Source organism: Papio anubis, chromosome 1 (assembly GCF_008728515.1).
Source record: "Papio anubis isolate 15944 chromosome 1, Panubis1.0, whole genome shotgun sequence".
NCBI lineage: Eukaryota > Metazoa > Chordata > Mammalia > Primates > Cercopithecidae > Papio > Papio anubis.
The window spans coordinates 13,618,086-13,866,980 of record NC_044976.1 but is presented as its reverse complement, the minus strand read 5'-3'; the positions used below and the strand labels follow the sequence as shown (position 1 = coordinate 13,866,980).

At 48.8% G+C, this 248,895-nt stretch overlaps 4 protein-coding genes and 1 long non-coding RNA gene across 7 annotated transcripts in view; 1 reads left to right on the top strand and 4 right to left on the bottom strand.

Annotated features, from left to right (window-relative positions):
- LOC116271818 (chymotrypsin-C-like) overlaps window positions 1-11,371 on the bottom strand; it is a 13,463-nt gene extending 2,092 nt beyond the window's left edge. The window contains exons 1-9 of the mRNA XM_031660540.1: window positions 11,350-11,371; window positions 10,586-10,714; window positions 10,398-10,475; window positions 5,906-5,997; window positions 5,707-5,804; window positions 3,729-3,878; window positions 2,751-2,887; window positions 1,546-1,691; window positions 421-692 (exon numbers count right to left, since the gene is read on the bottom strand). Of these exons, the coding sequence (XP_031516400.1) occupies window positions 421-692; window positions 1,546-1,691; window positions 2,751-2,887; window positions 3,729-3,878; window positions 5,707-5,804; window positions 5,906-5,997; window positions 10,398-10,475; window positions 10,586-10,714; window positions 11,350-11,371 (1,124 nt within the window). The remainder of the gene's footprint in view (window positions 1-420; window positions 693-1,545; window positions 1,692-2,750; window positions 2,888-3,728; window positions 3,879-5,706; window positions 5,805-5,905; window positions 5,998-10,397; window positions 10,476-10,585; window positions 10,715-11,349) is intronic.
- Window positions 11,372-21,304: 9,933 nt separating this feature from the next.
- LOC101008888 (chymotrypsin-C) lies at window positions 21,305-33,125 on the bottom strand. Its single transcript, XM_031660536.1, has 10 exons — window positions 33,098-33,125; window positions 32,335-32,463; window positions 32,147-32,224; window positions 27,642-27,733; window positions 27,443-27,540; window positions 25,477-25,626; window positions 24,499-24,635; window positions 23,294-23,439; window positions 22,171-22,442; window positions 21,305-21,413 (listed from the first exon to the last, which is right to left on the bottom strand). Exons 1-10 carry the CDS (start codon window positions 33,123-33,125, stop codon window positions 21,305-21,307), a joined length of 1,239 nt encoding a protein of 412 aa, XP_031516396.1.
- A 2,792-nt stretch (window positions 33,126-35,917) lies between these two features.
- On the bottom strand, window positions 35,918-54,024 carry EFHD2 (EF-hand domain family member D2). The gene is made up of 4 exons (XM_003891160.5): window positions 53,623-54,024; window positions 38,710-38,857; window positions 37,480-37,614; window positions 35,918-36,173 (listed from the first exon to the last, which is right to left on the bottom strand). Exons 1-4 carry the CDS (start codon window positions 53,928-53,930, stop codon window positions 36,042-36,044), a joined length of 723 nt encoding a protein of 240 aa, XP_003891209.1. The 5' UTR covers window positions 53,931-54,024; the 3' UTR covers window positions 35,918-36,041.
- A 123-nt stretch (window positions 54,025-54,147) lies between these two features.
- On the top strand, window positions 54,148-60,146 carry LOC110742907. Of its 3 annotated transcripts, XR_002521183.2 has the most exons (5): window positions 54,148-54,627; window positions 56,025-57,140; window positions 58,095-58,282; window positions 58,378-58,820; window positions 59,797-60,146. It is a non-coding gene; the product is annotated as an uncharacterized LOC110742907 (long non-coding RNA). The 3 variants fall into 3 exon arrangements; XR_002521182.2 differs by lacking the exon at window positions 59,797-60,146 and adding an exon at window positions 59,021-59,060 and having other exon boundaries at window positions 54,153-57,140; XR_002521181.2 differs by having other exon boundaries at window positions 54,155-57,140.
- Window positions 60,147-63,765: 3,619 nt separating this feature from the next.
- Window positions 63,766-222,488, bottom strand: FHAD1 (forkhead associated phosphopeptide binding domain 1). The gene is given in 34 exon segments (XM_009198678.4): window positions 63,766-63,950; window positions 66,598-66,750; window positions 80,207-80,372; window positions 80,944-81,164; window positions 81,598-81,693; window positions 85,610-85,737; window positions 86,686-86,815; window positions 91,819-91,951; window positions 93,692-93,851; window positions 95,368-95,474; window positions 98,493-98,577; window positions 100,484-100,709; window positions 102,839-103,012; window positions 108,100-108,207; window positions 111,924-112,031; window positions 115,779-115,886; window positions 116,123-116,230; window positions 119,431-119,583; window positions 121,777-121,847; window positions 132,183-132,378; window positions 133,279-133,431; window positions 134,549-134,632; window positions 137,136-137,243; window positions 143,240-143,344; window positions 144,773-144,862; window positions 148,738-148,868; window positions 153,103-153,226; window positions 159,456-159,692; window positions 164,346-164,455; window positions 171,702-171,888; window positions 171,890-171,970; window positions 196,329-196,535; window positions 217,522-217,628; window positions 222,332-222,488. Coding segments are annotated over 32 exon segments (4,305 nt in total). The 5' UTR covers window positions 217,615-217,628; window positions 222,332-222,488; the 3' UTR covers window positions 63,766-63,950; window positions 66,598-66,633.
- Window positions 222,489-248,895: the final 26,407 nt, after the last annotated feature.

Below are 248,895 nucleotides of genomic sequence, written 5' to 3'. Positions count from 1 at the left end.
GATGGGGACATAAGTGCTTGATGAAGGCAGTGGATGGATGGATGGAGGAGTCGATGACTGTTTTCCTTATTGGGACCCAACTCAAGGCCTGCTACTGGAAGCACTCAACCAATATTTCTTGAATGAGAGAGTAAATGTGTGAATAAGTGCATGAATGAATCACTGAATGAGCAAATGAGAGAGTGAGTAAATGCATGAATGAATGAGTGACTAAATGCATGAATGAGTGAATAAATGCAAGAATGAATGAAGAAGTGATGAATAAAGGTGTGAATGAGTGAAAATGCATTAATGAGTGAATAAATGCATGAATGAGTGAATAAATGCATTAATGAATGAGTGAATAAATGCAAGAATGAGTGAATAAATGCATGAATGAGTGAGTGACTAAATGCATGAATGAGTGAATAAGGGCAGGAATGAGTGAATGAATAAGTGAATAAATGAATGAATGAATAAATGCATGAATGAGTGAGGGGGTGGGTGAGTGAGGGCGAGGGGCTGACAGGTGCAGGGACAGCCGTGGAGGCGGCACCCACCTCGTTGATCCAGTCGATGTAGGCGGACACCCGGGTGTAGACTACCGGCTTCTTGAAGGTGTTGTAGCCCCACGGGGAGCCAAAGCTGACGATGCCAAACACCTCCCAGGAACCGTTCTCCAGCTGACAGTTCAGTGGACCACCGGAGTCCCCCTGCACCAGACCGGGAGGGCATCAGCCACCAGGCCCCCGAGAGGCAGGCTTGGGAAGCAGGGCTGGGTTGGGGTGGGGGATGTGGGTTGGTTTCTCAGCCTTAGTTAGTAGACAGTTTTGGCCTCAGACTTCCCATGGTGAGGGAGGCAGAGGAAGTGTGGTTTGGGGCTGCCTTGGCCTTGTTCTAGGAGGCCCTGGGGTGTCGGACTAGCTCTTGGTTTGCTGTGTGATCTTGGGATGATATTATGCCTCTCCGTGCCTCAGTTTCCCTAGCTGTTCAGGTCTTCTTGTCTAAGACTCTGTGAGCTACTCAGAGCAGTGAGGATGCTGGCAGCTGTGCCAGAGGCCTGGGAAGGTGAGGAAGGAGGGCGAGAATGGGGAAAGGGTTGTGTGTATGAAAACAGAACATTCCCTGATTATCTTAGATGTTTTATGGTTCTGGTCTCCCTGGACTGGTGGAGCAAATGGCATGGAGGAGCATGTGTAGAGACTTCAGTGAAGCCTCTTCTGCATCCTTTAAACTCATTTAATCCTAACCCTGTGAAGTGGTTACTGTGACTCCATTTTATAGACGGAAAAACTGAGGTCAGAGGTTCAACAGCCTTCCCAAGGTTCCGCAGCTCATAAATGGTGGGACTGGGGCTTGAACTCAGATACTCATGCTCAGTGCTCATGCTCTCACCACAGTGCTGAGCTGGGGGCGGTGATGATGGACTTACCCCGAGCCTGCTGGGCCCAGCCAGGGCTCGCTCAGTCTCCTCCCCGGGGAACGGTTTAGTCCATTGCACCCCCCTTTGCCCATGTCCACTTGGCCACTTAGAGTAGGGACAAGGTGCAGAACCTAGTCACTCACACTGCAGGCTGAGATGATGCCATCGCCCCCAGCACACACCATGGTTTCCGTCACCATGAAGCCCCACCAGTCAATCCTGGAGCACGTGGCGTGATCCACCACACGCTGCAGGCCCTGCTGCAGCTCATCAGCAATGGGGCCGTTGGCTGGGGAGAGAGTGAGCAGTGACCAGGGAGGCAGCCGGGCACCCCAGCCCAGCCCAGCCCCGCCCCTCCCCAGGCCTTCAGGGAGCAGAGGCCTGGGACGGGACCCAGAGGAGCGCCAGCTGAGATGCTGTGCAGACCACACAGCTGCCCTTCATCAAGAGGCAAGCCCAGGTCCCAGAGGGCCAGGAGCAGGCTGCCAGCAGAAGGAAGCTATAGTGTTAAGTTGCCTTTAAATTGGATTGAAATTAAATTGGATAAAATGGGGGTTTAGTTGTCAATCATGTGTCTTTGCTGTCACACATTAAAAAGCCTTTCTTATTCCAAGATTTTCTTTTTTTCTTTCCTCCTTTTTTTTTTTTTTTTTTTTTGATACAAGGTCTCACTCTGTTGCTCAGGCTGGAGTGCAGTGGCAAGATCACAGCTCACTGCAGCCTCAAACCCCTGGGCTCAAGTGATCCTCTCGCCTCAGCCTCCTGAGTAGTTTGGGACTACAGGTACACACCACCATAAACTGCTATTTTAAAAAATTGGTTTTTTTTGTAGAGGCAGTGTCTCACCATGTTGCCCAGGCTGGTCTTGAACTCCTGGCCTCAAGTGATCGTTCCTCCTCGGCTTCCTAAAATGAGGCATTACAGGTGTGAGCCGCCACACCTGGCCTCTCTCCCAGACTTTTCTAAATAGCGATCTGCACTTTCTTCTAAGTATCTCACAGTTTCATGATTTGCATTTACCTTTTAGTTCCTCTGGGATCTATTTGGGCATATTATACGGTAGATGTCATCCCCCACCCCTAAATGCTTTATTTTCGTTTATTTATGCTACACTTACTATGTGCCAAGTGCTGTTCTGAGCACTTGACAAATTCTAATTCGTCTAAACCTTACCACATCTCTCAGAGACTCTTGTTAGTGTCTGTCACATGGTATGTGCTTAGTAAATACTAGCTGTTATTGCTACAAAGTTTACAAAGACATGAAAATGTGAAGGCAGAAAGGGAAAGTGGGTGGCATGCTGCTTCCTTCAGGAAGGCTCTCGGGACTTGCCAGGGATGATACTCACTCCAGAGGCGGCCCCAGCCAGTGACATAGCAGGGGTAGTCGTTGGGGAGCAGGGAGTCCTTCTCTGGCAGGCAGGCCACCTGGATGGTGTCACTCAGCTCCACGTGCTCTGCAAGCTTGATGAGGGCAATGTCGTTGCTGGAATCCAAAGTGGAGAGGGTGAGTGGGCAGGAGGACCCTGGCCCCACAAGTCCAGGTTAAGGGGCTCGGGCTGTGAGTTGGGAGTCGGGCCCAGGGTGCTCAGGGGTCCTGCACAAACTTCCTGACTGCCAGCTGCTTCTTGACCTTCGGGGATATCGGGACGAACGATTCACCATCTAACACGATCACCTGCCCTGTTGACGGCTTCTTCTCACATGTCATCACCTCGGGAAAGGGTTAACAGAGGGAGGTGGGGGTGGAAGTGTTCGAAACCACTGCTGGCTGTGTGCCCATTGAAACAGAGGCTATAGCAAGTTGCGAACTCTAATGCCAAAGATGGCACTTGCAGATGCCAGTTTTAATATTTTCATGTTTCAGGCATAAAAGCTGGCCACCCCAGACACACCTGGTTTGATTCCTGGTTCTGCTACAAAGTGGGCTGTGTGCCCTGAGACACATTTCTTAACCTCTCTGAGCCTCGGTTCTTTGTCCAGGGCTGTTGTGAGGATTACATAACAGATGGCACATAAAGTATCTATTGCAATGTGGGCATACAGTAGGCACTCAATAAAGGTGAGCCCTGGCCCAGCCTCTGGAGAGACACTGTGGGGGGCCTTCCTGTGGACCTTCCTGGGAGTCTTGGCCAATGAGGGGGATACGAGGGGTATTTGTCTCCACTCAGCATTTTGCCATTTTGTGTAAGAGATCCATTCGCTGGCTGTCCAGGGTGAGGATGGGGTGTCAGGTGTGGGGTGTGACAGTCTCTGCGGCTCTGTCTTGGGGACCCCTCCTTCCACACTGCCCCCAGCGGCTGTGGGATGGGCAGTTTGTCACTCACAGTACTAGTAAGGAGATCCATTTCTCGTGGACATAGATGGTGTCCACACCCACAATCAGGGATCCTTCCTCATCTTCCACCTCCAGGTTGTGCTTTCCCAGGGCCACACGGTAGATCCGGTTGTTGCTGGGCAGAGGAAGGGGACCAGGTCAGGGTGGCCCCTGGTCCTGCCAGCCAGAGGGATAGAGAGGGAGCTTGGGGCTTTGGTGGGACTCATTTGAGGGCAAGAGAGTGTCCCCATTGTCCTTTCCCAGGTTGAGGGGAAAGGGCCTAGGACTTGGGGTCAAGGGACTTGGGTTCATGTTGTGAGCTTGCTGCCCCTGGCTGTGTAGCCTCGTGCCTCAGTTCCCTCATCTGTAAGGGGGAGGCAATACTGGAACATACTCCCAGGGTGGCTGTGAGAATAAACTCATCCAAGCTTCCACCGCTCTTGCCTGCACAGTTGCGGCATCCACCTCAGTGCCCCTCACTTGTACGCTGGCCTACTCCTGTCTATTCCGAACCCAGCAGTGTGGGTTTAAAAATATCTCAGGCCAGGTGCAATGGCTCACGCCTGTAATCCCAGCACTTTGGGAAGCTGAGACCTGAGGATTGCTTGAGGCCAGGAGTTTGAGACCAGCCTGGGCCACATGGCAAATCCCCATCTGTACAAAAAACAGAAAACTTGTGGTGAGGTTTGGGCTTCTAAGTTAAAAAACAAACAAACAAACAAACAAACAAAGAACAAAAATTAGCTGGGAATGTGTGGTGGCGTGTGCTTATGGACCCAGGAGGGGTCTATAAGCTACTTGGGAGGCTGAGGTGGGAGGATCGCTTGAGCTCAGGAGGTCGAGGCTACAGTGAGCCATGATGGCACCACTAAATGAGATTCTGTCTGTACCAAAAAAAAAAAAAAATTATATATGAAATATATAAAATTAAATATGTGGCAATATATATTTTTTATAAAATATATTAAAAATATTTTGTAGAATATACAAAAATATGTCAGTCCACCACTCTCCTTTGCTCAGAAAGCCTTCTGAGAGCTCCTTCTTACTCAGGGTCAAAGCCAAGGTCCTGACAGTGACCTGCACTTATTTCCTCTCTAGCTCCCCTCCTCCCACGCTCCTCTAGCTCACGCTGCCCCTGCCACACTGGCTTCCTCGTTAGTTCTCAGCCACACCGACAGGTCTCTTCTCCAAGCCTCTGCGTGGCTGTTCCCTCCACCGGGAACAGCCCTCCCCTAGACCCATGATTTCCTCCCTCACTTCCTCCCGGCCTTTGCCCAGATAACCCCCTTTTAGCTCTCTGAAATGTCCCAAATATTTGCCAAATATCCCCCTTTCAACTCTTCGCCTAGCCATCCCTTTTAAAATAGAACCCCTCATTCTGTTTTTCCTCTTCTGACCTTATATTTTTGTTATTTTTTTGAGATGGAGTCTTGCTCTGTTGCCCAGGCTGGATACATGGTCGTCATCTCGGCTCACTGCAACCTCCGCCTCCTGGGTTCAAGCGATTCTCCTATCTCAGCCTCCCAAGTAGCTGGGATTACAGGTGCCCGCCACCACACCTGGCTAATTTTGTATTTTAAGTAGAGATGGGGTTTTACTATCTTGGCCAGGCTGGTCTTGAACTCCTGCCACCAGCCTTGGCCTCCCAGAGTGCTATGATTACAGGTGTGAGCCACTGCACCTGGCCAATACCTTATTATTATTATTTTTTAAAATCACCCGAGATGTAATATCTTGTTTAACTGTCTGCCGCTCTGCCTGCCACAAGAATATCAGCTTCCCGAGAGCACAGACTTTGTCTTCACTGCTGGTTCCTGGCACACAATAGATGCACAATAAATACTTGACTGAGTAAATGAGCTACTGGGTGTGAGTAGCTTCTGTAGCCCAGCGCCTGGAGTGTGGAGAAGCTGCTCAGTAAAAGCAGAGTATCAGGCTCCTGCCCATGGGTGATGGCCAGGTCTCAGAGTACCATCCCCGCACACCTGATGCAGTGGGCGGCAGTGAGGACAAAGTTCCTGGCGATCAAGATCCCGCCGCACGTGTGCCACCACCTGTTATTCTCGAGGTACTGGAGGGAGATCTGCAGGAGGGTGGGGAGGGCTGTGTGTCAACCCGCGGGTCCCTGGGACCCTCACCCCACCAGCCTCTCTATCCCTACCTCCCAGCCCCACACAGGCTTACCTGCCAGGGCCAGCTGTGGGGCCGGGCAGTCTCTCCTCCTACCACACGGGCGGATAGGCTGGGCGGGAAGCTGGGCACCCCGCAGCTGGAGGCTGGGGAGACAGGAGGCCAGGAGAGCCGGTGAGTGGGGCTGGCCGCCCACGGGGAAAGGGGTGGGAGGGTGGGCAGGTGGAAGGAGCACAGATTTGGGGCTGGGCAGACACAGGGTTGATACTTTACTGTGTGACGGGGGGAAGTCACCCAGGTTTCTAGGCCTCGTTTTCCCTTTCTGTGAAATGTGAAGAATCACACTAACCCGGTGAGTTTGTCCTGAGGACTGAATCAGACAACACATAGAAAAGAAAGCGTTGGCTGGGCGCGGTGGCTCAAGCCTGTAATCCCAGCACTTTGGGAGGCCAAGGCAGGCAGATCCCTTGAGGTCAGGAGTTTGAGACCACCCTGGCCAACATGGCGAAACCATGTCTCTACTAAAAATACAAAAATTAGCCGGGCGTGGTGGCACCTGCCTGTAACCCCAGCCACTTAGGAGGCTGAGGCAGGAGAATCGCTTGAGCCCGGGAAACAGAGGTTGCAGTGAGCTGAGATCGTGCAGCGCACTGCAGCCTGGGTGACAAGAGCAAAACTCCATCTCAAAAAAAAAAAAAAAGAAAAAAAAATGTGACTGGCATATGTGCGAGTGCCTGGTACACCTGTGTTCTTCTGTCTCTTTTTAGTCCCCTGCATCATGGTGTGTGTGTGAGAGAGCACGGAGTCCACTGTTATAGCTGGGAAGATGCGTGGAGCGGTCAAGAACACACAGCAGTACTGTTCCGTGAGACAGACGTGGACTCAAATTCTGCCTCTTCCACTAACCTGCCATGTGATGTCAGACAAGATACGTAGTCGCACTGAACCTCGATGTCCTCATCTGTAATATGGGACTATTAATAGACCCTACCTCTTTTTCTTTTTCTTTTCTTTTGTTTTCTTTCTTTTTTTTTTTTTGAGATGGAGTTTCACTCTTGTTGCCCAGGCTGGAGTTTGATGGCACGATGTCGGCTCACTGCTCCTCCTCCTCCTGGGTTCAAGCGATTCTCCTGCCTCAGTCTCCTGAGTAGCTGGGATTACAGGTGCCCACCACAACGCCTGGCTAATTTTTGTATTTTTTGTATTTTTAGTAGAGACAGGGTTTCACCATGTTGGCCAGGCTGGTCTGGAACTCCTGATCTCAAGTGATCCACCCACCTCGGCCTCCCAAAGTGCTGGGATTACAGGCGAGAGCCACCGTGCCTGGCAATAGACCCTACCTCTTAAGGTTGTTTTGAGGATCGAATTGGCTCCTACATGTAAGAGTCCCAGCACAGCACCTGGCACATAGTAAATACACAGAAAACAGGAGCTGCTATTATTACTGTTGTTGTTGTTGTTAGCTGGAAGGACTCTTCATTAAGTGCTCTCCTTTGCCAAAAAAGCCAGTGAGATTTAGAGAGGTGAAATGACTTTTCCAGGCCCTACAGAGAAGAAGTGACATTTAAGCCAAGTCCCTGGGCTCCTAATCTGGGAAAACGCCACCAAAATGATGGAATGGAGAATCCCCAAGGGAGAGAGGGTGCTGGGAAAGGCAGGTCCCAATGGTCCCTGGGGTGAACCCAGGATGAGGCATCTCGTGTCCCTGACGCTTATGTGCTGCTTTCCACACCTCGTTTCTAACTGGGGACACGTCAGATCATCTTCCCTGTTCTGCAGATGTGGAAACAGAGTTGCTAGGCAGGCTGTGGCTTGTCTGACACACAGCTGGTTGGTAGCATCCGAACCCACAGGAGACCCCAAAGTGTCTTCCCTGGAGAGCAAAGGCCCCCCATCCCCATCCTGTCCTTGCCCTGGAGGCCAGCCTGAGCTCACAGCCTGCTGGCTGCAGCCCCACCCCACCGCTTACCACAGGCCAAGAGTGCAGCAAGGACAGTGATGCCCAACGTGGTTGGATGCTCAGGACTGGCTGACCCTCAGGATGGGCTGGGCACACTTATAGGCAAGAGCAGGTGAGTCACCTGGTCAAGGCCAAACTGCCCCTTGGAGAGAAACCTGCTCTGATAAGGCCCCTTCCCCGACCTTGGGTGGTTACTGTTTAATTTGGGCGGGAGATGGGGCTCAGTTCTGAGGGCCCAAAGCACTGAGTGACAGAAGTTCCATCAGAGCCTCCGGTGTTTGGGGTTGGCCATCCCTTGGAACATGTAGTTTGATCCATTCGCCCCAAGGCCTGGCCTCAGCCGGGTTGGTTAGATTCTGTTCCTTTTCCCCTCTACTCATACTGAGCTCCCCTTGAAGGTCATTTTCTGAGCTGGGCCTACTGGCCACCTTAGGAATTATTTCCTGAGAGAAAAGTTCAGAGCACTAGGCACCCCACCATTCATAATGGTGATCTGGGGGTGAAGGAGGATTCTAACTTACACTTTACTTTTTTTTTTTTTGAGAGTCTCGCTCTGTGGCCCAGGCTGCAGAGCAATGGCGTGATCTCAGCTTACTGCAATCTCCACCCCTTCCGAGTAGCTGGGATGATAGATGCCACCACCATGCCCGGCTAATTTTTGTATTTTTAGTAGAGACTGGATTTCCCCATGTTGGCCAGGCTATTTTCTTTTCTTTTCTTTTCTTTTCTTTTGAGAGTCTCTCTCTGTCGCCCAGACTGGAGTGCAGTGGTGCGATCTTGGCTCACTGCAACCTCTGCCTCCCAGGTTTAAGCAATTCTCCTGCCTTAGTCTCCTGAGTAGCTGGGACCAGTGCCACTGACCTGGCTAATTTTTGTTCCTTTTGTAGAGACAGGATTTCACCATGTTGGCCAGGCTGGTCTCGAACTCCTGACCTCAAGTGATCCACTCACCTCGGCCTCCCAAAGTGCTGGGATTACAGGCATGAGCCACCATGCCTGGCCTCTAACTTACACATTTTTACACAGCTTAAATTCTTTTTTAAAACAAATATATGTTACTTTGGTAATATAAAAATCAATAGGTTGAATGTTTTAAGAAAGATACACAGACAAAGAGTGGGAATGTGCACTGGGGGCTCTGTTCACTGTGGTGACCTCAGTCCTGGGGTGACTGGGGATTTCAGGCTGTGGGGAATTTTCTGTTTTATTTTGGAGTTTGGTCGTGCATGATACAGGTTTATCAGTGGCTACTGCCCAGTCTGCTTCAGACCCAGGGCTTTTGGTTGCCAAGCCTTGCAAAGGGTCATTCTAGCCTGGAGACTGGGAACATAAGCAGAGACATGGCTTGAGCTAGGTGACAGGTCTTGGAAATCAACAGGGTGTGAAGGCGGGAGGCAAGACACCTGGTTTCCACCTCAGTCAGTGACAGAATGGATGACCCAGACCCTGAGCAACCTCTTTGAGCCTCAGTTTCTCTGATGTCCCTTGAGCAACCTGGGAAGATGAATTAACTGGGCTTCTCCTCATAGGAGCTCATCAATTTATACTCAGAGATACAGCAACTTCTTAGCACGCATCTCAGCCGTGTATACATGCCCGTGGATTCACAAGTATACATGAACGGCGACATACACATGCACACACACACATATGCACACACACATGCACACACCTGCGCACACACACAATGCACACCGCGCCAAACACATGCACACCTGCAGCACCACATGCACACACACATGCACGCAGCGGTCCTCCGTTACCACAGAGAAATATGCACCGCGCCAATGACATAATACATAAAGCATTGGTTATGTGTAAGGCAAGCAGAGCCATGGGCCCGTTAAAACGATACAAGTATAGAAATGGCGAATGGATTGATGATGAGTGGCAAGGTGAGGCAGCTATTATTGGCTTTCTGAAGGGTTCACAGAGGAACCTGAAGCCTTTTGGAGGGAGGTTGCTGGCCTGCTCAACTATCTGAGCTTGCTTGTTTTGAAGTTTTATCTACAGGAGGGTTCTTTTATGTAGGCGGCACCAACCAGGGGTTTCCACCATGGTGACCAGGCTGGTCTCGAACTCCCTGACCTCAAGTGATCCATCCCCTTGGTCTCCCAAGTGCTGGGATTAGGTGTGAGCACCAGCCTGGCCTAATTCTATATTTAAAAGAAGTGACGCTGCCCGGGGCTGTGGAGTCACTGACATACCAATACCAAAACATCATTCCCTCATTCATTCCTCCCATTCACTGAAGCAACTACTGTGTGCAGGCCCCCATGAGCAGGATTGGGTACGCCCACAGATAATAAGACCCGTTCAGCTGTGGGGAGCTTCCTGCTGGACAGGGTGAGTGTTCCTTGGAGATAGTCTCCCTTGGAGAGATGGGCCAGGGCGTGGAGTTCTGGGTGAGAAGAGACTGGTTCTGGTGGGGGTCTGATGGGGGCAGGCGGGGAAAGGATTCCTTTTGTACGGAATCCATGTCCAGAATGAATCTGAGGCCTCGAGGCTGAGAGAATGCCAGGATCCACCCCCATCCCACTGCTGAACCCTGGGATTTTCAGGGCCTGGAGTGGGGTCTCCCAGGACCCAGGACTTCAAAGTCCTTGAGCCACTTGGGGCCAGACTGTGCTGGAAAAATAACCAGGGCCGACTTGGCAGAGGCAGCTGGAAAGGGGTGGGGGACGTGGTCAGGTGGTGCCCTAGGGCCTCAGAAGGAGCAATGCCAAGGTGGGGGTGGGGCGGGGTAAGAGCCTGAGAAAAGAGGCAGGTGTCACTGACGGGGCTGGGATTTTCTGGCCGCTGGGACAGGACTCTCGTGTGGCAGCTGTTACATCTTGGGTGAGGCCCACTAAGGGGCCAGCTGAGGGGCTGGCAGGGCTTCTCCTCCAAACCAGATGGAAGCACTGGGGGTTAGAGAGGGATGTGGGGTCCAGTGAAGGGTTGGCGTTCATCGAGGGGTTAACCGTTCAGAGAGAGAGGCTGGGGGTTCCATGGGGATTTGGAGCTGGGACTCAATGCAGGGAGGCTTAATGAGAGGAGGGAACCTGGGAGGTTTTTTTTGTTTGTTTGTTTGTTTTGTTTTTTTTTTTAAGTGACAGGGTCTTGCTCTGTCTCTCAGGCTGGAGTGCAGTGGTGCGATCATAGCTCACTGCAGCCTTGAACTTCTGGGCTTCAGTGATCCTCCTCCTGAGCCTCCTGCGTAGCTGCCCAGCTAGTTGTTTTACAATTTTTTTCTAGAGATGAGGTCTCGCTATGTTGCCCAGGCTAGTCTTGAACTACTGGACTCAAGTGATCCTTCTACCTCGGCCTCCAAAAGTGCTGGGATTACAGGCATGAGACACTGTACCCAGCCCTGGGGGGGTTTAAGGAGTCCTCTCTTTTGGTGCTGGGATCACTCCAGGTCCCTTCCCGCCTCAACTTCCTTCCACTGCCAGGGCTGGGAGTTGGGGTCTTGTGCAGGTCAAGGCTGGGGGCTCCTGACAGGCTGAGACCCTTGGTGGAGGGCCCTGGCATGGGACAGCTGGCACTGGTCTCTCACGATCCAAAGACTCGAGGCCCATGGCCATAACCATTAGGTGCTTCCTTTTGAGTATGATTTGTTATTATATTTTGTAGAGATCAGGTCTCACTATGTTGCCCAGACTGGTCTTGAATTCCTGGCTTCAAGTGATCCTTCCACCTCGACCTCCCAAAGTGCTGGGATTACAAGCGTGAGCCACCATGCATTCTTTCAGCGTCCCTGTCCCTTGTTTCTGAAGCCCTTTCCAGCAGGATGTCAGGGATGCAGATGTTCCTCCCTTGGGGAAGGCGTTTTGAAAGGCAATGTGGAACTGAAAGTCCCAAGTTGGTGGTGGCGTACAGTCTCAGACCCTGGCTAGCATGTGGGGAGGACACTGCCTTCCCCAGGCATCCCGGCTGCTGTAGTACCACCCCTGGCCACCTGGGGGCAACAATGCCCAGCCTAATCCAAACTCCAGCTCCCACACCCTCCTGGGAAGACCCCAGACCCTTGCCCATCCTTGCATGGAATAGATGGGGAGAATGAGACCCAGTGGGGACCTGATGTGTCTAAAGCCACACACAGAGAGCTGCTGGCGTCTGCCCCATCACCCCTAGGGTTTTCCAGCCTGTGGAAGACGTTGGGTGTCTCCCTGGCAGGGGTGCTTGGGGGTCTCTGGGGTGCACAAGCTATAATTCCCAGGGCCTTAATGCCACTGCTGGCCGCCGTGTGGCCTTGTGGAGAGGGGCAGCCCCTCCTCTCTGCTCACCTGGCAGGTTTGCGAGCCGTGACCTCCACAGCCTCGGCCCTGCCTCTTGCTGCCCCACTCGCCTGTGTGTCTCTGAGAGACTTTCCAGGCCTCCCTGTTTTATTTTGTTTTGTTTTTGAGATAAATCTCATCACCCAGGCTGGAGTGCAATGGCGCGATCTTAGCTGACTGCAACCTTTGCCTCCCGGGTTCAAGCAATTCTCTGGCCTCAGCCTCCCAAGTAGCTGAGATTACAGCCATGTGCCACCACGCCCGGCTAATTTTTGTATTTTTGGTGGAGATGGAGTTCCACCATGTTGGCCAGGCTGGTCTCGAACTCCTGACCTCAGGTGATCCACCCGCCTTGGCCTCCCAAAGAGCTGGGATTACAGGTGTGAGTCACTGCGCCCAGCCGCCTCCCTGTTCTTATTTGCAAAAGAGGAGTAAAAATATCACCCCTTGCATGGGCTGGTTGCAAGGATTCAAATGAGTTAATAGACACAAAGCACCTAGACTGGTGCCTGGTGACAGCGTCTGCGCATCCAACACCAACCTCCTCCACGGGCGGGTCCCCTCTCCTCCCAGGCTCTGACACCGCTGTCCCCACACCCAGTGACCTTGTCATTTCCCTGCCCACTCAGCATCAAGAACCATACACACATAAGAATATAGAATTTTATCTTCTTTTAGTTAAAAAAAATAATTGTACCATAGAATGAACAAGTAGCCCCCCCCCCTTTTTTTTTTTTTTTTTTTGCAGGGGCGGGAAGGGGAAAAGGAGGGGAAAAAAAAAGCAAAAAGCCCAAAAAAAAAAAAACATTTTATATTCATCTGTATAAACATATCCGCTAAGGCAAACGCAATCCGGGGCCGAGGCTGCTGCGCTGGGCTCGGTGCCTCCTAATTTCTGCAGATTCTAAGGCCAAAAAATAAAACCTCTGCAAGTCCGCGTAGCTTCGAGGACTCCTGGGACATTTTACTAAAATAAAGAGTTATCGGGTTTAAAAAGCAGTGACGCCGTTATGACACACACTGAAAGTTGCATAACTGTGGCCTTGAGGGCCACTGACTTGTTTGGACTGAGTGATGGTCACAGTTTCATGACACAGCAACAGACACCACACACAGGCACACATATGTCAGCAAGCACGTGGGAAGCTGTGGCTGAACCGGGCCGGTGGTGTGGGCCTGACCACGGCCTGTCCGGGTCCCCATGCTTCCTCAGGGTGTGGGCATGATAGGCAGGTGGCTGGTGACAAGGTGGTGGACATCACTTGGGGAAGGATGGCAGGAGAGGGCTGGACAGGGCCCCGCTGCCCACCGCCTGGCGCATGCAAACACACTTAAAGCACTTCTCAGATGCTTCTCGGAGAATCAAGATGAAGCGCTCGTTTCCTTCCCTAGGAAGGCGCCAAGTCTTCCTCCCACCCCACTCTCTCCAGAGCCCCCCGGGACCCTCAGGGTGTTCTGCGTGGGTGCTAAGGAGCGGTGTCTCTGACCCCCAGAGCCTTCCCTGCCCAGGATCCCACGGCATACCCGGCAGGGGGTGGGCGTGTGAGGTAGCTTGGCACAGCTGCCCCCACACCCTGCCTGGCTGGCCCCAGACATCTGGGGGTCTCCAAGTCAGCATGGGATGCTGGGGGCCTAGGTCCCTTCTCTCACCTGAACAGAAGCCCCCACACCCTCCCATTTCAGAGTAGACAGAAGAGACAGAGGTGGAGAAGAGCCCCTGGGAGGGTCCCCAGCCTCCACAGCCCCTTAGTTCCACCTGTGGGGCAGCCCTACCCTGTCTCTTCTGCTGTCTCCAGTTCTGGGAAGGCTGGGCTGGCAGGGGGCCCTAGGGGCGGTGCGGCCTGCTGGAGGAGGAGAGCAGGGGTCTCAGGTCGGGGAACGGGATGTGGTGGAGGCAGGCACAGGGGGCCAGGAGGACCTATGCCAGGAGCTGGGCCAGGGTAGTGCTGAGCATAAGAAGGGCAGTCAGGGGTGCAAGACAGCCCAGGATTGCCAGGGAGGGCCGGGCCAGGCAGGGAGCCGTGTCGCGCCTCACAAAGAGCAGAAGGAGCTGAGGGCCGGGGCCAGCCTGCCTTGAGACCCCCTGAACTTGCTCCATTCACAGACATTTTTAGATTTTTAGTAGTGACCTGGCCAGACAGAGGCACCCATTCAGGTCTGCCTCCCATGCCGCCTCCCTTGACCACTGCCAAGCAAAGCCAGAGCAGGGTGGTCGGTGCAGCCCCCGCTACTTAAATGGACTGCAGCTCCTTGAAGGCTGCCTGCTGCTTCATCTCCTCCGCCTGCTTCTTCCGTTCCTCCTGCTCCGCCTTGATCTCCTCCTCGAAGCGGCTGGACACGTTGATGGCCTGGACCTGTGGGGGCATGGGGGTGAGGGGTCAGGGCTGGATGGTGTATGTTGGGAGGGTCTCCCTGCTACAGCTGCTTTTTCTTTTTTAATTTTTTTGAGACGGAATCTCGCTCTGTCGCCCAGGCTGGAGTGCAATGGCGCATTCCTGGCTCACTGCAACCTCCGAGGGGTGCAGGAGGCACGGCCAGGTGGCAGGCGGCGGCCTGGGTGTGTTCAAGGAAGTGTGGCGCAGTGCCTGCAGGAAGTGGCGGAGACTGGCTGGGCGGTAGGAAAGCCAGAAACAAGCATCGGGCGATAGAGATGCCTCCCCTCCGCCCTGCACACTCAGGTTCTCTTTTTTCTACCACCACAACTTGGCAGAGACAGGGATGGGGTTGGAGGCAAGTCCCTCTTGACCGGCTTCTGTGTAGTAAGAGCCTAGGTGGCCTCTCTGTCTGTTCCCTGGCTGGGAAGGCACCACTGGTTCCTGGAGCACACAGCCTGGTGAAAGAGGGCCAGGTGCTGTTTGCCCAGCTAGGCTCTCTTATCAACCAAACACCTGCCCTACTGGTCTCTGGGAACAGTGTGGGAGGAAGACAAGATGGGGGCTGGGGAGAGTGATCCCTGTGTTGGTAAAATGGGCTTTTCTTTTCTTTGGGACGGGTGTCACTGTTGCTCAGGCGCGATCAGAGCTTACTGCAGCCTCTACCTCCTAAGGAGGTCTCAAGCAGTCCTCCCACCTCAGCCTTCCAAGCAGCTGGGACTGCAGGTGCATGCCACCATGCCTGGCCAACTTTTGTATTTTTTTGTAGAGATGTGGTGTATGTTGTTCAGGCTGCTCTCGAATTCCTGGGCTCAAGCAACCCTCCCACATCAGCCTCCTAGAGTGCTGGGATTATAGGTGTGCGCCTCTGTACCCAGCCAAAATGGGTTTTTCCGCACCTAAAGCTGCCTTGTGCAGCCCCTAAGGCCTTGAACTGGCTGGGTGACAGTGCTGGTGACAGCAGCACAACACAGGGACCTGTGTCTCACAACTCTTATGTCCTGGACGCCTGAGCTTCTGAATGAATGTCTCATTTGTGTACCTTTTCCAGGCTCCCCAGCGCCCTTCACCTTCTCTGGGTAAGTGTACTTTGAACACCTAATAGCAACCACATACTGAAATGTGTCTTTACGCTGCAAACTGCTTACTTAGTACTTTTAATAACCTCATTTTATAACCAAGGCTCAGAGAGGTTAAGTGACCCACCCACAATCACACAGTAGTAAGGAGCTGGGTCTCCAGCCTAGGTCTCCTGGGTTCATAAACTTGCACCATGTGCTGTGCCCAGTCCCTCCCCCACATGTCCTGGCGCCACTGCAGAACACAAACGACGCCTCGAGTGTGAGGGGAGCATTTTTGCAAGGGATATAAGTACTTCGCAAGCCAGTGAGTCTCAGTGATTGTGTCCCTAGAATTGGTGTGCTCTTGCTCTCAAACTCCAAGAATGAAATCGTGGACCCTTGGGGTGTTACAGTTCTTAAAGATGGTGTGGCCGGGGTTTGTTCTTTCAGACGTTCATGTGTCTGGAGCTTCTTCCTTTCGGTAGGTTTGGGTTCTTCTTGTCTTCAAGAGTGAAATTACAGAGCTGCGGGATGACTGTTACAGTTCAGAAACGCACCGTGTCTAGAATTGTTCATTCTTCCTGGTGTGTTCATGGTCTTGTTGGCGTCAGAAATAAAGCTGCAGGCCTCCACATTAAGCTTACGGCTCAAAAACACGGCATTCAGTCAGAACGATCAACATTTATTGCAGAGTAAAACAATAAACCTTCCACAGTTAAAGAGTAGATCTGCTGAGTGAGACTCCGTCCCAAAAAAATAAAAGAGTAGATCTGATCTCGGTTGTTACTGGCACCTCAGGCAGCCTGCTTTTATTCCCTTATCTGACCCCACCCACATCTTGCTGATTGGTCTATTTTACAGAGAGCTGATTGGTCCATTTTACAGAGAGCTGATTGGTCCATTTTGACAGAGTTCTGATTGGTGCGTTTACAATCCTTGAGCTAGACAGAGTCACAGAGTGCTAGTCCTCCAAGTCTGCACTAGGTTAGCTAGATACAGAGTACCAATTGGTGTATTCACAAATCCTGAGCTAGACACAGAGTGCTGATTGGTGCTTTTACAATCCTTGAGTCAGACACAGAGTCACAGAGTGCTAGTCCTCCAAGTCTCCACTAGGTTAGCTAGATACAGAGTGCTGATTGGTGCACATACAATCCTCCCGCTAGATAGAAAAGTTCTCCAAGTTCCCATTCGGTTTAGGAGCCCAGCTGGCTTCCCTCAGTGGATTCTGCACTGGGGCTGCAGGCGGAGCTGCCCGCCAGTCCGGAGCTGCGCCTGCACTCGTCAGCCCTTGGGCTGTCAATGGAACCGGGCGGCTCCGAGCAGGGGGCGGCACCCGTTGGGGAGGCTCAGGCCACGCAGGAGCCCACCGCACCTAGGGGAGCTCAGACTTGACAGGCTGCAGGTCCCGAGCCCTGCCTCACGGGGAGGCAGCTACACCCGGCGAGAATTTCAGTGCAGCGCCAGCAGACCAGCACTGCTGGGGGATCTGGCGCAACCTCCGCAGCTGCTGGCCCGGGTGCCAAGCCCCTCAATGCCCTGGGCCGGCGGTGCCGGCCGGCCGGCCGCTCCGTGTGCGGGGCTCGCGGAGCCCGCGCCCGCGCCTGCGCCTGCTGGAACTCGCACCGGCCCGCGAGCGCCACACGCAGCCCCGGTTCCCGCCCGCGCCTCTCCCTCCACACTGCCCGCAAGCAGAGGGAGGCGACTCCGGCCTCAGCCAGCCCAGTGAGGGGCTCCCACTGTGCTGTGGCGGGCTGAAGGGCTCCTCAAGTGCCGCCAGAGTGGACTCCGAGGCTGAGGAGGCGCTGACAGTGAGGGCTGCTAGCACATTGTCACCTCTCAGTTGGAAGTGATGCAGCACAGAAAAGATGGGTCTTGGGATTCCTGGAGGAAACACAGGGTCCTGGGGCTTTCTGTCCCACTGATGGGTGAGGGCTGGGGTGGAGGTGGATGGGCCAGTGGCCCCTGTGGGCAATGGCCACCTCTGTGGCAGTAGAAGGTGGGGGACTCAGAGGGTCAGGCAGGCCAAAGCTTCTGCAGTCCAGCCTCTACCTGGAGCTGGAGGGGCTCTGGGGGACACACCTCTGGACCCTGTTTGCTGCCTGGTGGAGGGCTGGGCAGGTGCCACATGACCACGGCGCTGTGCAGGGGCACCTGGTGAGGGACTCAGTCTTTCCTGAGCCAAGTCAGGAGGACTCCCCTCCTCAGTGCCCCACGAAAGGAAAGGCCCTGCCCTGACCCTGGGCTCCCAGGAAGGTCAGCGATGACAATCGGGCTCTGGAGACGAATTGCCTGGGCTCCTCAGCCACAAAATGCAGCATCTCTTAAGCTGGGGTGCATGTGCCCCCCAGGGGACATCTGGTAATATCTAGAGATGTTTTTGGTTGTCATACCTGGGGCGGGGGGTGCCGGTGGCATCTGGTGGGTGGAGGCCAGGGAAGCTCCATAGCGCCCTGGGAGTGAGCCCACACCACAAGAATGATCAGCCCGGCCCGGGCGTGGTGGCTACGCCTGTAATCCAGCACTTTGGGAGGCTGGGCCCGGGCAGATCATGAGGTCAGGAGATCAAGACCATCTGGAGCCCAGCATGGGTGACCCCGTCTCTAAAATACACAAATTAGCCAGGCATGGTGGCAAGCACCTGCAATCCCTACTACTTGGGAGGCTGAGGCAGGAGAATGGCTTAAACACAGGAGGAGGAGGTTGCAGTGAGGTGAAATCGTGCCACTGCACTCTAGCCTGGGCGACAAAGCGAGACTCCATCTCAAAAAGACCCTGGCTCCAAGTGCCAGTGGTGGTGAGGCTGAGAACCCTGCTGCAAGGGGGCCTCTCTCAGGGGCCACTGTGAGGAATGACAGCCCATCCCTGTCAAAGCACTCAGCACAGGTCCCAGAGCACAGAGCTAGCTGCATAAATGGCAGTTGCCGCCACTAAAACAAAATTGAATCACCTCCACTAAACTCCTGACAGGGCAGCACTTTCTCTTTACAACCCCTGTGCTCAGCAATCCTCCAGGTCCAGATTAGGTCAGAAGGGCTGTTATCGGTGGGGCCACCAGCCCCCTAACCAGCAGGTCAGGGGTTCAGGTCCCAGCCTCTGGGTCCCATGTGTCTCTCAGCCCCAGCTTTATCTATTATTGAAATGCATGGGTTTCTTCTGCAGCCAGGGGCAGCTCAGTTTCAGAGGAAGTGCAGATAAAGTGTCCAAACTTGGATGGAAACATGGGCTGTGGATCCCTCTCATGCTCTAGCAGCTCCCAGGCCTGTAGCTGGGCTGCAGCTCAAGCCGATTTAGGGCCTCTATCAATCAAGGGCCAATCAATTGCTGGGGCTGGGCTCCATCCAGGGCAAGCTCGGGCCCCCAGGGGACAATATAGGGGCTGGCTGTGGTGCCAAAGAGTCCATCACCAAGAGGAGGTGACTGGGGCTGCGAGAGGCCAGGTGCTGGGGTGGGAGGTGAAGCCCCAGAGGTAGCCGTGGAGAGGCCATTCCCAAGGGACTCCTGGAGAGTGGCCATCTGCCCTGTGCCCTGGGCTCTGATGTGGTCTAGTGCAGGGGATCAGCCAGGTTCCAGGGTCAACCTGATTGAAGATGGCCTTGAGGGTTTGTGGTTACGTCAACTGTGCTGAGACTGACTTGGGTCCAAACCCCAGCTCTGCCACCTGCTGGCAGAATAGCCCTGGTCAAGTCACCTAACCTCACAGATCTCAGTTTCCTCATCTACATCATGGAGATCAAAGAACTCATCTCAGGATAGAGGCAAGGATTAAAAGAGACGATATAAGCAGACTCTTAGCACAGAGCCTGGTCCACAGGAAGCACTTTATACATGCCTACTATGATACTAAAAACCAGTTATTATTATTCCTAACATCTACCTTTAAGATTATTAAAGAGTAAATGAGGCTGGACGCCATGGCTCACGCCTATAATGCCAGCATTTTGGGAGGCTGAGTTGGGAGGATCACTTGAGCCCAGGAGTTTGAGACCAGCTTGGGCAAGATAGGCAGACCACATCTCAATAAAAAAAATAAAGGGCCAGGCATGGTGGCTCACGCCTATAATCCCAGCACTTTGGGAGGCTAAGGCAGGTGGATCACCTGAGGTCAGAAGTTTGAGACCAGCCTGGACAACATGGTGAAGCCCATATCTACTAAAAAAAAACAAAAGAATTAGCTGGGCGTGGTGGTGTGTGCCTGTAATCCCAGCTACTTGGGAGGCTGAGGCAGGAGAATTGCTTGAACCCAGGAGGTGGAGGTTGCAGTGAGCCGAGAACGTGCCACTGTACTCCAGCCTGGGCATCAGAGTGAGACTCCATCTCAAAAAGAAGAGGATAACTGGGAATGAAGTTTGGATTAAGCAAACAGGACTGCCTTCTGTACTTGGGTACCTTCTAGTCAAATTTGAAGACCAAGCTTGCACATCATCACCTCCAGGAAGCCATCCTGGATTTCTCCCGCCAGCTGACACTAGTTTAAATGTCCGTTTCTTTGCTTCCGGTCCATATTTCTGTTTTCAAATGTATACTAGGGAATTTAATGATCTATTTACTGGTCTGTCTCCTGCACAGCTGGGGTCCCCCCATCCTGGATTCCCGGGTCTGGGTGGTGTTGGGCTCCCTGTAGCCCCCACTGCTTGTCGAGTAAGTCAAGTCTTTCCTGAGACTTGCCTTGGCATCACTGGGGTGTGGGAATCACACCATGGTCCCCACTCCTAGGGGACAAAGTCTGGTGGAGAAAAAGGAGAACTCTTGGGCCAGTCTGAGCAGCTGCAGCCGAGGGCTCTCCAGCAAGGGGTCCAGAGGCTGGGCTGGGGGCACCTCCACAGAACAGGACATTCCCAGGAGCACGCCAGGCCAGAGGCCCCTATCACCAGGGTCTGATCCCCCTGGCATGTCCCTCCCTGGACACTGGGTCCCTCTCATCTCTGGCCACCCCCATCATCAAGGTCCGATCCTGCTGGCATGTCCCTCCCTGGACACTGGGTCTGTTTCATCTCGGGCTCCTCCTGGCCTCTTGTCAGCCTCGGGAGAACTCTCTTCTGCTGGATCAGGCATTGCCAGCTGTCCCAACTCCTTCCTCTCTCTGGGCCTCAGTTTCCCCACCTGTCTAATGCAATGAAAGCGTATCCAGCTCTGACCACTGTGATTCTGTGTAGAAACCATTGCCTTCAAACGTGTGTCTCCTGAGGGTGATGCTGGGGTCTCCTCCTCTTTACGCTCACCATGCCCAGCACAGGGCTGGACACAGGGGCCGGCTCACTAAACACGTCTCAAAGCAGAGAGCCCCTGCCAACAGCAGATGCAGGGTCTGTGCTGCGGGGTGGGTTGGGGGGGTCCTGGCTAGGGAGCCCCTTCCCCAGGAGTGGCTGTCCCTGAGCTTTGGCCATCCTCCTGTGACTTGTTCTCTCTGGCCTGGGGGAGGCTGCTCTTGGGGAGACCCTGTCTTCCACCTGCAGCTGGGGACCGTGAGGACCTGCCAGGCCCCTCGGTGGAGGTAGGATCAGAGAAGCGAGTGATTTCATCAGCGTCTCACCTGTTCACAGCTTGTGAGATGGAGTGGGGAAGGTGTCTGATGTGTCCTTAACTCCCATCCCCTCCAGCTTCACGCAAGACTCCCTGGGCTCTCCGCCCCCAGCCCCCTGCCTGCCATTAATGCCCCAGGAGGCTCCTTCCTTGGCCCTCTCTCCGGGCCTCCGTTTCCTCACCTGTCTAATGCAGAGTGGGGGAAACTGGCTGGGTGGGGTCTCTCTTTGGCTGCATAGTGTGGAAAGGGGCAGCACCAGAGAACTGGGAAGCAACAGTTAGAGGCCGTGCAAATCAAGGATCCAGGTGGCCCCGGGAGAAGGAAGTTTATTGCTCTTGCAGGGACTCCCTGTCACCGCTCCCAGCAACAGGTCACAGCTGCATTTTCTGGAGGAGCAGAGAACAGTGTGAGGGACTCAGGGCTGTGCCACCTTCCGGGGCGGCACAAGGCTTTGTCTGGAGGGTGGGTCCATGGGGGCATGGCCAGCAGCCTTCACATGCCATCCTTATCCCTGTCCAAAGGGTCTGAGCCCCTCAGCATTTCAGGCCATTGTGCAAAGGGGTCTTGCAACATACGCTGTCCCCAGTGGGGAAGCCCCCAGCCCAGGGTGACCCTCTGTTCCCCTACTCTCAAGATGATAAGTGGCCATCTACACCATCCCTCTCCTCTGCTGGGCCACAGTCTCAGAGGGTCAGGTTTTGGGGGAGACTGGTGTGGGGCCTGGATGGGGACATAAGTGCTTGATGAAGGCAGTGGATGGATGGATGGAGGAGTCGATGACTGTTTTCCTTATTGGGACCCAACTCAAGGCCTGCTACTGGAAGCACTCAACCAATATTTCTTGAATGAGAGAGTAAATGTGTGAATAAGTGCATGAATGAATCACTGAATGAGCAAATGAGAGAGTGAGTAAATGCATGAATGAATGAGTGACTAAATGCATGAATGAGTGAATAAATGCAAGAATGAATGAAGAAGTGATGAATAAAGGTGTGAATGAGTGAAAATGCATTAATGAGTGAATAAATGCATGAATGAGTGAATAAATGCATTAATGAATGAGTGAATAAATGCAAGAATGGGTGAATAAATGCATGAATGAGTGAGTGACTAAATGCATGAATGAGTGAATAAGGGCAGGAATGAGTGAATGAATAAGTGAATAAATGAATGAATGAATAAATGCATGAATGAGTGAGGGGGTGGGTGAGTGAGGGCGAGGGGCTGACAGGTGCAGGGACAGCCGTGGAGGCGGCACCCACCTCGTTGATCCAGTCGATGTAGGCGGACACCCGGGTGTAGACTACCGGCTTCTTGAAGGTGTTGTAGCCCCACGGGGAGCCAAAGCTGACGATGCCAAACACCTCCCAGGAACCGTTCTCCAGCTGACAGTTCAGTGGACCACCGGAGTCCCCCTGCACCAGACCGGGAGGGCATCAGCCACCAGGCCCCCGAGAGGCAGGCTTGGGAAGCAGGGCTGGGTTGGGGTGGGGGATGTGGGTTGGTTTCTCAGCCTTAGTTAGTAGACAGTTTTGGCCTCAGACTTCCCATGGTGAGGGAGGCAGAGGAAGTGTGGTTTGGGGCTGCCTTGGCCTTGTTCTAGGAGGCCCTGGGGTGTCGGACTAGCTCTTGGTTTGCTGTGTGATCTTGGGATGATGTTACGCCTCTCCGTGCCTCAGTTTCCCTAGCTGTTCAGGTCTTCTTGTCTAAGACTCTGTGAGCTACTCAGAGCAGTGAGGATGCTGGCAGCTGTGCCAGAGGCCTGGGAAGGTGAGGAAGGAGGGCGAGAATGGGGAAAGGGTTGTGTGTGAAAACAGGACATTCCCTGATTATCTTAGATGTTTTATGGTTCTGGTCTCCCTGGACTGGTGGAGCAAATGGCATGGAGGAGCATGTGTAGAGACTTCAGTGAAGCCTCTTCTGCATCCTTTAAACTCATTTAATCCTAACCCTGTGAAGTGGTTACTGTGACTCCATTTTATAGACGGAAAAACTGAGGTCAGAGGTTCAACAGCCTTCCCAAGGTTCCGCAGCTCATAAATGGTGGGATTGGGGCTTGAACTCAGATACTCATGCTCAGTGCTCATGCTCTCACCACAGTGCTGAGCTGGGGGCGGTGATGATGGACTTACCCCGAGCCTGCTGGGCCCAGCCAGGGCTCGCTCAGTCTCCTCCCCGGGGAACGGTTTAGTCCATTGCACCCCCCTTTGCCCATGTCCACTTGGCCACTTAGAGTAGGGACAAGGTGCAGAACCTAGTCACTCACACTGCAGGCTGAGATGATGCCATCGCCCCCAGCACACACCATGGTTTCCGTCACCATGAAGCCCCACCAGTCAATCCTGGAGCACGTGGCGTGATCCACCACACGCTGCAGGCCCTGCTGCAGCTCATCAGCAATGGGGCCGTTGGCTGGGGAGAGAGTGAGCAGTGACCAGGGAGGCAGCCGGGCACCCCAGCCCAGCCCAGCCCCGCCCCTCCCCAGGCCTTCAGGGAGCAGAGGCCTGGGACGGGACCCAGAGGAGCGCCAGCTGAGATGCTGTGCAGACCACACAGCTGCCCTTCATCAAGAGGCAAGCCCAGGTCCCAGAGGGCCAGGAGCAGGCTGCCAGCAGAAGGAAGCTATAGTGTTAAGTTGCCTTTAAATTGGATTGAAATTAAATTGGATAAAATGGGGGTTTAGTTGTCAATCATGTGTCTTTGCTGTCACACATTAAAAAGCCTTTCTTATTCCAAGATTTTCTTTTTTTCTTTCCTCCTTTTTTTTTTTTTTTTTTTTTGATACAAGGTCTCACTCTGTTGCTCAGGCTGGAGTGCAGTGGCAAGATCACAGCTCACTGCAGCCTCAAACCCCTGGGCTCAAGTGATCCTCTCGCCTCAGCCTCCTGAGTAGTTTGGGACTACAGGTACACACCACCATAAACTGCTATTTTAAAAAATTGGTTTTTTTTGTAGAGGCAGTGTCTCACCATGTTGCCCAGGCTGGTCTTGAACTCCTGGCCTCAAGTGATCGTTCCTCCTCGGCTTCCTAAAATGAGGCATTACAGGTGTGAGCCGCCACACCTGGCCTCTCTCCCAGACTTTTCTAAATAGCGATCTGCACTTTCTTCTAAGTATCTCACAGTTTCATGATTTGCATTTACCTTTTAGTTCCTCTGGGATCTATTTGGGCATATTATACGGTAGATGTCATCCCCCACCCCTAAATGCTTTATTTTCGTTTATTTATGCTACACTTACTATGTGCCAAGTGCTGTTCTGAGCACTTGACAAATTCTAATTCGTCTAAACCTTACCACATCTCTCAGAGACTCTTGTTAGTGTCTGTCACATGGTATGTGCTTAGTAAATACTAGCTGTTATTGCTACAAAGTTTACAAAGACATGAAAATGTGAAGGCAGAAAGGGAAAGTGGGTGGCATGCTGCTTCCTTCAGGAAGGCTCTCGGGATTTGCCAGGGATGATACTCACTCCAGAGGCGGCCCCAGCCAGTGACATAGCAGGGGTAGTCGTTGGGGAGCAGGGAGTCCTTCTCTGGCAGGCAGGCCACCTGGATGGTGTCACTCAGCTCCACGTGCTCTGCAAGCTTGATGAGGGCAATGTCGTTGCTGGAATCCAAAGTGGAGAGGGTGAGTGGGCAGGAGGACCCTGGCCCCACAAGTCCAGGTTAAGGGGCTCGGGCTGTGAGTTCGGAGTCAAGCCCAGGGTGCTCAGGGGTCCTGCACAAACTTCCTGACTGCCAGCTGCTTCTTGACCTTCGGGGATATCGGGACGAACGATTCACCATCTAACACGATCACCTGCCCTGTTGACGGCTTCTTCTCACATGTCATCACCTCGGGAAAGGGTTAACAGAGGGAGGTGGGGGTGGAAGTGTTCGAAACCACTGCTGGCTGTGTGCCCATTGAAACAGAGGCTATAGCAAGTTGCGAACTCTAATGCCAAAGATGGCACTTGCAGATGCCAGTTTTAATATTTTCATGTTTCAGGCATAAAAGCTGGCCACCCCAGACACACCTGGTTTGATTCCTGGTTCTGCTACAAAGTGGGCTGTGTGCCCTGAGACACATTTCTTAACCTCTCTGAGCCTCGGTTCTTTGTCCAGGGCTGTTGTGAGGATTACATAACAGATGGCACATAAAGTATCTATTGCAATGTGGGCATACAGTAGGCACTCAATAAAGGTGAGCCCTGGCCCAGCCTCTGGAGAGACACTGTGGGGGGCCTTCCTGTGGACCTTCCTGGGAGTCTTGGCCAATGAGGGGGATACGAGGGGTATTTGTCTCCACTCAGCATTTTGCCATTTTGTGTAAGAGATCCATTCGCTGGCTGTCCAGGGTGAGGATGGGGTGTCAGGTGTGGGGTGTGACAGGCTCTGCGGCTCTGTCTTGGGGACCCCTCCTTCCACACTGCCCCCAGCGGCTGTGGGATGGGCAGTTTGTCACTCACAGTACTAGTAAGGAGATCCATTTCTCGTGGACATAGATGGTGTCCACACCCACAATCAGGGATCCTTCCTCATCTTCCACCTCCAGGTTGTGCTTTCCCAGGGCCACACGGTAGATCCGGTTGTTGCTGGGCAGAGGAAGGGGACCAGGTCAGGGTGGCCCCTGGTCCTGCCAGCCAGAGGGATAGAGAGGGAGCTTGGGGCTTTGGTGGGACTCATTTGAGGGCAAGAGAGTGTCCCCATTGTCCTTTCCCAGGTTGAGGGGAAAGGGCCTAGGACTTGGGGTCAAGGGACTTGGGTTCATGTTGTGAGCTTGCTGCTCCTGGCTGTGTAGCCTCGTGCCTCAGTTCCCTCATCTGTAAGGGGGAGGCAATACTGGAACATACTCCCAGGGCGGCTGTGAGAATAAACTCATCCAAGCTTCCACCGCTCTTGCCTGCACAGTTGCGGCATCCACCTCAGTGCCCCTCACTTGTACGCTGGCCTACTCCTGTCTATTCCGAACCCAGCAGTGTGGGTTTAAAAATATCTCAGGCCAGGTGCAATGGCTCACGCCTGTAATCCCAGCACTTTGGGAAGCTGAGACCTGAGGATTGCTTGAGGCCAGGAGTTTGAGACCAGCCTGGGCCACATGGCAAATCCCCATCTGTACAAAAAACAGAAAACTTGTGGTGAGGTTTGGGCTTCTAAGTTAAAAAACAAACAAACAAACAAACAAACAAAGAACAAAAATTAGCTGGGAATGTGTGGTGGCGTGTGCTTATGGACCCAGGAGGGGTCTATAAGCTACTTGGGAGGCTGAGGTGGGAGGATCGCTTGAGCTCAGGAGGTCGAGGCTACAGTGAGCCATGATGGCACCACTAAATGAGATTCTGTCTGTACCAAAAAAAAAAAAATTATATATGAAATATATAAAATTAAATATGTGGCAATATATATTTTTTATAAAATATATTAAAAATATTTTGCAGAATATACAAAAATATGTCAGTCCACCACTCTCCTTTGCTCAGAAAGCCTTCTGAGAGCTCCTTCTTACTCAGGGTCAAAGCCAAGGTCCTGACAGTGACCTGCACTTATTTCCTCTCTAGCTCCCCTCCTCCCACGCTCCTCTAGCTCACGCTGCCCCTGCCACACTGGCTTCCTCGTTAGTTCTCAACCACACCGACAGGTCTCTTCTCCAAGCCTCTGCGTGGCTGTTCCCTCCACCGGGAACACCCCTCCCCTAGACCCATGATTTCCTCCCTCACTTCCTCCCGGCCTTTGCCCAGATAACCCCCTCTTAGCTCTCTGAAATGTCCCAAATATTTGCCAAATATCCCCCTTTCAACTCTTCGCCTAGCCATCCCTTTTAAAATAGAACCCCTCATTCTGTTTTTCCTCTTCTGACCTTATATTTTTGTTATTTTTTTGAGATGGAGTCTTGCTCTGTTGCCCAGGCTGGATACATGGTCGTCATCTCGGCTCACTGCAACCTCCGCCTCCTGGGTTCAAGCGATTCTCCTACCTCAGCCTCCCAAGTAGCTGGGATTACAGGTGCCCGCCAGCACGCCTGGCTAATTTTGTATTTTAAGTAGAGATGGGGTTTTACTATCTTGGCCAGGCTGGTCTTGAACTCCTGCCACCAGCCTTGGCCTCCCAGAGTGCTATGATTACAGGTGTGAGCTACTACCTGGCCAGCCTACTATTATTATTATTTTTAAAATCACCCGAGATGTAATATGTTGTTTAGCTTCCTCTGCCGCTCTGCCTGCCACAAGAATATCAGCTTTGAGCACAGACTTTTGTCTTCACTGCTGGTTCCTGGCACACAATAGATGCACAATAAAATGCCCGGCCGGTAGTGACTACTGGGTGTGAGTAGCTTCTGTAGCCAAGCCTGGGTGTGGAGGCTGCTCAGTAAAAAGCACAGAGTATCAGGCTCCTGCCATGGGTGATGGCCAGGTCTCAGAGTACCATCCCGCACACCTGATGCAGTGGGCGGCAGTGAGGACAAAGTTCCTGGCGATCAAGATCCCGCTGCACGTGTGCCACCACCTGTTATTCTCGAGGTACTGGAGGGAGATCTGCAGGAGGGTGGGGAGGGCTGTGTGTCAACCCGCGGGTCCCTGGGACCCTCACCCCACCAGCCTCTCTATCCCTACCTCCCAGCCCCACACAGGCTTACCTGCCAGGGCCAGCTGTGGGGCCGGGCAGTCTCTCCTCCTACCACACGGGCGGATAGGCTGGGCGGGAAGCTGGGCACCCCGCAGCTGGAGGCTGGGGAGACAGGAGGCCAGGAGAGCCGGTGAGTGGGGCTGGCCGCCCACGGGGAAAGGGGTGGGAGGGTGGGCAGGTGGAAGGAGCACAGATTTGGGGCTGGGCAGACACAGGGTTGATACTTTACTGTGTGACGGGGGGAAGTCACCCAGGTTTCTAGGCCTCGTTTTCCCTTTCTGTGAAATGTGAAGAATCACACTAACCCGGTGAGTTTGTCCTGAGGACTGAATCAGACAACACATAGAAAAGAAAGCGTTGGCTGGGCGCGGTGGTTCACACCTGTAATCCCAGCACTTTGGGAGGCCAAGGCAGGCAGATCCCTTGAGGTCAGGAGTTTGAGACCACCCTGGCCAACATGGCGAAACCATGTCTCTACTAAAAATACAAAAATTAGCCGGGCGTGGTGGCACCTGCCTGTAACCCCAGCCACTCAGGAAGCTGAGGCAGGAGAATCGCTTGAGCCCGGGAAACAGAGGTTGCAGTGAGCTGAGATCGTGCAGCGCACTGCAGCCTGGGTGACAAGAGCAAAACTCCATCTCAAAAAAAAAAAAAAAAAAAAAAAAATGTGACTGGCATATGTGCGAGTGCCTGGTACACCTGTGTTCTTCTGTCTCTTTTTAGTCCCCTGCATCATGGTGTGTGTGTGAGAGAGCACGGAGTCCACTGTTATAGCTGGGAAGATGCGTGGAGCGGTCAAGAACACACAGCAGTACTGTTCCGTGAGACAGACGTGGACTCAAATTCTGCCTCTTCCACTAACCTGCCATGTGATGTCAGACAAGATACGTAGTCGCACTGAACCTCGATGTCCTCATCTGTAATATGGAACTATTAATAGACCCTACCACTTTTTCTTTTTCTTTTCTTTTGTTTTCTTTCTTTTTTCTTTTTTTTTTTTTTTTTTTTTTTTTGAGATGGAGTTTCACTCTTGTTGCCCAGGCTGGAGTTTGATGGCACGATGTCGGCTCACTGCTCCTCCTCCTCCTGGGTTCAAGCGATTCTCCTGCCTCAGTCTCCTGAGTAGCTGGGATTACAGGTGCCCACCACAACGCCTGGCTAATTTTTGTATTTTTTGTATTTTTAGTAGAGACAGGGTTTCACCATGTTGGCCAGGCTGGTCTGGAACTCCTGATCTCAAGTGATCCACCCACCTCGGCCTCCCAAAGTGCTGGGATTACAGGCGAGAGCCACCGTGCCTGGCAATAGACCCTACCTCTTAAGGTTGTTTTGAGGATCGAATTGGCTCCTACATGTAAGAGTCCCAGCACAGCACCTGGCACATAGTAAATACACAGAAAACAGGAGCTGCTATTATTACTGTTGTTGTTGTTGTTAGCTGGAAGGACTCTTCATTAAGTGCTCTCCTTTGCCAAAAAAGCCAGTGAGATTTAGAGAGGTGAAATGACTTTTCCAGGCCCTACAGAGAAGAAGTGACATTTAAGCCAAGTCCCTGGGCTCCTAATCTGGGAAAACGCCACCAAAATGATGGAATGGAGAATCCCCAAGGGAGAGAGGGTGCTGGGAAAGGCAGGTCCCAATGGTCCCTGGGGTGAACCCAGGATGAGGCATCTCGTGTCCCTGACGCTTATGTGCTGCTTTCCACACCTCGTTTCTAACTGGGGACACGTCAGATCATCTTCCCTGTTCTGCAGATGTGGAAACAGAGTTGCTAGGCAGGCTGTGGCTTGTCTGACACACAGCTGGTTGGTAGCATCTGAACCCACAGGAGACCCCAAAGTGTCTTACCTGGAGAGCAGAGGCCCCCCATCCCCATCCTGTCTTTGCCCTGGAGGCCAGCCTGAGCTCACAGCCTGCTGGCTGCAGCCCCACCCCACCGCTTACCACAGGCCAAGAGTGCAGCAAGGACAGTGATGCCCAACGTGGTTGGATGCTCAGGACTGGCTGACCCTCAGGATGGGCTGGGCACACTTATAGGCAAGAGCAGGTGAGTCACCTGGTCAAGGCCAAACTGCCCCTTGGAGAGAAACCTGCTCTGATAAGGCCCCTTCCCCGACCTTGGGTGGTTACTGTTTAATTTGGGCGGGAGATGGGGCTCAGTTCTGAGGGCCCAAAGCACTGAGTGACAGAAGTTCCATCAGAGCCTCCGGTGTTTGGGGTTGGCCATCCCTTGGAACATGTAGTTTGATCCATTCGCCCCAAGGCCTGGCCTCAGCCGGGTTGGTTAGATTCTGTTCCTTTTCCCCTCTACTCATACTGAGCTCCCCTTGAAGGTCATTTTCTGAGCTGGGCCTACTGGCCACCTTAGGAATTATTTCCTGAGAGAAAAGTTCAGAGCACTAGGCACCCCACCATTCATAATGGTGATCTGGGGGTGAAGGAGGATTCTAACTTACACTTTACTTTTTTTTTTTTTTTTTGAGAGTCTCGCTCTGTGGCCCAGGCTGGAGAGCAGTGGCGTGATCTCAGCTCACTGCAATCTCCACCCCTTCCGAGTAGCTGGGATGATAGATGCCACCACCATGCCCGGCTAATTTTTGTATTTTTAGTAGAGACTGGACTTCCCCATGTTGGCCAGGCTGTTTTTCTTTTCTTTTTTTTCTTTTGAGAGTCTCTCTCTCTGTCGCCCAGACTGGAGTGCAGTGGTGCGATCTTGGCTCACTGCAACCTCTGCCTCCCAGGTTTAAGCAATTCTCCTGCCTTAGTCTCCTGAGTAGCTGGGACCAGTGCCACTGACCTGGCTAATTTTTGTTCCTTTTGTAGAGACAGGATTTCACCATGTTGGCCAGGCTGGTCTCGAACTCCTGACCTCAAGTGATCCACTCACCTCGGCCTCCCAAAGTGCTGGGATTACAGGCATGAGCCACCATGCCTGGCCTCTAACTTACACATTTTTACACAGCTTAAATTCTTTTTTAAAACAAATATATGTTACTTTGGTAATATAAAAATCAATAGGTTGAATGTTTTAAGAAAGATACACAGACAAAGAGTGGGAATGTGCACTGGGGGCTCTGTTCACTGTGGTGACCTCAGTCCTGGGGTGACTGGGGATTTCAGGCTGTGGGGAATTTTCTGTTTTATTTTGGAGTTTGGTCGTGCATGATACAGGTTTATCAGTGGCTACTGCCCAGTCTGCTTCAGACCCAGGGCTTTTGGTTGCCAAGCCTTGCAAAGGGTCATTCTAGCCTGGAGACTGGGAACATAAGCAGAGACATGGCTTGAGCTAGGTGACAGGTCTTGGAAATCAACAGGGTGTGTGAAGGCGGGAGGCAAGATACCTGGTTTCCCACCTCCCAGTCAGTGACAGAATGGATGACCCAGGCCACAAGAGCAGCCTCTTTGAGGCCTCAGTTTCTCTGATGTCCCTTGAGCAACCTGGGAAGATGGATGCTGTTCCTCCTCATAGGAGCTCATCAATTTATACTCAGAGATACAGCAACTTCTTAGCACGCATCTCAGCGTGTATACATGCCCGTGGATTCACAAGTATACATGAACAGGCGACATACACACATGCACACACACACATGCCACACACACATGCACACACACACGCACACACAATGCACACACCACATAAACACATGCACCTGCCTTTTTACACATGCACCGCAGCGGTCCTCCGTTACCACAAATGCACACGCCAATGACATAATACATATAAAGCATTCGGTTATGTGTAGAGCCAAGCAGAGCCATGGGCCACGCCCATTCAAACACGTACACAAACATAGAAATGGCCGAATGGTTAATTGTCGAGGTGGCAGGTAGAACAGCTATTGTTAACCTGAAGGTTCACAGGAACGAAGGAAAGCCTTTTGGAGGGAGGTTGCTGGCTGTAAAGCTATCTGAGCTTGCTTGTTTGAGACATCTACAGGGAGGGTCTTTTTTATGTAAAGTAACAACCGGGGGTTTCACCATGTTGACCAGGCTGGTCTCCGAGACTCCCTGACCTCAAGTGATCCAAGCCATGGTCTCCCAGAAGTGCTTTCATTATAAGGTGGCAGACCTGCCTGGCCTAATTCATATTTAAAGAAGTGACTGTTTGCGGGCTGAGTCACTGACATGCAAATACCCAGAAAACATCATTCACTCATTCATTCCTCCCACATTCACTGAGCAACCTACTGTGTGTGCAGGCCCCATGACAGTTGGGTACATACAGATAATAAGACCCCGTTCAGCTGTGGGGAGCTTCCTGCTGGACAGGGTGAGTGTTCCTTGGAATCGTCTCCCTTGGAGATAGGCCAGGAGCGTGGAGTTCTGGGTGAGAAGAGACTGGGTTTGGTGGGGGTCTGGGGGCAGGAAGCGGAGAAAGAGGATTCCTTGTGCAGATCATGTCCAGGAATGAATCCCCTGAGAGGCCTCGAGGCTGAGAGAATGCCAGGATCCACCCCCATCCCACTGCTGAACCCTGGGATTTTCAGGGCCTGGAGTGGGGTCTCCCAGGACCCAGGACTTCAAAGTCCTTGAGCCACTTGGGGCCAGACTGTGCTGGAAAAATAACCAGGGCCGACTTGGCAGAGGCAGCTGGAAAGGGGTGGGGGACGTGGTCAGGTGGTGCCCTAGGGCCTCAGAAGGAGCAATGCCAAGGTGGGGGTGGGGCGGGGTAAGAGCCTGAGAAAAGAGGCAGGTGTCACTGACGGGGCTGGGATTTTCTGGCCGCTGGGACAGGACTCTCGTGTGGCAGCTGTTACATCTTGGGTGAGGCCCACTAAGGGGCCAGCTGAGGGGCTGGCAGGGCTTCTCCTCCAAACCAGATGGAAGCACTGGGGGTTAGAGAGGGATGTGGGGTCCAGTGAAGGGTTGGCGTTCATCGAGGGGTTAACCGTTCAGAGAGAGAGGCTGGGGGTTCCATGGGGATTTGGAGCTGGGACTCAATGCAGGGAGGCTTAATGAGAGGAGGGAACCTGGGAGGTTTTTTTTGTTTGTTTGTTTGTTTTGTTTTTTTTTTTAAGTGACAGGGTCTTGCTCTGTCTCTCAGGCTGGAGTGCAGTGGTGCGATCATAGCTCACTGCAGCCTTGAACTTCTGGGCTTCAGTGATCCTCCTCCTGAGCCTCCTGCGTAGCTGCCCAGCTAGTTGTTTTAAATATTTTTCTAGAGATGAGGTCTCGCTATGTTGCCCAGGCTAGTCTTGAACTACTGGACTCAAGTGATCCTTCTACCTCGGCCTCCAAAAGTGCTGGGATTACAGGCATGAGACACTGTACCCAGCCCTGGGGGGGTTTAAGGAGTCCTCTCTCTTGGTGCTGGGATCACTCCAGGTCCCTTCCCGCCTCAACTTCCTTCCACTGCCAGGGCTGGGAGTTGGGGTCTTGTGCAGGTCAAGGCTGGGGGCTCCTGACAGGCTGAGACCCTTGGTGGAGGGCCCTGGCATGGGACAGCTGGTACTGGTCTCTCACGATCCAAAGACTCGAGGCCCATGGCCATAACCGTAAGGTGCTTCCTTTTGAGTATGATTTGTTATTATATTTTGTAGAGATCAGGCCTCACTATGTTGCCCAGACTGGTCTTGAATTCCTGGCTTCAAGTGATCCTTCCACCTCGACCTCCCAAAGTGCTGGGATTACAAGCGTGAGCCACCATGCATTCTTTCAGCGTCCCTGTCCCTTGTTTCTGAAGCCCTTTCCAGCAGGATGTCAGGGATGCAGATGTTCCTCCCTTGGGGAAGGCGTTTTGAAAGGCAATGTGGAACTGAAAGTCCCAAGTTGGTGGTGGCGTCCAGTCTCAGACCCTGGCTAGCATGTGGGGAGGACACTGCCTTCCCCAGGCATCCCGGCTGCTGTAGTACCACCCCTGGCCACCTGGGGGCAACAATGCCCAGCCTAATCCAAACTCCAGCTCCCACACCCTCCTGGGAAGACCCCAGACCCTTGCCCATCCTTGCATGGAATAGATGGGGAGAATGAGACCCAGTGGGGACCTGATGTGTCTAAAGCCACACACAGAGAGCTGCTGGCGTCTGCCCCATCACCCCTAGGGTTTTCCAGCCTGTGGAAGACGTTGGGTGTCTCCCTGGCAGGGGTGCTTGGGGGTCTCTGGGGTGCACAAGCTATAATTCCCAGGGCCTAATGCCACTGCTGGCCACCGTGTGGCCTTGTGGAGAGGGGCAGCCCCTCCTCTCTGCTCACCTGGCAGGTTTGCGAGCCGTGACCTCCACATCCTCGGCCCTGCCTCTTGCTGCCCCACTTGCCTGTGTGTCTCTGAGAGACTTTCCAGGCCTCCCTGTTTTATTTTGTTTTGTTTTTGAGATAAATCTCATCACCCAGGCTGGAGTGCAATGGCGTGATCTTAGCTGACTGCAACCTCTGCCTCCCTGGTTCAAGCAATTCTCTGGCCTCAGCCTCCCAAGTAGCTGAGATTACAGGCATGTGCCACCACGCCCGGCTAATTTTTGTATTTTTGGTGGAGATGGAGTTCCACCATGTTGGCCAGGCTGGTCTTGAACTCTTGACCTCAGGCGATTCACCCACCTTGGCCTCCCAAAGAGCTGGGATTACAGGCGTGAGCCACAGCGCCCTGCCGCCTCCCTGTTCTTATCTGCAAAGAGGGTAAAATATCACTTGCCATGGGCTGGTTGCAGGATTCAAATGAGTTAATAGACACAAAGCGCCTAGACTGGTGCCTGGTGACAGCGTCCTGCGCATCAACACCAACCTCCTCCCACTTGTTGGGGTCCCCCTCTCCTCCCAGGCTCTGACACCACTGTCCCCACCCGTGACCTTGTCATTTCCCTGCCCTCACCATCAAGAACCATACACGATAAGAATATAGAATTTATCTTCTTTTAGTTAAAAAAAATAATCGTACCACAGAATGAAGAAGTAGCTTTTTTTTTTCTTGGGGAATTCAGGACAGAGGAAGGAAAGTACTGAGAGAGGGAAAAAAAACAAAACTCAAAGGAAAAAGCATTTTATATTCATCTGTATAAACATATCCGCTAAGGCAAAGCGCAATCCGGAGGCCGAGGCTGCTGCGGCTGAACCGGTGCCTCCTAATTTCTGCAGATTCTAAGGCCAAAAATACAAAACCTCTGCAAGTCGGCGTAACCGAGGACTCTGGGACATTTTACTAAAATAAAGAGTTATCGAGTTTAAAAGCAGTGACATGGATTGCGGCCGCACACACTGAGGATTGCATAACTGTGGCCTTGAGGGCCACTGACTTGTTTGGACTGAGTGATGGTCACAGTTTCACGACACAGCAACAGACACCACACACAGGCACACGTATGTCAGCAAGCACGTGGGAAGCTGTGGCCGAACCGGGCCGGTGGAGTGGGCCTGACCACGGCCTGTCCGGGTCCCCATGCTTCCTCAGGGGGTGGGCATGACAGGCAGGTCGCTGGTGACAAGGCGGTGGACATCACTTGGGGAAGGATGGCAGGACAGGGCTGGACAGGGCCCCGCTGCCCACCGCCTGGCGCATGCAAACACACTTAAAGCACTTCTCAGACGCTTCTCGGAGAATCAAGATGAAGCGCTTGTTTCCTTCCCTAGGAAGGCGCCAAGTCTTCCTCCCACCCCACTCTCTCCAGAGCCCCCTGGGACCCTCAAGCTGTTCTGCGTGGGTGCTAAGGAGCGGTGTCTCCGACCCCCAGAGCCTTCCCTGCCCAGGATCCCACGGCATACCCGGCAGGGGGTGGGCGTGTGAGGTAGATTGGCACAGCTGCCCCCACACCCTGCCTGGCTGGGCCCCAGAGATCTGGGGGTCTCCAAGTCAGCACGAGATGCTGGGGGCCTAGATCCCTTCACCAGAACAGAAGCTCCCCACACCCTCTCCCATTTCAGTAGACGGAAGAGGCATAGGCGGAGGAAGAGCCCCTGGGGAGGGGTCCCCTCATGCCTCCAATAAGCCCCTTGGGTCCCACTCTGTGGGGGCAGCCCTGATTCTATCTCTTCTGCTGTCTCCCAGTCTGGGAAGGGGCTGGCAGGGGGCCCCAGGGGCGGTGCGGCCTGCTGGAGGAGAGCAGGGGTTCCCAGGCCGGGGGGACGGGGATGGTGGAGGGCAGGCACATGGGGCCGGCAGGGACCTAGGGCCAGGAGCTGGGCCAGGGGCAGTGCTGGAGCAGGTAGCGGGGCAGTCAGGGGTGCAAGACAGCCCAGGGATTGCCAGGGAGGGCCGGGCCAGGCAGGGAGCCGGTGTCGCGGCCTCGCAAAGAGCAGAAGGGAGTGGGGAGGGGCCGGGCCATCTCCGTGAGACCCCTGAACTTGCTCCATTCACAGACATTTTTAGGTTTTTAGTAGTGGTCCCATCAGACAGAGGCAAGGATTCAGGCTCAGCCTCCCATACGCCACCCTCGCCCACCGCGCTGGGGCCGGAGCAGGGCGGTCGGTGCAGCCCCCGCTACTTAAACGTGGACTGCAGCTCCTTGAAGGCCGCTTTCCGCTGCTTCATCTCCTCCGCCTGCTTCTTCCGTTCCTCCTGCTCCGCCTTGATCTCCTCCTCGAAGCGGCTGGACACGTTGATGGCCTGGACCTGTGGGGGCATGGGGGTGAGGGGTCAGGGCTGGATGGTGTATGTTGGGGGGGGTCTCCATGCTACAGCTGCTTTTCCTTTTTTAATTTTTTTGAGACGGAGTCTCGCTCTGTCGCCCAGGCTGGAGTGCAACGGCGTAATCTCGGCTCACTGCAACCTCCACCTTCCAGGTTCAAGTGATTCTCCTGCCTCAGCCTCTTGAGTAGCTGGGTTTATAGGTGCACTCCACCATGCCCGGCTAATTTTTGTATTTTTAGTAGAGACGGGGTTTCACCATGTTGGCCATCTGGCTGGTCTTGAACTCCTGACCTCAGATGATCCACCCACCTCAGCCTCCCAAAGTGCTGGGATTACAGGCATGAGCCACTGTGCCCAGACTTATGGCCGCTTTTCCTGGGGTCCCTTCTGGCTCAGGCTTCTGCTGAGTCCTACCCAGCAACACAAACAGCTTGACCGCACCAGCTCTGGCCCTGGGCCAGGCGCTTCATTCTCCTTCCTCAGCCTCAGTTTCCTCACTAGAACCTGGCACCCAATAACTCTGATCTTATGGAGTTGTCGAGAGGATTGAAAGAGAGAACGTATATTCTGTGGCTGCTGCAGAGCAAGGGTGCTCGAAGGGCGTCACTTAAGCCGCTGCCATCCTGATCCTCTGCTTCCTGTCCGGGGAGCCCAGGGGCCCACCCAGTGCCACTGATGAACCCTGAAAAGTTCCACCGATGCTCGGAAGCCCAGAGGGAGGTGGGAGGCAGTCTCTGGAAGGAACGTCCTTGGCTTAGCAAGGAAAGAGAGAAACAAGGCGGGAGAGCTGGAGCCCTGGGTGGGCAGGACCCAGGAGCCACCAAACCACAGGTGTCCCTTCCATCTGAGAACTTGCTAAAAGGGGAGGGTATTGTGCATGCAGGTGGTCTCTGAGCCCCCAGGCTTCCTCCCAGGCTGGAGCTGGTAGGGCAGGTGTCTGCCGGGGACCCTGGAGAACCAGTGCTGTGTTCTCCTGGGCCCTTCCCTCCTAAGACCCAGTCCTCTGGGTTAGCGGCTCAGTGTGCCAGGACCGGGGCACCTCAAGGTAGTCCCTGTCCCATTTTGAAGAGTACATGTCCCTCACCCATCCTCTGGTGGCTGCCAAGGATCTCAGCCAGGAGTGGGAGGGGACAGAAGACAGAGCGTGTGGGCCTGGCCCAGCCTGGCAGGGAGTCAGCTCCCATCTCTGCAGCCTCAGCAGGGACGGGAAGAGGACGTATTAACTTCGGGCCGACCCAGGGTCCCCTTGTCCTGGAGCGTGGGTCAGGGCACCCCTTGGGCTCCTTACCTTGGCCTCAAAGAAGCTCTTGGCCCCCTTGACGCCCTCACTGGAGACATCGATCTCGGAGAGGCGGGCCAGCACGCACAGCCCGCTGTCCTCCTGAAGCTCCCCGGCCGCTGCCTTGCGGAAGATCAGGAGGAACTGCAGTGGGAAGAGAGATGCGCGCGGTGTCAGGAAGGGAGGGAGGGAGGGGAGCCAGAGTCCCTGGCCACACCCAGGCCCCAGCCTCAGGCCTCCCCTGCAGAGAAGGATTGGGGGGCAGTGAGCTGGGTCTTGCCCCTTGGTGCTCCTGTGCTCCCCCTCACTGGGCCTCTGCCCATCTGTACGATGGACGGTGACTCATGTACCCACCCAGGATGCTGGGATTCTGCAGCCCTGCCCCGCCCACACCAGCTCCCGACGACACGGCCTCAGCCTACCTCTTACCTCTGTCTCCCACTGTTCCCCCGTGAACCTACTCTGTGTTCCATGTATTGAGTCCTGAAGGTGTCATGACAGAATGAGGGAGCCTCCCAGACAGTAAAACACATGCCCAAAGTTTCAGCGCCTAAAAGTATCGGAGGGATTCGAACCCTGCTCTCTAACTTCTAAGCTGTTACCCTGCACTGCCCACACCTCCCTCCCAGCCACTCACACTCCCTCACCTGCCCCTGCCACCTCTCTCCTTCCCTGCATCCTTCATGCTTCCTGCCAGACCTCCTGGGCCCCACTTGGGCCTCGAGTCCCTACACCTAACCCTGTGCTGCCTGGGGTCCAGTATCATTGCTGTCTGGCTTGGAGCCTCCATTTCCTTCCCTGAGAAACAGGCTTGCCCCAGCTCCTGTCTGGGAGTGAGATCCTGGACATGAAGTCGCCCAGTGCTGTGGCCCTCTTCCTCGGCGTCACAGCCCTGATTTCCCTCTGTGGTGTCTCCCCCTCTACACTTCCAGGAAGGAACCTTCCAGCACAGGGCCTTTCTCTACCCCAGAGCCTGCACAGGGCCAAGCATACAGAAATCGCTCAACACAAGCTCCCTGTGTGAAGGAGGGGATGTCCCTCTCTCCTCTTCCTCCCTGAAAGGACCTCACAGCCCTCTCTGGTGCCCGCTCTAACAGGCCCTCTGAAGCCTCACTCGGCCAAGCAGCAGCTGCTCAGAGCTGCTGTTCAATAGCGATGCCGTTCATTCATTGACAGAGGGCGGGGGTTGGTCTCTCCCGGGCCACCAGGTCCTCAGGTGAAGCCCCTGGTCGGGCTTACCTCCCGGAAGCTCAGCTTGCTGTCAAAGTCCTCATCCACCTCCTTGATCATGTTTTTCAGGCCCAGGTGGGTCTGAGGGGCCCCAAGTTTCTCCATCATGAGCTTTAGCTCCATCAGGTCGATGAAGCCGTCCCGCCCGGCATCATACCTGCAGACGCAAAAAGAGAGGACATCTTGGCACTGGCTCAGTCAGAGAAGCTGCAGGCTTGAGTGCAAGGAGACTGGGGGACCAGAGGGCATCTCCCACCAAACATATCATCCCGTCACTGCCGGAAGGGACCTCAGTCCAGGCAGACGACCCATATGTGGCTCAGCTCCTGCTTGGTTACCTCTGATGACGGGGAACTCACCACAGGGCCTGGCAGCCTCCTGCAGGTAGAATAGCACTAACTTCTGGACAAGCCTGAGGCACAAGGAAGCTGAAATGACAGCCTCCGTGTGCTGACTGTGATGGCCCAGACAGTGAGAAGGAATTCTCTTTTTTTTTTTTTTTTTTTTTTGAGACAGAGTCTTGTTGTTTTCCAGGCTGGAGAGCGGTGGCTCAATCTCGGCGCATTGCAATCTCCAACTCCCCAGTTCAAGCGATTCTCCTGCCTCAGCCTCTCGAGTAGCTGGGACTACAGGCATGCACCACCACACAGCTAACTTTTGTATTTTTAGCAGATTCAGGGTTTCACTATGGTGGCCGGGCTGGTCTTGAACTCCTGACTTCAAGTGATCCACCCACCTTGGCCTCCCACAGTACTGGGATGACAGGAGTAAGCCACCGTGCCCGGCCGAGAAGGAATTCTCAATACCAAGGCAGGATGGATCAGGCTCTGAGCTGAGCACTCAGCACCTCCATGACCAGCGGGCTTCCTGGAATCTCCATGGGCACTTGGGGGACATCTCACCCCCACGCTAGATGGTAGAACCTTGCAGGCAAGGGCATGGTTTCTCAACCTCAGACCTTAAACAATCTGGACAGAGTAAATCCTTGCCGTAGGGGCTGTCCTGTGCATTGTGGGAGGTTTCTAGTAGCATCCCTCCTGAGTTGTGACAGCGAAAAATGTCTCCCAAACATTGTCAAATGTCCCCAGGGGAGAAAAAGCATTCCCTGTTGAGAAGCACTGGAATGGGGGATGTGGCGTGGGTGTGGAAGGTGCCCTCTTTCCATGTGATAAATGACTCTTCTTCCTCAGCACCCTCTGTACTGGGGGGTCTATTTCATGCCCCCCCCCCCCGGCCAGCTTACCCTAGGTACTGGGAAGGAGGTTAAAAAGCACATAGTAGGTGCTCAAAAATGTGTAATGAAGAAATAAGACGTGAATAAATGAAGGGGTATCTAAGGCAAGGTCTCTGCCTTTGTCGAGGGCACAGAGCAGGAGGGGGACAGGGGGCAGTGCCAGGTGGCAGGAGGCGGCCTGGGTGTGTTCAGGGAAGTGTGGCGCAGTGCCTGCAGGGAGTGGCGGAGACTGGCGGGGCGATGCCTCCCCTCCACCTTGCACACTCAGGTTCTCTTTTTTCTACCATCACAACCTGGCAGAGACAGGGATGGGGTTGGAGGCAAGTCCCTCTTGACCGGCTTCTGTGTAGTACAAGTCTAGGTGGCCTCTCTGCCTGTTCCCTGGCTGGGAAGGCACCACTGGTTGCTGGAGCACACAGCCTGGTGAAAGAGGGCGAGGCGCTGTTTGCCCAGCTGGGCTCTCTTACCAACCAAACACCTGCCCTGCCGGTCTCTGGGAACAGCATGGGAGGAAGACAAGATGGGGGCTGGGGAGAGTGAACCTTGAGTTGGTAAAATGGGCTTTTCTTTTTTTCTTTTTCTTTCTTTTTTTTTGAGACGGGTGTTGCTCTGCTGCCGAGGCACGATCATAGCTTACTGCAGCCTCTACCTCCTGGTCTCAAGCGATCCTCCCACCTCAGCCTTCCAAGTAGCTGGGACTGCAGGTGCATGCTACCATGCCTGGCCAATTTGTGTAATATTTTTGTAGAGATGCGGTGTCAGTATGTTGTTCAGGCTAGTCTCGAACTCCTGGGCTCAAGCAATCCTCCCACTCAGCCTCCTGGAGTGCTGGGATGATCGTGCATCATCTTTGCCCAGTCAAAATGTTTTTTTCTACACCTAAAGAAGTCTTATGCAGTCCCCAAGGCCTTGAGCTGGCTGGGTGACAGTGCTGGTGACAGCAGCGCAACACAGGGGCCTGTGTCCCAGAACCCTATGTCCTGGGCGCTTGAGCTTTTGCATGAAGATGTCTCATGTGTGCACCTTCTTCCCAGCTCCCTTTGCCTTCTCTAGTTAGGTGTACTTTAAACACCTAATAGCAACCAGGTACTGAAATCTGTCTTTATGCAGGGAACTGCTTACTTTACTTAATCCTCCTAATAACCTTAGTTTACAACCAAGGCTCAGAGAGGTTAAGTGACCCACCCACAGTCACACAGCAGTAAGGAGGGAGCTGGGCTTCCAGACTACGTCCACTGGACTCATAAACTTGCACATTTGCTCTGTACCCAGCCCCTCCCCAACGTGTCCTGGGGCCGCTGCAGAGCACAGACGGCTGCCTGGAGCGCGAGGGGAGCATTTGTGCGAGGGGTATAAATAGTTCACCAGCCAGTGAGTCAGTGGTTGGAAGTGACACAGCACAGAAAAGATGGGTCTTGGGAGCCCTGGAGGGAACACAGGGTCCTGGGGCCTTCTGTCCCACTGATGGGTGAGGACTGGGGTGGAGGTGGATGGGCCAGCGGCCCCTGTGGGCAGTGGCCACCTCTGTGGCAGTAGAAGGTGTGGGACTCAGAGGGTCAGGCAGGCCAAAGCTGCTGCAGTCCAGCCTCTACCTGGAGCTGGAGGGGCTCTGGGGGACACAGAGGAGGCCCTTCCTGTCATCTCTGGACTTTGTTTGCTGCCTGGTGGAGGGCTGGGCGGGTGCCACATGATACGAGCTGTGCAGGGGCACCTGGTAGGGACTCAGTGCTACAGGCAAGTCAGGAGGACTCCCTCCCTCAGTGCCCCGAAGGAAGCCCTGCGCTTTCTGACCCTGGAGAAACCCCAGGAAGGTCAGCGATGACAATGCAGTCCTGGAGAGAGAATTACCTGGGCTCCTCAGCCACAAAATGCAGCATCTCTTAAGCTGGGACCATGTGCCCCCCAGGGGACATCTGTAATGTCTACAAGATGTTTTGGTTGTCATACCTGGGGCAGGGGGTGCGGTGGTATCTGGTGGGTGGAGGCCAGGGAAGCTCCATAGCGCACAGGGTGGCCCCACCACAAAGAATGACCTGGCCGGCCGGGCGCGGTGGCTCACGCCTGTGATCCCAGCACTTTGGGGAGGCTGGGGCGGGGTGAATCATGAGTCAGAGATCCCAAAGACCATCGGGCCAACATGGGTGAAACCCGTCTCTGTAAAATACACAAATTAGCTGGGCATGGTGGCAGGCGCCTGTAATCCCTGCTACTTGGGAGGCTGAGGCAGGAGAATCACTTAAACACAGGAGAGGAGGTTGCAGTGAGCTGAGAGTGTGCCACTGCACTCCAGCCTGGAGTGACAAAAGCGAGACTCGTCTCAAAAAGGGGCAGCCTGGCCCCAGAATTGCCACTGGTGCTGAGGCTGAGAACCCTGCTGCAAGGGGGCCTCTCTCATGGGCCACTGTGAGGAATATTTGAGCCCACCCCATGTCCTTTCTTTGGGTCCCCAGAGCACAGAGCTAGCTGCATAAATGGGAGTCGCCGCCACTAAAACAAGATTGAATCGCACTTCCCACTGCCTCCTGTGGCAAAGCGTTTTCTTTACAACCCTGTCAGCAATCCTCAGGTCGGATTAGGTCAGGAGGGCTGTTATCGGTGAGGCCACCAGCCCCCTAACCAGCAGGTCAGGGGTTCATGTCCCAGCCCCTGGGTCCCACGTGCCTCTCCCTGAGCCCCAGTTTTATTTATTGCTCAAGTGCATGGGTTTCTTCTGCAGCCAGGGGCAGCTCAGTTTCAGAGGAAGTGCAGATAAAGTGTCCAAACTTGGATGGAAACGTGGGCTGTGGATCCCTCTGTCTTTGGCAGCTCCCAGGCCTGGCTGGGCCGCAGCTCAAACCACGATTTGAACGGCCGCCTCTATCAATCAAGGGCCAATCAATTGCTGGGGCTGGAATCCATCAGGGCAGCTCTGGCTTAGAGGGGACAATATGAGGAGCTGGTGTGTGCCAAAGAGTCCATCACCAAGAGGAGGTGACTGGGTGAGAGGCCAGGTGCTGGGGTGGGAGGTGAAGCCCCCAGAGGTAGCCGTGGAGGAGGCCATTCCCAAGAGACTCCTGGAGAGTGGCCATCTGCCCTGTGCCTGGGCTCTGATGTGGTCTAGTGCAGGGGATCAGCCAGGTTCCAGGGTCAACCTGATTGAAGATGGCCTTGAGGGTTTGTGGTTACGTCAACTGTGCTGAGACTGACTTGGGTCCAAACCCCAGCTCTGCCACCTGCTGGCAAAGTAACCCTGGTCAAGTCACCTAACCCCACAGACCTCAGTTTCCTCATCTACATCATGGAGATCAAAGAACTCATCTCAGGATGGAGGCAAAGTTAAAAGAAGTGAGGTACAGGCAGACTTAGCACAGAGCCTGAGGTCCACAGGAAGCACTATACATGCCTACTATGATACTAAAACCAGTTATTATTATTCCTAACATCTACCTTTAAGATTATTAAAGAGTAAATGAGGCTGGACGCGGTGGCTCACGCCTATAATGCCAGCACTTTGGGAGACTGAGGTGTGAGGATCACTAGAGCCCAGGAGTTTGAGACCAGCTTGGGCAAGGTAGGCAGACCACATCTCAATAAAAAAAATAAAGGGTCAGGCATGGTGGCTCACGCCTGTAATCCCAGCACTTTGGGAGGCTGAGGCAGGCAGATCACGAAGTCAGGAGTTCAAAGCCAGCTTGACCAACATGGTAAAACCCTGTCTGTACTGAAAATATAAAAATTAGCCAGGCATGTTGGCGTGCACCTGTAATTCCAGCTACTCGGGGAGGCTGAGGCAGTGCTTGAACAGGAGGTAGGGTTGCAGTGGCTGAGATTGTGCCACTGCACACTCCAGCCAGCCTTGACAAAGTGAGACACTGTCTCAAATAAATAAATAAATATCTGGGCATGGTAGTGTATGCCTCTGGTCTCAGCTACTAGGTAGGCTGTGGTGGGAGGATCACTTTAGCCCTGGAGGTTAAGGCTGCAGTGAGCCCTGATTGAGCTACTGCTCTTTAGCCTGGGCAACAGAGTGAGACCTTGTTTTAAAAAAAACAAACAAAAAAGAGAAAATGAAAACGAGATTACAGATATAAAATGCCTGGCTCACAGCGAGTCCTTAAAACCTATTAATTTTATCATCATCATAATAGTAGTTGTTACATTGAGAAGTTTGTGTGTGTCACATATACACATCATATACTTCACACATACAATATAAAAAGGGTGATGATATTAGAAATAATGTTAAAAAACACACTGGTCTCTGCCACAGGCTCCAGTCCTGATTGGTGGTACAGGGCTGGGAGGCAGGGCTTGTGGTGGCTTGGCCTGGAGGCAGGGGTGGATATGACGACCCAGGGGATCCCTCCAGCATGAGCCCTCCTCTGAATGCCTCACCTCTCCCCTACTAGGCCTGACGCAAAGCCCCAGCATCTCTGGGAGGTGGGAAGACAGACGGCCGCTGGACAGAGCCCTTGAACAGGGAGAGAGGAGACAGGGAGCGAGGAACCTTCCCTTGGGGTTGGAGGGAACACTCTCACGGTGCCGGTGTGTGTGTGGGGGGGGTGGGGGACAACTGGCAGCACAGGAGAGAACGAGGTTCCACGATGGCTGGAAACAGGCATCTCCCGGGCTAGGGGGCCTCTCACCCACCAGCCCTTCTCCCTGAGCTGGGACTGAGGTTGCAGGTGGCTTAGAGCATCCAGAAAAAGAGAGGTCAGCCCGCAAGATCCACCCAGACAGCCTGGTCTACCTGTTTTCCATTACATAGGGAAACTGGGGCCCAGAGTGGGCAGTGACCAACCCAGGGTCACACAGCCAGCAGACTGCAGGATTCCAACAGCTGGAAGCTCTTCTCCTCCCTGGCCCCCTCTCTTTTTCCTGGTCCCATGGAGGGTCCCACATTCTCAAGCTTGAAGGGCCAGCAGAGGCTGGACTGAGAGCCCAGCGTGGTGCCTGTTTGGGAAGGCCAATGCCATTCGGCAGGACTGGCAGAAAGCACCCAGCCTGGGAACTCAGCACTTTTCTCCAGCACCGGAGGGAGGCTGTGGGGCCTGGCACTGTGCCTGCATTCCTATCTGCCTCCCCCTGAATTGTTCTTGCCAGGAAGGGCTCAGCAGCTAGCTGCGCCCTGGATGCTGGGAACGAAATCCCCACCCATCCCCCTCTTGAAAGCGGAGCAACGGGTTACCCCGCAGGACAACCCTTCCCCTTTGGGGTAAGCATGGTCCCCAGCTGGCTGCTTCCCTGCCCCTGCCTCTCTCCCAGTTCTGATAACTAGGGGGTCACAGGGGTAGGCAGTGGAGGCGTCAACCATGCATAGTGCAGACGTCCCAGCCTTGCGCACAGGCGAGCCACACGTCATAACCTATCATCATTCCTGGCTGCTCTGCTGGGCGCTTGCTATGTGCCAGGCGCGATGCCAGGTGTTTCGCATCAGATTCTCACAAGAAGTCCATGAAGCGGCATGAACATTCCTATTTAACCCACAAGGAGATGAGGCTCAGAGGGGAAGCCACTTGGCCCAGGTCATAGGTGACACGGGTGTCGATGGGCTCTGAACCAGGCCTGATCAAACACATGCACTCTTAACGACTATGCTATGCCCTGATGCCAATGGGTACACAGCAGTGAACTTCAGGGTTGGAAGGGATATTGGAGGCCATCTTATTCAGTCCTTCCTGAAAATCAGATTCCTGATGTAGTTCTTTGTTTAGTGCCTTGAATACCTCTGAGGGCAGGAAGCTCATTGCTTGTCTAAGGGGGCCTATCTTGGCTTTGGAACTATTAGAAAGTTGCTCCTCGGCCAGGTGCAGTGGCTCATGCCTGTAATCTCAGCACTTTGGGGGCTGAGATGGGCGGATCACTTGAGGCCAGGAGTTCGAGACCAGCCTGACCAACATGGTGAAACTCTGTCTCTACTAAGAATACAAGAATTAGCTGGGTGTGGTAGTGCAGGCCTGTAATCCCAGCTACTAGGGAGGCTGAGGCAGGAGAATCGCTTGAACCCGGGAAGTGGAGGCTGGAGGGAGCCAAGATTATGCCACTGTACTCTAGCTTGGGTGACAGAGCAAGACTCTGTCTCAAAAAAAAAAAGAAAGAAAGAAAGTTGCTCCTCATGTAGGTCCCCCGAGCTGCGCTGCACATTCTGATGGCAGAAGGAAGCAGAGTCATCGCAGCCACTGCACTTGGGAAGGTGGGAGCACAGGGGACCCCAACTCCCATCCCAGGCTTTGCTGATGGCCCCTCTGGGCATGCGGGTCCCAGGAAGACAGACAACTGGACGGGGTGCGTGTTGGGTATGGGCTCAGGAGCCCTCAGGACCCCCTGGCTTCCCCAGTTCCTGCACGTCCCCACCCCCAGACCGCCTGACTCATACGGGGAAAGCCCAGCGCTCGCCACTTCCTCTAGTCCTATCTGGGAATCTCACACTTGATTTGTTGCCCTGGGTCAGCTAAGCGGGGTATGGGGTAGGGAGAAAGAGAGAGAGAGAGAGAGAGACGGAGAGATAGATAGAGAGCACACAAGTGTGGCACTCGGGGCTCCCCCATGGAGGATAAAGAGGGAGATACCACGAAATTTGCTGGGGGGGCTGTCAGGGCTCAAGGGCATCCTAAGCTGGAGTTCAACACATCTCACCGCACCTGCGGCACTCCCTGCCAGCCGCCCCCTTTCACTTCTTGCTCTTCATAATCATTATTGTTATGATAGTGATTATAAAGAATATTTATTGAATGCCTAATATTAATATAACCCAGTGTTTATAACGTAACTCAATCTTTACTCCATTCATCTTATCCTCTTACAGCTCAGACAGACAAAGTCACCTGCCTAAGGATAACCTTAAGTCAACCTCAGGAAGCAGTGGGGAGACGGCTGTGCGGGGGCCTGAGCTGAGGCTTAGCGCTTCTTAAACGTCAGTAGGCACACCTGGTGAAGCTGGTTACAGTGCAGATTATGGGCCGGGCGTGGTGGCTCATGCCTGTAATCCCTGCACTTTGGGAGGATGAGGTGGGAGGGTGGCTTGGAGCCAGGAGTTTGAGACCAGTCTGAGCAACATAATGAGATCCCCATCTCTGCAAAAATAAAAAAAATTAGCCAGATGTGGTGGCGTGTGCCTAGAGTCCCAGCTACTCAGGAGGCTGAGGTGGGAGGATCACTTAAGCCCATGAAGTTGAGGCTGCAGTGAGCTATGATCGTATCACTGCATTCCATCTGGGTGACAGAGCAAGACCCTGTCTCAAAAAAAACACAGATTACAGTCTGGTAAATCTGGGGTGGAACCTGCGCGTCTGCATTTCTAACATACTCCAGGGCGGTGTTGATGCTGGTGTTTGGGCAACTGTAAGGGTTCAGAGGACTTGGGAACCAGGGGAGGCCCAGGTTCAAATTCTGCTTCTGCCCCTCACTAGCTGTGTGACTTTGGACAAATCACGTAACCCTTCTGAAAGCCTAGTCTCCTTAACTGTGAAATGGGTGAGGACAATGTTGCAGGATAAGAAAGGACCGAATGGGAGGCAAAGCGCCTGGTTTGAAGCATCTGATGGCTCAGGACTCCCCAGGTGGCCCGGCTCCCGTCTGGCCACACCTTTCTGCTTCTCTGCTGTCCTTGAAAAGCGGAAGTCAGCCAAGGAGAAGGCTGCCCAGCAGTCAGGGGAACTCAGCTGCTCCAGGGTGTGTGGACCTTCCCTGCAGAGGCTGCCAAGTGACTGCCTCTGCTGGCGGGGCTGGCCTTGTAGAAAGGACCCCCGACATCCCCTGAGGCAGCAAGGCCTGCTGTCCTAGAGCCTAGACTCTCGCAGTGGAAGCCAGTCCAAGCCACCCAGGCCTTGGACCCAGGGGGCGTGGAGGAGAGCAAGGAGGCCGAAGAAGAGAAGGCAGGAAGGGTGGACCAAAGAGGAACCAAAAGTCCTGGGTTGGGGGTGTGGGGGAAGGAGAGGTGACTCAGACATTGATGTAGAGGGGAAGTGGGAGGAACGGAGTAAGGGCCGAGGCCGGGAAATCCTCCCTCCCCAGGGGTGCAGGGCATTCTCCCCACCCACTGACCCTAAGCTGCAGGTGAAAGACCCCACCTCTCCACCTCTCTAAGGCTCTGGGAGGCTCCCCCAAGCCCCACCCACAAACACAGCTTCACTTGGCCTCCAGGGGCTCGTTGCAGGAGGATCCGGTTCTAATCCTGTCACTGTCAGTTCATATAATCTTAGACAAGTGACAATTGCCTTGAGCCTCAGTCTCCTCATCTGTCAAATGGGATAAAAATGAAAGTACCAGCCTGGGAGCAGTGGCTCACGTCTGTAATCCCAGCACTTTGGGAGGCTGAGGCAGGCAGATCACTTGAGGTCAGGAGTTCGAGACCAGCCTGGCCAACACGGTGAAACCCCATCTCTACTCAAAAATAAAAAAATTAGCCAGGTGTGGTGGTGTGTGCCTGTAGTCCCAGCTGCTTAGAGGCTGAAGCAGGAGAATCACTTGAACCCAGGAGGCGGAGGCTGCAGTGAGCCAAGATCACGCCACGGTACTTCAGCCTTGGTGGCAGAGTGAGACTCCATCTCAAAAAAAAAAAAAGGAAAACAAAGACAGTATCAATCTCATTATGCTGGTGTGAGAATTCAATTCCGTTCTCTAAATAATACACATAGGCTCCTCCAGGAATGGCTAGAACTAGTGGCTCTGTTTAACAAGGAGGGGGCACAGAGGCAGGGGCTGGCTGCAAAGAGAACATCAGCATGGTGTGATGCGTGAGAGCTTTTGGTCCTCATGGCAGAAATAAAGAAGGAAACCTTCCATTGATAGCCCTGTGGGTGCATCCTCTCTACCCCTAAATCTCTACACGTTTGTTCTATATAAGACTGTAAGCCTCCTGAGGGCAGGAACTTGATTCATTTAATTCTCTGGATCTTGTAGCACAAAAACTTAATAACATATCTGTTGGAAGAATGATCACATGCGTGAAACTTGCATTTTTCAAAAACATCATCTATCATGCAAACAGCCCAGACACCATGATGGGCTCTTAACAAAGACCCAGAGCTTTTTTATACCTAATCCTCAGAACTTTACCAGGTAGGTTCTTAAGCCCCTGGGGAAACCAAGGCTCAGAGAAGCTGAGTTGTCTGCCTGGAGCAACCCAGCTGGGTGGTGGCAGACGGGAATCCCTGTTGTGCACCCTCCAGAGCTGTTGTTTGCTCTCCCCTTTTTTGTGCCACCTGCCTTTCCTGTAACTAGGTGATAATGAATTCATTTCTCTCTTTTCGTTATTTATCAAAGCCATATGTAGCTGTCAATCAGAGTGGCTGTTCAGCAGGAGAGAAGGAGGGCTCTAACCTTGGGTCCTGTCACTAGGGCCCAGAGCAAAGGGTTGTCAACAACCTGGCAGGCCGGAAGCTCCACTGGTGGTTAAGTGGAGGCAGCCAGTGGGTATTGTGGAGCTGGCTCTGAGCCAGCCGCAATGACCAATGCCAGGGCCCTGTGAGGGGGCCCAGGAGAGGGTGTATGCTCAGCTGGGGATGGCGGTGACAGTCATTTAGTAACGACTTGCTCTGTGCCAAGCACTGGGTTAACCGCCGTACCCAATCCTGTGAGGTGGGCCCCTGTCCTCCCTGTTCCTGGGTGAGGAACAGAAGCTCAGAAGGGCTCCTGGGCCCACAGCTGGATTCAAACCCAGGGCTGCAGACTCCACAGGCCCTGCCGACTGTGTCCAGGAAGGGCTCCTGGGAGAGGTGTGTCCCTGGAGGTGGAGGGTGGAGAGGAGGGTGGGATGCTTTCAGAGCTTGTGCAGGGAAGAGTTGGCCAGAAGGAAAGGAAAGCCTACCTCTCTGATGCAAGGTATCCTGAGATGAAGTGGCTGGGGACGAGGGTGGGGACAGGGCCTGCAAGGCTGGGCTAGGCAGGAGACAGGGATCTAGGGCATCGTCCTCAGATTCCACAGCAGGTTCAGAATTACACGGCTGCATACCTTTCCGGCAGGTCTCGACTTACAAAACCCTCCAGAGCACCCCCTAGGCTGTTGTCAGCACCCCCAAGGCTCTCCAGGGCCATTCTATTTGCCTCTCTGACAGGAGGGTTTCAGAGCCAGCCCTGGAGGAGCAAAGAGAGGGAGGCAGCAGCTGGGAGATCAGAGGTGCTGGACATAGCCTGAGGCCGCACGGGGAGGGGGACGGGGAGTCCTGGCTGCCGGGGCCAGGGAGACGCAGGGCCTCCTCGTGCCTGGCACTGGGCCAGAACTCTAAATGTCTCATGTCCTCTGAGCCCCACCCTGAGACACTGGGACCACTCTCCTCACCATACAAGGTTTCAGCCTCACTGAAAAACTCTCTGTAACCACGAGCAAGTCACCGCCACACCTTTCTGGGTCTTGGTTCCCTCTTCTGTAAAACGGGGGGAGGGGCTGGAGTCAACCCTTCAGGTCTCTCTCAGGGGGAAGTGAATGACTCTAGGTGTGAGACCAGTGATGGCTGAGAGTCTACCTTCCCCCTGTCCCCTCTCTTCCCCATCGATCTCCAGCCTTGGGAAGCACCTGCTGAATCAACATAGATGGGTGGACCAGAAGGCCCTGGAAGGCAGTTCCAACATCCAGAAGCGCTTAGGACCCCTCAGACATACGCAGGTCAGGGCTGAAGGACCTTTGGGGGTCATCAGGGATAGCCTGCCCCTTTTACAGGTGGGTAAGACTGAGGCCCAGGGAGGACATGCAGACTAGGACGGAGGCCCAGCTTCCTTGCTCCCGGCCCCGAAGGAAAGGCTAGCTCCCATTCTCCTGCTGACCTCATGGTCTCCTGCCTTCTGCTCTGGTGACTGGCTTCCCAGGAGGGCAGGCTCCCCTCCTCCCTGCCCTCTGCTCTCCCCAGAGCCCTGGCTCTGATGCCCTGGCTATGATCCGGGGACCCTGCTTGGACCCAGGAGGCTGCAGCCCTACTCGGCCAGCGGAAGCAGAACAGGGGTTTTGTCTTCCACGAGAGTCCGTCTGTTGGCGGCGGGGTTGGGCTCGGTTGGCACAGTGAAGCCTTGTTTCCTTGAATACACAATCTGCAGCTTTCCACCCTCACCCGGGCCCTGACGGGCGGCACTTGCTTCCCTAGAGGTTCAGCTTCCTGGCCCCTGCCTGCCCCATCAGCCCTCCCAAAAACCTGGCAAGCAGTGCTGGCGCCAAGAGGTAGCTTGGAGGGGTCCAGGTGCCCTCAGTCTCCCTCAGAGTACCTCTCATCAAACTAGAAACGGCCTATGTAAAAAAAAAGTGAGTTTGCTGTGCAGATGAAGCTTGCCGACTGTTCCCTCAGCCGCATGCCACTTCCAACCATACTGCAGCCTCCCAAGTCCCGCTCATCTGAAGTGTCTGGGTTCTCCCACAACAGCTCCACCTTTGTTTTGGTGGCCAGTGGGCAGGGAAGCTATGGAAGCCCAGGAGAAGGAAGGCTCTGGGGGAAAGCAGAGACTGTGGCTGGAGGTGGGGACATGAGTGGACAATCCGCCAGGAACATAGAAGCAGGTGCTGGAGGTTTTCCAACGTGAAAGCAGATGTCTGTGATGGGAAACCCAGAAGGAGAAGAACCCAGGATTTGGAGTCACAGACCTGGGTTTGAATCCAGGCTCTATCATTTCCTAGCTGTGTGGTCGTGGCAAGTTATTTAAGACTCCTTGTCTGCACAAAGGTGCCGAAGAGCTCTGTGTCACGGGGCTGTTTCAAGGACCTGGTGAGTGCCTCAGCACTATCAGCACAGGGATCTCTGTGGTGTCTGAATCAGCTCTGCACTCCCCGATGGGGGCAGTGACAGACACGGATCCATACCCACCCCTGCATCTGCCCGCCCCGGCAGTGTTCAAGCTACTCTTTCAGGAAGCCTGGAAATCCTGCTCTCCCAATCTCGCCAGTCTTCGGCTGGGAAGAAACTTTAGAAGAACTCCAACCAAACAGCCTGGAGTCAAGGAGGTGGCACCCTGGGATTTTCTCAGAGGTTCAGAGGGGCTGGGGGTCAAGGACTTGATGTTCCCCCAGAAGGACCTTGGGAAAGTATGGGACTTGTCAGTTACCCCCAACTGGGAACCAGAAATCCTTCCCCCTGCCTTGGGGCCAAATGCAGAAGCTGCTGCAAGCTGTCCTGAGCAGGGGAGAGCCTTTCTCAAACTGTGCGGTTGCAAAACGCCCCTTCCTGGGCTTCCGGCTTGATGTCTGGGCACTGACAGCTGCATATGGTGAGGTCTGCCCCCACCTCCTGCCCAGCCAAGGGGGAGCCGGCCTTGCTGCATTGCTCCCTCGGCCTTGGGCTGCCTGTGCCGGGTGGGCTAGACCTCCTGGCTCACCCCCAAGACTCAGCCTCAAGCCAATTCTATCCCCTTCCAGAACCACTCCCCACCAGCACCCAGATCGTGGAACAGAGGCTGTTCCCTCTCCAGGAGCCAGGGGCAGGGGGACAGGGAACAGGAGGTGGGGACAGGTACCAAAGGGAGGGGCACTGGCACCTTCCCCACCCCCTGGGCACACACATGGTTGGGAGAGAGTGGCTGTGCATCTTAGACCCAACAGAGTGGGACCCAGGGATGGGCCGGAGGGAGCTGGGCCCTCTCTCTCTAGCCCCTCCACAGAGACATTAAGACTGTTTTTGTGGGGGGACGGGGGGATGAGTCCACAGGCCTGGGGGTGCCCATCTACCCTGGTGAGGGCACAGCACGTGGAATCTGATGGAATAAAGGGTAGGTATGGGGGTAACAGGGCAAGTCACATAGGAAGGGGCCCCTTTTGACTAGGGTGGGTGTGGGACATTGGGGGTTCCTGTGGGGAGGGAAGGGGATATATGGAGTGGGGAGGAGAGATGGGGGCCTTGTGACAGAAGCAGGTGAGCAGTGACTGCAAGCTGCTGGGTGCAGGGGGGTGGGGCGGGCAGGAGGAGGAGGGAGGCCTTCCAAGCCCAGAGGGGACTCGGCCCACAGGGACGACTGGAGTGAGGTTTACACGCCTGCAGAGGGGGAACGGGGCCGAGGGGTCCCTTCCTAGGGAGACCACTTGTGAGTGAAGGATTTGAGTCCTTTTTAATGAGTGGGTGGAGATGGGAAGGGCCAGTCTTCGCCCCCAGTTTGCTGGTGGATGCTAAATAACTGGAGAGGAAGTTGGGGGAATCCCTGCCCAGAACCCACCTTGAGGGAGACGTGAGATCAGGAGAGGAAATGAAAAGACCTTAAGGAAAGGAATGTGGTTGGCATGTGGTGTCCGGGGTCACTGGGGTGGGTGTCTTTGGCCAGCGTGTGTTGGGGTGGGGGTGGGGAACGCGAGCAGCTGGGATGGGGGAAGGAAGGCCGCTGGGTCCTCAGCCTCGGTGTGTGCCTTGTGGGTTGGTGAGGAAGCGCCACTAACAGGGTAGGGGGCCCGGGACCCACACGTGTGGTAGTGGGGGTGGGGCTCGCGGGGCCTGGCGATTATCTGGAAGGAGGTTCGGGGTCCCCAACTCTGTGGGCGCGTCTATGGTGTACCGGAGGCAGCACAAATATGAGTCACCGCCGCGTGCCAGGGCCCGGGGGTCCCCCAGACTAACGTGCGTGGTGGGATGCCGGGTCTCGATCTGGAAGGGGCCGCGGGGTCCCTAACCCCGGTGCGTCTGGGTTCGGGGAAGCTTGGCTGACTGCTGGGGTCCTGGGTGGGCGCGGGATCCGGGGATCGGGGGGTTCGGGGCCCGATACCGGGTAGTGGAGCGGGCGGGGGGCCGGGTCGCGCGGGCACTCACTGCTTGAACATCTTCTCCATGTCCTTGATCTGCTTCCTGGAGAACTCCTTGAACTCGGTGTAGGGGTTGAAGACGCGGCGGCTGGGCGACTGGGGCTCGCCGATGCCCTGGTTGAGGTCGGCGCGCCGCAGCAGCTTGGCGCTCAGCTCGCAGTCCGCGCTGCCCAGCGCCTCGGCCGCCTCGTCGGGCGCCCCCGCCGCCGCCGCCGCCGCCCCGTTCAGCCCGGGTTGCTCCGGGGTCTCGCCGCCGCCCTCGCCCTCCATCTGCAGCCGCCGGCTCAGCTTGGTGGCCAGCTCGTCCGTGGCCATGGTGGCCCACACGGCACTCGCCTTGACCGGGCCCCTGCTCGCAGCGCAGCGCCGCCGGCCGCGCTCTTCCTCTTCCTGACACTCCCCGGGCCAGGCACCGCCCCCGAAGGTGGGACTTGGGCCCTGGCGGGGACCGCGCGCCCCGCCTCCGCCCCCGCCCCCGGGCCCGGACCCGCGCGGCGTGCGCGTGATCGCTCCCGGCCACCGGGGGTCGAGTGTACTCTGCGCGCCCCGCCCGCCGTCGTCTGCCCCCCGCGAGGCTGGGGAGCGCGACGGAAAGCCATTGCCCTCTTGGTGCCCGCTGTAGCAGCTGAGCGGGAGGGGTCCGGCTGGGGGCCGGGGCCGGGCGGGAAGGAAGAGGGCTCCTCCCCCGCGGCTTGGGTGAGGAGCTGGGCTTGCCGGGGGGCAGGGGGGCGAGGAGGGGTGCCGCCCCACCCCCTTCTCCGGAATCCCCACGCCGTGAAGTCATAATCCTGTATCTGTGACACCCTGTCGGTTGCTATGGAGACGACTCGCTGTTAAACACTGGCGTTCTCAATGAGGGTTGCAGGGGTTCCGAGGCGGACCTGAGGAGCACAAACCCCTGTTTAGGGTGAACGGTGGCGGGCGCCGCTGGCCTCTTGGAAGAGGACAGACTAGCAGCTGCAAGGGAGATGGGGCTGGGCTTCACCCCTAAAAGGGCCCCTGGAGACAGCGGGTGAGGGACAGGGGAAGGGGCTGGTGGTCCTCTCTCCCGAGGCCCCGCACCATCACACAGATGACTTGGCAGAATAGCTGCTGGGCCAGTGTTGTCGCCTGTGACTGTTCTTTAGGGAAACTGACAGGGAGATCATGATGTCGCCATTTTGATGGGGTCACCAGAGGAGAGATGTCCTCTCCAAAGGCTCCTGGACAGGGCTAGGGAAAGAGTTCAGATAATAAGTATCTCTGTGGTCTGGGCTGTCACCTCACAACTGCACAACTCTGGACCTTCAGCATCAGAACCACTGGGGCCTAGGTTAATAATACAGATTCCCGGGCTCCAATTTGGACAGACAAAACTGATCTCTGGGGTGGGATCCAGGAATCTACATGTAAACAAGCACCCAGTGGAGTTGTGCTCACTGAAATTTGAGAATCCCTGATTTAGAAGGACTATGCTCTGTGCATGTTCTCTGAAATGTTAGGTCAATCAGGACCCCTCTACTGAAACTGCTCCAACCAGCCAAGGTGCAGAGAAAAGATGCATGCAGGGCCCCCAAACCAGTGTGCTGTGGAGGCAGGGAGCCCTGGAGAATGTAAAGCCAGCAAGCTGTTACAGAGTGATGTGCACAGAACAGACACTCAGTTGATATTTGTCAATTTGCTCTGTTTAAGAACATTGCTGAATTAATTTAAAAGGTATTTTTAAAAGAATGAAATTGAGGAAAAAACCTTCAAGGTTCAGAAAATGTGAAGTTCTCATTGACTTATTTATAAAAATTGTTTTTGAGTCCAATAAAGATGCTTAGCTTAAATGATTTCTTTTTTAAATCTCAGAATTAAGTTTCTCTTAGTTTTGGGCAGTTTGGTCCAGCTGTTTGCAAAAGACAGGCTTCCCTATCTCCCATATGCAGCCCTGAAGGACCCAACAGAAGCAAGATAGTTATTTAAGGAATGTAAAGGACTAGGGACAGGATGTAGATTCAAATGTTTAAGATGATGTCTGCAGATGATGTTTGTAGATGCTGAAGTTTGTTGAATTCTTAGTCTTCCTCACAAAGCAGATAATTTCAAGACTCTGGTGAGCCTCAATTTACTCCAGTTTATGATTTCCAATGGTTCTGCATAAAACTGGGTTGCCGTTTTATGAAATTGTTTGCATCTGCTTCACGTGGGCGCAAACTTCACAGTGAGGAGATAATGTGAGGGTTTTGCCTTCTTGCAAAACAACTTACATATATATGTGAAGAAACTGGGGTTTGGGTTTGAATTATGTGGACTGCCTGTGTGTAGTAAGCTCTCTGGTCAGTTACCCATTTGGCTTTGTGTGGACACAGCTCATGGGAGCGAGGGTTGCCTTCCATGACACACAGGTTGGGGGAATTCGTGCTCGTTACCTATAGCATCTTGCAGGAGGGCTGCTGAACACCGGAGCCTTGCAACTGTTAAACTCAGGCAGAGCTCAGGAAATGCTGCCCGGATGGGTGAGTCGTTTTAACACCTCTTGGGTTGATTTTTCTCACAGGTTTTTGGAGTTTGCAGAGCTCTGAGCCTGTGACCACAGGGTGAGACCTCAAGCTGCCCAGTACTGTGGCCCCATTTCAGAGGCCTTGGGCCTGGGCCAGAGATGGACACTAGGGGCTGTCTTTTACTAGAGGTTTTTTTCTTCATTGGTCATTGGTCATTGGGTTTCAAGAAAAGCACTTTTTTCAGGAATCAAAGAAGCAGTGATGGAAGGAAAAGCAGAGAAAACCGATGAGCCCTGATTGGCGGTGAAACTTCCAGGAAATATCACTTGCCTCCTGATTAGGGGAAGAGTGACCCTGAATTTTGTGCCCCAAGCATAGATTCTGGCAGAAAGAAATGATCTGGACTGATGACACACTACAGCTTTCAGTCATGTGGAAAGAATGATCTTCAGGAAAAATCACACCCTTGGCAAAGGCTTTTTACAGAGGCAAGGGCGAGCCGGCCAATTCTGACAATATTCCAGTGGCAAGGGAGCCAGGCTGACTTAGTCATCATTACTTATGTTTCTTCTCTTCCTCCCACATCTCCTTGTATAACTGTCTTTTGGGGAGGGGTGAAGTGATAGTAAGAAAAACAACAGCACTTTGAAAAAGGGGTGGGGGGAGAAACAAGAAGGAGAGAAGGAGTTGGGAAGAGCTCTTGAGTGATGGGGAGATGGCACTGGGGACATTCTGGAGCCTGACAGAACTGTGTGGTCCCTCCAGCCTGAGATGCTGGGAAAACAGGAAGGGATTTGGGAGATGGCAGAGATGAAGTTGGCTCACAAAATGCAGGGCTCCCTTAGCACTTCACAAATACCAGCTTACGAATTAATCATTACAAACACTCCACAGTCATCAGGAAACCCTTGATGGATGGAGAAAGATGCACAGAGATCAAAGTTCAGGGGCAGCAGCAATATTCATTTGGGGCAATTGGAGTGACAGCAGCACGGGGTCACAGCCTGGTTGACCTCAGAGGCTTTCTCATCTCTTGCAAGATTTGGAAGCTATGCAAAAGGTATAATGGGGAGAGGCGCTGATGTCAGGCATTTATGGGACCACTGAGGGGGGCAAAGAGGCAGGACAAAAAGCCAATGACGATGGGTCAACAGCTGCAGGTAGACCCATTTTCAGGTTATTAGAAACTAACTTATCTCTCCAGCTCTCTCTTTTTTTTTTTTTTTTTTTTTGAGATAGAGTCTTGCTCTGTCACCCAGAATGGAGTGCAGTGGCGTGATCTCGGCTCACTGCAACCTCCACTTCCTGGGTTCACGCCATTCTCCTGCCTCAGCCTCCTAAGTAGCTGGGACTACAGGCACCTGGCACGACGCCCAGCTAATTTTTTTGTAATTTTAGTTGAGATGGGGTTTCACTGTGTCAGCCAGGATGGTCTCGAACTCCTGACCTTGTGATCCACCTGCCTTGGCCTCCCAAAGTGCTGGGATTACAGGCGTAAGCCACCACGCCCAGCCCTCCAGCTCTCTTTTTGTGGTTACCTTAGACACTATGAATCTACGTGAAAACCAAGACGATCGATCCTTCGAGTGAGCTGCAGGTGTCCAACGGGGTGTGTTTTCTGCTTCTAAGCGACAGGCAATTCCGTGTGCAAGTTTAACACCCTGATAGGCCCTAGCCTTAACTATGTTTTAAACTCCCCAAAAGTGTTTTTGTGTTTGTGTGCATGTGAGGGAGATACCTTAAAATCCAGCAACGCTGCTTCCACAGTGCTCTCCTGGGCCCCTTCCAAAGACAGTAATAATATGGGCAGCTGGTTTCGATTTTTATACTTCCAACAGCTACTCTGTGAAAACGGTGTGCAGCAACAGCCAGGCAATCCATACATACTTATTAAATGTGCTGGGCACTGGGTACTGGTCCTGGAATTCTCCTGGTTGTAGGCAAGCTGGGGGACAGGGAGGTGAGAGCTGGAATCGTCATTCTGAAGTGTGATATTTATTGGATCCCATACTAGGCGACTGATGGAGAGGGGCTACCACTCTTCCAGCTGAACCCGCTCTGGTTGGGACCCAGCGATTATTTTCCATAGCGAAGTGTTCATAAAATATCTATTACTTCCAACACAACCTCCTGGGGGAAGGGACCTGTCTGTCTGCTTCAATTCTGGATCCTCAGCACCCACATCAGGGTACCTGGCCCGAGGTGAGTGCTGTAGAAATAGTTGTTGAATGAATGCATGAAGGCCTGCTCTGCCTGAGGGCTGGGGACAGATTGGGTATTTTCTGTGTCCCCTCCAGAGCATCCGGTGGCCCAGTTTTGGGTCTCAAGGTCACTGCCAAGAAAGAGAAGCTGCTAAAGTGACACCTCAGTGCACCCACATGACTCAACACAAAAGTTAACAGGAACTCTTCAAAAACCAGCCTCTCAAGTGTCTGTCTCCTGTCGTCCCTGAGGACAGCATCAGTGGCATCAGATAGGGGTTGGGGCTGGGTGACCTGCTGGTCCTCAGCCATCACTGTGGCCCAGAGGTCATTTAAGCAGCTCTCTGCTTAGCAGACAGGCAGAGGGAATAGATGGAAGGTACAGGTAAACACTGCATGTGGCCACCGCAAGGACACCCCAGAGCCTGGGAAACGGACAGGGACATCGTCAAACCAACACATAATGGACGAGTGCAGAGAGAGGCAAAACCAGTCAGAAGAAGTAGCATGGTGCCTAGCCCAGGGACACCTGACTTAAGGTATTTTTGTTGGTTTGTTTTGTTTTTTGAGACGGGGTCTCTCTCTGTCACCCAGGCTGGAGTGCAGTGGCACACTCACTGCTCCCTGCAGTCTCAACCGCCTAGGCTTAAGCGAGCCTCCCACCTCAGCCTCCTTAGTAGTAGCTGGGACTACAGGTGTGCACCACCACACCCAGTTAATTTTTTGTATTTTTTTGTAGAGACGGGATTTCGCCATGTTGCCCAGGCTGATCTGAAACTCCTAGGCTCAAGCAATCTGCCCGCCTCGGCCTCCCAAAAGGTAGGGATTACAGGCGTGAGGCACCACACCTGGTTGACCTAAGGTATTAACTAAAGAAAGCAGGTGATTCTCAGGGGGGCCTATGAAAGCAGCCTGCCTAGAGGAAGGGAACATACCATGAAGGCGTTGTCTTCTGAGACTCAGTCCAGGACAAGCAGGTCTTTTAGACCCAATGACAACGCTCCCTAGTGTGCAGATGCATCTCTCTGACTACAAAAGGCAGTGTGGTTGTGATATTTTATATATACAGTTTTTGTTATTGTTGTTTTTGGGATAGGGTCTCTGTCACCCAGGCTGGAGTGCAGTCGTAAGAACATGGCTCACTGCAGCCTCAAATTCCCAGTTTCAAGCAATCCTCCCACCTCAGCTTCCTGAGTAGCTGTAACTACAGCCATGTACCACCTGGCTAATTTCTCACATCTTTCTGTAGAGACTGGGTCTCACTGTGTTGGCCACGCTGGTCTCAAACTCCTGGGCTTAGGCAATCCTCCTGCCTCGGCCTCCCTCAGTAGTGGGGTTACAGGCGTGAACCACTGCACCAAGCCCATATTTTGTTTTTTGTCCACAGTTCCTGGCTTATAACTCCCATGGCCCTTGTTACAGTAAACACGATCTCACTCTCTGACATTCTTCTACCCTCCTTTCACCTGCCCACAGCAGGACTCTAATCTGATTCTGGGTCTAATCTCATTGCAGAGAGGATCCTGCCGGATACCCTGGAGGAAGGAATGCTGCACAGAGAGGCTGAGAAGAGTTTGAACAGACAGGCCTTGCTGGGTTTAGAACTCTTTTTGTCCAATCCCATTTTGACACAGTTGTCCATGCTTCAATCATACTTATCCAATGAGGTTTCCATAACAGGCCTGAGAGGACCGGGTTCAGGAGCTTCCAGACAGCTGAGCAGGTGGAGGTTCCTGGAGGGTGGTGTGCCAGGGAGAGTGCGGAAGCTCCGCCCCTTGCCCCATACCTTGCCCTATGCGGTCCTTCATCTGCATCCTTTAGTTTTTTTTTTTTTTTTTGAGATGGAGTCTCGCTGTTGTCGCCCAGGCTGCAGTGCAATGGCACGCGATCTCGGACCACTGCAACTTCCGCCTCCCAGGTTCAAGCGATTCTCCTGCCTCATCCTCCTGAGTAGCTGGGATTACAGGCACCCATGTATTAGCCACTATGCCTAGGTAATTTTTGTATTTTTAGTAGAGATGGGGTTTCACCATGTTGGCCAGGCCAGTCTTGAACTCCTGACCTCAGGTGATCCACCCACCTCAGCCTCCCAAAGTGTTGGGATTACAGGCGTGAGCCACCGTGCCTGGCCTGTATCCTTTATAGTATCTTTTATAAACAACCAATCAAAAAAATAAATAAATAAACAACCAATCAGCAAATGTGTTACTCTGACTTCTGTGAGCTGCTCTAGCAAATTAATCAAATCCACAGAGGGGTCAGGGGAACCCCAACTTGAAGCCTGTCGGTCAGAAGTTCCAGAGTCCCGGACTTGTGACTGGTGTCTGAAGTGGGCAAGTCTTGGGGACCGAGCCCCCAGCCTGTGGGATCTGATGCTGTCTCCACGTAGATAGCAATGGAATTGAATTGGCGGACACCCGGCTGGTGTCTGCTGCAGAGCTCATTGCTTGCTTGGTGGTGGAGAGAAGTCTCCCTCCACATGTGGTCACAGCATCTTCTGTCTGTGTTGATTGCTTTTGGTGTTGATCAAGAGAACAGGAAAAAGCACACTGAATGGTATTCTTTTTCCCCATATTCAAAGTGGTGTAATTGTTAGGAGGTAGGTTTGGAAATCCCAGTGGGGTGACCTTGGCCAAATTACCTTTCTGGCCTCAGTTTCATTGTCTATAAAATGGGATCCTCTCAAGCACTCCTATCTCTTCCTGGAGTGCTTGAGAGGATTCAATGAGAAAATTTATGGAAAGTGTTTACTTCAGTGCATGGCACATAGTAAAAGCTCAAAAAGGTCTCAATGATGAAGATGACAATAATCTTGCTTCTAGGTTGTCATGTGGCAGGCAACAGCTGTGCAGATCCTAATAATCTACTCTGGGTGACAGTTTAACACAGGGGTTGGCAAACGTGGCCCACTTCCTATTTTTATAAATAAAGTTTTATTGAAACATGGCCGTGGTCATTCATTTATGTATCATACTGCACTGGTAGAGTTGAGTGGTGGTAATGAGACACCTATGGTCAATAAAGCCCTTTAGAGAAGAAAAGATTTACTATTTGGCCCTTTACAGAAAAAGTCTGTCCTCCTGTCTTCATTCATTAGTAGACAACCAGCTGGTTCCTGGACTTCCCTGAGGAAAGTGCTATATTAAGCAGTTGTGGGTATGAAGTCTGGGCTCCAACACTTGCTCTGTGACCTTGGGCAAGTTACTTACCTACTCTGGGCTCATCATTTTCACAGGTATAACAGGAGTGATGACATGGTGGGGATGAAGTGGGCTATTGTCTGGATCACGCTTTGCATAGTGTCTGATGGCCAGGAAGGACTCTATACAAAGTAGTTACTATTATTAGCTATTACATTTCAACTGATGAAAGGTACAGAGAAACTCCCAGGAAGAGGGTCTCTTTAAAGAACACCCAGCAGTAATCCCATACATAGCCAACAAGATATGTGGACGTCAAAAGTAAGTGCTCCCATGCAACATACCCAGTAAATTAATGATTCTGCTTCCTTTTCAGTCAAAGCAGTGGATCAGAATTTGAAAAGGAGTAAAGGTCAAGGCCATGAGGTCTAACTAACATGGTAGCATCAGTGCCTGGCCCATAGTAGGCCCCCAGTGTCTACTGGCTGAATGGATGGAGGCTGGTTGTTTAACTGTAACACCATACTCTCTGATGATAAGACCACAGTTAGCCAGAAGATAAAGTTTCTGCCTCCAATATTTTTGGGTCTTAGAAAGGAAAACAGTGTGCTAAAGCTGATAGGAAACTCAAAACAAGGACCTGCTAATGCTTCCCCCAACTGGACGGAGGCATTGCAATGGATTCCTGGGCAACAGATGGCAAAGAAAAATGTTTAAAAACAAAAGCAGGCACATAAGGTCATGAATTGGCCCAAAATAACCTGGGACACTGAGCAGACGGACGCAAGCAGCACACCTGATGGAAATGAGGCCAAGCTGATGCACTGAAATAGCCTCACCGGTGCCCTCCGTCCTGCTTTAGGAGGCCTCAGGATGGAAAAGAGGCATGCATTAGTATTATCAGGTTTAAGTTTCCTCACATCCTTAGTGGATTGCTTTCATTCCTAAGTCCCTAAAAAATTGGATACCACTCCACTTACCAGGAGCACGCTTTGGAATGCAGATCTGGAAGCTATTTTTTCCCTCCAGACATTTCATGACTTTGGTTTCTACAACAGCAGGCGATGGTGACACTGCCAAGTTTCAAGAGAAGGGCACCTTATCTGCAAAGTCACGAATCCAAGGATCCACATGGGCTCCCACTGGCAAGGGCAGAAGGAAGTTGTTTGTCTTAGCTTCTTGAAAGATCAGAAGAAGACTGGGAGGTTTGGGTATACAGGTACCTTGTACCATGGTGCAACCCCCAGAGGAAAGACAGCTGGTAGCTTCTCAGAATCAGTAGTGGGTGGGGGCTGTGTAGCAGAGCGTCATAGTAAATGCCCATTTGGTTGCAATGAACAGAAACTCAAACCAGCTAAAGCAAAAAGGGGGCATCTATAGGGAAGAAAAGCCAGCTCCTGACATCCAAGCCTGACTCTTCAGCTTTGCTTAGCCACTGATTCTCTGACCTTCCTCATTTCCTCCCAGTAAACTCTCTTTCTGTTTAAGTTAGCCACAGGAGGTATCTGTTGTTTACAACCAAGGGATCTTGAGTGATACAAAGGGTCCTAGCGGAACCCAAGGGCAGGCATTGGAACTGGCCTTCACAAGGAAGGGAACTGGGAATCAGAAAGTCATTGGGAATCAAGGTAACTTTCTCCTGGGTCAGCTGAGAATGTATTCAGCTTCAAATAGCAGAAAACTCAATGTGAGTAGATTGTAAAAATTTGGAGCTCCTCCCGCACCGACTCTGGCTTTATCTGTTAGGATATTAACAAACACAAGGCAAGTAGAGACTTGAAAAGTGCTTGTGTATTGGGGCTTGTTCTCACCTGCTGCTCTTGGGAACCTGTGGCCACCACATGTGAACGAGCCTAGTCCAGTCAGCTGAAGAATGAGTGGGCCTGCTGAGCAGAGACAAAGTGTGGCAGTGGAAGGCCTCTCTAGACCAGGTTTCTCAACCTCAGTGCTATTGACATTTTAGATCAAATAATTCTTTGTTGTGGGGAGTTCTTTTATCCATTGTAGAATGTTTAGCAGCACCTTTGGCCTCTACCTCTAGATGGGCACCTACCCTTCCTTTGTTGTGACAACTAAAATTATGTCCAAACATGGCCAAAGTTCTCTTGGGGGGAAAATTGCTCCTTGCTGAGAACTACTGCCCTAACCCAACTTGCCTGCCAAGGCCAGGTGTATGAAAGAGGCCATTCTAAACCATCCAGCCCCAGCCAAGACAGTCCAGACAGGACAAGTGTGCAACTTGATCCATGGAATCAAAAGAAATAATAAATATTTGTCATTTTAAGTCACTCAATTTTGGGTGGTTTGTTCCACAGCACAAATATATAGATCTGACTACAGTGGCTTAAATAGATAGGGATTTATTTGTCTTATACAACAGGAAGTACAGAGGTAGGCAGTTCATTTATGGTTCAGAGCTCAGCGATGCCACTGGGTGCCCACCTGGGCCTTCTCGTCCCTCCACTCCACTATCCTTTGCCCTGCTGCTGGTGTCTGCTGATCCCCAAGGTGGCTGCTCCAGCTTCTGGTCTGACCTCCAGGAATGAGAAAGGAGACAAGACAAAGGTACCAAGGGTGAATGCCTTCTCCTAGAGAAGCTGGAAGGGAAGCCCTCCACAGGGGCTTTTCCTTATATGTCATGAGCTAGATTGGTCCAACATGGCCTGCCCTAGCTGCAAGGGAGGCGGGAAAATCATGGTGATTAGCTTTGAGCCTATATGGTAGAGGAAAGTGATGTCTGAGCAATGACTAGGTAGACTTAGTATCTGCCGAGTAGCTGCAGTATCTGCTGCACTGCCTCTTGGGGTTCTGTGGGGTTTTTTGTCTCTCCTTGTTGCATATCTATTCCAGCCTCCTTTTTTCTGAAGACTGGCTTTGTTTCCCTGAACACAGTGGGGAAATGGCTGCTCTAGCCCTGGAACTGCATCAAGACTCTCAGCTCTATATTTGGGGATATGATACAGTCTAATACCAGGTTCTTTACTGTATTAGGTTTTTGAACATTTCTGAGATTTTCTAGAATATTTATAAAGTCAAGTTACACTCCCATTTCTTTCTGACTTTATTTATTTATTTTTGAGACAAGGTCTCGCTCTGTTGCCCAGGCTGGAATGCAGTGGGATCACTGGGCTCAAGTGATCCTCCCAGCACAGCCTCCCAAATAGCTGTGACTACTGGCACACACTACCACACCAGCTAATTTTTAAGTTTCTTGTAGAGACAGGGTCTCACTATGTTGTCCAGGCTGATCTGGAACTCCTAGGCTCAAGCAATCCTCCCACTTGAGCCTCTCAAAGTGTTAGGATTATGGGTGTGAGCCACCACGCCCGGCCTCTCACTGGCTTTAGATCCTAACCATGTGTAAGACATGCCTCCTATGGAATATCACACAAAGAGTTTGTCCTACTTCCCTCAGGTTTAATGGGTTTAAAAAATACATTTGATTTTAAAATATTAAAAAACATTTTTATTGTGCCTTTTTAAAAATAAAAAAAAGTAGTCTGGGCGCGGTAGCTCACACTTGTAATCCCATCACTTTGGGAGGCTGAGGCGAGTGCATCATCTGAGGTCAGGAGTTCAAGACCAGCCTGGCCAACATGGTGAAACCCCATCTCTACTAAAAATACAAAAAATGAACTGGATGTGGTGGTGGATGCCTGTAATCCCAGCTGCTCAGGAGGCTGAGGCTGGAGAATCACTTGAACCTGGGAGGCGGAGGCTGCAGTGCCATTGCACTCCAGCCTGGGTGACAAGAGCAAAACTCCGTCTCAAAAAAAAAAAAAAAAAAGTATTCATGACTTCTGGCTCTTGCATTTTTTTTTTTTTTTTTTTTTTTGGCTGTGTGGCCACACAAGAATGGCAGTGAGGGGATGGATGGATGGAGAGAAGGCAGAACTTGGAAGGAGCAGAGAGTGCAGCAAGGAAAATGGGGGTCTCTCCAAACATGGTGGAACAGGAGTGTGCGTACCTAGGCCGTGTGTGCTCTTTGGTGACTAGGAACTTGGTCTGTCCTTGTGGCCTGGGACTGTAACAACTAGGCCATCTGGTGTATCAGAATGGACAGTATGAGATGGAATTAGAAACCTGGGTTCAAGACCCAAATCTTGAGTTGACTAGCTGTGTGATTTTAGGCAGGCATGTAAGTTCTCAGGGCCTCAGCTTCCTCATCTGTCAAATGCAGAATGTAATACTATTTACCTCCCAGGGGCTGGGGGAGGATTCAATGAGATGGTTTTGAAAACTGTAGAGTGCTATATAGATGTTAGTCATGATTACAGAGGCAATAAACCTGATTTGTGTTCTAAATGTATTGTAATAAACTGAGATTTTTTTTTTTTTTTTTTTTTGAGATGGAGTCTTGCTCTGTCACTCAGGTTAGAGTGCAGTTCTGTGATCTTGGCTGACTGCAACCACCACCTCCCAGGTTGAAGTGATTCTCCTGTCTCAGCCTTCCCAGTAGCTGGGATTACAGGTCTGGCCAATTTTTTTTTTTTTTAGACAGAGTCTCACTCTGTTACCCAGGCTGGAGTGCAATGGCGTGGTCTCGGCTCACTGCAACCTCCGCCTCCCGGGTTCAAGTGATTCTCCCGCCTCAGCCTCCTGAGTAGCTGGGACTACAGGCCTGTGCCACCACACCCAGCTAATTTTTGTATTTTTAGTAGAGACAGGGATTCACTATGTTTGCCAGGTTGGTCTGAAACTCCTGACTTTGTAATCTGCCTGCCTCGGCCTCCCAAAGTGCTGAGATTACAGGCCTGAGCCATCCTGCCAGACCATAACTGAGATTTGACTTCACTATCCCGAGGCCCTGGTAGTTCCAAGGCTACAATTTTGCCCTGAGGCTCCAGTACAAGTCTTAGGTTCTCTCCAGTGTGAGTCTGTTGGAACTCTTAGGAGGTTTGATATTTGGGAACATCATGACCCAATGTGGAACCACATAATTATATCTACCAGTCCTGGACATCTGGGTCACACACTTCTATTCTTCATATACCTGAGTTCGTGTACATTCATAGGTATTTTTTAAAAAGAACGCTTCTCCCCACACACTCCAAAATATAACACTGTTCAAAATACCAGTCTAGAAAGCGAAACACTAGGGTAACAACCTTTAAAGTCCTACAAAAGCAACTCAGTATTTTGACACAGATGACACAGAAGAGTCACATGAACTCACACAGGATCACACGAGGCCTGGTGGGACGAGGTTTCTCTAGTACTTCCCGCTGGGCTTAGAATGCAAAAGGCTCTGGCTGGACTTGCTGGAGGTCTCTTTTCTCAGCATCTCTCTTTCTTGGTCCATCTTTAGGGAGGCTTTTCTGGTTCCAACCTTTAACAAGCAAGAGAAAAAACACACAAACTCCATTGCAGCAAGACTCCAATTGTTCCACTCAAGTGGTTTTGTTATTTTAATTAAATTAAATTAATTAATTTATTTTTTGAGATGGAATCTCGCTTTGTCGCCCAGGCTGGAGTGCAGTGGCGTGATCTCGGCTCACTGCAAGCTCTGCCTCCTGGGTTCACGCCATTCTCCTGCCTCAGCCTCCCGAGTAGCTGGGACTACAGGCGCCGCCACCACGCCTGGCTAATTTTTTTGTATTTTTTTTTTTTAGTAGAGACGGGGTTTCACTGTGTTAGCCAGGATGGTCTCGATCTCCTGACCTCGTGATCCGCCCACCTCGGCCTCCCAAAGTGCTGGGATTACAGGCTTGAGCCACCATGCCTGGCTTTATTTAATTATTTTTAACATGAGGAGGGCTAGACACTTTGCATGTATTTTATTGTATTGTACTTATTTATTTACTACTACTACTTCTTCTTCTTCTTTTTTTTTTTTTTTGAGATAGAGTCTTGTTCTGTGGCCCAGGCATGAGTGCAGTGGCATGATCTCTGCTCACTGCAACCTCCACCTCCCGGATTCAAGTGATTCTCCTGCCTCAGTTTCCCAAGCAGCTGGGACTACAGGCACATGCCACCACGCCCAGCTAATTTTTGTAGTTTTAGTAGACACGGGATTTCATCATGTTGGTCAGGCTGGTCTCAAACTCCTGACCTCAAGTGATCTGCCTGCCTCATTCTCCCAAACTGCTAGGATTACAGGCATGAGCCACCACACCTGGCTGGTTTTGTTATTTTTTTGTACACAAAATAAAATGTTTGTTGTTAAAAAAAAAAAAAAATATATATATATATATATATACACACACACACACACACACACACATAGATATGAGCAAAAAAGAGATAAAACAATTTATTATCATCACATTACTCAAAGATGAGCCTTAGCCTTAGTAAGGTTTTGGGGTGCACCCTTCCAGGTATAAAGATATTGCTTTCCCCTTCTCTATTTTCTTTTTCTTTTCTTTTTTCTTGATATGGGGTCTTACTCTGTTGCCCAGGCTGGAGTGCTGTGGAGCAATCCCGGCTCACTGCAGCCTCGACCTCCTCAGGCTCAGGTGATCCTCCAACCTCAGCCTCCCGAGTAAGCTGGGACTATGGGTGTGCACTACTATGCCCAACTAATTATTTTATTTTATTTTTTGTAGAGACGAGGTTTTGCCATGTTGCTCAAGCTGCTCTCGAATTCCTCGGCTCAAGTGATCCGCCCTCCTTGGCCTCCCAGTGCTGGGATTACAGGCGTGAGCCACCAAGCCTGGTCCATTTACATGTTTTTTAGTTTGAAACCAGGAGCTTATTATGGTAAGCACATTCATTGTGATGGTGTTTCTCCTGAAAAACTGTTACTGAATTGAATGTGTCTAAAGTCTCTGATGGCTTAGAATTGGGTGTCCAATCTTTTGGCTTTCCTGGGCCACACTGGAAGAAGAATTGTGTTGGGCCACAGGTAAAATACGCTAACACTAACAATAGCTGATGAGCTAAAGCAAAAAAAAAAAAAAAAAAATATTATCCCCTAATGTTTTACGGATTAGTGTTGGGCTGCATTCAAAGCTGTCCCGGGCCGCAGGGTGGACAAGCTTGGCTTAGAAGGAGGAAATGAAGTCTATTTAAGGGGGTCTGTTTAACCTCTTGAGCACTTCCCAGCTCAAAGGAGGGGGCGTCCTGGCGGCCACGTGCATGACCCCACTCCCAGGCTGTATTTGTTGGACACTTGGCACAGCCGGGCTTTTCCGATGCCCACTCCTAGGAGTCGGGGTAATGGACTGTGAGATGCCACTCACTCCCTGGGCTGACCCTTTGAACTGAGGGACTATAAGGTTGTCCCTTCCTGTCACACGACTGGAGAGAGAAGAAATCAGCAGAGGTATGGAGAGGGGCAGAGAAATGCCCGACTGTGTGCATGTATGAGAGAGACGATGCCTGGGCTATCCTAGTTCTCTCCCATAGCTTTTATGAGGCATTCATTTCTGTATCTTTATAAAAGCCCTCCGCTCTGCCCCCTTTCTGAGTAGGTTTTTGTTAACTGCAACCCAAGATCTCTCTCTCAAACAATTCTGGACACACTGTAGACACTACTGTGGCTTGCAAGTTTCTTGCCAACAGGATTTCCCTTGCCAACCCTGTCTCCTGCATAGCTTTGCCACCAGCCTTCAGGCTGCACATACACCTGGGGCAAGAGGGCTGGGTGGCCAGTCGCGTTTCAGCTCTGTCACTCACTACGTGATCCTCAGTTTCCTCATCTGCCAAATAGGGATGAACATCCATCCTGCCTTCCTCAGAGGGCAGAGAGGAGATTCTGGGAGGATTTCAATGGAAGGGTCCGTTAGGACTATCGTTTAAGCTCTTTCCACCTTAAGATGGATTTAAAAATCACCTCCTGAGGCCCATGGCAGTGGCTGATGGGAGCCTCAAACGTGTTTTGAGACTCTGCATTCAAGATCGTTTCAGGGCAAGAAAGGGTAAGTCAGTCCCATACCAGCCCACAAAGTAAATATTTGTCTGAATGCCTAGGGAAAAAGAAAACAGACAGCAAACTCGAAAGCCTTCCCCCTTAAACAACCCTTACTTTATATTCCTTTTCATTTGATTTTCAATAAAATTGCCTGCTGTGGATGGTTTCCAAATGCCAGTGCCCTGAGCCGGTGTGGAGTTGGCTGTCAGAGTTGGAGCCGGGGAGTTTTTTAAAGAGTCCCAGGTCCCCGGTCCCCAACCCCAGGGCTGCCAGGAGCATGGGATGGGAAGCACCAGGGAAGGGGCTTTGGTTCTCTTCATGAAGTGACAAGGGATGGGGCAGCAGAAGGCAGCCAGGACGGCTGCCCTGGGAATGCGGAATGTGAAATGCACAGATTCCGTTTGAGATATTTGGAACCACGTGCCTCACCCTTAGAATGAAAAGGCAGGGGTAGAAGTCAGTCATTTAAATAGCGACACCCAGGTGTGAATGACCTCAGGCCATCCTAGGGTGGCTGCTTCAGGAAACTGCAAGCCTCAGCTCTAGGAATCCCCCTGGCCACTCCCACACAACCTCAGGAATGGGTTTAAATATCCGGTCCTCGGCCGGGCACGGTGGCTCACGCCTGTTATCCCAGCACTTTCGGAGGCCGAGGTGGGCGGATCACGAGGTCAGGAGATCCAGACCACGGTGAAACGGCCCCATGGTGTGCACCTGTAGTCCCAGCTACTTGGGAGGGTGAGGCAGGAGAATGGCGTGAACCCGGGAGGCGGAGCTTGCAGTGAGCCGAGATGGCGCCACTGCACTCCAGCCTGGGCAACACAGCGAGACTCCGTCTCAAAACAAACAAACAAACAACATCCGGTCCTCAAGGAGGCGTCTCCTGGAGCTTGGATAGGGGGTGAAGGGGTCCCTTTGAAATATGCTCAGTTTCATCCAGAGGCTTTTGTCCTCCAAACACTGGGCACAAAGCTATCAGCCCTTGCCCCCTGAGAATTCTTTCTTTATTTATTTTTTTTGAGACGGAGTGTTGCTCTGTCCCCCAGGCTGGAGTGCAGTGGTGCGACCTCGGCTCACTGCAAGCTCCGCCTCCACTGCAAGGTTCGCGCCAGAGTAGCTGGGACTATAGGCACCACTTCCACGCCCGGCTAATTGTTTGTATTTTTAGTAGAGACGGGGTTTCACCTAATTAACCAGGATGGTCTCAATCTCCTGACCTCATGATCTGCCCTCCTAACCAGAGCAGCAGCCACCTTCTAGTAGTCTTAGGACAATGGTGTCAGTTAAGAAGAGGCTTCTATTTTCCAAAAATATCCCTTGCATAGAATATCTTCAGTTTTTCCAATGATAATTTTGTTGTCTCAGAATAACTGTGGCCTTTTATCAAACTTGTTAAATAAGTCTTTCTTATTCAACCAAAATGTATTTTGCTTTCAAGCTTCCTGAGAGCTTGCCTCTACTTTCTGCAAAGCAGGAGTGTGGATTGGATCAATTCCAGTTCCAGGGCTGATTTGTGAATGGCAATGATTCAACGTGTTTAAGATTTTATAGACTTGATTAAAAAAGAGTATTCAGCCGGGTGCGGTGGCTCACTCCTGTAATCCCAGCACTTCAGGAGGCTGAGGCAGGCGGATCACAAGGTCAGAAGATCGAGACTATCCTGGCTAACACGGTGAAACCCTGTCTCTACTAAAAATATAAAAAAAATTAGCCAGGTGTGGTAGCACACACCTGTAGTCCAAGCTACTTGGGAGGCTGGGGCAGGAGAATTGTTTGATCCTGGGAGGCAGAGGTTGCAGTGAGCTGAGATCTAGCCACTGCACTCCAGCCTGGACAACAGAGTGAGACTCCATCTCAAACAAAACAAAACGAAACAAAAAACAGAATTCTAGAGGATGCTCTTTCTGCTCACCTGGGAATTTGAGTTCTGCATCCTGTTCTTCACCATCTTTACAAATACTCGTCTCTTTAATACAGAAATAATAGGAACAGAATTTAGCTTAGATTCCTCTTTGCCTTTTGCATCAAAGAAAAATGGATTTTTCTCCACTCTTAGATGCTACCCATTTGGAATGCTGGGCCTTCCCAGGGACAGCATTCCAGATGAGTAGCACATGAAAATTGAGAAAAATCCATTTTCTCAACAAGAAGGGGGCACAGCTTTTGGGAACCACGGCGCCCCATCTTGCTGAGTCTCTTGGGGGTCTCTGTTCTAGATTCAGCAGAGGTGGAGGCTGCTCAACTCAGGGCCTGCGAAGAACACTGCTCTTCGCGGAGGACACGTCTGTTTTAGCTGGAGGCAGCGCCTCCAGAGCAGGTGGAAGGGGCTGCAGATGCCCGGTGGTTCACACCTTGGCATCCCAATGGCTCAGGGATGGTGGGGCCCATGATGGTTGAACTCCCTTCAGGGGGGCCTGTTGAATGCCATCGTCACCCAGAATCTGAAGCTTGCTATTTCCCTGGGGTTTGATTTACAGTTGCTGATCCTGGGGTCCCCAAGATGTGGCACCTCAGGGACAATTCCCTGAAGAAAGAGCAGCCCCGGATACTAGGGACCCCTCAGGGAGGGAGGGAGCTGGGCCCCCTCAGAGATCCCTTTCCCCGGGGGTCACCAACCTCATGCCCATAGGGGCCAGGAAGTCAAAGGCGGCGGCGAGATGGACATGGCAGCAAACCCAGGGGCCAGGGTCCTTTCTAAGGGGCTGGAAGCTGGTGGCGTGTGGGACTGTGGGCCTAGTGTCACCAGCAGATCCAAGTTTCCCAAAGAAGTCAGAAATCTGGAGTATTCTGTTAAAGTGCCATTTTGTTTTGTTTTGTTTTGTTTTTTGAGACAGAGTCTTGCTCTGTTGCCTAAGCTGGAGGGCAGTGGCGAGATCTCGGCTCACTGCAACCTTTGCTTCCCAGGTTCAAGTGATTCTCCAGCCTCAGCCTCCCGAGTAGCTGGGATTACAGGTGCCTACCAACACACCCGGCTAATTTTTGTATTTTTAGTAGAGATGAGGTTTCACCACGCTGGCCAGGCTGGTCTGGAACTCCTGACCTCAAGTGATCGGCCCGCCTTGTCCTCCTGAAGTGCTGGGATTAGAGGCGTGAGCCACTATGCCTGGCCAAAAGTGCCTTATTTTGAAATGATACTTTAACAAACCCCCAAAACAAAAAAAAAAATCCATGGGCCAAAAGAGGCATAGCCTTGGGCTGCCATTTTGTGACGTCTGCCTCAGGGCCGCCCTGCTTGGCATCTAGCTGGCGCTCAGTGGACAGCTGTGGGTTGCCAGATAAAATACAGGATACTCAGTTACATGTGAATTTCAGAATGAAAACAAACACTTTAAGTGTATCCCATGCAATATTTGGAACATACTTAACACTAAATCACTATTTGTTATTAATCTGAAATTCAAATATAACTGGGCATCTTGTTTTATTTTTTTCCTTTAAATCTGGCAACCCCATTTGGCATTCCCCAGACCCACAGGGACAGCGAGTCAGGCTGTCTTTTAGGATAGGGACATAGGTGCTCATAAGTCTCCACTGTTCTCCCACAGCAACAGGCTGTGAAGACTCATGGCCTGTATTTAGCTGACAGTTGACCTCTAGAAGGCCTGCAGCCTGCAGCCACTCAATATTTATCACAAAGTTAATGAGAGGAACAAATTCAGCAGAGAGTCATCATTTCAGATATTGCCAGGCAATGGTTTTAAACCTCTCTTCCCTCCTAATTTCTTCTTTTCCAGCAGGTTTTGTTTGTTTGTTTTTGTTTTTGTTTTTGAGACAGGTTCTTGCTCTGTTGCCCAGGTTAGGGTTCAGCGGTATGCTCAAGTGGCTCATCGCAGTCTTGAAATCTGGGCTCAAGAGATTGTCCCACCTCAGCCTCCCGAGTAGCTGGGACTACAGGTGTTCGCCACCATGCCTAATTTTTTGTGCTTTTGTAGAGCCAGGGTTTCCCAATGTTGCCCAGGCCGATCTCGAACTCCTGGGCTCAAGTCATCCGCCTGTCTTGGCCTGTCAACATTCTGGGATTACAGGTGTGCCAGCAGGATTCTTTACCCACACAAAGTCCGCTCAGTGGACACCTGAGCACTGGAGAGCAGAGCCCCGCCCCGTACAGATCTGCTAGATCTGCTTTTACTGAACTTGACTGGATTCAGTGGGATGTGATGACATCCATCTGTCTCAAGGGCTGTTCTCAGCCGTGGCTCAGCCCACGTCACCCCACGAAGGCTGTTCTTCAAGATGCTGCTCTTTACGTTGCACACCGTCCCCTCCAGGGGGAAAGTCCAGCAAGGTCTTTGTTCTAAGAGCACTTGCGAGCGTCCATCCATTGTATCTCATGGACACTGTGAACTGTGACCAAGTTGATTTCCCATTTCTCATTGGCTGCCAGGAAGGTCGGAGTGGAACAGGGCTCCTCCTCGGCAGCGGTGGAAGTGCTTATGCGAGGCACTTTCATCCTCATTCCCGCTCCGTTTTGTAACCACTCCCACCTTCTTTCACCCCCCTCATTTCACTCTTAGGACAGGGGTTCCTGGGGCTCCTCACTCCTCCCTTCTTCTCTTAGGACCTTGTCTCCAAGTCCCCAAGTCACTTAGTGGCCTAGGATGGCTGCTCCATGAGCTAAAGCTGCGCTGGAATATCCCTTCTGCCTTCTCTCACCTTAACGGACTGGGCTTGATGCTTGCTTGTCTCTTAGGTCATCCGTTCAAATGAGGCAGGGGCTGGGGAGGGAAGGGAAGGAAGGGAGGGAGGGAGGGAGGGAGGTGGGGCAGGGGCTGGGGAGGGAAGGGAAGGGAGGGAGGGAGGTGGGGCAGGGGCTGGGGAGGGAAGGGAGGGAAGGAGGTGGGGCAGGGGCTGGGGACGGAAGGTAGGGAGGGAGGTGTGCGGTGCTCCTTGGGCAGCGCGTGCAGGCATTTGCACGCCAAGAGCTCTTACCCCATGTTGAGACTGTCTCTACTGTGTCTGCAACATCAGAACACCTCCCATACCTGCTTCTCTTTCTCTTTGAAGGCACAGTTGCAAGGTGTCGGTTCTTTTGCGTTTTTCGGTTCGTGCTCCTCTACACTTTCCTGAGTGAAAAGTATCAGGTTAGCAAGAGAGCGCTAACCTTAGTGTATCCTTACCTGTTCCAGTCTGGGACAGGCATCTGAGGTTTCTAGAAGATGCTGGGACTCACTCAGATAGGTGGGCAGAAGATAGGGGATCACTGCAGGGGAGTCTTTTTCTTTTTTATTTGAGACAGGCTCTCACTCTGTCACACAGGCTGGAGTGCAGTGGCATGACCACGGCTCACTGCAGCCTCGACCTCCCAGGCTCAAGCGATCCTCCCACCTCAGCCTCCCAAGTAGCTGGGACTACAGGCATGCACCACCACACCCAGCTAAGTTTTTTCATTTTTAGTAGAGATGGGGTTTTGCCATATTGCCCAGGCTGGTCACCATCTCCTGGGCTCAAGCCATCCTCCTATATCAGCCTCCCAAAGTGCTGGGATTACAGGTGTGAGTCACCATGACCAGCTAATTTTTTATTTTTTGTAGAGATGGGGGTTGTGCTATGTTGCCCAGGCTGGTCTCAAACTCCTGGCCTCTAGTTATCCTTCTGCCTCGGCCTCCCAAAGTGTTAGGATTACAGGCATGAGCCACTGCACCCGGCCTGGTATCTTTTTCTTGAGCCATCGTCTATCCACACACTGCACCACTCTAGCCACATTTTACTTTTCCATCCTGGTGAGGGCCCGAGGTTACCACCCCCAAACCCCCATTCTATTCTCATCCCACACATCTACCAATTTCTACTTTTTGATCAAAAACACATAGTGGTGCTGAGGAAACCAGGATCTTGAAAATACCTGGGCCAATGAAAATCTTGGGAAATAGTTAAATAAAATAGTACTGATACGATGATGTAGAAAACAATACTGATATGATGGCCGAGTGTGATGGCTCATGCCTATAATCCCAGCACTTTGGGAGGCCAAGGTGGGCAGATCACTTGAGCCCAGGAGCTCCAGACCAGCCTGGGTGACACAGTAAAACTCTCTACTAAAAAATACAAAAATGACCCTCTACTGAAAAAATACAAAAATTAGCCGGGCCTGGTGGCGAGTGCCTTGTAGTCCCAGCTACTGGGGAGACTGAGGTGGGAGGATCATTTGAGCCTGGGAGGCAGAGGTTGCAGTGAGCCAAGATTGTGCCACTGCACTCCAGCCTGGGCAATAGAGCGAGACTCTGTCTCAAGCAAGCAAACAAACAAAAAGAAAAAACAAAAACAAAAAACAAAAAGAAAGAAAAGAAGAAAAGGAAAAAGAGAAAAGAGCATGATTGAGAGGTCCTGTTAGCTAAGGGTTTTTATATGCGTTCCTTCACGGGATTGACTCCTGTGGGTTAAGCACATTTTTATTTTCATCTTAAAGAAGAGGGACTTGAGCTCATAATGCAGAGGGAAGGTTAGGGGCTCCAGCCCAGCTGAGACCACTCCGCAAAGCTGTAGCCAAGCCCCTTGGGGAGGATTTGATTGGCTGGAGCCCGGAAGGGGAGCTGGGCGGCTCCCCAGCCAGAAGCAGCTAGTACATTTCAGTGGTTCTCACATTCAAGTCCTAATAAAGGCCGAGGAACAGGCTTGCATCCTTCTCCAAGGGCAACTTCTGTGTGTTTAAAATGTTCCTATTGAAAATCCCAGTCTTAACCCATTCACGAAAATATCAGCTGTTTCTTGGCTGTGGCCCTAGTTGTATTCACTAAATAGAAAAGACAGCTTTACAAAGGCACTGCTGGCTCTAGGAGGACCCAGGAAAAAGTCTCGGGGTCTGCAGGACTCGCCAGCGGGCAGGAAGCTTATTGAAAGCGATGCAGGCATTGCCCCCGCCCCTGAGTGGCCTTTTCTCTTCCCCACAGTAACCGAGTAACCGAGCTTGCTCTGTGACAGGCTCTGCCGGCATCACACCATTTAACCACCCCACGAAGCAGGTCCTGTTGTTACCGTTATTGCTGCTGTTGAGAAACCTGAGACAGAGGTAAAGTTACCTACTGAGGCTCATTCAGGGACAGCGGTGGGCTTGAACCCTCTGCCCTATCTGTTCGACTCCAAAGTCTGCCTCTCATCTCAGAGAAACTCTGCCGCCTTATTTAGCAATGTGGGAAGTGAACTAGATGGGGCACAGCCTGGGCCATTGTCACTGTCACACTGTCACTGCAGGGGAGCTGTGGACCCAGAGCATCCCAGAGTTAGGAGGCCGATAACCACGAGGTTCTCTGTGAATGACCAGCACTGAGGTTTTTCCCAGCATTTTATGTCAGGTCTGATTTGCCAGAGGTATTAGTATAGAACTATGCCTTTTTTCTGTTTTAAAAGAGACGAGGTCTTGCTCTGTTGCCCAGGCTGGAGGGCAGTGGCGTGAGCATAGCTTACTGCAGCCCCAAACTACTAGGCTCAAGTGATCCTCCTGCCTTAGCCTCCCAAGTAGCTGAGACTACGGGTGTGTGGTGCCACACCTGGCTAATTTGTTTATTTTTATTTTTAGAGGTGGTGTCTTGCTATGTTGCCCAGGCTGGTCTCAAGTCATCCTCCTGCCTCAGCCTCCCAAAGTTCTGGTATTACAGACGTGAGCTGCCCTGCCCGGCTGGAAGGATGACTTTTGACTCTGGGAAGTTCTGCTCAGTGAAGAGATGTTCAGGTATTAAAACTACAGTGGTTGTCTGTGTGTCGGGGGCGGGTAGTTCTGAAACTCAAGGTGACTAATTTCGTTTCCCAGAGCCTCGACTGTTTCATCTTTATGAAGGGGCGCTGAGATTTTATACAGGAGACTTGGAAAAAAATCGACCCCTTGTGAAAATATTAGGTGTGAAACTTAAAGGAATTCTACTTTCCTTTAACTTCCATTTAATGCAAATATACTCCTAGGAAGCAGCTGCTGCCCAGACAGATGTATACAGGTTCCCTTTTGAATCTTGCAACACTGAAAAAAACCTGTTTTCTGTGATGCTGTCAAACTCTTGAACAGCAAGAAAAAAAGAGATTTTTTCCCCCTTTTTTCTTCCCTTAACAAACAGGAGTGTCTGATAACATGTTAGTCACAAACCTTAAATGCAAACTGAGCCTGGGGATGAACCCCGAGAGAAATAGTGACAGAGTAGATGGGGTGCGCCCTGGAAAGGAATGAGGTGGATGAGCGGATGGGCTGGCAGGGTCGGGATTGGAGGTCGCTGAGGTCCCGTTTCTGTAGCTGAGTAGCCGGGTGACACCGCCCTCCCACCTTCTCAGTTTCCCCTCAGTGGGCAGATGCCCAGCAGCCCTCCTTGCAGGCTGACATGAGGTAAGGGTGAGCCGTGCCCTGTGGGGTGCGCCTGACAGCAAGTGCTCCATAAATAAACACCATCAGCCTTGCTGTGATCGTGCGTGGCTCTACTTCTTATCAAATCTTTCCCTACGTTGTGAATTCCACAAATTTGAAAGTTCCCAGCTCCAGCTGGGGACCTGACACAGGTTTGGCTTGGCCGCCTCGGACCTTCCTCCTCCCGCTCCGTGGACGGCTGGCCAGCCCGCATTGTGTGTGCGTAGGGAGGCCATGAATAATGCATGTGGACTGATTATGTAAATCTGCAGGTTTTCTTTCATTTTCAGCCAGTGTATGACAATGGGCTTTTTAGGGCCCTCTGCTGTCCCATTCTGTGGTTTGGTGTCTCTGCTGTGGGCCTGGCCTGCCAAGCCCTGGGGGACGCTGCCTCGGGAAGGAGCGAGCTCTCCAGTGGGCACATCAAAGGACATCTCAGGCCTCTGTTGCTGCCCAGATCTCCCTGGCATGGCACAGCGTGAAAGGAAACCGTCCTCTGCCCGAGGTGGCCCCATGACATATGCAGAGGGGGGCCTGTGATGTTTAATTCAGAGTGGTGAGTGCTGGAAAGGCCGCGTCCAGAGCAGGACGTTGACTTCATTTTTGGGGCTGCAAGCCAGGGAACCTGTGGTCTGCAAGGTTTGTGGGATGAAGGCCAGGACTCTGCAAGGAGGTCACCTGGTTGGTGGAGGGCACACCCTTCCCCGGGGGTTTGACCCTCTCTGAGCTCAGGTAGGCAACACACACACACACACACACACATAGTGTCACACATAGACAAACCCTCATGCACATGGCACACATGTACACACACACACACAAGCATGCATGCACACATAAAAGCTGACAGTTACAAGGAGGGGACTCAGGGCCAACCCCACAGAGAGCAGGAGAACCGGGGTCAGAGGGATCTGGGGTCAGGTCCCAGCCCTCCTTACCAGCCACTGTGTGCACTTGGGCGTCTCTTAACTCTCTGAGGCGCAGTTTCCTCATCTGTAAAATAGGGACCATCGTACCAGGCATGGCTATTAGAGGCTATTAGAAGCCCTATCACGGCTGCAAAGCTCAGATGAGCCCAGTCCCTGGCCTGGAGACAGTCATGAAGAGACGGTGGCTGTGGCTCTTTCCCTTACTTGCCTAACCCCAGCCTTGGGATCTGCTCCACCTTAGGCAAGAGTGAAGGAAAGGGAGAGTCCGGCTCTATTTAGAAGCTGCTGTTCCAGTGCCTTGTGGACTGCAGGAGTGGATGATGAATATGTAAACTGCAAAGCAGACAGGAAAGCCCCTCTGGCAGCTTTCAGGGAGCTTCAGAAGCCGCCTGGGTGCTGCTCATACGTGACTTGGTTTGGGGAAACTTTCCAGTGTGTAGACCCTACCGGGTCTGAGGCAGGACTCACCCAGGAGATCAGGTGCACGGGTTATGGGCAGCACGGGTCATGGGCAGCATGGGGAAGGCAGTGTCCACCGGCTGGTGCCAGGCCCTGGGCAGGTGCTTCAGAGACGGGACAAGCACCCTCGCCGTCTGAAAGCACTTGGCTCCCGAGGTCTGATGACAGCGAGTGTGGACAGCAGATAGCGAGGGCTGCCTGCATTCTTTCATCCTCACCATCCGCCTGCGAGGCAGGGGCTGGAAGCTCCCATTTACTAATGAGGAAAGCAAGGCTCAGAGAGGGGAAGAGACCTGCCCAAGGTTGCACAGTTAATAAGTGCAGGGATTTGAGCCCAGGACTGGCTGACTCCTGTACTGTGTTACAGATGAGATACCAGGGTGTGTGTGTGCGCATGTGTGTGTGGTGGGAGGGGACCCATTTTCCCTGGGTCACCAGCCCGAGACTGGAATCTTAGTTTCTCAACCCAGTGCTATTTCCAACTCTGCGCCAGGAAGCAAATCTCATCCTCACGGCTTTCCTCCGTGGCTCCTTCAGCCGGGAATGCCCACCCTTTCATCTCTTTGGTGGGCAAGCTCGAGCTCTCCTTTGCAGTCACTGGCAGTATCGGGGCTTTGGCAGGCCCTCCCTGCACCTGCTAGGCAGGCTGAGTGCCCTCCCTGGACTGCACAGCCCTGGCACCCTTCGGTGATGGAATCCACCTGAAGTCAGCTCTCTGTCTGTTCCACACTAAGGGATATGTTCTTCGACGACATCCATCTGCCCATCCACCTGTATACTCCTCAGTCCATCTATTCATCCATCTGTCTATCAATCAACCTGTCTGTCCTTCCACAGATCCATTCACCAAATATTTACTGGGTGTCTACTGCGTGCCGGGCACTCAGAATAGTGAATCCAAATCTCCACTCTCTGAGAGCTTATATATCCCTAGCGCCTGGCAGATTAATATAAATATGAATAACAGCCACCATTCGAAAAATACAGATGAGCACCATGAGTCTCAGAGAGGTTAAGAAACCTATCTAAGGTCACATAGTAAGCGGTCAAGCTCTGGTCTAAACCTAGGTCTGTCTGATGCAAAAGCTATCCAGTTGCCTCCCTTTCCATCCATCCATGTGTTCTGCACTACCTGGATCCTCCAGGGACTTCCCTTGGCCATTGCTAATGGGAGCTGCGGGCCGCCAGGCAGGTTCTGCCCCGGGCAGCAGCGCCTCACCTTCTGCTGCCGGATGGCCCTGTTGATCCTCTTCTCCTGGCACAGCTGGTGCTCCATGCGTTCCAGGGCCTCCTTCAGCAGGGCCTTTTCTTCGGCCTCTTTGTAGATATCATCCTCCAGCTTTGCCACCTGCGACTGGTACATCTCAACGGACACTTTGCTCCGCCTAGGTGCACAGGAGAGATGGCGTCTCTTTTTCCCTTATCTTTCCCAATCACCATCAATGTGCCAGAGCTGGAAGTCTCTCAAAATACATCCAGGTGGGGCTCACTCATGAGTGTCACGCAAGCAGGAGAGCATGTCGAAGATTTGGGGCACGGAGAGCGGAACGAGCCGCTCGTCAGCCGAGTGTGTAGCGGGAGGGGATAAAAGAGGTGCTACCAGCCCCTCCCGACTTCCCGGGGAGCGGGGAACTGTGACTCTTGAAAATATGACAGAGCTGTCAACGCCACACAAGTGGGAAACCGTAAGTCGAGGGTTGCGAGAGGTGCAGCTTGCACAGAAAATAGTCCACAGAATGGAGAAACCATGCACTTCTGCAGCCGCCATCTCAAGGACAGAATTCCCTCTACCAGGCCTAGTCAGTGCCCTCCCTGTTACCCTTCTGACATTTTAGGTATTCCACACTCGGGTCTCTGTCCTCCTGTCCCAGGCCTAGGTGTCTGCTGCTAGCCTGAGTTTAGCCAGGAGAAGGGAGGCACGGGCCTTTATGCGGGGATGTGGGGGTGCCGAGGTACCTGAGCTGTTCAACGTCCTTTTCGTATCCTCTCAACAGCTCCTCTTTCCTCTCCAGTTGGTTCTTGAGCTGGGTGATCTTATCAAATACCAGGTCGAGGTCCCTTTGTCGAAGCTGGTTGACCTTGTCCCTCTCCTGGCGGGAGAGGTATTTCATGGACACATGGCCGGACATGTCCTTGATGTTCATCAGACTTCCAAGGGTTTTGCTCATATCCAGGTACTACAAGGAAAACGTTTGTGTATAAGAGGCATTACCGGAGGCCGCTGGTGGCCGCTTTAAGGAGGCCAATGTCTAATTCTGTTTCATTCACTTTCTGCAATTGCAGAGAACACACACACGCTTTGAAAGGAGTGCAACTGGGGCTTTCAGCATGACTTTCATTTCTCCCACATCCATTTACGCTACGCCTTTTTTGAGAACCGGGGGTGAAAAATGACAACAGATATAAACACTTCATTCTGACTACCCAGTTTTTCAAGGAATTTGGCTATGCGATTCCTGACCCATGCTGGGATAGTAGGTAGGTCTTGCAGAGTTATTAGAACAACTAAACAGGCATGTGAGGTTGACATTTAAACTATCCCGTGGTTAACACTGACTGCAGGGGACCCAGGCTTTGGATAGCAGTGGGTTGGATGCTGGATGTACATACCAGCTTTTCACTGAGCTCTAAAGCCTCAGCCACATCCATCTTCCCTGACTTCTCCATGGCTGAGCTGAACCTTGCGTTGCAAAGGCCATTCTGAGGCTGAAATCAGAAAGAAATGAAAGCGCTCTCTTGACATTCCATTGTGACCTTCTATGACCGGAAGCTAAAGCACTGTGTGATTGCCGGAGATTAACTCAACAGAGTTGATTTTCAGTCCGGTCCTAATCATTCCGTCTGATTCCTTTGTCAACTGCTTTCTTATAATTGTATTCCTACCCTTCAGAAAGCGACTCTGTCTTTGAAGTCTCTGTAATTATACATCACTTGTCTTGTTCTTTGATCACCGCCTGTCTTCCCTCTACAACAGTGGTTCTCAATTGGGGTGGTTTTGTCCCCTCCCCTGGGCCATTTGGCAGTGTTTGGACACATTTTTGATTGTCACAACTGCAGGCGGGGAGTGCTGCCAGCATCTAGGGGGTAGACAGCAAAGATGCTACTAGACATCCACACGTCCCCCCACAAACTGCGCCAGACTGTGGGGTCGTAAAATATCAACAGTGCTGAGGCCTGGAAACCCTGGTCCAGATGAGAGTGCCATAGCAGCAGGGACTGGGTTGCTGTTTGCTCACTCTCCCCCTCCTTGTGCCCAGCATGGCGCCTGGCAGAGTGGGCATGTTTGTTGAATGAATGAATGCAGGTTAAACAGAAAATACCCCCCATCCTTTTATTAAAGGAGTGTCATTTTCATGCAGTGGAAACTGGACCCTCACTTCTGACGCTTTCCAGAGATGATGCAGATGGTGGGTGAGCATCACTTTAGACCCTTTCCAGAGAGGAGACAGCTGTGCACCTGCTAAGACCCTGCTCAGCCGGCTGCTTGCTGAAAGCCCCAGCCAAAGGCATAGAAAAGCCACCAGGCCAAGTGGGGAGTCTGGAGGCCATGGACAACCCCCATACATCCCCTCACAACTAAATTGGGTTGTCAGTGCTCGCCACGGACACCAAGATCATGTCAGCTCGCAGCATTTACTGGCTCTACATTGTAAACCTGGGAGATTTAAAAAAACAAACAAACAAAAAAAAAACCACCCATTCACAAAAATATAAAAGCCTAAAGGTGACTGTGATAGGTGTGACATATTTGTCTATATTAAGAGTGGACATATTTATCTATCTATGAGATGAGAATAAAGCAGGTATTTAAAGATGACAATAAATTGGGCAGACTTGCTACAAAAAGAACCTAAAACGCAGCTTGGTGTCTCCAGCTCCCTGAGCCGCGTCCTCTGCACTCCCCTTCAGAATCCCCCCTCTTTTCCTGCAGGTTGCAGGAGTCCGGAGGGAGGGTGGCCTAAGGAAGAGTCCGGGCTGCAGGTTCGATCACACCATTCCCACCTCCTTCTCTGCAAACCAGCAGGCTACAAGAGGCAGACCTCCAGGGACACAGTCCTGGCTCTGTCATTCATTATTTTTGTGTCCTTGGGTGAGGTGCTTGACCTTCTGAAGCCTTAATTTTTCTTTTTCTTTCTTTTCTTTTTTTTTTTCACGGAGTTTCACTCTCTTGCCCAGTCTGGAGTGCAGTGGTGCGATGTTGGTTCACTGCAATCTCCGCCTCCCAGGTTCAAGTGATTCTCGTGCCTCAGCACGGATGTGTACCACCATGCCTGGCTAAGTTTTGTATTTTTAGCAGAGACAGGGTTTTGCCACATTGGCCAGGCTGGTCTCGAACTTCCGGCCTCAAGTGATCTGCCTGCCTCGGCCTCCCAAAGTGTTGGGATTACAGGTGTGAGCCACCGTGCCCGGCCCGAAGTCTTAATTTTTCTCATCTGTAAAATGGGGATAACAATGGTAACTGACGTGGGCTGCTGTGTGGATTAAATGAGATAACACATGTGAAGGGCTTTGCTCAATGCCTGGTACACAGTAAGCACTCAGTAAACGCCAGCTATTCTTCTTCCTGCTCCTTCTCTTCTTTTTTCTTTTCCTTTTTTGAGACAGGGTCTCACTCTGTCACCCAGGCCAGAGTACAGTGGTGTGATCTTGGCTCACTGCAGCCTCCACTTCCTGGGCTCAAGTGATTCTCTAACCTCAGCCTCCCGAGTAGCTGGGACTACAGGCATGAGCCACCAATGCCTGGCTAATTTTTTGTAGAGACAGGGTCTCGCCATGATGCGCAGGCTGGCCTTGAACTCCTGAGCTCAAAGTGATCTGCCCGCCTTGGCCTCCCAAAGTGTTGGGATTAGGCATGAGCCACTGCGCTTGGCCCCTTTCTCTGAATTTGAATTGCTGCCAGTGTTGTGTTGGAAGATTGAGGTCTTTTGAGAGAGTGGAGAGGTTTCTTGCTGTGTGGTGTCCGTGGTGGGACTGGGGTCCTGCGGAGGGGAAGGCCCATCTTGGCAGCGGGTCAGTCTGTGGTGGGACTGGAGCACAGCTGAGGGGGAGGCCTGTCTTGGGAATGGGTCGGGCTGGGGATCAAACTGATCCCAACCTGGAGGCTGTCCCTCCACTCCCACCCTCAGGGAAGTAGGGTTTGATTTTCTCAAGAAAACCAGCTCATTTCCAAAGACCCTCTTCCCGGACTCTCGTAAATGTCCAGAAAAACTGCCGAGAGAATGCAGGATAGCCTCATTGTTTCCTCTAGAACCCTGTGTGGTGTGGATCCAGCTGCGGCAGCATACATGCCCTTGGCGGGTCCTGTGACAGATGCTGACCTGTCACATGTCCATCAAATGCCCAAACATCTGTTTAGGGTAAAAAGGCACATTCAATTGCCTTCTAGAAATCCTGTTGTCCCCGCTGGAGAGCAGCGGCACGATCATAGCTCACTGTAGCCTCGAACTCCTGGGCTCAAGTGATCTTCCCATCTCAGCCTCCTGAGTGGCCAGGACTGCAGGTACCTGGCGCCATGCCTGACTAACGTATTTTTAATTTTTTTGTAGAGATGGGGTCTCGCTATGTTTCCCAGGCTGGTCTCAAGCTCCTGACCTCAAGCAATCCTCTTCTCTTGTCCTCACAAAGTGGTGAGATGACAGGCGTGAGCCACCACACCTGGCCTATTTAAATAATATTTAATAATAACATCTATCATTTATTTTTTCCTCTGAGCCAGACACTAGGCTAAGCACTTTCCAGAATTATCTCCTTCAGTATTTTTGTCATCATTTTACAGCTGGGAAATGGAGTCCCAGAAAGGTCAAGAGCCTTGCTGCCCCAGGTCACACAGCTTGCAGACCTTGGATCTGCACACAGGACCCTCTGACTCTAGAACTTGTGTGCTCTGAATCACGGCTCCCTTCTCCTGCCTTTTATGTATTTGTGTTTTTCCGGTGACAGGGAAAAGCAAACTTTAGGCAAACTCATGGCATAACATGATCTATTAGCCTGCTGCACATGTTCTGCAGAATATCATACATGATCGGCCGGGCGTAGTGGCTCACGCCTGTCATCCCAGCACTATGGGAGGCCGAGGCGGGCGGATCACGAGGTCAGGAGATCGAGACCATCCTGGCTAACAGGATGAAACCCCGTCTCTACTAAACATACAAAAAATTAGCTGGGTGTGGTGGCGGGCACCTGTAGTCCCAGTTACTCAGGAGGCTGAGGCAGGAGAATGGCGTGAACCTGGGAGGTGGAGCTTGCAGTGAGCCGAGATAGCGCCACTGCCTTTCAGCCTGGGCAACAGAGCGAGACTCCGTCTCAAAATAAATAAATAAATAAATGAATAAAATCACACATGATCTGCAAAGTGGGCCAGCAGCCCATTGACAATGTGGCCCAATGTCAACGCCATGCTGAACCATGCTGTGCACAAGCATAAGGCTACTTTTCTGTGCAAAGCCTGGACAATGGGTATGGTTGGGGCACCAGCTAGTGAGCATAGACAGCAGCCCATGAGGAAGGACCTGGCCCTGAACCACTGATATGTATGGCTGTGCCAGGGAACCCAGCTAGTATCTGCCCTCAGGCCCCTCCTCGCCACACGCCAGTCACAGCAGAGAGAATTGTCGTTGGTTACCGCTAGAATCTCTATTCTTGAGAGAGCTGGCAAATCTGGTTTTGCATCCAATAGTATTTTCTGGATATTGCTTTTCATTCTGAGGTTCTTTAAATCTAGAAAGGATTCATTCTGGTGGTCTTTATGATCTATAAAACAAATAAAGTAGACTCAAAAGAAAGGCTCAGGAAGAAGTTATTTTATGTAATAACCATAGCAACTATTTACGGGACAGTTACACAGGCCTGTTTTAATCCTTACGACCTCCCGTGGCAGATGAGGACACAGCCCTAGAGAGATTAAATGACCTGGCCAAGGTCACCCGGCTCATAGGAGGCTGCAGCCACACAGGTGTCAGTGCTGAGGCCATTGACGGTAGACTTGCTAAGGTCCTTCAGCCACGGAACCAGGATGGAACTTGAACCCAGGCTTCCAGGTCCTAGACCAGTGCCCTAACCTGCAGTGGGCCCCAAGTCTTAGGAGAGCTCTATCCCCTCTAAAGGGGGTACTCTAAGTGGTTCTCCAACATAGATCCTTAGACAGTATTCATCCATGACAAAGTTCTCACCCAGCCACCATGAAATAAGAAAAACTAGGCCAGGAGTGGTAGCTCACACCTATAACCTCAGCACTTTGGGAGGCTGAGGCAGGTGGATCACGAGGTCAGGAGTTCAAGACCAGCCTGGCCAACATGGTGAAACCTTGTCTCTACTAAAAATATACAAATTGGCTGGGTGTGGTGGCTAGTCCCTGTAGTCTTAGCTACTAGGGAGGCTGAGGCAGGAGAATCACTAGAACCTGGGAGGTGGAGGTTGCAGTGAGCCAAGATTGCACCACTACACTCCAGGCTGAGTGGCAGAGCGAGACTCTGTCTCGAAAAGAAAAGAAAAAGTACAATAGTGAGTTGTGCATGAAATGTTATTTAATATCAAGGCCTGCACTTGACTCTGAGATCATGGCCTGCCCAACTTTTTATGTATTACAGTGTCCTCTGAGTTCTGGGATGATGCAGATAAAACACGGTAGTCTTGGTAAACTGGTCAGTCCCCAAAGTAAGCCTGGGGTCCACTGCTCTGACTAGGAAGGAGGAGATTTACCTGGTGCGTGCGCCTTCTCTAGTTCTTTAATTCGCGCTCGAAGTTCAGATAAGGCCTTTTTCTGACGCTGAATGACCTCCTCGTGCCGGGACCCTTTGCACTTGACCCCTAGATCGCTGAAGAATTGCTCCTGTGGGCAGAATGGGGTGGGCAGCAGTTGATCAGGGATTGGAAGACTTCTCTTACATTCACAGAAACATGAACAATTCATGTATAGCGGAACCCAGTCGCTTAGCACCTTTGGGAAAAGAGCATTTGGGCTTCCGCAGAGGTAGAATTCACATTTTCCATCTCAAATATCGGGTCACACGTGGGAAGACCTCCAACTTTCCTATTTAGCATCACTATACATAAAAGAGCCCCTCCACGTTCCCTCTCCACGTTTTATTTTTTTCTTCTCATACTGTTCTACGCCTGGATTTCCATTTGCTGTCACGCTGGTCTTGTTTCTGAACAATCACAGCAAATTCTACTCCTGGAGGGGCATTTTCAGATGAGAACGCAAGATGCTTTCTTTCAACTGGTGATAGGGATGATTATTTAATATTTGCTAGGGGGATTTGATAGACTGGCTCTTGGTTGGGCTGGAGAAAGGAAAACCTTCCTCTGAGACTTTGGAGCCTCTGCAACAGCACTGTCCCACAGAACTCCCTGTGGTGAAGGGAATGTTTTATACCTGCACCGGCACCGTCCAATATGGTAGCCACTAGACCCAGATGGACCATCCTAAACAGCTCAGGTTAGAGTTGCAGTTTTGTGTGTGTGTGTGTGTGTGTGTGTGTGTTTGATATTGTTTGTTTTGGTTTTTGGAGATAGGGTCTTGCTCTGTTGCCCAGGCTGGAATGCAATGGCATGATCATGGCTCACTGTAGCCTCTACTTCTGGGCTCCAGTGATCCTTCCAGTTCTGTAGCTGGAACCACAGATGTGTGCCACCACGCCCGACTAATTTTCCTGTATTTTTTTGTAGAGACAGGATGTCACTTTGTTGCCCATGCTGGTCTCAAACTCTTGAGCTCAAGCAATCCTTCTGCTTCAGCCTTCCAAGGTGCTGGGATTACAGGCATGAGCCACTGTAACCAGCCTACAGTTGGGTTTACTAAGAGCACAAACAAAGAAAAGTCTTTTTCACCTTTTTTTTTTTTTTTTTTGACGGTATATGTGTGTGTTGCTCTGTCACCTAGGCTGGAGTGCAATGGCACAATCTCAGCTCACTGCAACTTCTGCCTCCCAGGTTCAAGCGATTCTCCTGCCTCAGCCCCCTGAGTAGCTGGGATTACAGGTGCATGCCACCACGCTCAGCTAATTTTTTTGTGTATTTTTAGTAGAGACAAGGTTTTACCATGTTGGCCAGGCTGGTCTCAAACTCCTGACCTTGTGATCCGCCTCCCTTGGCCTCCCAAAGTGCTGGGATTACAGGTGTGAGCCACCGCACCCAGCCGTCTTTTTCATCTTTTAAGGGTCATGTACCCTTTTAAGATTTGGAAGCATGCAGGGTTTTTCCCTCCAGAAAAATTCGCAGCGACACAAATATTTGCATACAACTTTCAGAGGGTCAAGACCTCCTGAAGTCCATTCATAAACTCTGAGCTAATCAACGCTTCTCCAGGGTAAGCAAGTCATTCGTTCATCTCACATCGATTTATTGTGCCAAGCCTTGTTCTAGGCTCTGGGGATTCAACAGTGGCTAAACCCAGCAACATCCCTGTTGTCAGAGATTCTGCATCCTCGTGTGGGCAGACAGACAAGGTGAAAGTATCTGGTAGAAGTTATAAATGGTAAAGAGAAAATTAAGTGGGTAAACAGGGTGGGGTGTTGGGAACAGTTTTCAGTTGCAGATAGAGTTGCCAGGGAAGGCTTCAGTCAAACTGGCAAGAAAGAGAAAAAATTGACAATCTGGCTCTTTTATAATACTTTTTAAAGTAACAGTTTTGGTTCACTTCATGCATATACATATACATATATAGATAGCTATAGATATAGAAGATAATATATATGTAGTATGAAGTGAACCAAAATTATTTTAAAAGTTGCCTATCCATCTATTTATTGAATGGTAGCAATGGCTGCATGCCAGACACTGTTCTAGGCACTGGGGCGAGATCAGGGAGCGGGCAGACCAGCCCTTGCTGCTGTGGGTGCGTTTCTATGGGGCAGACAGGTAACAGGCAGACAGGCGCACAAACACTCTAATGTCGGAGAGTGATGAGTGCTCCCAGGAAAAGAACGCAGAGGAGAGCAAAGGAGACATCTCTTTGTTCTTCCTCCTTTGATGGTTCAAATGCTTATCAGAGGCCTGTATGACACATCCCTGGCCCTGCACTAGCCACACTGCCACCAGGGGAACAGGGCCCATGGCCTCCTACAAGGGGCTCAACAGTGCTGTCTGAGGCCCTCCTGGGACGGCCCCCTACCCCCACCCCCATGTCCCTACCTCTCGTGCCCTCCCTTCCTTCTGGCTCTGCTCCAGGTCTCCTCCAGCACGGGCCTCCCTGACCACCTGACCACCCCCCTCCCCCAGGTCAATCTGTTCCGAATCCTGCTGTACAGTTTCTCGGAGCGCTTCTTCCCACGGGACGTTTTACTTGATCCTGGCTTGTTTATTTCTGTGTCTCTCCTCCCAGATGACAGGCTCCGTGAGAGCAGTCTTTATCTCCTTCGAAGACTGTGCTATTTCCAGGGCCCAGCACTGTGTCTGAGCACAGTAGGTACTCAGTAAATATGCAGCCTGTCAGAAACAGGAGCTGTAAGGAGCTTGCCCTGGCTTTCCAGCTGGGACCAGGGCTCAGCAGCTGGGAGAGAGACGCAGGCCACCCTGGCTGCGCTTAGTAGGGCCTCGCTTGTCCTCGGACCCTGGCTCCACGCTGCTCACAGGATGCATGGCTGGTTCCCTTGTGGGGTTGGCTCTACACTGGCCTCGGTCACCTCTTGAGGATGCGTGTTTGCCCTGAGAGTAAACAACCTGGAATGTTCTCCCTCTCTCTCTGTCTCTCTGTGTATAGCAGGGGGCAGGAGATACTGAATTTTGGGGGTGTAGGGGTAGCCACGCATTGAGGCTGCCTCACAGCCTGTGCTAGCCTGAAGGGGTACCAGGAACATCACATGACCCCTCCTTGCGGCTCTTCTGGGAATTTATTTATTTGGAGAGGATGAAATTCTTTCTCATACAACTCTTAAGCCCTCTGACCCACTCTGGCTTAGAAAGCAGGAAGGAGCCCGAGGGAGGAAAACCATTCCAAGAAGGAACAAATACATTTTCCCTTTTATCTTGCAGTCTCCCTCCCCCATCCTCCTCCACTAATCCCTCCATATAATATAAACTAAAAATCAAGGGCATCCCAGTTCAACAATCCAGTCCAACAGACGTGCACAGAGTCCAAGGGCGTTTGGTGTGGGCGGGAGCCGGTGCGTCTTCTCCCATCCCTGGCATAGGGCCTGGCACACCGCAGGTGCTCAATAGTTGTTGAACAAGTGAATGAATATGGGTCAGGTTCTGCTCTAAGAGCCTGGGATTCCAACAGGGGTGCCACACACCCCCTGCCCCACGGAGCTTACGGCCACGTGGACCTGCTGCAGCCCCCGCCTTCCTGGTCACCCTGAGCAACCAGGAGACACTTCTGTTAAAGTGCTCTGGACAGCAATCGATGCCAAGGACAGCTGGCTGGACCTCGAGCCCTTTCGTTCAAGCTGTTTGCGGCCCTGGCTCAACGCTGTCTGGCAGGGGAAAGGCATCTTTGAGAAAGCCGGAAAGCAAGCTGACACATTTGGCCTGGCTTCCCAGTGAAAATCCAAAGCCCATTACTGGAAGTCATGCTCTCTAGGCTCAAAACGCCCCAGGGGAAGAAGAGCCCCAGGCTCCAGGAAACCAGGGCCTTGAGGAACCACTGAGTCTCACGATTGCATGCTGCGGACCGTGGGGAGTATCACAGCCCCAGCCGTAGGGACGGAGTGTGAGTGCCTGCTTCTAGGACGGCCCAAGGAAGGCTGTTCTCACTCAAAGACACACACCCATCAGATGCTTCTGGGCAGGTGCATAGAACAGCTACCAAGACACAGCCACAGAGCACTCCCTACGTGGCTCTTTGGGAGGGCAGTTTGGCTCCAACCATCACAATTCAGGAAGAACAAGTACATTAACTACAGCATTGCACAAGAGGAGAAGCAATGGAAGTGTCCATCAAGAGGGGACTGGTTGGAAAGAAGAAACAATGGGATTCTACACAACCATTTAAAAGGGTGAGGCAGATCTTCATATGCTTGCAAAGATGCCCATTAAATAGTGGTATGTAAAACTAAACCCATGTTGCAGAATGTACGTGGTTTGACACCATTAGTAAAAAAATTATCTACTAAACAAATATCTATATGGGCCAGGCGTGGTGGTTCACACTTGTAATCCCAGGACTTTGGGAAGCTGAGGCAGGTGGATCTCTTGAGTCTGGGAATTCCAAGACCAGCCTGGGTAATGTGGTGAAACCTCATCTGTACTAAAAATACAAAAATTCGTCAGGTGTGGTAGCATGCGTCTGTAGTCCCAGCTACTAGGGAGGCTGAGGCAGGAGGATCATTTGAACCTTGGGAAGTTGAGGCTGCAGTGAAGTTGTGATGGCACCCCTACACTGCAGCCTGGGTGACAGAGTGAGACCTTGCCCCGGAATAAATGAATGAATGAATAAATATATGTATGGGTTTGTGTGTGTTTGTTCAGGTGTGTATATACATAAAATGTATTTCTCAGCCAACCCATAAGGTGGGGATGGTCATTACTGTCAGAACAGGGAACTGGTGCACAGTGACCTCCCCAAGGTCACAACAGAGTTTCTAAGTGGAGGAGCTGGGATTCAAACGCGAATCTATGCCTGATCTTCAGCCACTACACTTTCTTGACCGTGTCAGAACGTGGAGGCCTCTACGAGGGAAAGATCTCATGACATGCACATCACACTGTGGACAGCTGTGACCTCTGGTGACTGCGACTGAAGAGGCAGGATTCTGCGACTTACTTTATACGTTTCACACAAGCAAGTCATACTTTCGGAACTGAGAATGAAAATATCTTCAAAAGGAAAGAAAGCCACCACTGGGCCGTGTCTTAGCACGTCCTTCCGGGTGCCCAGGAGTTGCTGGCACTCACCTCTTGGCTGCTGGAGAAGGCCTCGGTGTGGACGGGTTCTATCTGCACAGAGGTGTCACACGTCTGGGTCTTCTTCCGGGACTTCTGTTCCTTCTCTGTGTTCAGCTGGAGTCTGTGTTTCTCCTGGGAAGCCCTGGGGTAGAGAAGAAGAGGATAGCACGAGGTTCCAGGAACCACAAATGACTTTTGCAGTCATTGGAAGACCAGGAAATGGAGCTCTATTTTTATAGGAAACAGAATTCTTTTGAGACTTCAGTTTCCTGCTCCCAGATTTCTAGAGAATTCAGTTTCAGGGGACTTATGGGAGAGTGACCAGGGCAGGGAGCACCTGCCCTTGGTTCCTATACTGGGGCTGAGGACACCTGCTGTGGTTTTACAGGGACATTTGCTGCATGTCTGCTGTTTCTAACACTTTATGTGTGTCTAACCCTTCTATCTCTCATAACAATCCCACAAGTTAGGTCCTCTGCTTGTCCCATTTTACAGACAAGTAAACAGACACACAGCAATCTGCCTGTAGTCGCCTTGCTTGTAAATGGATGGTCTGGCTATTTTTTTTTTTTTTTTTTAGATGGAGTTTTGTTCTTGTTCTCCCACCCAGGCTGGAGTGCAATGGTGCGATCTCCACTCACTGCAACCTCCGCCTCCCAGGTTCAAGCAATTCTTCTGCCTCAGCCTCCCAAATAGCTGGGACAGGCATGCACCACCACGCCCGGCTAATTTTGTATTTTTAGTAGAGACAGGGTTTCACTATATGTTGGCCAGGCTAGTCTCAAACTCCTGACCTCGGGTGATTTGCCCGCCTTAGCCTCCAAAAGTGCTGAGATTACAGGCGTGAGCCACCGGACCCGGTCTAGGGTCTGGCTTTGAAACCAGGCAGCCAGGTGTGGAGTCTGCTCCTTTAGCCACTATGTGAATCTGCTTTGGCCACAAGGCACACAAAGCTACCAGATATCCACAAAACATCAATTTCAGTCAAACTCTTTTTTTATGAAAACATGACTCATTCTAAAATATGGATAAGCTGCGGGTAAAAATGCAACTCATGGATGTTTTTAAAGATGAACCCAGGGGACGATGACAATATTTTGTATGTATTTTAAGCTGACACCTCCAGTTTATTCATTTGTTAAATAAATATGAAGTTCCCTTATGTGCTGGGCTGGGAAATCAATAGTGGGCAAGGTCTACACAGACCCTGTCCTCGTGGGAAGGGCAGACAATAAACAGGCAATGGGGCCGGGCGCAGTGGCTCACGCCTGTAATCCCAGCACTTTGGGAGGCCGAGGTGGGTGGATTGCTTGAGGTCAGGAGTTCAAGACCAGCCTGGCCAACATGGTGAAACTCCATCTCTACCAACAATACAAAAAATTAGCCAGGTGTGGTGGCTCATGCCTGTAGTCCCAGCTACTCCAGAGGCTGAGGCACAAGAATGGCTTGAACCTGGGAGGCAGAGGTTGCAGTGAGACAAGATTTCTCCACTGCACTCCAGCCTGGGCAACAGAGCGAGTGAGACTCCATCTCAAAAAAACAAACAACAACAAAACAGGCAAAGGTAGCCTTGCTGTGTGCTAAGTGGTAGGTTAGACAGAGTGCAGGGGCTGAGGGAGACCAAGCATGGCAGGATCCCTTGGCTATGTTTGGTGAGGGTGAGTGAGGGAGGGCTTCCTGGAGGAGGTGGCATTTAAGCAGAGACCTGTCATCTGGAATATTGGACAAGGAAGTTTGAGAAGCACAGAATAAGCAAAACCAGGAAACACATATCATTCATTCATTCAACTCCTCAAGCAGCATGTACTGAGCCCTCTCTCTATGCAAGACTCAGGGGCTCCCTATGCCAGGTGAACTATCCCCCCTCCCCCGCCCACCCAACCTGAGCGCCTCCTTGAGGGCCTTCAGCTCCCGGTCTTTCTTTTCCACCAGACTGCTCATCTGGGCCATCTTCTCCTTGAGCACACTCAGCTCCTTGCTTTGCTGCTGGACCAGCGCCACGTTCCGTTCCAGTTCCATCTTCTGCTTCTCGTTTAGCTCCCCTGGGAGTGACAGGAGGGCCGGTAAGGGGGTCTCTGCCTCCCGGGTTCAAGTGATTCTCCTGCCTCAGCCTCCTGAGTAGGTGGAATTTCAGGCATGCGCCACCACGCCTGGCTACTTTTTTGTATATTTAGTAGAGACAGGGTTTCACCATGTTGGCCAGGCTGGTCTCAAACTCCTGACCTCAGGTGATTCACCCGCTTCGGTCTCCCAAAGTGCTGGGACTACAGGCATAAAGTAGCTATTATTAGCATCCTCACTTCACAGATGCAGAAACTGAGGCTCAAAGAGCTAAGGGACTTACCTGAGGCCATGCAACTAAGAGTGAGCAGATATAGAATTGGGCCCGACATCTCCAGAGAACTGGGCATTGTAGCCTGTACCCCACACTTTCTCATACCTTATTACAAAAAACCTCAGCCATAAATGTCTTGCGGTATTAACAGGAACAGCTACAGGGAGCGAATAGCCTGTAGGGTTTGGGATGGAGACAAGATAGGAGCATTCTTTTCCCTTCCTCCACTTCCCCAGGCTTAGTTCCATCTCCCAGCTCCTGCCTGTCTATCCATGCCCTTCAGCTCAGGGAGAGTAGACATGGGAAAGAGAGGCTGCTATCAGATGCAAGAAGGAGGGAGGCAGAAGTAAAAGCACAGAGATAAGGAGGAACAAAGCAGGAATATGAAGGCAGCATTGTTTGTGTCTGTCCGGAATAGCACAGAATTCAGTTATTTTGCCCCTACTCTAGGGGCCACTGATGCCCATGTTAACCCTAGGAAGAAGGCGTGTTGTCCCTACTTGGCATCTGAGGAAGAGAAGGCCTGGAGAGCCCCCTTGTCCTAGGTCCCAAAGCTAGTGAGTGCTGGGGCTTGTGCAAACTGGCCTGCCGCAGGAAGACCCCAGGATTGCCCTCCAGGCCTTTGCTTCCGGAAGCAAATCTGTGCTAAAGGAAAATTCTCCCTGAAGAAGAAAGTTGCATTTCAGTGCAGAGGTCCAAAGTCCTGTGGAGAATGTGCCCTGTGCCCCTTGGCATTGAGTCAGGGACTCAGTGGGGGGTGGGAATCAGGGACATATCCAGGATACGACTTTTGCTGACCCTGAGTTACAGATGCTGGGACAACATAGGGAAGCAGGGCTGTTTATGCCAAGGTTTCCAACTCTTTTTTTTTTGGGACAGAGTCTCACTCTGTCGCTCAGACTGGAGTGCAGTGGTGTGATCTGGGCTCACTGCAAACTCCGCCTCCCGGATTCAAGCAATCCTCTGCCTCAGCCTCCTGAGTGGCTGGGATCACAGGTGCCCACCACCACACCTGGCTAATTTTTGTATTTTTAGTAGAGATGGGTTTTCACCATCTTGGCCAGGCTGGTCTTGAACTCCTGACCTTGTGATCCAATTGCCTTGGCCTCCCAAAGGGCTGGGATTACAGGCGTGAGCCACTGCGCCCGGCCAACTCTTAAGCCTCATCTCCTTCCTTTCTCGAGTGGGTCAGGAGGTCAAGAGACACCGGAAATTGTTCAAACCTCTCAAATCCGACATTCTGCTGTGGGCTTCTGTAAGGTCTTTCCTTAACTTCATGATGACCTCCTGCTGAGACAGGATTTCCTTCTGAGCAGCCAATAAGTCATCTCTGAAATTCACAAAAACAGGTGAAGTCAGTTCAACTCAAACTCCACACTGTCTCCTAAGTGTCAGGAAGGGGCCAAGTACAAATGCAAACAGATTCTCAATCATGGTCCATGCGATGCCAGTCCCAGCAAAGGATGAGGACAGTCTTCAAAAACTCTAAAACAAAAATGACTTTTTTGTTGCACCTTCGTTTAAGAAAATAGATGGAGGCCAGGCACTGGGTACATGCCTGTAATCCCAGCACTTTGGGAGGCCAAGGCTGGAGGATCACTGGAGCCCAGGAGTTCGGGACCAGCCTGTGCAACAGAAATCAGAACCCCATCTCTACAAAAAATAAATTAAAAAAAAATTAGCCAGGCATAGTGGTGTGTGGCTGTTGTCCCAGCTACTCGGGAGGCGGAGGTGGGAAGGTTGCTTGAGCATAGGAGTTGAAGGCTGCACTCCAGCCTGGGTGGCAGAGCAAGACCCCGTCTCTAAGAAAAGAAAAGAAATAAAGAAAAAAGAAAATCCACTGAGACAGAACACAAGATCTGGCTGAGTTGAGTCCGAGGCTCGAACATGCCTTGCATGAGACTGATACCCACTACCCAGCATCATGACTTGATGTGCCTGTGGACTTCTGATGGTGGAGGGAGAGGGGAAAACTATTTGGAGGAGGTTCAGGGATTCTTTGGGGACAGGGAAGAAAAAAGAGAGGAAGACAATGTGGCTCTGTTCTCTCAGCAGCTCCTTTGAATTCCTGGTGGAGGGAGGCGGGGCCAGATGTGAATGAATGGTGTTCTTGGGGGAGCTGGTAGAAGTGTGGCCTCGGCGCCCAGGCAACAGGGGGACAGTGATGGTGACAGGACAGCTCCCCCTCCCACACCCCTGGAGGGCAGCACACCTTTGGCACCCTGAGACTCAGGATGGCTGATGGGAGGGTGGCTGCGCCCAGTGGAGGGGTGAAGGGTGCCCAGCAGGAACAGCAGGGGAGGCGCCTTGGGTGGGGATTTGACAGGAGGAACACAGGGTGCATGCCTCAGCAAGTTGAGAAACTGCAGCCTGGCGGAGACAGGTCTTGTGTGTGTTGCAAGGAGTAGGTCTTGCCCTTTTGGAAGGGGGTTGGGAGCCTTAGTCTTTGGGCAGGTATTAATGCCACTTCATTTGAGTTCACAGGCTTTTGAAATCCAGGCTCTTCTCATAAAGACTTTATTTTTTATTTATTTTTATTTTTTTGAGACGGAGTCTTGCTCTGTTGCCCAGGCTGGAGTGCAGTGGCGTGATCTCAGCTCACTGCAACCTTCATCTCCTGGGTTCAAGCGATTCTCCTGTCTCAGTCTCCCAAGTAGCTGAGACTACAGGTGTCTGCCATCATGCCTGGCTCATTTTTGTATTTTTAGTAGAGACGGGGTTTCACCAAGTTGGCCAGGCTGGTCTCAAACTCCTGACTTCAGGTGATCCACCCACCTCGGCCTTCCAAAGTGCTGGGATTACAGGCATGAACCACTGCACCCAGCCTTATACAGACTTTAGAAGGTACTGCGTTTATTATGAATTAAAGTAAAACACTGGCAAGTTGCATGTCAAATAAAAAAAAAGACTGGTGATCATTAGAATGAACATAACTACATATACATAGTATATTCTGTGTGTGCATGCATCTGTGTGTGTCCACGTGAGCATGTTCTTGGCTGCAACCACAAATCTTCCAACTCGAGGATAAAACCTCAGAACTCAAGCATGTTCACACGCCAAGGAAGTGGACCAGAGCAGGGCCGGGAGGTGCTGACTCTTCTCCAAGTCACGGGCACCACTGTTTCTAGAGTTTAAACAGGAGGAGGAGTCAGGAACTTTTCACAATGCAGAGGCTGGGTATCCTTGTCTTTTTGGGGTAAAATCCCTGTGACATTAGACTTCAGTCACTAGGATTTGGTGCAAGGATCGGGCAGGTGGTTGTCCTCTTGGGGGAGCTTCTGAATCCCTACGCTGCATCCCATCGGCACCTCCTTCTTTATGTGCTGTTTTCTGGATCTTTCCCATTCATACGTTTGTTTCTCTGAAAACTATCAGTTCTTCGAGGATAGACTTCTTTATAGACTCACTGGCTCTCAGAGTCAGGAGGGTTGAAATCATTTATTTGAGGTCATTTAGCCAACTCCTTAACTTCTCACCTTTGCAAGGCCCCGCCCCACCAAGTGGTCTCCACTGTTTGAAATCTCTGTCTGCTTAATAACACCTATGAATGGGCTTGCCTCTAGCTGATCCTCGGGAAAAATAGCTAATAGCAGTATTAGCTAGATTTCCCAAGCACTAGGCATGTACAGTCTTACTTCACAGACGTGGAAGCTAAGGCTCAGTGAGGTGGCGTGACTTGCCCAGGGTCACACAGCTGGAAAGTGTCAAGCTGGAATCTGCTATGTTTTGAATGTTCGTCTCCTCCAAATCTCAAGTTGAAACTTAACCCCCAAGGTGGCAGTATTGAGAGGTGGGGCCTTTATAAAGTGATTGGTCACGAAAGTACAATTATGGATTAATGGATTTGTGGGCTACTGGGTTAGTGGATTAATGGATTATCATGGCAGTGAGACTGTGGATTTATAAAAAGAGGCAGGGAGACCTCAGTTAGCACACTCAGCCCCTGGACATGTGATACCCTGCACCACTCCCAGACTCTGCAGAGAGTCCCCAACAGCAAGAAGGCCCTCACCAGATGCAGCCCCTCAACCTGGGACTTCTCAGGCTCCAAAACTGTAAGAAATGAATCTCTTTTCTTTATAAATCACCCAGTTTTGGGTATTCTGTTATAAACAGCAGAAAACAGGCTGAGGGATCTGAATGTAGATCCATCTAAATCTTTCCACGACATTGCCCTGCCTTGCTGAAGGAATGGGGAAGTGGAAGCAGCACTGGAAAGGCAGCAGGCCCAGCTCTTTGTATGGCTTCTGACAGTGTGGCCCAGGTAGGGGCTGGTTGCCTGTTTGCCCCCACCCAGGTGGTGCCGGTGAGAATGCCTGGCGCTCACGCACCCGCGGGTACTCACATCAGGTGTTCATACGCCATGTCTTTGGCACTGCTGTCCGTCGTGGGAGCCACCAGAGGGTCTTGCGGCCTTTCCTCCTTTTGGGCTGTATCAGAGAGACATGTGATCGTTGTGAGAGGAGGCTGTCCTTCCCCTTTGCTTACAAGCACACCTGTGTCTTTCACAACTTACAAACCCTGCCTCCACCTGCAGCCCTCTCCACCTTGTGAGACCCACATGTGTGCCGTGTCACAGGCTGGGGGCTCTCCCAAAGTGCGTGGCCATGCGATTGTCCCAGTTACTCTAGAAGGCAGGGGCCATCAAGTCCACTTAAAGACAGGGAAAGGGGCACCGGAGTGATGGAAGCTGCCGGCGACCCACTTGGCTAAGCTGGTGAGCAGTGCAGCCTCAGCCCCTGGTCCCACCGCCTGCCTGTCTCTCTTGGAAGAAGAATCTGTGTTTAGCACCTTCCTCTCCTCACCTCCCATTTACACCTCAGTGCACCGCCTCTGGCGTCCTGTCTCACTACTCACTCATGTGTTCACTCACTTGTTTATTCCTTCAACAAACATGTGTGGAGTGCACACTGGTCTAAGTATGGGGGTGACAAAGATGCAGTCACCCTTTAGGTCCCAGCTCAATCTCAAACACCTCCCTCTGACCTGGACATCACCCTTCAGGTCCCAGCTCAATCTCTTTTTTTGTTTTTGAGACAGTCTCGCTTTGCTGCTAGGCTGGAGTGCAGTGGTGCAATCTCAGCTCACTGCAACCTCTGCCTCCCGGGTTCAAGCGATTCTCCTGTCTCAGCAGCCTGAGTAGCTGGACTACAGACGCACGCCACCACGCCTGGTTAATTTTTGTATTTGTAGTAGAGACGGGGTTTCACCATGTTGGCCAGGATGGTCTCAATCTCTTGGCCTCGTGATCTGCCAGCCTTGGCCTCTCAAAGTGCTGGGATTACAGGTATGAGCCACTGAACCCAGCCCCCAGCTCAACCTCAAACACGCTTCCTCTGACCTGGACTCTGGGTTGGGAAACTGAATCCCACTCTTCGTCCTTGTCATGGTGCCCTATTCATCCTGGATCACCTGTCAGGGCAATAATTTTGTTACCACGGGGACAAAAACTGGCTTGTCCATCACTGGATCCCGAGTGCCTACATGAGATCGGAACGTTACAGAAGCTCCACCGAGAGAGCTGAATGAGTGAATGAATGAGGGAAGTCCTGACGGCTTGCCGACTTGCTGGGAACTAGAGCCGTGTTTCCTACCAGGAGTGAGTTTGCCTCTAGGGGACACTGGGTAATGTCTGGAGACATTTTTGGTTGTCACAGCTGGGGTAGGGGTGCCACTGGCAGCTGGTGGGTGGAGGACAGGGAGGCTGCTAACACCCAATAGTGCCCAGTTCAGTCCCATCCATGAAAAAATGATCCTGCCCCAAATGTCAACAGGGCTGAGGCTGGGATACCCTGGCCTGAGTCCTCTACTTCCAGAACTTTCTCCAAGAGCTTAACAACTTTACAATAATACCTTACCTTGGCCGTTTGGGGCAAATAAGTGCTTACAAGTCTGAGTTCTTTTTTCAGCTTCTTTTGGGTTTATTTTTTAAGGGACAAATCCTGGCTGGTAATGAGTGCATTAGTGAAGATGCAAAAGGCCAATGGCAGAGAGAAGCCTTTGAAAGGCCCCCACACGAGATGTTTTCATGTGGAAAAGATGATTCCACTTCGTGCTGCCCTGACAGCTCTGACAGCCCTGGTAGCCTGTGTGTCTCGCCGGCTCACTGGGTCGGCACAAAGGATGTCCCAACTCATTGCCATGACTTCTGCTGAACCTGGGCCTCGGAGGGCTTCTGACATCGTTGTGTAACAAGAACAAAAGGGGGCCTCAGAGAATGAATGAGCTTTTGAATAAGGCACGGCCTTTTTCTTAACCATCAGCCTGTTGGGACCCAGCGGACAATCAGAACCTACCCCGAACACTAAGATTTCCTTGGTCCCCCTTCGGACTTACCCGGGTCGTTGTCCTTCAATGTTGCAATCTCGCCTTCTATTTTTTTATGGTGTTGACTGACTTTCTGGAGTTTCTCTTCGAGGCTCACAATCGTCTGGGAGTGCTGTTTGATTTGCTCCTTATATTCCATGATCTCTTCTTCAAACCCATGTCTCTGTGATTCCTGCTCATCCTGGACGGCCTTCACCGTCTTCTGCTGCAGGATTAGCCGCTCTTCCATCAAGATCTGGGAACAGAGTGTCACTCAGTGTGGTCTTGGGAGCTGGGTATGACAGCAACCATAATATACACCCTGGGTACACACAGGTGCTAAACTGGGCCTCACCCCAGGGCCTTAGCACGTGCTGTTCCTTCTGCCCTGTACACTTCTTCCACAGCTCCTTTCATGGCCAACTCCTTCTTGACTCTCAGGGCTCAGCTCCAGCGTCACCTCCTCCACGAGGCCCTCCCTGACCACCTATCAGGAGCAACCCCAGACACTTCCTATTCCAGCGTCTGTTTCATTGTCCCTGAAGCCTTTAATCGTTTGTTTCTCATGCCCTCTAGAATGTAAAATTCGTAACAGCAGAAATGTGTCTGTTTTTACTTACTGCTATGCCCACAGCATTTGATGTTTGATAGATATTTGTGGAATTAATGAATGAACAATTTCATAAGAAAAAGCAAATGAATTTGCCTTTCTTTCTTTCTCCTTTCTTTCCTTTTTTTTTTTCTCTCTCTCCTTCCTTCCTTCCTTCTTTTTCTTTCTTTTATCTCTCTCTCTCTTTCTTCTTTCTCTTTCTCTCTCTTTCGAGACAGAGTCTTGCTCTGTTACCCAGGTTACAGTGCAGTAGCATGATCTTGGCTTACTGCATCCTCTGCCTCCTGGGTTCAGGGTATTCTCCTGCCTCAGCCTCCCAAGTAGCTGGGACTACAGGCGTGCACCACCACACTCAGCTAATTTTCATATTTTTTTTAGTGGAGATGAGGTTTCACCATTTGGCCAGGCTGGTCTCAAACTCCTGACCTCAGATGATCCACCCAACTTGACCCCGAAAGTGCTGAAATTATAGGTGCGAGCCACTGTGCCCAGCCAGAATTTGCATTTCTTAAAAACAAAAAATTAATGACCCCCAAATGGCCAATCTGCTGCTTTCCCACATCCAAACACTCCCTCCTGAGGCTCCCCTTGGCGTTTGCATCCCAGCACCTCCTCCTCAATGCCCGCCTGCTACTCCAAACTCACCCTGTCCTGCTCCCTATTCCCAAGTGACGTGCTGGGCCTCGGCCTCTGATCTCCCCATGACACGTACATTCTTTGCCCGACACACTCACACATGCCTGCTCTTCCAAGGACCCTGCCTAGGAGGCTGCCTTCCAGATTAGGCTCTTGTCTTGCTTTCTCTCCCAAAACTATTGTGTACCCAAAGCTGGGGGGCTTTTGAACTTTGATGCCCTATCCTCGCCTTCCTCCTCTTGTCTCCTCTTCTCCAAAAGAGGGTTGCTCCAAGAGAACACCCCCACCATGACCCCAGACCTCCATACTCCTATCCCTATGTCGTCCTTACGCGATCAGGTCCCCAAGCACCCTGGCCTGAAGCGTGCAGTCTCCTTTGGCACTGTGCTCTCCTTGGCGCTCACGTCCTGCCAGCAGTTATCAAGTCCTGCCATCATAACTCTCTCCTGCGACTCCCTCCCTCCCACACCTCCCCCAGCTCCCGCCAAGGTCAGGTCCTTATGATTCTGGTCCACCACGTGCCACACCCAGACCTGTTCTCTCCAACGCCACACCCTCGTGAAATTTACTTCGTTCTCTTTTGGGAGATTCACCTTCATGACTTCCTTGCTCAGAAACCTGTCGGTTGAGCGTGTGGATGACAGAGTGAATGCACATGGAGCCCTGATTTTGGAGGGCCTTGAATACCGAGCTTACGCTTTAATGCATTGTCTTAAAGCCTGTGGAATCATCACTCATCACTCGGTCCTGAGGCTCTCCAGGCATTCTGATCCTGTGAGGAACCTGCATTACAACATCTCAGAATACCCTGCAGACGGGGCATCCTAGCTCTGTGTACCTTTCATTCTAAACCAACGCTTCTCATTAGGGGGCCATTAAGGGACACTTGGCAATGTCTGAAGACATTTTTGGTGATCATGACTGCGGGGAGAGGGCTCCTGGCATCCGGTGGGTAGAGAACAGGGGTGGTGCTAAATATCCTAAGATGCTCAGGACAGCCCCTAACAGGAAAGTGCTACTTGACCCAGAACATCAGCAGTGCTGAGGCCGAGAAGCCCTGGTCTAAGCCACACATTCTCACGCACTGTAATCTTCTATTGGGAGAAAAATTCTCCCGCTCCTGGAAGGCACTGACTTACCATTTTTGTCTTGGTAGTTTCCAGTTCAGCTAATGTTTCATTTAATTTCAAGGCGAGGCTCTCTGCTTTTAGACTTTCAGTTGCCTTTGTTTTCTGAGTCTCTTCAACCATGGCTAGTGCGTCACTTAATTTATTACTTAAAACATCCTCTTTTTGCTCTTTTAATTCTAATTCCTAGACAAAAAAAAAAAAACAAATAGCAAAATAACAGACATTCAGGAATACGTATTTACCCAGTCCCCTTCTCCCCAACCTTCAGGGAGGGGACAAAGTCTATTCTCTAATTATTCTGTCGATTCTTTTAAAGTACAAAGTCTATGCCTTCTCTGGAAGGTTCCAATTATTATAGAACTCGTCTTCACATTCAGTGGAGATCTGTCTCCTTGTGATTTTTGGTCTCTGAGCTCAGTTCTGTCACCTGGAGCTCGTTGAGAACGTTTTATTTCTCTTTTATGAGACAGCCCTTTAAATATTTGAGGAGGGCTGTCATGTCTGTCTCTAAATCTGTTCTCCAAGATGAATGTGCTGAGTCCCTTCTCTCCTTCACTGCAACACCTGCTTCCAGGACACCCCCCTTTCCTCCAGGGCTCTGGCGGCCCTGTCCTGGGCATCTCTTATCCCTTATCCTGGAACCCATTCTTTTTTTTTTTTTTGAGATGGAGTCTCACATTGTCACCTGGGCTGGAGTGCAATGGTGCTATCTCAGTTCACTGCAACCTCCGCCTCCCGGGTTCAAGCAATTCACCTGCTTCAGCCTCCCAAGTAGCTGGGACTACAGGCGCATGCCACCACACCCAGCTAATTTTTGTATTTTCAGTAGAGACGGGGTTTCACCATATTGGCCAGGCTGGTCTCGATCTCTTGACCTCATGATCCACCTGCCTCAGCCTCCCAAAGTGCTGGGATTACAGGCGTGAGCCACTGCGCCCACCACCGCATGAAAGATTCTTTCGATCTTTCATAGTCAACATTCTATTCTCTTTGAGTCCCTCCTGCAATAAATGTGAAGTATGGGCTTCTTGAGTGGCACTGTGCTGGGCATCTTATGAACATTATTTAATCCAATTTAAAATATATTCGAAGTACTAGGCATTCTTAAACTCTGTTCGTGGAGGTGCAAACTGCTGTGACTTTTCTAGACACTCATTCAGGAATGTGTCCTGTGACTCAGCAACTCCACTTTAGGGAGTTTTTCCTAAGGACGTAAAGACTGATGCACAGGGTGGGTTAGCTGGGCATCTGCTGCACTAGTGAAGAGTGAGAAACCAACCCAGGGGAGAAGAAAAGAAGTTGGGATCCATCCAGCACAGTGCAAACCTGGGTCATAGAAGATTGTTTGATGACACTGAGACATTCTATGCAAAATGAAATCATTCAAACTTTTTTTTTTTTTTTCTGAGACGGAGTCTCGCTCCGTTGCCCAGGCTGGAGTGCAGTGGCGATCTTGGCTCACTGCAACCTCCGCCACCCAGGTTCAAGTGATTCTTCTGCCTCAACATCCCAAATAGCCAGGATTACAGGCACCCACCACCACGCCTGGCTAATTTTTGTATTTTTAGCAGAGATGGGGTTTTGCCATGTTGGCCAGGCTGGTCTCGAACTCCTGACCTCAGGTGATCTTCCCACCTTGACCTCCCAAAGTGCTGGGATTACAGGCGTGAGTCACTGTGAATGGCCAAAATCATTCAAACTTAAAGCGGTTGAAACCTTACATTATTTTGAGACTCGAGAGGAATGTGGCTGTGGGGCCTGGGTCACGTAGCACGCACCTGCAACTTCTGTTCTTTTCTGTAAATGAGTGGGAAAGCCCTGGCAGCGCCAGAGATAAGACTCCTTCAGATGATCACCCCTCATCCTGGAACATTAAAGCAATTTTCCCAGGAATGTAGCAAGCTGTGACCAACCAAAGGGCTATAACCGCATGTGCTGACCTTGTGTGGAAGACGTTGCGATCCTGTTAACTGCCTATCAAAGTGAAATTTTCACCTCCCCCTGCTTTGGAATGCTGACTCATTCTTTTGAAGTCTGTTTTCTGGGTTGCCGTCCTCAAGCTTTGAGCTCGAATAAACTCTATGCTTAGAGAATCTCATTATTTAAGGTTGACACATCGTATGTTAAATATCAAAAATAGCATCCAAAGCACTGTGCACAGTGTCACAGTGTAAATCACTAACTTGGTCATAAATCGGTATTTATCGATGTCGATGCTGAGGTTCAACACAAAGGCGGTCTGGAAGGAATCACATCAAAATGTCGACAGTGGCAACTGTGCTCAGTGGACTCTGTTAGTTATTATTTTCTTTGGAGTGATTTTCTGGTTTTTTTTTTTTCAAGTTTTCTAGAATGACAGGTGTCTTCTTGTTGTTGTTTTTTTATAATCAGGAAAGAAAACACTTTTTTTTGAAAATATTAAATCCCTATACCATTTTCATCATGTTATTCCTGCAAGCCTCTCCTGGGAGTTGCTGCATCCTCTGCGTACCTCCGCTTAACTCCGTCTGACTCTTTTTCAGGGTCTTAACCTTGCTGTTACTGTTGGGATATTCCACGGAGGACCTCATGCGGACCTGGCCTACGGAGGTGCTCACTGGAGACACTGGCAGGCATCCCACGGAGTAGCTTGCCACGTACAGCTCAGCGACACACCCCAGGTGTCCCAAATAATCCACAACAAACTGAAATTGTTTCTTTGAAGAGCTGTGAAGCTGCCCTGCTTATCAGTAGATCACGCGGCCTGCCATCTTTGCTCCCTGCCGGCTGCTCAGCAGCTTGTCCCAAGCATAGGAGAACAAAGTCCACTGGTCCCATGCATTGGACATTCCTTTCTTTTCCCTCTCTCCCTTTTCCATTTTGCCTATATAGATGAGATCAATCTTTGACTGCTCTTCCGAGTGTACAAATAAAATAATGTGCAAACACACAACTCTCTGCCTGACTCGTATTTCTTTGGATTTTCCTGATAAATGGTGAATCCCTGGGCTGGGTCCTGTTCTTGCTTGTCTAGGGTAATGTCACCTGTCTACTTTGAGGGCTGCCATGAGACCTCATTTTTTTTTTTTTTTTTTTTTTTTTTTTGAGAAGGAGTCTCACTCTATTGCTCAGGCTGGAGTGCAATGGCATGATCTTGGCTCACTGCAACCTCCCGGGTTCAAGTGATTCTCCTGCCTCAGCCTCAGTAGCTAGGATTACCGGCATGCGCCACCATGCCTGGCTAATTTTCGTATTTTCAGTAGAGACGGGGTTTCACCATGTTGGTCAGGCTGGGCTTGAACTCCTGATCTTAGGTGATCCACCCACCTTGGCCTCCCAAAGTACTGGGATTACAGGCATGAGCCACTGCGCCTGGCCAAGACCCTACCTTCTGATGTTACTGTTCTAAGGATATTGTTGAGAAGGTTGCTTGTTGCAGAATCCTCTACGTAATGACCCGTAGGAGAGATTCTCTCTGGTCTAGTACCAAGAATGGTCATATTTCCACGAGCAGTTGGTCCATTTTTGTCTAGCAAATTGTACAACCAGCTGGGATTTCCCTTGCACTGTAACTGCTAGAGGAAAAATTGTGACTCATTCATTGATTTCATGATACACTTTTTTTTTTTTTCATTAGTCTCATTCCGGATCCCTTTTACGTCCCGACTTACCTACTTTTAAAATTTTAACCTCGCCTTTTTGCCTACCCATAGTGTATTTCATGGAGGATCCATGGTACATCGTTTGGGGGACACGGCTGCTTGGGAAGAGGCTGCCTTTCTCGGGCTCTCCCACAGCCTGCAGCATGTGCCTCCCTGCAGGGGTCCTCTGTGACCGTGACGGCCCTGGGCTGACAAGTCCTGCATCACTTCACCCAACTCCCGTCTGCCTTCTCTGGACACATGCCAGTTACTCCAGGTCCCTCCTTGAAGACTGGTGTCCAGGGCTGACGTGCAATGCAGATGTGCCTTCCTGACTAGCCTCCCTAGAGCAGCCTTGTTTAAAGTGCATCAGCGCCACTTGGGCTGCTTACGAAACATGCAGCTTCCTGAGTCTGTCCTCCACCCAGGGGATCAGAACTTCTTGGGGTGGGGTCCAAGAAACAGGCATTTAAAAATAAATTCCCCAGAGATCCAAATGCATGCTAATGTTTGCAAATCTTTCTTTGAAGAAAATGATCCAAGGTTGATGTGAATAGAGACCTTTTTAGTCCTAGCTGGTCCCGAAAATCCTTTGAAGTCATAGTCACCTATATTTAAATTTAACCCATCATTGCCAGGTTGCATGTTTGTCAACTGGGCTTTGACTTTGACATATTGGTAATTGTGTGTGTATGTGTTTTGTACTGCTGGGACCCAGGAGAAGTGAATTATGCCCTACTGCTTATGTACCCAAGACAGGGTCAGGTGCGAAATCCACTTCTATTCCTACTATGTTTACAATTCTCAGTGATAACAGTAAATGCATTTTGATTATGAAGGTGATGATAACTATGACAACAAGCTCTGCTTGGAAAACTGATATCGGCCTGATCAGAAACCTAGGTGTCCATACCCTTACGTCTCCTCTCTTTTTTTTTTTTGAGAGGGAGTCTTGCTCTGTCACCCAGGCTGGAGTGCAATGGTGCAATCTCAGCTCACTGCAACCTCCACCTCCCGGGTTCGAGCGATTCTCCTGCCTCAGCCTCCTCAGTAGCTGGGATTACAGGTGCGTGCCACCACACCCAGCTAATTTTTGCATTTTTAGTAGAGATGGGGTTTTACCATGTTGGCCAGGCTGGTCTCGAACTCTTGACCTCAGGTGATCTGCCTGCTTCGGCCTCCCAAAATACTGGGATTACATGTGTGAGCCCCTGCGCCCGGCCAACATCTCCTCTCTTAAGCTAGGCAGCTGAGCCCAAAGCTGAAGTGCAGTAGAGAGGGAGGGGTGAAGATTTAGGGTTGGGGAGTCAGCCAGTCCGGGCTTTGGATCCTGTCCCTCCACTTCCCAGTCATGAGTTTGCCATGCTAACACAGGCAGCTGACACATGTATGTGGAATGCTGAGTGCCTCTCCATGTGTTCTGTGGGTATAACAGCAGTCATGTCTCACAACAACTCAAGGAGATTGATCTGTATGTATTAGGTGTATTTCATAAGTGGGGAAACTAAGGCACAGAGCTGTTAGGGTTCTTGCCTGAAGTTCCACAGCCAGCCATGGGGCGAGGTAGGATCTGAACCCAGAGCCTGGCTCTGGCGCACTGCCCTTCGCCGTGCTGGGCCCCTCTTGTCTCTCCCTCCCTGCGGCTCATACCTCTTTCTGCTTGGTTAAGCGATTCTCCAGGTCTTGCACCTTTTTCTTTTCCTTCTCCATGGCCTCCTTCGCTTTGCGTTTCTCGTAGGCAATGCTGCTGTCTGAGACCTGGAAGTCAATGAAAGTGGTTTGAGGGCCTGTGCCCTCAAAGGGAAATGACACCGAAAAGGGAAACCAGGACGAGTCACTGTGGAAGCCACCAAGTCAGGGTTGGAGAGAAAGATCTCAAGGAACAAAGCATCCACTGGGGACAGAGGTGAGAACCCGGGAGCCATATCTTAGTCATGTGTGTAAAGGAGTGAGTGAGTCATCATTCAAGATTTCAAGGCAGGTGTTCAGGAAGTGACATGCTGGTGAGTGGTTGGGTCCTGGTATTTGGCACTGAGTCACTGAATAAACTGGCATATGCTGGCACCGATGCCGGCCTTTGTTGGAAGTACCTGGCTCTTTGGGAGGTGGGGCAGGACAGACAGTGCTGGGGAGGTGCCTTCTGTCTCTGTAGACCCATGTCAATGGCTCCAAAGGAGGACCGAGGCAGCCACTTCCAGTCTACAAAGGCATGGGTTTCCAAAATTCCTGTCTAGGTCAGTTTGTAGCTGAGAACACAAACGCCATATACCTGGTGACGGGGAGGGAATCGGAGGCCCAGACTCACCTGTACATGCCCTGGGAGGTAAACAGCTAGGGAGGGCTTGAAAAACTCTATCTGCAGCTGTTGAAACTCTTGCAATTATACACCACCCCCGCCCCCACCAACATAAAGTTCACAAGAAAAGGATTTTAAATATATATGTATATGTACAACAAAAGACCAGAGGAGTATGTACTGAAGTGTAAGTGACGGTTATTTGGGGGGAATTGGGATTATGGCAACTTTTATTTTGTTCTTTTCACAGGTCTATATCTTCTAAATTTTCCTTAATGCACAGGTATTATTGGCAAAAAGAAAAACGAATGAAAATTGTTACAGGGCATGCAGTGATAGGAGATGGGAATATCCTAATTCAAGGGACAGTATGAGACTCAAGATGTGTGTGGTCCTGAAGGAAAGACGATGTTCCCAATGTTGCCAGTGTTAACATCACGTGTGTGGCACCCACCCACCCCACCCGGCTCTGCATATCCAACTCCCAGGCCCCCCTACCCGACCACATCTCCCAATGCAGACCTGGCTTTTTCTCACTGTCAAGTCTTCACTTAAGATGGTTCAATCCTTGCCCTGCAGGTCTAAGTCCTGCCCGTCCTACAAGGCCACCCACACCTTTCCGCATGCCCTGTGGTGAGGGCTCTTCCCCTTCTCTTATTATGCACTGCTTGGTGCGTTGCAAATGAAAATAGTGCACAGAATGTGTTAGTGCATCCAATCTGCAAACCCCAGAGAGCATCTATCTGATTATCCCCGTTTCACAAGAAAGGAAATGCAGGCTCCTTTAAGGAGGCAGTATAAAGACAAGCAGTGTTCCAAGGTGTCATCACCAGGAAGCGGTGGTGCAGGCTTAGATGCCAAGGACCTCGCCTTAACTGCTCGGCCTCTGGGCCCTGATTCAAGCCCTGCCCACTTGGAGGCAGGAGGCTTTTTCTTTTTCTTTTTTCTAATTTTTAAACTTAAATTTACATTTTTTTTGAGACGGATTCTCACTCTGACACCCAGGCTGGAATACAGTGGCATGATCTCGGCTCTCTTCAACCTCCGCCTCCCAGGTTCAAGTGATTCTCCTGCCTCAGCCTCCCGAGCAGCTGGGACTACAGGCGTGCACCACCAGGCCCGGCTAATTTTTGTATTTTTAGTAGAGACAGGGTTTCACCATGTTGGCTGGGCTGATCTTGAACTCCCAACCTCAAGTGATCTGCCTGTCTCGGCCTCCCAAAGTACTGGGATTATAGGCGTGAGCCACCGCACCTGGCAAGATGAGTTTATATGTTCATAACCAGGCTGGCACAGAGCCCAAGACACTGCCTGGCTGTAGCCTGAGCTTCGGGACCCCATCCCTGGCCCGTATGTATAAGGGAGGCTCTGGGGGTAGCTGTGACCACAGTTTGGGTCCCACCCCTTAGCGTGTCTGTGCTCCCTCTGCCTACCTGGACTCTGACCTCACTTCCCTCATGGGCTTGGCATTGTCCCGCTGCCAAGGGCTTCGCTTCAGGCTGTGCAACCCCCACCCTGCTGTGCCCACTCAACTGCCCACCCCACCTGGACTCTGACCTCACAGGGCAGGTGCATCCCAAGCCATGAATATACTGACTCCTCATATTACACCTCTAGGGCGGTTCTGCCACCACACCCACATGGCAGATGAGGGCACGGAGAGGGCAAGGGGCATGCCCAGGGTCACACAGCCTGTTAGGGCAGAGCTGAGATTTGAGCCCGAATGAACCCTTTAGCCCACCAAGCTCTGCAGTTCCTTCCCTGTCTCTCCCACCTATTTCCTTCCCCTGCGCCCTGGTGCCTCCCATCTTGGGCCAGCTTTGGTTTCATTCCTCACCCAGTCTCCTTCCCACCCCCCCGAACCGCCTCCCACCTCCTGGCAAGCTCAGGTCCTGACCTTCACACCTGTGCCACTTTATCCAGTGGTCCTCTCTGCCCCCAGGCTCCTTTTCCCTTCCAGTTCTCACTGGAATGTCACTTCCTGAGTGGTCCTGCCCTCGGGCACCCTCCAGCCTGCTTTGGCTTTGTGGCCCTGGAGCCGCCCCTGCTTCCGCAGGCTGTCTGTTTCCCTGCGCTAGGATGGAAGCTCTGGGCAGCCTGGCCCTGGTCTGTCTTGCTCACTGCGATGTCCGTGGCACCCAGAACCGGGCCTGGCACATGGTGGGTGGATGAATGAAACTGAGATCAGCAGGTGGATAAATGAATATTTATGGGTAGATGAATGAAACCAAATCAAACCATTCACTGAGCCATCAGCTCTGTTTCTGGAAGTTCTGTGGGGGCCAGGAGGTGTGCGTCTGTGCCACCTCTGTCCCCAAAGCCCAGCTCATGGAGATGCCATGTGGGTCCCTGAGTGACCTCCTCCTGGCTCCCCGGCTCTTACTTCCAGGGTGTGACCCGGGCATCCGGGCTGACCTGAGGGCCTGCCTCTCATGCTGCTCTGGGCAGGTGTGTCTGGTGGGCCAGGTCCCTAGGTTGGTGGCACTGGGGTGGGTGGATGTGGATGTCTCCAGCTCTGACCCCTCCTTTCCTCCCTGGTGTCATTCTGTCCTGGGGTGCCCATCTGCTTGTCCATTCTAGAAGGTGCTGATTCCTGCGGCTTATCTGATGTGACAACCACGTGGGCTTACTATGCACCCACTTGTGCCATCTCTTTTTGTGCTCTTTGTGTCCTTTACTCCTCAGCCAGTCCAGGGAAGGCCTGCTCCGGAGTCCACGACACCAGCAGGCCAGGCCAGGAGCAGTGCTTTCTCCCGTGGCCATGCCGGGTGTGGCACACATGCCTCTCTACCGTGAGGACGATGCTCGCTAAGCCCCTGACCCAGGCTGAAACTCAGGGTTCTCTCCTGGGGAGGATCCCTCTTTCCTAGGTAGCTGAACCAGAGAGCAAAAAGAACTTTCCGAGGGCCTTCTAGGATGCAGGGTGCAGTCCTATGTACTTTACACCTGAGAGCATCTAATCTGATGAGGCAGGGACTTAGCATTCCCATTTCACAGACAAGGAAACTGAGGGATGGGGAGGTGGCGATCTGCCAGAGGTCACATGGCCAGTCAATGGCAGATCTTGGCCACTTCAAAGGGAGGCGTGACTGTGATACCTGCCCGATTTCCCACCAGACTCTCCCGGGGATCTCCCAGTAGCTCCTTCCAGAAGGTTCTTTCCTGCTGCTGCTCATACCTCCTTCTGTTGGGTTAAGTGGTTCTCCAGATCCTGAACTTTTCTCTTTTCTGACTCCAAGGCTTCCTTTGCTTTTCTTTTTTCATGGGCTATGCTGCTCTCCAAAACCTGCAAATCAACGACCAGTGCACTTGGTGGCCTGCACATTTAGGGGGGAAATTGCTAGTAATGATCATAATAATCATAGTAACAATAACAGCCAAAGTGTTGGGGCGGCTATTAGATACGCCTGGGCCCCTGGCCAGCCCTTCAGTCTCACAGCAACTCTGTCAGAGAAGTGCTGAGAGTGCCCATTTTACAGATGAGGAAACCGAGGAGCAGGAAGTCTGAGGGCCCAGAGCCACACCCTTTGTCAGAGGTGAGGCCAGGATCTGAAGTCTGCGCAGAGGAAAGCACGTAGCCTGAATAAAGAGCTCTGGACAGGGAACCCGGGAGCAGTGGGGGCAGCTTCCTGTCACAGGGCCAGGCAGCCTCTCTGATCAAAAGAAGAGTCTTGTTAATAATGGAATTTCCATTATTGAAATAAATCTCTTCAACAGAATTCGGTTTCAAGAGAAGGGCAGTATGTTGGATTAATGAGCCACAATATGCCAATTTCTAGAAGGGACAAGCAATGTTCTGGTAGGATGCAGGGACGAAAGTGTGGCCAGTATTGAGTGCCCTAATCAAGGAGTTTTGTCTGGGAAGTTACTTGCTGGTAAGCTATTCAACTAAACAGCTTAGTGTAAATCACCAAAGGAAATATGTTGCCAGCCTGTTTCCAGTCACCACGAGAAGGGCCACCTCTATTTTCCAATGGCTTGTCTTTCAAACACCAGGTTAACTGTCAGGTATTTAGAACTTGGAAGATGGCTGCCATTATAACCAGTGGTGAGGGCCCCAGATGAGCCCGCAAAAAGTGGTTAATCCAGAATATGGCTGAGGATATTGTATACTTTGCAGTGAAAAGTAGTTGACAAAACTCCAACACTCTGCTGTCCCAACACCAGCCTTAAAGCAGAAGAAAAGTGACATCATAAGAATTTCATGTTTATTTGGATCCTTTGAAGTGGGTTTTGAGGTAGGACATTTTCTTGTGAACTGTGAAAGAGACTTTGAGGCACTTCCTAGGGACTTAGGGTTGGCTCTGCTGTGTCTGACTCTGCGTCTATACTCGCCAGGCCTTCCTCTGGGCAGCTCCTCTGTAGCCGGGACAGGTACTACTGGGCAGAGAGGCCTTGCCTGGCTCACACGCAGGCCCTACATACCCAGTTGCCGTGCTTCCAAGTTCACAACGGATAACGGGGATTAACTTTGAACATGACCTCAAGATCCAGATTATGACCTAGTGATTCTGTTGACCTCAAAAACCCTGATAATGTGGCGGAAGAGCTAATGAAAAGAAAATCAGGCCGGGTGCGGTGGCTCACGCTTGTAATCCCAGCACTTTGGGAGGCCAAGGCAGGCAGATCGCTTGAGGCTAGGAGTTCAAGACCAGCCTGGCCAACATGGTGAAACCCCGTCTCTACTAGAGATACAAAAAATTAGCCAGGCGTGGTGGTGTGCGCCTATAATCCCAGCTACTTGGGAGGCTGAGGCATGAGAATTGCTTGAACCCGGGAGGCAGAGGTTGCACTGAGCCAAGATCATGCCGCTGTACTGCAGACTGGGAGACAGAAAAAAAGAAAATCAAATAGCCACTGGCAGTTGAATGGAGCCTGTGGCTGGGGCTGCTCTTTCAATTTTCCCCAATAGGAAGCCACAGAGAAGTTCTGCCAGAAGTAGGCTGACATTTTAACAGACCCAGGGTGACCCAACCACAGATCCTCTCTGCAATGAAGCTTGAATTTTTCTCCCGAGCCCCATGGCCTCAAAGTCTCTAAATTCAAGGATCTTCCCCAGGCCTTTGCTGTTGACATCTTGGGGCATTTTTTTTTTTTTTTTTTTGAGACAGAGTCTCGCTCTGTGGCTCAGGCTGGAGTGCAGTGGCCGGATCTCACCTCACCGCAAGCTCCGCCTCCCGGGTTTACACCATTCTCCTGCCTCAGCCTCCCGAGTAGCTGGGACTACAGGCGCCTGCCACCTTGCCCGGCTAGTTTTTTGCATTTTTTAGTAGAGACGGGGTTTCACAGTGTTAGCCAGGATGGTCTCGATCTCCTGACCTCATGATCCGCCCGTCTCGGCCTCCAAAAGTGCTGGGATGACAGGCTTGAGCCACCGCGCCCGGCCCATCTTGGGGCATTTGACTCAAGTGACTCCTTGGAGACCCTGCTCCTCATCCCCACCCCTGGAGGCATTACTTGGGGGCAAACCTCAGTGATGCTCTGGGAGAGGCTGCAGGACACAGCTGTGCCAGAGACTGCAGCGATGGATGGGCAAGGATTTTACTTGAGGAGTCGATGTTGATGAAAAACAAATACCCAAACAGAAGAAGGGGCACAAGTGGCAGCAGAGACAGTAGCAACAGCTGCCATTTACTCGGCAATAATTCCACAGGCCAGGCCCTCCATTATACACTAGATCTGAGCCCACAGCTGCCCCTTCGAGAAGGGAGGTAGTGATAGGTCTGCTGCAGCCAGGAAGTAGCCCTGCTTGGATTCGAACTCATGTCTCATCTGGCTGCAAAGCCCGCACTCCCCTGTGCTGTGTCAGGACTGAGGAATTCATGAAAGCAGACATGAAAAAGGATCAGGGATCTGAGGGTGACCACAAGCTAAACATGAATCCACAAATGTGGCAGAGCTTTCCCAAACGCTAGTTCGGACATATTAACAGAAGTAGAACATCTTCAATGAGGGAGGGAGAAGTCCTCCCCTTAGGCTACCGTGGCTGGAGAACAGTGGTTCTGGCCACCTCTGGAGAACAGCGGTTCTGGCCACCTCCCTTTAGGAAGAAAATGGGTGATGGGTGACAAACTCAAATGCCTATGAAGCCTAGACAGATACCAAAAAATGACGTGGGCTGTGTTTAATGCAATAGGGAGTGGTGAAAACTGTGGCAAACTGCTGCTACCCGGTAGGGCTTCTAGTCCATTTTTGCTAAGTAGAAACAAGGGCTAGATTTTCTGACTTTTCGGGAGTGGATGGAAATCTGAACTTTTAAGTAGATTCTATGAATTCAAAGTAAAATATTCTGGGGCCAAACGTAACCTCCACAGACCCTGTTTAGTCGCTGAGCTTCCCAGTCTGTGACTTCTGGAGAGCAGCACAGGCCACAGGAGGGGGCCAGCACCAGGTTCCAGTCCTGTGAGGGGCCTGAGGAACAAGGGTGCTTGGGCCTGGGGAGGAGCAGATGCAGGGCACGGGCGCCTCTATTTTCACACATCTGAGTCATCGTGTGGAAGAGGAAGTGGACGTACCTCGTGGGAGCGCAGGGGAGGGCGGAGGATTGATACTCTTCTGGGGCATAAGAGTTTGACCCAACTCAACCTAAAGGGAAAACTTTCTGTTGGCCTGAGGCATCCATGCTGGGATGGACTGCCCTGGGGTGGAGAACATTCCTCAGTGGTGGTGCTCAAGGCTGGATGCTGGTGGAGGGTCCATGCAGCCCTGAGGTCCCATGACTCTGTCATTCTACCGTTTCTGTGCTTTGGAACACAGAATATGCCCATGTCACCATTCCTACCTGTCTCCCAAGTGCTCTCTCTGACTGTGTTTTACACTGTTTATAGTTTTTTCCCAGCTGGTTGTCAAGGCTACAACTCTGGGGTTCCCTTGAGTCTCCCACGCTTCCCGAAGTAGCTGAGTCCACCCAAACGCAAACTCCATGAGGAAGGCTCCACCACACTCTCACCCCCATCATCAACGGCTCTGAACTTAATTCCACATGGCCCTGAAGCCGACTGGGGCTCAGCCGACTCTATCTCCCCGGGCATACCTCCTTCTGGTGGGCCAAGCGTTTCTCCAGCTCTTGGACTCTTGTCTGCTCTTCCTCTAATGCTTCCTTCACTCTGTTCTTCTCCTGGGTAATGCTTTCCGCCAAAGCCTGAGTCAAGGATCATTGTTTAATAGACATGGTTACCGTGGCAGGAATTTGGACTCTGCCAGGCACCACATAGGTTACCTCTTCCCTCTTGACTGCACCTCCCTGGGGGGGGCTGTGGGCGGCACAGCCCTGGAACTCAGAGCCAGCGGGCCCAGACCAGAGCCCCAGATCCACCCTTCTTAGCTGCGGGGCCTTGATGTGGGCTCGAGCTGACTCTGTCTCCCTGAGCCACGTACCTTCTTCTGCTGGGCCAGGAGGCTCTCCAGCTCTTGCATTCTCTTCCGTTCTTCCTCCAAAGTCTCTTTCGCTCTGTTTCTCTCTTGCGTAATGCGCTCCTCCAAAGCCTGGAAACCAATGACTGTTGTTTAATAGACATGGTTACCATGGCAGGAATTTGGACACTGCCAGGCACTGCATGGGCTACCTCTTCACTCCTCACCACACTCCCCAGGGGAGGCTGTGGGCAGCAGAGTCTAGCAGCTCGGAGCATGTGCTCTGGAGTCAGGAGACCCAGGGTAGAGCCCCAGGTTGATCCTTTCCAGCTGTAAGACACTGGGGAAGTAAAGCTACCAGAGCCTCAGTTGCCCTGCCTGTACAATGGAGACAGTAATAGTCTTCCTGTGTTGGGTTGATGTGAGGGGTGGATGGGATGACGAGCACGAAATGGCTGGCACAGTGACAACCACGCTTCCCACCTTACAGATGAGGAAACAGGCTTACATGAAGGAATCCACCCAGTTTACTAGTAAATCACATGAGTAGGGATTCTAACTCTGACCCATTTGATTCTGAAGCCTGTGTTCTAAACCAGAGGTTAGCAAACAACGGTTTAGAGACCAAATCTGGTCTGTTTTTGTGAATAAAGTTTTATTGGAACACTCTGTGCTTGCTGTGTATTGTCTATGGCTGCTTTTGCAGAAGAGCAGAGAGCATATGACCTGCAAAACTGAAAATATTTACTATCTGGCCCTTTATGGGACAATTTGGCCAATCCCTGATCTAACACATCGGTGTGTGCACAAATCAAGTGACTGTTGTCAACAACTGGTAATAAGAAAAGAATGCTAGATTGATAGAGGAACCCAGACTTTTTTTTCCCCTCTTTGAAACAAAGTCCTCAAACAAGTCAAGATTCATGAGAGGGAGGCTACTTAATGAGCCTGGACACATGTTTTTTCGGAAAGGGCAGGTGATGGGAGTCAGAAAGGCTAAGGAAGGCTCACATAAAGTCAGGACACCTGGCACTGATGTCCAAGAGGTAACTTTCCAAGGAGTCCCCAGGGTCAAGTCCATCAATCCGACTGTCAGAGGAAGGGTGACCTTCGAGTGTCACAGTCTGTCTGGCAGGGACCTGATGTCGCTTCCTCCCTCTGCAAGGACAGTGGGGTGCATCGAGGTTTGCAGGTTTAAAAGAGGGGCTGACGCCAGCTCTTAGAACACTCTGCCAGGCCAGTGTCGCCATGGGTGTCTAGGAAGACTAGGCAGGCGCCCAACGCAGTGTTTAACACGGTGGGGCTGAAATACCAGACCCTGACAAGGGAAAAAGTCCATCCAAAATTAAAAAGAGAAAATAAGGCATTTGGAATGCCGATGTTAAAAGGAGAAGGTAATCAGAGAAGAGAAAAGGAAGTCGGTGGAGAGTTCTGTGAACATCCTGAAGATTTCTAGGTACTTTCTGGTTTTATTTTCTTCTCTGTGGAACAGTGCTGGCTTCTTCCATATCTAAATGCCCTTCAAAATGTGCCCGTCTTGATTTATAGCTATCATTAATATTACCTTTATGCGGATTGCACATGATTTGGTCAGATGGCTCTTCCTTTTTAATCTTTTATTTTGCAAATGCAGAAAAGCAGAGAAAGAGGCAAAGAGAAGGGGGAGGAGGAGGAGACCGATGTCTTGGGGTAACTGGACACACATGTGAGGATGGAGATGAAAGGGGGAGAGGTCTGGAGGGCAGGTGTGTGTGGCAGAGGAGCTGGGGAAAGACGGAGAAGGTGGCAGGTCCAGTCCTCTTCTGGGGAAGAAAGGAGAGATCTGGGAAGAGTTGAGGTCTGGTGGATCTGGGGCTGCTATCTTGCGGGGGCTGTGAGCAGGGTCAGCACGCACAGGCTGCTCCACACCCACCCACGACAGTGGTTCGCAACTGTGGCTGCACTTTGCAACCAACCGGGAGTGCTTAGAAATCCCAGAGCAGGGGCCGCACCCTCACCCCACTTAGATCACAATGCGGAGAGTCGGTGAGGAGAGGTGCAAGGCATTAGTAATCTTTAATCTCCTAAATGACAAAAGTCATAAAGACGGTAAAATTCATGGGAGGGGTCCCTGAATATCAAAAAGGGCCAACCCTTGGGTACGGCGGCTCATGCCTGTAATCCCAGAACTTTCGGAGGCTGAGGTGGGAGGATCACTTGATGCCAGGAGTTTGAGACCAGTCTGGGCAACACAGAGAGACCCCATTTCTACAAAAAATAAAAATATTAGCTGGGTGTGGTGGTGTGTGCCTGTGGCCCCAGCTACTTGAGAGGCTGAGGTGGGAGGATCACTTGAGTCCAGGAGCTCAAGACCAGACTGGGCAACAGAGCAAGATCCCATCTCTACCAAAAAAAAAAATTATCTGGGTGTAGTGCCATATGCTTGTGGTCCCAGCTACTTGGGAGGCTGAGGTGGGAGGACTACTGCAGCCTGGAAGTTTGAGGTTGCAGTGAGCTGTGATCACACCACTGCACTCCAGCCTGGGCAACAGAGCAAGACCCCATCTTAACAAAAAAAAGGGCCAACTCTAGGACAGTGATGAGAATCAGCTCATTAAATAATACAGTTTCCCGGCCCTCTCCAGATGTTCTGATTTAACGGGTCTGGCGTGGGGACCAAGATCTGTATTTTTAGCAAAACATCTGGGTGGTTCTGATCAGGAAACTTTGGGAAAATCTTCCTCTAAGACTTCGCCCTAAGAAAATGTGGATCTGCAGACTGGTAGCGTCAGCACCATCTGGGAGCTTGTTGGAAATCTAGCGTCTCAGGCCTGCTGAGACAGAATCTGCATCTTAACCAGATCCCCAGAAAATTCACGGGCACCTTTGAGTTTTAGAGATGCTGCTGTCTTCTAACTGGCCTGGTTTCTAGAAAAGTCAGTAGCAATTTTGGCCATTTGTTTTCCCTGATATGTATAAAGAGAAAGCAAAAGACTGAAATTTGTCATCTGAAGTTGATCTTGTGCACATTTAGAAACAGTCTGTCAGCTACAAACCAGGACCTGCAGCGATGACTCAGATTTTATAAAGCTGACTGCAATGTGTACACAAACAAGGCACCGTTTCCTGAAATTTCAATCACGCTGCCTTTTCAAGCTGATTTTGCTGTGAGTTTTAGAATTCAAACTTCATGTTAAATCCTCCCCACTTATTCACCCTGTTTAATTAATTTAGTTTCACGGCACCAAACAGAGTAGCTGAGATTTGTCTAAGTACATATGCCCTCAATTTCCCATATAAAAGACCATTTCATCAATTTTCAGTAGTAAAGCAAATGACAGGGACCACCTTACCGCCTTCTCTTCCGTCAGTTGCCTGATTTTGGCTTTCAGCTTCTCCTCTTGCTCTAGCCTCTCCTCGTTCAGCTGCTTCTTCTCTGCCAGATGCTCCCGCAGCTTTTCTTGCAGTAAAGACTGCTGAGTTTCTTGAGAACTGTTGAACTTGATCTGAAATGAGAGAAAAGTAAACCGATGCTGATGGGGGACAGGCCTAACTAAAGAGTCTTTCCACATTTGTTTACCAATTGTTTACCTTTCATGGGACAAAGGTTTACCCAAAAGTTTCTTAAAATCACAGAACACCACAGCATGCAGTGGTTAAGAATTCAGACTCTGGATCTAGAAAGAATCCCAGCTCTAATTGTTTCTAGACACTTCCTCATTTAGAAAATGAAGTTAATAACAGTATTGACCTTTTAGAGTTGTGAGGATTAAGTGAGATAATGATGGAAAGCTTTTAGCAGTGCTGAGCACATAGTAGGTATCTAGTAAGTGGTAGGTGGGTGTGAGAAAAAAAAAAAGCAGTCACTTAGGAGCCAGGAGGCTTGAACATTTGTCTTGATTCTTCGCCCATTAGCTGTGTGACACTGAAATTGTCCTTATCTGAAAAATGAGGAGAAGGGACTAGACCAGGGGTTGACAAACTACAGCCCACAGGCCACATCGGGTCCACTGCATACTTTTGTAAATAAGGTGGCTTTTTTTTTATTTTTTATTTTTTTCTGAGCTGGTGTCTTGCTCTGTTGCCCAGGCTGGAGTGCAGGGACATGATCTTGGCTCCCTGCAAATTCACCTCCTGGCTTCAAGTGATTCTCCTGCCTCAGCCTCCTGAGTGGCTGGGATTACAGGTGCCCACCACCACACCTGGCTAAGTTTGGTATTTTGAGTAGAGATGGGGGTTTCACCATGTTGGCCAGGCTGGTCTTGAACTCCTGACCTCAGGAGATCCAACCACCTCGGACTCCCAAAGTGCTGGGGATTACAGGCATGAGCCACCGTGCCCGCCATAGATAAAGTTTTATTGGAACCGTGGCATACTTATCATGCCCATTGCCTACATATTGTCTATGGCTACTTTCATTTTACTGTAGTAGAGTGGAAGAGGTATGAATATGGTCTGCAAAGCATAAAATATTTACCATCTAGCCCTTTACAGAGAAAGTTGCCAATCCCTGGACTCAAGCCTCTGTGGCTGATTGGCACGGTGGTCCCTTCTTCACCCCACTCTATCCATGTCTAGGGCTATGTAACTTGCAGTGCCTGCCCATATTTTGCCTCCAGACACTGAACTCAGCCATGTGACTTGCTCTGGCCAATGGGATCTTAGCAGACACAACACAAGCAGAAGATTGAAAAACACTATGTGATTGGGCCACTTTCTCTTCTACCTCTGCAGTCTCCGTAAGAACAGCCTAGGTTTGCTTGCTGGAGGATGAGGGACACGTGGAGCTGAGTCGCCCCAGCTGAGGCCAGTCTAGATCAACCAAAGGCCAGCTAACACCCAGACAAGTGGGCAGGCCCATCTAAGGTCAGCAGAGCCACCTTGCCACTGACCCCAGACACGTGAGCAGTAAATAGCAACTGCTGAATGCCGCTGAAGTTTTGTGGTTATTATATAACACTCTTATGGCTATAGTTATCAGAATGATATAACCCCTAAAGCTCATTTGCCTCTAGAATATTTCTTTTCTTTTAGTAATTCTGCTGCCTGTACTATAGATAGCTGTATTTTATCCACTGGATTTAACAAACACAGTTTTCAAAATCTGATGGCATTAAGGCCAGGCACAGTGGCTCACACCTGTAATCCCAGCACTTTGGGAAGCTGAGGTGGGTGGATCACTTGAGGTCAGGAGTTCAAGAGCAGCCTGGCCAACATAATGAAACCCCATCTCTACTAAAAATACAAAAATTAGCAAGGCATGGTAGCAGGCGCCTGTAATCCCAGCTACTTGGAAGGCTAAGGCAGAAGAATCAATTGAACCCAGGAGGCAGAGGCTGCAGTGAGCCGAGATTGCGCCACTGTACTCCAGTCTGGGCAACAGAGCGAGACTCGGGAAAAAAAAAAAAAATCTGATGGCGTTAAGTCTTCTGCGCCTTTGACAGAGGAAAACAAACAGTGTGGTTGGCCCAGGAGGCCAGACAGACGGCAGCACCCTGTCCTTGTCCTTACCCTCCTGGGAGATCTTAGCCAACCTTTTCTGTATCTCTTTGTGTGCAAACAGAGAAATCGTTTCACCTGTTGGAGGGTGTGGACTGACTAGCTGATAAAGAAAAAACAGGTTTCAAATGCACAGTGCTATATAAATGCCAAGCAGGGGCCGAAATGAACTTTGGAAAAAAAGAAATTAAAAGCATTACCTGAAGTTCCTGGGTCTGGCTCATAAGTTTTTTATAATGTTCCAGAAGATATATCAGATACAAAGAGAACCCTTAAAAAAACAGAAGCAGGAAGAATGTAAGTATCAATTCAATTCAACTCCAAAGCTTGCAGACAGGTGGATGAAGGCAACGTTGCCATCCCATCAAAACAACATGAGCTGTCATCCAACCTGTGGTTTTAAAGTCGTTGATAGGCAGCCGGGCACGGTGGCTTAGGCTAGACATGGTGGCTCACGCCTGTAACCCCAGCACTTTGGGAGGCTGAGATGGGCAGATCACCTGAGGTCAGGAGCTCGAGACTAGCCTGGCTGGCCAACATGATAAAACCCCATCTCCACTAAAAATACAAAAACTAGCTGGGTGTGGTGGCGCATGTTTGTAATTCCAGCTCCTTGGGAGGCTGAGGCATGAGAATCACTTGAACCTCGAAGGCAGAGGTTGCAGTGAGCCCAGATTGTGCCACTGCATTCCAGCTCGGGCAACAGACAGAGACTCGGTCTCAAAAAAATAAAAATAAACATAAACATAAAAATAAAAAAAGGAGTTGATAAGCCTTGGTTGAGCTCACATCCAACTTTCTTTTTGGAGGTGGAAAATAAACCATCAACAGAACACTTATTAACTGTCTACCCTGTGTAAAGCATGGTGCTGAGTGTGGGGCATGGTCAAAAGCCAAGACCTCCAGGGGCTTGCAGTTCAGTCCGACAGACAAGGTGTAAATGCCTGCTGGAAACACGCAATGACCTCAGGTGGCGTGTAAGTGACTGCTGAAGGAGAGGCGAGGGTGAGGGTCTCAGAGGAGGGAGACATCATTCCTGGAGTGAGCGAGTAAGGCCACTTGGTTGAAGAACCACTGGGTGTGGGTGCTGTTGGGTGGGCAGAATTCAGCGAGCCAGGGGAGGGTGCTTCAGAACAGGGGTGTGTGGGGCTGAATGATGACCTCCTACGATTCCAGGTCCGAATCCCTGGAACCTGTGGGTGTGACCGTACGGGGCAAAAGGAGCTTGGCAAATATGATTTAAGTTCAGGATTTCGAGGTGCGGTGTTATCCTGGATTATCTGGGTGGACCCAATGTCATCACATGGCTTCTTATAAGAAGGAGACAGAGGGAGGTTTGACCACAGACAGAGGGGAAGGTGATGTGATGGAAGGAGAGAGACCGGAAGATGCCACGTCACTGGCTTTGAAGATGGAGGAAGAGGCCACGAGCCAAGGAATGCAAGGAATGAAGCTCTAGAGGCTGAAGAAGGCCAGGAAATGGATGCCGCCCTAGAGCCTCCGGAAGGAACTTTAACTCGGTGAAACCGAATTAATCCTGAACGCTAAGAGAATAATGTGTTGTTTTAAGCCACTCTCTTGTGGTCATTTGTTACAATAGTCACAGGAAGCCATAGCTTCGTACAGGGATGTGGGGGTGGTGGGGGTGGGTTAGGAAAAGGCAGTGCTCCTCCGGGGAAGTGCTGAGCTTACTTGGGCTGGAGTAGATGATGGGAGAGGGAGGAGCAGATGGTGGAGAAGGCGTGGAAGGGTGAGGTGAAGCTGTGACAGGCCTGCAACCATCACCTTGAGAGAGGAAACTTGATTTAAACATGATTGAAAGGTGCCCAGTGGGTCCCCATTTTATAGATGAGGCAGTGGCGTTCTGAGACGCGGGCCTGCCCGACGCCACACAGCAGGCCAGTGGCTGAGCCAAGACTAATTGGTGTGACTCAGGGTCTGAGTCACTATTCTAGCAGCTGGCAGAACAGTGAAGTAGCCTGATGAAGAGTGTTGTGTGTGTGTGTGTGTGTGTGTGTGTGTGTGTGTGTGTGTGTGTTTCTTTTGCAGAAAAATAACTGGGCTGCATTCGAGAGGCTGGAGCTGGCTGGGCGGCTTTGCTGCAGCACTGCTGATAGGTCCGGCCACATTGCTGGTATTGCACTGCTGACATTGTTGAGTCTGTGCCGTGGGGGCTGTCTTAGGCACTGTGGGATGGTTAGTAGCATCCCTGGTCTCTACCCACTGGATGCCAGGGGCACCCCCACTCACCCCACCCCAGTTGTGACAACCAAAAATGTCACCAGACGATCCTGGATGTTGCCTGTGATAAGCTCCCCTCCTCCGAGTGAGAGGCAGGGAGCTCTGCTAAGGGCCCGAGAGACGCCCAGGAATTCAGTGCTGATCCTCTAACCGAGGGTGGGAGAAGCGAGGAGGAGAAGGAAGAAAGGGAAAGCATTTCAAAGCGGTAGAATGATGGCCGCGCCATCAGATGGGAGAGAGACAGGGTGGGGTTGGGGTGGGGTGTGGCAGGGGGAGAGGAGCCCCCAGGCTGTTTCAGACATGCTGAATTGGAGGCACGGGCGGGACTCGAGGGAGGGATGGTCAGCGGAGAGCTGGACATGCTGACTGGCAAGGCCGGCCCAGCCCAGCCCATCCAGGGTCCTCGTGTGAATGAAGAAAGAGGCCCCCTTCTTCCTGGTGGCCATGGCCCCCAGCCAGGGACCCCACCTGCTGCCTTGGCTGGACTCCCTGCACCATCTTCCCGGCAGCCCCTTCTGCAGAGGTGTCCGTATGGATAACACATAGTAGTGGCTGGGGAAGCCCGGAAGTGCAGAGTTTCTTTGTGAGAAAGGAGATGGGGTGGACCAAGGGCTGACTGCACAGGAGAAAACACCCTCGTTAGGGACAGGAGTTGGTGAAGGGGGCTGCTGGGAATGAATGGAAAAGATCAGGAGGGAAGCAGAGTGCCCCAGGGCCTGAAGAGCTGAGGGGCAAAAGGGTTCAAAAAAGAGAACGAAGAGTGTTGGGCAGGTCAGAGACACAGTCCCCAAGAGGGTGGTGGCCCAGTCAGTGCTGCAGGGGGCCCACGTCAGTTACTTGGCAGAAAGGCCAAGAAGTTGGCAATGAAGACCAAGGGTGCAACATGCTTCTTAAAGATCACAGGTGAAGACAGGAGTAAGAGCAATTGAAAAGGAGCAAAAGAAGCGATGGATTCCAGAGAAGAATGATTTTTTCAGGATGGTAGAGCCATCTTGAAGTGCCCCTTCGATGGCAAAGGGAAGGAACTAAGAGGAAAAGAAAGGCCGCAGACGCCAAAGAAAGAAGAATTTTGTGCACAAGGTCCCTGGGAAGGAGAGGAAAGGGGAGACAGGGCAGGGTACGTGCTGCATCTAGGAGGAAGACCTCGTGGGGATGATGGAGGGAAGGAATAAAAGATGGACACAGAGAGAGAAAGGAAGCGAGGAGAACATGCTTGTGCATGGGGCAATGCACCATTCGGAGGATTTCCAGCACAGAAACGTGAGAACAGCAATATTATAATAATAGCACACCTCCTGTATGCCAGTGCTATGCCAAGAGTCTGATACATCTTTTTAATCATTATAAACAACCTGGCAAGGAAGTGTGTTCATATTTATAGGTGAAACGACAGAAGCTCCCCAAGGTTAAGCTACAGAGCTGGTAAGTGGTAAATCAGAATTCAGACCTAGGTCTGTCACTCTCTTTTCAAAGGGTCTGGAGGCTTGAGAGTACAGGGTTTGGGTTGGTGCATTGGGGAGGTGCATTGCAAGGATACCAAGATGGCGGAGGAGGTGAGATGGCTGGGCTGACATTGGCTTGGCCCATTGGACCTGGTGAATACAGACATCTGTGGAGGCTCTGTTGGGATAAGTCTGGGATTTTGCTTGGCTGCAACGTGTGACCCAGGAACCAAAGGAGAAGAATGAAATCATAGTTGGGATCTGAGGAGGACTGAGGGAGTTGAGGATGCTGAAGGGGAGGCCAGTATTTGATCACCTTTCTATTTCTAGATGAGATGACTAACTGTAATCATAATGGGCGTTTGCTCTTTGGGGGAAGCAACAAGTCTTTCTCATACTTCTGTTTACAAAAGTTATATATGTTGCAGAAATTCACAATGTGGGAAGTGTTTGCTGCTGCGTCTTCCTGTTCTGCATGGTGGCTGGCACACAGGGGCCCTCAACGAACAGTTGTTGAACAACTGAATGGAAGTCAAGGTCCAATGCAATCCCACCCTGCTGCGATAATACTCCTAACAGTTTGATGTCTTTTTCTCAAGGTTGTTCTTTTGCTCAGATACTGACATCTAAAAAAAAATAAAAGCACACTAAGCATATTGTACTGCAACTTGCTTTCTTTTCATTTAAAGACACAGTGTATCTTGGATATCTCAGTGGTTTGCCATGCATGCAGGAAAAGTCCTTTGTTTGTAACAAAGTCTTGCAGAAATAGACACAAACGATGGAGCTTGCAGAGAAAAATGTAAAAAGTCCTTTCCTTCCCTTATCAGAGGAACCCTGAGAAACCAGGCAGGAGGAGTATTCAGCTGACTTTCAAGGTGCTGCTTAAACATTCGTATCCTCCCAGCTGAACCACAAAGCAAATCCTCCACCCTTCCGAACACACTGGACCCCACCAGGCCTCAGCTTGTGGGTTACACATGACATCTCACACAAACACTGCAAGTTGTTTCCCTGACGTTTAGCCCACCTGGATTCCTCTGGGGGATTCGTTTCAGGACTTACGTCCTAGTTTGTGACGTGTGTTTTATCTCTTAGGAGGATGTTCTAAGAGGCAGGTAGCCCAGTGGTCAAGAGCAGGCGGTTTGAGATTGGAGGGGCGTGGACTGGGTTGTAGCTTGGTCACCTGGCAGTCGGGACACCAGAGCCACTGTCACGACTCTAAGGAGGAGGCCTCTAGAAAGGGCTGTTGGCTTCAACCCAATTGAGGGCTCACAGCTAAGGAAACACCATTTGCTGCTAAATGGAGACAGGGCAGAGGCTCCAAAGGATGTCACCTGGGTGCAAGTAAACCAGGCTATGTGGCCCACATGCCTGCCTGGCTGGTGGCTACCCATGTTTAGGTCAGATTAAGTCAACAAGTATTGGAGGCTGACAATGACAGCAGCCCCCACCAAGTATAAGCTGCCTGTGACCAGCGCTGCCATGCGTGTATCCCATCACTCAGTCCTCATATGCCCCTAAGAGACTGGATGGCCATTTCATGAGCAAGTAAATGGAGACACAGCCACATCATGTAACTGCCCACATAGCTAGTAGGTGCACAGCTGAAATTCAGGCCTTGGCAGTAGGTCCCCAGTGTCCCAGCTTGGAACGTTACTGTGATACAGATGAGGCTTTCTGTGGTTATGGCTCAGGGTAGGAATCAGAGGCAGTTTACCTTAGGGAAAGACGACTCTCAGCTCTGTCGCTGGCCGAGCCGATGACAGCACCCATTCTCGAGGGACTGGGCACGTGCCTGGTACCTTGGTACATCTTCAGAGGAAGTGTGTATGTGTGTAGGGGGTGGGGGTGAAGAGGCAGGGATCATAGGGAAGACACAAGTGTTAGGGTCACGAAGACCTCCGTTTGAGTCCTAGCCCTAATGTACTAGCTGTGTGACCCCGGGCAACTTTTTAACATTACTGTGTCTCAGTTTCTTTATTTTTAAAATACAGGCTGGGCGCTGTGGCTCATGCCTTGTAATCCCAGCACTTTGGGAGTTGAGTGGGTGCTTGAGCCCATGAATTTGAGACCAGCCTGGGCAACATGGCGAAACTTCATCTCTACAAAAAAACACAAAAATTAGGTGGCATGGTGGCACATGCCTGTAGTTCCAGCTACTTGGGAGGCTGAAGTGGGAGGATCGCTTGAGCCTGGGAGGTGGAGGTTGCAATGAGCTGAAATCATGCCACTGCACTCCAATCTGGGCAACAGAGCAAGATTTTCACTCAAAAAAAAAAAAAAAAAAAAAAGATAAATAAAATAAAGATGGTAATCATACGCGCCTCCCTGGGTAGGTGGCAGGATAAAAGTACACAATGCGTGTGAAACACCTAACACAGTGCTAAGCCCCCAGGAGGAGTTAACAACCCGTGCTTTCTACCCTTCTCTTCAGAGCCAGACACGCAGGCGGCTCCAGGGAGTGTACGGGATGGCGACGAATAGACTGGGGACTCCCTGTCAGCCTCTGTAACGTGAAGTGCCTCGAATCACCTTATCCTGGTGGAGTAATCAGAAAACCAGCTTTGAGCCAGTTACCTCTTTTCTAAAATGAAGATAATGGGCAAATTATTAACTCATAGAGTTATTGTGAGGATGAAATGAGATCATGTATAAAAAATGCTGAGAACCGTATCTAGAATACAAGTCCTCAGTGATGAATGACTGTCATTGTCACCATAATCACCGTCATCACCGTCATCATCACCTTCCTCCTTCCTCCTCTTCCCTCCTCCTCCCCATCCTTCCTCCTCATCTTCCTCTTCCCGATCCTCCTCCTGGACTAGCTCTGGGCTAGGAATTAGGTACAAGAGTAGGGAATATGGGGCATACTCTAGCTCACCCTGTTCTTTCAGTCTTTTGGGCGCTTGACGTAATATTGCTTGTACTGGAAGAGAAAATGCCTTTTACCATCAACTTCCTCTTCTGCTGAGTGGACAAAAGATGTGCCCTGCTTACCAACCTTTCTGTTATTCTCCATTCTTTTAGTTGTAATCACAGAATATGTAGCCAGCAAACCACCGTTTCCCCAACAAGTGTTCCGTGGAACATCATTCCAAGAGGTTAGCTGGGGGCGGGGGTGGGGGTAAGGGCATCAAGAAAGGGGACCAGTAGTTGGGAAATACTGCTTTCTTTTTCCCCTTCTTGTTGACCCAGGGTGCGTGTTAACCAGGGAGGGATTCTGCAGAGACCTGCTTAATGTCCTTCAAATCTCACGACTCTATGAAGTCAGAATGAAATGGCTGGTCTGAGGAATGCTGCCTAAAATCAGTCTTCCTTAGCTTTTCTGGAATTACTGGCCTGAAAGCTTAACTTTACAATCTGCATTTATTTATTTATTTATTTATTTATTTATTTATTTATTTATTTATAGACAGGTTCTCACTGTGTCACACAGGCTGCAGTGCAGTGGCATAATCATAGCTCACTGCAGCCTCGAAATCTTAGCCTCAAGGAATCCTCCTGGCTCAGCCTCATGAGTAGCTGGAACTATAGGCCTGTGCCACCATGCCTGGCTAATTTATTATTATTTTCATTTTTTTGGAGATGAAGGGTTTCATGACATTGCCCAGGTTGGTCTTGAACTTCTAGCTTTAAATGATCTTCCTGCCTCAGCCTCCTACGTTGCTGGGATCACAGGCATGAGCCACTACAACTGACAGCAACCCACATTTCTTAACAGTAATATATGCCTAGATTTATGGACTTAGTCTAGATGACTAAAATGGTCTTGGGAGTGGGAAGGGGACAGTGCACACGTAGCTTGGCTCTGTTATTACCAGGATGGAAATCAGGGTCTTTGTTTTAGTTCCGGTCTTGAAGAACAACGAGAACTCTGCTCCATGTTTTACCACATTTCAAGTAAGCTCACGACTCTGCCTTGATTGCAAGAACAGTAACACTCTCTGCTATACGATGAGGGGAAGGTTCCTACATCAAAATTAATGTTGGTTTTGCTTGTGCTTTTTAAGAATGTTACCCCACCTTCTGGATACTTTGGAAGCATCCTGCGGGGGATGTTGAAGCGCCAGGGTTGAAAATCACTCCTCTATTCTTATTCCTTGTGGAAAGAATATAAAACTGAGGCAGGCTCTCTGGAGGGTGATTTGGCAAGGAGAAGCAACAAGCTTCAAAATGTTGGAGTTCCTTAAGGTGCAGCCCTGGGCTCTTTCCCTTCTCTCTCATTAATTTCATATCAGTCATGAGCTTCCATGAAATCAGGCAAAACATGGAGCAAAGTTCTCTGGCTGTTCTTCAAGATTGAAGAATAAATAATCTTCCGAAGTGATACCATTCACATCTATGGCCTTAATCTTCCTTCCTGCTTTGCTTCCTGCCTGCTTGCCTCCCTTCCTGCTTTCCCTCCTGCCTTCCTTCCTGCCTTCCTGTCTTCTACCCATCCATTCATCCACCCACAGACCCACCTATCCTTCTATCCACCCACCTTTCCTCCCGTCCATCCATCCACCCACCTACCCACACTTCCATCCATCATCCTTTCATCCATCCATCCATCCATCCACCCACCCTTCCATCCATCCTTTCTTCCATCCATCCATCCATCCTTTCTTCCATCCATCCACCCACCACCACCATCCATCCTTTCTTCCATCCATCCATCCATCCATCCATCCATCCATCCACCACCCACCCTTCCATCCATCCTTTCTTCCATCCATCCACCCACCCACCCCACCCATCCATCCATCCTTTCTTCCATCCATCCATCCCGTCCGTCCGTCCATCCATCCGTCAAATCCACGTTCGTCCAATCCGTCCGTCCGTCCACCCCGCCTTCCATCCGTCGGCTGGCTGCGTCCGTCATTTCCGTCCGTCCGTCCGTCCGTCCGTCCGTCGATCCACCACCACTTCCATCCATCCCTTCTTCCATCCATCCACCACCACCATCCATCCATCCTTTCTTCCATCCATCCATCCATCCATCCATCCATCCATCCATTCATCCATCCATCCATCCATCCACCCACCCTTCCATCCATCCTTTCTTCCATCCATCCTTCCATCCATCCATCCATCCATCCATCCATCCATCCATCCATCTACACTTCCTTCCCATTCATTCCTCCATCCCACAGATGTATTTTTCTTTGTGCCGCGTGCTGTCTGGGTGCTGGGGATACATCGTTATTATCTATCCCGACAAGACACCCGGGTAAACAGCTGTCTCTTGGGCATCTCATCTCAGATGTCTCACAGGCACCTCACACTCCTCTTCCCTCTCAAACCTGGGCCTCATCTTGCGTTCTTTGCTCTCGGTTTTAGTGAAGAAATCACATCTGTCTTTTACACACACCAGAAACCAAGAGGTCCTGTTGACTCTCCTCTATCACCTTCCTTCCAACCATCTCCAGTCCTACCACTGAGGCCTGTTGATTTACCTCTTACTCGCTCCTGAATCTGAATCTTCTCTTTCTCCATCCCCACCCTGCCCTAGGGCGGCCTTGTCATCTCTTATGGCAGCCTCCCAAGTGGCTCCTGGGGCACCACGCTGCCTACCCTCCAGGATGTTGTCCGCCTGCCACCAAGATGATTGCCTCAGAATGCAAGCTTGTCCAGCTCCTTACTTAAGACCTTTCACAGGCTTATCTCTGCCCTTAGAATAAAGCTGCTCACCAGGGCCCTGCAAGACCCCACATCATGGCCCTGGGAAGCTCCCTGGCCAGCCTGCCTGGCCCTGTGCCCATTTCTGTTAGCCCCTTGTGCTCTCCATGCTCCCCCTGCCACCACACTGCTCCTGTGCTCGGAATGCTCTCTCTCCCTTCTTTGGCAAACAACTCCTATGCATCCTGCAGATGCCCTGCTCTCCCTGACCAGATCGAACCCTGCACTGCATAGCAACTGTCGCCACTCAGCTTTCATGTTTGTTTGAGTGATTGTCCCATTAATGCCCACCTCATCCTTCCCCCTGAGATCATAAGCTCTTTGAGGGCCCAGTATTTTATTATAAAAAATCTCAAATGTATGGTCATATTGGAAGAATTTTACAGTGAACCATATACGCACGACCTGATTCTACCTGTTCCTGACCCCATTATGTCTCTGCCCTGCACAGCATGTGGCGTCTAGTAAGCAAGCATGCAATCAATCTTTGTTGAAAGAAAGTGGTTCATGCCTTTCCACTTCTAGGAAAATAAAGATAATATAAGCAGGTATATGTGCAACAGTGTTCATCTCAGCATGATTTATGAGTGTGAAAAACTGGAAATCACCTAAGTGCCCATGATAGGGGATTGTCTAAAACAATGGCACATCCCACACAATGGAATCAGTAACCACTGTCAGTAACAGCGATGATGTAGGTCTGTGTCTACTGACGTGGATGATGTACCATTAGGAACAAACCAAAGAAAATTGGGGATAATGTGACACTATTTTTTTGTAAAATTAAAAGTCAATAAACATTCAGTAATGCCTATTGTGTGCCAGGTACTGTTCCAAGTACTTTCCATGTATTCATGCATTTTAATGATCACAACAGCCCTAAAGGGTGGGTACTCCCTATTAGCCTCATTTTACAGATACGGAAACTGAGGCATAGACAGGGCCAGTGCCTAGAATCACGTGGCTATTTCCACGGGAAAATGCCTTGGAAGTTAAACAGCGTAATGAGACTTTGCATAATTTTGATTTAAATTTCCTTTTGCTTCTGTTTCATTTGTCTTCAGTTATCATGTCTCACTTGTGCGTTTTTTTTTTTAATGGAAAATTACGCCTCAAGCAGAGAAGCAGGGGGTTCTGGAGAAAGGAGTAGACTTGGCCAGATACCCAGGATGACTTCCTCAACAGATGTCCCATCATGCTGAGATTCAACACGACATTTTAGAGTCATGCAACCATGTGAGAAAAAAAGTCCCAGTAACCTTTGTCAGCGCTGGAGGGCAGGATCCCAAGGTCCCGGAGGAGCTGCTCCACCTCCTCCAGCCAGGACAGGGCGTGCCTCAGGATGTCCAGCACCACCTTCTGGAGCCCCGAGACAGGTGGGCTCACCTGGAGGTGCTGAAGAAGGTCGACCTCCTTCTTCAGGTCACTGGTGCAACAGGACATTTTCATGCAAGCCTGCAAAGAGGTGAGATCATGAGGAGCCCAGGCCCTGTGGCCAGAAATAGGCCCTGACGTGAACCTTCGAGGAACGTTGACTCTGCAATGAAGCAGGCAGCGCCACATATTGGCCGCCTTGGGAGGGCTCAGTTTTTTCTTTTTAAAAATTTTTATGTTTTGACAGTTTTTTTTTTTATATACTCTAATTTGGACTTTTGATGGTCAAAGTGAACCCACTGTTAGGTATATGAAACCCCAAAGCTAAAGTGCCATCAACAGTTTGGCTGCAATGAGAAGCAAATGTGGCTACTTCTTTTTTCCATTCATCAGAATTCCTGCCAAGATCAACACACAAGCTGGTCGGAAAGCGTGGTTTCCTGATTTGAAAGGGTGCTGACAAGCCAGCATTTGCACGAACTCCCTGAACAAGAGCTGCTGATTTCCAGAGAAAGCAGCAGCCACCGCCTGCTCTGATAAGCCATGCTCCAGGGTGGGGGCCGCAGGGCTGTGGCCAAGTCCTCTGGTCCCTGCTCCTCCAGAGTCAAAGGCAATGGTGTGGCAACCGCCTTTTGTGTCTGGGCCAAAAAAAGAAAATGTAAATAAAAAGCAGGAACGTTTCTTTGGTTTCTCTGGAAATAACATGGGGGCTATTTTAAAAAAAGTCTTTTTGGTTGGGGATGGGGGCCGCTCAAAGTCCGTATTTGAAGATGCTCAGGCATCTTTTTTGGACACGCCAAGTTCTTCTGGCAGGCATTTTTTGAGGCCCTTTGTTTTTTCTTCTCCAACAAGAGGAAAAAGTGGACAGAAAAGCCAAGCATTTCTGCCTAACTTGCTCCAAAAAAGCTGGGCAATTTCCCAAGTAAGCAGCACAAACATTAGACAAAGCGACCATTTGTGGACAGCGTAAGGAGGGGCCACCTGGCAGCTGTCCAGCGACGTCCTCAGCTTCTCGATGTTCTCGGTGGTCTCCTCCTGCTTGGAGTTGCTCAGCTGGGTTTCTTTCTGTAGGGTCCACTTTTTCTGCTGAAAATTGATGTTGTCCTCAGTGACCTGGGCAATTTTCTCTATTAACTGGTGAGAAAAAGAAAAAGAAAAAAAAAAAGATGCAACATACAGGGATGGGGGGCTCTGGGGGAAGGGGAATAGGAGAGGGGAGAGATGCAACGTAAGTCCCTGTCTCAGCACGGGAGGACGGAGGCCCTGATGTGTCTCGGCGATGGCTGTCAAGGGGGACGTCGGTCCTGTCACCAGGGAATGAATCCCGGAATCAGAGACTTTTTCTTTTTCTTTTTTTTTTTCGACGGAGTTTCATTCTTGTTGCCCAGGCTGGAGTGCAATGGTTTGATCTCGGCTCACTGCAACCTCTGCCTCCCAGGTTCAAGCGATTCTCCTGCCTCGGCCTCTGAAGTAGCTGGGATTACAGGCATGCGCCACCACACCCAGCTAACTTTGTATTTTTAATAGAGATGGGGTTTTACCATGTTGGTCAGGCTGGTTTCGAACTCCCAACCTGAGGAGATCCACCCGCCTTGGCCTCCCAATGTGCTGGGATTACAGGCGTGAGCCACCACGCCCGGCCGATCACAGATTATTTTTAAGATCCAAAGGCCTGTCTTGTGGCCCTGAGTTTGTTCCAGATTCTTCTGTGTTGTATAGGGAGTCAGAACACTGAGCCTGATATTATGGGCTCATAAGCAGCAGGTCAGGTTCTTCCACGCCCACTAAAAGCAGCCCACGGCACATTTTCCCATCTGTACTTTGACACAGGGGGCTAGAAAGTGTAGTGGAAGAACAGCAAGGCAATCATTACAGCCAGACGTCCGCCCTCACTGCCACTGTCAACTTTTCTCCTCTGAAGGAAGGCGCCAGAACGCACTGGCTGTGGGGAGGCGGCTCCCTTTCTCCCAGTGCTAATGGAGGCTAAACATGCATGTCTGGAGACCAGAAGTAAGCCCGAATGGTTTAATTTGATTTTCACAGACACATTTCAAGGGAGTTTTAACTGGCTTTTACTTTAAAAGCCAGGAAATCCCATAAAATCAAAACAAATCTTTATGGTGTAGCAACAGTGTGAAAAATATGCCACCAACAAAAACAGAAACATATGCTCCCAGGGTCTGGAATCCAGATCCCCGAAGAAGAAGAAGAGGAAAGTGAAGGAGCCACGTGGCGGGGACGGCGGACTAACCTGTTGGTCGGTGACGGGCTTGTCTGGGAATGGCTTTGCCCGTCCATAGGTGGCCTTGATGACTTGACTTCTGAAGTGCTCCAGCTGCAGCAGAAAGGGGGCAACAGTGTCAGGGGGGGCAGTGGGGGCCGGCAAGCGGGGGCAGCGTTGCCATGGCAGGGTGCGGGAAACACCACTTAGCAGGGTTTGCATGCCTGAATGACCATTCCGCGTTACCAGAATCTTCACTGCTCACGGGGAGTGGCGGTACCCACAGAAGAAAGGAGAACAGCAGGCTTTAATTACTTTTTAGGCACGCCTGCCTAACCCGAACGATGCCTGTGGTCAGTGCACACACATGTCTCAAGCCCTCAGAAGAGCCTCTTGCTGCCAATTATCCAATGGGAAGTCTGGGGCCGGGAGCGCTGTTCCATAATTGCTAAGTTGGCACCAGACTGTGAAATAAATATTGAGGCTGTCAGTCCAAGTAAATTGTGTAGTCAGCAAGGAAGCTCGGCGAGAGGAGAATGTTCTCCCTTTCTCCATTTTGTGCCTGAGCCCATAAGCGTCCTGAAGACTGTCCCCACTGTGTTCATCTCGGTATCCCTGGAGCCCACTACAGTGCCTGGTGTGGAGGAGACACTCAAACACCCAGCTCACCTTTGTTGGATGCCTGTACACAGAAACATCAGCTAAAGCCAAGGGCCTCTACTTCTAGCGGCTTTCACTGAGCCCCTCCTGGGTGCTAGTGTTTTTGGGTTAAGGCTGATGAAATAGCAGTTACATTAAGTCCAGGCTTACAGAATCACAAGTCCAAGGTGTCCCGATTCCATCAGAAGTTAGAGGTAAAAAGGAGCCCAACTTTCTCTGGAAATTTACCAACATGGCAGCCCCTGGCGTGAGTCTCCAGTTCCCTGGCAAAATGTGGTTATTAAAGGCTCCAAAGCAGAGCCTTGAAGGGACCAAAAGGGCTACTGCGTCAACTAAAAAGTCAAGGGGGCCCAAGACACAGGTATTTACTGAACAGGGGAAGTTCTAATGGGAAATGTCTTAGGGACACCTCTGCAATGACCCTGCCAGGAGAAGACCAGGTGACATGAGGTTCTCAAAGCCATCCTCTGGTTTCATGGCCAAGGGGAGGGTCCCAGCTCACCCAAAGAATTGATTGTGTAGAGGAAGCCCTATGAATGATGGTCCCCCCCATTGCCATTAGGGGCTCCCCATAGGAATGGCTGTCCAGGGCCATTGGGAGGGAGAGGTCATCTTAGACATGGCCTTGGGCCTGGGGTCACTTGGCTGGGGAAGGGCAGACTGTTGGACAGGAGCAGGGCCTTGGAGATACAGGAGCGGGAAGATGCTGGGAGGTAGAGACAGGGCTTGTGCTTTCTCTGGAGTCTAGATCTGGACCAGTCTCAGGACCTCCAGGGCTCCTCCCAGATGACCTCTGCCCAGAGCTGGAACAAGAATCTTGGCCCTTGGGCAAAGAGCACAGGTCAGGCCCTCAAATCAGGTTTGTGTTGCGGGGAAGGTTGAGGGTAGCCAATGTGCACAGGGAGAGGCCCAGACGGGCAGGTTCTCTGCCCTTGATAAGGGGCTGGCACCCCCACAGGAGAAATGGTGCTGGGGGTGACAGTGGTGAAATTTGAATTTTAGGGTGCAGGGACAAAGGCCTGATCACACTGCCTGGTAAGGCTTGGATAGTAGAAAATGGAAGGGCTTTGGGAACTGAGCTGGGTGGTTTGGAGGGATCCTGGCTTTTAACCTTTCTTGGTAGTTCACCGACCCTCCTGAGAACCCAGTGGGACACATGAGGAGCCCTCCTTACCAGTAATAAAAATACACACACACACACACACACACACACACACACACACACACACCATTCTGTGGATCCCCTGGAGCCGTGGTTTCCAGGAGAGGGACCCCTGTGGAGGAATCTAGGGTGGTCCTGAGGGTCACATGCCCTCCCATCTTGGTCTCCTGTTTGCCTTCCCTTAGCCCTCGGTAAACTCTCGTCTGCACATTCTGGCCCTCATGACTGTCACATGTGCCAGGAAGGGCCACTGGCAATTTCAGGCCACAGCATCAGAGATAATGTCACCTCCAGATCAGGTCAGAGTGGCCCACCCGCAGCCGGGAGTTTCTCCATCCAGCATGCACTTTGGACACTCTGGGGTTTTACCTTATTAAGAAAAGTGGCATTTCCTTATAGACACTGACTGCAATGTCTGCTGGGGCCCGAGGGGAAGAAGGATTGTGGTAAATGTCAGGACTAAAAACATTAGGGAGAAAATGCTAGAGACACCACTGGGGGCAAGGGGCTCGGTTAACTGGGGGCAGGCATGGAGCCGGGATTGGCTGCCTGGACCGAGTCTCAGGTCATTGTAAACTATTCCAGTGGGAGGCCTCCCAGTAGCAGAAACCTGTTTAGCGATGTCCACGGGGGTGGGGAGCTGCAGACAGCCTCTGCTCATGAGATAAATGGGAGAATTAATAATGCACGTCTGTCTTTCTACCTTGGGCGTCCTCCTCTCTCACCCCCACTGGCTGCTTGGGTGCAATCACTGGGGAGCGTGGGCCAATGAGGGGGGCTCTGGAACACGCCTACCTGACCTACTGCCCTCTCCAAATTGATTTTAATGAGGCTCTCTCTGTTCCCCATTTCTTGCAGCTGAAGCAATTTCCTTCTGGAATCCTCCTGAAGCTTCTCTTCAACCTGAAATGACGATGAAAGCGAGTGCTTGCTGCTAATGTGATCATAATGCACTCTGGGGAAATTCCTCTAGGACATCTAATGGCCGTGGGGGGTCCCAGAGGGGTCGGCACAGCTGCAGCCCACATGGCAGGGGTCACAGGCGTGCATGGGGTGGAGGCAGGCTCGGAGGGGACTGTCTGTTGGGGGAAAGGGCCGGGCTCTGTACCCTGGGCTCAATGTTTGTCCTACCCCAGGCTCTAATCCCAGCTCGGTCCCTAACAAGCTGTATAATCTCAGCAAAGTCATTTCACTGCTCCGTGATTCAGCGTCCTTATCTGTCAAACGGGGTGATACTAGTTCCCTCTTCGCAGTTATTGTGAGGATTTTAAAAAGCTTGGAATAGTGACAGCGCCTTGTAAGGGCTCTATAAGGGTGTTAGATGTTGTAACCTAGAACAGGTGGATGACAGTAGCCACCATTCAGCGTCATCCTAACACCATAAGGAACCACCGCCCATCATGGGTACTTGGTAAATGTTACTGCTGGGTTTATTATCGTAACTGTTTATTGTTACCACTTCTAGCACACTTACCAAGGGAAACTGCTCTGGAAGACTCGCTAAGCAATGGCTAGTAAAGAATTGTAGCCGGCAAAAGAAGGCCCATTTCCCCCCCTCCCCGCTTGCTTGGGTAATGGGTAACTCGGGGTGAGCTTGGGTGTGTTCGGTGCTGCCCTCTGCTGGCCATTACAGGATCCTGCAGCTGCTCAGTTCATATCTAAACCATGAATCTTTTGGGCATCTGCTGAGCCAGGGCTCAGGCACTCCTAGGCAATGAGACAAACTCTCCTAGATGAGAGGATTTTGTTCTGAAACAACCTCACAAGTGGCTTATTAGGGGGCTAGAGAGGGGTCACATACATTTCATGTAAAACACCCAGAGCAACCTGTAAAGCTTTCTTCTGAGTGGCAAGGGGCAGCCAGTCCCCAGTGAGCTGTTTCCCGGGAAGGCCGGCTAAGCTCTCTGGGCTTCAGTTTCCTCACTTACATCCTCTCAGGTGTAAACATACCCCGACTTCTGTTTCAGAGGACGTTTTTCAAATGCTGCAAAAGCAGAGGCTGTCCTGGGCTCTGTTCTGGCTCCTCCTCTCAATGTATGGCCTCCCTGCCCCCTCCCCAGCTCTGGCAGTCCTGTTCCTCATATCACTGCCACACAGCAGACCCTTGGCATCGGCTGTCAGAGGTTTATTTATTGAGCTCCTCCCCTGTGCATGGTGATGCGGTTTGATGGTGTCTCAACCCAAATCTCAACTTCAATTGTATCTCCCAGAATTCCCAAGTGTTGTGGGAGGGACCCAGGGGGAGGTAACTGAATCATGGGGGCCGGACTTTGCCGTGCTATTCTCGTGATGGTGAATACGTCTCACGAAACTGATGGGTTTATCAGGGGTTTCCACTTTTGTTTCTTCCTCATTTTTCCCTTGCCACTGCCATGTAAGAAGTGCCTTTCTGCCATGATTCGGAGGCCTCCCCAGCCATGTGGAACTGTAAATCCAATTAAACCTCTTTTTCTTCCCAGTTTTGGGTGTGTCTTTATCAGCAGTGTGAAAATGGACTAATACACATGGTCTCAGGCTAGGCCCTGAGCACCTTTGGCCGTGATATCCGGCCTCCTTGCCGCTAATTTATTTCCTTCTAGAACATCCTTCATGGTCCTGTGAGAAGGTTGCCAAGTGGTGGGGCAGCACCGTCTGGCAGAACTTTCTGCAATGATGAAATGTTCTAACTCTGTGCTGTCAAATAGGGTGGCCACTGGCCACATCTGGCTACTGAGCACTTGAAGTGGGGCTCCTGTGACTGAGGAACTGAATTTTACGTTATATTTAATTTCACCTAAATGGCCACACGTGGCTAGTGGCTGTGCCACAGTAACTGGAGTCAGACAGGCCTGGCTTCCCCCAGTCTTGGCTTTGCCACTTACTGTGTGCCTTTGGGTAGTGACTTGACTCTGTGCTTTGACTTCCTCATCTGTAAAACAGGAATCTTGAAAAGCTCCAATAGATTTAAAAAAATAAAATAAATTGGGCATAATAATTTCTAGGTCAGAGTTGTTGTGAGGATGAAAAGAGATGAAATGTTCGGCATAAGGCCAAGTCCATGTGGCTATCATTTTCACCATTATTATTAATCACAAATTTAATCATATTAGTTCCCTGTTCAAGAGCCTCAGTAGCTCCTCACTGCCTAGGTAGTCTACAGCCCAAGCTCCAAAACTAATGAAAAACAGCAAGCCAAAGATTCAAGCCCACATGCACCCCAATAAGATAAATAAAAACGAATTCACACCTAGATACATCTTAATAAAACTGCTGTAAGTCAAAGGAAAAGAAACATTTTAAAAATCCAGAATATAAAAAAGACTATATAATGATGCAATAGTTAGGTTATAGCTTACTTTTCTCTTTTTTTTTTTCTGTCATTTTTTTGAGACGGAGTCTCACTCTATTGCCCAGGCTGGAGTGCAGTGGCACAATCTCGGCTCACTACAACCTCTGCCTCCCGGGTTCAAGTGATTCTCCTGCCTCAGACTCCCGAGTAGCTGGGATTACATGCATGCACCACCACACCTGGCTAATTTTTGTATTTTTAGTAGAGATGGGTTTCACCATGTTGGCCAGGATGGTCTTGAACTCCTGACCTCATGGTCTGCCCACCTCGGCTTCCCAAAGTGCTGGGATTACAGGCATGAGCCACCACGCCCAGCTAGGTTATAACTTACTTCTAAATAGAAATAATTGGCACCAAAAGACAATGGAATGATAGACTTACTGTCATCTATAACGTGCTCAAAGAAAACAATTGCCAGTGTAGAATACCTAGTCAAAATATGTTTCATGAATGAAGGATAAACATAGAAATTTTCAGACACATGCACATGCATACACACACATGCATGCATACACACACGTGCGTGCACACACACACATGCACACACACACTCCTGAGAGAATATGACACCAGCAGAGCCATGCTGAAGGAAAACACTAAAGGATGTTCTTCAGGCTGAAGAAAAATGATCTAGATGAATGATCAGAAATGCAGAAAACACATAATAGTAATGTGTAGATATGGATGTTGACTGTAGAAAAATACTAATAATGTCTTTTGGAGTTTCAAATATAGAGAGAAGTTTAGAAAATGAAAACAATGGCATATAAGTCTGGATGGGGTAAGTGAAGTTAAAGTGTCAATGTCTAAGTCATTGTGTTAACAAGAAGAAGGATATAATTATTGATGAATATTGAATTTTGGTAAGTTGAAAATGCATATTGTAAAATTTAGAATAATCACTAAGACAGTAAAAGAGTTAAAAACTCACTAAATATTAGATTTTGGTAAGTCATGAATGCATGCGATTGTCTTATGATTATTAAAAGACGAGTAAAAGAGAGAAAATTTCCAAGCTAATACAGGGAAAAAGGGAATGATAAAAAACTGTCAACTCAAAAGACGGGAAGAATGGGGGGAAAAAAGGAACATACCATAGGTAGTACACCTGGCCCTGAGCAAGAAGATAAATTTAAATCCCCATATACCAGCAATTACACTAAATATATTTGGACTGAAAGACAAAGATGGCAGAACTGTATAAAACTTATGTGCTGTTCACATGAGATACACATTGTAAAATAAAGATTGACATAAAAAGTGTGAAAAAGATAGTCTGTGAAAACTCGAATCAAAAGAAAGCTAGGTTAGCTGATGGAATTACCTTAATGACAAAGACTTTAAGGGAAAAACATCTCTAGCAATGAAGAGGAGCACCTTGTGATGGCCAAAGATTTGATTCGATAGGAAGTAATGAAATGGTAAATATATATGCATCTACTAACACAGCCTCAAAATATATAAAGCAAAGATTGACAATATTAAAAAAAGAAAGACAAATCCATGATCATGATAGGATCTTTAAACAACGTGCCTCTCTCAGTGGCTGACAAAACACACAGACAAAAAAAAATCAACAGGAATATTTAAGTTTTGAGCATTATTGGCAAGCTTCATTTAATGTCCATATATAGAATACTAAACCCAATGACTGCAGGATGCATATTCTTTTCAAGTGTACGTGTGGAACTGCAGTCGGCCACATGCAGGTCATAAAACAAGTCTCAATTAATATCAGAAGACTGAAGTTACACAGAAGATGTTCTCCGACCACAGTGGAATTAAGCTAAAAATCAGTAACAAAAAAAGGTAAGCAGAAAACCCTCAAATATTTAGAAATTAGGAAATAAGCTTCATAGTAACCAGTGGGTGAAAGAAGAAATCACAATGGGGATTTGGAAAATATTTTGATCTGAATAATAATGAAAATACTATGTACTAAGACTTGTGGAATGCAGCCAAAGCCTTGCTTAGAGAAAAACTGATAGCCCAGAGAGCATTTTGACTCCATGTTCATGACTACAACTATTTAAAAGAAAAATATACCATAGCAAATTCATTTTCATTGAGAGGGTATTTTCTAGAGCAAAGTTCATTAAACCAATTATTTAACAGATTTCTAAATGTTTCCATTTTCACTTTAGTCTCCTGAAATTATTTTTATCTGGATCAGTTCTTTTGTAGGTAAATTATACAATTATGATTTGATTCATCTATACGTTTTTCTGGACCCTATCAAATATTTACCAATCACAGGTCTGTTATTGTGGGTTTTATTTTGTAGTTCTCATTTCTACCATGTCCATTTTCCCCAGATTATATTTTACAAATCGAACTTTTTCAAGAATATTTGATTTTTTTAAAGTGATTATTTTAATTTTTTGTAGAGACAGGGTCTCACTATGTTGGCCAGGCTGGTCCTGAACTCCTGGCCTGAAGCAACCCTCCTGCCTCGGCCTCCAAAGTGCTGGGATTACAGGTGTGAGCTACCGCACCTGGACAAGAATATTTGATTTTTCTCTTAAGTTTTAATCGATAAACAAATTTTACTCTGTGTAGTTTTACCTGTTGATTTTAATTTTGTGTTAATTATTTCTGCCAATTCTAGTTATGTCTGACCAACTTTTGCAGGCTTCAATACTATCCATAAGATGTGATTCTAGTGTAGTATACATTTCAGTTTGTGAGGTTTTAATGATTTGACCTCTGGTGACTATACTCACATTCATATTAAATAAAACTGGAGAAAAACTAGATTATTTGCTTTTATTTCTCAGATCATCCCTGTGAACCTCCCTTCACATAGAATTCCTCTGCCTTTTAGATTTGTTCTTAAAATATTCTCAGTTGTGGCTGGGCATGGTGTCTCAGGCCTGTAATCTCAGCACTTTTGGAGGCCAAGGCAGGAGGACTGCTTCAGGCCCGGAGGACCAGCCTGGGCAACATAGTGAATCTCTGTCTTTATTTATTTAAAACAAATTCTCAATGACAACCATCTTCTAATCAAATAAAGAAGATGATTCAAATGGAAAGAAATACATTCTGTCCACACTGCTCAGGACTCTTAAGGATATTTTCAGGTGATCCATCTGCCTTGGTCTCCCGAAGTGCTGGGATTACAGGTGTAAGCTACCTTGCCGGCTTTAATTTAAATTTAAATAGCCATGCACAGTTAGTGGCTACTGTGATGGATAGCACACGTAGGGAGTATGCAATACAATTTTTTCCCCAGGATGGGAAGGGACATTAAAATAATTAAGCACCACCAAACTCTAAACTGGGATTGGGAGGCTGGAGGTGGGTCTCATTACCAAAAAGCAAGAAACAGTTTTAGAAGGCAGTGAGGAGTAGCTGGGTTACGCACAGGGGCCTTGGAGTCAGACCAACCTGGGTTCAAGTCCTGCCACAACTGCATTATGGAGTGAACTTGGTCCCTTTCCCTGTGTGAGCCTCAGTTTTCTCAGCTGTAAGAAGGGTTAATACCAGCATAGGCCACTTAGAGGACTAACAGGGATGATGAGGGGGGAGCTACTGCCCACACCGCTCTCTGGGCCTGTTGCCCACTACGTACCTTGCTCTTTTCTCTCAGAGTCCTAGAGATCACGCTTTGTTCAGTACAACTCTTCCTCAGCTCCGCCCTGAGCTTCTTCATTTCTTTCTCCATGTCTTGGATTTGCTGAAAAAGTTTCAACAACAGAGGAGTGAACCTCCCTGATGGGGGCAGGAGCTGCCTTCTCCGCCGAGAGGTCTGAGCCCTCATCACCCCGGCACCCCATCCATTAAGGTGGAAACCTTGTTTGGTATCAGTTTGTTTAATTCCTTCTCCCGGAGGAAGGTTTTACATCTCTCAGCAAAATAGACTTTATTTTTCAACGGATACATTAAAAGTTCTGGATAAAGGAAATTAGTTTCTTTTGGAAATCAGTACAGCTCCTGGATTAAGGACTACAGGACATCCATCAACTCACTAGAAACCCTGCTCTTGGGGTATATTTTTGAGTTCAACCTAAAGGACCAGCTGTTTGGAAGACTCAACAGGCAAGGTCTAGAAGAACGGAACAATGAAATGTTTCTTTTTTGTTTGAGGCAGAGGGTAAAATGTTCCTGGCCTGGAGGAATGGCGCCAGCGTGGGGAAGAGCAAGTTGGGAGAAGCTGAGCTCCCCAACGAGTGGAAAACGCACACCTGGTGATGTGCGGGGTGGATTTGGAGGGTGTGAGGAATATATCTCCTTCGACTTTTAATGGTCCTATTTTCATTGTATTTACTTTTATGGTGTTACCTTCTATATGAGGCAAATTGTGTGTGTGTGTGTGTGTGTGTGTGTGTGAGAGAGAGAGACAGTCTCGCTCTGGTGTTACCTTCTATATGAGGCAAATAGTGTGTGTGTGTGTGTGTGTGTGTGTGTGACAGTCTCACTCTGTCGCCCAGGCTGGAGTGCAGTGGTGCGATCTTGGCTCACTGCAATCTCTGCCTCCCGGGTTCCAGCAATTCTCCTGTCTCAGCCTCCCAAGCAAGCAACTGGGATTACAGGCGCACGCCGTCATGCCCAGCTAATTTTTTTTTTTGTATTTTAGTAGAGATGGGGTTTCACCGTGTTCCCCAGGCTGTCTAGAACCTCTGAGCTCAGGCAATCCACCCACCTTGGCCTCCCAAAGTGCTAGGATTACAGGTGTGAACCACCACTCTTGGCCTTGTTTTGTTTTTACAAGTGGGTGTTAAATGGTGGTGTTTAAATAAAAATACTTCAGCAAGTGTCAACAATGGTGCCTGTGGCTAGGGTTTGGGAGTCACAGGTCAGGGGTGGGGCAGGGGACCATGTGGTGGCCAGCTGGCCAGCCTCCTGTCCCTGTCCCGGGTCTCAACCCCAACCTGACCCCAGGGGAAACCCTTGAGGGAGGTAGAGCCAACTGCCCAGGGAATCCTGGGGCCCCTTCACCCATCTTTTTCTTGCAGTAGCAGCAGATCAAAGAGCGATGAGACTGTTAAGCAAGCACAGGGCCCCAGAGCTTCGTGCTTAGTGATGGCCCAGGATCCCACCGAGAACCCGAAGGTCAAACTCTGGTTTTTCCGGTGGTAGCTACGAAGGAGGAAGCTCAACTCACAGTTTTGCAGAGTTTTAACTCTTTCTCCTGGGCTTCTCTGAGCTCCCTGTGAGCGTCTTCCTGTTTTAACTCTTCCTTTAGTACCGAGCACTGTGGAGAAAAGGGCGACAGAAAGAGACCGAGGTTGGCCAGGTAGGGTTGTAGGGGTAAGGAGGGGCTCCAAGGCCCTGTGTGAGCCCCTGAGAGCATTTCCTGCTGTTTCCATCCAGTCAAAGGCATCCCATGGTGTCTGACAGGCACACAGGATCCCGCAGCGGTTCCTGGTTCTCCACTCAGGAAATTAGAGGAATAAAGCCACTACTCTCATCTTCAAAAGCCAGCAATCTAAACCGTAAGGAAAATCCAGCTTTGGAGAGTCTGTGCTGAGGAATAAACGCTGATGTCCTCGGAGGGCCACTAGCGAGCTTGGACGGCGCTTAGTGTCCTATGCAATTTACGCCTCCAAGACACCACTGCGCTGGGAGCGGCGGTGGAAATGGAGCAGCCATTCCGGAGGGCAATTTGGCAACAGGCATTAAGAACATAAATAACGGGCCTCCTTTTTGACCCAGAAATTCTGCTTTAGGAATGTATAAGGACAATGGTCAGGCAAATCAGCAAGTCTGTGGGTTCAGGGATGTTTTTGAGAGCATTGTTAGCCATAGTGAACAAAAAGGAAATACCCGGCCGGGCGCAGTGGCTCACGCCTGTCATCCCAGCATTTTGGGAGGCCGAGGCGGGTGGATCATGAGGTCAGGAGATCGAGACCATCCTGGCTAACACGGTGAAACCCCATCTCTACTAAAAATACAAAAAATGAGCCAGGTGTGGTGGCGGCGCCTGTAGTCCCAGCTACTTGGGAGGCTGAGACAGGAGAATGGCGTGAACCCGGGAGGCGGAGCTTGCAGTGAGCTGAGATCCGGTCACTGCACTCCAGCTTGGCAGAGTGAGACAGAGCGAGGCTCCATCTCAAAAACAAAAACAAAAACAAACAACCAAAAAAAGGAAACACCCATGTCCGATAACCCAGGGGCTGTTTGATTCCACTGTGCGCAGACAAGAGAATTGTGATGGAGCTTTAGAGACCCATGAGAAAAGCTCTTATCCATGTGGGGAAACAGTGATTGTTTAAAGTTTAAAAAATGTGTATAGTGTAAATTTGTTGTTATATATCTGTTACAGAGGTATTTTCTTCCAGGTAATTTTAGAAACAAAACAGGAGGAATATGTACTCAAGTACTGACAGATTTCTTGGGGTGGCATTTCTCTTCTCTCTTTAATTTTGCTTTCCAGTTTTATCTACATTTTATTCTAAAATTAACACAGCACGTGTAATTTGAAAAATAAAGACAGTCATTTCGGATGTTCACATGAGCAATACCCTTGGTCACAAGGAGCCGACGTGCTGATAAGTGCCAGGTGCAGCCTGGAGAAGAAGGCAGACCTGTTCCAAGGTCCATGGGGAAGGGAAATGGGGACACAAGTAACCCAAATGCACTTTGTGGGTAGAAGAGCCCCGGAGGTGCTGTTTCTCCATATTCTTCCTACCTAACATCACCTCTACATCCCCCGCATAGACACACACCCACACACCCCACGCACCCCCACACACACACCCACCACACCCACACCATACAATACCTACACATTCATCTATTACACTTTCTACCACACACAATTACACCATACACCTACACCACCACAATTTCCACATCTATTACACTCCTACATTACCTATTACACATCTACACACCTCTAATGCACGGCCACATACTCAACCCCACTTAATGCACTTCCTATACTCTTACCTACACATCTACATAATTTCCACACACCCTACATGCAATTTCACACACATCTTACCACACACCCACACACCTGCACACCCACACATCCACATATCTTACACAATTCTACATGTAAATTCCTACTACCACAATTTGCACATACATATCTACACACCTACACCCTATGTAAATTCTAATAATTTCACTTCTCTACACCACAATTTCCACACACCTATTACACATCTACACAATTTTACACAATTTCTCTATTAATTACACCTACATATACCTATTAATATTACTTATCTACATATACCTTTATGTAATTTTACATGTCCTCTCTACTACACTTAATAATTAATACACTCTTACATTACCACACTCCATTAATATCTATTATTGATTCCACACACTATAAATTCACACATCTACAATTTATGTACCTCACATCGCATTCTCACCTACTTCACTCTACACAATACACATCCATACCCCCTATTACCCGCATTACCTACAATTCCACACACACACGCATACATTACTCTACATTGGCCACCTACACCTACACAATTCCATACAATTCCCTCTCTACACTCCATACATATTCATACACTCTACTCTACACACTTCACACATTGGCCATCCATACCCTTGCCACACCTATATAATTCCGCTACTACCACTCACAATCACACATACACACCCACACACTTCACTCTACACATTCATTACCCCTTACAGGCCTATATGTATAATTCTACACTACAATTCCACAAAATTCCACATACAATTCTGGGCCACACACACTTCACACACACACACTCACCTGAAACAGCGACAACACACGTAATCCAGGCGGTGACCCTGCTCGGTAGACCGATGCAGAGGGCTTGTCGAGGCAGGCTAACCAGGCGCAGAGGCAGAAGCGCACAATGAAAACCGGCCTCTCACTTCTCAAAACTGATTTTGTTATTTCCATTTCGCTGATGACAAAGGGGAGGCCACATCAGTTACAACAAAAGCCCACTCTGGGCTCAGACCCTGTCTGTATGCCCCCGGGGCTCCTGTCCTGCCTTTCCCCAGCTCCAGTTGAGGCACTGCAGTCGGCACCAGAGGTCACTTCTGCTGCTTCGTCCTTGGACCCCCAGATCCACCCCACCTGGGTGCCTGTGCAAACTTGGCGAACTCATCAGGCACACCTCACCTGAGATGAAAGCTGTTAGGTTTTACCTTGACTCACCGAAACAGACACATCTCACAAATACTGAGAAATCCTATAGGTTCGGTATTCTAAAGTCAGAGCGTTGAGGTAAATTTTGAAAATAGTCAATATTATTATTATTATTATTAGAGATGGAGTTTCACTCTTGTCGCCCAGGCTGGAGTGCAACGGCGTGATCTCAGCTCACCGCAACTTCTGCCTCCCTGGTTCAAGTGATTCTCCTGCCTCAGTCTCCCAAGTAGATGGGATTACAGGCACCCGGCTAATTTTTGTTATTTTTAGCAGAGATGGATTTTCACCACGTTGGTCAGGCTGGCCTCAAACTCCTGATCTCGTGTGATCCACCCACCTCGGCCTCCCAAAAGTGCTGGGATTATAGGCATAAGCCACCGTGCCTGGCCTCAAAATTACTTTTAAACAGCCGTTGACTTGTCTACCAGGTTCACTACACATAGAATATTCTTATGCACACTATAAAATCTAAGGGAAGAAATGAAAGTCTGTCTAACTGCACTTGGATCTGCAAACATTCTGCTTCGAAGGTGCCTGTGCAAACCAGTCGTGACTGGGATGAGGTGAAGCCCACCGTGTCCTCTTTTGCATGCAGTGATTCTATTCTTAATATTAAGCCTTGCCACGGAAATATCCATGCTGAGAGGTGCATTTACTGCTGGAATTAACCAAACTCATTTATAACGGGCATTAGAAAATGTTTCCTGGAGTTGAAGCTACATCTTGCTTATTCTAGGGCACATGCATGCCGCTCCTTGAAAAGCTGCAAAGAATTGGCTAGCTGTTCTAGTTTTTCTAGGTGGACATTGTCCCCCACCCCCCGCCCCCAGCACAATGGTGTGAGAGGAAGGAATTAAATTTAAAACAAGAGCCCAGGGGGAATGAAACGAGCAAATCACGTGACTTCACTTTAGTTGCTTTTCACCCGATGGCTACAAGAAGGTGATATAGTCATCCTTACTCACTCTAGAACCAAGGGCTTCCAGCTGGTGGTCCTTGTCTTTGTTCTGACTTTTTAGTTGATTGACTTTTTCCTTTAGTTCTTGAACTTGCTCATCCTTTGCTAACATGTCTTTTTGCAAAGATGACACCATCCCTGTAAAAAAGAAGACTCACAGAGGTCAAAGAGGCAGTGAGGATGACTGTCATCGCTGCCGCTGTCAACCAGTTTGTGACGAGCCTGGCACCGAGAAGGGAGGTGTCTCCAAGGATCCCAGGAGCTTGAATGGGCTTGAGACCAATACCCACTGCACATCATTTGTTCAAGGTCTCTGTGAGAAGGAGAGGAAACATCTGTCGGGGTGCTGTGGGCATCAGCCCTGCGTGGGAACAAAGGCTCAGCAGAGAGAGGGACCAGGAGGGGCCATGAGATGGGCCTGTGGCAGCAAGGGATGTGTTGATCCACACTCACACACTCATCTGAGTTTGGAAACCGTCTCTGGCACTTACTAGCTCAGTTGTCTTTTTTCTTGAGACAGGGTCTCACTCTGTCACCTAGGCTGGAGCGCAGTGGCACGATCATGGTTCACTGCAGCCTCCACCTCCTGGACTCAGGCAATCCTCCTGCCTTGGCCTCCCAAGTAGCTGGGACTACAGGTACGTGCCACTTTGCCTGGCTAATTTTTGTATTTTTTGTAAACATGGAGTTTGGCCCACGTTGCCCAGGCTGTTCTCAAACTCCCAGGCTGAAGCAATCTGCCAGCCTCAGTCTCCCAAAGTGCTAGGATCACAGATGTGAGCCACAATGCCCAGCCTAGCTTAGTGGTCTGAACAAGTTATTTAACCTCTCATTGTATCTACAGAGTTGTTGTATAAAGAACATAGAGGAGTGGCTAACACATAGTGTTTATTCCCTGCCATCCATGACTCTATGTGGTAGCCAGCTTGCAAAAGGGCCCCCGTTGATTCCTGCCTGTTAGAATACCTGGCCTAATGTGGCCCCCTCCCACCTGAACAGGGCTGATGTGTGTAACTCATATGGCACTGTGGAAGTGGTAAATGTGACTTCCCAGGGCGAATCATCAAAGATGTTGTGGTTTCTTCTTTGCTCTCCTTTGGGTCACTCAGTCTGGGGAAAGCCAACCGCCATGTTGGGAGGACACTCAAGCAGCCTGAGGGAAGGGCACACATGGTGAGGAACTGAGGCCTCCAGCCAACAGCCTCAGTTGAGTCATTCCAGAAGGGGATCCTTAAGCCCTAGTCAGGCTTTCCATGACATGGCAGCAGTCGCTCCTGCAACCTCATGAGAGACCCTGAGCCAGCCTAAGTCACTCCCAAGTTCCTGAACCACAGAAACTGGGTAAGATAAACATATCTGTTGCTTTTTATGGGATAACTTGTTATGTGACAGCAGAGAGCCAATATATTATTGTATTATCACATGGAGAAAAAGTGAGAAGGGTGCATAATGCAGTGGTATTGGATTATCTCATATGGTCCTTTTCTTAGAAAAACATTCATCCTAGTTTTGTTGGGGTTATCAATCAAGAATCAATCTTTCTTGCACAATCAAGGATGTGTAATAAAGAACAACATGATTGAGAATTTCATTGTAAAAATGAGCTTTGTCCGGGGACACAGTTAAGTTCCTTGGAAACAGACTGTTCTCTCTGGGGCTTGCCTGCATGCTTTGTGAGGCGGGACCAGAGTGACCTTTTCTCTAGAGTGAATTTGGCTCAATTCTCCACCAGATGCCCTCTGCAGTGCAAGGTTGCCCCATTCTGGATGGTGAGAAAGTGAGCTACGCTCAGCCCTGCGTGTGCTTTGAGATGGTTCCCTCTGCTCCTCCCGGGTGGTTCCTTCCCTGCCCGCATGCACGTGCTGATCACGCCTGACTCTGCTGAAGACTTGAGGGGGACCCTCTGAGATCTCTGGGGTGCTCTCCGTGCAGCCCCCTCCCGCCTGGCACGCCGCCCAGCAAACTCAAGCTATGCTGGCTTCTCCACCTCCACCTACTCAAGTCGGGCTGACCGCTGGGCTCTGTCTGGCTTCCCCTCCTGCTGGAAGGGGTCTGGAAACTCTCTCGAGTGCAAGCCAGCCGGGTGCAATCGTAGGTTTCATCTTGTTTGTTTCCACTCCCTCCCAGATCACTGTCACGGGCTTCTTGGGGCCAATATATGGAAACTATTATTTCAGACATTTTTTCTGTTTGTTTATTTTTCATTTGTTTGTTTGAGTTGTTTCAGGCAGGTGAGGAAATCCGGACCTTGTTCCTCCATCTGCCTCTCTTGCCATGGAAGATGGGGTTTGTGATGTGTTGTCATGGTTTCTGTGAGCCTGGGTCACTGAGTGGCCACAATGACCAAAGCCCCTACTGACCCATGATGGGCCCAGGGAGGAAGCAGGAGATGAACCTGTCTATAGTGAGCACTGAGACTTGGGGGACTGTTTGTCACTGCAGCGTAACTCAGCCCAGTGCTTCTGGAGCTTGAGTGTGCACACGCAGCAGCCAGGGGGCTTGTGAAAGTGAAGACTCTGATCGGAAGGTCAGGAGCGGGGCCTGAAATTCCCAGTTTCTCACCAGGATCCAGGTGATGCTGCTGGTCCAGGGACCACACTTAGAGTTGTGAGAGTGTAGCCCATCCCAGGTCATACCTGAGCCCAGGTCTATCTGACTCCTTGATTAGAGAAGTGGTGTCTGAGACAAGCTTGCAGCGTGGATGGGGTGTGATGGGCAGACCCCGGGGAGGAGGGCAGGGCCCAGCGAGATCCCCCTTGTATGCCTGGTACCCAGAGCAGCCCTGCCCATAGCGCTCACAAGTATCCAAGAACATTCCAAGTTAGGGAAGAGCAGAGGTAGAAGCTGGAGTGGGGAGGGGGACTGCAGAATGAGGCAGAGGGAAAGGCCCGGCCAGGCGGCCTGGGTCGTGCAGAGACAGTGATGGTGCTGGCTCAATGCCAGGCTCAGCTTTCACAGCCACGGGCATGTTTCCTGCTGTGCAAGGGGGACTTTAGGAGCAATATCCCCAACCCGGACTCATTCTCTCCCCACCACCTGCTTTTCTCTCTTCCCCCTTTCTCTGTCCAAGGCCCCATCATCTGCAGGTCTCTAGACATGTCATTCTCTGCTTTAAAAACCCTAATGTGTCCCATCACACTTAGAAGAAAAGCTGAACCCCTCCCCTGTAATGTGGCCCTGCCTCCCCCCTGACCCCAGCGGGTCCCACAGCCCCTTGTTCCCTGACCCCAGCTACACTTGCTGGCCGCTGCTCCCACACTGCGGCTTGGTCCTGCCCCAGGGCCTTTACACCCATGATCTCTGCCCGGCATACGGTTCCCAGGGGCCTCCCGACAGCCCCTCCCACCTCCTCAGAGATATCCCTGCCCAGGTACTAAGCCAGAGGTGTCCAATCTTTTGGCTTCCCTGAGCCACACTGGAAGAAGAAGAATGGTCTTGGGCCACGCATAAAATGCACTCATGCTAACAATAGCTGACGAGCTAAAGAAAAAAAAAAATCGCCAAAAAATAAAATCTCATAATGTTTTAGGAAAGTTGATGAATTTGTGTTGGGCCTCATTCAAAGCTGTCCGGGCCATATGTGGCCCACAGGCTGTGGGCTGGACAAGCTTGCACTGAGCTATTCTCTTTCACTTCATCCCATGAAGCGCTTCCCCACCACGGTGTCCAGCTTTATTTCTTCTGGAGGACTGATCTCTCTCTGGCATGGGCTTGTTCATTTTTCTGTTTACTTCTTACTGTCTCTCATCCTCTCCCACGTGTGAGCCCTGTGAGCAGAGGGATCTTGACCATTTGCTCAGGGCTCTCTCTTCCCAGTGCCTAGAACAGTGCCTGGCATCTAGCAGGTGCTTCATAAATGTGTTGAATGAATGAATGAATGAATGAATCCAGGCTAAGAAACAACTGTGCCTGGCAAGGGTAGGCCATGAGTTGGCTGCCCCATTCCCACCCAAGTTCTGGAGTATCAGCTACCTCTCAATTAGCAAAATGCTTTCGCTCTGGCCCAAAAGCACCAGTGTGAGATTGGGTAAGAGGCTGGGTGCCTTAAACAGGCAACCCCATTTTAGCCACATTCTAGTTCGCATTCACAGCAAACTGGCTTATGGGACTGCCTGAGCCACAGCTTGTCCTGTGTGCTCCCTGGTGAGGTCCATGTTCAGCAGGCCCTTTAGCTAAGAGATGGCACATAAACCTCTGAGGATGAACTCAGATTCATGGACAGGAGCTGCCTAAAGGGATGCTGGGAAGAACTTTGAGGCTGCAGCCAAGTTCAGTAACAAAAAGTATATGGTTGGTTGGTGATGTCTGCTGTGGCCAAGAACATGGGGTGCGGGAGTGGCAGCTCCCAGGCCCAACTCCAAAAAGGGCTCACCTGATGCGATAGCGTTGTCCCTCTTTAAGTTCTCGCCCTCGTTCTTCAGGGATGTGATTTCTGAGTTCCGCTCCGACAGGGTCTGGCACAGCACCTGGCTGTACCCTTTCTGCAGGGCACTGATCTGTGGGAGGAGGAGGCGGCACAGTCAGAGGGGGGCTGGCCCACGCCTGGGAGACACACAGGTACTTCTTACAAGCTTGACAGAAAGATTCAGATTGATTTTTGGCTGGGCTGTTGGGGAAACTAAGCTTTTTAGTTTTAACTAGTGGGAGGGACAGGGGAGGGCCTGTTCCTTCAAGGACCACCACTTCCTATGTCACCAAAATATGAACCTTATCTTTGTGCCCATAAAGGGGCCCAGGCCCGGCTGCCACTGGGGGTACCTGGTTCCTTAATGTGCCTTCCAATGACCTTTGGACTCTCAGCCACAAACAGACCACCTGTTAGTTCCAGGTCACCCAGTACTGACTGGATACAGAGCAAAGTTCAAGAGAGGGAAGCACGTTATAAAATTAATTCCCTCAAATGATAACAACAGGTTTTATCTCATAGAACACTCTAGAGCTTACAAAGCCCACTCACAGACACTACTCCTTCAACACAGCCTCATATGAGGTCTATCTGCAGGAGGCTCTGGGGAATGCTCCTGTATTAGTCTGTTTTCATGCTGTGATAAAGATATACCCGAGTCTGGGGAAAAAAAGAGGTTTAGGCCGGGCACAGTGGCTCATGCCTGTAATCCCAGCACTTTGGGAGGCCAAGGCAGGCAGATCATGAAGTCAGAAGATCGAGACCATCCTGGCTAACATGGTGAAACCCCATCTCTACTAAAAACACAAAAAATTAGCCGGGCGTGATGGTGGGCACCTGTAGTCCCAGCTACTCGGGAGGCTGAGGCAGGAGAATGGTATGAACCCAGGAGACAGAGCTTGCAGTAAGCCGAGATCACACCACTGGACTCCAGCCTTGTGACAGAGCGAGACTCTGTCTAAAAAAAAAGAAAAAGAAAAAGAAAAAGAGGTTTAATTGGAATTACAGTTCCACTGGCTGGGGAGGCCTCAGAATCATGGCGGCGGCAAGGGAAAATGAGGAAAAAGCAAAAGTGGAAACCCCTGATAAACCCATCAGAGCTTATGAGACTTATTCACTATAACAAGAATAGCATGGGAAAGACCAGCCCCCATGATTCAATTACCTCCCCCTGTGTCCCTCCCACAATACGTGGGAACTCTGGGAGATACAATTCAAGTTGAGATTTGGTGGGGACACAGTCAAACCATATCATTCTGCCCCTGGCCCCTCCAAATCTCATGTCCTCACATTTCAAAACCAACCATGCCTTCCCAATAGTCCCCCAAAGTCTTAATTCATTTCAGCATTAACTCAAAAGTCCACAGTCCAAAGTCTCATCTGAGACAAGGCAAGTCCTTCCTGCCTATGAGCCTGTAAAATCAAAAGCAAGCTAGTTACTTCCTAGGTACAATGGGGGTACACGTATTGGGTAAATACAGCCATTCCAAATAGGAGAAATTGGCCAAAACAAAGGGGTTACAGGGCCCATGCAAGTCTGAAACCCAGCAGTGCAGTCACACTTTAAAGCTCCAAAATGATCTTTTGACTCCAGGTCTCACATCCAGATTACACTGATGCAAGAGGTAGGTTTCCATGGTCTTGGGCAGCTCTGCCCCTGTTGCTTTGCAGGGTATGGCCTCTCTCCCAGATGCTTTCACGGGCTGGCATTGAGTGTCTGTGGCTTTTCCAGGAACACAATTCAAGCCATTGGTAGATCTACCATTCTGGGGTCTGGAGGATGGGGGCCCTCTTCTCACAGCTCCACTAGGCAATGCCCCAGTAGGGACTCTGTGTAGGGGCTCTGACCCCACATTTCCCTTCTGCACTGCTCTAGCAAAGGTTCTCCATGAGGGCCCCGACCCTGCAGCAAACTTCTGCATGGGCATCCAGGCGTTTCCATACATCTTCTGAAATTCAGGTGGAGGTTCCCAAACTTCAATTCTTGACTTCCGTGCACCTGCAGGCTCAACACTATGTGGAAGCTGCCAAGGCTTGGGGCTTCCACCCACTGAAGCCCCAGCCTGAGCTCTATGTTGGCCCCTTTTAGCCATGGCTGGAGGGCGTGGGATACAGGACACCAAGTCCCTAGGCTGCACACAGCATGGGGACCCTGGGCCTGGCCCACAAAACCACTTTTTCCTCCTGGGCCTCCGGGCCTGTGATGGGAGGGGCTGCTGTGAAGGTCTCTGACATGCCCTGGAGATATTTTCCCCATGGCCTTGGGGCTTAACATTAGTCTCCTTGGTACTTAAGCAAATTTCTGCAGCTGGCTTGAATTTCTCCCCAGAAAATGGGTTTTTCTTTTCTACTCCATCATCAGGCTGCAAATTTTCTGAACTTTTATGCTGTGTCCCTTTTAAAATGGAATGCTTTTAACAGCACCCAAGTCACCTTTTGAATGCTTTGCTGCTTAGAAATTTCTTCTGCCAGATACACTAAATTATCTCTCTCAAGTTCAAAGTTCCACAAATCTTTAGGGCAGGGGCAAAATGCCACCAGCCTCTTTGCTAAAACATAACAAGAGTCACCTTTGCTCCAGTTCCCAACTAGTTCCTCATCTCCATCTGAGACTACCTCAGCCTGGGCCTGATTGTCCATATTGCTATCAGGCTTTTTGTCAAAGCCATTCAGCAAGTCTTTAGAAAGTTCCAAACTTTCCCACATTTTCCTGTTTTCTTCTGAGCCCTCCAAACTGTTCCAACCTCTGTTAACCAGTTCCAAAGCTGCTTCCACATTTTCAGGTATCTTTTCAGCAATGCCCCACTGTATTGGTACCAATTTAGTGTATTAGTCTGTTTTCACACTGCTGATAAAGCCATACCCGATACTGGGAAGAAAAAGAGGTTTAATTGGACTTACAGTTCCACATGGTCGGGGAGGCCTCAGAATCATGGTGGGAAGTGAAAGGCACTTCTTACATGGTGGCAGCAAGAGAAAATGAGGAAGAAGCAAAAGTGGAAACCCCCGATAAACCCATCAGATCTCCTGAGACTTATTCACTATAATGAGAACAGCACAGGAAATACTGGCCTCCACGATTCAATTACCTCCCCCTGGGTCCTTCCCACAACACATGGGATTTCTGGGATACAATTCAAGTTGAGATTTGGTGGGGATGCAGCCAAGCCATATCAGCTCCCATTTTGCAAGTGAGGAAATCAAGACTCAGGGGGTGAGGTTGCTTGCTTGGGATTGCACAGATCAGTCAGTGGTAGAGTTATGATCCAAATCCAGGCTTTAGTTGCCAGCTTCTAGTTCTTCCCACTTATCACGTGGCTCTAGGAACCAGCATTAAGAGCCTGAGGCTGTGGAGCATGGTAGGGACACAGGAGCCAGACTGCCGTCTGCAAAATTGGTCTCTGCGTAAAGGTAGGGAGGACACCAATTCTGTCCCACTTTTTAATTCTGTAAGTGCGGTGACGGTCGTAATTTCAGGGTTGTTGAAAGTATTTTAATAAGTTAGTACATGTAAGAGTACGCAGACCATGCCTGGCGCACACATAGATACTAGCTCTGATTATTCTACGATGTGTTTTAGCTTCTGCTTCTCTTGCCTGTCTCCAGGAAGTTAGATTGATAATATTTCTGTGTGCATTTGTAAGCCTTGCCTAGGCTCACTTAAACACCAGCGTGACTGTTATTAAGAGGAGTGCAAGAATTCCTGTTAATCATCACATCGTGTTTCAGGCATATCATAACATATGACAGGGTGGGAGTCAGGGGACACCAACAATGCAGATACGGTGTGCCCTGCACCTGGCCACCAGGTGGCGCTCATAGTCTGTTTTAGTGTCTGTCCCTGAAAACCTTGTGGCTATGACTCGGTGGTAGAATTAACAGAAGGATCAAGGTTTCACAATTTATACGGCCCATTTCGTGCATCACTCACATTTTCTCTGGGGCATCTGAGACACTGGAGAAGGGGTGCTCACTAGAAGATGGAGGGACATGGGCTGCCAAGCCCCAACCCTCTCCAAGGCCATACATGTGCAGGTCTGCACTTTGGAAACTTGGAGTGAAAAAAATTATTTCACTTCTTCCTGTTTTCTGTGGGGACATGCAATTCTCCCATTAAAAAGGCACTTGGATTTTTTTTTTTTTTTAAAGTTACAGCTCTTCTCAGCTTAATGCTTTTGTTTGCATACCAGAGGCACAACACAGAGAGAAACTTCCAGAAGGGATGGGAAAACACATCCCCCAGACTCCAGTGCTGTCTGACAGACAGGAAATGCTTCAATCTAAGTATCAGAGCTTTAGGATATCAGACTGTGGGAAAACTCCAAGTAGTCTTCAAACATCTTCATCAATTTCATGACCAAAATAAATATCCATACTGTCCATAATTGGCATAAATCCCCAGGTGTTTAGTGCCTGTTACACTGTGTAATAAAATGGGCACTGGGTCATAAGAAAGTTAATAGTGCTAGGAAGACTGATTGCTTCAAGATACTAATTCAGCTTCTAATTAGCACAGGCAGCGCAGACTGCATGGCGGTACGCATCGTCTTGGGGTATCGTATCGGATCGAAGGGCTTTGAGAGCAAATCGTTATGCACACACTTTCAGGAGACCCAGGAGAATAAAGTAATCAGAACAATAAATCAACCTGCCATGTGGCTTATACGTCTGCTTGAATGTTCTGTTGGCAGTAGAATATTTAAGAGACTAAAATGTGAGCAGATGAAACTTGATTTGGATTCAGACCAACTGCACCCTTTAGCTTAGAGATGCTTTGTTATAAAATTATCATCTTTCAGTTATGAGCCAAGATCAAAGTGGGGGGAGGACTATTAATCAGTCAGAGTAATTCTTTCTTTCTTTTTTTTTTTTTTTTTTTTTTTTGAGACACAGTCTTGCTCTGTTGCCCAGGCTAAAGTGCGGTGGCACAATCTTAGCTCACTACACCTCCACCACCCAGGATCAAGCGATTCTCCTGCCTCAGCCTCCCAAGTGCTGGGATTACAGGCGTGAGCCACCGCGCCCGGCCATTACCAACCAATTTTAAAGTAAAAAAAAAAGGAATTTGAATCAAGTTTCAAGAGAAACGTACATGACTGGTAAATTCAGAAATTCCAGGTGAAGAATTTTTGTTTGATGAAATTCCCTGTAAGGGAACCAGTAACTAACTGCCTTCAGGGTTTGGTAAAGGCCTCTGTGTTTGGAACACTTGGTGGTTCCTTCTCCCCACTTAGCTAACTGCCCATAGAGCTCTCTGGCTGGGGCTGGATTTGGGTGAGATGTAGTCACTGAAGTGACAGCATCGTGGGGAAATAGGAAATCGGGGTGAGAACATGGGGTCTGCGAGAAGGTGGACCTGAGTTCAAACTGAACCGCCACCTCTCACGTGCTGTGCAAGCTGTAAGCGGTTCCTGGGTGTCTCTGGGCCTGTCTTAGACTTTTTTCTTTCTTTCTTTTTGAGACAGTGTCTCACTCTGTCACCCAGGTTGGAGTGCAGTGGCACAATCTCGGTTCACTAACCTCTGCTTCCCAGGTTCAGCCTCGGCCTCTCGAGTAGTTGGGATTACAGGCATGCACTACCACGCCTGGCGAATTTTTTTTTTTTTTTTTTTTTTGAGACGGAGTCTCGCTCAGTCGCCCAGGCTGGAGTGCAATGGCCGGATCTCAGCTCACTGCAAGCTCCGCCTCCCGGGTTTATGCCATTCTCCTGCCTCAGCCTCCCGAGTAGCTGGGACTACAGGCGCCCGCCACCATGCCCGTCTAGTTTTTTGTATTTTTAGTAGAGACGGGGTTTCACCGTGTTAGCCAGGATGGTCTCGATCTCCTGACCTCGTGATCCACCCGTCTCGGCCTCCCAAAGTGCTGGGATTACAGGCTTGAGGAATTTTTGTATTTTTAATAGAGACAGGGTTTCACCATATTGGCCAGGCTGGTCTCGAACTTCTGACCTCAAGTGATCCACCTGCTTCGGCCTCCCAAAGTGCCAGATTACCGGTGTGAGCCACTGTGCCTGGCCTGGGCCTGCCTTAGACCCTTCATCTGTAGAATGGATGTGTCAGAGGACTGTGAGGTTTAAATAAGTTAATCCAAAGTGCTTTGTACTAGTTCTTGCTCGTGGCCAGTGCCGAACAAAGGCTGATCTTGTTCTTACCATGGTAGGAAACTGCCGAGTCTCTCAGCCTTGTGAATTTGTGTTCTTAACCACCACGCTCCACTGACCACCTGTTCCCTAACTCCGGGTGTCTCACCTTGGTTGGGGCTCTTGGAGCCTCCCAGGCCTTGGTCTGAGAGCTGTGCTGTGCCTCTCAGGCTCTGCCTACCTGGCTCTTCAAGCTCTGGATCTCTTTCTGTTTGGCATCGATGTCTTCATCCAGAACCTGACACTTTTGTGAGATCTCCCTCTCATTCTGCCTGGAGGTGGTGGTCTCCCACAGCTTCTGACTCAGCTCAGCCACTTCCTTCTGCAGGTTTGCTATTATGACGTCTTTGTATTTGGATTCAATTTCATAATCTGAGAGACGGCTGACCTCTTTTCCCAGCAGCAGAATTATTTCATCCTGGGTAGAGATCAGATGGCAAGCTTACTAGGTGTGGGCCTAGGTGTGAGGCTGAGCCCATTTAAAAAGAAAAATAGGTAGAGGCCAGGTGCGGTGGCTCGCGCCTGTAATACCAGCACTTTGGGAGGCCAAGGCGGGTGGATCGCCTGAGGTCAGGAGTTCAAGACCAGCCTGGCCAACATGGTGAAACCCTGTCGCTACTGAAAATAAAAAAATTAGCTGGGTGTGGTGGTGAGTGCCTGTAATCCCAGCTACTTGGGAGGCTGAGACAGGAGAATCGCTTGAACCCAGGAGGCAGAGGTTGCAGTGGGCCAAGACCATGCCATTGCGCTCTAGCCTGGGCAATAAGAGTGAAACTCTGACTCAAAAAAAAGGTAGGAAAATTATAGTGTAATTCTTTTGGGAAAGTAGGGGCAGGCAGGCAGGGGAAAGGCAGACTTTGAGGCTCTGTCACTTGGAAACTCAGAGAGACGATAGTGTGGTGAAAACGACTGCTTGCACATAGACTCCTACAATGCATGTGGATACCTTAGAGGGACAAAAACTTTCCTTTCCCCTAAAATTATACTTTCATATTAAGAACCACCATCCCTCTTGGGAATTTTTGTTGCCAAAAAGTTTACTTATAATATTTTTAGGAATTAACTTACCAGGCCTCAGTCTAACATCTGGGGACCAAGGAAAGGTAATTAAGGAAATGACTCTATTCAACCACATTCTGACTATAATGGGGCTATTTAACTTTACAAATTTAATACATTCTGAAATAGCTTTTCCCCTTTCCTCTCTTCTGTTATTCCCTGGCTCTTTTGGTTATTCACATAAAAACGTATTCCAGGTAACTAAGTCATGAAAAATAAATGAGAGGGGAATGGTGATTTATGTATGTAGGTTCTTGTAAACTTCAGGCTGGAAAAAACTCTGGGCTTGGCAGGCTGTACCCACAGGTCTCATTAACCCAGTCTCCCATCTCTCCAAAAGAAAAAACACTGTAGCCGAAGAATTGGTTAGGCTTCCCGAAAATGGGGGAAAAAGTCCCCCAAACTTCTCGCTAGAATTCATCAATAAAATATCAGGAAGACTGAGAACAAAAATTCCCCGACGTGATTCATAGGCAGCTACAGAGTTCCTGATCAGTTACTTTGAGAGGAAACTCTGCTCTCCATGCAATTTTCCACTGGTTGGAAGGAGGCGGGTGGGCAGTTTCCAGGCCAGCGCATTGCCTGGGGAGCTCGACCTTCTAGCTTGCTAACCTGGGGCACCACCTGGTTTTGGTCATGATGGAGCCTGACTGCTGCCCAGGGTCTGTCCTTGGGTCCCTGTGAGTGCTTGTGGCAACATTTCAAAGGACAGCCTCAAACAGAGTCCATGCTCTGGGGCAGCCCCTTGCCTCATCCAATATGAGTTACCCAAGGGCTCCATTTCCAGCCAGGTGTTTGTTCAATATCCACACAACAAACATGTATTGAGCATCTACTGTGTGCCATGCTTGTGCTGGGCGCTGAAGTATAGAGAAGCCTGCAGCTTACGGTGCACAGCTACGGTTCCTGCCTTTCTGGTGAGGACCCTGTGACTTCCCTGAGGGAGCACCCCTGACCCTTCCACGTGGTCTTGGCAGGAGGGTCAGTTATGTGCCCTGATCCTTCCTGTCCCGCCTGCCATTGTGCATGTGACCCAGGCTGGTCAGTTGGCATTTTCTCAGAGATTTCATGTATTACTTAAAAGAGGAAGAAGCTCTTGCTTCCTTTGGGATCATAATCTTTAGAGACTTCAGTTTGTTTACAGTCATGTTTTCCAACAAAAGAAGCCAGCCTGCTGCAGAAAGCAGAACTATGAAGGAAACAATGGAGAAACTGATAGCGGGGAGCACCCTGATCATTTAAGCTCCTAGATTCAGTCATGCCTGAAGCTGGTTGGCTTTTATATTTTCCAATAAAATAAGACAACAAAAAATGTTCTTTTCCTTCCTTCCTTCCTTTTCCTTTTCTTCCTTTTCTTCCCTTTCTTCCCTTTTTCTTTTCTTTCCTTTCCTTTCTCTTTCCTTCCTTCCTTCCTTCCTTTTTCTTTCTTTTCTCTCTTTCTTCCTTCCTTCCTTTCTTTCTTTCCTTTCTTTTCTTTCCTTCCTTCCTTCCTTCCTTCCTTTCCTTCCTTCCCTCCCTCCCTCCCTCCCTCCCTCCCTCTCTCTCTCTCTCTCTCTCTTTCTTTCTTTCTTTCTTTCTTTCTTTCTTTCTTTCTTTCTTTCTTCTTTCTTTCTTTCTTTTCTTTCTTTTCTTTCTGACATGGTCTTGCTCTGTCACCCAAACTGGAGGACAGTCGTGCAATCACAGCTCATTGCAGCCTTGATCCCCTGGGCTCCAGTGATTCTCCCACCTCAGCCTCCCTAGTAGCTGGGACTATAGGCAAGTTCCACTATGTGTGGCAATTTTTTTTTTTTTTTTTGCAGAGATGGAGTCTTACTATGTTCCCTAGGCTGGGTGTGAACTCCTGGGCTCAGGTGATCCTCCTGCTTGGCCTCCCAAAGTGCTGGGATTACAGGCGTGAGCCATTGAGCCCAGCCTATTTTTTCTTAAACCAATTTGTTTGTTGTCACTTGCACTTGAAGGAGTCCTGACAAGTCAGGGCATAAATACTTCATAAATAGTAAAAATTTAGAAATGTGGTTGCATCCTATTTCCAGCTTAACAACTGTGGTGGATTAAAAATGGCTACAAATAACTTTGCAGCTTCTGCCATCAAGCAGTGGAGTCTATTTCCCCAGCCCCTAAATCTAGGCTGGCCCTGTGATCTGCTTTGACCAAGAGAAAGTGATAGACGTGATGTTGGGTGGTCTCTAAGCAATTTCTTAAGAGGCTGTACAGCTTCTGTCCTGGACCTCTGGAAACCCAGAGACCACTGTACTGCTATGAAGAAGCCCAGGATGAAAAGCCACATGCAGAGAGGGCTCACAATTCCATTAGTGGTGATTTTTAACGGTGAGATTTTGGTGCACCTATCACCCGAGTGGTATACACTGCATCATATTTGTAGACTTTGATCCCTCACCCTCCTCCCACTCTTCCCCCCAAATCCCCAAAGTCCACTGTATCATCCTTATGCCTTTGTGTCCTCATAGCTTAGCTCCCACATATCAGTGAGAACATACGATGTTTGGTTTTCCATTTCTGAGTTACTTCACTTAGAATAATAGTCTCCAATCTCATCCAGGTCACTGCAAATGCTGCTAATTCATTCCTTTTTATGGCTGCATAGTATTCCATTGAATATATATACCACAGTTTCTTTACCCACTCGTTGATGGATGGGCATTTGGATTGGTTCCGTGATTTTGCAATTGTGAATTGTGCTGCTATAAACATGTGTGTGCAAGTATCTTTTTCAAAAATGACTGCTTTTCCTCTGAGTAGATACCCAGTAGCGGGATTTCCAGGTCAAATGGTGGTTCTGCTTTTAGTTCTTTAAGGCATCTCCATGCTGTTTTCCATAGTGGCTGTACTAGTTCACTCATGTAACCAAATACCTACCACCTGTACCCCAATAACTTAAGGAAAAATTAAAAAAAGAAAACTAATAAAAACTCTATAAAAACTTCAAAAAAAAAATAAATCTGTGGGAAGAAACTAAAAAAAACAATAACAAACAAACAAAAAAAACTACTTCCAGGTGTCCCAACTGAGGTCCCAGACATGGGAATGAGGCCTTCTGAGACCATCAGTCCCTGCCACGCCACTGGCTGACTGCGGTTGTGTGAGTGAGGCAGAAGACACCAGCAGGAGAACCTTCCAAGGCGACCCATAGAATTGTGGGAAATAAATTGCTGTTTCAAGCCACTAAGTTTTGGGCTCGCTTGTTTACAGCAATGGGTAACTGACAGAGCATCCAAACCTGACTTCCCACCTTACTCACCATTGCTGCAGATTCCTGGAAATGTCACTCCCATGTGTGACAAGAGCTCCAGGTGGTTCTGCTCCTTACAGACTCTGAGAATTGCTGCAGGCTCAGGCCCTGATCTTCAGGGGAAGCATAGCATTGTTGGACTACCGCTTTTAGTATTAGGTTGGTGCAAAAGTAGTCGATTATAATATAATTTTCAGGTTGTGGCTAAGTGAGGCGAAATCAGCCTGGATCCATCCTTCCCAGGTATGCTTACATTCATCTGTTCTGACCTCTCTTCCTGTCTCACTCTCTAAACCTCTCTGGTTCTTTAACAAGTCTTTCTCATTTGCTCAGTCATCTCTGACCTCAGCTCTCACTTCCTCCTACTAGGGAAGTTAACCAGACCTGGGTGTGAATCCCAGTTCTGCCCCTTGTACTGTGTAACCTTGGGCAAGTTACTTAACCTCTCTGAGCTCCAGTTTCCTCCTTGTTAAGTGAGGGTGATCAAAACCCTCTTTTGAAGACAGCAAAGATTAAACGAGCGAATGAAAGTTAAGCGCATGGGATGCAGTCCAGCTCACAGTAGATGCTTCATAAACAGTGGTTGCGGAGGTCATAATTAGAATAAAACATCTGGTTGAATGTCTTAGGGAATAAGAGGTGGTTTCTTGGAAGCAGGATAAGGGCACTTCTGGGCCACAGAGAAGAACAGGCATCAGCAAGTCCCTCTGCAGTGTGATTGCTGCTGCAGCTCCACCCTTCCCCAGACCCCTCCCTCACCTTGTCCTGCTGGGCCAAGTCCTCCTCCACATAAATCTCCGCGGGGGGAGCTGCCCCAGGAATCCCCTCGGCCAATGATTTTTCCGACAGTTTCACGGCGTTGGTCCACACTAAGGCGTGAGAGCAGCAGAGAGCACAAAAGACATCATGAGTTTCCCTGAGGCCTGAAGAAGATGTTCACATCAGCCTTCCTGTTTGTCTCCCCCCAGACATAGACATTTTATGTAATTTAAAAATTACAGGCCGGGCGTGGTGGCTCACACCTGTAATCCTGGCACTTTGGGAGGCCAAGGTGGGCGGATCACGTGGTCAGGAGATTGAGACCATCCTGGCTAATACAGTGAAACCCCGTCTCTACTAAAAATAAAAAAAATTAGCCGGGCATGGTGGCGGGCACCTATAGTCCCAGCTACTCGGGAGGCTGAGGCAGGAGAATGGCGTGAACCCGGGAGGCGGAGCTTGCAGTGAGTCGAGATCACGCCACTGCACTCCAGCCTGGGCGACAGAGCAAGACTCTGTCTCAAAAAAAAAAAAAAAAAAAAAAATTACAAAGTGGTGTGTGTGTTCACTGAAAAGCAGTGAAAGCATCATGGAAGTACCAGAAAGAGAAAGGGCCACCTCCTTCCTGCTTCCTGTGCTAACTGTGCTGTTACCTAACATGGTGTGTCTTTTTCCAGACCTTTTTCCTATGCCACAGAACAGCGGGTGATCTAGGGCAGATCATTTAATCTCCTGGGCAGATCATTTAATACCTTTTAGCCTTAGTTTCCACACATATCATTGAGGGGCATGAATAGTCTGTATCATAAAGGGCAACTGTGAGGAGTAAATGAAACATTAGGTAGAGCAGGGACTGGCCAACTACAGCCCTGGGGCTGAATCCAGCCCACTGCCTATGACTGAAAGTACAGTTTTATTGGAATGTGGCCACAGTTACTCATGGATGTATCATCTATGGCTGCTTTTGTGCCACAAATACAGAGAGTTGAGTAGTTGCGACACAGACTGTATGGCCCTCAAAGCCTTATTTATATCTGGTTCTGTGATACTGGGACTTATAACACGAAGTAGACACAGCTGGCCCTCCGTATGTGTGGGTTCCATATTTGTGGAGTCAACCAACTGTGGATTGAAAATATATATGTATGTGTGTGTGTATATATATGTGTGTGTGCATATATATATATAGAGAGAGAGAGAGAGAGAGACAGACAGACAGACAGACAGACAGGGTCTTGCTCTGTCACCCAGTCTAGAGTGCAGTAGCATGATCACGGGTCACTGCAGCCTTGATCTCCTGGGCTCAATTGATCTTCCCACCTCAGGCTCCCAAGTAGTCGGGACTACAGGTACATGCATGCTACCGTGCTTGGCTAATTTTTAATTTTGTTGTAGAGACAGGAACTTGCTATGTCATCCAGGCTGGTCTCAAACCTCTAAGCTTAAGTGATCCTCCTGTCTCAGCCTCCCAAAGCGCTGGGATTACAGATGGGAGCCACTATGCCTGACCAAAAACACTTCTTAAAAACCCAATAAAAAATAACGATACAACAATAAAAATACCGCATAACAACTAGCGACATGGCATTCATATCATATTTTGTAAGTGAGGGAACTGAAGTACAGGGACGCCAAGTACTTGCTAAAGGTCCCACAGCTGGTGAGTGATAGAGTCAAGATTTGAACCCAGGTTTGTCTGATCCAGAGCCTGTATTCATAACCATTATGCAGTAAATGTATTGACCTTCATGATATAGTGTTACGTTTCAAAAAGTAGGATACCAGTGTTAGGGTCAAACAATCCCATTATTATTCCATTACTTACAGTATATACAAATCAGGATGGTATCTTTAAAAATCACCCCATGCCTTTCCATTCTCCATTCTAATTCTTCCTCCCTCACCTGTATGAGCTTTGCCATTAAGATTCGGCCTTGGAGCTGCGGCCTTACTGCCTGTTGGAGGAGAAGGGCAAGCACCACCAAGACAGGGTCCCTTGACCAGGGCGATTCTGCCCCTCAGGTGACATTTGGTAACATCTGGGGACAATTTTGAGCATCACAGCTTGAGTGGGGGAGATCTGCTGAGAGCATCGAGTGGGTAGAAGCCAGGGATGCTGCTAAACACTCAACAATGCACAGGCTGGGCCAGGCCTGGTGGCTCACGCCTGTAATCACAGCACAATGGAAGGCCGAGGCGGGCAGATCACTTGAGGACAGGAGTTCGAGACCAGCCTGGCCAACATGGCGAAACTCCATTTCCACTAAAAATACAAAAATTAGCCAGGCGTGGTGGCGGGCGCCTGAATCCTAGCTACTTGGGAGGCTGAGGCAGGAGAAATCGTTTGAACCCGGAGGTAGAGGTTGCAGCGAGCCAAGATTGCACCACTGCACTCCAGCCTGGGTTACAGAGCGAGCCTTTGCCTCAAAACAACGCCCTATGACAAACAATTATCTGGCCCCAAATGTCAGCAGTGCCAAGATTGAGAAACCCTGACCGCGAACAAATACGTCCTTGGCTTTGTGTTTCCAAACAGAATTTTTCAAATCTAAAGCAAGGCAATGGTCTAAAAGCAAAACAATTTTGTTTGAAGAGTCCGGCTTTGTTAAGAGAGGAAAGAGCTTCTTCAGATTCCTCAAAAATGGGTGCTTTCAATGAAGAGCCAACCTGGAGTCCTGGCGTCGGCAGTGTTCTCCTAAGCATGGAGTAGAGGGGCCCGGGTCTGACACGAGGGATCTCTTCTCTACAGGAAGATGAAAGGCCCTCTCCACATCAGGGGAATGTGGTGGAAGTTTGGGAGCGGACATCACGATGCCTTCCCAACCCAGATGACACCCCAGTGGGAGGCTGTAGAGGAGAAACCCAGGTAGATGAGGGCCTCAAAGCCTTGGGACCGCTCATGGCTCATTCACTTCCCAAGTTCAACATGGCATTGGAGAAACAGGTGGAGAAATCTACTCATCAACAACTGAGTGTAAAAAGAAAGAAACAGCACCTGTGTCCACCAATGAAGAATGGATAAAGAGAAATCTGTGTTACGTTCATGGAATGTGACTCAATGAGAACAAGGAACAACTTTTTTTTTTTTTTTTTTGAGATAGTCTCGCTCTGTCGCCCAGGCTGGAGTGCAGTGGCACAATCTCGGCTCACTGCAACCTCTGCCTCCTGGGTTCAAGCGATTCTCCTGCCTCAGCCTCCTGAGTAGCTGGCATTACAGGTGTGCACCACCACACCCAGCTAATTTTTGTATTTTCAGTAGAGATGGGGTTTTACCATGTTGGTCAGGCTGGTCTCAAACTCCTGACCTCGTGATCTACCCTCCTCGGCCTCCCAAAGTGCTGGGATTACAGGTGTGAGCCACTGTGTCCGGCCACAAGGAACAACTTGTAAGACATACAGCAAAATGGATGAATCTCAGAAATATGCAGAGTGAAAAAAGCCTCACGTGAAAACATACGCTACATGATTCCATGTATTTGAGAATCTCGAACAGGAATCTCTAATCCATGGTGGAAAAAGAATTGGAAGAGTGGTTACCTCTGGGGGAAGGGGTTGGGAAGTGACTTGGAAGGGACCTGAGGGAGCTTCCTGGGGTGATGGTGATGTTCTTGTCAGGGGTTTGGGTTACACAGGTGTATACAATTGTCAAAACGTAGTAAGTGTTCACTCAAGATCTGTGCATTTCATTGAGTGGCAGCCAATCTCCAAGATGGTCCTGGTGATTCTTGTCCCTGTATTCATGCCCCTATATAGTCATCTCCAATGCTGGATGAAGCTTGTATTAATATGCTCAGGTTGCCATGACAAAATACCACAGGCTAGGGAGCTCAATAACAGGAATTAATTTTCCTTTATTAAACTTTTAATTCTTTCTTTTAAAAATAGAGATAGGGTCTTGCTATGTGTTCCCAGCTGGCCTTGAACTCCTAGCCTCAAGGGATTCTCCTGCCTCGGCCTCCCAAACTGCTGGGATTACAGGGGTGAGCCACTGCACCTGGCCAAAATTTATTTTCTCAAGTTTTAGAGGTTGCAAGATCCAGGCGTTGGCCAGGTGGTTTCTCCCGAGGCCTCTCTCCTTGGCTTGCAGATGGCCACCTTCTCATTATGTCCTCACATGGTCTTTCTTCTGGTGTCGCTGGTGTCCTAATCGCCTCCTCTCACAAGGACAGCAGTCAGATTGGATTAGGGCCCACCTCAACAACCTCATTTTAACTTAATTACCTCTTTAAAGGTGGATGGATCACCTGAGGTCAGGAGTTCGAGACCAGCCTGGCCAACACGGTGAAACCCCATCTCTACTAAAAACACAAAAATTAGCTACGTGTGGTGGTGGGTGCCTGTAATCCCAGCTACTCAGGAGGCTGAGGCAGGAGAATCACTTGAACCTGGGAGGCAGAGGTTTCAGTGAGTCGAGATCATGCCACTGTACTCCAGCCTAGGTGACTGAGACTCAGTTTCAAAAAGAAAGAAAAAAGAAAAGAAAAGAAGGAAGAAAGAAAGGCACTCTTTAAACACAGGTTCTGTGGTACTGGGGATTAGGGCTTCAACATATGAATTCTGAGAGAACACAATTCAGCCATAACAGAGCTTATCCAAGTAACCAAGGCTACTGGAGAAATGATGGAGTTTGACTCCTGAGGCTGGATCTTAAGACACACGTGGCTGCTGCTTTTCTCTCTAGGACCACTCTTTTGGAGGAAGCTGGCAGCCATTTCATGAGGAGACTCAAGCAGCCTAGGAAAGGTGGCAGTGGTGAAGAACTGAGGCTTCCTGCTGTCAGCTAGTGAGGAACGGAGGCCTCTTCCCACACGGATGTGAGTGAACTACCCAGGAGATGTGTCCTCCAGCCCTAGGCAGGCCTTCAGAGGACCGCAGCTTTCGTCAAAAGCTTCATGCAACCTCCTGAGAGTCCCTGAACCACACCATCCTGCGAAGCTACTCCCAAATGCCTGACCCGCAGAAACTGTATAAGATAATGCATAGCGTTTTGGTTTGTTTTAGGGCGCTATGTGTTAGGGTAATTGGTTATAAATTGGTAACTAATACACACTGTATGTTAATTTTACACAAAAAGACAAAAACTGTTGAACTCTAGTTAATGGTACACATGCTAAATGTTTAGGGCAAAGTCTACAGCCGTAGGAAACTTATTTTTAAATGCATCCAAAATTAAGATCGATTAATGAATTAACAGAATGACTGATAGACAGATAGATATATAATAAAAGTATAGCAAAATGGGCCAGGCGTGGTTGACTCACGCCTGTAATCCCAGCACTTTGGGAGACCGAGGTGGGTAGATCACTTGAGGTCAGGAGCTGAGACCAGCCTGGCCAACATGGCAAAACCTCCTCTCTACTAAAAACACAAAAATTAGCTGGGCATGGTGGTTTGTGCCTGTAATCCCAGCTACTAGGGAGGCTGAGGCAGGAGAATCACTTGAACCCAGGAGGCGGAGATCATGCCATTGCACTCCAGCCTGGGAGACAGAGCAAGACTCTGTCTCAAAAAAAAAAAAACAAAAAGAGTATAGTAAAATGTTAATGGTAAATATAGGTGGGGATGGGGGTCACTGTAACATTCTTTTTACTTTGCTGTATGTTTAAAAAATGTTCGTATTAAGGCCGGGTGCGGTGGCTCACGTCTGTAATCCCAGCACTTTGGGAGGCCAAGGCAGGCGGATCACAAGGTTGGGAGATCGAGACCATCCTGGCTAACACGGTGAAACCCCGTCTCTACTTAAAAAATAAAAATAAAAATAAAAATAAAAATTAGCCAAGCATGGTGGTGGGCACCTATAATTCCAGCTACTTGGGAGGCTGAGGCAGGAGAATCACTTGAACCCAGGAGGTGGAGATCGCAACACTGCACTCCAGCCTGGGTGACAGAGCAAGACTCTGTCTTTAAAAAAAAAAAAAAAAAAAAAGAGTACAGTAAAATGTTAATGGGAGATTTAGGTGGGGAGGGGGGTCACTGTAAACTTCTTTTTACTTTGCTGTATGTTTAAAAAATGTTCATATTACGGCCAGGCGTGGTGGCTCACGTGTGTAATCCCAGCACCTTGGGAGGCCAAGGCGGGCAGATCACAAGGTCGGGAAATCGAGACCATCCTGGCTAACACGGTGAAACCCCGTCTCTACTAAAAATACAAAGAAAAAAAATTAGCCGAGCATGGTGGTAGGCACCTGTAGTCCCAGCCACTTGGGAGGCTGAGGCAGAAGAATGGCATGAACCCGGGAGGTGGAGCTTGCAGTGAGCCGAGATCGCACCACTGCACTCCAGCCTGGGCAACAGAGCGAGACTCCATCTCAAAAAAAAAAAAAAAAAAAAAAAAAAAGTTCATATTAAAATGTTGGGGGAAAATGGCTGAGTCATTTTTCGCTGTGGGTGGTAGGTATGTGGCGGTGCATTTGATGATGATGATGACGTAAACCGTGGACACACATTGCCTTTTCTCTTCAGCTTGCATATGTCACAATAATAATTATTATTTTAGTGACTGAGGAAGGTGACTACATGAATGGTCTTGAGCAAGACGGGGGAAAGATATGGAAGCTGCTGGGAGATACCTGGGGACTCAGAAGGGCCTGGGGCTGGGACAAAGAGGACAGAGAGTGGGACCTTGATGCCAGAGGCTAGGGAGGAACTCCGGGAACCATGCCTGGGGACTAAACTGACCAGCTCTTCTGCTGGTGAGTCTGCTGAGGCCAAGAGGACAGTGACAGGTGGCAAGTTTCCTCCCCAAGTGCCATGAGGCTTTCAAGGGGGTAGTGGGGAAGGAAGGACACCCCAGAGGTTGTGTGTGTCCCAGAGTGACCGGGCTGTGAGTGGGCTGTCACCGAGCTCCCCAGCCTTAAATGGGACTGAAAAATGTTAGACTAGATGGGACTGAATATATCTCCTCGGGAGAAGTCATTTTCCTTGATAAGCGTCAGTCTCTTCTGACCTGTAAAATGGTGTTAAAATATTTTAAAACCTCCTAGGGCTGTTGGGGGCAAAGGGGATTGCAATGACTAATATTTTTGCACATCTGAGTCAAAGTGTGTTGATGCAGATCCTGTGACACACTCACATGTACACACGCACAGAGGCCACACCCACTGCAGGTGCCCTGGTATGTGTATACGGACACAGCACAGAGGCTGGAGGGATACACAGCAGAGAGTCAACAGGGAGACCATGGGGATAAGGATTACAGCTGATTTTTAACTGTTTTCTTACTTTCTGCTTATCCTGAATTTATTTTTATTTTTTACAATTGAACATGTTCTACTTTTAGAATCAGAAAGTAAACCAAGATCCATCCACATGGCTGTGAACCACCCCCAAGCCACCGATGGCAGCCCTGACGCATACCTTGCTTGATGACAGGGGGCTTGCGGGCGTCCTCCACCACGAACGAGAACATCTCCTTGCTGGCACTCACAGGCCGCCGGTGGGAGGCCGGCAGGACCACAGTGGGTCTGGGGAAGCCCTGGGACCAGCTCCTTTGCACCGGTGCTGGCTGGATGCCTTGGTGGAAGGGGATATGTGGCGGCGGGGGGGGCCTGGTTCGGCTGCTGTGTGGCACGAGGTGGCTGTGGCCCTGGCCATGGTGCTGGGCCCCTCATCCATGGGTAGGAGACCTGCAGGGGCACACAAGGGTCAGGGGAGGTTATGACCGGCGGGGATGGTCTCCATCTCTTTGTCCCAGTCACAGCATTGCTGCCCAAGGTCTTGGTTTATGAGTCACTTCCGGTCAGGCATGGTGGCACGCAACTGTAATCCCAACACTTTGGGAGGCCAAAGTGGGAGGCTAGCTAGCTTGAGTTCAGGAGTTCAAGACCAGCCTGGGCAACATGGCAAAAACCTGCTTCAGCAAAAAATACAAAACTTAGCTGGGCCTTGTGGCTTACGCCTGTAGTCCCAGCCACTTGAGAGGCTGAGGTGGGAGGATCACCTGAGCCCAGGAAATAGAGACTGCAGTGAGCTGTGATAGCACCACTGCACTCCATTGTGGGCGATGGAATGAGACTCTGTCTCAAAAATAAACAAAAACACAATGAGTCACTTCCCCCAGGAAACCTTCCTGGACTCTCCTCAAGTTTGGGATGGGGGTCCTTGCCTGGGCCACATGGCACACGATCGCACCACCATTGAATGGGCGCGTCCTTTACCCAGGCGCCCTGCCGAAAGAGTCACCTGCATTAACTCATTTAATACACTCAACACTCTGCGATGTCAACACTCGGAGGACACAGGCCGGGCAAGACCAAGGGACTCCCAACACCACAGATGGGGTATTGAGCTGCTGAGCCAGGAGAATGTCCCCTCTAAGGGATTAGGGACTTTTCATCTACTTTTCTTACCACTGTATCCTTAGCCCCTAGAATAAATGCTTGGCACATACCTAGTAGGTCCTCAGATGTTGGTCAAAATAACAGAACAAGCCAATCACTGAGATTCCAGCCCAGCTCCCTGGGACTCCACAGCCTTTTCTCTTTCTGTCCACACTGCGGGTCCCTCTATCCCTCAAAGTTCAGAACTCTGGGATTGCAGGGATGCTGGCTGTCTGATTAGCCTTTGCTTTTCCACACCAGCACACCTGATTCTGGCAGAGGCCCCAGGAAAGATGTTACAGCTACTTTCAGCAGAGAGCATGTCAAAATCCATCTAACCATGGATGAGCAAATGTGGAGTGGTGCTGACACCTGGCTTTTGCCGTGGACTAATGCTTAAGTGGTGGTTTCTCCCTGGTGCCTAGGGGTTGAATGGTGGCAACGATGAGCACTATCACTTATTGCACTGAGCTTACTGATTCCTCACCATGACCCTTTGTGTGAGGGTTCTCTTTACTTCTATGTTAGAAGTGAGGCTTGCAGAGGTTAAGGGATTTACCCAGCACAGGCGGTGGTGGACAGGGAAATGGGATCAAGATATGATGGCCTGTCTCTCTCCTCTCCTCTCCTCTCCCCTCCCCTCCCCTCCCCTCTCCTCCCCTCCCCTCTCCTCCCCTCTCCTCCATGTCTCCCCTCTCCTCCCCTCCCCTCCCCTCTGTCTTCCAATTCTCTTGGCAGAAATAATGCTTTCCAGGTAAAAGCTAAATTCAAAAGTTTGCTTCCTAGGCAGGAACTCATCCCTATTCTCCCAGGGCTCAGGGTTCTCCTTCTGTACCCAGAGAGAAGATGAGCTCAGACACACACGAGGAAAAGGACAGAATGCTTCCAAAATCAGCGCTCCAGCAGACAGCACTTCCTAGAACTTCAGCTGAGTTTTATTCAAGAGGAGGGCTCTCCACTCACTCAGGATCCTAATCTCCAAGCTGCAGTCTGTCTACAGCTGCTCAGAGATCCTATGCATTCCCCTCAAGGCTCTTTCTTGGAGTCAGTGAGGAGTGTTTTGGGAAATCTGGCACCAAACTCCAATCACCTGGTGATGTATGGTTTGGCTGTGCTCCACCCAAATCTCATCTTGAACTGCAGTTCCCAGAATCCCCTTAGGAGGGACTGGGAGGGACCTGGTGGGAGGTAATGGAATCATGGGGAAAGTTTCCTCCATGCTGCCTTCATGATAGTGAGTGACTTCTTGTGAGATCTGATGGTTTTATAATGGGCTTTCCTCACCCCCTTGCTCTGCACTTCTCCTTGCTGCTGCCATGTGAGGAAGGACATGTTTGCGTCCCCTTCTGCCATGATTGTAAGTTTCCTGAGGCCTCCCCAGCCCTGGGGAACTGTGAGTCAATTAAACCTCTTTCCTTTATAAATTACACAGTCTCTGGTATGTTCTTATAACAGTGTGAGAACAGACTAATACATCTGGGGACACCTGGCCAGGCATTCATAATGACACTGGCCCACTTAAAATCTGTTTTCAGGAGTGGGTCTGGGCAGAGTTCCAGAACTCTGTTACCTCACGTGTAGTTTCCCATTTCTCTCCACTGTCAACATCTCAGCCTCTCCACCTACCCTCTCTTCTGTTCTTTGGTTTCAGAAGCTGAGTCACTGTGCCCCGGCCCTGGGCTGACTTCTCCATCCATCATGTCCCTCCCTATCCTCAGGACTGTCTTGCCTCACTCATTCCCATGACCTTTTCCTATGGGTTTAATAAGTACTCATTGAATGAATGGGCTGAAGGTGAGAGCGGGCAAACTCCAATGCATTTTACTCCAGCCTTCTGGAACACAAATGTAGACATTATTGGTTGTGGTGGAGGAATCCACTTTCATGCTAGGACATTCGGTGGGTGGGGTTCTAAGGTAAGGGTGCCTCATGCCAACTAGCTGCACAGGTGCTAATGGAAGTAAGCGTGTCTCCTGCCTCAAGGGCAACGATTCTGCAGTGGCCAGGCCAAAACCCACTCAGCATCTTTTGGAGATTGTGAGTAAATCTCCCTCCCTCTCTCGGCCCATTGTTGTGGGTGGGGCTAAGCAACAAATCACATTCACTGGCCATAGTGATTGGCCAGGGGTGGGGCATGCGATCCAATCAGAGCCAAGGAGATGAGGCTTGACACCAGAATCTCTAGCCACAGAGACCCGGGGACTTGAGAATGTAGCCAGCACCACGAGATGCAGCCCAGACGTGGAGAGAGGGATGCTGGTTTTCTTTTCTCCATTTTTTTTTGAAATAGGGTCTCACTCTGTCATCCAGGCTGGAGTTCAGTGGCACAATCACAGCTCACTACAGCCTAACCTTCCGGGCTCAGGTGATCCTCCTGCCTCAGCCTCCCAAGTATCTTGGACTACAGACGCAGGCCACGAGGCCCAGCTAAATTTTGTATTTTTTGTAGAGACGGCATTTCACCATGTTGTTCAGGCTAGTCACAAATTCCTGGGCTGAAGTGATCCTCCTGCCTCAGCCACCCAAAGTGCTGGCATTACAGGCATGAGCCCCGACACCTGGTCTGTTTTTGTTTAACTGTAAAAAAATACATAACAAAATTTTCCATCTTAACCATTTTAGGTGTACAATTCAGTACTTTTAAGTATAGTCTAACTGCTGTGAAACAGATTTCCAGAACTTTTTCATCTTGCAAAAGTGAAAATACATCCTCATTAAATAACTTTCCCTTCCCCTCTCTTCAGAGCCCCTGGTAACCACCATTCCCCTTCTATTTCTATGAATTTAAATACTCTCTGTCCCTCATATAAGTGGATTCATACAACATCTGTCCTTTTGTGACTGGTTTATTTCACTTAGCACAATGTCCTAAGGATTCATCCATGTTGTAGCATGTGTCAGAATGTCCTTCCTTTTCATGGCTGAATAATATTCCACTGCATGACATCACATTTTATTTATCCATTCATCTGTCCATGGACACTTGGGCTGCATCCACCTCGAGGCTATGGTGCATAATGAACAAATAGAGAAGCTGGTTTTGAGCCCTGGCTTGTGTTGCACTCTGCACTAACTGCTCAGTACTGTGCAGCTAGTTTGAGCTGGTTTTGTCACTTGAAGCCCCCATGGTGCTAATGAGAGGGTCACTAAAGGGGCCAGTGCATGATGTGTAAATGCAGCAAAGACTGCAATCAGCTCTTTCAGTTAAAAAAAAAGTTTGTTTGTTTGTTTATTTATTTATTTATTGAGACGGAGTTTCACTCTTGTCACCCAGGCTGCAGTGCAGTGGCGTGATCTTGGCTCACTGCAACCTCTGCCTCCTGGGTTCCAGCGATTCTCCTGCCTCAGCCTCCCAAGTAGCTGGCATTATAGGCATGTGCCACTATGCCCAGCTAATTTTTTTGTATTTTTAGTAGATACAGGCTTTCACCATGTTGGCCAGGCTGGTCTTCAACTCCTGACCTCAGATGATCCACCCACCTCGGCCTCCCAAAGTGCTGGGATTACAGGCATGAGCCACCGCGCCCGGCCTTGTTTATTTGTTTTTTGAAAGCATGTTGATTTAAGGTGGCTTTAGTTGGAAGGTTAATGTCGGTCTTCTCTACTTAACAGGCCTACTCTATTATAAGCAAGGTCAAGGTTTTCTCAGAAATTGCTGCTGGTAACTGCAAGGAAACAGTGAGGGGATAAACAAACCAAACAAAAAGACTCCTGAAAAACTGGCTCCTGGCCGAGCTCGCATTGGAATGTACATGAAGCTTGGGGTCAAGGTCAGTGATCAACAAGTCTGGTTTAAACATACTTGCTAGTGCCTTGTTTCTTTCATTCTCTTTCCTTCTCTCCTCCTCTTTCTTTCCCTCTGACCATATGGTATATGGCATGGTGGTTTTTTCTGTTTATTTTTGAGGCAGCGTGTGCTCTTCCTGATCTCTCCCACGCTGTCTAAAATAGCAGGTTGCAAACCACCTGGACCACACCCATGGCTGAATTTCTATCAGCTTGAACAAACACCCAGCCAATAACGTACTTGAGAACTCCAAATCCATTGTTTCTGGATGATCTCCTTGTTTCTTGTGTTATCACACTAACATCTGCTTCTGACCCTGCCAAGGCTTCAGGGTGAGAAGGACGCCCTAAAACACCAAGAGAGTTTGTCCAGAGACCCACAGGACGCAAACATTCTTCCAGAAAGCCCTGGACGCTGTGGACAAGGCGGGGAAGTAGACCTTGCCCTTGGAACGTCTGTCGTGTTCTTTGCTGTCTGCAATTCTTATCACTTGGCTTTGAACCACCAAGGAGAGAAGGCTCCAGGTGCTAGGCTGTGCTGTGCCCTTCATATATGTGGCCTCATCTAATCCTGAGAATAACTCTGGGGCTGGGGAGGCATTTTTACCCACATCTTGTGGATTAAAGAGCAGAGGCTCAGTGAGGTTCAGAGACTTGCCGAAGGTCCTGAAGCCTGGAAGTGGTGATGATGTTCGACTCCAAACTCTGTGCCCCTGGAGCTTCCAGGTCATTTGAAGTCATGATTTACACCTGCTTTCCATACTTGCAAAAGGATCTTAGATGATCGGCTAATGAAGAATAGATTTTCTGAGTTAAAAAATGAAAATGAGAAATAGATGGTGTGAAAATCCCCAAGATGGTGCACAGGCTGTGTGTGGACAAGATTTTCCAGGAACGCTGTTAGCTCCCTCGTGCAAGTTTGACTCACAGGGTACGTGCAACGCCCTGGATGCCACTCAGAGAACCGCAGCCTCCACCCAGGCAGGGCTGTGGCTGGCTCACTGCTGTGCCAGAGGAGAGCTGGGGCGTGTTGGTGCTGGCTCATGAGGGCCGATGAGTAAATGTTCAGAATTCTGTGAGCTGGCTGATAAACACAACCATTAAAAAATAAATTATATATACTCACAATTAAATGACACCAGAAACACCAGTAATAAATAATTAAAACTTAGCCTCCTAATTATTTTACTATATTTTATCATCATCTGTGCTCTTACGGTTATTCTTCTTACTGCGTCTGTGCGTTGGCAGTGTTGTAGAGTGATGTGCTGCTACACAGCTCTCTGTGGCTCTGTGTCAGTGAAGCTTGAAATTGGCCAGGATGGTGAGATAGGAGGTGGGACTCAACTCTGGAGGTTTGGCTTGGACACCAGACCAAATTGAGGACCAGCTAAAACAGGACCGCAGTGGAAGCAGCTTTCCATAAGACACGCCCACCAGTGTGCCATGTCAGTTTAGCATCGCCACGGCAACACCCAAAAGGTACCACCCCTTTTCATGGCAATGACCCAACTACCTGAAAGGTAATACGCTTTTCCTGGAAATTTCTGCATAAATCAACCCTTAGTTTCTGTGTAATGAAATGTGGGTAGGAATACCACTGCAGCATTGTCTTTGAGCTGCTACTCTGGGTGCACTGCCCATGGGGTAGCCCTGCTGAGCAAGGAGCAGTCCCCTCCTGCTGCCGTGCACTGCTGCTTCCATAAAAGGTGCTGTCTAATACTGCTGGTTTGCCCTTGAATTCTTTCCTAGGCAAAGCCGAGAACCCTCCCTGGCTAAGCCCCAATTTTGGGGCTTGCGTATTCTGCATTAATGGGAGTGTTTATGTCACAGAAATCAGGAAATGCTATAAATCAGGGATTGATTTTTTTTGTTTTGTTGCTTGTCTATTCTTAGGAAAGTGTTGGATAAAATATTAATAATACAGATGAGATTTAAAAGTGTTCTGTGTCTGTAGCCATCACACTATGAGTAGCACAAAAAATACGGAGGAAATTTTCTTCTGATATTCAAAAACTAGTATCCAGTAGTTTCTTCTGGTATTCAGAAACTATTATCTGATAGCGAAGAAGATGCTCATGTCATTAATGAACATGCGAGGTTCCAACACAAATCTTTCTTATTTCACTTTCATCTTACTCATGAAGGTAAACTAATATATCCATCAGTATTCCGGTTGGAAACTTACTCATTCATCAATTGCTACCATAAGTTGGCAAGGGATACAAGAGTTTGGCAAAAATCAATAAAGCCCTCTGTGAGAATCAATGGCTCTATGGAATTTACAATAAATTTGCAATAAAGAGTCTTGCATATTTTGTTATTATTTATAAAGAATATGCTACACGTTCTTTGTGTCAGTAAGCTTTATACTATACCTGCATACTTTACTTTTTCAGACACTCACCAGCATAGCACTGGCTGGGCCCAGTGCCCAGTGAAGGGCCCGGCACACACTGTAGGTGCCTGCTGACTGAACTGAATTGAACAATTGGTGAACAGAGCCAAAGTTAAAAAAACCTTCAGCTGATTCTGGGGCTGGGGCAGGGAAAATGCACTATGAGCCCGGGGCATCTTTAACAGCAGAAAGTGAGTAAGTGCTCAAAAACAGAAAGTGCAGGCCCTGTGAGAGGGCTGGGCAACCAACGCAAAAGAGCTCCAGTGGCCAAGGCTACAACAATATGAGCTGCAAAATCAATAACATCATGGTGGATTATAGCACAGAGAATCAAATAAATACACAGCAGTCCATACTGATATAAATACATGCATGAGTAAATAATTCAATGGCAGAGAAGAGACACTTCCTTATAGAAGAATGTAACACACATAGGTAATCCCCATCCAGGAGGTGGAGCTGAGTCTTTTTTTTTTTTTTTTTTTTTTGAGATGGAGTCTCACTCTGTCGCCCAGGCTGGAGTGCAGTGGTGTGATCTCCACTCACCGCAAGCTCTGCCTCCCGGGTTCACGCCATTCTCCTGCCTCAGCTCCCGAGTAGCTGGGACTACAGGTGCCCGCCACCACGCCCAGCTAATTTTTTGTATTTTTAGTAGAGACGGGGTTTCACCATGTTAGCCAGGATGGTCTCGATCTCCTGACCTTGTGATCCGCCCGCCTTGGCCTCCCAAAGTGCCAGGATTACAGGTGTGAGCCACCGCGCCTGGCCGAGCTGAGTCTTAATCAATGCCCACTTCCTCCCCTCTCCTTTTCTTTTCTTTTTTTTTCTTTTTTGAGATGGAATCTCACTCTGTTACCAGGCTGGAGTGCAGTGCCATGATCTTGGCTCATTACAACCTCCACCTCCCGGGTTCAAGCAATTCTCCTGCCTCAGCGTCCCGAGTAGTTGGGACTACGGGTGTGTGCCACCACACCCAGCTAATTTTTGTATTTTTAGTAGAGACAGGGTTTCACCATGTTGGTCAGGATGGTCTCCATCTCTTGACCTTGTGATCCACCCACCTCGGCCTCCCAAAGTGCTGGGATTACAGGTGTGAGCCACCACACTTGGCCTCCCCTCTCCTTTGAGGGTGGGCTACCCTTAGTGACTTGCTACCAAATAACAGATTTGTGGACAAGGAAGCAGTAACTTGACTGTGGAGAAACCTGGCCAATATCCCCTCAACCCTGTGAAGCGAACATCACAGGGATGCCAGGTGGCTATCAGTGCCCCTGAAATGATGAGACGATAGGGACACTTTACCTTCGTGGCAAGTTTTCCAAAAGCTGGGACCCCACTCTAACCAGAGGAAAACATCAGATGAATCCAGACCAGGGCACATTCTCTGGGATACCTGGCCAGTATTCTCAGGACAGTCAAGGCCATGGAAATCAAGGAAAGACTGAGAAATTGTCACAGACCAGGAGATAGGATCATCAAAACAACGTGGTGCCCTAGAATGCATCATGGATCCTGACGTTTAGCTGATATTAATAATAATGTGCCAATGTTGATTTTTCTTTTTTTGGTTTTGAAAAGTGTACTATGGTCATGTCAGATGTTAACCATGGGGGAAACTGGGAGGCGGTAGACAGGAACTCTCTGTATGATCGTTACAGCTCTTTGGTGAATCTAACATTATTTCAAAATAAAAAGGTTATTTATTTATTTATTTATTATTTATTTATTTTGAACAGTGTCTCACTCTGCCACCCAGGCTGGAGTGCAGTGGTGCGATTTTAGCTCACTGCAACCTCCGTCTCCTGGGTTCAAGCGATTCTTATGACTCAGCCTCCCAAGGAGCTGATTACACGCATGCGCCACCACGACTGGCTAATTTTTTTGTATTTTTAGTAGAGACAGGGTTTTGCCACGTTGGTCAGTCTGGTGTCGAACTCCTGGCCTCAAGTGATCCACCCACCTTGGCCTCCGAAAGTGCTGGAATTACAGGTGTGAGCCACCATGCCTGGCCAGGTTATTTAATTAAAAACAAAACAAAACAAAAACAAGGAAACAAACAAACAAAAACTCTTTTAAGAGACCTTTGAGTTACCAGAAAAAAAAAGTACAAAATCCACATGGAACTACTAATGTCTCTTATTCATACAGGGCATCCTCTAGGTCTACTTTCAGCCTCTACTTCCTCTGATCTTACTCAATTTTACGCTAATAACTACACAATTACAAGGACGGGAAGGGGCAAGAAGGAAGCAGGGAAGGAGGCACACTGATCCCAGCAGAGAGCAGGAATTGACTGCCAGACCCTAAAACGCAGACATAAGAGCCCCAAGGCAGCAGAAGGTGCTATGTGGGGCCTGGGAAGACAGCCTTCTCCATCTCAACAGCCCCTGGCAGGGGGTGGTGCCAGGATTCAAAATGGGGCAATAACTCTAAGTCCCCAAGAAAAGGATCAATTATGTCCAGGATTTTCCATTCCAGAAATCGGGATTATACATGTTAGAACACAGAACAGCCAAGTTACATACTACTTACACATTTTAAAGCTTAAAGAAGTAGGTCCCTTTGAGCTATTCAAAAAGGCCATTCATCTGGATTTTGGCCAGGTGGGTTAGGGGACACCTCAGTGCATTCTGGCCCATCTTACTTTCCACTTTGTAGACCTTCTAGCTTAAAGTTTTCCTTTTCCTTTAAGTTCGAATTCATTTCCTAGTCAGTCCATAAAATGGGAAAGAGAATCTAAGGAGAAAACACTTAGATTTTTGCAAACTGCCTTTTCTACCCCTAGACTCGGCCTGCTGGAGCTCAGTCTTGCCAGATTGAGTGACTGAATGAACCAATGCATGATCAACTAACTTAGGAAAAGCGGCGATGTGGCCGCGGTTTGGGAAGAGTGTGACCTGCAGGAAGCAGCCACGGTTGATCCCTGGGGCTTTGGGCTGGGTCCATGTTCTGTTTCACCAGGATGCTAAGGCTTCCGCCTGCGCTCTTCCCTGCAGTCCCCTATGCTGTCTGCACACTCTGTAGACATCTGAGGACGAAGCAAACTTTAGGATCCTGTCTGTGTTTTTGCCGAGGACATTGTGCCCGAGGCTGTCTGCTGCCCCGTGCCCTCCACTTCACGGGCTTTGGAAAATGTCCTTTGATATAAAAAACCTGGTCTCAGGATTTTTCATCACATCAGCAGGTCCCTCCAAGGAGCCATAACAGCATGGTGTAGAGGAAAATACTACACGATTGGGCCAGGAGATGACAAAACTTGGCTAGCGAGACATTTCTTCTGAAGTGTGCCGTGCTCTCTGGTTCTTTGTTCAATCCGTAGTTACTCGGCCTGTTACAGGCAAAGCCACAACCTTCTCAAGAACGGGGAGTACTTAAAGGTCCCATGAAGATGGGAACTGCCACCTTCCCTGGGATTAATGACTAAACCCCCAACTCTATGTCCTTCCCATCATACACAGAGGAGAAAAACAAGCCACCCTACTTCCTTGGAGACCGGCCTGGAACTTTCCTGATAGAGAATGGATTATTCATCATTTTCTTTCCCCAAGCTCCTAGCCTGGAATCTCATTACGGAGGCTCAGCTTAGGCAGGAGGAATGCTTTCCTGCCATGGGCTTTTTTTTTTTTCCTCCCTACATTGCATTCATCTCCTGCATGGGTGTGGGGGAGACACCCCTCCCTCCCACAATTCTGAGTCTATTAATTCTGGCGGGGCTCATCCCCTGCACTCCAGGGGAGGGAGTATGTCCCAGGCCTGACCAGTCAGAGCATTCCATGTCTCTCGCCTCAGTGATTGGTTCGGGGCAGTCATGTGATCCAAGCCAAGCCAATGAAGAAGCTTGCTCTTTTCCTAGAGCTGCTGAGTTTGGAAGGTGCTGGGGTTGCCAGCGGCCACGTCGTTACAGATAGGGCACCAATCTGCTTGAGACTGTGAAGCTCACAAAGATGAAAGAGACAGATTCCTTTTTTTTTTTTTTTTAGTTTTAAGGATCAGAGAGTTTAACAGGCAAGAAAGAAGGAAGAAGACAGAAGGAAGAAACTCCCCATTATAGAGACAGAGGGAGGGGGGCTCTAAAGCCAAGAAAGGTAACCCCAAGAGACAGATTCCTGAGCATCCCTTGAGCACCTGGATCTAGCCAGGCCTGAAGCTGGGGCTTCTGGCCTTTTCAGTTACAAGCAAAATAACTTCAACTACTTCTTCTTTTGCTTAGGCTAGTCTGAGTTGGGTTTCTGACACTTGCAAACAGTAAAATTTTCTGGACAATATGCTTATTGACACTCGAGCACAAATATCACTGTGTACTCAGAATGAAAGGTGTTAATGCAGGTTCTGACTTGTTTGAATAAAACTCACCAGGCTATAATCATGCACCAATTTACCTTTAAACTTGTAAGAGTAAAGCAGTGGCCCCAGAGAAGAAGTGGTTCAAGACCAAGGAACCAACCACAGGTAGTGAAACATTAGGTGGAGAAATTTGGAACATAATAACAGTTCTCTAGCTACAGCAGCTTCTGGACTATAAACCTCAAATTTCTGTTTCAAAAGTTATAGCAGGGAAAACATTCCAAAGTTTTAAAAGAAAACTTCCAGTTGAAGAAATATGTGAAAGTTATAAACATTCATCTGTTGTGTATATTATATATTAATGTTAAGCATATTTATCAGATGTGTCAATATGATATTATTACTATATATGGAAATGCATATACATGTATGTGTATATTTAGAACCACATATCTCCAAGTTCTGTTTTAAAGAGGTAATGAAGGCCAGTAATTCCAGCACATTAGGAGGCCGAGGTGGGCAGATCACCTGAGGTCAGGAGTTCAAGACCAGACTGGCCAACATGGAGAAACTCCTTCTCTACTAAAAATACAAAAATTAGCCAGGCATTGTAGTGGGCGCCTGTAATCCCAGCTACTTGAGAGGCTGAGGCACGAGAATGGCTTGAACCCAGGAGGCAGAGGTTGCTGTGAACCGAGACTGTGCTACTGCATTCCAGCCTAAGCAACAGAGTGAGACTCTGTATCAAAAAACAAAGAAAAAAAAAGAAATAATGAAGACTGTTCAAAGCCTATTTTCCCTTTTTCCTGTTCCTCAGTTAACTAAGTAAACTATTAACCAGCGCAGTTCCTAGCAGAGAGTGGGGGCATTCGTTCTTTCTCCTATCCCCAGAATGTCTTATCCTCCTTTTTAGCCTTTCTTTCAGACACTGGGTAAATGAAAGAGGCAGTATAGCATAGTGTTATGAGCAGAGGTTGGTAAACTTTTGCTTGGAGAGCCAGACAGTAAATATTTTTGGCTTTGTGTGCCATATGATCTCTGTCTACTCAACTCTGCCATTGGAGCAGAAAAGCAAACACTGGCAACATCAAAATGAATGGGCATGGAGGTGTTACAATAAAACTTTATTTATAAAAACAGGAGATGGTCTCAATTTGGCCCATGGGATGTAGTCTGCCCACCTCTGGTTAAGAACATGGGATTTAGAATTAAGCAGAATTGGTTCAGCTACCTCCTCTGCCTCCTACCATCTGTAACCCCAAAAAATGTGTCACTTTTTGTGCTTCACCTGTAAAATGGAGATGACAACAGATACTTCTTACTTTGTGAGAACTGAATGAGATCATATATATTAAGTACTTAGAACACTTCCTGGTATATGTAATAAATGCTCATTAAACATTAGCCACCAGACATTATCATCACCATCAAAAAAGAAACTGAGAAAGGGGAATGGAGTTTGTCCAGGAACTGCAGCAACATCCCTAGTGAAAAGATGGTGGAGGTGAATAAGGAAAGCCCTATCTGAAACTGCATTTTCTTCTATTATCGGTGGCTTTCATTTCTATCCACATGATATATCGTCCCCCATGAGCATGTGAAGTGGCAGGCTGGCAGGATGGCAGTGAGGAACTTGCCTGAGCTCTCAGGTTACCGAGGTCCTCTGAGCTGTTGGGAAGGACTCCCAGACCAGGCCTCAGGAGACTTAATCCTGGTTCTGGCACAGATTATGCAATCTTGGGAACATTGCAGAACCTCTTTGGGCTTCAGTTTATACAATGATGGGATGGTCCCAAAGACCTGTATGCAAATTCTGAAGGGGGAAAGGGAGCCTGTGGTTAACGTGTTCCTGACTGGCAAAAGTTGGAAACTGAGGCTCAGAAAGGCTATATTGCCATTGGAGTTTGAACTTCAGTCTATCGTACTGCAAAGCCTTTGTGTTCTTCACTGCACTCCCAGAGAGCTTCCCCTTTCAGGCAGTGAGTAGCCAGGCATATGGGCAATCTTTAGGTTGGGCAGGATGTCATGAAGTTGCAAGAGGGACAAAGGACTGCATCCAGAAGTCACGTGGGAAGCTCTGGCTGGAATGGGAGCAGGGCAGAATAGGCCAATGTAGGTTTCCTTACCAAGCTGCTTTATAAGAACGGCACCACTGTTCATAGGACAACCCTCACTCACAGCTCCTTTTTCTGGAAATCATAAAACACTAAAGAAACCAACAAGCAAACATCATAATGGCAGGCACACCGTGGCAAGCACATCTGACTTTGTGACTTGGATGTCACACGCCTGACACTTAGGCAGAGACTCCATGTTACTACTCAACAGTTGCTTCAGGGCATCACCAATGGCCCTGTAGGTTATGCCTCACACAACTCCAGGGGGCGCCATCTTCATGGACTCTACTGTGAATGGTGACTGGAGTTGTACAAGGTGGTGGCCCTAGGCTACATTTTTTTTTTGAGACAGAGTCTCACTCTGTTGCCCAGACTGGAGGGCAGTGGCATGATCTTTGCTCATTGCAACCTCTGCCTCCCAGGTTCGAGCAATTCTTGTCCCTCAACCTCCTAAGTAGCTGGGACTATAGGTATGCGCCACCACACCTGGCTAATTTTTTGTGTTTTTGGTAGACATGGGGTTTCACTATGTTGGCCAGGCTGGTCTCGGACTCCTGGCCTCAAGTGATGCTTCTGCCTTGGCCTCCCAAAGTGCTGGGATTACAGGCATGAGTCACTGTGCCCGGCCCCTACGCTGTACTTTGGCAAAAGAGCTATGATATATAACGTGTACTCTTGAGCATATCGTGGGTGCCAATGTACTTTGTCAACCAAGAGTTTCTTTGTCTTTCTACCTTGTACGTCATCCACGGGCAAGTTATTTGCAAAGGCATCCACCTGGTAGTTGGGAGGTCTTGGGAGGTTTTCTGTCCATGGGAAGGCTCACAGTGGAGGCAGGTGGTTGCTGGCGTGCTCCTCTTCCTGCTATCATAGGCGCCAGATGTTGGGCTAAGCAATTTACAAACAATGACCTGTTTAATACTACAGTAACCCCACATGGGAGGAACTATTAGGATTCCAATTTTACAGAAATGGGAACTGAGGCTCTGAGAGGTGAAGCAACTTGTGCATGATCCCACAGCTGGTCAAGAGCAGGGCAGAACTGTGCGGGGCAGACTCACCCGAACTTCAGGGCACCCACGCTAGCCACTGTGATGTCTACAAACACATTTGGGTCTCTAACTTCTGCCTCCACCTCCCATTTCCTATTGAAATGGCTGTCACATCCCTCTCTATTGGTTATGGTCACCACAAAGCCGGAAATAAATGTTTCTGTTTGGGAACTCTTTCTTGGGAAAAGAACAGCTAAGCCTTAAACAATATTAGGACAATCCTCTTCCAAAGGAAACAGTCCTTGAAAACTCTACCGCGGGGAAGACACAGCGCCCACTCCAGGGACTCAAAGAATCAATAAGAGACAAGAGCATGCTGGAATCAAGACAGCTACACACTTCTTAGAAAAACTGGACCCCAAAATGAGATGAGATTTGATGAGAGACACTCTTCACTATCTCCTTTTTTCTTTTTTATAGCTCACAGGTCGAGGTCATCGGGCAAATGGAAAGGGAAGCCATCCGAAGGAGTAACTCAGTCCACATGGCTGCCGTCACTCAGGCCTGCAGAGGACCCTTTGTCACTAAGAGCTCAGAGGAAGCCTGCATGAATGCCTCTCCATCTAAGAATGCTCTGAAAGGGAGCCGAGAGCAGTTTTGTGAGGATAGGGGTGGAGGTGGGAGGGGTCTTCTGAGGAAAACCTGGCAGGGACAGAGGCTCGGGCTGTCCCCTGGAAGGCTCAGGCTGCTGTGAGGTGCCCTGGGCATGGGCCAGGGGGCATCTGTCTGGCTGCCAACAGTCCCTTAGCTAATAAAGCAAGAGGCAACTGCATGTAGAAATAAGAATTTAAAAAATTCATGTACAGCCAAGTGACTGTAAAAGTGTGCTTTGTTGTCTTTGAAAACCAGTTGATGATACTGCTGTAGCTAGCAGCTGACTCAATGGTTTTCTCCCAATTGTACCTGCAAGTGGAAACAGTTTAATTCACAGCGACTAGCTGTGTGATCCTGGGCAAATTACTTAACCTCTCTGAGTTTCAGGTTCCTTTATAAAATGGGGATCATGAGAGAGCCCAATCCATAGGCTGTTGCATTAAATAAGGGAAAGCAGGTAACTGCCTTAGCACAGTGTCCCTCCTGCTCCTCCTCATCATTCCATTATAATAACTCTACTGATCTCATTCATTAACAAAATAGAAACTATTATAAAAAACAGAATTTTTTTTTGAGGCGGAGTCTCGCTCTGTCACCCAGGCTGGAGTGCAGTGGTGTGATCTCAGCTCAGAGCAACCTCCACCTCCCAGGTTTAAGCAATTCTCCTGCCTCAGCCTCCAGAGTAGCTGGGACTATACAAGTGCATGCCGCCATGCCCGGCTAATTTTTTTTTTGTATTTTAGCAGAGATGGGATTTCACCGTGGTGCCCAGGCTGGTCACAAACTCCTGAGCTCAGGCAATCTGCCCAGCTCCGCCTCCCAAAGTGCTGGGATTACAGGTGGGAGCCGCTGCGCCTAGCCAAAATGGAATCTTTTATAATACATTCTCTTGCTCCTTCAATAGTCAGGGTTGGACGTCTTTACCACTGGGTGATACACTTATATGATTAAAACAAAATACCCCTCCCCACATTTGTACACTTAGGCTCACAGCTGCATCATTTGCAATAGGCAGCTGGTGGAAGGAGCCCACATGTCTACCCATGGAAGAATGGACAAGCAAAATGTGGTCTATCATACAAGGGAGCGTTCTTCAGCTTTCAAAAGGAAGGACAGTATGATGCACACTACAACGTGGATGAACCTTGAGGACTTGGTGCTAAGTGAAACCAGCCAGACACAAAAGGACAAATATTGTATTATTTCACTTATACAAGGTACCCAGAATAGTCGGATGCACAGAGACAGGAAGTAGAATGATGGTCGTTAGAGACTGGGATGAGGGGGCAACAGGGAGACAGGGTGCTGTTGTTTCATAGGGACAGAGTTTCAGTTTTGCGAAATGAAAAGAGTTCTGTGGATTGAGGGTGTGGCAGGAGTACCACAATGTCAATGCACTCAACACTGAACTGTACCTTAGAAACGGTGAATATGGCGAATTTCATGTTATGTGTATTTTACCACAATTTCAAATATAAAAAGTTGCACTGAATTAGCATGCCTTTGAAAATTGTGGGGAGGTTCCAAGATGGCCAAATAGGAACAGCTCCAGTCTGCAGCTCCCAGCATGAGCGATGCAGAAGACGGGTGATTTCTGCATTTCCAACTGAGGTACAGGGTTCATCTTACTGGGGCTTGTCAGACAGTGGGTGCAGCCCACGGAGCAGGGCAGGGCATTGCCTCACCCGGGAAGTGCAAGGGGTCAGGGAATTCCCTTTCCTAGCAAAGGGAAGCCGTGACAGACAGTACCTGGAAAATTGGGACACTCCCACCCTAATACTGTGCTTTTCCAACAGCCTTAGCAAATGGCACACCAGGAGATTATATCCCGTGCCTGGCTCGGAGGGTCCCACGCCCATGGAGCCTCGCTCACTGCTAGCACAGCAGTCTGAGATCGAACTGCAAGGTGGCAGCAAGGCTGGAGGAGGGGTGTCTGCCATTGCTGAGGCCTGGGTAGGTAAACAAAGCGGCTGGGAAGCTCAAACTGGATGGAGCTCACCACAGCTCAAGGAGGCCTGCCTGCCTCTGTGGACTCTACCTCTGGGGGCAGGGCATAGCTGAACAAAAGACAGCAGAAACTTTTGCAGACATAAAACGTCCCTGTCTGACAGCTTTGAAGAGAGTAGTGCTTCTCCCAGCATGGAGTTTGAGATCTGAAAATAGACAGACTGCCTCCTCAAGTGCGTCCCTGACCCCCGAGTAGCCTAACTGGGAGACACCTCCCAGTAAGGGCCGACTGATACTTCATACAGCTGGGTGTCCCTCTGAGACAAAGCTTCCAGAGGAAGGATCAGGCAGCAACATTTGCCGTTATGCAATATTTGCTGTTCTGCAGCCTCCGCTGATGATACCCAGGCAAACAGGGTCTGGAGTGGACCTCCAGCAAACTCCAACAGATCTGCAGCTGAGGGTCCCAACTGTTAGAAGGAAAACTAACACACAGAAACGACATCCACACCAATAACCCATCTGTATGTCACCATCATCAAAGACCAAAGGTAGATAAAACCACAAAGATAGGGAAAAAACCACAGCAGAAAAGCTGAAAATTCTAAAAATCAGAGCACCTCTTCTCCTTCAAAGGAACACAGCTCCTCGCCAGCAATGGAACAAAGCTGGATAGAGAATGACTTTGACAAGTTGAGAGAAGAAGGCTTCAGACCATCAGAGGATCATCGGTAATAACAAACTTCTCCGAGCTAAAGGAGGATGTTCGAACCCATTGCAAAGAAGCTAAAAACCTTGAAAAAAGATTAGACGAATGGCTAACTAGAATAAACATAAACAGTGCAGAGAAGTCCTTAAATTACCTGATGGAGCAGAAAACCATGGGACAAGAACTACGTGACGCATGCACAAGCTTCAGTAGCCAATTTGATCAAGTGGAAGAAAGGGTATCAGTGATTGAAGATCAAATGAATGAAATGAAGTGAGAAGAGAAATTTAGAGAAAAAAGAATAAAAAGAAACAAAGCCTCCAAGAAATTTGGGACTATGTGAAAAGAACAAATCTACATCTGATTGGTGTACCTGAAAGTGAAGGGGAGAATGAAACCAAGTTGGAAAACACCCTTCAGGATATTATCCAGTAGAACTTCCCCAGCCTAGCGAGGCAGGCCAACATTCACATTCAGGAAATACAGAGAATGCCACAAAGATACTCCTCGAGAAGAGCAACTCCAAGACACATAATTGTCAGATTCACCAAAGTTGAAATGAAGGAAAAAAATGTTAAGGGCAACCAGAGAGAAAGGTCGGGTTACCCACAAAGGCAAGGCCATCAGACTAACAGCAGATCTCTCCGCAGAAACTCTACAAGCCAGAAGAGAGTGGAGGCCAATATTCAACATTCTTTAAGAAAAGAATTTTCAACCCAGAATGTCATATCCAGCCAAACTAAGCTTCATAAATGAAGGAGAAATAAAATCCTTTACAGACGAACAAATGCTGAGAGATTTTGTCACCATCAGGCCTGCCTTACAAGAGCTCCTGAAGGAAGCACTAAACATGGAAAGGAACAACCAGTACCAGCCACTGCAAAAACATGCCAAATTGTAAAGACCATCAATGCTATGAAGAAACTGCATCAACTAACGAGCAAAATAACAAGGTAACATCATAATGACAGGATCAAATTCACACATAACAATATTAACCTTAAATGTAAATGGGCTAAATGCCCCAATTAAAAGACACAGACTGGCAAGCTGGATAATGAGCCAAGATCCATCAGGTATGCTGTGGTCAAGAGACCCATTTCACATGCAGAGACACACACGGGCTCAAAATAAAGGGATGGAGGAAGATCTACCAAGCAAATGGAAAACAAAAAAAAGCAAGGGTTGCAATCCTAGTCTCTGATGAAACAGACTTTAAACCAACAAAGATCAAAAGGACAAAGAAGGCCATTACATAATGGTAAAGGGATCAATTCAACAAGAAGCGTTAACTATCCTAAATATATATGCACCCAATACAGGAGCACCCAGATTCATAAAGAAAGTCCTGAGAGACCTATGAAGAGACTTAGACTCCCACACAATAATAGAGACTTTAACACCCCACTGTCAACATTAGACAGATCAACAAGACAGAAAGTTTACAAGGATATCCAGGAATTGAACCCAGCTCTGCACCAAGCAGACCTAATAGACATCTATAGAACTCTCCACCCCAAATCAACAGAATATACATTCTTCTCAGCACCACATCACACTTATTAACCACATAGTTGGAAGTAAAGCACTCCTTAGCAAATGTAAAAGAACAGAAATTGTAACAAACTGTCTCTCAGACCACAGCGCAATCAAACTAGAACTCAGGATTAAGAAACTCACTCAAAACCGCTCAGCTACATGGAAACTGAACAACTTGCTCCTGAATGACTACTGGGTACATAATAAAATGAAGGCAGAAATAAAGATGTTCTTTGAAACCGATGAGAACAAAGACCCAACATACCAGAATCTCTGGGACACGTTTAAAGCAGTGTGTAGAGGGAAATTTATAGCACTAAATGACCACAAGAGAAAGCAGGAAAGATCTAAAATTGACACCCTAACATCACAATTAAAAGAACTAGAGAAGCAAGAGCAAACACATTCAAAAGCTAGCAAAAGGCAAGAAATAACTAATATCAGAGCAGAATTGAAGGAGACAGAGACACAAAAAACCCTTCAAAAATCAATGAGTCCAGGAGCTGGGTTTTTTTGAAAAGATCAACAAAATTAATAGACTGCTAGCAAGACTAATAAAGAAGAAAAGAGAGAAGAATCAAATAGATGCAATAAAATATGACAAAAGGGATATCACCACCGATCCCACAGAAATACAAACTGACATCAGAGAATACTATAAACACCTCTACGCAAATAAACTAGAAAATTGAGAAGAAACTGATAAATTCCTGGACACATACACCCTCCCAAGACTAAACCAGGAAGAAGTTGAATCCCTGAATAGACCAATAACAGGCTCTGAAATTGAGGCAATAATTAATAGCCTACCAATCAAAAAAAGTCCAGGACCAGACGGATTCACAGCCGAATTCTACCAGAGGCACAAAGAGGAGCTGGTACCATTCCTTCTGAAACTATTACAATCAATAGAAAAGGAGGGAATCCTCCCTAATTCATTTTATGAGGCCAACATCATGCTGATACCAAAGCCTGGCAGAGACACAACAAAAAAAGAGAATTTTAGACCAATATCCCTGATGAACATCGATGCAAAAATCCTCAATAAAATACTGGCAAACTGAATCCAGCAGCACATCAAAAAGCTTATCCACCACGATCAAGTTGGCTTCATCCCTGGGATGCAAGGCTGGTTCAACATATGCAAATCAATAAACATAATCCATCATATAAACAGAACCAAAGACAAAAACCACATGATGATCTCAATAGATGCAGAAAAGGCCTTCGACAAAATTCAACAGCCCTTCATGCTAAAAACTCTCAATAAACTAGGTATTGATGGGATGTATCTCAAAATAATAAGAGCTATTTATGACAAACCCACAGCCAATATCATACTGAATGGGCAAAAACTGGAAGCATTCCCTTTGAAAACTGGCACAAGACAGGGATGCCCTCTCTCACCACTCCTATTCAACATAGTGTTGGAAGTTCGGGCCAGGGCAATCAGGCAAGAGAAAGAAATAAAGGGTATTCAGTTAGGAAAAGAGGAAGTCAAATTATCCCCGTTTGCAGATGATATGATTGTATATTTAGAAAACCCCATCGTCTTAGCCCAAAATCTCCTTAAGCTGATAAGCAACTTCAGCAAAGTCTCAGGATACAAAATCAATGTGCAAAAATCACAAGCATTCTTATACACCAATAACAGACAAACAGAGAGCCAAATCATGAGTGAACTCCCATTCACAATTGCTTCAGAGAGAATAAAATACCCAGGAATCCAACTTACAAGGGATGTGAAGGACCTCTTCAAGGAGAACTACAAACCACTGCTCAACAAAATAAAAGAGGACACAAACAAATGGAAGAACATTCCATGTTCATGGATAGGAAGAATCAATATTGTGAAAATGGCCATACTGCCCAAGGTAATTTATAGATTCAATGCCATCCCTATCAGGCTACCAATGACTTTCTTCACAGAATTGGAAAAAACTAAAGTTCACATGAAACCAAAAAAGAGCCCGCATTGCCAAGACAATCATAAGCCAAAAGAACAAAGCTGGAGGCATCACACTACCTGACTTCAAACTACACTACAAGGCTACAGTAACAAAAACAGCATGGTACTGGTACCAAAACAGAGATATAGACCAATGGAACAAAATAGAGCCCCCGGAAATAATACCACACATCTACAACCATCTGATCTTTGACAAGCCTGACAAAAACAAGAAATGGGGAAAGGATTCCCTGTTTAATAAATGGTGCTGGGAAAACTGGCTAGCCATATGTAGAAAGCTGAAACTGGATCCCTTCCTTACACCTTATACAAAAATTAATTCAAGATGGATTAAAGACTTAAATGTTAGACCTAAAACCATAAAAACCCTAGAAGAAAACCTAGGCAATACTATTCAGGCCATAGGCATGGGCAAGGTCTTCATGACTAAAACACCAAAAGCAATGGCAACAAAAGCCAAAATTGACAAATGAGATCTAATTAAACTAAAGAGCTTCTGCACAGCAAAAGAAACTACCATCAGAGTGAATAGGCAACCAACAGAATGGGAGAAAATTTTTACCATCTACCCATCTGACAAAGGGCTAATATCCAGAATCTACAAAGAACTTAAACAAATTTACAAGAAAAAATCAAACAACCGCATCAAAAAGTGGGCAAAGGATATGAACAGACACTTCTCAAAAGAAGACATTTATGCAACCAACAGACATATGAAAAAATGCTCATCATCACTGGCCATCAGAGAAATGCAAATCAAAACCACAATGAGATACCATCTCACACCAGTTAGAATGGTGATCATTAAAAAGTCAGGAGACAACAGGTGCTGGAGAGGATGTGGAGAAATAGGAGCACTTTTACACTGTTGGTGGGATTGTAAACTAGTTCAACCATTGTGGAAGACAATGTGGCGATTCCTCAAGGATCTAGAACTAGAAATACCATTTGACCCAGCCATCCCATTACTGGGTATATACCCAAAGGATTGTAAATCATGCCGCTGTAAAGACACATGCACATGTATGTTTATTGTGGCACTATTCACAATAGCAAAGACTTGGAACCAAGCCAAATGTCCATCAATGATAGACTGGATTAAGAAAATGTGGCACATATACACCATGGAATACTATGCAGCCATAAAAAAGGATGAGTTCATGTCCTTTGTAGGGACATGAATGAAGCTGGAAACCATCATTCTGAGCAAACTATCACAAGGACAGAAAACCATACACCACATGTTCTCACTCATCGGTGGAAATTGAACAATGAGAACACTTGGACACAAGGTGGACTTGGACACCAGGGCCTGTTGTGCGGTAGGGGTAGGGGTAAGGACAGCATTAGAAGATATACCTAATGTAAATGATGAGTTAACGGGTGCAGCACACCAACATGGCACATGTATCCATATGTAACAAACCTGCACGTTGTGCACATGTACCCTAGAACTTAAATTATAATAATAAATTTTTAAAAATTGCACAAACCAACACAAAACGTCAAGTATCTCACAGGTTTCTTTCTAGGATGTGGTGATGGCAATGTTCTGAAAGTGGCTTGTGGTGATGGCTGCACCCCTCTGTAAATACACTAAAATGTGTTAAACTGTATGCTTAAAATGGGCGGGGTTTATGCTGCATAAATTATACTTCTATAAAGCTGTTGAAAACAAAGAATCAAACAAATGCTAAGTTCATGAGGAACCCTGTAGTGTGACGAGCGCACTCATTGCCTTGGTTGTGGTGATGGCTTCACAGGTATATCCACGTGCCCAAACCTAGCAAATGATGTGCTTTGGACATGCACAGTTTTATTGTATGTCAACTATACCTCAATAAAGCTGCATTTTTTTAAAAAAGCAGCATAGTTATCCACATAAGAATGAATCCCTTATATTTTATTAAACAATGCCCCTTTTGATGGGCATTTAGGTTTAAAATGTTATGCTACTACAAATAATACTTCAATAAATATCTCTGTATGAAAAAAAAGAAATACAGATATTGTGCGTCCTCCTCCTCCCCCACTGGCAAGTCACAAAATTAGAATTTCCCATGGAGGGGCCCTGGGAACCTGTAATTTTACTGAACAGTCCCCCTCAAATTCTTTTTTTTTTTTTGAGACGGAGTCTCGCTCTGTCGCCCAGGCTGGAGTGCAGTGGCCGGATCTCAGCTCACTGCAAGCTCCACCTCCTGGGTTTACGCCATTCTCCTGCCTCAGCCTCCCGAGTAGCTGGGACTACAGGCGCCCGCCACCTCGCCCGGCTAAGTTTTTTTTTGTATTTTTTAGTAGAGACGGGGTTTCACCGTGTCAGCCAGGATGGTCTCGATCTCCTGACCTCGTGATCCGCCCGTCTCGGCCTCCCAAAGTGCTGGGATTACAGGCTTGAGCCACCGCGCCCGGCCCTTTTTTTTTTTTTTTTTTTTTGAGACGGAGTCTGGCTCTGTCTCCCAGGCTGTAGTGCAGTGACGCAATCTCCGCTCACTGTAAGCTCTATCGCCTTCCGGGTTCACGCCATTCTCCTGCCTCAGCCTCCCGAGAAGCTGGGACTACAGGCGCCCGCCACCACATCCGGCTAATTTTTTTGTATTTTTAGTAGAGATGGGGTTTCACTGTGTTCACCAGGATGGTCTCAATCTCCTGACCTCGTGTTCCGCCTGCCTCGGCCTCCCAAAGTGCTGGGATTACAGGCGTGAGCCACCGCGTCCGGCCCTCAAATTCTTATAATCAGACATGTTTAGGGTAACACTGGCTCGGACTTCACAGACTTGGCTTTTCAGGTGCTCACGTGTTGAGCGTCTACTTGGACCCTGAGTTTCAGGCTCTACAGACATTCTCTCGATGCCTTGTGCCGTTAAGAAGGCAGAGACCTGGGCATATGAAGAAGTCTGGCCCAGGTCACAGAGCTAGGAAGGAGCAGAGCGCTGATCTGCCTAAAAATGAAATCCATCTCTGCATTTTCAAAAACGCACCTTGTTTTCTGCCTCCTCTCAGGAAGTTGCACATTTTTGGAAAACTCTGGTTCTATGTGAGCCAAGATGCAACTCCAAGAAATGCCCAGAAGAGGGTGCTAAGATTCTCTCCTTCCTGGGACCCGCCAGAATGACTCAGAACTCCACAGGGTCGACTCTGTCGCTACCGCCTGTGTGCAGCCTGGGATCACAGTGGCACCGCTGCGGATGAGCGCCACCCTGCGGCTGCATCTGAGTGTCGGGCTGCACGAAGGTGACACGGCCCCTCTATCCCCCAGTGGCCCAGACTCACCGGAGGTGGGTTTTCAACGACCAGTTCATAGGTCAGCCCTGCAGACCCAAATCTCAGGATGTCTCCAGGGATGAGCTTCACAGCCACGTTCTGAATGTGGCACTCGTTGACAAACGTGCCGTTGCGGGAATTGAAGTCCTGGAGAACAAAGCTGCACTCCGCCTCGTTATATTCGATGAGTGCGTGATGGTTGTCGATGTCAGGAGACTGCAACGGAGAAGAAGGACAGTCGTAGCCATGAAAACAAAAATGACACGGCCCCTAATGTTTCGAGCTGAGTGCTTTACCTGTGTTGCTGCCGCCAGATCATCATGACAATCCTCATTTTAAAAGGAGGATGCTGAGGATCAGAGAGGTTAAGCGACTTGCGCAAGGCCACACAGCTAGTGCATGAAGGAGCTGGGATATGTGCTCTGTCTGACACCAGACCTGGGGACAGGTACCTAAGTTGTTGGGTGGGGAAATCAGGCAACACAAAGGCAAAGGGATCTTGGGAGAGTCTTATTGGGCAAATATGGGACCAGGGAATGGACCATTTTCTTTTCTTTTTTTTGTTTTTATTATTATTTTTTAAGTTTTACTAAAAGTGAAATGGTCAAGGAATTGGCCATTTTTTATTTCCCTAACTCCACGTGGGTACTTATGGTGGCACTCAGTACCAGGACAGGAGGCAGAAATGGCCCAAACAAGAAACAGAGAAAAGCACTAAAGAAGTCATTACCGTTACTTATACTCCCACCCCAACCAGCAGCAGTCATGGTTAACATTGAGGTTCACATCCTTCCACGTTTTTTTCTATACTTACGTTCTTTTAATTTTTTAAAAAACAAAATTAATCACACCTACATACATAGTTTTTTAATTACCTTTTTTAAAAACCTGGACGTACAATAAACATTTGCCATGTGATTAGTTATTTCCATTGCTTCTTAAAAGCTACTCAGGATTTGCCTAACCACAGATGATCTGCTTTTCAAAAGGGGGCTTCGGGCCGGGCCCGGTGGCTCACGCCTGTAATCCCAGCACTTTGGGAGGCCGAGGTGAGTGGATCACTTGAGGTCAGGAGTTCGAGACCAGCCTGGCCAACATGGTGAAATCCCGTCTCTACTAAAAAATACAAAAAATTAGCCAGGCTTGGTGGCAGGCGCCTGTAGTTCCAGCTACTTGGGAGGCTGAGGCAGGAGAATGGCGTGAACCCAGGAACCAGAGCTTGCAGTGAGCCGAGATCACACCACTGCACTCCAGCCTGGGCGACAGAGCAAGACTCCGTCTCAAAAAAAAAAAAAAAAAAGGAGGGGGGCTTGGTGAGACCATGTTTCCCCAAAGGAAAGGGGCCCCAGCCAGTGTATCTGCAAACTGATGGCAGGGGACAGAAGCTCCTCTGTAATTTTACTTTCATAAGGGGCTGAGCAAAGCTCAGCACAAAGCAGGTGACTGCATGTTCCCCTGGCCCCAGGACCCTGGAGGGATGAAGGGAAATGATCCGGCTGTGAGCTGCAGGGCACACTGAAGTCTTCGTCTTTCTTTTTTTTTTTTTTGAGACAGAGTCTCACTTTGTCACCCAGGCTGGAGTGCAGTGGCACGATCTCGGCTCACTGCAACCTCCGCCTCCTGGGTTCAAGGAATTCTTCCGCCTCAGCCTCCCGAGTAGCTGGGACTACAGGCATGTGCCACCATGCCCAGCTAATTTTTGTACTTGTAGTAGAGACGAGGTTTCACCATATTGGCTAGGCTGGTCTCAAACTCCTGACCTCGTGATCTGCACTCCTTGGCCTCGCAAAGTGCTGGGATTACAGGTGTGAGCCACCGTGCCTTGCCAAAGTCTTCATCTTTTAAGGGCACTGTCAACCAGACATCCATGCCACTTGAGACTTCGCAATTACTTTCTAAGTTTATCTTCTCAGGGTGCCCTGTCCAGTTTTTATATAAAAGTACTTGCACTTAGACATCTAAAGTTCCATCATATAACAATCAAGAGCTTATATTAATAATAGAATATATTAATATGTATACTAGAGTAACAATAAAACATATTACTTATACATTACAAGCCAGGAAATTGCTTAGTGTTTTATTACATTGTCCTATTTCATCTTCACAACAATCTAGAGATAGTTTCCCATTTGGTAGATAGGGAAACTGAGGCACAGAATGAATTTACCCAAAGTCACCCAGCTTGACAAGTCACCTGGCTTGCACTCAGGTTTGCCTGATTCAAATGTCTGTGCTGTTATCCACTTTCCAGATTTTTGCCAAACACTTTACCACCCAAAATATGAAAACACAAAAGCAAGCTGAAGTAGCCATACTAACTGCGGCCAAGGCAGATTTCAGAACAAGAAAAACTGGGGATAAAGAGAAGCATTAGGCCAGGTGCGGTGGCTCATGCCTGTAATCCCAGCACTTTGGGAGGCCCAGACGGGCAGATCCCCTGAGGTCAGGAGTGTGAGACCAGCCTGGCCAACATGGTGAAACCCCATCTCTACTAAAACTACAAAAATTAGCGGGGCGTGGTGGCACATACTTGTAATCCCAGCTACTTAGGAGGCTGCAGAAGGAGAATCGCTTGAACCCAGTAGGTGGAGGTTGCAGTGAGCCAAGACAAAGCCTGGGTGACATGAGCAAAACTCAAAAACAAAAACAAAAACAAACAAACAAAAAAACAAGAGAGCCATAAATAATGGTAAAGGGGCAATTCTCCAAAAAGACATAACAATTCTTGATGTGTATGCACCTAACAACAGAGTGCCAAAATACACAAGGCAAAAATGGATAGAATTGCAAAGAAAAATAGATAAGCCCAGTATGATAGCTGAAACTTCCACAATCCTCTGTCAGTAATTAGCAGAGCCAGCAGGCAGAAAATTAGTAAAGACATAGTTAAACTGAGCACCACCATCAATCGACAAGATCTCATTGATATTTACGGAACACTTAACCCAACAACAACAAGGTGCACGTTCTTCTTGGGCTGACATGGAACACTCACTCAGTATACCACATTCTGAGCCATAAAACACACCTCAATGAATTTAAAAGAATAGAAATCATGTAGAGTATGCTCTCAGACCACAATGGAAGTAAACTTGAAATCAGTAACAGAAAGATAGGTGGAAAATCCCAAAACATTTGGCGATTAAACAACACACTTCTAAATAACACACAGTGAAGGAGGAACTCTCAGGAGAAATTAAAAATTATCTTAACTAAATGAAAATGAAAATACAACTTAAAATTTGTGGGAAGCAGTGAAAGTAGTGCTTACAGGGAAATTTATAGCCTTGAACGCATACATAAGAAAAGACGAAAGATCTGAAATCAATAATCAATGTTTCTACCTTAGGAGACTAGAGGAAGAAGAGCAATATAAGCCTAACACAGACAGAAGAACTGAAAGAAAAATTAGATCAGAAATGAATGAAATTGAAGACAATAGAGAGAATCAAAGAAAACAAAAATTGGTTCTTTGGAAAGATCAATAGAACTGACAAACCTCTAGTAGGTAACCAAGAAAAAAAAGAGAGAAGACACAAATTATGGATATCAGACATGAAAGAGAGGCCATCGCAGCTGATCCCATGGATATATAAAATAGAATATTTGTGAAATATTTTATGTTCATATTTATATGCTATAAAACATGTTATATAAATATTTATATAACATATATTTTATATCATATCAATATTTATATATTTATAATATATAAAATATTTATTTTATGAATATATGTTATATATTTATATTTTTATATTTTATATATTTATAATATATAAAATATTTATTTTACAAATATATATTATATAAAATTTATATTTATAATTTATATATTAATTATATTATTGTTTTATATATTTATAATGATATATAAAGGAATATTATAAATAGCTCTCTGTCCACAAATTTGATAACTTAGATGAAATGAACCAATTTCTTGAAAGACACAACCTACCCAAACTTATACAAAGAGGAATAGATGGTCTGGGCCCTTATTTATTAAAGAATTTGAATCAATAGTTAATAACCTTCTAAAACAGAAAGCACGAGGCCCAGATGGGTTCCCTGGTGAATTCTATCAAACATTTAAGGAAGAAATGATACCAGCTCCCTACAATCTCTTCTAGAAAATAGAAGCAGGGGGAATACTTCCTAACTTATTCCAGGAGGTCAATATCACCCGAATACCCAATTGAGATAAAGACATTACAAGGAAGAAAAACTACAAGCCAGTATCTCTCATATACATAGACGCAAAGTCTTCAACAAAATATTAGCGAATATAATCCAATACTGTATAAAAATAATTATACACCACAACCAAGTGGGATTTATTCCAGGTATCTGAGAACTGATTTGGCGTTTGAAAATCAATTAATGCAATCCATTGCATCAAGATGCTAAAGAAAAAAATAAACAGGGAGCTATATTCTTTTATTTGTAATTACCAAGTGAAATATGATGTTTAAAATCTTTTCATATGCTTATTTGCCATCTGTATATCTTCTTTGGCAAAGTATCTGTTCAGATCTTTTGTCCATCTTTAATTTGGGCTGTTTTCTTATTGTTGGGTTTTAAGACTCATTTATTTTGGATACATGTTTACAGCATCTTTATTCACAATTGCCAAAAACTGGAAGCAACCAAAATGTTCTTCAGAAGGTAAATGGATAAACAAACTGGTACATACATACAATGAAACATTAGTCAATGATAAAAAGAAATGAGCTCTCAAGCCACAAAAAGATACAGAGGAACTTTAAATGCATATTGCTTAGCGAACAAAGCTAATCTAAAAGGGCTACATATTATATGATTTCAACTACATGAAACTTTTAAAGAGATAAAACTATAGAAAGATTTGTGGTCGCCAGGGTTCACGGGAAGGTGGGGGGCTGTGTTGAGCAGGTAGGGCACAGGGGAACTTGAGGGCAGTGCAACTATTCTGTATGATTCTGTATTGGTGAATACCTGACATTATGCTTATGTCAAAACCCATAGAACGTTATAATGTGAAGAATGAATCCTAATGTAAACTCTGGGCTTGAGTTAATAACATATGAATATTGATTCATCAATTGCAACAAATGTATCATGGTAAGGAAGATGTTAATAATAGGGGAAACTGTGTGTGTATGTGTGAATGTGGTGGGGGAGGGGTTGTTTTGTATGGGAACTATCTGTACTATCTGCTCATCTTTCTATGAACCTGTAACTGCTAAAAAAAAAAAAAAAAGAAAAAGTCTAGGCCAGGCATGTTGGCTCATGCCTGAAATGCCAGCACTTTGCGGGGCCGAGACAGGAGGCTTGAACCCAGGAGTTCAAGATCAGCCTGGGCAACACAGGGAGACTCTATCTCTACAAAAATTAAAAAAAATTAGCCAGCTGTGGTGGTGCACACCTGTGGTCTTAACTACTTGGGAGGCTGAGGTGGGAGGATTGCTTTGGCACAGGAAGTTGAGGCTGCAGTGAGTCATGATGGCAGCACTACACTCCAGCCTGGGCAACAGAGTGAGACCCGGTCTCAAAACAAACAAACAAAAAAATAAAGTTTATTAAATAAACGTGAAAACATATTAGCTCTTTGGGAAATACTACCCACATCATCTTCATCTCCATTCCTATTGACCACATTTCTTTGTGTTCTAAGAACTCTCTCTCTCTCTCTTTTTCTTTTTTTGGAGATGGAGTCTTGCTCTGTCACCCAGGCTAGAGTGCAGTGGCACGATCCTGCCTCACTGCAACCTCTGCCTCCCAGGTTCAAGCAATTCTCCTGCCTCAGCCTCCTGAGTAGCTGGGATTACAGGGGTGTGCCACCACACCCAGCTAATTTTGTATTTTTAGTAGAGACAGGGTTTCACTATGTTAGCCAGGCTGGTCTCAAACTCCGGACCTCAGGTGATCCACCCACCTCAGCCTCCAAAAGTGCTGGGATTACAGGTGTGAGCCACTGCACCCAGCCTATGAACTCTCAATAACTCATCAAAGAGATAAATTCTATGTGTTGCATTTTGTTCTTCTCTTCCCAAATCCCATTACTTTCAGCTCCTCAAAAGCTGTCAAGCTGTGATTAAGAAATCAAAGCCAGCAGGAAGTTTTGGATGATACCACAAAACGGGACAAGCCTCTGCCTCAGGCTAGGTCAAGGGAGAGTTTCTGAGGACTGCCTGATAATATCACTCCCTCCTGTATTTAGATAACTACAAAAAAACTGATGCTGGTAGAAAGCTCTGCTGCTAACATAGGCTGAATGTATAACCTCCACGCTGCTGAGCTGTCTCATTATGAGATTAACTGCTGTTCTGTTTTTATTATTATTAGCAGCTAACATATTTTGAGAACTTCCTGTGAACTGGGCCTTACCAAAGCACTTTGTATTCATTCCCTCATTTAATCTGCAAAACAGCCCTTTACAGAGAGTTCTACTATCATCTCCATATTACAGCTGGAGAAGCTGAGACTCAAAAGGCGAAGTGAGAGACCAGCATTACCCTGTCACTAAAACCAAAGACATTAGAAGAAAACTATAGACCAATATCCCTAATGAATACTGATGCAAAAATCTTCAACAAACTATTAGCAAACAGAATTCAACAGCTTATTAAAAGGATTATACACCATGACCAAGTGGGATTTATTCCTGGAATGCAGGGATAGTTCAACATGAAAATCAATCTGTGTAATAGAACACATTAACAGAATGAAAAGGAAAAACCAGATGACTATCTTGACTGATGGAGAAAAAGCACTTGGCAAAATTTAACACTCTTTCCATGACAGAAAAACTAAAAAAAAAAAAACAAAAAACTAGGAATAGAAGAAAACTACATCAACATAATAAAGGCCATATATGAAAAGCCCACAGCTAACATAATTCTCCATGGTGAAAGACTAAGACTTTTCCTCTTAAGACCAGGAACAAGATAAAGATGCCCACCCTCACCACTTCTATTTGAAATAGTACTGGAAGTCCTAGCCAGAGCAGTTAGAAAAGAAAAAGAAGTGAAAGGCATTCAATATATTCCAGAAGTAAAATTACCTCTATTGTTGGACAACGTGATTTTTATATGTAGAAAGCCCTAAAATTACACACACACACACAAACACACACACATATAAATACAACACTGAATTCATATTCATAATAATTTATGAAGATTTCATAATAAATAATTCATAAGTGAATTCAGTGAAGTTGCAGGATACAAAATCAGCACACAAAAATCACTGGTATTTCTTTTTTTTTTTAGACGGAGTCTCGCTCTGTCACCCAGGCTGGAGTGCAGTGGCCGGATCTCAGCTCACTGCAAGCTCCGCCTCCCGGGTTCACGCCATTCTCCGGCCTCAGCCTCCCAAGTAGCTGGGACCACAGGCGCCCGCCACCTCGCCCGGCTAGTTTTTTTGTATTTAATAGAGACGGGGTTTCACCGTGTTTGCCAGGATGGTCTCGATCTCCTGACCTCATGATCCGCCCGTCTCGGCCTCCCAAAGTGCTGGGATTACAGGCTTGAGCCACCGCGCCCGGCAATCACTGGTATTTCTATACACTAATAATATGTGGGGAAAAGAAAGAGAGATCAGACTGTTATTGTGTCTATATAGAAAGTAGTAGACATAAGAGACTCCATTTTGTTCTGTATTTGAGATGCTGTTAATCTGTGACCCTACCCCCAACCCTGTCCTTGCAAGAGACATGTGCTGTGGTGACTCAAGGTTTAATGGATTTGGGGCTGTGCAGGGTGTGCTTTGTTAAACAAGTGCCTGAAGGCAGCATGCTTGTGAAGAGTCATCATCATTCTCTTAATCTCAAGTACCCAGGGACACATACACTGTCAAAGGTCGAAGGTCGCAGGGACCTCTGCCTAGGAAAGCTAGGTATTGTCCAAGGTTTCTCCTTATGTGATAGCCTGAAATATGGCCTCGTGGGAAGGGAAAGACCTGATCGTCCCCCAGCCTGATGCCCGTGAAGGGTCTGTGCTGAGGAGGACTAGTATAAAAGGAAAGAAGGCCTCTTGGCAGTTGAGATAGAGAAAAGCATCTGTCTCCTGCCCGTCCCTGGGCAATGGAACATCTCCATGTAAAACCCGATTGTATGTTTTATTTATTGAGATGGGAGAAAACCTCCTTAGGGCTGAAAGTAGGACTTGCTAGCAATGCTGCTCTTTATGCACTAAAAAGGTTTATGGAGATGTTTGCATATGCATATCAAGGCACAGCACTTTTCCTTAAACGTATTCATGTCACAGAGATCTTTATTCATATGTCTTACTGCTGACCTTCTCCCTACTATGATCCTATTATCCTGCCACTTCCCCTTTTCCGAGATGGTAAAGATAATGATCAATAAATACTGAGGGAACTCAGAGACCCGTGCCGGCCCGGGTCCTCTGTATGCTGAGCACCGGTCCCCTGGGCCCACTTTTTCTTTCTCTATACTTTGTCTCTGTGTCTCATTTCTTTTCTCAAGCCTCTCGTTCCCCCTAACGAGAAATGCCCACAGGTGTGGAGGGGCAGGCCACCCCTTCAATAATGAACAAGCCAAAAAGTAAAATAAGAAAATTCCATTTACAATAGCATCAAAAAGAATAAAATACTAGAAATAAACTTAACCAAGGAGGCAACAGATTTGTTCATTGACGACTACACAATGTTGCTGAAAGAAATTAAAGAAGACACAAATAAATGGAAAGACAACCCATGTTCATGAATTGGAAGACCTAATACTGTTTAGAACATCAATACTACCCAAGTAACCTACAGATTGAACGCAATCTTTATCAAAATCCCAATGGTGCTCTTTTTTTCCCAGAAATAGAGAATTTTATTCTAAACTTTATATGGATTCTCGAAGGAACCTTGAAGAGCCAAAACAATCTTGAAAAAGAACAACAGTTGGAAGTGTCATACTTTCTGGTTTCAAAAGTTATTAAAAAGAGAGAGTAATCAAAACAGTGTGGGCCTAGTATTTATGCCAGACACACACACAGGGAAACAGATTAGAAAGCCCCCAAATAAACCTTCGCGTATATGTCAAATGATTTTCGACAAGGGTGTCAATACCATTCAGTGGTGGAAAGGACAGTCTTTTGAACAAATGATGCTGGGAAAATTGGATATCCACATGTATTAGTAAAAGAATGAAACTAGGCCGGGCACAGTGGCTCACGCCTGTAATCCCAGCACTTTGGGAGGCCGAGGCAGGCAGATTACAAGGTCAGGAGATCGAGGCTATCCTGGCTAACACAGTGAAACCCCATCTCTACTAAAAATACAAAAAATTAGCCGGGTGTGGTGGCAAGTGCCTGTAGTCCCAGCTACTTGGGAGCTGAGGCAGAAGAATGGCGTGAACCCGGGAGGCGGAGCTTGCAGTGAGCAGAGATAGCGCCACTGCACTCCAGCCTGGACGACAGAGCAAGACTCTGTCTTAGAAAAAAAAAAAAAAAAAGAATAAAGCTGGATCCTTAACTTACATCATAAACAAAAATTAGTTCAAAATGGATCAACGATCTAAACATAAGAGCTAACACTATAAAACCCTTAAAAGAAAACATAGAAGAAAAGCTTCAGGACAATAGATTTGACAATTATTTCTTGGCAATGACACCAAGAACACAGGCAACAAAAGTAAACATAGATAAACTGGACGACATTAACATGAAAACTGTGTATCAAAGGATACACTCAACACAGTGAAAAGGCAACCTACAGAATGGAAGAAAATATTTACAAATCACATCTCTGAAAAGGGGTTAATATCCATGATATATAAAGAACCCCACAACTCAACAGTAACAAAACCAAAATAACCCTATTAAAAATGTGCAAATGGACTCTCTCCAAAGAAGATACACAAATGGCCAACAAGCATATGAAAAGAATGCTCAAGATCACAAATCATTAAGAAATGCAAACCAGAACTACAAGGAGATACCACTTTGCACCCATTAGGATGGCTACTATAAAAACACAGAAAATAAATGTTGGCGAAGGTGTGGAGATATTAAACCCTCGTGCACTATGGCTGGGAATGTAAAATAGTGCAGTCACTGTGGAAACAATATTGTGGTTCCTCAAAAATTTAATAATAGAATTACCATATGATCTGGCAATGCCACTTCCGGGTATATGTTCAAAAGAATTGAAAGTAGGGTCTCAAAGAGACCTTTGTACAGTCATGTTCTTGGCAGCATTATTCACAGTAGCCAAAAGGTGAAAGCAACCCAGGTGTCCAAGGACAGATAAAAGGATAAACAAAATGTGGTCCATCCAAACAATGGATGTTATTTAGCTTTTAAAAGAAAATGCCACAACATGGATGAACCATGAGAACATATGCTAGTGAAATAAAGCAATCACAAAATACATATTGTGGCTGGGCAGGGTGGCTTACACCTGTAATCCCAGCACTTTGTGAGGCTGAGGTAGGAGGATTACTTGAGCCCAGGCGTTAGAGGCCAGTCTGGAAACATAGTGAGACCTCGTTTCCAGCTCTCCTACTTCCTAGTGGGGTGACCTTGAGCAAGTGATCTATTCCCTTGGGACCTCAGTTTCCTCATCTGTAAACAGGGATAATAACAGAATGGCCCTTATGGGTTTATGGTGAAGATTAAATGAAACAGTGTATATAAAAAACACTTAGAAGAATATTTTAGCTCAGTAGCAGGTGTTAAAATGCTTGTTATTATGCATAGAAGGATGGGCTCTGCACTTAGAAAGCCCTGAGTTCAAGTCCCACCTCTGCTGTGTTTCTGCTGTGCAACCTGGGACAAGTTTCTTTGCCTCTCTGAGGCTGCTTCCTATGCTGCAAAAATGAGTGTGATAAGCTCTACCTCAAAGGACTGACAAAAGATACTATTTGGCAAAATTTTCAGTGTGGTAGGATAACATTTTTGAAATTAACTGGGGTGTATGTGCGTGTGTGCTAAAAACACAGGGACCTGCTATGTTGCCCAGGCTGGAGTGCAGTAGTTATTTCCAGGCACCATCAAAGCATAATGCAGCCTTGAACCCCCGGGCTCTAGTGATCTTCCTGCCTCAGCCACCCCAGTGTCTGGGACAAGCACATGTTTGTATCGAATCATATTTCTTTCTACCTTTTGGCCCTTGGCCATCCCGCGCCCCCACTGTGACCCCTGTCACTGTCTCAGGAAAGGGATGTAATGCAGAAACAGAACAAGCTGGGGTTTTCAAAGGAAGAAAGATGTGAGGAAATGGCCAGGGCTCTGGTAAGACTGTGAGTCTGGGAACAGAGGGGAAGAGGAAGTTTGTCGGCTTCCCTCCTGTCAGTAGGAGCCTTGCCTAGCTTCTCTGGGAGTCTTGAGGAATGGGCAAGTCCCCGAGAAGATGCTGGTTCAGGGGGTATCTGTGAGAGCTCCTCAGAATCAGTGCAACCCTGAGAGAGGGAGGGGAGAGTTCTGAGACCCCTGAGTAATGGAGTCTGTGACATTTCCTCCCAGTGCACCGAGGGCTCGAAAGAACCTTGAGCTGAGACAGCAGTGCATGCCCACTTGCTAGGCACTCATGACAGAGCAGTGATTAGTCATTCTCGGGTTCACAACCCCGTTCCGGAAGTCCTCTTTTCCTGAAGCTCATTGTCCCTGCACGGTCCCAGACAGCCTGACCACGAATCCCAGCCCTCTGTGCCCTTCATACGTGACCTTGGGCAGGCTCCTTAGTCTGTCTGTGCCACAATTGCCTCATCTGTAAAATGGGGAAAGGGATAACCCTACCTTGCAGGGTTGCTGAAAGGATTAAACGAGTTAATACACACAAAAGTGCAAAGAACAGTGCCTGGCACAAAGTAAACCCACAGTAATGCGAATGATAGCATCATCCTCTTAGCTCATCCACCATCTTTCTCCACTGTCCCTGGCAGTGACCCTACTGATTCCTCTGAGAAGCTCTCAACATCCCACAGTATTGCTTCCCTCTCCATGGCCAGAGTCCAGGCAAGAGATGGTAATAACTGTGGTTGGCAGAATGGTCCCTCAAAGGTGTCCATGTCCTGATCCCTGGAACCTGTGAGTGTGCTGCTACCTTGCGTGGCAGAGGGATGGTGCAGATATGATAACGATGACTAATCTTGAAACAGAGAGGTTAACCTGGATTATTCAGAGGGGGCTAATCCAACCACGTGAGCCCTTAAAAACAAAGACCTTTCTCTGGCTGGAGTTGGACAGATGAGTCAGATGGGGAGGTCAGAGAAATCTGAAGCATGAGAAACACTGGGCCCATTGTTGCTGGTTTTGAAGATAAAGAGGCCATGAGCCATGTGGAATCGGGAGGCCTCTGAAGCTGAGGCTGGCCTCCAACCGACGGCCAGTGAGGACACAGAGGCCTCGGTTATATAGCAGCATCGAGCTAAATTCTTCCAACAAAGTGAGTGGGGCTAGAAGCAGACAATCCCCTGGAGCCTCCAGCCAAGAGCCCAGGCAGCCAACACTTTGATTTTGGCCTTGAGTGACCTGGGGCAGAGGAACCAGCTGAGTCCACCCAGACTTCTGACCTCCGGAACTGTGAGATCATAAATATTCACTGTTATAAACATAAAAATGAATACAATAACCAAAATGTACTGCAGTATGGACTACCTGCCAGATACTGTCCTGAGCACTTCATGGTAATTCAGTCTTGTAACGCAGTTCCCCGCCACACACACACAGAAGTTGCAGCCGAGAATGGCTGGGTGACTTGCCTGGAACCCTACAACTCAGAGGGCAGAGCCAGGAGGCCTAGCACTGAGTTCATGCTCTTGACCACCCTGTTCTAGAGCCGCCCTGCTGTTCTTTGTCCACCCATTCTCCCTACGCTTATCAGTGTTCTCTTCAAAAGAACAATTAATTTCTCTCTGGCTCAAAGCCTTTTGAGGAGGGGGTTCCATTTTCGCAGCAAGTTAAACATGAAACACTTAGCCTAGCTTAGGTGGCCTTTTTGCATGTGAGTGGCAGGGCCATCCAGCCCTCATCACGCCATGCCAAGTGCTTCACGCAACACCTCCAGATCTTTGTGTGCACTGTTTCTTACACCTGCCAGGCAGAGGGGGACCCTTTCTCACCTGCCATACCTGGCAAAACCAGGCTTTCTCTTGTAAGAGGCAGTTCCCGCTTGGTCAGCTCTGAGGAGCTGTCCCCAACACCGAGACAGGGTCCTCCATGCAGGCCCCAGCGCACATCTTCCCAGGAAAACACCTGCAGCCTGGGTCGACCTTTCCTCTTTACCCCAATCCCACACTAGAGGGCGCCACCTCAGTTTGTTGCATCAGTGAGGATCACAAGAAAAGTGATTTTCACTGTTCCGCTTATAATCCTCACCTAGCAGTTCAAACTGTGGAATTTCCCACTACCGATTATCTTAATTGACTCACAAGGAATTTCAGATATTTAGATTTTTAGATGTTCCCTAAAGCCAAATTTACAACCAAACAATGAAGCATCTTTGTCTAGAAGCATTGCATCAGACAGCCCAAGTCTGAAACTCAACCTCACCATCCCCGACTAGATGTGTGATTTGGGGCAAGTTATTTAACCTTTCGGAGCCCCATTTCCACATCTTTACATGAGGATAATAATGATAGCAGTAGTTCTTGCCTGACAGGGCTGTTTGAGGATGCAGCTCTGTAACACATACACAGCATACACATAGAACACATATAAAACCACACGAGATGCCTCATAAGTAGCCTATACATGGGGGTGTGGCTGTTTGTATTATCTGTGCTAGTCAAAAGAACCTTGAGCTGAGACAGTAATGTGTCTCAAAAGATTATGATCTTCTACCTCACACTCATTAGGATGGCTACCGTAAAAACAACAAACCCCAGAAAATACCAAGTGCTGGCGAGGATGTGGAGAGACTGGAGCCCTTATGCAGTGTTGCTGGGAAAGCAAAACTGCGCAGCCACTGTGGAAAGTGGTATGGCAGTTCCTCAAAACATTAAAAATAGAACTGTCATCTGATCCGGTGGTTCTGCTTCTCTTCTGGGTATGGACCTGAAAGAATTGAAACCAGGGGCTTGAAGAGATATCTGGTGATGGCTCACACCTATAATCCTAGCACTTTGGGAGGCCGAGGAGGGCGGATCACCTGAGGTCAGGAGTTCGAGAATAGCCTGGCCAGCATGGTGAAACCCTGTCTCTACTAAAAATACAAAAATTAACTGGGCATGGTGGTGCATGCCTGTAGTCCCAGCTGCTCAGGAGGCTGAGGTAAGAGAATCACTTGAACCCGGGTAGCAGAGATTGGCAGTGAGCTGAGATTGTGCCACTGCACTCCATCCTGGGCAACAGAGCGAGACTCTGACTCCATTAAAGAGAGAGAGAGAGAGAGAGAGAGAGATCTTTATAGTCATGTTTATAGCAGCATTATTCACATCAGCCAAAAGCTGGAGGCAACCCAGATGAATGGATCAACAAAATACAGTACAGATATGCAACAGCCACTATTCAGCCTTAAAAAGGAACTCTGACACATGCTGCGACAGAGGAACCTTAAGAACATTATGCCAAGTGAAATAAGCCAGTCACAAAAGACACGTACCATATGATTCAACGTCTACGAGTAACCTGCAACAGGCAAATTCAGAGACAGACAGTACTTTCTGTCAGAAAGATGGTGGCTGCCAGGGCCTGGGGGGCTGGGAGGGAAGGAGAATGCTTCCTCAGTAGGAACAGAGTTTCAGTTTTGCAAGATGAAGAGAGCTCCTGCGGATGGATGGTGGTGGCAGAGCAACAATGTGAGGCCGGGTGCGGTGGCCTGCACCTGTAATCCCAGCACTTTGGGAGACTGAGGCAGGTGGATCACCTGAGGTAGGGAATTCGAGACCAGCCTGGCCAACGTGGCAAAACCCCGTCTGTACTAGAAATACACAAATTAGCCAGGCGTGGTGGTGCATGCCTGTAATCCCAGCTACTCAGGAGGCTGAGGCACGAGAATCACTTAAATCTGGGAGGCAGAGGCCACAGTGAGCCAAGATTGTGCCACAGCACTCCAACCTGCCTGACGGAGCGAGAGAGACTCTGTCTCCCCACCCACCCCCCCACCAAAAAAAAAAAAAATGTGAATGCAATTAATGCCACTGAACTGTACACTTAAAATGGCGAAGATGTAAATTTTACGTTATGTGTATTTAATAAAAAGAGAGATGATGATCTAGTCCTTTTCTTGGAACTTCTTCCTCTTGCAAGGCCTCCATGTGCTGAAGGGAAAGCAGGCCCATGCATTGCTGTGTTGGGAACTGACCAGTGATGTCAGGGGAGAGAAAAGTTCCCTGAGGACTGGCGAGATCAGACGAGGCACATCACAGAGCACAGAACGCCTGGTGGGGAGCCAGGGCTGAGTGTGTGAGCACAGCTGAGGCGGGACGGTGAATGGGCGCATCCTGATGAGACGGCGGGCAGCTGGACATCCCCCAGGCCTGCTTCTTTTGGTGGATTTCATCACAGGACCGGGGAGGGGGGAGCATCTTTATCCAGGTCCATGTCCACCTGTCACCTTCTCTCTCAAAACTTGAGGGGTTCACACATACCATGGGAAATGTGAATTAAAATGCCACGGATACCATGTTTCGCCTCTTAGATAAGCAGAAATTTGTCAGGTAGGTCACATGCTCCACTGGGGAGAGGAGGGGGTGCCCCCACTGCTGGTGGGGAACTGACCCTGTGAGCCTTCACTGGAGGGCAGTGTGGCGATGCCATCAGAGCTGCAGCCATACATGCCCTTTGACATGGCACATGGGCTCACGTGTCTGTGAAATGATGGGTAAAAGGTATTCAGTGCAGCATTGTTTAATAATAATAAAAAAGACTTTGATACAGGCTCTTATAGTTCTTACAGGCAGCCCAGAAATGGCAGGTGCAAAGGGATCTGACTCGTTGGGTTGGATGGTTCTGTTGCGTTTGTTAGATCACTCCTGTGCCCCGACCCTCTGATCCCATATGAGAAGGCGCTGACGTGCCATAGAGAACATTTCCCCTAGAGAGAAAGGAGTCAATTAGCAAGATGCTATCCACAAACGCAGAGGAGCAGGCATGAGCATTTCACCTGTATCCCCCTGCAGTTTCTGTCCTTTGCTTTTCTCCATGATCTTCATCCTCCTAGCCACAGCACTGCATTGACTCGGGCTGCCCTGCAAGTCAATTGTAAAGGGAATCCTGAAACCTCCTCGGTGCAGGGCAGGGCAGGGCGAGGTCCTAAGGAGAAGATCAGCTCTCCATTCTTCTTCCTTTTTTTTTTTTTTTTTTTTTTTGAGACACAGTCTCGCTCTGTCGCCCAGGCTGGAGTGCAGTGGCACAATCTCAGCTCACTGCAATCTCCCAGGTTCAAGCAATTCTCCTGCCTCAGCCTCCCAAGTAGCTGGGATTATAGGCGTGTACCACCACACACGGCTAATTTTTGTATTTTTAGTAGAGGTGGGGTTTCACCATGATGGCCAGGCTGGTCTCGAACTCCTGACCTCAAGCGATCTGCCCGCCTCAGCCTCCCGAAGTGCTGGAATTACAGGCCTGAGCCACCGTGCCTAGCCAGCTTTCCATTCTTTAACCTTTGCTTCTCTTTTCCTCAAAACAAAGTATATTGAAATAGTACACACACACACACACACACACAAAGAGTGAACAGGAGCTCCCCTGGCATCGAGGAGAAGCTGGAGTCCCTGGAGATGGAGCAGTGAGAGGGAGGGCAGCATTAAGGCAGGGCTCTCAAGGTTCGGTCCTGGAAGCATCTCCGTGGGGACCCTCACCAGAACCTGCAGAGCAGAGAAATGGACAGATTCCCGACCTCGCCTAACCCCACTGCGTCAGAAAGCCTTGGGATTCATGTTTAACAATCACACTCATGCACATGAAAAACCCAGCAACCATTGGCTTGTGACATTGCTGGATTCTGGAAGAATTAAGTCCCTTTCTTATCAGTGTTCAAGGAACAGCCACATCCAACTATAAACATTCAGTTCAAAAACCACATCAAATTATACAGATTATAACCAGAAGGTTTAGCTCTGAAATGAGCAAGGCTGGTGGCCGAGGTATTCCAGCACTGTCCAATGCAGGCAGGGGTGGGGGTAGATTCTGAAAGGAGCTCCTGATTTCTGCACAAGGCAGCCAGGGAGCCCATTTCAATAGGCAGGTCTTCCACTTGCTGAAAATTCGTCAGTGGCATCTTCCCATTGTTTTTTAGATAAACACCAACATTCTTACGGTGGCAGGAAGGAGTCTTGCCTGCCTTTAGCTCTCCCCCTTCCCACTCTGACCTCCACATACTGGTTTTCTTTCAGTTCATCAGGCTCGCCATATGCTCTACCACCCCAGGGCCTTTGCACACACTGTTCCCTCTCCCTTTGTCTAGTTAAGTCCTTCTCATCCTCCATATTCCTTTCCTTTAGAGCCCTGACATAAGCTTGAAACCATCCAGGCTCTGCAGATCCTCTGACCTGTGTGTCTCTCCTAGCAGCTTCCTGATTGCAGGACCATGTGAGTATCCCCAGGCTTACCTCTGAGCTGGGGCTCCAGGCAAAGTCTGTGGAATGAATGAGTGATGATAATGGCAAAAACCAGGCTGGCTAAAACAGGCTTCCTATAGCCATTAGGAAACCAAACTCCTTTCATGATACAGAAAAAAAAAGCCTGGAGGGCAAAACTCTACAAATATCAATGTTGACTGTCTCTGAGTCATATGATTACAAGTGATTTTTATTTTCTTCTTTACAGTTTGCTTTCTCCCAATTTTTTTAAAAAACAAGAGGTACATAATTACCTTCTATTAACAGGATATGTGAACGTATGTGAACAATGTCAGATTATAATATCAATAAGCAAAAAAAAAAGTCAGCTTTACAAATGAATACATTAATAAATCTTTAAAAGCATAGCTCCCTATTCTTTAGGATTTATCCAAGTAAATAAAACAATCTTCTCTCTTTGTTAGGTGTAAATGCTGGGTAATTTCACAGCTGATTTTTTTTTTTTTTAAGATTCCTGAACTTTAGTTAGTGGAATGACTTCTAACAGCACAAATAAGACAAATGATAAATTGACTGTTGAATTATTACTCAGGGTGGCTTATAGCTGATCAAGCATGATTCTCGGGTTAATCAGAAAGGCCCAGTGAAGGCAGAAGAGGGGCAATTTTCACCTTGTCTATAAAATATTTTCTGAAAAATATGGACACACCTGTAGGTTTCAGTTCTTCAAAACAGACCTGTGTCCCCCACATCCCTTCTTAAAGCAAATCTCCTCTCCCAAATCGATTTAAGCTTTGGGAAGAGGATTTGTCTAAGAGAAGATATAAAAGCCCATTAAAAGTCTATTCACAAAGCATTTGGCAACTCATGTATCATCTGTTCCCTCGGGAGTCAGTGCAAGCTCATGCTTCTGGAAATGCAACTGATTCCTTCATAAATCAATGGAACTGTTGCTGACAGTGGTGACTTACTTTTTAAACTAAGGCCAAGGAGCAGTAAGCAGTCAATTATTTTTATACAATCAATGCTACTCAATTTGTGTCTATATATATAATAATTGTCCCCATCAGTTCCCATTTCCAAATAGCTTGTTAGTATCAGTGGATAACCCGCCTTAAACCCGTGAACAAAAATTCTCTGTCTCCACTTTACGCGACCATAATAATGATTGTGGTGTCATCTACTTCGTACCATATGCCAGGTACTTTATATGCATTTTCTCATTTAATCCCTACAGCCCTGTGAAATAAGTGGTTTATAGATGGAGAAAATGAGCTCAGCATGATTAAGTAGTTTGCTTGAAGTCACACAGCCAGAAAACGGTCTAAGAGATTCAAATCCAGGTCTACCTCCAAAGCCTGTGCTTTTAAAAATTACTACAGTTTTCTAATATCATAGTCCAGTTCAAAACAGGGATCAGTGTCTCTTCCTTGGCCACCCAGAAAGTAAAACTACCTTAAATTTATCCCTTGTTACGATACAGAAGAAACTACAATTCTTTTTATTTGATTTTTCCACTTTGTACACTGAACAGTTTTCTGTGTCCTTGTAGAGAGACCATGTCACAGATGAGAATCTCAAGGGAAGGTATGTTGAGTTATTTTAAAATCGATTGCATTTATAACTCTTAGAAAACTAGAAATGCAGGGGGAATGTTGTCCCTTTGATAAAGAACACCTATAAAAAAAAACCTACAGCTAATATAATATTTAATGATGAAAGACTGAATGCTTTTCCCTTAAAATCAGGAACAAGGCAAATATAAAGATTTATACTGCTCTCACCACTCTTATGCAACAGAGTACTGGAAGTCTCAGCCAATGCAATATCTCAAGAAAATAAAATTAAAAGTGTACAGATCAAAAAGGTAAAAATAAAACTGTTTTAATTTGCAGATGACATGGTAACATCCTAAGCAGGCAACAAAAAACTTCCAGAAAGTTCAGTTAAGGTTGCAAGATACCATATAAGCATACAAAAATCAATTATGTTTCTATACACTGGCAATGAATAGGTGGCCACTGAAATTTAAAGTATAATACCATTTACCATCACAAACAAAAAAGGAGAAATTAAGTACTTAAGTATAAATCCAGCAAAACATGTACAGGATTTGTATGCTGAAAGCTACAAAGTATTCATGAAAGAAATCAAAGAAGACCTAAATCAATGCAGAAACATACCATGTTCATGGACTGAAAAACCACATAGTAAATATATAAATTCTTTCCACATCGATGTATAGATTTAAACACAATTTCTATCAAAATCTCAGCAGGACATTTCATAGATACAGACTTATTCTAAAATTTATATGGAAAGGAAAAGGAAGCAAAAGAGGTAAGACAATTTTTTGATTGCTACACACAAATCTATTAATACACATGTGATCTATAAAATGCTACAAAACTACGCACATTGTCCTCTCTCTCTCTCCAACACACATACACACACATACACACACACACACACACACACAGAGCATTTATGTCAATTTCCTGGTTTTGATATTGTTATAGTCATACATAGTATGTAACCATTGGAGGAAACTGGGTGAAAGGTAGGTGTGATCTCTACCTACTATTTTTGGAACTTCTTGTGAATCTCTAATTTCAAAATGAAGGGTTAAAAAATAGTGAGGTCTGAAAGACATCTGCTTCTCACAGTTACAAAGAAATTCCACGGCATTTCTCTTTCCACTTCAATATTTTAACCCCCTTCCATATTTAAACAGGCTCAAAGCCACTGTTTTTATTATTATTCTCCTTCTTTCAACTTCCTTGGTTGTCAGTGAGCTGAGGCTTTGGACCAAACCACAGCTAATTCAGAGAATGAAATCAAAGAATGCCCAGGCTAAGCCTGGGGGTTGGAGCTCCATGGCCTTCCTGGCCTCTGAGAGGCCTACAGCAGTCCCACATGGGGTCTTGAAAGGGAGAGAGGCCTAGCCCAGAGCAGGCAAAGGCCAAAGCACCAGCTCTGTGCCCACCTTCTGAAACACACATCAGGCTGTTGGGGAGATGACCACAGGTGTGAGGTAGGAGGTGGCACTGGACTCCAGAGGTGGGGCTCAGACACTGGACCAGATTGAGGACTAACTAAAACAGGGCCAAGGTGAAAGCAACTTTCAATCAGACCTGCCCACCAAAGTGCCATGTCAATGTACTGTTGCCATGGCAACACCCAAGTGTTATCTCCCCTTTCCATGGCATCCAATGATCCCAAAGTTATTATCCCTTCCCTGCATAAACCAGCCCTTAATCTGCATGCAGTTAAAAGTGAGTATAAATATGACTGCAAAACTGCCCTGAGCTGCTGCTCTCTGTCCACAGGGCAGCCCGGCTCTGTAGGAGCAGCCACACAGCTGTAACACTGCTGCTTCCATAAGTCTGTTTCCTTCTACTCCTGGCTTGCCCTTGAATTCTTTCCTGCACAAAGCCAAGAATCCTCTCGGGATAAGCCCTACTTTGGGGCTCATCTGCTCTGCATCGGGTGGGACAACGACAGATGTGCTCAGCAAAGGATGGGGCACATCCCGCTCTGCACAGCACTCAGCTTCACTCCTTATGCCAGCAAAATGGGGTACCCGTGGCAACTGGCTATTGGTAGCACACCAAGGAAAGGTATGGCTGCTTGCCCAAGGTTGTGGTGTACAAGAGACTGGAGGCCACTAACACTAAGGACTGTTGAAGGGGGAAGGAAGGGGTCAGGGAGGGGACAGGAACAGGTGGGAAGACTTCTTACCTGTAAAACAAGGTCTGAATCTTCATGCCTTCCAATTGTGGTACTTTTATTTAGGACAAAAAAGCCTTCTGCGCTCTTTAGATAGGCTTTCATCCTCTCTGTTTTCCCTACATAAGGTTTTCAGAAAGAATTTTGTTAGAAAATGCAGTCCTCTAATTATTCAACATCATACTTAGAATGAGGCCGGGCGCGGTGGCTCAAGCCTGTAATCCCAGCACTTTGGGAGGCCGAGATGGGCGGATCACAAGGTCAGGAGATCGAGACCATCCTGGCTAACACGCTGAAACCCTGTCTCTACTAAAAAGTACAAAAAACTAGCTGGGCGAGGTGGCGGGCGCCTGTAGTCCCAGCTACTCGGGAGGCTGAGGCAGGAGAATGGCGTGAACCCGGGAGGCGGAGCTTGCAATGAGCTGAGATCCGGCCACTGCACTCCAGCCTGGGCGACAGAATGAGACTCCGTCTCAAAAAAAAAAAAAAAAAAAAAAATGAATGAAATAACCATAGAGTCATGTCCAAAGTGAGAAATCAGAAGGGGGGGATTAGATTGTCAACACTGATGACAAAGACAATTCTGCAGCTTTTTAAGACGATCTCTTCTAACCATGATCTCTAGCATAGAAAAGTCTGGTTCTAATAATCAAACAGAGGGCATTTCTTAAGTAACTCAGGACACAAGCAAACAAAAGCTAAAACAACCTGACAACAAATCTGAGTTCCACTGATGATTGCTCTCTACCTCCCATCAAGCTTAGTATGAACTTAGTGATCTGACATACCAAGTATTCAGGTTCTGTGTTCCCAATCCAACCCTTACTAGCTCTGTGACCTTGGGTGAGTTACTTATTCTCTGTGACTCAGTTTCCTCATCTATAAAATGGGTGGGTTTTTTTTTTTTTTTTTTTCTCCTGAGACAGGGGCTCACTTTGTCATCCCGGCTGCAGAGCAGTGAGCAATCTTGGCTCACCAAAGTCTCGATCTCCTGGGCTCAAGCAATCCTCCTGCCTCAGCCTCTCGAGGAGCTGGGATTACAGGTGCGCACCACCACACCTGGCTAATTTTTTGTAGAGACGGCGTATTGCCAGGTTGCCCAGGCTAGTCTCAAACTCTTGAGCTCAAGCAATCCTCCCACCTTGGCCTCCTAAAGTGCTGGGATTACAGACGTGAGCCACCACACCCATCCTAAAATGGGTTTTGTGAGGATTAAATGAGCTAATACACGTGTGGTATCTAGAATGGTGCCTGGCACACACTGAACACTCATTTGTACTACTCTTATTAGTGTTGTCAACCTGGGCTCCTGAAACTCTGATCCAAGGAACGCTAAACTTCTATAGAGCTTATTTGATTCGTTCATTCATAGTTAGAGATGAAGTCCTGCTCTTTGGCCAGGCTGAGTGCGGTGGCACAATCACAGCTCACTGCAGCCTTGAACTCTCAGGCTCAAATGATCCTCCTGCCTCAGCCTCCAGAGTAGCTAGGAATACAGGCACGCCACCATGTCTGCTTTTAGAGTTTCTTAAAGAGTTATCATCAGAGAGGCAGGCATTAGATGATGTTTTCCTTTTTAAATCGCTGCATTTCTTCATTATTTACTTAGGGGAAAAAAGATTACTTCTAAAGGCAAAATATCAAGATTATAGCTCAGCCATGTAATCAGGACCCTGCACAGTATTCCCCCCAGCATTTTACTATAAAAATGTCAACCATACAGAGAGGCTGAAAAAAGCAGATAGTGAGCTCCTATGTACCCACCACTAGATTCTACCATCGGCATTTTGCCATATGTGCTTTATCACATATCTTTCCATCTATGCATGTGTCCATCCATTTTATATTGTGGTGCATTTTGAAATAAGTTCTATACACATCTTTTAAGATAAACACTTCGGTGACTTCAGAAAGTTCTAAAATGTTGACAGTAATTCATCTCGATCCTTGAATCTCATTTGAGATTATGTCTAAAGACGCAGGGTGAAAAAAAAAAAAGATGCAGGGTGATACCCTCCACCTCAATGCCTTGTCAAAGAACAACAGTCTCTCTCTTTTCCTTTCAATTGAAAAGTTAGTGAAATGCCAAATTATTGGACTATGGATAAAAACAAAACTCAACTAGTTGTGGTGGTACGGACTCTCAGGGCTGGTTCTGCTTTTCATCATCTCTGTCATCATTTATGGAGTCCTTAATAAGTGCTAGGCACTTTTCCTTGAATATACTCTTTTCATCCTCAGAGAAACCCTGCAAGGTAGGTGTCATTATTGTCCCTACTTTACAGACTAGGAGACTGAGATGCAGACAGGTTAAGGTCCCCTAGCATTCGGGCAGGGAGACAGCCATTGCATGTCACCACTATATAATCCTCAGGCAGCTCAACTTTTCACACCTCCATCGCTGCTGTGGGGGGAGGGGATGGGATGGAGGAGCAGGGAGAGTGACTGAGTGGGGGGAGGGAGAGGTGTCACTTGGGACACTGAGGTTGTCACTGTTTTGTTGACACTTGGGACATGAAATAACAGATAGCCCTTAACACCAGAATTCTATCCTCTGCAAAAAAGAAAAGACCCTTGGGGGTAAGAGAAATAAAACAAACCAGATAGTTTGTAAATTCTGAAGCCTATGAGAAATCCTCAGAAATATTAATACTTTCATATAACGAGAATTTTATTTTTAAGTCTGCTGTCTTTAATAGGGATAAAAAGACATTTCTTTTTCCAAAAGAACCATGCCCTGTTGCCCTCAAATTGCCTGAGTTATTAATCTTCAATCATAGAGGACTACATTATCAAGCACCACATTCAAAACTAAAGTAAAACTAATCTAAAGTCAACTTTCGAGAAATGTCTCTTTTGTGGGAAAGCCACAGGAAATGCCTCCAGAGTAAAATCCCAAATCTGAATGACTGGCTTTTTTTTTTTTTAGCTTTTCCCCCAGATGTTTCCACAGTTGGTGCCTTGTGGTAGCTACCTGACCACCCCAGCTAAAGGCGTCATCAGTCACTTCGTTGTCTAGCTAGCACGTGTCACGCTGTGGCTCCTTCCTTGAGCTTATCATTCTCTGTCATTTTTTTGTTCTTAGCTACATGTTTACTGTTTCCCTTTCACTGAGATATGTCCCAAGAGAGCCTGAACTGTGTTGTTTTAAACTCAATTACCCACGGGTTTCCTGTGTTTGTACCCATCTTCAGAGCAAAGATACTGACAGATTTTGTTCCTGACAATCTTTCCAAGGACATCTGCAGGGCAAATATCCTGAGAGGATAGGGATAGTGTCCCCAACCAGGGCAGAGTGCAGACTTTTTATGATAAAAATGTCATCTCTGGCCAGGCACGGTGGTTCATGACTGTAATCCCAGCACTTTGGGAGGCCCAGGCAGACGGATCACCTGAGGTCAGGAGTTTGAGACCAGCCTGGCCAACATGGTGAAACCCTGTCTCTACTAAAAATGCAAAAAAATTAGCCAGGCATGGTGGCATGCACCTGTAGTTCCACCTACTTGGAAGTCTGTGGCAGGAGAATCACTCGAACCCAGGCAGCAGAGGTTGCAGTGAGCTGAGACTGTGCCACTGCACTCTAGCTTGGGCGACAGAGCAAGACTCCATCTCAATTAAAAAAAAAAAAAATGTCATCTCCTTCCAGGGCAAAGGTTGGGCACTGGCTAGCAGTCCCTTTTAAAAGACTGGAGTTTCCTGAGCTTGGGGTTCCTTAGCTGGGACACAGACTCGCAGTGTGTACAGCATCCACCTGGGCTGTCCTGTATCACCCCGGGGAACTTGCAGGGCAAGGGGAACTAATGCAAACATGAAGCTCACAGTGCCTGCTGTGCTGTGAGTAATAACATCCTTTGTCTCTGGTCCTGGAGTCTCTGGTCTTCTGCTAGCATCATTAAGCAGTGGCAGGCTAACTTAGCTTGCAGGTAGTGTAAAAATCTCAGACCCTTTGTGGTTCCTCACAGTTCTGTTCATTACTCCAACTCTGGCCCCCAGAGCTGCCAGGCCTGACACATAGTGGTACTCAGTAAATCATGAATGAATGAAAATACGAAATAATGCTTAAAAGTAAGTCAGAGTAGCCTAAGAACCTCTGACAGTAACTACCTTTTATTTTCCCCTTCAGTATTTATCCTAGATGACATTTTGGGAAAAAAAAAAAAAAAAAGTCTATTTCTTTAACTGAATGGGTTGGGCCATATTTCCCCACTTTGATCTTGCCCTGTGCAGTCACTTTCCTACCTGAAAACACTGTAGAAAGTGATTAGATGCGTTAAACTCTGTAAATTAGTTCTATGACACAGGGCACCGACCATGGAAAAGAGCAAAAGAGCTTCACTCATCTGCACTCCCTGCTTAGGGGTCAAAAGTGAGACAGAGAAGCAAAATTTCTATTGAGGGGTTACCAGATCTTAAGTGGCCTGGGAGCCCTAGAAATTTCTCAGTGTTGTATTTGGGAAGGGAGAGGTTAGGCAAGGGGGGAGTCTCTCTGACCGCTGGGTGGGTGTCATTCGTAAGTCAGGGGCAGCGGGTATGCCCCTCCTAATCCCAGCTGTACCCGCCAGGACTTCCCAGAGTGGCATGGCTGGTGCCAAGGAGGGGTCTAAGGCCCCTGGGGGCTTTCTCCGCGGGCGGGGTTGGGGCTGCACCTGGAAAGGAGGGGTTGGTGTTGGGGCACCTACTGGGGTGCTCCTGGGGACCGGAGCCTAGATCTGGGAGGATGGGGACGGGGAGCCACCCCTCCTCCTCCCAGCGCTAGTCCTCGCGGGGCCGCCCCTTCCGGTCCCCGGTCTCGGCCCGCCGCCCCTTCCCGCACCGCACTTACCTGGCGGGAGGAGGAAGCCCACGCTCCGACCTCCGCCCAGAGCCCTGCCAGCTCGGGAGGCGTCGGGCCCGCTCCCGGGCGAGGCCTCCCGGCCGCGCTCCCGCGGAGTCTCCAGCCGACACCCGGCGCCCAGCGCGCCCGCCCGGCCTGTGTACGCGCGTTGCCATGGCAACACCGCCGGGCGCCGCGGGGCCCGGCCTAACAGGTGGGGGCGTGGCCTGCGCAGGGAACGCCCAGCGGGTTACCGCCTGCTGAGTGCTCCAGGCCCCACGAGCCTGCCCCATTTCACAGATGGGAAAGCGGAGGCTCATAGGTCACATAAGTGGCCCAAGGTTTTACAGAGAGGAAGGAGCACAAAGGAGATTTGATTCAAGAATCCTTTCCATTACCCCTCGCTCTAAGCTGGATGCGTTGAGGGAGGGTGGGGGGCGATAGGGAGAGGTAGGAGATTGATGGAGCTGAACTCATGAGACCGTTGGAGGTTAGTATGCCCCTGCCCTACCCAAATCTCTAGTCCTTTCCTTTACAGACCAGAAAATAGAAAGAGTAAGAAGAGGGGACCTCTGGGAGTGGGGTGGGGATTGGGAAAGGGATGGGGTGGGGATTGGGAAAGGGATGGGGTGGGGATTGGGAAAGGGATGGGGTGGAGTGAACAATTTTGAAAGAACGAGGATTTCTTCCATGTGCTGGGGAAAAGAATTTCCAAACTCACAATCCTGCTGCTCCTGCTTCTCCCTGTTAAGAGTGACATTTATTCATTCTTTTGCCCTTTCTCTATCTCTGCAAACATCTTCTGAGGCCTATGAGTGTCACACGCTGGTCCCAGAATACACGTGGAATAGTTACTGTCCTTAAGAAGCCCCTTGTCAGTCGGCATAGGACTGGGGGGATGGAGTGTGTTGAGATGTGCAAATCCTATCTCCCACCACCTCCCACTTCTGCTTGGGGGCAGAACAACCTTGCTGACTTTACCTAGAGAGTGATTCCTTTCAGTGGCAGGAAATGGCTGACCAGGTACCTCAAGAAAAACTCTAAACATTTTTTAAGAGAGTTGAACTATGGCACACTCTACCCTGGTGATTCGGTTTGGCTCTGTGTCCCCATCCAGATCTCGTCTCGAATTAAAATCCCCACGTGTTGGAAGAGGGGCCTGGTGGGAGGTGACTGAATCATGGGGGCAGACTTCCTGCTTGCTTTTCTCGTGATAGCCAGTGAGTTCTCACGAGATCTGATGGTTTAAAAGTGTGGCACTTCCCCGTTTTTTCTCTCTCTCTTTCTCTTTCCTGCTACACCGTGTTACAACATGCTAGCTTCCTTGCTTCCCCTTGGCCTTCCGCCATAACTGTAAGTTTCCTGAGGCCTCCCTAGCAGTGCAGAACTGTGAGTCACTTAAACTTCTTTTCTTTGTAAATTATTCACTCTCAGGGAATTACTTTATAGCAGTGTGAGAACAGACTAATACACCTAGTCAATAGGAAGAGGATCTGAGAGAAATCATGGACATCGATTTGGGGTGGAATATATGGTGAAGATGCTCAAACGTGCCTGGAGGCTTTTAGAAATGTGGACTTCTGGGCACAGACCCCAGAGATTCTGATTTAGCAGGCCTGGGACATAATCCAGGAATGTGCATTTGCAACAAGCTTGACAAAACCCTGATTTACACAGCTGAACTGCAGAGACCTCTCCTGGAGCCTGTCCCTACAAATCTCTTCCAGGCCCTCAGTCTGGAAGGTTCTGCCTGGATCAGTTTCCTACAACCAGAAAGAGTCTAGGCATAAAATGCTAGGAGTGACCACAAGGGCTGGGACCCGAGTGATAGCTTCACAGGAACAGAGAGGGTCAGGTCCAGTTCCCCACACGTTTCTGCCTCAGAGCCTTTGGTCTTGCCCATTCCTCTGCCTGGAATGCACTTCCCCCCAGGAGTCTCATTTGCTTTCTTTACTTTAGCTTTCTACTCACATATCATCTTTTCTAAAATTGATTTTTTTGAAAAAAATAAAACAACCACCACGAAATCTAATAACAAAGCAAATAAAAACAACAAGAACAACAAAAGCAAATGAAAATAAGAACAACAAAAGCACATCCAAACAAAATAAAAACCTCAACACTCTCTCCCTCTTCCCTTCTTTTTGCCATTTACTATAGTTGGAATATTTGACCCCTCCAAATCTCATGTTGAAATTTGCTCCTCACTGTTGGAGGTGGGGCCTGGTGGGAGGTGCTTGGGTCATGGGGGTGAATCCCTCATGGATGGCTTAGTGCTGTTCTTGTAGGGTGCATGAGTTCTCACTCTATCAGTTCCCTAAAGACCTGACTGTTAGAAAGAGCCCGGCACCTCCCCCTCGCTCACGGTCACTTCCTCTCTCATCATGTGATCTCTGCACATGCAGGCTCTACTTTCTGCCAGGAGTGGAAGCAGCCTGAGACCCTCACCAGAGGCAGATGCTGGCGCCATGCTTCTTGTACAATCTGCAGAACTGTGAGCCAAATAAACCTCTTTTCTGGATAAATTACCCAGCCTCAGATATTACTTGATAGCAACACAAATGGACTAAGACATCACTTATCATCAATTCACATACTATTTCTTTTATTTATCTATGTGATTTATTGTGTCTCCCTCCCTGACCCCTGGTAGAATCTAAACTCTGTAAAGGCAGGGATTTTTTTTTTTTTTCCTGTTTTGTTCACTGCTGTGCCACCAGTCCCTAGAACAATGTCTGAATGAATAAATACGCAGGGGGAAGCCCCTGCCACCCTTCTGAAGCCTGGCCTCCTGTCCTCTGAGGACTGCTAGGCTGACCTGTCCTCACCCCAGGATGTCAGCTTCTCTAGTCCCTTGCCCAGGCCTGAACACCACCTCCACCCTTACCACTACCCCTCCGTGCTTGTCTTTAGTCAAACTCTTGTCATTAACATGAACCCAGGACACAAACTTGCTCACTATCAGACAGACCCCAGTGAAACCCAGGCTGGCCATGAACTGGAACAGCCCATGCCCCTCACCAGGCTTGGAGAGATCATCTGTTGCTGTTAGCTGATATCTCAATGAAAATCAGAAATTCCTAAACTGAGAGCAAAGCTGACACTCAGAATCAGTGGAGCCGAAGTTGCCAAATCTCAGCTGGATCCTCTCTCCCTCAGGATGCCACTCGTATCTCAAGGGTGTGCAAAATTCTTGAAACCCAATTCCGTATCATCCATTTTCATCTTAAAAACAGAAAATCAAATACCCAGTAATGGTTTTATGATATAATTTCCTGGACCGAGTAAGAGAGTTGTACCTTGCAATTAAACAGTGATGCGACATTAAAAAGACGGTCCCTGAAAAAAAAAATGATGTTTCTAGATTATTTGTGCTTCTTGGCAGTGCCTTCAGTTAACCTTTTATTGAACTCTCAGTGACTACCAAGCCCATATTGTAGGAAATAAGGCTCAGAGACAGGGAGAAATGTGCCCAAGGTCACACAGCTAGAAAATCTGGCAGGATTTGAATCTAGATGAATGTGACGAGGAAGGTATTTCCCCTGGAGAACTACAGGTGACACCTGTCACAATCACAAGATGCCACTTACTCACACCTGCTTTCTCTCACTTCTGAGCAGCCTGCACTCTTGTCTGTCCAAAGGTTCAGGCAGTGCCCAGGGCAGGGAGGGAAGGGGGCATAAGCCAAGAGGAGGCAGCTCAGGCCTGCCACCTACATTACCTGCTGACATTGGGCACTGGGCTTCCTTCTAGCAGAACTTCTGCCCCTAGAAAATCTCATTCCTTCCCAGCCACCTTCCCTGGGCTGTTCTTGCCTGGGGAGAGCCCAGCCCTGTGCTCCATACTCAGAGACCTGTGTGATGTTTCTCCTGCTGCCCTTGCATTCCAACATGAAATGAATGCTGGCTTCAGGCCCCAGCCCTTGCCAGGAGAGGTGCGGAGCCTTCCTCAGCCTCTATGGCATGAAAGAGAGCCAGAGAAAGAGCAAGAACGAGAGAGTACAGAGTGCAGGAAATAGCCAAGCTGTTGCACAGGGTGACGGATGACAGAGAGCAGAGGGCCCACTAGAGACTCCAAGGCCCATTAGTAAGCTGACCATATAAGCTTAGAAAGTACAGATTTTTATATACAGACCTACACACACAGACTCATAAAAAATAATTGCAAACCATGGAGAGAATAACTGGTAACTGAGACTTTCTGCAGCCATCTTTGCCGTTTCCCCTGGCAGAAAATGAAAAAACATGCAGCTTCATCTCATGTCGACTCTTTCATGCTGGTTTGGAACATTTAGTTATCTTGCAAATCGGTGTTCAAAGTCAGTTCCCTTTGGTTCGTTGCACTTTGCTGTGGGAGGTCTGTCTGTACCATCTGTTCAAAAATTGCAAAGTGTGCTGGCCCCACCTGTCCTGGGCCTGGTTTTTGTTGTGTTTTGTTTGTGCCTCACTTCCCTCACCTGTAAAATGGGTATAACAACAGCACTGACTGAAAGGATTAAATGGATTAAGATGTATGAAACAGTGGATCAGTGGCTGGTACAACTGAATGGCTCTATGAGTGTTTGCAATTATTGCCTGTTTTCTTTTTCTCTGATGTTGTGGGAAGAGAGCCCTAATCTCAACCCAGGTCACAAACACTCCGGAGAAACTTTGATTTGCATCAAGACTCAGTCCCCCTCCAGAACAAACCTGATCTCTGGATGACTAGTCTCATATTATCTGGCTGGCTGCTCTGAGACCTTTCTAGATGTGGGTATGGATATAAGAGATAGGATGTGCTCCTTCCCTCTAGTCACAACTAGAGGTGATTCTTGGGAGCCCAGTAGTCTCTATGGGGTGGCACCTGCTGGACAACTCCATAAATTCTACTTCCAGGCATGTGGGCAAACCTCCACTATATTTTTGTGAGTGACAGTGAACCTTTATGAATGTGGTTAACAAATTCAGCTCATATTTATTAAGGCTAACAAGGTACCAACCACCATGTCATGCACAGTTTTATTTAATTCTTAGCCCAACTCATTATACAGAAGGAGAAATTGAGGCACAGAAAAGTCAAGTAACTTAACCAGTTACAAATCTTGCACATAGTGGTTCTGGAATTCAAACTCTGGCTTCCAGACTACAAAGTGCAAAGTGCTGTACTTTTCGTAAACTTTCTTTTCCCTATCTTTTTTTTTTTGTTTAGATGGAGTCTCACTCTTGCTGTGTCCTCAGGCTGGAGTGCAGGGGTGCGATCTCGGCTCACTGCAACCTCCGCCTCCCAGGTTCAAGTGATTCTCCTGCCTCAGCCTCCTGAGTAGCTGGGACTACAGGCACACGCCACCACGCCTGGCTACTTTTGTGTTTTTAGTAGAGATGGGGTTTCACCATGTTGGCCAGGCTGGTCTCAATCTCCTGACTGAGTGATCCACCCGCCTCAGCCTCCCAAAGTGCTGGGATTAGAGGCATGAGTCACCGCGCCCAGCCTTTTTGTAAACTTTTTATCGAAGATAATATACATATTGAAAATATACATTTTGTCTCAGGTCATAATTGCACTTTATAGCATTACAAATGGGCTGAGACACTATTTGAATTTTTACTAAGTGTACTCACCCACCTACCCAGAATCCAGATCAAGAAGCAAAACATCACCAGCACCCCTAGAAATCTCCCTGTGACCCCTTCCAGTCATTACCCACCCCCTGGGGTAGCTGCTATCCTGACTTCCAATCTTCCAATGTCATAGATTAGTTCTGGGTTTTTGTTTTTTTTTTTAGACAGAAGTTTGCTCTTGTCACCCAGATTAGAGTGCCATGGCATGATCTTGGCTCACTGCAACCTCTGCCTCCTGGGTTCAAGTAATTCTCCTGCCTCCGCCTCCCAAGTAGCTGGGATTACAGGCACCTGCTACCATACCCAGCTCATTTTTGTATTTTTAGTAGAAGTGGGGTTTCACCATGTTGGTCAGGAGGTTGAACTTCTGACCTCAGGTTATCCACCTGCCTCACCTCCCACAGTGCTGGGATTATAGGCATGAGCCACTGCACCTGGCTAGTTCTGTTTGTTCTTGAACTTTATGTGAATGGGATCCCACAAATTCCATCTTCTCTCTGGTTTCTTTTGCTCAACATTATATTTGGGAGATTCAAGCATGTCTTTTCAAGTAGCTGTGGTTCATTCATTCTCATTGCTCTGTTGTATTCCATTGTATTGGTTATCAACTGCTGCTTAACAAACTACCACAAACTTAGCAGCTCAAAACAACCCACATTTATCATCTCACAGTTTCTATGGGTCAGGAATTGGGCAGGGCTCAGCAGAGTCCTGTGCTTCAGGGTCTCACAGGCTGCAATCAAGGAGTTGGCCAGGGCTGGGTTCTCATCTGAGGCTCAACCGGGGATAAATCTGCATCTGCTTTCTTTTCTTTTCTTTTCTTTTTTTTTTCTTTTGAGAGAGAGTCTCACTCTGTCACCCTGGCTGGAGTGCAGTGGCACGATCCTGGCTCACTGCAACTTCTGCCTCCCAGGTTTAAGTGATTCTTCTGCCTCAGCCTCCCAAGTAGCTGGGACTACAGATGAGTGCCACCACGCCTGGCTAATTTTTGTATTTTTGGTAGAGACAGGGTTTCACCATATTGGCCAGGCTAGTCTCGAACTCCTGACCTTGTGATCCACCCCCTCCCCGCCTTGGCCTCCCAAAGTGCCGGGATTACAGGCGTGAGCCACCACGCCCAGCCCGATCTGCTTTCTTTTTTTTTTTTTTTCTTTTTTTTTTGAGACAGGGTCTCTCCTGTTGTCCAGGCTGGAGTGCTGTAGTGTGATCATAACACTGCAGCCTTGATTTCCCAGGCTCAAGTGATCCTCCCACCTCAGCCTCCCAAAATGCTGAGATTATAGGGGTGAGCTACTGCACCTGGCTGGATCCACTTTCAAGCTGACATTGTTATTGGTAAGATTCAATTTTTTGAGGGTATCAGAAGGAGAGCCTCAGCTCCTTGCTGGGTATTAGCTGAGCTCACCCTCAGTTTCTTGCCATGTGGGTTTCTCTGGAAGGTGGCTTGCTTCACTGAAGTAAGAAAGAGTCAGTAGACAGACTCTGTGACTCTGGACCCTCAACAGACTCTCAATAGAGAGATAGAAGTTATAATCTTATGTAACATAACCACAGAAATTACATCCCATCACCTTTGCTGTATTCTACAGCTTAAAATAAGTTACAGGTCCTGCCCCAACTCAAGGGAGAGGATTCCACAGAGGTGTGAACACAAGGGATAATTGGGCACCACTGTGTATGTCCATTGGTATGCATAAGCGCACATGTCTATTAGATATAGACCCAAGAGTGGAGTTGCTGAGTTGCAGATTCAGCAGATGTTCAGCTTTAAAAGATTCTGCCAAATATTTTTCCAAAGTGCTGGTACCAATCTACACCCCCCAGCAGTGCATGAATACTTGAGTCAGAGCACATGCCTTCAAATATTATTCTCCCCTCTCTTCTTACAGAAGGAGTTTGACCAGGAGTTCCTTGGAACAGGAGGTCCTAAACCTGGCCCCTTGGCAGAATCGCTAAGTTCCTGGGCTGCACCTCCAGACTTTCTGATTGTTGGATGGCTGGGATATAACCTGGAAGCTACACTCCGTGTGGTAAAGGTTCTTTGTTTTTCTTTTTGCTTTTCTTTTGAGACAGAGTGAGACAGAGTCTCGCTTTGTCACTCAGGCTGAAGTGCAGTGGCACGATCTCGGCTCACTGTGTCCTCTGCCTCCCAGGTTCAAGCGATTCCCCTGCCTCAGCCTCCCAAGTAGCTGGAACCACAGGCACGCACCACCACATCTGGCTAATTTTTGGTATTTTTAGTAGGGATGGGGTTTCACCATGTTGGCCAGGCTGCTCTTGAACTCTGGACCTCAGGTGATCCACCTGCCTTGGCCTCCCAAAGTGCTGGGATTACAGGCGTGAGCCACTGCATCTGGCCATTCTTTTCTTGTTCACCCAAGCATCCCTGGTGCTCAGAGCAGTACTTGACATGCAGCCAACATTCAATAAGGATTTTTAAAAAATAAATGAATGAGTTTAGGGGCTGAGCAATGGTGGCTCATGCCTGTAATCCCAGCACTTTGGGAGGCTGAGGTGAGAGGATCATGTCAGCCCAGGAGTTTGAAACCAGCATAGGCAACATAGAGAGACCTTGCTTTTACAAAAAATAAAAAAGTTAGCTGGATGTGGTGGCACGCACTTGTAGTCTCAGCTACTCTGGAGGCTGAGGCAGGAGGATTGCGTCAGCCCAGGAGTTCAAGGCCGCAGTGAGCTATGATCACGCCACTGCACTCCTGCCTGGGTGACTTAGTGAGACCCCTGTCTCTTAAGATAAAATAAATGAATGGATGAATTTAGGAGTATTGTCCAAGGAGACCTACTGGTGGCCTCAGGGAAGGTGTGAACCACTGAAATTGGGAGGAAGCTTTGATATGTCTGAGGCTATGTGTATTTTTCTGGAAAGAGGGCCCAGAGCCTTAACCAGACTTCTCCCCAACAAAGGTTAAGAGCCTCTGTGATTGGAGGTGGTCTGGGGTAGTTGGTTTATCCTATAAAGAAACAGTTGGGCCTGGGGAAGGAGGCACTGGGGCTGTGTACAAGGCTTTACGGTGCTTGGCAGGGTTCAGGAAGTGAGAAGAGAGACAGTCTCTGCCCTGGGGTGGCTTATAAGCTGACACCTCTGCTCACTTTGTCCTTTGATGTACGGTGGCTCTTTTGGCACATCTAGCTACTGCCTGGCCTCCTGTGCCCTCCCCGGTGTCTGTTTATTGAGTAGCAAATTCCAGAAGGCCTTGGTGGCCCTGAGTTTCCAACAACAACAAGTCAGCATGATCCCTACCTTTTCAGAAAGCTGCTTCCAGTCAACAGCAGGCCTCCCCGTTGGTCTAGTTTGAGATGACCTCAGCCCTTGTCACCTCTCTGGGTTTCTGGAGGTTTTGTAGCATCTCACTGCCATCTGCGTTCTCTTCTCATTTCTATTTTTTTTTTTTTTTTTTTTTTTTGAGACGGAGTCTCACTCTGTCATCCAGGCTGGAGCGCAGTGGTACGATCTCAGCTCACTGCAACCTCCACTTCCCGGGTTCAAGCGATTCTCCTGCCTTAGCCTCCCAAGTAGCTGGGATTACAGGTGCACACCACCACACCTGGCTAATTTTTGTATTTTTAGTAGAGATAGGGTTTTACCATGTTGGTCAGGCTGGTCTTGAACTCCTGACCTCGTGATCCGCCCACCTCGGCCCCCCAAAGTGCTGGGATTACAAGCGTGAGCCACCGCACCTGGCCAACAGTGCTCCTATCTTAGGCATTTTGGTTGTTGTTTCAGGTTATCCCCATCACTCGCTGCTGGTCTTCCTTTCTGAGCTGATCAGCCCCCTCACTCTGGACATTTCTTCTCAGGTTTCCTGTGAATCATTTCATTTGGTCTGAATATATCCAGTTTTTCCTCCTTCCTTACTGCACTCAACATAGACTCTCTTTTCTCCAGAACAACTGTTTGTTTCTTTCTGATGCTTTACCCACATCCTCGGCTGTCACCGTGTTTTCTGACCTCTCCTAAGAACTGATTGTTTTTTGAAACTTAAGTCTCAAAGATTGTCCCTTCTAATCTGGCTCTGAATTTGAATCATTGTCAAGAAACAAGGGGGACAGTAATGTTCCTGGGTCACTAGGATGCTCAGTCGAAGGGCTGAGTGCTCACCAGGGGCTGAGGGGCTGGGGTTGGAGAGGGAGGGACTTGCTTCCACAGGGGGTGGAGATTATGGGGTCAGGAAGGGCTCTAAGGAAAAGGAATCACTTGACCTGAGTCTTGAAGGATGGGTAGGATTTCAGGAGGGAGAGAAGGAAGAGAAAGGCATTGCAGGAGGAAGGAGCAGTGGGAACAAGAGCTGGAAGATGGGGAATGAGGGAGGCTACTCAACCGTGGGACAGAGGGAGGCAGGGCCAGGTGCTGAGACTGCAAACTGAAGGTCACAGTCAGCCTTCATGTTTCTTTGATTTTCACAGTGTGTTAAAATACTTTTAACTAGTTGATGGAGGACAGAGCCTCTTTCTGTGGAGTGACAGAGAGCCTGCATTAGTCCATTCTCACGCTGCTATAAAGAACTGCCCGAGACTGGGTAATTTATGAAGGACAGAGGTTTAATTGACTCACAGTTCTGCAGGGCAAGGGAGGCCTCAGGAAACTTACGATCATGGTGGAAGGGGAAGCAAACGCGTCCCTCTTAACATGGCAGCAGCAAGGAGCAGTGCCAAGCAAAAGGGGAAAGCCCCTTATAAAACCATCACATCTCCAAGAACTCACTCACTACCAAGAGAACAGCATAAGGGTAACCACCCTCATGATTCAGTTACCTCCCACTGGGTCCCTTCCACGACATGTGTGGATTGTGGGAACTACAGTTCAAGATGAGATTTGGTTGGGGACATTGCCAAACCATATAAGAGTCCAGTTTAAACTAGCTTCAGCATGAAAGCAAATTAACTGGTTACCATAAATAAAAAGTCTGCAGGGCCCAAGTGATGGCATCAGGCCTCAGTCTCTCTCTGGCTCCTCAGCCATGGCTTTTGACCATGTGGATCCAGCCTCAGACAGAATCTCTGTAGAATGGTCACAGAAAGACTGCCACAGCTCCAGCCCTTACATCTTCTCAGCTTTGAATCCCAAGGGGATGAGAGAGAATTTTTTTCCTAAGATGCTCCCAAAGGCCTCATGGCTTCTCATTTTCTCTGATTGAATCACAGGCCCATTTCTAAGCCAATTAGTGTGGTCCAGGGGACTGCTGTGCTCTGATTGGTCAAGCTTGAGTCACATGCCCATCCCTGCGGCCACAGATGGAGTCAACTCAACCAGGAAGAGACTGAGACTGGGCTGAGAATAGGAAAGGGGGTAGTCGCCAAAGGGGAATCATACATAACACTGTAATATTTTAGAAGAAAGGTGAATCAATATTGGGTGGCAGAAGCTTCAGGTGTCTCCTGCAGTGGCTAACACGTACAAATCACAATGACTTACTTTACAGTTTGGATTTATGTCTTTTCTGGGGAAATTGGAACATCAGGCAATACTTGGGTTCTGTTCCTGCACACAGAGCAACAATCTGTGAGGCGTGTGGAGACGTTGCCCCCTCCAGGTACAGCCTGTGTCCTCCTTGTCCACCGCACTTATTCTTATTCCTTCCCTGTTGTATAACTGCTTCAGTTTTTACCCCTGATGAATTTTGATTATGTGGATCTGTTTATCCTACCAGAATGGAAGTGCCAAGAGTACAGGGGTCAAGTAGTTCTCCCTGGGTTCCCACAAAGTTGTGAGGTCAAATGCCTGGCCATTTAAAAAAAAAAAAAAATTCAACTTTTAGCTGGGGACGGTGGCTCATGCCTGTAATCCCAGCACTTTGGGAGGCCGAGGCAGGTGGACCACTTGAGGTCAGGAGCTCAAGACCAGCCTGGCCAACATGGTGAAAATGTCTCTACTAAAAATACAGAAATTAGTCGGGCGTGGTGGCGGGTGCCTGTAGTCCCAGCTACTCTGGAGGCTGAGGCATGAGAATCGCTTGAACCGGGGAGGCAGAGGTTCCAGTGAGCTGAGATCGCACCACTGCATGCTAGCCTGGGCAACAGAGTGCGACTCTGTCTCAAAAAAAAAAAAAAAAAAAAATTCAACTTTTATTTGAGATACAGAGGGTAAATGTACAGGTTTGTTACATGGGCACATTGCACCCAGGTAGTGAGCATAGTATCAAATAGGTACTTTTTCATCCCATCCCCCTACATCTTCCCCCTCAAGTAGTCTGCAGTGTTGACTGTTCCCATGTTTATGCTCATGTGGGCTCAATGTTTAGCTCCCACTCCTAAGTGAGAACATGTGGTATATGATTTTTCATTCCTTTGTTAATTTGCTTAGGATAATGGCCTCCAGTTGCAACCATGTTGCTGTAAAGGACATGATCTCATTCTTTCTTATGGTTACGTAGTATTCCGTAGTGTGTATGTGCCACATTTCCCTTATCCAATCCACCATTGATGGGCACCTAAGTTGATTCCATGTCTTTGCTATTATGAATAGTGCTGTGATGAACATAGGAGCATATGTGTCTTTTTGGTAAAATGATCTTTTTCTTTTTGGGTATATACCTGGCAATGGGATTGCTGGGTCAAATGGTTTTAAGTTCTGTTAAGTTCTTTGAGAAATCTCCAAACTGCTTTCCACAGTGGTGGCACTAATTTACATTCCCATCAACCGTGTATAAGTGTTCCCTTTTCTCAACAGCCTTGCTAGCTTCTGGTTTTTGTTTTTGTTTTTGGTTTTGGTTTTTTTGACTTCTTAATAATAGCCATTCTGACTGTTGTGAGATGGTATCTCGCTGTGGTTTTGATTTGCATTTCTCTCATAATTACAGATGATGAGCCTGGCCATTTTTGATCATCTCATTCCTTGCTCATTTTTAAATCTTTCTTTTAAAAACTGTTTAGTACAGAGTAGAATCAGTATCTGGGAGTTCCAACACCTGATGTCCTTGGGCGGGAGGAAGTGTCTCCATCTACTATTTGTTCTTTCTGCTCACTCTTGCTCATACTGACTTGTTTCTCGGATGGTTAATTATTTGAATGTGATCTCAGTTTTCATTGAAATTGATCTGCGGGAGTCCTGAGGGGTCTGATTCCTGGCTGAGTTCCTCAAGGATTTGTGTTTGTTTCCTTTGGATGCCAGGGCTGCTATCAACCTGTGATCCCTTACATTTGCTTCCTCAGCTTGGAGTTTCCCCCTTGAATGCACGGAGTGGTAAACTAATTCCTAGACCCATGTGGTTACAAATCCTCAGGGTTAACAATCGTCATTATTATGGTGGCCATTGTTAATTTTCCCCTCCTGAACCCCTGCAGAGCCCATGGGATCCCTTTTCTGGCAGTCCAGAAAAATACCCTTAAAGCCCTCCCTTTCTCAGGATGTAGAGCACCTTTCAAGGTTCTGGCTTAATATGGGCGTTGTAGATTTTGCTAGCTCAGCTTGCAAAGGCCCGAGGTCTCACTTCTCATTTCCTGCACCTGTTAACTCTCCACACCGATGGAGGTGTTTATCCTCAGGAGTTCCTGGCTTCCTCATTTGCTTATACTTTGGTTATAGCTAGCTCTGCCTATGGTGTGTGTATGTTCCTTTGGGACTACTTACTTAAAAAAATTGGGTGTCTTCCAGCAATCTCATTACTGGATATATACTCAAAAGAAAATAAATCATTCTACCAAAAAGACACATGCATTTGTGAGTTCATTACTGTGCTGTTCACTATAGCAAAGACATGGAATCAGCCCAGATGCCCATCAGTGGTCGGTAGATTGGATAAGGAAAATGTGGTATATATACATTATGGAATACTATGCAGCCACAAAAAAGAATGATATTGTGTTCTTTGCAGCAACATGGATGGAGCTGGAGGCCATAATCCTAAGCAAATTAACTCAGGAACATAAAACTAAATACTGCATGTTCTCACTTAGAAGTGGGAGCTAAGCATTAAGCACACATAGACATAAATATACAGGGACAATAGACCCTGTGGACTCCTAGAGATTGTGGGAGCAAGTGGGTTAAAAAACTACCCATCAGGGCCAGATGGTGGCTCATACCTGTAATCCCAGCACTTTGGGAGGCTGAGGTGGGCAGATCACGAGGTCAGGAGATCGAGACCATCCTGGCTAACACAGTGAAACCCCGTCTCCACTAAAAATATAAAAAAAGTAGCTGGGTGGCATGCACCTGTAGTCCCAGCTACTCGGGAGGCTGAGGCAGGAGAATTGCTTGAACCCAGTAGGCAGAGGTTGCAGTGAACCAAGATCATGCCACTGTACTCCAGCCTGGGTGATAGAGCGACACGCCATCTCAAAGAAAGAAAAAAGAAAAAAGTACTCAGCAGGTGGTATACTCACTAACAGTGTGGCAGGAGCCATACTCCAAACCTCGGCCTCATGCAATGTTCCCATGTACAAATCTGCACACGTACCCACTGTGTCTAAAATAAAAGTTGAAACTAAAAAAATGCTAGTAGTTTGGGGGCTAGAAGTAGCTAGAAATCAAGTTAATGTTCACATCTGCATTAGAAATGTCTTATAGAAGAGAGTTATAGTTTTTAATATAAACTAATTGCTTCTCTATGGAAAAAAATTGGAGTTTATAATGGAGTTTTTTGAAACATACCACACAAAAGTAGGGAAAAGAGTATCGTTAACCCCATGTACCCATAATCCAGCTTCAATACTTATCCAATCTTGTTTTATCGCTTTTTTCTTCCTTTTCGATTAACTTCCTTTTGGATCAACTTAAAATGCACTGTGTCATTTCATACATAAATACTTCCTAACTAAAAGGAGTTCCCCTGCTTTATGACATTATTTTCCCCCATGACATGATCACACTAACAATACTAGTGACAGTTCCTGAATATCATCTAACATCCATCCATGCTCACATTTTCTTGATTCTCTAAGAGATGTCGTTGTATTGATAATCTGTTGACATCGGGATCTAGACGCCATCCACACATGGATGTTTGGTTGTTATGTCTTTGAAATATTTTTATTCCATGACAGCATCCCCTACCTTCTTCATACCACGGATCTGTTGGAGAAACTGGGTGTTTTGTCCTATAGAATATTCATACCCTAGATTTGACTGATTGCTTCTTCATAGTTTCAGTTAACTTATTCCTCTCTTCCCCGTGTTTCCTGCAAACTAAGAGTTAAATCTTGAGGCCCGATGAGATTCAGTCTTCTTGTTGTCAAGAACACCCCACAGGCAGGCTGTGTGTTCCTCCTCTAACACATCGTGAACGTATAACATCTTGGTTGGCCCATTTTTAATGATGCCAAGATGGCTCAGTAGGATCAGTGCTGATAGGATGATCTGTCCATCATAAAGTTCCCATCAAATTTTTCTCCAGTGACTTTTAATTTTTATTTTTAATTTCTTTTTTGAGACAGAGTTTTGCTTCAACGTCCAGGCTGGAGTGCAGTGGTGAGATCTCGCCTCACTGCAACCTCCACCTCCTGGGTTCAAGTAATCCTCACACCTCAGCCTCCCAAGTAGCTGGGACTACAGGTGCACACCACCACGCCTGGCTAACTTTTTAACTTTTAGTAGAGACAGGGTTTCACCGTGTTGGCCAGGCTGGTCTCAAACTCCTGACCTCAAGTGATCCTCCTGCCTTGGCCTCCCAAATTGCTGGGATTACAGGCATGAGCCACCAGGTCCAGCCAGTTTTTATTTTTAATTGTGGTAAAATACACACAACGTACAATTTACCATGTGAACCATTTTTAGCGTACAGTTCAGTAGTGTTAAGTACATTTACATCATTGTGCAACCAACCTCCACAACTTTTCCATCTTGCAAAACTGAAACTCTGTACCCACCAAACACTAGTTCTGTTATTCCCCTTCCTCCCAGGCCCTGAGAAATATTGTACTTTCTGTTTCTATGAGTTTGGCTATTCGAGATACTTCATATAAGTGGCATCACACAGTATGTGTGTTTGTGACTAGCTTATTTCACTCTGCATAATGTCCTCAAGGTTCATCATGTTGTAGCATGTGTCAGAATTCCCATCTGTTTTAAGGCTGAATAATATTTCATTGTATGTGTAGACCATATTTTGTTTGTCCATTCATTCATCAATGGATACTTGGGCTTATCAACTTTTTTTGTTTTTTGTTTTTTGGTTTTTGGTTTTTTTTTTAATTGAGTCTCCCTTTATAACCCAGGCTGGAGTGCAGTAGCAAGATCTTGGCTCACTGCAACCTCCACCTCCCAGGTTCAGGCAGTTCTCCTGCCTCAGTCTCCTGAGTAACTGGGACTACAGGCAAGTGCCACTGTGCCCGGCTACTTTTTGTATTTTTAGTAGAGATGGGGTTTCACGATGTTGGCAAGTCTGGTCTCGAACCCCTGACCTCAAGTGATCCTCCTGCTTCAGCCTCCCAAAGTGTTGGGATTACCAGTGCGAGCCACTGCGCCCAGTCTCATCAACTTTTTACCTAATAGTTTTAGCATTCTTTAAGGATCATTTGTTGGCAAGGCTGGTCTCGAACCCCTGACCTCAAGTGATCCTCCTGCCTCATCCTCCCAAAGTGTTGGATTACTGGTGTGAGCCACTGTGCCCAGCCTCATCAACTTTTTACCTAATAGTTTTATCATTCTTTGAGGATCATTCCCTAGCTCCATTCTTTCCTTTGAGGTTGCAGAATAGTGATCTTTCTGATATTCCTTTTTAACTATTGCTAGATTCTTCTTAATCAATCATTAATGAATTTTCTTCATCAACTATTATTATTATTACTATTTTTGAGACAAGGTCTCACTCTGTTGCCCAGGCTGGAGTGCAGTGGTGCTATCGTGGCTCACGACAGCCTCAACCTCCTGAGCTCAAGCGATCCCTCCGTCTCAGCCTCCCAAGTAGCTGGGACCACAGGCACACACCACCACCCTCAGCTAACTTTTAAACTTGTTGTAGAGATGGGGTTTCTCCATGTTGCCCAGACTGATTTCAAACTCCTGAGCTCAAGCATCCTCCAGCCTAGGCCTCTCAAAGTGTTAAGATTACAGGCATGAGCCACTGCGCCAGGCCAATGTTATGTTTACCATAAAATACAGTTTGTTCAGGAAAGGCAGAATAAATGATGGATTCTTTCCTTGTATGTAACAATATTCATAGTAACAAGCAACTTCCCAAAGTGACCAATGAGTTTTTAAAAGTATCATCAGGAATTGATTTGGAATTATGTGGTTGTGTTTCCATCCACTGAAGTCACCATTTGGTTTGATGCTCACATGGTGCCACCTCGGGGGGTACATTTGGGTTGGCTCCTGTGTTGTTTGCTTTTCTGGGTGGAAAAAACTCAATATTTCGTTATAATCATCTGTGTTTGTGAAGCATTAGTGTAGTCTTTAGGCAAACATCTTTTTACTCGGTTTTTCTTTCCTGTCCAAGGAAGCTGAGCGAGATGAACTCTAGAACCATTTCTCCTTAAAATTCTACTTTTGGTAGCCTTTTGTAGCATATAATTTAACTCACTTGATTCTCCCGGTCTTGTGGCCCAACGCAATAATCAACATTTCGTTTTTCAAACGTGGAAATTGCTACTCAGATGACAGTCTTTTTTTCTACTTCTCCATACTACATTCTCCCCCCGACCCCCCGCAGCCAGTAGACCTAAAGCTACAGTTTGTACAGTTTTTAACCACGGGTATTTTGCCCCCTGACCCAGGGCCCCAGAAGACTTTTGACAATGGTTCGGGACATTTTCGATTGCCACACCTGGGCAGTGCTTCTGGCATCTAGTGGTAGAGGCTAGGGATGCTGTAAACTTCCTATGAGGAACAGAGCAGCCTTCCACCTCCCCACGCCTTACCCAATGTCAATGTTACCCAGCCCAAAATGCCAACAGTGCCAAGGTTCAGAAACCCAGAGTTGAAGCAATACACAGAGATAAAATCATATTCCATTCAATTCAGTGTTTATTCAATGGAGGAGTGTATGATAATGTACACATCTACGAAATTGACCACACAGGAAGTACAGCATGGGATAGTCTGCCTTCAACATACGCACGGGACTTAGTCAATGGTGTTCTTCTCCTCCCCCTCCCCCTCTGGTCTTATTCCTGGTTCCTACTTTGCCCCGTGAGACCTTTCTATTATTGGCCTAAGGAAAGATTAGTGGATGGTTTTTACTACTTTCAGCCATTGGAAAAATTTTAGGCATGAAAACTTTTTTAACTGGAAAAATAAACATCAAAATCAAGGTTTATTCCAAATAGCAGCTAGAATGTTTATCCTGATTTCTCCTTGCCAATTTTTTTTTTTTTGAGACCCGGTCTCACTCTGCCACCAAGGCTGGAGTGCAGTGGCACAGTCTCGGTTCACTGAAACCTCTACCTCCTGGGTTCAAGTAATTCTCCTCCCTCAGCCTCCCAAGTAGCTGGGATTACAGGCACGCACCACCACACCCAGCTCATTTTTGTATTTTTAGTAGAGATGGGGTTTCATCATGTTGGCCAGGCTGGTCTCGAACTCCTGACCTCAAGGGATCTGCTCACCTCAGCCTTCCAAAGTTCTGGGATTACAGGCGTGAGCCACCACGCCCAACTCCTCCTTGCCATTTTCATCAATTCAATGGATGTTTTAAATAAACTTAGGATTACCTTTTAAAGTCAATAAAATTATTGCCCTCATATGCCCCAACTTCTATAAAATGTGTATTCCTATTTCCTTTTCTCTACTGCATTTGTGCTGATTAAAACAAAAACAAAAAACCCAGTTCCTGCTAAATGAATGTACCGTTTGTAACTTCTAGGATGGCATGCCCCTTCCTGTTCAAAAAGTCAGTTGGTGAATTAGTACTTTGAATCTGATTTTTTTTTTTTTTTCTTTTGAGACGGAGTCTCTCACTCTGTCACCCAGGCTGGAGTGCAGTGGTACAGTCTCGGCTCACTGCAAGCTCCGCCTCCCGGGTTCATGTCATTCTCCTGCCTCAGCCTCCTGAGTAGCTGGGATTACAGGCACGGGCCACCACACCTGGGTAATTTTTGTATTTTTAGTAGAGACGGGGTTTCACCATGCTGGCCAGGCTGGTCTGGAACTCCTGACCTCATGATCTACCTGCCTCAGCCTCCCAAAGTGCTGGGATTACAGGCATGAGCCACTACGCCCGGCCTGAATCTGATTTTTAAAAGGTAACTAATTTGTCAGAAACCAAAAATGCAGCTTTCTCTCTCTCTTTTGGTTTAATTGTGAAAGCTGCAGCAATTAGGTGAGGTGGGGCATGTATTCACTGGCTTATGTCGAGTATTTATACAATTTCTCTTATGAACACACATACTTGACTTGTCATACTTTCTCTAAAAAGTAAAAGAAAAGTCTTGCTATCATGTTATTCTACTGTTTCTCTCTCTTTTATGCTTTGTTAAAATAGATGCCAATGATTTTTCTCGATTAGATAGAATCACAAGGATACATTCTGAAATAAGACATCTTGAGAATAAATACTAAGAACATTTTCTTCTTCTTAAAGTTCCTGCACAACTCCTAAATTTTACAAAGTATTAAGCCCATGGGTGCGATGACTCATGCCTGTAATCCCAGCACTTTGGGAGGCCGAGGCGGGCGGATCACTTGAGGCTAGGAGTTCAAGACCACTCTGGCCAACATGGTGAAACTCCGTCTCTACTAAAAATAGAAAAAGTAGCCAGGTGTAGAAGCAGGAGGCTGTAATCCCAACTACTCAGGAGGCTGAAGCATGAGAATCGCTCAAGCCTGGGAGGTGGAGGTTGCGGTGAGCTGAGATTACATCACTGTCCTCCAGCCTGGGCGACAGAGCAAGACTCTCCGTCTCAAAAACACAAACAAAAAAAAAAAAAAAAAGAAAGAAAAAGACTCCACAAAACAAAGTACTAAGCCTAGCTTATCTCTCAGAATCATGCTGTAGTATCTGATACTGTTTTTCTGATAAGATTTATAACCCAGAAAAAGTCACGTTATAATTTTTGCTTCTGAAACTGTATTCCAGTTGTTTTATTTTGTTACATACCTTTCATTGGTTTTGAGTATGCTTTTTCAATAGTCCAAAATTTCTGAGAGTCTATTTGAGTTTGTAAGTATTATACCATTATCTTTCCCCACACCCTTTATATTACAGTTGCTACGTATCAGGTTTTTAATGAACAGATGTTGGGCTGAGAATGGATGGAGAAAAGGAGAAAGGAAGAGAAATGCATGTATACCATAACATGGAGAATTAGATTTATAGTTCTGGGATGGGGGAAGGGCAGAAAAACAGTCTTGACAGGTTTTTAAAAGAAAAATGATAAGCAATGCAAGGATGACTGTTTCTTGCTTTTTTTGACAAAGTCCACACTGAGTGGCCAGGCTGTATGATTGCAGTCCCCATGTCCAAGAGCATCTAGGAGAGGGCTTCTCAACCTCCACACTAGTGACATTTGGGGCAGGATAATTCTCTGCTGTGGGGACTGTCCCAGGCGTTGTAGGAGGGTTAGCAGGATCCCTGGCCTACTAGATGCCAGTAGCCTCTCCCCGACCACTGTCACATTGCCAAGTGCTGCCCAGAAGCAAAATCAGTCCTGGTGGAGAGTCCCTGACCTAAGGTGAAACAGAGAGTTCTGGTGTTGGTGCAACTGTTTAACAGCCTTCCTGGGAGCGGAGAATGTTTCATTGCACATGTTGCATCTGGGGGTTGGTTGGTTTGTATGGATGTATGTTCCATCTGATTGCCTTCCCGGAATGTGCAGAGTTCCAGGGGCTGCGTGTCCCCTGGGGTACTGGTGTGGAGGAAACACACGTGGCAGGCAGCCTGGTTGGCCCTGAGGAAACCTTTGTTTTCAAGGCCTCTTGTGTAGGGATGTGTGTTCTGTCCAGTGACTTTTCTGTACGGTTGCATTCACATACTGTTTTTTCCTCTGTCTCTCGGGGTCTTTTCCTCCCTCTCCTGGCCAACCTGCTCCACGGTATCTGAAGACAGCTGGTATCTGACTTCTCCATCCATTATAGGAGAATCTGAGATTGATGTGTTGCAGCTCACTGTCACATCTCAGCTTCAGGCATTCCCAGACATCATTTCCTAGATGCATTGCTACGAAGAGACAGGGACACAGCTTTCTCCTGTTAGCCTGCTGTGAAGGTACTTCTGAATGAGCTGGAGGTGACTAGAAAACCACCCCAGAGGGCAAACTGTCATCCACACAGATGGCAAAAGCTCGGGGAAGCATCCACTCCTCTTCATGGTGGGGGCTGTCACGAGGGGTGCAAGCCTCCTTTCATAGGTACTTCCTGATGGTTGGGGCGGGGCAGTGGACCCAGGAAGGTCTGCAGTGGGTCTGAGAGCCAGGAGGCCCCAGGCACCTGTGTCTGGCTTATCCTGGATCTGTGGTCTTGACCGCCTCCTGCAAATTGTCAGGTGATGGGGTGATCTTAGTGGCTTGCCTTAGCTGGTTATCTGTGATCTGAATGCCACACAGTGAGAAGGCTAACAGATACTTTTTTTTTTGAGACGGAGTCTTGCTCTGTCGCCCAGGTTAGAGTGCAGTGGCGCGATCTCAGCTCACTGCAAGTTCCGCCTCCCAGGTTCACGCCATTCTCCTGCCTCAGCCTCCCGAGCAGCTGGGACTACAGGCGCCCGCCACCACGCCCGGCTAATTTTTTGTATTTTTAATAGAGACGGGGTTTCACCATGTTTGCCAGGATGGTCTGTATCTCCTGACCTCGTGATCCGCCCGCCTCAGCCTCCCAAAGTGCTGGGATTACAGGCGTGAGCCACTGCGCCCAGCCGCGAACAGATACTTTTACCCACAAGCTGTGGACTCTGGACAAGTATCTTGTCTGGACCCATTTCTTTCTGCTGTAGAAGGACTGTCTGGCTCAATCATCATTTCCTGTTGTGTGTTCTGGGAATGCTGGCCATGGAAAAAGGTTTGTGGGGAAAAAGGGCCTGTGTTTAATTGGTTGGGCAGGTGTTATGTCCTGCAGTACCTCCTTTCAGATTTATAATGCGCATGAGTATATGAGAGGTTTTCCGGAATTCTCTGCACCCAGACGCCCATGGGGCTTACTGCCTACTTTTCTCCAGTGTTACCCCCCAGAGGCTCTTCCTGATCACCCTGAAGGTGAGCCCCTCTCACCTCCTGTTCTTCATCTTGCTTTATTTTTCTTCTCATTTTCTGACATTATACTGTATACGTATTTTTCATCCTCTGCTCTGGCTCCATCCAGAATGTCACCTCTGTGTCTGCAAGAACTTGGTCCATTTTTTTTTTTTTCTTGCAGTGTTATCCAGAGCACCTGGTACATAATAGGTGCTGTCACTTTCCATCTCAGCTTCAGGCATTCTTGGACATCATTTCCGGGGCCAACTGCATTGCTGCAAAGAGACAAGCACACAGCTTTCTCCTGCTGGCTGGTAGGTGCACAGCAAAAATGTATTGAATGTATAGACTTTGTTTAACTCAGGGATTTCCAGATGGATCTGATTAGGGACCTTTTCCACACCCACCCGTTAAAATCCAGCCGAACGCACTTGAGGAATCGCCAGGAAATCAAAAGTCCTGACAGCTGTGGCCTCCTGAGATTCATTGTCTAAGGACGAGCTGCTCCCTTCTGAATGTGCTGACCACATGGCATCAGAATGAAAACCAAACCAAATGGACTGACTTGACCGCTCTCCATGACGGGGGACCCAAGCCCTGGGCCGGGCTGACCCCGGGGGCTGCCTCAGTTGGCCTTCGTTACGCGGCCCGGCTGCTGTTTCCCCGAAGCCGGCTTTCTGTGAAGATGCCGCACAGACTTCTGGCGTTTGGTGAATTTTCTCTGAACGCACTTGTAGAAGTGAGTGTGAGGCTTATGCCGGGAGAAGCGCTTAGATCTCAGGTCAGTTTTCTCTCCGACTGTGGCTTTGTCACAGCTGCACTGCCCTTCCTCTCTCCTGCCCTTCCTCCCTCCCTCCCTCCCTCCCTTCCCTCCCTCCCTACCTTCCCTCCATCCCTCCCTCCCTCCCTTTCCCTGAGACACAGTTTCCCTCCATCCCTCCCTAGCCTTCCCTCCAGTCCCTCACTCTCGCCTCCCTGTAACCTTCCCTTCCTCCCTGATTCAAGTGATTCTCGTGCCTCAGCCTCCTGAGTAGCTGGGATTACAGGCACATGCCGCCACACCTGGCTAAATTTTGCATTTTTAGTAGAGATGGGGTTTCGCCATGTTGGCCAGGCTGGTCTTGTACTCCTGACCTCAAGTGATCCGCCCACCTTGGCCTTCCAAACTGCTGGGATTAAAGGCATGAGCCGCCATGCCCGGCTCCCTCACTTTCTCTGTGCCAGGTGCAGCGGGGGCACTTTACCTGTGTTGGTCTCAGGTACTCATCACAAAATGAGGAACTTCCATTTTGCTGGTGAAGAGATCGAGGCTCAGATGGGAAGACTTTCTCCCACCCTCTGTGCTTGCAGACATAACAGGGGCTGTCCTTTTGTAACTCCACACGGGAATATGCAGCACGGTTTGTCCTAGGAGCTAAATGGTCCTTGTCAGGGCCTTTAGAACAAGAAATAAGTCCATTAATCCTCAGACGGGCTTTTCATGTACTGCCTTTTAGAGCCTATGGTTCAGTTGATCCACACATTTCCAGCGATACAGCCACGTCCCATTTTCAGTATCTCAGGATGTTTGTGGATTGATTTCGGCTTTGCCATCTCATGCTTGTCCATGCAGAAGTGAGTCGTTTCAGGACATGTGGCTTCGGATGACAGAAGCCAACTCCAACTTGCTTAAGAAAGATACGTATTATTGAAAGCAAACTGGTGCATTGTGTATACCCAAATGTCACAGTGTGTGGCCAGGCTCCCCAGCCGGGAACTGCAAAGCAGCAAATCTGTCTTTCTGTGGAGGGCTGTTTCCTCTGTGCCCTTCTGCTTCCTCCGTCTCTTCCTGCAGGACTGGCTTTCTCTGTATATGTGGCTACCCTGCAGCTTTCAAATGTATTGCACCCAGTTCAACTAGTCAGTCCAAAATGATCACCCAAAGGTGATTGTCACCCAAGGCCACAGGACCTGCTTTGGGAAGTGGTGCCCAAGCATGAATCTTTCCCATGAAGATTCACTGCTGTATCCTGGAGCCTAGAGCAGTGCCTGGCATCTAACAGGCGCTCAGTAAGCATTTGTGGAAATGGATGGGTCCAGCTGGTTCAGCTGCACTCCCCAGGCAGTGGTCTACACTGCAGTCACAGTCATGCTCCAGTCTTGTGCCTTAATCACCTGCCTGTGGCTCCCCTTCACCAGAACTGCAACCAGTCAGAGGAAAGGAAAAATAAAAATTGAGGTTAGGTGGAGTACCAACTGTGGGCCCAGGACTGTGGACGATGGAAAGGCAGTTCTGTCCTCAAGGATTTCAGTTAAATTCAAGATCAAAGCTGGCCGGGCTCAGTGGCGCATGCCTGTAATCCCAGCACTTCGGGAGGCCAAGGCGGGTGGCTCACTTGAGGTCAGGAGTTTGAGACCAGCCTGACCAACATGGTGAGACACCATCTCTACTAAGAATACAAAATTAGCCGGGTGTGGTAACACATGCCTGTAATCCCAGCTACTTGGGAGGCTGAGGCAGGAGAATCACTTGAACCCAGGAGGCGGAGGTTGCAGTGAGCCAAGATTGCACCATTGCACTCCAGCCTGGACAACAAAAGTGAAACACCATCTCAAAAAAAAAAAAAAAAAAAAAAAAAAAAAAGATCAAAGCTAAAGAAGGAAATTGATTGGGGGACATCATCTCTCAGTACAGTTGGGCTTCCCAAGGACCAAGGACCAGAAAGTCACCAGGAGGCAGCAGTCTCTGAGGCTCATTTTTCATGGCTGTGTATTTGAACAGTTAGCTCCATTCTCTCTCTGCAGAGTGACTTCTCCTGCTTCACTTGTCTGTGACCCACCCTGACGGCCCCCAGACAGTTATCTAACCTCTGAGACCACGTCACTCAGAACTGACCTCTCGATCCCAAGCTGGGCTCCTGGGAAAGACTTGCCTAGCCAAACTCAGTTTCTGATTGGTTCTCCCTGGGTGGATCCATACCTCAGATCCAATCAGCTGTGGCCTGAGAGTATAGAGGTCACATGATCCCAGCAAGCTGCTGAGATCTGTCCTCTTGAGTAGGGTGGGAGTGCTGAGTGGGACTTTAAAAAACTGGAATTCATTCAGATTTCTTCTTGCTGCTGTTTCATAGCCCTGGGGCCATGTGGCTTGCATTTCCCCCATCTTTGTGCTCTTATATTTAATTTAGGGACAAAAAAATGGTTGGGAGGAAAGAAAAGAACTAGAGTCTTCTGGTTCTTAGCTTCTCCCTTTTTTCCTCTCCTTCCTTCCCTTCTCTTGACCTTCCTTTTCCCTTCCCTTTCCCTTCCCTTTCCTTTCCCTCCCTCCCTCCCTTCCTTCCTCTCTCCCTCCCTCCTTCCCTCCCTGCCTTCCTTCCCTCCCTTCCTTCCCTCCCTTCCTTCCTTCCCCCTTCTATTTATCTTCCTTCTATCCTTCTTCCTTTTTCTTCCTTTCTTCTTTTCTTTTCTAGTCCAAGGAGAGAGAGTCTTGAGGATGATCATGGTAGAATCAATAAACAAACAGGACAAATGTGCTTTGGGGAATTTTGAGTGAAGGTGCCCTCCTGTTTTGACAGGTGGTTTTAACTCAATACTGCACAGAACTTCCTTGCCTCGAGGCACTATTTAGGACTCCAAACCTGTGGTTAAGTTTTCCAGCTAACATTCTTCCTGCCTTCATTTTAGAAAGAGGTGAGTCTATGCTTTATATTGTGTGTACCACATGTCCATTATAATCCTCTGAATAATATGAATAATTTTCTGCTTGATCATTTCCACACATACAAGCAGGAGTCCTAAATGCTATTTCCATTGCACTCCTCTCTGTGGGAAGAGTCATGAAGTGTTGAGGCCAAAGGGAGGCTGATCTCTAGTGAGTTGAAGATTGAGCTCTGTCTTGGTTTCCTGTGAACTCTCTAGTAAATTATTACAAACTTGGTGACCAATAACAACAGAGACTTGTTCTCTCACAGTTCTGGAGGGCAGAAGCCCAAAATCATATTAACTGGCCTGACATCAAGGTGTCAGCAGGGGGCTGCAGCCTTCAGGGGCTCTAGGGGAGAATGCATCCCTTGCTTCTTCCTGATTCTGGTGTCTGCCGGCCTTCCTGGACTTGTAGATTCATCACTCCCATCTCTGCTTCTGGGATCACATTGCCTCCCCTCTTCTGTGTATATACTCTCCCCCTCTTTTGCTTGTGAGGACATTTGTAGTTGGCATTAAGGGCCCACCTGGCAAACCCAGGACAATCCCATCATCTTTAATCCTTAATTTAATCACATTTGCAAAAACTTTACCTTACAAGGTAATATTTACCGGTTCCAGGGATTAGGGTCTGATACCTTTAGGAATCCCCAATCAGCCCACCCAAGCCTCACAACTCCTTCTCCCCCGTGGAGGGTCTAGACTTGGGAGACACCCCAAAAGGTGTCTACCAGAAGCCAGATTGAGAGCTTTTCCAGAAAGTCATTTCTCAACTCGTCTGGGTCCTTGCTCTTCTCTTCTATTTTCCTCCCATTTATCCTCTGGTTGGGAAGAAGCACAGAAAGTAACAGGAAAGCAAGCCCAGCCCAGAGACATGAGACGCAAAGAGCCACGGGTCGGCTCAGGACTGAGCCGGGGAATGGACCAGGCCTCTGGGTGTCCCATGCCACAAAGCCAATCCCAACATCTCGCCTTTTAATAATGCATTGCATAAGGAAAGTGAAAGTTTCGAACTTTAGTCACTGCTGCCAATCTTGACATAAGAAGGTGACTCGGTGCCTGTCATCCCTTCCCTGTCCACCGGAGCTTGTTAGGAAAACATCTGGGCCTGGGAATTACTCTTCCAACCAGGTTTGACACAGACTCCTCAGCAGGCTGGCTCCATGCCCACCAATAGCAGGAAGGCTTCCTTTGGACTTGGGTCTGTTTTCCCAGACACTCACTTCACGGTCAAGA

What these genes read in the sequence shown, in the direction of transcription:
- LOC101008888 (XM_031660536.1), bottom strand. Translation starts at nt 33,125, where the DNA reads ATGGCCATGGGCCTCGAGTCTTTGGATC. An exon ending in AGAAAATCCCAGCCCCGTCA is followed by an intron (nt 32,225 to 32,334) that starts GTGACACCTGCC and finishes ACCCCTTTCCAG; the next exon opens with CTGCCTCTGCCAAGTCGGCC. An exon ending in ACTGCCGCCCACTGCATCAG is followed by an intron (nt 25,627 to 27,442) that starts GTGTGCGGGATG and finishes GGGGCCACCCTG; the next exon opens with ACCTGGTCCCCTTCCTCTGC.
- EFHD2 (XM_003891160.5), bottom strand. Translation starts at nt 53,930, where the DNA reads ATGGCCACGGACGAGCTGGCCACCAAGCTGAGCCGGCGGCTGCAGATG. An exon ending in ATGGAGAAGATGTTCAAGCA is followed by an intron (nt 38,858 to 53,622) that starts GTGAGTGCCCGC and finishes TTGCGTCTGCAG; the next exon opens with GTATGATGCCGGGCGGGACG. An exon ending in GCAAGCTGAGCTTCCGGGAG is followed by an intron (nt 37,615 to 38,709) that starts GTAAGCCCGACC and finishes TTCCCACTGCAG; the next exon opens with TTCCTCCTGATCTTCCGCAA.